Consider the following 288358-nt stretch of genomic DNA (forward strand, 5'->3'; position numbering starts at 1 on the left):
TCATTTGGTTGAACCACCGTTTGTCCAAACCTTTTTCAGGGGATGATTCGTGCTTTGATTCGCCAGGGCAACACATAACAATTGGGTACTGTCAATGGTTTGGCATTTGGAACAGGCACCAGTGCTCCTTTACAGGTGGACTCCCCTCTTCGATCTAGAATAGGAACAACTTAGAGCAAGCCCACTTTGGTTCTGGCTACCTAGCCTGCCTTTACAGTTTTTGTGAGAAGACATCTTCAAGTGCAAAGGAAACTCCTTGGGTACTTACCTGGAGCATGACAAATCCTATCTCACGACAAGCAGGATGGCATATGCAAGAATACTGGTACACCTAGATACCAGCGATGGACTACAGGAGTACATCACAATTCAATGGTGAAATTTCTCTCGGAGACAGAATTTGGACTATGAAGGGGTTCCCTTTAGATGCAGAAGATGTCACAAGGTGGGGCATCTCTATCGGGACTACCCTCTTAACAACAAGAAATCAAATGGGGATGCAGGACGGACAATACCTTCAAGGACTATACAAGATCAGGGGGAGCAGCCCCCCAGCGGAGAAGTAGGGACTCAAGCCGAACCGACACCCTCAGACAAGGCCCTCTCTCAGGAGACCCTGAAGAAATGTAGTAGGCCTCCTCTTCGACCTCCCTCTCCTCCTCTCACGAGGGCAAGGGCGGCTACCAAGGCGATGGTTTCTTCAGGTATGATTTCCTCTTCTCCTAACCCTTCTCATTTGTTTACTTGTGATAGTTTTCATGCACTTTCTTCTGCTGATAAGGATTATGGAATTAGAGATACACTTCCCCCCTCCTCCCTGGCCTGTCCCTTTCGCCCGCCCGCTTCCACTTTCTCAGTCACTCCCCCATCTCTCTCGAATCTCCCCCCCTTCATTTCCCCCATTCCTGAAGCAGGGCCTCCCTCCCTGATCCAAATTGGATCCATAAAGAATGATTAACAGAGCCATGGTTGTACCAGGTCGGGACAGACTTCAAAGAATTTACAACAGCGATAAAAAACACCTCTAAACTAGTGGCAATGGTAGCCAGCGTGGAACGACGAGGACCTCGGTCAAAGTGCGCTGACCGAGGCCCATGGAGACTGCACGAGAGGCGAAATTAGCCCCTGGGAGGCCCGGATCAAGAAACAGAGGGATTTTTTGATGCACAATTAGCGCTTAGCGCTATTCGCGCATCGCTAGGTGAAAAACCTCAAAATGGGGAAGCCCCGAGCACTCGGTCACGTGGGAGCCGGGAAAACCATGGGACAAAAAGCTAAGCGCTAAAGGCGGGACCCACTCCAAAACCGATGGTATTGATCAGGGCATCCATGGGCGGTAAGCAATTTTGATGGAAAAGGAGTGATTCCACTCAGCGCTCGACGGGTGGCAAGTGGAGGAGAGAGAAAATTGCTACTCATCGCGCACTAACGGTCGAGATAGTCAACCGCGCAAGATGAGTGAATGGCGTCGAATTTGGGGGCTCGAGATCTAACGACTGAGATCGCCCCTGATGGAGAATCCAGATTTAACGAGGGAATAAGCCGTGATTTAGAGGAATCTGAGGTCCTCTTTGACCGCCAAGGTGGCGGAAGACTCATTCCACGACGTAACTGAAGAAACGAATTGACGAAGCAGGCTAGCGCAGTTCGCAAGAGGACAAGTGGCCATCCTTGTGAGCCTGATGATGACACTGAAAACAGGGAAATCCAAGCGCAGCTGCAAGCAGGCGATCTGGCGAAGGTGGAAGAGGAACCAAATTGCCATGAGCCCAAATGGCTTTAAAGCCATGTACAGACCAGACAGAGGGCAGGGAGTCGTGACCCGAAGAGGAACATCGAAGACAGATGACAGAGAAAAGAAGAATGAGTGAAGCAAAAAAGTAGAAAGAGGACAGAGGGTCAAGCTGACCAAAGGTAGCGCCGAGCACCAGAAAGCTTGAGAGATTCGAGCCATCCCTGAGAGGATCTGTCAGACTAGAGAGGTCAAAGAGCTGGCAAAAAAAAGAGTATGTGTACTCTAGAGGTTTGGGGAATCCAAGAACCACCCAATCCAATCTGTTTTAGGAGACTCATATTGAGCTCCTTAATTGTAATTCTCTGCTTCAAGACACAATAAAATAAGGCCACCATTGAGAGCTGGACCGAAGATGTAGCCCTAGAGGATAGGGTGAGCTCCTTATTAATTTATTGTGTTCTTGTATTTGCTTACTGTATTTCTCTGTTGTTTTCCATTTTTGAGTGTCTATGTATTGGAAATCTGATCGGTTCGTTTCTTAAATAACTTAGACACACCAGCACATGAGTCTGCAATACCTTCATTTAATAAATCTTTAATTGAGGTCACTCATAGGGTGATTATCAGATCAAGTGGTATCAGAGCTTTAGGCTATAAGGTTAGACAAGCTTGTGTTGGTTTAGCTGTTGAATGCTCACTAGATCAAAGCTCAAATTAGGAGAAGGAGAGTTGGTTGAAACTAATCCTGAAATTGGGAGAGTCTATTCTTGGAAGACAATGTCAGAGGAAGGTTCTGTGGGGCTAGACCCTCAATTCATAGAAAGTTTCCTAGCTATAAAGTCTATGGTAGAAGAAATGTATAGGGACTTTAGAAAGCATAAGGATGAAGATTCATCAGGTTCTAAACAAGATAAAGAAGAAGAAGAATCTCATAATCATGACCACTCAAAAGGAAAAGGGAAAGAGGAAAACTTTCTCACACCTCCTAATAGCCCTGTCCATAATAAGAAAGCATCTTTGATCAAGCTAGATGTTAAATTTGACTTGCCTATATATGATGGAGAGTTAAATGCTGAAAAATTGGACAATTGGATTATACAAATTGATGTGTATTGCAGAGTACAAAACATTGATTCGGACAAGAGCAATTTTCAGCTGGCAAGCCTACACCTAGGAGGCACTTCCTTGGTTTGGTGGGAAGGAAGAACCCAAGATGACATGAAAAGACATGGTAAGACTATCTCTGTTTGGAGTGAATTTGTTTCTGCCATCAAGAAGCAGTTCTATCCATTGGCCTACATCCAACAAGCCATGATGGGTTGGCAAACTCTTCGGCAGTTGAAAGGGAAAAGTGTGCAAGGGTACACTCAAGAATTTAGAAAGAGAGCATTGATTCTAGGGATCTCATTAGACTCACCAGAGACTCTTTTGAACTACATTGGTGGTCTACACAGCTAAATGAGGCATACCATCCTCATGTTTAATCCCACTAGTATAGATGAGGTATCTGTACAAGCTCCTCATCTAGAAGCTAGAGGAAAGAATGGAAATCTAGAAGTTGGGGGACCATCCCAACCCATTGCAAGCAAGAGCAAGGAGAAAAGAAAGTAGAAGTGGAAAGCAAGGAAGGCTAACACTGTACAGAAAGGAAAAGCTTCATGTACTCACTGTAAAAAGGATGGGCATGATGATGAGCACTGTTGGAATTTACATCCAGAGCTAAGACCTAAGAAGCCCGAGGGCAAGAAGAAGAAGGCTACTGCAGCTATTCAGAAAGATTTTGGGTCAGACTCGGGAGATGAAACAATCATTGCAGCCACAGGTATAAAAGGTAAGAATTCTGAAGCATCTACTAGTAATTCTGCTCAATCTATTATTGATGAAGAACGTGAGAGAAAAAGACATGAGATTTTCCATATTCGAGTTATTTCCAAACATCAAAAGAGTGATACTTTGTTTGATAGTGGCTCACAAGCAAATTTGATTTCTGAAGCAATTGTAAAGAAATTGGGATTAGCAACTACACCTCACAAGAAACCATACCCATTAGGATGGTTGAATGATAAAGCACAACTACAAGTGACTAGACAGTGAAAACTCAAGGTTTCTTTTGGGTCAGCATTTGTAGATGAGGTTGAGTTAGACATAATTCCTTTAGATATATGTGGAATTGTTTTAGGAAGTCCTTACTTGTATGATAGAAAAGTTATTTTCTATAGAGCCGAGAACAAGTATCTACTTGTTAAAGATGGAATCGAATACTTTGTAAGAGCTCATAAGCTCAAGAATAATTATACTCTCATAAATTTAGGGCAGATGAAAAGAATGATAAATTCATGCAAACAATTCTTACTAATGGCTGTAAAAGAAAACAAACATGATCAAACCAATGTATTTGAGGGCTGTAATGCTAGGCAGCAAGCTGATATAAAAAAGATTGTTTTAGAGTATGATGTTCTGTTTCAAGAACCTAAAGGTTTTCCACCCAAAAAAGAAATAGTATATGATATTATTTTGCAGCAAGATGTTCCATTGCCTAACATTGGAATGTACAGGTTGTCTGCTTTAGAGAATGCTGAAATCAAGAAGCAGGTGCAAGAGTTGCTCAAGAAGGGGTTCATTAGTCCTAGCACATCACCATGTGGGTCACCAATCATTTTGGTGAGGAAGAAATATGGCTAGTGGAGAATGTGCATTGACTACCGAGCACTGAATAAGATAACAATCAAAAATCGTTATCCCCTTCCTCGCATAGATGATCTTTTAGATCAATTGAAGGAAGTTGTTTATTTCACCAAGCTGGATTTGCACAATGGATACCATCAGGTCAGAGTTGCAGAGCAAGATGCATGGAAGACTTCTTTCAAAACAAAGCATGGATTGTATGAGTGGCTGGTTATGCCTTTTGGCTTGACCAATTCCCCTGCTACTTTCATGAGATTAATGAATGATGTACTCAGGTCTTTTCTTTATGATTTTGTTATTGTGTATCTGGATGCCATTCTAATTTTTAGTAGAACATGGGAAGAACACTTAAAGCATGTTAAGCATACATTAGATGTTTTGAAAAGAGAAAAAATCTATGTTAAACTCTCAAAATGTGAATTTGGCAAAACATCTCTAAATTATTTGGGTCATATAGTAGGGGGTGGTGAATTGAAAATAGATCCCTCTAAAGTGGCAGTCATTGTAAACTGGCCTAAACCCAAGTTTGCTACATAAGTGAGAAGCTTCTTAGGAGCAGCACAATATTGGAGGAAGTTTATCTCTAACTTTTCCTCAATTGCAACTCCCTTACATGCTTTGACAGAATTGAACAAGGTGTTTTAGTGGGGAGGCAAACATCAGAAAGCCTTTGACACCTTGAACGAAAAGATTAGTACATCACCTGTACTAGCACTGCCTGATCTACAAAGACCATTTGAGATCCAAACATATGCTAGTGACTATGCCATGGGAGTAGTGTTGACACAACACGGTAAACCCATATGTTATCATTCTGAGACTTTTAATTCTGCAGTAGTTAACTATCCTACATATGATAAAGAATTGTATGCATTAGTTCAGAGTGTGAAAAAGTGGAAACACTACTTAATAGGCAAAGAGACAATAATACATACTGATCATTAACCACTTCAATATCTACACTCCCAAACTAAGTTGCAGCAATCAAGACATTACAGGTGGATGGGTTTTCTACAATAGTTTCATTTAGTCATCAGATATAAAAAGGGCATACATAACAAAGTTGTAGACATGTTATCTAGACCCATTATAAATGCATCTACTATACTTAAGCATAATTCTGTACTACATGAAAGCTACATTGAACAATATGCTCAAGATATAGACTTTAAAGATGTATATGCAACTTTGAGTTGAGGCAAAAGGGTAGAAGAATTGGATTATCATGTAAAGGACCGACTCTTATATCATTGTGGGAAACTTTGCATTCCACAAACAGAAAGAGTAAAGATAATTAGAGAGGCACACACTTCTCTGATATTCGGTCACTTTGGGGTAAGTAAAACAGCTGCACAGCTGCAAAGATTTTGTTATTGGCCGAAAATGAATGGGATAGTTTCTAGATATGTAAGAGGGTGTACTATGCGTTCTAAAAGCAAGCCCAGCAATAGAAAACTAGGCTTGTACACTCCATTACTAGTTCCTTCTCACCCTTGGGAAAGTGTTTCCATGGATTTTGTTGGAGGATTGCCTAAGTCTAGAAAAGGTCATGATCATCTATATGTGGTTGTGGATAGGTTTAGCAAAATGTGTATTTTGATACCTTGTAATAAACAGATTATAGCTGAACAAACTCCAAAACTATTCTTTGAACATGTATGGGTTCATTTTGGATTACCCACTTCTATTGTATCTGATCGAGACACCCGATTTGTGGGGAAGTTCTGGTCAAGTATGTGGGAGCTGATAGACACCCAACTGAAGAAAAGCACAACTTTTCATCCACAAACCAATGGCAGACAGAAGTAGTTAACAGGATAGTGATCTAGTTACTCAGAGGATATTGCAACATGCTTACAACAAAGCAAAACACTCTTCTACACAGAGATCTCCTTTTGAGACCTGTTTTGGTTTCATCCCAAGGTCTCCTTTGGATTTTGTCTTTGGTAAAGATACCATAGTTGATGGACATAGTGATGTGGACAAGGCAACTAGGTTCATTAAACAGATCCAAGAGATCCACCAGGCAATACAGGAATAGTTGGAAAAGAGCCAAGCCAGATATAAGGCTAGGCATGACAAGCATCGGATGGAGCATAGTTTTCAAGTTGGAGACCAGGTCTAGTTGTATATCAGCAAGAACAGGATGCAAGGTGAAGGTAAAAAGCTAAAGCCTATCAGGTATGGACCTTTTAGGATACTTGAGAAGATTAGTGAAAATTTTCGCCTTGATCTACCAGTTTACATGCACATCTACTTAGTCATAAATGTAGATTGCTTGAGATTGTTTGAACCTTCTCTAATTGAGGATCCTGAAGAGTAGATTCAATTGCCTTCTATTGATGACCTACTACCTAAATATCTTAATGAATTGCAGGAGGACACAGTCTTGGACAAGAAGGTGAGGACAACACACAGAGGAGATGTTGAGTATCTCAGAATTAGACTCGAAGGTTTGAAGCTGAGCAGTGCAAAGTGGATCGAGATTAGGCAAGTGAGACAGCAGTACCCTCACTTAGTCGATATTTTAAAGAAAACCAACTTTCGGTGGTCCAAAATCTTTTTAGTGGGAAGGTCGTGATCTGAATTGGATCCATTAAGAATGATTAACAGAGCCATGGTTGTACTAGGTCGAGACAGACTTCAAAGAATTTACAACGACAATCAAAAACACCTCTAAACCAGTGGCAATGGCAGCCAGCGTGGAACGATGAGGACCTCGGTCAAAGCGCGCTGACCGAGGCCATGGAGACTACGCGGGAAGTGAAATTAGCCCATGGGAGGCTCGGATTGAGAAACTGAGGGAGTTTTTTATGTGCGATCACATCACTAGGCAAAAAAACTCAAAATGGGGAAGCCTGAGCACTCAGTCACGTGGGAGCCAGGAAAACCATGGGACAGAAAGCTAAGGGCTAAAGGCAGGACCCGCTCCAAAACCGGTGGTACTGATTGGGGCATCCATGGGTGGTAAGAAGTTTTGATGGAAAAGGAGCAATTCCACTCAACTCCCGACGCGTGGCAAGTAGAGGAGACAGAAAACCGCTGCTCATCGCGCGCTAACGGTCGAGCTAGTCAACCACGTGGGATGAGAGAATGGCGTCGGATCTGGGCCCTCCAGATCTAACGGTTGAGATCACGCCCGATGGAGAGGCCAGATTTAACGAGGGAATAAGCCGTGATTTAGAGGAATCTAAGGTCCGCTTTGATCGCGGAGGTGGAAGAAGACTCATTCCATGACATAACCGAAGAAACGAACTGACGAAGCAGGTTGGCGCAGTTCGCAGGAGGACAAGTGGCCATCCCTGTGAGCTTGATGATGACGTCGAAGACAGGGAACTCCAAGCACAGCTGCAAGCAGGCGATCTGACAAAGGTGGAAGAGGAACCGAACCGCCATGAGCCCGAATGGCTTTAATGCCATGTATAGACCAGATAGAGGGCAGGGAGTTGGGACCCGAAGAGGAACACCGAAGACAGAAGATAGAGAAGAGAAGAACCAATGAAGCAAAAGAGTAGAAAGAGGATAGAGGGTTGAGCTGACCAAAGGTAGCGTTGAGCACTAGAGAGCTTGAGAGATTCGAGCCATCCTTGAGAGGATCTGTCAGACTAGAGAGGTCAAAGAGCTGGCAAAAAAAGGAGTCTGTGTACTCTAGTGGTTTGGGGAATCCAAGAACCACCCTGCCAAGCCAATCTGTTTTAGGAGACTCATATTGAGCTCCCTCATTGTAATTCTTTGCTTCAAGACACAATAAAAGAAGGCCACCACTGAGAGCTGGACCAAAGATGTAGCCCTGGAGGATAGGGTAAAATCCTTATTAATTTCTTGTGTTCTTATATTTTCTTACTGTATTTCTCTGCTGTTTTCCATTTTTGAGTGTCTATGTATTGGAAATCTGATCGATCCATTGCTTAAATAACTTAGACACACCAACACAAGTCTGCAATACCTTCATTTAATAAATCTTTAATTGAGGTCACTCATAGGGTGATTATCAGATCACTCCTCGCGCTATCAGACTCGATCTAAGGCAAAGAAAAAATTAAAGGTCTCTGATCATTTCAGACTAGACCTTATTCTGACCCCCTTTCCTCCTAAGCTACCAAGGGGTTGACCCACCTCCCTCTCAAAGGCACAAATCCAGGCTAGAGACGAGATCACCTCGGGCAAGAAATCAACCATTCACAGGGCACTTAGAGCATCGAACCCCTCATCTGACCCCCCCCATGAAGATTGTCTCATTCAATTGCAGAGGGTTAGCTAGGCCCGATAAAAAACTAGCCCTTCGAAGATTGATCTATGCTACTCCTGTCGATGTCATCTTCCTTCAAGAAACCTTAGGATCAGTTGATTCCATTACACATCTCCTTGATTCAATGTTCCCTGGATGGACCTTTATAGGCCTCGATGCTAATGGATGATCTGAGGGACTTGCCCTGGGATACAACAAGCGTTCCATCAATCTCTGTAACTGTTGGGGAGGCCCAGGGTACATTGGGGCAGACCTGTTCTCAGTTGATCTGGGTATAGAGGTGCGAACCATCAATGTATATGGGTCGTGCCAACATAGGCCTGCCTTTTGGGACCATCTCCTTAGCTCAGAGGTATTGCAGAAGGATTTCCTAATCATGGGAGGGGATTTAAATTTTTCCATTGGTCACTCTGAATCCTGGGGACACCATGCACAACTGGACCCCTTATCTACCTACTTTGAGAATTTATTGGATTCCCATAACCTATTGGACATCCCCTCTGCCAAATTGCTGCCTACCTAGAGGAACAATAGAGTTGGGGAGGACTGTCTTGCCCGAAGACTTGGTCGTTTCCTTATCAAGGAAGGACTTATAACCCTAGGTCTACTCCATAAACAGTGGGTGGGATCAGGAGGAATCTCAGATCATCTGCCTATTTACATGGAGATCTGTGGGGGGCCTCAGAAACCCAAGGGTCCTTTCAAGTTCAGCTCCACTTGGTTAAAGGATCCCACCTATGTGCGTATGATCATGGACTTCTGGAAGTCGCATCCCCCAGCTACCGGTGGGAACATAGCTGAGGGTTTTTCTCACAACCTTATTGAGATGAAGAGGCTCTCCAAAATATGGGCTCATAACAAGAGAATAAAGGATGATCAATCCCTAATGAATGCAAAAAAGGAAATTTTTGAGTTTGAAAATAGCTCGGGCGGGGTCTACAGATCGACTGAACACAAGGACAAACTCATTGATCTATATGCCATCAGAGGAAAAATTCTTAAGCATCGCGAAGAATCTTGGAGGTTGAGAAGTAGGGTGATTTGGCTACATGAGGGAGACAACAATACAAAATTCTATCACAAGTATGCAAACGACCGGAAAACTATTAACACCATCTAGTAGCTCTCGAATGAGCAAGGCCTCCCTGTAAACACCTTCCACCATTTGGCATCTTTAGCATCCTCACATTTCAAACAGATCTATAGGGCCCCCCCAAATGTAAATCTTGCCAAAATCATACAAGTAGCCCAATTATTCCCTCGATTTGTGGAGCAGGAGGAAGGCAGGGAACTGACTAAGGAAGTCACTATAGGCGAATTGGAAGCCACTCTCAAATGGTTTAAAAAGGACAAGAGTCCAGGGCTAGATGGATGGTCGATCGAGTTCTACCTAGCCTTCTTTGAGACCCTAGGGGCAGACCTCCTCAAGGTAATTGAAGACTCCAGAATAAATGGTAAGATGCATGAATCCTTCACCTCTACCTTCATCGCCCTCATTCCAAAGTCTGACAATCCATCCACCTTTGACGATTATAGACCTATATCCTTATGCAATTACATCTATAAGATCATGGCTAAGATCATAACCAATTGAATGCGGCCCACTCTATCCACGCATATATCACAGGAGCAATTCGTTTTTGTACAAGATCGATAGATTCACGAGGCAGTGGGAACTACCCAGGAGGTCTTGCACTCACTGCACTCCATGAAAATCAAAGGTATGATACTAAAGGTCGACCTCTGTAAAGCTTTTGACAAAGAAAACTCGTTGTATATTAAAATTCTTCTAACCCACCTAGGGTTTCCTTTTGATTTCATTAAATGGATTATGAGCTGCATCACTAATGTACCATGTAGTGTTCTAACCAATGGAGCACCTTCACCATTCTTTCATTCTGAAAGAGGTCTCCGACAGGGCTACCCCCTATCTCCACTACTTTTTCTCCTGATCATGGAAGGGCTCAAAAGGCTTGTCAAAGAAGAGTTCAGAAAGGTCAGATTGCAGGGTGCAAAGATCATAGAAGGGTGCATATTGACTCATCTACCTTTTGTGGATGATGTCTTGTTATTTATTAATGGAAGCATAGGGGATTTGAAAAACATGAAGAACACATTCACACTATTCCAATCAGCCACTGGTATGACTGTTAACAGCAACAAGTCGACCCTCACAGAGGCTAGATGTTCCCCATATGAAATTCATTATGTGTTGCAAAGATTTCAGTTCACTCTACTTAGATTGGAGGAAGGGCTTAGATACTTGGGCTACAAGTTGAAGCCTCTGGGGTATAAAATAGTAGATTGGACATGGCTTATTTCCAAGATGGAGAAAAGACTATACTCTCCAGGATCTAGGCCTTATGCTGCAGATTCCTTTGGAAGGGACAACAGACAGGTAGAATATTTGCATGGGTCAAGTGGGAGGCACTCAATTTTCCCAAGAAATGGGGAGGATGGGGCATCAAGAAATTAGATGATTTCTCCTCTACTCTGGCAGCGAAACTTGGATGGTAACTTGTTACATCAAATAGCCTATGGAAAAGGGTGGTTGTATCAAAACACATCGCCCCTCTAAACTTGATGGACTGGCTAAGCCAACCTCAAAGACTCCGCTCAGGGGTATCAATTATATGGAAGGCTGTAATAAAATCTTTGGACATCATCATAGCTGGCATCACATGGAAAATACAGTCTGGAATGGTTGTGAGGATAGGAATGGATCAATGGATTGGTTGCGGGAATTTCCACAGGTTGCCAGAAGAACTCAAAACTTTTCTCATAGATATCAATATTATCCATATCGGCCACATAGTGGACCTCGAACGCACCACTCTATTTCAGAAAGTGTGGAAATCGTCCCAGAGTATAAACATTCCATAAAAATGGACACTGCAGTGGAATGCATACATCGGATCTCTCACTGAGGCTCACATCCAGATTGGTGAAGGGGAAGATGAGGTTATATGGGTGCTCTCGAAAGCTAGTAAATATACCCCAAAGGATGGATACCTTGTGTTGGCCAAAGAACACCATCCACAAGCCATAGAGTCATGGTGGAAGCTTAAGCGCACCCCCCCCCAAGGAGCAGACTTCTCATGTGGACCATACTGAAAAATAGAATCCCCATAGAGGATAACCTTCTCAAGCGAGCCCAGTATGGCCCTTTTTGGTGTCACCTCTACAAATGCAACAATGAATCTGCCTCACACCAATTTATTGAATGCCAGGCCACTCAAGACCTTTGGCAATCAACCTTAGTTATGGTTCCATCCTCGACCAGGTGGCATGGTATTACTGTAAAGGAGGCCTGGACATCTTGGTGGTCAAGCATTGTCCCAAAAAAGCTCTGAAACCTCCCATTACTCATCTGCTGAGGATTATGGATCACCCGCAACAAACTCATTTTCCAAAATACCTCTCCACATTGGCCTTCCATTGCCTCCCGTATCCTATCTGATTACTCTCTCATCCCTGATGACGAGGAGATGGCACAACCCCGAACCATTGTTCCTGAAACCATAAATCATTTGAAGCCTTGGGCTTTCTTTGACGGTTCTGCATAGGAGGAAGGGTGCGGTGGAGGGGCCATTCTATACCTCATTGCTTCCCATTACTACCATATACAAATGGGATTAGGTTGGGGTACGAATAATTTCACAGAACTATCCTCTGCAAAATTCCTTATACAATTTGCCTTGGAAAACCATTGTAGAGATCTCCAACTCATTGGGGACTGAAAAACTGTCTGTGACTGGTTAATCAAAAGAAATAGATGTTCTACATATACTTTGAGACATATTCTGGATGAGGCTCATCGACTTATTACATCTTTTGACACATTCACATGCCATCACATTTTCAGGGAATGAAATGCAGATGTTGACAGATTATCCAAAGAAGTTGCGGACAAGCATTTCGGCACTTGGATGATCTAGGAACAGGGAGGGGGCCTATTATCAATATTACCATTGGTCTTTTATGGACATAGATGTTTAGCAAGCTCACAGAGAGCATGGCTACATGATTATATATTTTTCTTTTAAATTTCCATCTGTAAATATTCATAGTTTTTGTTTATAGCAAGAACAGTGCGGACACTTTACATGACTACAATTATTTTTTGATAAAACATTATGCTGAATACATCAGAAAACGATGCCTCCCTACGTGGACATAGGGCATCAATATTAGATCTATATTGGAAATCTTATTTATATGTCATCCATTTCCCTTCTTACAACATATGCATTTTGCATATACAATATGTAATTTTCTCACTTAATGAAAATTACGTTTTTTCCAAAGGGAAAAAAAAATCAATATAAAAAGTATTTAATTTAAAAATAAAATACAATACCATTCCTTAATTCATGTTAGGGCACAGTGGAATCAAACCACCAACCTCCTTATAAGGCATGTGCTCTCCCATTAAGCTAACACCCTTTAAAGAATTATGTGAGGAGTTATGGAAATCCTTGAAATTGCATATATGGGCATTGATTTAAAAAAAAATGATCTACACAAAATGGCATATTTTTTAATAAAATCTATAATCATGCATTCCCTTATTTTTAACTTAATAAAAAATAATTCAATAGAGTTAGCTTAATGTCACACCTCTATAGAATGACCCAAACAACAAGCTAATAATACACAATAATCTACAAACAATTTAATCTAGCCCTACAAAGAAAATAACTAGAATTAGCACAAGTTGTTAATATTTAGTCACAACTGTTAACTTTCACATTGATTTTTACATAAAAAATTATCAATAAATAAAATATAGAAAAAGGCCCCAAAAAGGCTTCACATGTCATCATTGACGCCATTACCACTTGGTTTGATTGATTGCAGCAAAATGAATAACTCATTTAACCCATTTGAATTGACCCATGTTTGTATGAAAACCTTATTTAGCAAGTTGAATACCTCCTTTAGACCGACCTACGCTCCTCCTTGCCTTGTCTATATGAAAACCTTGATTATGGGTATCTATCAACCAATTTTTAATATAAAAATGAAAATAGTGAAAAGTAACGTACATGATCTCAAATCCAAATTAATTTAATTAAATGCTTAAGAAGAAATGTTAATTTCTTCTTAATTAATTTTCTTAGACAACCCACTATGTAGTAATGTATAAATCTTGCGTATTTGTGTCTCCTGTTGCCACTACTGCTACTATTGGAATTACTGAGAAGTATGTGGTGAGGATGATCATGTGCCTGAATATTTTTTTTGTCTTGGGCTTGACGTTTACCGGAAGTCCTTGTTTGGGAATAGGGAAGGGGTCATATTGAATTATTCTCTTAGTGCGCACAACATCCCACTTGCATGATGTCCAAAAACAAAAATAGAAGTCTTGAAAAATCACCATTAATGATAAACAAACAAGAAATACACCACCATGCTCCTCCTTACAATTAAGTATTTTCATGTGAGTATTAATTCTATATTTTCATAAGTATATTATTCATCTATTGAAAACTTGTATTTCTAGGAAATATTCTATTATATTTGTGAAAGGCCTGTGAAATCTAGCCAAACAATTACAAAATCTAATGCCTAAAATATTGTCAATGTATTCCTTGCTACTTTAGCCACCTTTATATCCATGATGTAGTGAGGTATGTGTGCAATGAATTGATGGCATGGGTGCAGCAAAAAGTTGGAAGTTTTTTGTATGCCTATTAGTTGAAGCTCAAACATAGTACACATCTTGAAAACTTCGAGATTGAAATGATCTAGAAATCTAATTTCACTACTTTAAAGTTTTTAAATAGATTGAGGGAATCAAATATTGGTAGAAATGGTACTTGTATTTGGTTGTGAGATTGTGGATCAGGATACACATGTACAAATTTTCCAGTTCATTCCCGAGGCATGAATGGTCTCCACTACTAAGGGGCTGAAACATGTTCTATTTTGGAGGTCTCTACAAGAACAAAGACATAATATTAATCCACTTTAAGTAAATAATATATCTATAGATCTTAGATCTATTGAAGACATTGAAAATCACAAATTTTCATCGATGTCCATTGCAAACTCATGACAATGAAAATAAAATAATTTCATTAACATCTACTCTAAACCCTAGAATATATGTAACCATTGATCCCCCTTAAAATCCAAACATTTGGCGAACATCACATTCACTAAACTCAAAAGTGGAAGGATCAAATGTACGAGGATCTTGAAAGAATTCTAGATTATGATGAATGTTTTTGAAAAGTAGTGTGACCTTCCGACCCATGGAAATGAGGTAGCTTGCATGTATAAAGGCATTTTAAAATTACAAGTGCGGTGTTTTTTTGGGAAAGGGCAACTTTTATCTTGATTGTAGATTTTAAAATATTTTGGAAATTTCATAGACATGAGTGAAGTCAAACTATTGACTTCAGTCATGTCCATAGAATTTCCTATATATTCCAAAATATGCAATCCAATTACAGTAAGGTTTTAGGGACCAAAATTATTTTAAGAAGTTCAACTACTAATGTGCCATTTTTGTTTCTGGAAAAGGGCATCCTTATCTCAATTCTAGATCTCAAAATATTTTGGAAATTCTACAAACATGAGTAGAGACAAACCATTGACTTCGCTAATTCTATAAATTTTCCTATATTTTTCAAAATCCACAATCTAATTACACTCAAGTTTCAAGTAACAAAACCAACTCTAAGAAGCTCAACAACTTTCCTCACATACAAGTCTATACTTAACAAAAATTTAAACCTATGTACAATATCTCTATACTAGGTCAAACAACACAGCATGAGCATAGACAGGTCATTATTTCTCCTAGATAAAGGAATACGTAAAAGAAATATAGACCCTTATGCATACAATTAAAATTTTTATGGAAATGCCAAGTAACCATATTAAACATTCAAACTCAACTATATGACATGGTATGCCATTCACACAATTAGAGGTTAATATAAAAATTATAAGAAAAATTTATGCAATTTTGGAATACCAGGCCAAAATCATAACAATTAGAATGTTGGTATCAGATATATAACAAAATATAAGGCTTTATAACTAGCTTAGTTTGCAATATAAGATTTCATGGTAAAGGATAAACTAGATGGTAATGTGCTTTATGCATTTTGCATGTTTTATACAACACATTTAATTCAACATGGATTGCTGCATAACAAAACATACGTGTGGAGTTTCAAATCCCATATAAGAGCACGAAATTATGTTCTCATATGGGAACAACACCAGGTGGTCTCAGGTATAATGGATTCTTCCAGTATATTCTACTTTGTATGATAGTTTCTAACACCCAACAACTTATTACCTTCACATACAGAACTATATGCATGCCACAACCGAGATTGTTTAGATTGTAAATGGTCTTTGTCAACAAGGCCAGACTGTAATGGGCCCTCATTTCACTAGTGGGGTCGAAATCCTCCATAGGTAAGGCACGAATTGGTAGGCATAAAGGTGCATCAACATCAAGAATATCTAAGATTTAAACTATATATGGGGACTTTACAACCAAAATTATTTTCTTAGAATGGTCCACAAATTGGAGCACTTGATGTCCTGCTTCATCTCTACATTATACATGGAGTACTTGTTTTATGTTGGGCACATTCAAAGGATGATAGATGATAAGAGATTTATAAGATCATGTTTAATGAAATTCTTGGTAAATTATATTCAAACAGAACTACTTGAGATTATTGATTAATGACCTTAAAGGTGGATTATGAATGTAAAATATGCTACAACACAAAATTCTTGGTAAATTATGTGCATATAGTTGTCATGCTTTGTTTTGGCCTAATAAATATCTTTAAGTTCCCTATCCATTACATAGACAAATCCTATAAATAGTTCTTAATAACACACGAACACAACAAAGGATTTGACAATACATATTGGGAGAAATATATCCATATGATCCAACCACATTTGTTGAATATTTGGTGTAATTGTTAAAGGAATCAACGAGATTGGAAAGGATGAAATATGCAAGGTAAGGATTGAAATGACAACCCAGCAATATATCGTTAGTTTTGAAACCACAATGAATGATCACTGGGTCACAATGGTGATGTAGATACTCGATCCCTTGTTCTTCTCCAAAAATGATATTATATCTGTGTTCCTAGTCCAATGATCCTCTCAATGCGTGCAGTGAATCACCAAAGCTTCCGTTGGGCATGTAATTATACATGAGAAGCCTTGTTGTGTTGTTGGAACAAAAAACAAGAAGTCTCACAATGTTTTTATGCTTGATAGAGCCCAATTTCTTCACTTCTGTACCAAATTATTCTTTGATCAGTTGTCCTTCCTCCTTAGAATCCTATCGCTTCTACACTGCAGTGACATCTCTATTATGAATTTCAACCCTATAAACTACACCTAAACACTGAAAAACCTTTTCATATGATATTTTTGTCAACCAGACAATCAACAACATCTTCTACAAAAAATTGAGTTTCTAGAACAATGTCATCTTGTAGGGCCACCTAATTTCTTAATCTTTAAACTCCTGCTGAGGTATTATCTTTGATTTTATCAAAACATGTATCCCCAGAAACAACAATATTCCTATAGCACTGAAAAAAAGGCCTATAATTATCTAAACATTAAAATCTCTAGAATCCATTTTAGGAGACTCATCCCCTAATTCTTTAAAATAATTATCAGTCCACAAAATACAAAGACCTACATTTCCATATAAACTACTTGCGGGAAATTCTTTGAAGGAATCGTGTTTGGCAGATAGCCAGAGAAATTATTGTATGAAATGTCCAGGGACACTTGATTTTGGTAGCTGGCCAAGAATAATCAAATTCCTAACTAACATATTGTGACATAATATGCCAATGAAAATATCATCCGAGCACATTGACAATGTGGAATTCAATTGGATCATTGATCTTGATCTGCTTGAGGGCAATGTGCAATCTGCCCTTTCCCAATTTATGGCACATGTCAAATTAAAATAACATCCACACATGTTTTCAATGTGAGATTATCCTACATTGTTGATCATCTCCTTCACCATCTGATCTTGTCACTCATTACCTGCGAGCCTGATCTCCTGGTAATGTGCACCTGACACAATCTTATGCAACCATCTAAACATTCAAGCACCTAATATAACCTTCCTTCCTTTAGTATGAACACTCGTGCTAACACTCCCTATCGTACTTCATGCTTTGGACCTCTCATGTGTGGGTGATTCCTAATTTTAATTATATGTGACCCTCTAACTTTTCCATAAATCATGTTTTGTACCCCTAATATAGTAGGGCATTCATGTTCTAGGGATTCCTTTATGAATTGTGCCAAGTGTGCTTGAATGGATTTCCCTTGTGCAATGTGCTTTCGAAAATTCTCCATTAACCTGTAACTGATATTGAACTCCAAGGGTCTTCTTCTGTTCTTAGTGAGAGAGGAAATCCAATGAAAATACAAAAGAGAGCATGCATTTTGAAGGTTAAAATAGTGCTCAAAGTAATTTTTCCTACCTACCCTATACACTTGCATTAAATAGAAGAATTGATTCCAAACTCAATTGAAGAAAACAAAAAAAGCACTAGAGTAATGATACTTTTTCATCAAAGTCTACTTGGCCATTGTGAGGTCGATGTGCTCATACAATGAAGAATTGCATGATTTTAGCTTAAGAAGGCCTAAGCTGAAATAACTAGTAAGAGTAGCTAAGTGAGCTATGTGAGGTTGTCCAAGAAAAAATGTACAACACAGTACAAGTATTTATACATAGCAATATAGTGACAAGAAATTACAAATTACTACTATCATATGTCACTTAGAGGTCAAATGGTAGTAATTTTTGCTTCTCCTTCTCAATCAATTGTCTAAATCTCAATTTGGTTGGTTTTCTAATGTCACAGAGTCATTGTTGAAGCCTATCATTGTATGTTTGATGTCAATTCTCACCCTGTAGATTGTCTGGTATCAACATTGGTCAGGTCAAATCTAACATAAAATAGTTCTAACATGTAGCTTTAATTATTTTCTTCTCATCACCCACCTTGGTGAGCAATGGAAACCATTTTTCATCATCGTACAATAGCGTTAAATATGTATTCATACACTTCCTTGTGTATGACTTATCATGATAAGGATGTTTCTCATTCTTTACTATCTAGAACATTTCACTATCATTCATTAGTGGATGATGGAAGTGACCAACACTATACCAATGACCAATATTATAGCAAGGTATTGTGAATAAATATCTATCAACTGTGACATAGCTGGGGGTTATACCAAAGGATGTATAAGGCTAAATAAAGTGAAAATTGAATACTAGATGTATGTGTAAGTATGATGCAAAGTCAAGTACAAAGGAATTTTCTCATGCCACTCAAATTATTGAACTGGGTCCATATAAAAGTGGGCTTGATCTTCTAATATGATCCTTTAACACTATCTTTTGGAAAATGCAATTAGACCCTATCGTTGACTTTAAATTGATGTGATTTGAAAAGTATGTTGTGTGGCCCCTTGTACTCATTGTTGAATTGATATGTCGTGGACCTACTAATATATATACTGAATTTTATAAATAAATTTATCTACTATGTCTTGTTCTTTGGTCTATTTTGGGGCACTAATGTCAATGGTGCTTGAAAAACATTGTCAAGTGGTGCCAAAGGTTGAAAACCCAGATAATTCTAAGACATAGTATGACCTATAGAGTTCCGAGGAGACATATTATAGACATGCTAAATGAAAGGTATATTTTCATCCTAAGCACAACGATGCACGTAGTCATACATGCAAAGTACCTAAACACATGCTCAGTTGACAAATTTGATTTAATAATATCTTTGTGGGTGTCACATTGTGGATATATTGAGACAATTATAAAGTATGGTCCACAAATAATTCCAAAAAATGGTTTCTAAATTGAAGGTATCAATTATAAATATGGATGTTAGCATCTAAACTATGGCCAAACATGTAGGAAGAACAATTTAGTAGTGTTTGATGTGGTAATAGAATTATTACATGGGACCATGATTGTCATCTTTGAAAAGTGATAAAAAATCACATAGACATAGACATGTATTTATTTAAAGGTAGACCAAATAGGAAATTCATAATTGTCGACCTCCATGGTTGTGAAAGGATAAGAAGAGGTGTAGATATACCCAATTTCTTTCTCAATGGCTTGGAAATGTTGCCAGGAATATAGGAGCAAGTGTGAGCTTCAACATCATGTCACATAGACCACCAATAGAAATGTGTCTGAAGTGTTGCAAGTGCCTTGTTAATGTGAAAAAATCCTATAACTATGAAGTATTTTACCTTCCAAATCAGACATTATCATGGTGCTTCCTAGGAAACATGGACGTTGTTATCACAAATTTTGACCTTGATAGGCTATTGATCAAGTAGACTCTGAGTAACTCTTTCAAACCAATATTTTGGTTGAGGCTTAGCCTACTCAACCTGATAGGGCTCTCTCACTAGGTTTAGGGCTTTTGATTAATTACTAGATGGCTAACTCTAGGAACAAAATGAACAAAAGTCTAACCGGTTGACTGGTTGAAACTATGATTAGAAAATATCTATTGGGCTATGGAGTCAAAATAGTCCTCAATGAAACAACATGATCAAAAAAACATGGAAGTCAAGGCACCTGGAGTTTAGGTTTACAAGTAAAATAGTAACACAGTGAAACAACACAGTTTATAAGCATGTGAAGGAAGTTAGAGCATTTTACAATGAATTCTAAGTATCACAAGCTCATACCATTGCAAATAAGTAATTGAAAAGGCCATAAGAACATCAAACACATAAACGCCTTGTGAATCTTGAGTAGTAAAACTAATATCTGTATTAAGTTTGTGATATTTTAAAGGGGGTAGTCTAACTTATAGATGAAATGTCATTTCCTAGGGCATTTTTCCTAGATAATTTTAACCAAAATCTAGTAGAGATTTTTAAAAAATTTAGTTTAAGTTGTTTAATCTATAGAATCTTCCTACCTTAAGGGTTTTTCATAGTGATGAATCCATTTAAGCATTCAAAAATATATTTTAAAGAATAAAAAATCATAATCTTTCCTGAAATTGTATTGTCAAATTCAGGTGAAAGAGGTTATTTTGTCTGTAAGTTAGACTATGCATTTTAAAAGTCCCATATAACACCTTTTACATATAAGTGATGATTAATTTTTATTTAAAATTTTGATTTTGATGTAAATAGTTTTATATATTTTTATTTTAATATTTATGTAAACATAATTACTAAGCCGAAGGATTTTTTATGGTGAGGCTTTGCCTCATGACACTCTTCATAGATTCGTCAGCATCCATGTCATATTCCCAGATTCGCTTTCATGACACTATTAGTGCAACCAAAATTCAACCCTTTCTCTGTAAATTATGTGGTTTTACTCACTGCGATTTTTGTCATTCTTGCCTTCCATGCGAACTACAACAGGCCTGAAGGAGTAATGAATAAGAAATACATGTTTCTATGTTGCCTCTAGCAGCTCGTATTTGTACCGATGTTGCAGCCCCTAGAACTACTCAGATGAATGATGACAAAAAAACCCTGAATGCAGAAACTGAACCGAAGCATGATAATGCCATGATGTTAGAGACTACCTCTCCTGCAAAATCAGATGTTGCGGCTGTGGTAGAAAACCTTGAATATGGATCGCGATCTCCACCATCAAGCAATTTTTCAAAGAATAGATCCACGGAGAGAACAAAACACGAGATTGGATTGCAATCTCCCCCTCACAAAAGTTTATCGAAAAATAGAACTGCAGAGAGCATTACATTATCGCATGAAAAACTCAGAAATGGATCGCAATATTCTCCCCACAGTAGTTTTTCAAAGAAAAAAAATGTCAGGATTATTAAATTTTCGCCGAATGTGGCAGAGTCTGAATCTCCCGTAGAATGCATGGTAAATGGGTCTCCCTCTGGATCTGAGTCTCTTTCACGAAAAAAGTTTTCAAAGAATAAAGAAGAGTCGAGCTTTAGATTGTCAACAGATGCTACCAAGTCCAAATTTTAAGTAGAACACATTGTTGATGAGTTGTCATATGGGTTATAGTCTCCTCCAAGAAGCAGTCTTTCTAAACACAAAGGAGGGGACAGTGATACATTGCCAACAAATGTAGGAGACTTTGAATCTTTGGCGGAACATCATGGAAATGAGCCATTATCCCCATCTTCTGCACGAAGTAGTGTTTCAAAGAATAAATATGAGGGCTTTGTCAAATCAGCAAAGTCAGTTAAATTTGATTTTGCAATACAACAAATCGACAATGAATTGTTGTCATCCTCCAAGAGATTTTTTTTTTCAGATAATAAAGATGACAATGAAAAGGACAATCTTAACTTAATAATGATAGCAGGTGACAATGATTCCCATACCAATATAGAACTCAATAAAGCTAGAAACACCTCAAATTATTTGTCTCTTCAATCTATTGTTTCAATCTATTTGTCGCTTCGAGAAGTTCATTTGTTGTTTCCATTTCTCGCAATCACAATTGTTCATCGGCCTCACCTTTGGCATCATTGCGCAGTTCTCCACACAAATCAGTCAAGTCAGTTTCTAAAGCAAAGAAATATGCTTCAATGGCTTTCCATATTGTAGAAGAAATGTAATCTGATTATATGTATTCATCTGAATTCAACTCTGTAGAGCTCTGCAAAGAGTGACGACGGTCACTGCTACCGATGGTCCTTCAATAAGTATGATGTTGCTTCTTTTGGATTTAATTTCCTGTGCCCATTATTTTTCTTTCCACATTGAAGTGAATCTCTTTATATGTCCATTTATATTATCAGTGGAGGGATCTATATCTTTCTTTTGAAAAATGGTTCTGCTTTGAAATCACCCCAAGAAAATCGATCACAGTAATTGTTTGTAATAGAGTCCCTTGTCTTGTATTTCATCTTGGCTCACATGTTTTCTGCCAATTGATATGTATGATAATATTCTTAGACATTTCGTTACAAGGTGGACTAATTGTCATATTCATGGATTGATTAGTTTTTATTTGCTTGTAATATGTCTCATTTAAGTGGTGGAATTGGTTTTTCTTGATGTTCTATGCATGCTTTCTGGTTTATGTCAATGCAAGAGATCGAATCCTTGAGTTTCTATATTGATGATATAAAAGGTCAAGAGGAAAAATGGCCCTTTCTCTATCTGAGAAAATATGGAGGAGTCCTCGGTTAGGCATTGGTAGTTTTAGAAAGACTAGATCATCAAACTCTGTCGGTGAAGCAAGCCGCAAACAACTTCACGAGCATCTTTGACAATGCACACTTACATCAAATGTTTTTTTTGTTTCCCAAAACAACTTTGGAATCAAAAAACTTGTCAACTGTGCTTGTTTCCATCGTCAAGATCCATGGTGCACTATTGACTACTGTGTGGGAATAAGGCCCATCATTACCAGTAGAGAAAACAACCACAATATTATTTTTCACCGCATGAAATGCGCCTATGTCTATAACATTTTTCAATAGATTTGGTGTATCGGACTCTGATGACTATAACATCCTTAATGGCATCATCAAAGGTTGCAAGTATATCAGCATATGAGCATCCATCCTTAGAGCAGACCTTATAGGATGCAATCCTCGAAAGAAGAGCTCCTCCCTTGCCTACTCCCTTTTCCAACCCATAATAACTTTCATTATCTACTAATCTTCCTCCCGTTGTTGTAGAGGTGTGACTTCCAAGCCCCAGGGAGTCCCTTGCAGACCCATAAGTCCTAATTGGCCTTAGAAGATTGTTTAGGTCATTAGTAGTTGGGCCATCATAGTTGGGGAAATTTGTTTCAGGATCCATAGACATAGAGAATACATCACCATAGTAATGAGCACCAATACACTTTATGAGAATTTTTAAATGCAATCGTTCAAGAATCAGTGCTTCATCTACAGAGAATTTCTTGCTATGTGCATCAAGGAAAATAGAATATTGAGGAATTTCTTAACGTACATGTTACAGTTAGATGAATTGAAATTATCTCCCTCCATGCATTTCCATTTCCATATAGAAGGAATAGGTCACATTCCCTCATCATTGAAGCTTTCTAATTCTGTCCAAACACCTATAGAAATCAAACCTTAAAACATTAGCCTATAAGTATAATAATATATCAAATGAATCATGATGCCATGATACTCTTTCCATTTCTACCTGTGTCAAGAAGTTCAATAATCACATCACTTATAACTAGAGCATGCAATGTAGACTCATGACTGCCTTCTGCATAATCTTCTTCCAGTTTTAGCAAATCACATGATCTCGTTGTATGTAGTTTATGAATCCTACCGGGGAACACTGAAACAACCCCTGGCATTGTTGTCCAATACCAAAAATCACTGATTTCTTTAGTCCCGTAATAGTTATTTCTTTCTAGGAGAGAATGTAAAAATATAAATTGCTTTGACTAAATATAGTTTTATCTTATGAGCTACATATTTATCATAAACCACCCTATTTTTTGGTGAAGACAGATCGAAAGTTCAGAGACATGGCGATTGGGGAATTCTTGGTAAAGTCGAAATAAGAATGGATTGAGAGTAAAATGTGTGATAATTTTATTCAATTATTTATGCTAATTATGGAAAAGCTTCACCTGATTACTATTGTTTTCTTAATGGGTCCTGACCCAGGTTTAGCATTAAGCAGCCAAGCAAATCCCTACTCTACTGGCCCTTTTGGCATCAACCCACGAAGCGCGGGCTAAAGTCTCACCTGGAGCAATATGGGGGGATGCAGGAACCAAGTTTCCGCACCTTGAGATGGTTGTGATGTCGGTTATTTTCCCTAACCCTCCTTTGCACAGATTGATAAGCCCTTTAGGGCTTATCAAAGTACTTCTCTTATTCGTCCTCGATGCCTCTGTGAAGGTCTCCAGTCGTCCTTTGCAGGCCCTAAATAGATATATTAGGCACTTACGCGCCCTTGTAACTACTCTTACTTCTGTATATACCTAGATTCGCTTAAGTATTGGCTACTTTAACATGCACTTATGGTTATCTTCACGTAAACATATATCTCTACTTGTGGTCATATAAAACAAAGAAACATATAGATTCGCGCATCAGAGTAGAATTAAAACATAAACCCAGTATTTAATATAACATAATCACATGAAATGAACAAAAGTAAAATACACAGGTAATTTTAGAATACTCCTCTTTCTTATTGATTCAAATATCTAGTACAAACTCTGACTACTCTGTGCACACAACTACAGGGGTCTGCGCACTCAGCTTCGAACTTCTACCTTAGGCCTCTGCACACTCAGTTGCAGAGCCTCTTCCTATGCTAAGACTCTTCGCTCTTAGCTCTCATAGACCCATGAATAAAACATAACAAGACTCAACTATGAAATGAACTATCTTAGACTCCTCTAAGACCTCCCTTTTATACAATCCCATGGTCTGTGAACCATGGGTAGATCTCTAAAGCTAACATGCTTTTACACAAAAGAAGGGAGAAAACCCTTTATTGACTCTTGACATCTTCGCACTCCACAACCACAAAATGCGGAGACATTACATTCCTTTATAAAAAACTTGGGAATTTAGCCCCAAAACTTGGGCTTTTAACCCCAAAATTGACCCTAGGGGACCTGTTCCCAACAGGCCCCCAAAAAAAATCTGATGACTCGCCCTCGAGTCACTCTAGTGCCATGGAGATCTTATCATGAATACCTCTTAGATCCACCTGTATGACTGCAACTTTGACAGCGCACTGTCTGGCTACCTGCTTCATCTATTCGACCAAGTGCTCCATCCCTAGCCACGTGCCATCTGCCTGTACCTTTTGCTACATTCCATACAGACTAGCCAGTTTGCCTTCAATGGTGGTTGTGACTGCATAGGATTCATCAAGTCAAGGCCCTATTTTGGCCTTGAGGACGCTCTCCTTGCGTTGTGCTGCATCCACCTAGTCCTTTATCACATTTTCCTCCTGCAGTTTTTATAGCCTCTGCATAAGGGCAAAGGTGCACACCGTCACTTTGACTTCATCATATCTTTGCTATAGCTCTTGGGCCTCTATTTCCAAACTTTGTAAGGTGGGATCCTCCTATAAATTGGTAACCACTTCGAGCGCCTACTTGAAGAGAGCTATGCACTCCTTCACTGCTATCTGCAGTGGCTACTACATCTCTGACAGTGGCCTCACACTACTCCTTTACCTTTGGAAGAGTCGAGGGTTGGTCCCTCAATGCAAGTTTTGTGATCTTAAGGTTCAGTTACAACTGAACCTTGGCCATCTTTGATCTCGCTTCACGCACTCTAGCAATGAGCTTCTGAATTCATTTTTCCACTGGCACATCTTCAGGAATATCCAACTCAAGAATAGACCTGCATGCCTCCGCCACTAACTTGGTAGTGTGCTCATTCTTCATAGTGATAGCCTTAAAGATCTCAATGACAAAAGTTTTCTTAGCAAACATTTGGGCGTTGTTCACCTTCTGCTCACTGATGACGTTCAATGCTCACTGTTCCCAAGCCTGAAGTTCTGCAATGACACCATCATGCAGGGTGTGAAGGGCTTCTCTTGGAAGTGCGGCCAAGTCTAGCCTGACCTTCTAGAGGGCACCGATAGTGGCTAGATCATCTTCTGCTTCTACGGTCAACGCTCCATCTGGCAATGCGATAAACTAGGGGTCCAAGGAGCGAACCATTTTTGCTACTTCAAATGTCCCAGGCGCCAAGCTAGTTGATGCCATGCTACTTTGATCCACACTGGTCTACACTTTTGATGCCTGGATCTGTAGCTCATGCAAACCCATCTGAATGGCACCCAAGGCCTGCTTCTATTGCTCTTTGACGTATTGTATCAGTTCCACTGTGGTATCCTTCACCATATCACCAATGTCATATAGATCACCTTCTATCAAGGTGATCAGGTCGAGGGAAGTCTAAGTGTTGGCCTTGGACTTCTTCGGCAACCCTCCTTTCTCTGATTCCCTATTGCACCTAACCTGGAACAGAGTAGCCTTTGGGTCCGCTCCTCCTTGACCTGTCTATTGTTCCTCATCCACTTCTGTTTCTGGGGAAGGCAACTTCTAACTCCTATCAAAGTCGTGCTCCTCTTCTTCCTCTGCCTATTTTTCATTGACGCGCTCTACCCTAGCTTTGTCCTTAGCCTCCTTCTTCCTTATTTCTGCTAGTTGTTCCATCTTCTGCTTGGCCTCTTCTTTCTTTCGCTATGTTGTAGACTTGCTAGACCCAGTTGTCAAATATGAAGCGGTGCACCAATCTGCTGGCCAGCAGTCAAGGAACACTATGATCGCGTCATTTGTGGCCAAGTATGGAAGGTCATACCACTTTTGTTCAAGATCCTTCCACATGCACATGGAGACCCGGTGGAAGTCTGCCTTGAACTCCACATACTCTGTCAACTCATCATAAACAGTCGATGACAACCACGGCTTGTAGTTTCTGGCCATGTGAATATTGATATCCATCAAGATCCAAAAGACCTTGATGTCCTTGACCCTTTGGGGGTCCTTTGTAGCCCAAAGCGAAGCGAACTTCCCTACTTTCGGTAGGTCCTATGCGACCGAAGGAAACTAACTATCCTCTAGTAACTCCCACGCGACCAACACTATGGGTAGCAGTAACCATGCATAGTAAAACATATTGCTTTGATCTTACACCTCTCTATAGTTAACAAGAAACTCGTTGCAGAGGTAGCGCATAGTTGAATTATACACCCTCCGCGCACTAGGCCACTAAAGACACTACTGGTGCGGCACTTCATCTGCACGACACTTCTGCATAATCTTGCCTACTAGGATCTAGGCAGCTACCTTGACCAAGGGGTTGGTTATGCTAGTGATGGAGTAGCCATGTGACTTCTTAGCAAGCTTAAATTTATCCTTCATTCCTTCAGCGAGGTCGTGCTCACCTGCCTTTCCTCCAAATTCCATGGCTGTATTTTCTCCTGCATGCAGTAGCTGAGTGATCCTATGGATCAACATGTTAGTGATCGGTATTGGATCCTCTAGCCATAGGCACCCATCATGCACCAAGCACATTAGCTGCTTGATCACTATCATGGTTATGGGCGTGCAGTTGTAATACAGTACCCACAACATGTTTAACAGAACAGCCTTATCCACCCCTTTTACTCACTTTCTTGGCTCCAACATGGTCACACCAGAGTCTTTGTAGAAGATGTGATGCATGAATTGATCTATGCCTAAGTGGGGAAAGTGATCCATATTTGCCAAATACAAATCCTTCAAAGGCGATTTTTTCCAGCAGCAAAGGCGTATGTAGCACGACCTTGTTTTCATCAATGTCCTTTGGAACCTTTGTCTTGCCTCTGCGCGGAGGAATGTACTTGGGTAGCTTAGAGATAGGATCAAACCCCTCAACGTCAACATCCTCCACCCCCATGTCAATGTCTTCCTCATCCATAGGGATCTCTTCAACATCCTCTTCAGGTTCAAGGTCAATTAGCTTTCCCTTCTATTATATGGTGGCCTTTTCCTTCTGTAGGTGCCTTCTAGGTGATGCGCGCACCGGCTGTGGCGCTTTCTTCTTGTCTTTGTTTGATTTTGGACCCTCTTGGGTCATCATAGGCCTCAACCTAGGTTTCCTCGGTGATTTAGGCACTTTAGTCGGTACTTCGACACTCTCAACCTACAAGGTAGTTCCCTCAGCTTCCATTGCTACTTCTGGGGCAGTTCACTTAACTGCCATTGCTTCTCCTGCACTCACGGTTTCTACGGGTGCCAACATAATATTGGACAACATCTCCTACGTCTCTTTTGGCAACCTCTCAAACAATGAAATTGCTATCAAAGATTCAATTTTCTCACCATTCATGCGCACCTGAGAGCTCAACACCTGAATTCTCAAAATGCCAAGTGTTTTTTGTTTGGCAACCACCTGTAATTTATAGGCATTTTTGAATTCAAATCCAACCATTCCCCCCATAATCCATTCATAAATGCTAGATTGGCTTCAAATTTTCATAGATGTTGTCGTTACATTCTGACTTAAATGCCGCTCCCCGCTCCATTTGGGCATTTTCCCACTGTCAAGTCATGAATAGTGACCATAATGGTCAATTTTTGGCTGCCCTGCTTGGAACGTTCTTGGGTAGCGTAGATCCCTGCGCGTTTATGCTGACACTATGACATTCCTTCATTCCACACAGTTCCCCAATCACGCAACTCCCCAACCTGGGCAGTGTAGTTTATAGTCTCGCACCTCCTTTCAGCTGCCTGGAGTGCTAAGACTGTGCTTCCACCATTTAGTCATCAAGCCGAATCGCCGGTGTATGGCTTCAATTGGCTGCCATTCACCTGCCCTGGGAATGTTTCTCCATTCAAATTTTCGAACTGAATTGCTCCACCATTAGTAATCTCCTTGATGACATAGGGCCCCAGCCAATGCATCCGAAATTTTCTTGGAAATTTATCAAACTTGCTGTCATATAATAGAACTAAATCATTTACCTTGAAGGTGCGCAGTTTCATGTGCCGATCATGCCATGCCTTTTCACGCTCCTTTTGAACTTGTTGATGGAATCGAGCTAGGAATCTATCTTCTTCAAACTCTGTTAACTGCGTGAGCCTCTCCTCCAAGGCTCTGCAATTCACCATTCTCGTGAACACCACTATGCATAGACTAGGTACAATGTACTCAATTGGCATCATAGCTTCCATGCCATAAACCAGTCGGAACGACATTTGTCCATTCAGCTTCTTGCAAGTCGTCCCGTAATCCCATAGCATCGCGGGCACGTGAACATCCCAGTCATTTCTTTGAGCATTGTAAACCTTTGTGAGCATGCTCTCCAGTGTTTTATTAAATGCTTCTACCATTCCATTAGCCTACGAGTGATAGGGTGTGCTCTTCTGATGGTAAACCTGAAACTCTTCCATCATCGCGTTGATCATCTCATTGAGAAAGTGTGTACCACGATCACTCATTTGAATTTTTGGAAAACCAAATTGTGTCAGTACATACTCAAAGATAAATTTGGTTGTTGTTGCACTTGTACAGTCCTTTACAGGCTGCACCTCCGCCCATCTAATTAAATACTCAGTCACGGTGATGATGTACCGTTCACCCGTCTTCTTCCCTAGAGGCTGAAATGGTCCTACAAATTCAATCACCCACTTCTCGAAGGGTTGTTGTGATATCTGCAGATTTAGTGGTAGCTCGTCCCTGCGCGAGGATCTTCCCATCCTTTGGCATGCATTGCATGCCCTATAATACACTTTTGAATCCTTGTGCAAGGTCGGCCACCATAACCCAAAGCGTAGAATCTTATATGTTGTTGCTTTTCCTGTGTAATGACCTCCCGCGGCTCTGCCATGAGCCCTAGTGAGGATGTTGTTTTGTTCAAACTTTGATACATAACGTCGCAATATTTCATCTAATTCCATTTTGTACAAGTTCCCTAGAATGATAGAAAAGTTTGTCGCACGCACTACTAGTTCCTTATTTTGTTGGCTTGTATACCCTTCCAAAGTTGTACCTATGAAGTGTATAATATATTCAAAGTGGTTTTTTGCTATGCATACTACAAAGAGCTTCACGTCAAGTACTCCTTCCTCCATATTCCTAGGTTCCTCTCATATTTCAATGCGCGACAGATGATCTGATCCAACATTCAAGCTCCCTAGTTTCATAATAACTTCAAAATCATACTCCTAGAAAAACAACAGCCACCTGCATATCTTGCCCCCCAACACAGGCTTGTCGACCAAGTATTTTAATGTTGAATGGTCTGTATACATCTTTAAATGTCCACCCAACAAATAATGCTTGAACTTCTAGAGCGCGTACACCATAGCTAGTCCTTCGCGCTCTGTCATGGAATGAATTTTATCAGCGTTGGACAACTTCCTACTTGTGAACGCTATAGGGTGATCCAAGTCCCCTTCACCAGACTATACCAGCACTGCTCCTAGCACAATACATGACATGTCCACATGCACATGAAATTCCTTCTTCCAACCCAGGAATACTAGGATAGACGTGATGACCATTTTCTCCTTTAGCACATCCAAGCTCTTCTGGAATTCTTCATTTCAACAGAATGTAACATCTTTTTTTAATAGTTTTTCCATCGGCGCGGTGATCTGGGCATAGCTCTTGATGACTTTCCAATAGTATCCCATATGCCCCAACATTGCGTGCAATTGTTTCACACTCCTTGGCACCTCCAAATTGATTATGATCGCGAGCTTCGTAGAGTCTATCGACAAGCCTTGTCTGCATACCACATGGCCTAGCAAGATCCCAAAAGGGACAAAAAATAGACATTTCTTTATATTGAGTGCGATTTGGTACCTCCGGCATGTATCTAGCATCAGGCGCAGACTTTCCACATGGCGCTTCACTAGTCTGAACACTGTCCAATCGTCAAAAAGTATACTTCTAGAAATTTATGAATGAAATTCTTGAACGCCGCGATGACTACGCGCAAAAAGATTGTCGACGCATTCTTCAGCTCAAAAGGCATCACCGTATACTTGTAGCATGCCCATTCAATTGTGAAGGTCATATTACTTCTATCCTCTGGTGCGATTTTGATCTGATGGTACCAAAGAACCCATCAATGAAAAAATATGCTTCATGGCTGCTGAAATTATCCAGGACCTCATCGGTGAATAGAGTTGGTAAGCGATCATGCACGTAGGCATGATTGAACTTCCTGAGATCCACGCATATCCTTATTTCTTCCTTCTGATTCTTTTCCTGAACCACTATTGGGCTTACCCAATTAGATTCTTCCACTGGTTCAATAATACTTGCCGCGAGCATCTTGTCCAACTCCAAGAAAACCCTTTCTTTATACTTCGGATTGAGACGATAAGGTCTTTGCTTCACAGGTTTCACGTCTGGTTTTAGGGTGATCTTCATGACACCCAGTTCCCCTATTATCCCTTTCAGATCTAAAAACTTTTTGTGAAATAGATCCTGATATTTGTAGAGTAGTTCAACGACCTTATCTACTGTTGCGTCATCCCAGTAGTCCCCAATCTTTGCAAAATTCAGCTCTGCCTCTGTGCCAATGTTCACCTGCCTGGTTTTGAGTGACTCAGTTATGTCTGGGTTCTATAGTTGTGGTCCTTCAACTTCATGGTGTCCTTTAGTCTCTGGAATATTAATCTTCCTCGAGTCTTTGTCTTCTTCTTCCACTGTGACATTGTAGCACTTCAACATGTGGCTTAGCTGGGTGGTCCAATCAGGTTGAATCAAATCTAGAGAATCTTGCAGTATCCTAAAAATTGTCGTCTTAACCTCCTGCAATGCTTCATCGATAGATTCAAATCCATCCTCAAAATAGAACGTCATCAAAAAACCCTGGCGCAAAATATCCCATTCTTTGGTGCCATGGTGGTATTTTGTCTCCAAGTACCAATTCATTGGTATAACATCCAAGGTATCACAAAATAGATGGACCCATTCTGGTTGAGGCTTTGCTCCATACACTTCAGTCCATTTGGCCAAATGATCGCACAGATCATTTCTCCCATCATATTTTTCTTGTAGTCGCACATTCGGATGACCAAATCATACCCTCATCATCCTCCTATATTTGTGCCAATCATCAAAACTATCTTGTGCACACTACACCATCTTGCAGGCATAGTGCACAGTGCTCAATATAATGCCTAGAAGCAATTCTTCTCTGGTACTTCCCTTTCAAATGCATCCAAAAAGTGATCAACATCAGTTAACCCATAATAGTAAGGCAAATTTCTTACTTATGATGATACATAGCGCAACGACTTGGTCATCATATTATGGCATAGCGTAGATACATCATGCAGATGATTCTGCCAGTGCTCTAGTTCTCCATCTAAATCTGATGCGAAGGAGCTCTCGCGGTCCCATGCAATACATCTGTTTCCTGTTGGATTCACCCAATCCTGATCTTGCGTTGTTATCTTGTAAATATGGTCTAAACCATCATCACTTTCATAATCTCAGACCGGTTCAGTATAGCATGGTCCTTTTGCAGGGTCTAGTGGCACTACTACGCAGAGCGATTTCTTCTCAAATATCATCTTTCGCTTCTTTAGGTTAATTACCCCATTCATGTCAGTGGCCCAATCGATCCCAAGGAGTGCGAGGTAGGGATTGCTCTCATCCACAATTTCTATCACTTCAAAATCTGCTAGTGTGCTCATGCCTTCGATATCAACTATTACCCCTTGCAACCTCCCCATTGGGATGATTTTCTGTTGATTCACCATCCTTAACTAAATCGGAGACCACTGTAGTGAAGGTCTCCCCATTATTTCCCATGTATGTTTCGGCAAAAAATTTGCGTCAAACCCTAGGTCCAAAATAACTTGGTCCATTTCCTATTCTCCTATCTGCGTGGTGAGTCTCATCTCACATCTAGTTCATGCCTTATGCTTACCAAGCTTCCTAACTACACGCGGTCCATCAGTATCGGTCTCCTTGCCAGCGCACCTATTGATTAGCTCCTACAGTCCCTTCACAACCTTACTATCGCGGAGCAGTTTCATGCAGGTCTCCAAGAACGTGGTAATCATGGATGGGTCTCTCAACCAGTTTCCCCTGACTCCCTGAGGTAGAGGTTTGAGCAAAACTTTTCTTTGCTTCCATAAATGTTTCTTTTGCATGTTATACATCAAACTTGGTCTCCCTTTTTGGTGCTTTGCAGACCCACTCGCCTTCTTTGAGTTGCTTCCCCTTATCCTCATGAATCTTCACTCCACTCCATAGCACAATATTTACTTTTGGGACTTCCTCGCAAGGCTCAGCCCCCATCATCTATAGGTTCTGAGTTGGTTTTTGAGGTTGTGCCCCCTTCTCATGTATATTGGATAACAATATAGGGCAATCCTCCGTCGCATGGTCAAACTGAGTACAATAGCAGCATGATAGTCACGTCAGACTCGAGTAGTCTCATGCGTAGTGTCTTAGTCCTCCACAATTGTAATAAATAATCTACCCTCGACCTCTACCAGGTCCTCCTCTACCTCGGCCTTGGTCGCGCCCCTAATACGTGCCTCGCAATCCTCCAGCACCATGGTCTGGGGGCCGCGTTTCTACCTGCACCCTGTATGTAGGTGTTTTATCCTTCATTAGTTCGTAACTTCGGCAATTGCACTCATCGTGACCCATAGATTGACAAAAGTTGCAAAAGAGTTGTTGTGGTGTCTATAAGAATTTTTGCAGTAAATGGAAATTGTCTATCACATGTTTCCCAACTACCTGACAAATAGCACACCATAGTACGGGCCCTCTACTTAGCCCTGCTGCAGCTTCTAGCATCAGAGGCACTAGTCCCCCTGATGCAACACAATTTGTGAAAACAGATCAATGATCTTTGTCATGTCGTTGGATTTTGCACTTTAGGCACCACACTTCTTCGCGCGCCTCTAGCCGAGCTGTTTTATCTTTGTTTAGACTTTGTATTTTGAGGCAAAGGTTCTGCAACTATGCATGAATATGATGAATCCCCAGATTAGCATCCAACATTATTATCTTATGCAATATCATCATGATTTCTAGAGCTTGCGCCTGGGTCCCAATCTTCTGTTGTGATAGCGCAACCCTTAGGTGAGGTAGGAGTGAGGCCAAAAACCATTTGTGGTGTTGCCCATCAGTCAAATTCATGTTGGCTTCTCAGATCGTACACTTCAATATTTGATCCAAATCTCAGGGTGTCTCTCCAAGCTTCATCATGATCTGCTTGAATCCCACAATTGATTGCACCTTAGACTTAGGTCTACTAAATTCCTTATTCAGCACAGTATGGATATCGGCTAATGTGAATGTCAGATTATCAGTGCAGTACTTAATGTACCAAGTTAGTGCGCAGTCCTAGAAATAACTAACCAATGTTGCTTTCTTCATTTGATCATCCGTGATACCCTGAGCTTCCCATACAACCTTTGCGATGAACCAAAACTGGTCCAGATCTTCATTTCCTACACCCTTGAACATAGGTAGCTTCACAGATTTCGCCATGTTGAATGGTGGTGGAGGTGGCGGTGGTGTGGGTGAGGGGGTAAGCGGTGGAGGTGAGGATGGAGGTGGTGTGGATGGATGAGGTGAGGATGGAGGTGGTGTAGGTATTCATGGGAAGCCCTGTCTTATCAACTGAATAGCGCTCAGCGAGAATCCTATGCTGCTCCTTTGTCGTCACTCAGAGGAGGCTCAATTAGCGGGCTATATTCATGGCCTTTTCTTCCTCTGTCCCTGAAAGTCCTTCCACTTCGCGTAGCCCCAAACATCGAGGTAACTGCATAACTCGCTTTTCACACAAGAGCATCTTAATCCAAGTATTTAATAATTTCAAATACTTACCTTGTGGCCCTGTGAAGAAGTGGCGCTCTCCTTCGCTGTAACTGACCGAAGTATCGACCGCGAATTTTGTCCCAAACACTCCTATAATATGGTCGAGCCAATGATTGATAGCGCGCACGATCTTATCTTTAGAGGCTACTAATTTCCACACTAACTCCAGGGCCCAAACAATAAGACCGTCAAGCCTCCACCTCCCTTGGTCGTCTACCAACTTCACGATCCAATCATATAGTTCAACTGGGAAGGAACAAAAGAATAATTTGTGTATCTATATGTATAGATATCTGTCCAACCCCTGTTATTTCGCATCGTGGATTCATGTTTTCTTGCACCGCGAATTTGTGGATCTTTCTATCTAACCAGTCTTCAATCTCCTTCTTATTTGGATTCCAATGATGCGACATCACACATCTCATTATGTAGATCCCGGTCCCAGCAACGAAACCATTTGTTGGTTTGATGGGCCCTGATCTAGGTTTAGCATTAAGCAGCCAAGCAAATCCCTACACTATTGGCCCTTTCGGCATCAACCTACGGAGCGCAGACTGAAGTCTCACCTAAAGCAGTATGGGGGATGCAGGAACAAATTTTCTGCACCCTAAGATGGTTGTGATGTCGGTTATTTTCCCTAACCATCCTTTGCATAGATCGATAAGCCCATTAGGTCTTATCAAAGTACTTCTCTTATTCGTCCTCAACGCCTCCATGAAGGTCTCCAGTCGTCCTTTGTGGGCCCTAAATAGATAGATTAGGCACTTACGCGGCCTTGTAACTACTCTTACTTTTGTATCTACCCAGATTCGCTTAAGTATTGGTTACTTTAACATGCACTTATGGTTATCTTCGCGTAAACATATATCTCTACTTGTGGTCATATAAAATAGAGAAACATATAGATTTGTGCATTAGAGTAGCATTAAAACATAAACCCAGTATTCAATATAACATAATCACATGCAATGAACAGAAGTAAAATACACAGGTAATTTAAGAATACTCCTCTTTCTTATTGATTCAAATATCTAGTACATATGCTGACTACCCTGTGCACACAATTGTAGGGGTCCACGCACTCAGCTGCGGACTTCTACCCTAGGCCTTTGCGTACTCAGATGTAGAGCCTCTTCCTACACTAAGACACTTTTCTCTTAGCTCTCACAGACCCATGCATAAAAAATAAAAAGACTCAACTACGAACTAAACTATCTTAGACTCCTCTAAGACCTCCTTTTTATACAATCCCATGGTCCGGTAGATCTCTAAATCCAACATGCTTTTACACAAAAGAAAAGTGAAAACCCTTTATTGACTCTTGACATCTTCACGCTATGTTCCCACAAAATGCAAAGAATTTACATTCCTTTACACAAAACTTGGGCCTTTAGCCCCAAAAATTGGGCTTTTAACCCCAAAATTGACCCTAGGGGACCCGTTCCCAACAACTACTAGACCACAACCTAATAAGCCATCCTTGATAGGGTCATTATTAACTTGGATTCATCAGGTTAAGAGGAGCCAACCCTGGTAGGGTTATTATTGCCATTGATTCATTAGGTTTATAGGTATCAAATTCAGGAGGTTTTAATCTCCATGTTTTGGCACCGTGAGAATTTAATATATCACATATTTGATTTTTTGCATCTGGACAATCAATGTGAAATATAGAACCTTGTGAGAATGGGGTGATCCATCAACCTTTTGTGTTTTCTAATTGAATGTTGGCAGAATTAGACACATTGTTTATGGCCATCAACACAAACATAGCTAAGACCCAGCTCTAAAATTCCATCTGAGATGCTCATAAAGGTGCCTGAGGTTCTTGTGAGACTAGATTTTACATGGTTCTGTACTGTTTTAGCTTTTACACATATACAATTGGATGGAAACCCATGCACAAATGTGCTTGAATTCCTATTCCATAAAATTTGTTTGCTGTAATTATTTATGTAAGAGAGATGTAATTTCGAGGCATTGCACAGATGAATTGATATGAGTTGATTTTGAAACAATGTCATCACATAAAAGGCTTTTTTCTATACTTCTTCTGATGCACCATTTAAAAAAAATAGAAATTAGAAAAATGTTTCTGTTATGAAACCAACTCACAAAAAGATAGAAAAGAAAGATAAATGCATTAGAATTCATCCTCTATGAGGGGGCAACCTCCTTTACATTACACAAATGAACAATTATTGGATGATACAAATGACAAGACCTCCTTTCTATATATAGGAGTCTAAGGGGTCATAATATAATCAAAGTTGGCATAACAATAATAATGTAAGGGCACAATAATAAAAGTAGTGGGATTCTATGGGGCACAATAATAACAATATGGGGACTACATGGGAACAACAATATAATAAGGGGGTTATACTAATAACAATAAGGGGTTACAGTAGTAGTATAGGGACCTAACATGCCCATCTCCTTCAAAAAGTGTTGACCTCAACACTTGAGTAGTTCTTGATGCTTCTGTATAAAGTTCGTGTCCTCCCATGTGGAATCTTCAGTGGCTAATTTCTTCCACTTGATGAGATACTTTGAAATTGATCGATTTCATAGCTATCGAGTTCTGGCAATATTTTTTGAACTGGGATTTTCTGCAGCTTTTGAGTGAGTAGCCACACTTCTTCGTCCTTCTTTCATTCATCCCTTGCTTCATTTATCCAATCTGGTTGGATAATAGAAATATCACAAAACAATGCTTCCACATCCTCATCCTTTCTTGAGAGTGCATTTGCAATAACATTTTGCTTCCCTTTTTTGTAGATGATTTCAAAGTCATAACCCAACATATTTGTGACCCATTTTTTATGTTCTTCTGAAGATAATCCTTTTTCTAAAAAGTATTTAAGACTATAAGGATCAGATTTTACCTTGAAGTGTCATCTCATGAGGCAAGGTCACCATTTCTTAAGTGCGTGTAGTATTGTCAACATTTCCTTATCATAAATAACTTTATTGAGGGACATTCGTTTGTATGGATGTAGTCGTTAAAATACCCAATCACCTACATCAAAACATCTTTCACTGTGATGTTGATCTACATGTTGTTTCATTCAATTTTGCACCAAAGTGTCGTTATCCTTTAAAAGTTGGAGAACTTGTTGTTGATACTCGATGTGATCTTTCATTGCTTGAACATTTTTCTTCTTGATAAATCCTTCTATCTTGAGAGTTTGAGGAGTGGTAATTTCTACCAATGAGTTACAAGATATGGTCAGATTCATTTCTTGATGCTCGATGTGATCTTTCACTTCTTCAACATTTTTCTTCTTGATATGTCCTTCTATCTTGAGAGTTTGAGGAGTGGTAATTGTTACCAATGGTTTACAAGATATGGTAGGATTCATTTCTTCTTTCTCTGGGGTTGGTTCCTGGTGTATATCCTCTTCTTTTGACATTTCTTGATCATTTTCTTCCTCCTCTTCACAATCAACGTAAAATAATTTCTTCTCAGCACACTTATGACCTTTAATGTATTTGTTATCACAATTGTAAGAAATTCCTTCAACTCTTTTTTCTTCCGATTGTTGTGGTGTCAACCTTGTAGGTTGTGGAAGGCTAGGAGACACAACACTTCCATCTTTATATTTGTGAGGGGTAGACTTCCTTGTTGCCATAATTTTTCTTTCCAATTTTCTTGCCAAACTGAATGCCTTCTCCAATGAATCAGGTTCCCAAAGACAAACCTCATGTTGAATGTTATCCTTTAAACTCCCTATGGAGACATCAATCCTCTACCTTTCTGGAATATCATTTTCTCTTATATTCAATATTTGAAAGTCCTCAATGTGCTCTGTCATTGAACACTTTTGTTTGAGATTTATCAATTGGCTAAAGAAGGTGTTTCTCTTTGCATCCTCCATCTGTAGTATCCAATGTATCCTCATATCGCCTTTTCTTTATTTTAGGAGCTCAATATTGAAACGACTGTAACTCTGTAATTTCAGATCTTCTAGTTCTAAAATCATGACCTACAGTAGCCCTCTATGTCCTCTTTCCAATGCCACTAGTCTGATCGAAATTGGATTCTCCAAGAAAGAGTTATACACAATATCCCAAGATGACTTGATTATATACCTTTTCGGAAGAGTGAACTTGTATGAAGTGCCACGTGTCACCGTTTTGACCTTTGGATCTTAACAATATACACAGAAAACTACAGTTCGTCCTCTTTCTGTAACGTCTTACGAAATTTCAATATGATGCTCAGAGGAATAGTTATGATGATTTTCCCCAGGTCACCTGCTTGGGATGTAATCTGGGAGCCTTCAGGAACTCTAAATGTCTTGGACTGTATCTTTGAAAATATAGTGAAACAAGATATGGAATTCGGACCCGAGGTTCAAACTGATTTATTCTCAAATGGGTTTTTGTTTTAGCTTCTAAACTTTGTAGCGAAAAGTTGATAGCGCAAATTCCACGATGACCTATTTGGAGCAGTGAAACTCTAGAATCCAAAGCTCTGATACCAAATGTTATGAAACCATCTCACAAAATGATAGAAAAGAAAGATAAATGCCTTAGAATTTAGCCTCTTCGAGGGGTTAACCTCCTTTACATTACACAAATGAAAAATTCTTAGAGGATACAAATGACAAGGCCTCCTTTCTATATATAGGAGTCTAAGGGGTCATAATATAATCAAAGCCGACATAACAATAATAATGTATAGGCATAATAATAACAATATGGGGACTATGTTATGAAACCAGCTCAAGAAAAGATAGAAAAGATAGATCAACGCCTTAGAATTCAGCCTCTTCGAGGGGGCAACCTCCTTTACATTACATAAATGAACAATTCTTGGATGATACAAATGAAAATACCTCCTTTCTATATATAGGAGTCTAAGGGGTTATAACATAATCAGAGCCGACATAACTATAATAATGTAAGGGCACAATAATAACAATAGTGGGCTTCTATGGGGCACAATAGTAACAATATGGACACTACATGGGTACATCAATATAATAAGTGGGTTATACTAATAACAATAAGGGGTTACACTAGTAGTATAGGGGCCTAACATGCCCCTCTCCTTCAAAAAGCGTTGTCCTCAATGCTTGAGTAGTTCTTGATGCTTCTATATAAAATTCTTGTCCTCGCATGTGGAATATTTAGCGGGTAAGTTCTTCCACTTGATGAGATACTCTGAAATTGATCGATTTCGTAGCTATCGGGTTCTTGTTTCTGTGAATGCTCCAGGTTCCAATATGATTTTTCCTTCCTCTTCAATTTCTGGCAATATTGCTTGAATTTGGATCTTTTGCTACTTTTGAATAAGTGTCCATACTTCATCCCTTGCTTCGTTTATCCAATGTGGTTGGATAATATAAATAGCACAAAACAATTCTTCCACATCCTCATCCTTGAAGAGTCTTCCCATTCGGTAAGGTCACCATTTTTTAAGTGCATGTAGTATTGCCAACATTTCCTTCTCATAAATAGCTTGCTTGAGATGTAGTAGTAAAAATACCCAATCACCTACATCAAAACATTTTTCACTACGATGTTGATCTACCTGTTGTTTCATTTGATTTTGCACTGAAGTGGCGTTATCCTTTAAAAGTTGGGGCTCGATGTGATCTTTCTCTGCTTGAACCTTTTTCTTCTTGATATGTCCTTCTATCTTTTGAGGAGTGGTAATTTCTTCCAGTCCTTTACAAGATATGGTCGGATTCATTTCTTGATGCTCGATGTGATCTTTCACTTCTTGAACATTTTTCTTCTTGATGTGTCCTTCTATCTTGATAGTTTCAGGAGTGGTAATTCTTGCCAATGCTTTACAAGATATAGTCTGATTCATTTCTTCTTTCTCTGGGGTGGTGTCCTGGCGTATATCCTCTTCTTTTGATGTTTCTTGATCCTTTTTTTCCTCCTCTTCATATTCTATGTAAAATAATTTCTTCTCAGCACACCTATGACCTTTAGTGCTTTTGCTATCACAATTGTAACAAAGCCCTTTTTCTCTTTTTTCTTCCAATTGTTGTGGTGTAACTCTTGTAGGTTGTGGAAGGCTGGGAGAAACAACACTTCCATCTTTATAGTTGTGAGAAACAACACTTCCATAATTTTTATTTCCATTATGTCACAAAGCCCTTTTACTCTTTCCAATTGTTGTGGTGTTGCTCTAAAGAAGATGTTGCTCTTTGTATCCTCATAATGTGCTATCATTTCCTCCATGAAAATTGACCACGTAACAAGTTTTTTACGAGAACAAAGCCCTTCATACCATAAAAATTGATCTGGTTCTAAATATGAAGATGCAATACCTACCTTTTGTAACAGTTGTACACCATGTAGATCAAAATATTGCTCCATCTGAAGTATCCAATTTACCGGATCCTTGCCATCAAACTTCCTCATCTTGCTTTTTCTTGATTTTAGGAGCTCGACCTTGAAATGACTGTAACTCTGTACTTTTCGATCTTTAAGTTCTGAAATTGCAACCTGTAGTAGCCTTCTGTGTCCTCTTTCCAATGCCACTAGTCTTATCCAAATTGGATTCTCCAAGAAAGAGTTATGCACAATCTCCCGCAGTGACCTGATTGTAGGCTAGTTCAGTAGAGCGAACTTGTATGAAGTTCCACGTGTCACTGTTTCAAGATTTGACTCTAAAAAATATATAAAAGAAAACTACAGCCCGTCCTCTTTCTGTACCTTCTTGCGAAATTTCAATCCGATACCCAGAAAGAAAGTTATGACGATTTTCCCCAGGTCACCTGTTTGTAATGCAATTCAGGAGTTTGCAAAAAGACCAACTTCCTCAGATCATATCTCCGCAAATATCGCTCAAAAAGATCTGAAATTTGGACCCAAGGTTCAGCGTGATTTCTTCTCAAATGGGGTTTTTTTGCGACTTCTGAAATGTCACAGAAAAAATGTTATAGTGAAAATGCCATGATGACCTGTTTGGAGCAGCGAAACCCTAGAATCCAAAGCTCTGATACCAAATGTTATGAAACCAGCTCAAGAAAAGATAGAAAAGATAGATCAACGCCTTAGAATTCAGCCTCTTCGAGGGGGCAACCTCCTTTACATTACATAAATGAACAATTCTTGGATGATACAAATGAAAATACCTCCTTTCTATATATAGGAGTCTAAGGGGTTATAACATAGTCAGAGCCGACATAACTATAATAATGTAAGGGCACAATAATAACAATAGTGGGCTTCTTTGGGGCACAATAGTAACAATATGGACACTACATGGGTACATCAATATAATAAGTGGGTTATACTAATAACAATAAGGGGTTACACTAGTAGTATAGGGGCCTAACAGACTACATGGGCACAACAATATAATAAGTGGGTTGTACTAATAACAATAAGGGGTTACACTAGTAGTATAGGGAGCTAACAATTTCCAAATCTTTTTAAATGACACTTTACTGAACATAAAGAAAAATCTTTGAATGATATTGAGAATACAGAAGTGAGAAAGTAATGCAGAGAGCAGTGAAATGTGAAAGTGAAGTGATCCAATAATATAAAGAACAATCAAGTGTGTAAATCATAGTGAGCGAATAATGTAAAGAACATTTCATTAAAATGGGAAAGTGAAGTGAGCCAAAAATATAGAGAATAGTGAAGTGTGAAATTAAATTTTTCTCATCTCTTCACTGTCTCTTCCGATGATGGGTAAATTTTTTTCCAAAAAAATGAGAATAAAAGTAGAATACAAAGTTTAATCATAAGTAAAAATTGACATAAAAATACAATACACAGTTTAACCATACTCCCAATATGGTAATATGAGAAAATTTAAATATGAAATTCTCCATGTGAAAAAAATATTTGAAATTAGCTCAAAGAGAAAACATCATCATTCCAAATGAGAAATCGATCAGTTATGAGAAGGGGAAGTCCCATGTTGAACAATCATGCGAAGACCTTTCTATCGACAAAACAAGCATTACTTCAGAATAGCTTGGAATCCCTTCCTATGATTGAGGTTTGCATAGTGCACTAGGGTGAATATGGTTGTCAAGATATTCCTGTAATTCCAACCCTCATAGAGATCCAAACAAAAAGGAGGGACAAATTTGAGAACTTACAAGCTATTACTTGGGCTTGTTGCTCAGAGAGAACTGCTAAGAATCCATTGGAGGAGAGAGTGTATGAATAGATTAGAGCTTTTCTTACCACCTTTCTACTACATTAAGCTCACCAACAACATAAAATTAGTCCCAATTCCACAATTAGATGCAATCTGTCAATTACACTTAATTTCATCAATAGCAGTAGGGTACTCCATTACCTTCCAATAGCAGAAACCAACATCTGCAGATGGGAATATTTGAGATAGTTTTTTTCCATACCACTAGAAAATCCCATGTAAACTACATAGGCCTATAGGATTACAAACAAAATATCATACACATCCAAGATTACAGAACTTAAATTATTAAAATATACATGGTGAGATATGAGACCTGTCTCTAAGCCTCTTCCCAACATATGAAAGAACATATTATAATGAGAATTATCAAGGTGGATGATGTGGTGGAAGCTCCTGCCATTTTTGTGCAGCAGGGGAGGAGGAAAACCTATTGCATATTACAAAGAAGCAGCAGATGAAGGTATGGAAAGCCACTAGTATCTATTCCCTACTTGCTGGCTTCATTTATAGGTTGTCGTAGTTATATTTTTTGAGGAGGCATGAGTGTTTTGATCCATAGACATAGGAAAGAATCAACTGTAATGCAAGAAATGAGGAAGAGTGAGTTAGTGTGCATTAGATCTGATACTGTTGTTTTCTTCAAGGATAATCCATTATTGTACAACATTGTGCTCTTGGTCTACATTAGGAGAGTTTTGAGGTCTAAAATGGGCCTCCTAAGGAAATTATAAAATAATAGTGGAAATAACAAAATAAGATTAGATTACATCATCAAATTTGAGAGGGAAAAATGAAAATATTATTTTTTCAACTCGTATTTTCAACTTATCTCCCTATGGGTTAACTCAAATTTCGAGTGGAAACACTTGTTGGATGCAGAATTTGATTCCTCATTCAAGGAGTACCCATATTGCATACTTTTGATGGACCCTTCTACATGAAAAATGTGAAATACATGAAAAACGTGATTGCAATAACGTTTTTTCATGTATTTCTCATTTTTCTTGTAGCATGGTCCATCAAAAGTATGCAACATGGGTACTCCTTGGTTGAAGAATTAGATTTTGCATCCAACAAGTACTCCCACTTGAAATTTAAGTAAAACCTTAGGGAGATAAGTTGAAAATACAAGTTGAAAAAGTAGTTTTATTATTTTATTATTTTTTAATCTTTTTACTTTTTTACTCCAAAAATGGTGAATCGTCTCCTGGGGTTGACATCATCATCTTGAATCCTATTGGTTCTTATAAATTTTATTTTGGTTTTACATTTTTCTTGGGGGGCCATTTTAGACCTCAAAATTCCCATAATGAGTTTCTCAACACAAGATGTTAAATTTTAAGTAAACTATGTCTTTAAGTGAGTTATTGTATTTATTTTAGGGGATTCAAACCGAGTACTTGCCGATAAAACCCAAATATGAAAACATAGTTAATTCCCTCGGTTTACATAAAATTAACTATATTCCCAACAAACAAACAGGAAAAACAGCATGAGATCACCCCGTAAGTCATTTCTTTTTGGTATTTTTAAAACATGTACCAAATAAATTACAAAAAAACTTCTTTGTCATATAGTCATGCAATCATCATGGTTTCCACCAAAGGAAAAACCATACGTTTGGTTTAAAGAATTTAAGTCATGAAACCTTGATGAGTCCAAAGCAACACCTTAAAAAGGAAGTTGTATCTCATCTCAACAGTGACAAAGATCATGACTTAGGAAAACATATGTCAACAACAACAAAATTGTCCTCCCCAAGGGGCTCTTCCAAAACAAAGAATTACCAAAAAACAGATGAAAATGCCATCTCAAAGGGTTTGGGGTTTGATCCCAATAAGGACTCACATGCAAACAACAAAGAGAACATGTCCGCTCCTTGAACAGGCGCTTCCAAAATGAAAGTTTCAGCTTCGAATGGGGTGCATAAGTAAACAAAGTCTCCAGGAGTGCGTGTTATTGGAGGGAGAATTTATGATTCTGAAAATGGCAAGACTTGCCACCAGGTGTGTGGGGATCTCTCTCCCTCACTCTTGATATGCATTCCTCATTTTATGCTTTCACAAGGGTTTTTAATTCTGATCACGTCACTTGAGATTGTTGCAGTGCCGACAAAAGACTCTGGAATTCATGGCGTCTTACAAGAATGTAAGCAGAGAGAAGATATAAGAAGGTGGAAGGCGGAGTAGTATATCGGAGAATCGGAAGCATCAGAGGTTTATACATGTAATCCTTTAAAAGTTCTGATATTATGCTACAGACTCGTTATCATTTATAAACCATAATTAAGTTTCATATCGGATCCGAGCTATCGAGGATTTATAAACAAGAACCATTACAAAAGTCTCGAGGTCACGTGCATACCCGATGTCTTAATACATGGTAGTTACATGGTGCATTTCTCTTCGGCTTTTATTTTCACGAATATGAGAAAATGCTAGTATAGTGATGAAAGATAATTTAAACATATTAAGATTTAAGTTTTTTTTAATTAACTTAAAAATAATGTGACAATTCTTTTTGTTAATCTCGTTTGTAAACATGGCTATGAATTGTAATTCATGTAAATAATGTGAAAAGCTATCACATTGATTGGATGAGGGAAGTGGACAAATATTCAAATGCCTGAGGAGGAGGAGGAGTTACTTGTAAACCAAGCCTCTGTAATTATTTCACCACCTATATCCCTAATGGATTTATAGCATTTTTGCTGCAACATTGAATTGAAGTAATGGGCTCCTTGATTGAAGGACAAGCATGCAATCTTGGTTCTCATGGAAGCATGGGTGTGACCTACATACATGGAAAAGTACAAGAAGGAGAAGCCCGGTAGGGGAAATTGGGTGTGTCGGGATAGTCAAGTAGGGATTTAGGTAGGAATGAGAGAGACTGTGGAAGGGAATCGAGCAAGAGAGAGAGCTCACTAAGGAAAAGAAGAGAACAAAGTGTGTGAAAGGGAAGTGAACATGAACATTTCAGGAGAGATAAAGTTTCTCTAGCCTATGTTTTGTGTTGGGTTTGTATTCCCTATATTTTTTTAGGCTTGTGTGTGTCATTATGAATCAGTGGCCTGAGAGAGTTCAATGGAGTTAAGATACTCAAGTGCTAGTCAGGGTTGATAAACCATTTAATTACTTACTTAGAGAGATGATAAATAACCTGAATAGTGGTTAGCCTTAGGGCTACTAAACCAATAGGATACTAAATAGGGTTGATAAAATACTTGATATATTAGGGCACCCAGGAAGTAGGTGAAAGGTTTGATAAACCACTAAGTGGCTAGCCTTTGGGTTGATAAACCACTTAGGTACTTTCTCAATAAACTGATAAATCTCCTAGTAGTGGACTCTTTACTCCTGTGATACTAAGCCACCTAATAAACCTCCCTCGTAGTATATTCCTTCCATTAGAACTGATTTGTAACTCATTGAGCCTTGGACGAACCCTTGTGGTTGTTGTTATAATGAATAGAGAGTCATTGTGGTGTTACTAGAGGGGATTTCAAAAAACCACATGATAAATGGACAATGTTTCTTACCATTTGTTGATTGATTATTGGTGAGAATACCCCTGAGCAATCACCTCCTCAAACTTGAATCTACCTCAAGGGTGGTTAGCTGCAAGAAATATTGTAGTTGAGTAGATAGTTGAAGTCCCTCCCTCATTTTTCAATCATTAAGTTATACAAATAAGTGTATCTAGTTGTATTTTTTTCGCATTACAAATGTTGAATATCTCAAATGTCTCCATGTTGCTTAGGGAGGAATGGTGTTATTCCTAGTTTCTTTTAATGATATGCATGTGTGATTGTTCTCAGTGTTTGATTTTTTTTTGCAGATCCATGTCATTGTTGATTATCTCCAAAATGCACGGCTACTTACTTAGTATGCATGGTTTTTTGTTGAGGTTATCGAACTGTCATTGTGTGTAATTTCTATTATTCATTATACCATGCATGAATATTATGGATATCTATTGTACCTATATATGTAGCCTGGTGTAGTTTATTTTTAGGCATGCTAATAAATTTATTTCCTTGCTCTATCTATACGCATAGAGTGTTGGCATGAGAATGAGGGATTTATCCTTGTCATGTTGATAGTGAAGAGCATTATTTGACACCTAAGATGGCTTCATAAGCCATTAGAGTCACTTAAGACTCTAAGCCTGGTTATCGATGAAAGACAAGCTTCTGCTTAGGATGGATGTACTTTGTTGAAACTTGTAATAGAATCAAAGCCATGGAGGATAGCAAATGTCCATATGTTGCTAGATATATTCATGTCCCAGGGAACGAAGATGTTTGCCTGTGGGACTGCAAAATTGGTGTCGCTATTAAAGGCTGTGAATTAACGGGAGTGTAGAATGGAAAAGGTTCTCATCACCTTTTCTAGAAATTCACATTACATTGCGCCAAGGACGCTAAGATACTTCAGGAAGAAGTGGGCACGATTGATAGAGGTACGGCACGAGAAAATGCCCATCACTTCCCACCAAAATGTTCATTGCACCATGGAGGAAAAGTCAAAGGTGTCACCGTCTCATGAGCATATTGGAATTTTTTATGGAGGTAGGGACATAATTTCCTTTCGTCGAATAATGGGAAAGTGTTGTTTTTCATGGAGGTCAAGGACTTGGTGGGACCCATGACTTATGCTAAGGTGGGAAATGCTGCATAGGAAATGAATGATGTGCACCTATGATGTGATGAGGATGCCGACATGACACATTGTCACCATGATGTGTGGCAGGAAGATATGGTCCTTTTGGATGACCAAGCAATAATTTTTAGATGAAACATGGCATCACTAGAGGATACCACATGACAAGATTTCATCACGCTAAAGTCAGTAGGACACTGGAAAATTGTGTGATGTGACGGTTAAGCCAATGTGACATTAGATGATATGTGGTGCCACCTGGAATAGAGTGTTGTGTGGTGTTGACGAAGTAGCACACGTGGATTGAAGGCACGTCACTGTGGAGCTCAAGGTTGTGGAGGTATTTGATATCAAATCTTATCACAGGGCATGGAGGATACAAAAGTCGCGTGACGACATTTGTCTTTGTTAATTAATGCCAAAATGTATGGCATGCTAGAGAGGATTGAATACAGTACCATTCAGAAGAAATGGCATGAGCATGATGGCACTATGATGTGGTGGGTTGCATGGTGAACTTCACATCAAGAGTCAACACCACCTGGTGAATCCTTATTGATATGACAATGGTTATGGTACCTAACTTCAAATGGACATAACTTTCAATCCAAAATTTGGATTGAGATAAATTTTGTATTGTCCAAAAGCTCATGATGAGATGAATGTGATGGTGTTATCCAAATTGAGTTATGCACAGTTTGGGTGAGAAGGAATTTCACTACCCCATCTTTATAATAAGATGATAAAGGTCAGATTAATTGAAGGTAACACCTCCCACTAGAATTGGGAAGTCCAATGAGATAAGAAGAGCTTTACAAATAAGTAATAAAAAATTAATAATATGGAATTAAACATGTGAATTAGTCCTATTTCTTTATTCATTTTGTTTTTTCTTAATATATCGATTTGTTTTCATAAAATAATATAGATGCATTGGTGCCTAGTTTATAAATCATTTGTGTTAGTTTTAATTTTAATAGATACAAATAGACTTAATTGATCAAAAAAAATTATTGTTAAAATAAAAATAAATGTTTAATTATTATTTTTTTAATTTATAAAATAAATTTAAATTTAAATTTAAAATTATTTGTAAAATTGTATATTTATTATACTTTTATTAATATGAATTTTATTTATATTTATTTAAATTAGTATAATTTTTTTTGTTTTTTCTTAAAAATTTTCAAATAAGATTATCATTTTCTTTTAAATTTTAAATAATTCAAACTTCTAACCTAAATGAGATAACTCAAAGTTAAAGAAATTTCTGACAAAATTTACTGATTAAAAGAAAAAGGAAAAAACATTGTACCCATTACCTCAATTGTAGTTAGGAGTAGTCTATATTGTGACTTTTCAGAGATGATGTGACATCGATATGTATGTCATACATGCCCATTAACATCGCAATGCAATCAGATTTTTCTAATTTCCGTTAAGCTAATATTCCTCGACGACTGTAGCATCTCTATTTCTTGCGTAGCGCTCCGACTTACCATTCCCGTCCATCCAGTTGCACTTCATGCCTCGTAATAAAGGCATTGAAAAGAAATGGTACATCCACACTTCAATGATACAACTACTACATTCCTCCCGTGTGTAACTTTATGAATATTTTAAAATTTCATAAACTTGCTCTATGACATTCCTCCTCCTGCGTGTAATTTTTTCAACTTTTAAAAATTTCATAAATATTTCATAAATTTCATAAACTTTTAAGACATTTTAAATTCAAATTATTTTAAAAGAAAAATAATGTGATTTTAACATATTTTCAATATATTATTTATTTATTGGGTAATACTTGTTCATTAAAATATAATGATTATTTTTCCCCTTAAATTGAGGAGGATTTTCAATCTTTATGCATATTTAAGAATTTTCTAAAATTTGAGTATGATTGCTAATATTCACAAACATCTTATTCTACTCTTTTTAGGGAAGCAAATCATTTCCTTATTTATAGAGCATGGCTATGACTATGTATCTAATGTATAATAAAATATTAAATCACATGGACAACATTGAACTTTCTAAAATAGTTTCAAAGTCTAGCCACAACCACCTTTGAATCAAGTGGGATGGTATAAGGAGGCATTATCTTGGTTAGACCATAGAGAGATAATGGAAGAGATCATTTTGCACACTAAAATATAATATTAGAAATTATGGTGCCATTTTGGCATTTCGCGACAGCAGTTTAAAAATGAATAAAAATGAGTCAATGAGCGGGTATCATTGATTTGTTAGTGATATGGATATGTACTATAGTGAAGATTGGTAGAAAATTATCAAAGAGGGGACATGTTTGGACTTTGTTGCCAAGGCTAGTATTTAATTCCCTACTATGGTCTCTGAATCAACAACTATGTTTTCTAGACATAGTGATTTCATTGTTGATATTCAAGGATTCAACTTTTGGGTTCATAGAAGCTTTGGTATCTTCCCCTATGTTTTTTTGAACAAAACTTCTAGTGTTAGTTTAGCCTTTCTATGAAAGATTCACCATGCAGATTTGTCAACATGAAAAATAAGGATGTGCATGAGTTTCAAAGAGTTTTGAGAAGACATGAGGAATTCATTCAATCCATTAGAAAAACACTTCTTTTAGTATCCTATAAATTTATTGAGAATAAGAATATATGCATCAATTAACAAGTAAACATGATGAATCTATTTGTACAATAGAGAGAAAATATTGACATCTTTGTTGTAGAGTACAACATGCTTCATAATCTAGCAGTTAATCTTCACAATGAAACATTATCAATGGTATCAAATAATAGGATTTTAGAGAATTTAGCCCAAATTGAGCTCAAATAGAAAGAGGTAGTCCACCAACTTAGAGAGATGATTTCGACCTTAGTTCCAAGGCTAGTATTTACTTACCTTCTATGGTCATCTATTTCAATGCTTTCAGAGAAATTGTAAGGTTATTTTAGCAGTAGGTCCTAGTTTGAAAAATTGGGGCTTGAAACCTTCCAAAGTCATATTGAGGAATCAAGTGGCATATTTTGGGGTCAAAAGTTACTCATTTTTTTCAATACCCTTTGATATTGATCTAGAATTAGAGATCTTTGTAACAACACAAGTATTGCATCACATAAAGCCTGTGTATAAAAGTTATTCCTCCCATAAGTTGACCTATTATATTGAGTAACATGGTATGAGAGGATGTCATGTTTGTTGGGTATGTGTTGTATTCGTTGCATGTCTACATCCATGAATTGTACATTGCATCAGGCATAGTGGGGGGGTCATAGGTAGTGTAGCAATGACCTTGAAAAGAAATTTGGGTGGTTTTTTTGCATCATTTTTTGGCTATTTTTTGCATATGATTTTTTCTTTTAGTGGTTTTCTAGCACATGGTGTTTTTCCAATGGTTTTATAATTTCAATTAAGGAACTACAATTGTATTCTCATTTAGGGTAAATGGGTTGATGATTTATGGATGTTGTGGGATATACATATTGTTGTAACACTGTAAAGAAGAAATATACTAAAAAATATTTATATTTTTCCCAGTTTAGATTTCCAAGGTAAAATATGTGTTAATGTGTGTGTTCCATTGCATCACCCCCTACGCCCATGTGGCTAGCTTGCATCTGCCACATAGTTTAAGAGATGTTTAACATTGCCCTATGCATTTTTTTTTTTTTTATACTTTTTATAATTTAAAATTTTCTTTAATTTTTTAATATTTTTATTTACAAGTGTTAGAAAATTATATATTACAGAGCAGTGGAACACATAATATATTGCAGAAATATAAACACAGAAAACTCATGAAACAAGAGAGACATAAATATATGTGGTTCACCCAGTTTGGGCTACGTCCACGAAGAAGTAGTCAGTCCTTCATTTTATATTATCCAGCAAACTGAAGAGATAATGTAACTTACAATAGATCCACTGTAATTCCCTCTTCACTCTCAATCTCCTCTCTCTTCCTCACTCAGAATACAGATCTACGTAGACACAATAAAAGTCCCTCATATATAGTGAGGGGTTGCCTTCTAGGGAAAAAAACCCTAAAATAAACATAACTTCTACCATTAGATATCCACCTAATGAATGACCCAGATTGACTATGAAATTACAAAATTTTACAAGGAAATTTTACATCTATTTTTAGCTTTAGGGGCGCTGCCCCTGATCCCCCTACTAGGGGGGGGCTCCCAAAGGTTGCAACCGCCCCCCTGCAATGAATAATTTATAGGCGACGTTGTCACCCCATTATGAACTGGGGTCCAATGCGTCGATACCTTTGAATACAGAAGATAAATAGGCTCCACACCCAACAACAAGGAGGTTGCTCAATTGACGATGGTCATGATGTGAAGTATTTTCCTAGTTTGGAAAATTGGGGTTTGAAACCTTCCAAAGCCATTTTGAGGAATCAAATGACACTTTTTGGGGTCAAAAGTTTCTCATTTTTGTCAATACCCTTTGATATTGATAGAGACTTAGAGATATTTGTAACAACACAAGAATTGCATCACTTAGAACCTGTGTACAAAAGTTATTCCTCCCACAAGTTGACATATTATATTGAGCAACATGGTATGAGAGGATGCCATGTTTGTTGGGTATGTGTTGTATTATGTGCATGTCTACCTCCATGAATTGTACATTGCATCATGTGTAGTGGGGGGGTCATATGTGGTGTAGCAATGCCCCAAAAAGAAATTTGGGTGGCTTTTTTTCATAAATTTTTGGATATTTTTTGCACATGATTTTTCTTTTAGTGGTTTTTTAGCACATGTTGTTTCTTCCTTTAGTGGCTTTTTAGCACATTTTGTTTCTTCCCATAGTTTTGTAATTTTGATTAACGAACTATGGTTATATTCTCATCTAGGGTAAATGGATTGACGATTTACAGATGTTGTGGGATATACATATTGTTATAACACAGCAAGAAGAAATATACAAAAAAATCTTTTTATTTTTCCTAGTTTAGGTTTCCAAGATAAAATATGTGCTAATGTGTGTATTCCATTGCATATTTTCTATTTTTATTAAAATTTCTTTTGCAACATTTACTTTTACATGATTAAAACCTAAAATGTCATCCCCCATTACTTATGCATATGGGAAAAAAATGTGGATTCTCGAGAGTATTCTAGAAGATCCAAAAATTGTAACTCTAATTGAGGGTTGACAAAATCAGAAACCTACCCTAGATAGCTATAGAGAAATGATAAATACCATGCCACTAGGAGGAGAAGAGATTCCATTCTATTTCAGTGTATTTATTCCATAATTGAGTAGAGCATCTTGGAGTGAGAATTTATAGAGTAGAGTAGAGGGGGATACGATTTTATAGTAGCCATATAGGCCATAGGTTTCAAGTAACTCCAAAGAGAGTACTTATTTATTTGTATTTGCATAATTTCTATACTAAATAAATTTACCAACTTAATAAGAAATATAGCTCAAAAACCCCCTATTTTTGTGCAAAAAACACGAAAAAACTCAAAATAAAAAAAAATTAATAATAATAATAATAATAATAAATTAAAAAAAATTAAAAATAGTGATGCTCACATAGATTTGAGGGTGAAAATTCCAATTTTTCATTCATGTAATTAAAAATAAAAATCATGATTATGGAAAACCTTAAAATTCCAATAATTTTCAAACATAACATTAAAAGAGAATATGATGAGTAGATAAAACCTAAAAATGCCGACAATTTTCATCTATAGAAATAAAACTAAATATTACGATTATGAAAAAGCTTAAAATTTCAACATTCAATTTTATTATAATTTTGGGATATTTTTTGCACACAATTTTTTTTGTGTGGTTTTCTAAAACATGGTGATTTTTCCCATGGTTTTGTACAATACTTTTATTATTGGGCAAATATGAGATTTTTATTACTGTTTTATTTTTTTATTTTTCTTCAATATTATATGTAAATCTTTATAGAAGAGAGATGACCATCAAGTAGTCATTGTCTTGTTGTATAAGTAAATATATCATGATTGGTATATCATGATTATCCAGTCGTTCAATTATAAAGACTATTCTTGCTTATAGAAGTCATGGAGCATCATTAACTAGCAATTGCACCAAATGTTACAAAGGAAACGTCTTAAATAATAAATTGGAGAAGAATCGTGGCATATAAAAATCCATTATGCAGGTGCATAATTTGTCATTAATCTATCCTTGTGGATCCGATGACCCAGATCACTGCATATTTTGGGAGCTCTGGAGGTGATATCAACCTCTTTCCCATTTGCAAACTACTAGACCACTGGATCTACCTCCCTTCATCAGATGGTTGGATGATTGATAAGACATAACACTCAAATGCTTAAGACAGAAACTTGCAAACCTAAAATGCACAAGAATATTGATTCCCAAAACATTTGTATCTTATGCTTCTGAGCAAATGCCTTTTATAAGATTTTACTTAAGATGAGATCTCATTAGTTTTGACAAAGTCAGCTTTAACTAAGAAACAATATAAACTAAAAATGCATAGTGCTCAAGATTAACCATGCCTTTATTATCCTACAACTAACTATTAAGACTAGCTATAAATGATTGTCAGATGTGGCACATCATTTCTTCACTGTTTTAGCAAAAATGACCCCACCTTCTCAACAAGGGGCGGGAAGCTATGATCAAAAGAAACCTGAGATGACCATTTTTCCTAAGATGGAAGGTGGCTCTAGTTCCCAACAAGATGTGTGTTGGCTTATTGGGACCTGACCCATGTTCGAAGTTAATTAGCCAAACAAATCCCTATACTATTGGCCCTTTCAGCAACAGTCCGTGAAGCGCGGACTGAGGTCTCACCCGGAGTAGTATGGGGGGGTGATGGAACTAGGTTTCCGCACCCTTGAGATGTCTGAGGGGTTGATTTGGTCCAGCTATGAATACCTACGCACAGGTCACTTTGCGCAATTTCCTGACCTACGAGGCCTTTGCAGCCTTGTTATACTTGACTTTGCACAACCCTAACCAGGGGCTGTGGGGCTTTCACGTTGGTGGAGCATCAATCTGCACGGTTTCCCCAAGTCACACCATGGTTCTTACTTATCTTCTTATGGTAGTTAGTTATCTTTGCGTAAAAAATTACCTTTTATTATATTTACTTACTCAACACATTTATATAAGTTTGCACAACAACATAATAATAAACTTGCAATTCATACCCAATATGCTTCAATGCATAAACAGGAAAAGATACACAGAAATATTGTAAAACTTCTCTCTATTAATGCTTCCAACCGGTTATAGACTCAACCTGCCCTGCGCACTCAGCTGCAAATCCTTCTCCTACTCTATGACCCAAAGACGCGACTTACACTTCGACTCAACACTTCATCAATTCCTTATGTTCATTGATCCATCATTCAATGATCTCCCTTTACACCTAGAGCCTCGCTCTATTTATAAAATCCCATGGTCTGCAGACCATGGGTAGATCTTTCAAACCGACATTACTTTACAAAAACAAGGGTGGACAACCCTATGAATCTATTATGACTTCGCGCTTCACACCCACAAATCGTAGAGTCTTTACAATGGACTTAGTCAAAACTTGGGCTTTAAGCCCCAAAACATGCCTCAGGGGGATCCCATGTCCAACAGGCCCCCAACAAAAACATTGTGACTCACCCTTGAGTCACTCTGTCGGTGCAGAGATCTTCGCGTGAAGACCCTCCAACTCTATTCAGACAGTTGCAAGGTCGACAGTGCACTGAGCGGCAACCTGTTGAATCTCTTGTACTCATTGTCCTGAGACCGTAGTGTCAGAACTGCTTCCCTGGACCTGGTCCTGCATACCCTGCATCTGTGTAAGCTTGCCTTGAATTGTTGATGTGATGACGAAGGCCTCGTTGATCCAAGGTTGAACGCGCGCCTTCAAAATTGCTTCTCTGTGTTGTGCTGCGTCTACTTGCTCTTTAAGCACTTTTGCCTATTGCATTCACGCGAGCCTCTGAGTGAGGGACACCATCTGTGTGGTCCCTTTGACACTCTCATATTGCTATTGGAGGTCACGCACCTCTATCTCTAAGTATTGGATGTTCAGGTCCTCTTGCAGATTGGTGAGGATCTTGAATGATTCTTCCAACATTCTGGTGCAGTCCCTTACTTCACTGCTGATCTCCTCCATCCCCGATGTAATAGCGTTGGCACGTTGTTCCCTTACTTCTAGATGAGTGTACAATTGTGCCTTCAACCTCATCTCTACTATCTGAAGGTTCAACTCTAGCTGAACCTTGGCCATTTCTTCTTGCACCTTGCGCACCCCTACTACTAATCTTTGGATGCACGCCTCTGTTGGTGCTTTTTCTGGGATGGACATCTCAGGGACCATCTAGTAGGTTTCTTCGAGTACCTGCACCATTTTTCGATTCTAAGACATGACCTCGTTGTGCTGCAAGATCAATTTTTCCATGTTGATATTTTGCTCACTCAGCACCTACAACACACGGCTCTCCCTAGCTCGCAGTTCTGCAGTAATACCATCTTGCAGAACATAGAGCATCTCCCATGGGAGCGTAGCCATGTTGATCCTATTAGCACTCTAGGAAACTCTACCAGGTTGTAGCTCGGAGATGCCTGGTAACATACAAATCTTCAATATCGTTCTCGGAACTATTGGAATGGATGATGGTTTGGATTAAGCCAGATGACTATTTTAACTCTGTTTTCACTCAAGACATGCATGAACACCCTCAACTTGACAAGGCTTTAGATCACTAATGCTCAATAGTTTATAGATTCAATGAATAGATGGAGAATATTGACTGCACCAGTAGATACATACATAAAAAAATATGAATGGCTAGCTACAGAAAGTAAATGAAGCTTGAAAACCTAATTTATCAACGTAAAGATAAGATGACAGTTATCTGGCATTAGATGCAGAAGAAAACGTGAATAACATATTCAAGTGCAAGATTAGAACAGAGGAGAAAATGGAAATTGAACATGTAATAGCAAAAGAATCTTGTATTACTGGAATAAAGATGAGACGCTGAAGGAACAGAGTATCCATAGTCTCCAAAATTTAAATCTCTGTTTCTTCTAACTTTCAGCCATTTATAGGCTTTTTACAATGCTCTCAGGCTCTCTGAGGCTCGGGATGTCTTAATCTATCCCCTATGGCTTCTAACTGCTTGATGCCATAATTAGACAAACATGAGCCAGAGGTCTCTTTTTCTAACAACCCAGTAACCAAATTCTGGTAATTTTGCCTCGCTTTCAGGTGGGTCACTCGTGCCATCGATGTTCCATGACCATTCCTGTTGATTCGGTTGCACCACACTATTGTTTTTTCCCCTTTTTGGCCTTCTATCTCTCAGCCTCTGTCCACTTGAATCCCTCTTCTAGCGTTAAATAATCATTACATAATGCCTTAAGGGGAGGTGGCCCCCTACTCTGCCACGGATGAGTGCATTGGGCCTTTGAAATCCCTGAAACAGCCGCTTTCTGTTAACACAAAGAAATGCATTCAAACTGTGAAAATCCGCCAAAAAACACTATTCATATGGACTTCAAAAGTCCTTAAATCTGGTCTATTCTCCTATCGGGTCCATCCTCAATCGCTGTTGCAAGTCACTTCGGCCTTGTTCCAAGGCTTCCCTTTGTATTTTGGAAATACGTTTAAAACATTGAAAATAACGTAAAAAATGGCTTCCTCTGGACTTGAAACAATATACATTTTCATTCCCAAACCTCTTCGGGTCTGGGTTTTATCACATCAACGTTTTCCCTTTGTATTTCGTTAAATAACGAAATATGTTAAAATATATAAAAAATGCTATTTGGCGGATCTCAAATCCTTTACAATAGTGTTTATATTCCCATCGGGTCCGGTTAATCACACACACACAGATATATATATATATATATATATATATATATACATATATATATATATATATATATATGTATGTATATATATACATACATATATATACATATACATATACATATACATATATACATATATCCCGCTCCGATGTGATATCACGATGCGATTGATCGCAATCGCATATCGCGATAACCCCAGGCTGTTTGATAAACGCTCTGTTGTGTTGGCCGATTTCGATTCTGTGATGCAACGTGGGTCGTCGATCTGTGCACTTGATCGACAGTCCTCGTTGACTCCGTCGATCGCCATCACAACTCATATATGATATGCGTCGATATCCTCCGTCTGCCTGTGCCGATTGCGATTTGTCGATCAGATCTGGACCGTTGATCGGCCAGATCTGATGGCTACTGTGCATTCATTGTTCAAGCCTCCACTACCTATTTTTCACTGTTTTCTCTATGTTTTTCGTCTCCCAATGGTGTTTTTCCGCCTGTTTGAAGGTTCCCCTTATGCGACAATTTTGATCTTTTGAATGATTTTAAGAAGATTTCGAAGACTTAGAGAGTGTTTTGGATCTATTTGGATCAGCATCTCAAGGCTAATAGGGCTAACACTGGCTCCTTCTTGGGTTGAAAGCCTCCCTGTGAGATTTCAAGAACTGCAGACTACTGCCTTTCCAGTAACAACCAAAACAAAATTATCTCCTAGTGTTCCATTGGGCATGGAGTTTATTTGCATAGAAAATAGAAACTGAAAAAACTATTACAATATTAAGGCCTTAAAGCCTCATATGAACTAAAAGTTCAAAAACCGCCCATTGACTAGGACATCAAAAATACCGTCCCCCTCCAAATTGTGCAGAATGAAAGTATTGTTCATCTGAACTTGAGCAATGACAAACGGTCCCATCCATAAGGCATCAAATTTACCATGGTTGCCCTTTTTTTCCTTCAATGCATCCCATTTGAGAACCTAGTCACCAACCTGAAAACTGTCCATTTTTTCCTTTCTATCAAAGTTTTCTTTGATCTTCTTCTGATGAATTCTTGACTTCTCAACCAGTTGTTCTCTGATCTACTGTAATTCAACCAAGTTACTTATTCTCCTCGCCATTTTATTTTCTTCATCCTATTCTTCTTGGAATAATTTGGCCACAGGGAGAATCAGCTGGATAGGAAAAGCAGCATCAGCACCATAAACTAGCTTAAATGGAGAATTTCCCATGGACTTCTTGTTGGTAACTTTGTCAGCCCATAGTGCAAACTTCAACTTGGAATCCCAACTCTTTTTGTTGTCTTCCAAAAGTTTTTTGATTAGCCTTACAAGACTCTTGTTATATGATTTTGTTAGGCCATTGCCTTGAGGATAATATGAAGTAGAATGCACTAATTGAATGCCCATGGCTTCACACATGTCCACTAATTCTTCTTCCCTAAAAGTTGCTGCATTATCAGTGACTAGTTTGGTTGGGCAGCCAAATCTAGTGAAAATATTCTCATTCAAGAACTTTATGATAACCTGATGATTAGCATTTCTAGTGGGTATAACCTCAATCCATTTGGTGAAATAATTAGTGGCTACCAAGATCCATTTGTGATGGCCACTGGAATGTGGATTGATCTCACCTATGAAGTCCAAGCCCCACTATTGGAAGGGACCATTGGCATGTACTGGCTTCAAGGGCAGATATTTTAGTTGTTGCCTTCCCACAAACCTCTGACATTTGTCACAAGACTTCAGAAAAGAAAACACATCAGAGAACAAAGTAGGCCAATAATACCCAACTCTTAGGATCTTGTGGGTTGTGGTTTTCTAATAATGATGCCCTCCACAAATGCTAGAATGGAACTGGTGCATGACTTCCACAGATTGTGCTTTGTCTAGACATCTCAAAAGGATCCCTGATGGGTCTTTCCAGTGAAGTAGGTTTTTATTAATGTAGAATTTGGCTGATCTGAGCTTAATGGCCCGGGCTTGACTTGAGCTATGCCCTGGAGGGACTTCTAGCTTCTGCAAAAGATGAACTATACTGGAATACCATTCACAGGTGGCTAGATTTTCAGCCAAATATTGATTCTGCTCTTGCTCTTCTGCTGCTTCCTCTATCCACTCACCACCTGAATTTGAACCCATGCAATTGATGTCTAACAAACTACAATTTTCCTCATCCATAAGCTTAGCCAAGCCCTGGCCTTTGACAAGCTTGGTGGGCTTCACCTCTATGTTGAACTCTATGAATTTTGCAATCCATTTAGCTCTCTTTCCATCAATATTTGGCTGAGTTAAAACATCTTTTACTGAGGCTAAAGGTACATATGCAATCATTTTGGAATGCGGAATATAAATTATGAATTGCCTTTAAATATTTTATGAGAACATAAGCTTGTTTTTCAATAAGGTCATACCTTAGTTCAGCATCCCTCAGATTTTTGCTGAAAAAGGCCACAAGGTGCTCTACACCTTCATCATTTTTCTGCAATAGAACTGCTGCAAGTGTATCATAAGAGGCAAAAGAGAAGATATAAAACTCCCTGGTATAATCTGGATTGATTAGAGTGGGAGCTTCCATGATAGCTTGTTTGATGGCTTCAAAAGAGCTTCTTGAACCATTTTTCCATTTCATTTATGATCCTTTCTTCAGCATGGAAGTGATGTGCTTCACTAGCTCTGCAAAGTTTGGAATAAACCTCCTGACAAATTTAATCTTACCCAGGAAAGATTGAATGTCCCTTTTTGACCTTGGGATGGACAATGTCTGAATTGCTTGAAATCTTGATGGATCGATCTTCACACCTTCAGCAGAAAACAATATGTCCCAAAAGTTTTCCTTCTTCTAGAGAAAATTGTGACTTCTTTGGGTTTATAGAAATTCCAAACCCTTTGCACTTTAGAAACACCTTCTTTAAATGCTGCAAAATCCTTGTGATTGTTGGAAAAGATTGTTATGTCATCAAGGTAAATAAGGAAAAACTTGTCCTTCTCTCCCGCAAAGGCTATGTCCATGGCCCTTTGACAAGTAGCCCCAACATTCATCAGTCCAAAAGGCATCTTGGAGTACATGAAAGTTCTCCAAGCAGTAGTGAAGACGGTATTTTCCTGATCTTTTGGATGTACACCAATCTGATTGTAACCTGAAAATCCATCTAAGGAAGACATGACTCCAGCCCCAGAAACTTTTTGCAACAAGCGTTCCATCTTAGGCAGGGGGTAGTTATCTTTTTTAGAGCATCTGTTCAGATTCCTAAAGTCAACACAAAGCCTGATTTCTCCATTCTTCTTTCTTACTACCACAAGGTTAGCTATCCACTTTGAATACCTTAGGGGAACTATGATCTTGGCATCCAACGGCTTCTTGATTTCCTTTTCAATTAAAGGCAATAAGAGAGGGCTGATAGGTCTTAATTTTTGCTTAAAAGGGATGGTGTTCTTCTCCAGTGGAATCTTATGTTGAATGATGTTGGTGTCATAGGTCTTAAGATCATTGTACTCCCAAGCAAAAATATCAACAAATTGTTTCATCGGGGTGCAATACTCGGAACTTTGGTAGAAGACAAGTGAGTGGATAGATTTATGTACTTCGGATGGGCTAGACTCCCTACATTATGTCTATGAACAAGAGACTGATTTTCTTTTTTGGCAGGCTTATAAGGTACATCATTAGATCAAACAGCTTCTCTAGGGGCACCAATAATTTGGGTATATGGTTACTAGACAGATGAACAATTCTATCCTGAACAATCTCATTCTTTAGCTTGGACTGGTTGCATTCTTCAATGGTTTCATTTTCTTGGTCAATGTGCATTTCAGAAAATTCATAAATGACTTGTAAAAACCTATTGATTTCATCATCATCTTCAAAAACTTTCCAGTATTTGACATTGTCAGGCAAAGATGGTCTATATTTCACCTGAACTTCATAAGTCAATTTAGGAGGCAAAGGAGGAATAAACATGCTAGCAGACACAACAAGGGAATCAGCAAGCTGGTTCTTCATTCTAGGGATGTAAGAAATGCTGAAACTATTAAAAGAACCCTTGAGCTTCCATACCTCATCTCTATATGCTTTTAGCCTTGGATGCTTTTCTTGGAAAGTTTTGTTGACCTTCTGAATGATAAGGTCTGCATCTCCAAACACCTTCATACCTTTGATGCCCATCTCTTTAACAGCGTTTAAGCCCAATATCAAGGCTTCGTACTCTGCTATGTTATTTGTGACCTGAAAAGTTAACTTGAAAGATAAATGAATGAATTCTTGTGTGGGGGATACAAGGACTACACTTGCCCCTACAGCTTCCTTATAGCAAGTTCCATCAAAGAACATGTCCCAAATTTGTGGGCCTTCTTCCTTTGTGATCTGGCAAACCGGTTTCCTAAGCTGCGTGGAGGCCAACTAGGATTCTTCAATCTGAAGAATCCAGGCTCCAAAAATCAGTGTCGGTAGCATATATGGGATGGTTGGTGGGATTTCTTTCATCATTGATGATATAAGCCAACTGAGCTTCTTTGTATAATCTCCTACTCTCACCTCCAAAAACTGGGATAGTAGCATAGGACAGATCATTTTGCAATGTTCCACCTAATATCTTGATCCAACCTCTGGAAAGCAACATGCCAAACGTGGGGGGTACATCTACTACCACAATATCCATCATCATGCTCTTCATGGGCAGCTGAGACAAGGTGATGGCTAAGTCTTTGATTAATCCCAAACATTTCACTTTTCTAGAGTCAAAAAAAAATAGGTCATGATAAGACTTGGTATTGTCAAGACCCAACTCATTCATGATAGCCTTGGGCATTAAATTATGGCTGGCTCCTGTGTCCAGAAGGAAGTTGTGAAGGATTGTGTCATGAATAGTCAAAGATACCTAGAATGGTGGGGAGCTGTCATCATAATTTTCAATCATTGGGCTAAGAACAATGGCTAGTTTGTCGTCTTGCAGGTTTACATAGTCGGTGGAGGCTTGGATGGCTTTAAGCTCAAGGGCCTCGAGGATAGATCTCTTGAAGGACTCATTCTTCACTAGCTCAATTAGAGGTATAGGTATGCTTAGCATCTGAATTTCTGATTTAAAATTGAAAGGAGAAGGAGACTTGTTAAGGCCTCTTACCTTGTGAGATGGAGCTTTGAGGATGATGGGATCAACTACTGGTCGTTTATGCTTTTTAGCTTGTTGTATTGCAAGGACAACAATTCTCTGAATAGGAGTTTCCTTGGCATTATTCATCTTTGACCTTAGATCATATCTGTGTCGATCATTAGTTTGTAGAACAGCTTCACCATCCCACTCTTTGTTGATCTGGTCATTGAATAATGACTTTTCATAGGCATCTGAGGTAAAAAAGGAGGCACTGCCTTTGTCTTCTAGAAAATGGATCTCATCATCTTCTTCAAATTACTCTTCTTCCATGACTACGTTTTGGAAAGAGGTCTTCACCCTTTGGTCTTCATTAGCATCTTTGCTTCTTTGTAGAATCTGCAACTGCTCATTAGCCATTCTATATGGATTTGGATTTCTAGGGGAAAAGGTGTTAGGAACTCTTCCTTTCCTGGGGTGCTACTCAACCTTTAATTTGGAGATTTCAAAGGTTAATGACTCTATCATCTTGGTCATTTTATCTATCTTGGGATTTGAATATGATGAAGATTCGTCCCTCTATCTCCTTCTATCAACATTCCCCTTGAGCTTCTCTGCAGCCATGATGTTTGATTCTACTTCCAAGGATGCATCCTACATATCAGCCAAGGTAGCACATCATCTCTCCCTCGATAGTAGACAGAAGTCAGAATCAAAGGCACTGGCATAGGTGATTTTAGCAGAGGTAGTGGTGGGTTTTACTTCAACTGATATCTTGTTGTACATGCGGTTAAACCTCTTATTAAAATCAGACAACAACTCACCATTTTCCCTCTTTAAGTTTCCAAACTCGGTGTGGTAGTAGAGTAGATCCTTCTTATCCCCCCAATGCTTTAGGAATGCATCATATAAAGCCTCAATATCTGCTATAGACCTTGGGGTCAGTTCTCTGAACCATTTTCTAGCCTCTCCATCTAGACTTTGGACAAAGACTCTCATCCATACATCATCTTCACTAATGTCTAGGTTATCAGCATAGTTATAGAATGATTCAAGATGTTCCTCAGCTGTAACACCTTCAGTCCCAGTGAACTTAGGCCTATACTTCTGATATTCTATAGTAGGCATGGCATTCAAAGGAGTGGGCAGTACCAGAGGTCCATACCTAGCAGCTATGATTCTTTCCATTTTGGTAGGTGCTGCCATAGCTGTGGTGGCTATAAGGGTACTGGAAATCTGAATGGCAGAGGGTTGAGGAGTGACTGATAGGACTAAAGGAGTACGATGGATAGGATGAGAGGTTTCCTTTAGGCTTGCAACAAAAAGAGAACCTAAAGAATAAGGAGCTCTATGAGTCTCTGAGATTTTGACTTCACTACTAGTATTAGATGCTATACTCTCAACATGTATTTGTTCTATTATAGGATTTTCTTGAAGAGAGATAGAATATTGTTTAGAGCTACTTGAACTTGATGCTCCTTTCTGCAACACCTTTCTTTCTTTGATGATTTTTTCAGGGTTAGGTACTGGGTTAGCTAGTGGCTTCTGAGGATTTCTCCTAGTATGCCTCACAAACTGAGTCAGAACTATGGAGTGGAGTCGCCAAGAGGTTCGTCTTCTAGTAGAGTCTCCAGATAGATGATTACAACCGAAAAAGTGTCTAGACTTTGTCTATCATCAAATTTGGATCTGTGTCATCCCCCAGGGAAGCTGAGCTTCAGTCTCCTCTCCCCGGCAACACGCCAATTATGTTAGCACTCTAGGAAACTCTCCTAGGTTGTAGCTTAGAGATGCCTAGTAACATATAAATCTTCAATATCATTCTCAAAACTATTGGAATGGATGATGGTTTGGATCAAGTCAGATGACTGTTTCAACTCTGTTTTCACTCAAGACATGCATGAACACCCTCAGCTTGACAAGGCTTTAGACCACTAATTCTCAATAGTTTATAGATTCAATGAATAGATGGAGAATCCTGACTATACCAGCAGATACATACATAAACACATATGAATGGCTAGCTACAGAAAGTAAATGAAGCTTGCAAATCTAATTTATCAACGCAGAGATAAGATGACAGTTATCTGGCATTAGATACAGAAGAAAACGTGAATAACCTATTCAAGTGCAAGCTTAGAACAGAGGAGAAAATGGGAATTGAACATGTAACAACAAAAGAAGCTTGTATTACTGGAATGAAGATGAGACGTTGAAGGAACAGAGTATCCACAGTCTCCAAAAGTTGAACCTCTGCTTCTTCTAACTTTCAGCCATTTATAGGCTTTTTACAATGCTCTTGGGCTCTCTGAGGCTCGGGATGTCTTAATCTATCCCTTCTGGCTTCTAACTGCTTGATGCCATAATTAGACAGATGTGAGCCAGAGGTCTCTTTTTCTAACAAAGTAACCAAATTCTGGTAATTTTGCCTCGCTGTCAGGTGGCATGCTCGTGCCAACGATGTTCCATGACCATTCCTGTTGGTTCAGTTGCACCATGCTGTTGTTTTTCCCCTTTTCGGCCTTCTGTCTCCCGGCCTCTGTCCACTCGAATCCCACTTCTAGCATTAAATAATCATTTCATAATGCCTTAAGGGGAGGTGACCCCCTATTCTGCCACGGATGAGTGCATTGGGCCTTTGAAATCCCTGAAATGGCTGCTTTCTGTTAACACAGAGAAATGCATACCAACTATGAAAATCTACCAAAAAACATTGTTCATCCGGACTTCAAAAGTCCTTAAATCTAGTCTATTCTCCTATCGGGTCCGTCCTCAATCGTTGTCGCAAGTCTCTTTGGCCTTGTTCCAGGGCTTCCCTTTGTGTTTTGGAAATACGTTTAAAACATTGAAAATAACGTAAAAAATGGCTTCCTCCGTACTTGAAACAATATACATTTTCATTCCCAAACCTCTTCGAGTCCCGGTTTTATTGCATCGGTGTTTTCCCTTTGTATTTCATTAAATAACAAAATTTATGAAAATATATAAAAAATGCTATTTGGCAGATCTCAAATCCTTTATAATAGTGTTTATATTCCCATCGGGTCTGGTTAATCACATCACACACACAGATCTATATATATATATATATATATATATATATATATAGATATATATATATATATATATCTATATGTATATGTATATGTATATGTATATGTATATGTATATGTATATGTATATGTATATGTATATATCGCGCTCCTTTGTGAAGCTCCAATGCGATTGATCACAATCAAATATCGCAATAACCCCGGGCCATTTGGTGAGCACTCTGTTGTGTTGGCCAATTGCGATTCTGTGATGCAACATGGGTCGTCGATCTGCGCGCTTGATCGACAGTCCTCGTTGACTTCGCTGATTGCCATTGCAACTCATATATGATATGCGTCGATATCCTCCGTCTACCTGTGCTGATTGCGATTTGTGGATCAGATCTGGACCGTTGATCGGGTAGATCTGATGGCTACTATGCATTCATTGTTCAAGCCTCTGCTGCTCTATTTTTCACTGTTTTCTCTATGTTTTTCGTCTCCCGATAGTGTTTTTTCGCCTATTTGAAGGTTCCCCTTATGCGACAGTTTTGATCTTTTGAATGATTTTAAGAAGATTTCGAAGACTTAGAGAGTGTTTTGGATCAGTTTGGATCAGCACCTCAAGGCTAACAGGGCTAACAGATCCCTATCCCTTTCAGTGTACTAACCGTAGGCCGGTCGGCCTCATTTGTTGTAACTAGTGCCCCTTCTGGCAGCACTATCGTGTTGGTTGTACGAGTGTGCAGCATTTCTTTAGCTGCAACTGTCCTGATTGCTAGGCTGGTCGAGAGAGTACCAACCTAAGGAGCACACACCTGCAACTCCTGAATCTATGCTTGGAGGGCCCCCAACACAATCTGATTCTCCGCCACAAAGTTTTGGATGGCCTCTGTGGTGACGTTGTGCACCGTCTCTCCTATATCATGCAGATCACCCTCAGTAAGGGTGATCAGGTCGATCAACAGCTTGGATGCTTTCACCTTCTTGTGCGGCCCCGTCCGCTCGCTCGGGTGTTGGCGCTTCAATTGTGTTGACGTTGTTTGTGGGTCCGTGCTACCCTCCTCTTCCTTTGTTTCCATCTCTTTCTCCTGCTCAAGCGAAGGCGACTTCTGGCCCTCACACGCCTTCTCTGCTACCTCCTGTGCTACTGTTGTTGCGGCCTTTTTCTGTTTTGTTGATGTCTGCATAGCATCCTGTGCCTCCTGCACTTTTTCTACTGCTGCTTCTTGCCTTCTCTTTTCTGCCAACTGTGCCATGCACAGTTTGGCCTCCTCCTTCTTCTTCTACGCAACAGACTTTTCTAACATGGGGTGCGCCATTCCGGTGGCCATGTCTCCAGTACATCGAAAATCACATCATCGGTGGCTATGAAGGGTAGCTCGCTCCACTTCTTGGTAGGGTCCTTGCGCGCCCTAAGATAGATGTGATGAAAGTCCACTTTAAAATCTGTGAAACTTTGCAAGCTATTGTAGACCATGGGTGATAACCGCAGCTTGCAGTTAATCCCCATTCTAATGTTCATCTCCATGAACATCCAAAATATCTTGCTTTCGCGGATCCGGTTCACGTCCTTAGTGTCCCACAGCGAAGCATACTTCACGGCCTCTGGGAGATCCCTGGCAATCGTGGGGAACTGGCTGTCCTTCAGTAATTCCCCTGCCACCAGCACTATGGACAACAGAAACCATGCATAGTGGAACGTTTTTCCTTATTCTTGTGCCTCGCGGAAATTCTCCAGGAACTCTTTGCAAAAGAATTTGGACCAGTTAAACTGGACCCCTTCTGCACACTGTTCAGCAAGTGCCACCACTGGCACGGGTACCTTGTCCACGTGGCACTTCTGCATGAGCTTACATGCTAGTATCTGGGTCGCAACTTTGACAGCTCTGTTATTGATGTTGGATATTCGGTAGCCCTTTTTCTTCTTCTCCGGGTTGTATTTCTTCGTCATGGCCTCCGAGATGTCTAGGTCACTTCTCTTCCCCTCCAAAATGTTTTCGGGGTCCTCTCCTTTACACGAGAACCAGGTAATGCGATGGATTAAGTGGTCTGTGATGGGGATGGGCTCCTCCAGCCACAAACACCCACCATGCACCAAGCAGAGTAGCTGCCTGATGATGAAGATCATCACTGGGGTGCGGTGGTAATGCAACACCTAGAGCAGGTTTAATAACCCTACCTTTTCAACTTCGCGTAACCACTTGCACGGCTCCAATTCTATAACTCCCGCTATGGTGTTCTGCTTGGGCTTCATGAGCTGCGCAGTCTCTAGGTGAGGGAATTTCTCATGGTCAACGAGATCCCAATATTCAAACTTAAAGTTTGGCACCTGTCCCAGGTGTGTGCCCTCAAAAATGATATCGTCCAGGAGGAGCGGAGTTTGCAGAGAGTTCTTGCTCTCGTCGAGGTCCTTGGGCACTTTTGCCTTCCCCTTCTATGGAGGGACATATGTGCGTAGCTTTGTTGGAGGGTGCACAGTCTCAGTTTCTTCCTCCATGCCCTCATCCTCGTCTTCTTCAATTATGAGATCCTCAAGGTCTTCTTCCTCCTCGTCGATTTCTAGGTTAACTGCTTTCCCTTTTCCTCCATCGTTAATCTGGTGCGCAGCGGGTTTTGTGGGGACACACGTACCAGAACCATTGGTTGTTTATCTTTCTTCGGTCTCGGCATGCATGGCAATTTAGGGAATTCTGCAACAATCCCGGCACCTTCAGGGGCATCTTCTATGGTGAGGGTCTACGCGGCTTCTTCGGCGGTCATCTCTGCGATTTCCCTAGCTTCTTCAGATGCTGCCATCTCGCTTGCTTAGAAATTTCTCAACCATTCACTTAGGTGCTCAACCAATGCTCTCCACAGGGCAAACAAGTCTAGGCTTAGAATACATGGGGCATATGACAACTCAATTTGCAAATGACCAAGTGTTGTTTACGGTGCATCCATTTGTAATTTATAATTTGTAGTGCCTTTTGGATTTGAATTCGACTGTTCCCCCCAAATCTGGTTCATTAATGTTCCCTTGGCAACAGGTTTTCCCAAATCTTGCCCATAAAGCGCATCTTAAATTCCTATCACCCACTCCATTTGGTCTTAAGTCAAGCATCACATCGTGAATAGTGACTACAACGGTCAGTTTCTAGCCAACCCGTGTGGCAGCATAGCCCCTCTTGCGCGGTCGCGGACCTTGTGACACTTTGCTCCTATGCGCAGCCTCAACATCATGCAGCTCCTCGAAAAAGTAGTTTATAGTCCCACACCTCCTTTCAACTGCCTAGAGCGCTAAGACTGTACTTCCCACAGCTAGTCAGGTGGTCGCGCCACTTGTATAGGGTTCCAACTGGTCATCCATCACCTTTCCTGGAACAAATCCACCTTTTGGTTTTATTGTCTACGTTGAGCACTTCACCATCTGCATCACACCACCATGGGTAATCCCTTTAGTAATATACGGTCCAAGCCAAGGCATCAAGCTAATCAACTCTTGACAGTAGTCCCCAAATTTGTCACCTTATTTGTGCGCACCCTGTTTTACCTCCCTGGTTTTATCGAGAAAATCCTTCTTTATTTCTTCCTCGAGCTTCTTGACTTCCACTTCTATCAGAGAACTTTCCTCCCTTAAATGATCTCTTTATTTCGTGAGTTCTTGGAGCTGAAGATCACCCTGTCAGATTTCTTCTTCAAGTCCTAAGCGGTCTTCTTCGTTCAACTTTGCTATCCCTTCTTCCAAAACTCCGTGAGTTGTCCTATCTACTGGCACTACCATGTGTGGACTAGGAATTTTATACTCTATTGGGACTACAACATTCGCTCCATACTCCAGCCTTGGAGGCGTCTACCCCATCAGTTTTTTGCATGTGGTCCTATAAGCCCATAGAACTCTTGGTACGTGTAGGTCCCAATCAGTTTGTTGTGCATCATATACCTTGTTCAGTGCTTCGCATACTTCGTTAAAGGCTTCTGCGTGAATAACCTTTTGCATACTCATTCTTTCCATACTCCATTGTTACAACCAAAGGGGTCGTTCGCGCAATTGCCTCGCCCGCACATGCTTTTTGACCGTGTTTGTGTGCATTCGCGCAGGTTTTTTTACATACGCCTGTACCCATCTGAATAGGTGCATGCGTAGATCGTTTTGTCTGACAATCTTGTCTGTTAATCACATCTGAGGCTTCCTAAAACACATGAACATCATTCTCCTACATTCACGTTAGTCCTCAGAGCTTCCTTGGTACGTACCCCACCACTTCGTGGGCGTAGCACACAGTACCCATTTCAAAGCCTCGAAACGTTGTTGTTCCGACACCTCCCTTTCAAATTTGTTTAAGAAAGAATCTACCTCACTTAACTTATCATAAGTAGGCAGATCCATTACCTCTGTCGATATGCAGCGCAACGATCTCGTCATCATGTTACAGTTCAGCGTGGTTACTTCATGTAATTGGTTCTGCCATCGCTCTATCTCTTCATCAGAATCCTATGTACAGGAGCTTTCACGCTCCCATGAGCTCCGTCCATCCGCGGTGGGATTTACCCAGTCTTGCTCTCGCACAATTATTTTGTAGATGCAGTCTAAGTCATCATCGCTTTCATAGTCGTGTACTGGCTCCATGTAATGCAATCCTTCTATAGGGTCCAAAGGTACTACTACACGCATGGATTTTTTCTCAAAAATCATCTTGCACTTCTTTAGGTTTATCACCGCATTCATGTTAGTGGCCTAATCGATTCCTAATAGCGCGAGGTAGGGATTGTTGTCATCAACAATCTCTATCACTTCAAAGTCTGCTAGCGCGCTTGCTCCTTCAATATCCACTGTGATTCCCTCCAATCTCCCCACAGGTATTATCTTTTGTTGGTTTGACATTCGTAGCTGGATAGGAGACCATTGCAGCGTAGGCCTCCCCATGTGCTTCCATGTCTACTTCGGTAGAACGTTCACGTCCGACCCTAAATCTAGAATCACTTGGTCCATCCCATATTCTCCAATCTGCATGGTCAACTTCATTTCTTTTCTTATCCTTGTTGCATGCTTTCCAATATTCTAGACTACGCATGGTTCTCCTAGCATAGTCCCAACGCATCTATTAATGAGTTATTGTAATCCTTTTACAGCCTTACTGTCATGCAGTAGCTTCATGCATGTTTCTATGAACATTGTGAGCATCGATGGATCCATTTCTAGCTCCGGTCTGTCTTTGCTTCCTGGAGTGGAGGCATCAACGAAGCTCTTCTTGGCTTCCATGAAGGTTTCCTTAGCGTGCTCCAAATCAAACTCTGGTTCTTTCGTCAGAGCCTTGCGAACCCAAGTACTATCTTCAAGTTGCATGCCTTTATCATCCCTTGTTGTAATTCCACTTCGAAGCACAATATTCACATTAAGTCTTCCTCGCGCGGCTCAGATCTCATCATCTACAGGTTCTGAGTCGGGGGAGGTTGGAGCGCTCCCTCGTCACGCAACCTAGCTATCAGTGTGGGACAATCCTATGTCTCATGGTCAAACAATGTACAATATAAACATGATGATCACATTGGATTCATACAACCACAGGCATAATGTCCTGGCCCTCCGCAATTGTAACATATCATCTGTTTGCGACCTCTTCCAGGCCCTCCTCCACTTCAACCTCATCCGCGCCCCTGAAATCCTGTTCATGTCATCCCTACGTTCTGGTCAAGGGGCCGCATTTCGATCTGAACTTTATAGGTGGGAATCATATCCATCATCAGGTCATAGCTTCTACAGGTGTGCTCATCATGTCCCACTGATCTACGTAAATTACAGAACAACTGTTGCAAATTCTGCGTGTACTTCTGCAATAGATGACAATTGTCTGTAATATGCTTTCCTCCTATTTGACAAATTGCGCACCACAAAGCAGACGCCACGCTAGGTCTTACTTGTGTCTTCGCTCTTAAAATCATTGACCCTCCTCCCGCGAGGTAATTCACGAACACTAGGCAGTGGTCCTTATCATGGCATTGACCCTTACATCTAACACACCATAACTCTTCGTGCATTTCTGGGTGGGCTGTCTTGTCCTGTTTCAGACTCTGCATCTCAAGGCATTGGTTTTTCAACTACGCGTGGATCTGCTAAATTCCCAGGTTAGGATCCTATATCGGGGTCTCATGCAGTCTCATCGCGATCTCCAAGGCCTCTACCTAAGTTTTTAACCTCTGTTGTGACAGCGTGTTTCTCAAATGCGACATTAGCGATGCTATAAACCATTCGCAATGCTGTCCATTCGTCAAAGTCATATTGGCTTCGAAAATTGTGCACTTTAGTCTCTGATCCAACTCCCAAGGAGTCTTGCTTCGTAGCATTGTGACCTCCTTGAACTCGATGATTGATTGCGCCTTTGACTTCGGCCTGCTAAATTATTTGTTTAGCGCAATTTGGATATCCGCCACCCCCGCATTCGGATTGTCATTAGAATACTTAATATACTAGGTCAACACATGATCCTGCAGAGTGTTGACCAGCATCACTTTCTATATATTATCGTTTGTAACTCCCTGTGCTTCCCATATAGCCCTTATCACAAACCAAAACTGGTCTGGATCTTCATTTCCCATTCCCTCGAATACAGGAAACTTTATCACGCTTGCCATATCGACTCACAGTGGTGGCGGAGGTGGTATGGGTGAAGATGGGGGTGAAGGCAGTGACACTAGTGGTGGTGGGGGTGGGGGTGGCATGTACGGAATCCTCTACCTTATCAAATTGATCGAACTTCTTGGTGAGACCTTCACGAGCTCTTCCTCACCCCCTCGCAAAGGTGAAATCAAGGGCCTAGTTTCTAGTTCTATACTTCCTTCGTTTCTGTAAATTCTTCCACTTTGTGTAGCCCCGAACATCAATGTATTCGCATAATCCAATTTTCACACAGTAGCATTTTAATCCAAGTGTTCAAAGACTTAATGTACTTACCTCGCAGTCCTTTGAGAAAGTGTCGTTCTGCCTCGCTATAGCTGACTGAAGTATCTATTGTGAACTCAGTAATGAATCCTCCTATAATCTGATGGAGCCAGTGATCAACACCGCGCACAAGCTTATCCTCTGATGCTTCCAATTTGCACACCAATTTTGGAGTCCACACAATAGGATTATCAAGTCTCCACCTTCCTTGGCTATCTGCTAGCTTCGCGATCCACTCGTACAACTCAGTAGGGAAATATGTGAAGAAAATTTTGTGGATTTCCGTGTACAAGTAGCAGTCTAACCACTTTTTCTTTGATAGTTGCGGATTCCTGTTCTCTTGCACCATGAACTCATGAATCTTCCTATTCAACCAATCTTCAATTTCTTTCTTAGTTGGATTCCAGTGATATGACATTAGACATCTCTATGTAGATTCTGGTCCCAGCAATGAAACCATTTGTTTGCTTATTGGGGCCTGACCCACATTTAGAGTTAATTAGCCAAACAAATCCTTGTACTACTGGCCCTTTCAGCAACAGTCTGCAGAGCGCAGACTGAGGTCTCACTTGAAGTAGTATGGGGGGGTGCTGGAACCAGGTTTCCGCACCCTTGAGATGTCTAAGGGGTTGATTTGGTCCAACTGTGAATACCTGCGCGGAGTTCACTTTGCGCGCTTTACTGACTTGCGACGCCTTCGCAGACTTGTTATACTTGACTTTGTGCAACCCTAACCATGGGTTGTGGGGATTTCACGCTTGGAGCAGTGATCTGCACGGTTTCCCCAAGTCACACCATGGTTCTTACTTATCTTCTTGTGACAGTTAGTTATCTGCACGTGAACAATTACCTTTTATTATATTTACTTACTCAGCACATTTATATAAGTTTGTGCAGCAACATAACAGTAAACTTGCAATTCATACCCAATATACTTCAATGCATAAACATGAAAAGATACACAGAAATATGGTAAAACTTCTCTTTATTAATGCTTCCAACTAGTTACAGACTCGACCTGCCCTGCGCACTCAGCTACAGGGATCCGCACGCTCAGCTGCAGACTACTAGGCCTCTGTGCACTCAGCTGCAGAGCCTTCTCCTACTCTATGACCCAAAGACATGACTTACACTTCAACTCAACACTTCATTAATTCCTTAGATTCATTGATCCATCATTCCATGATCTCCCTTTACACCTAGAGCCTCACTCTATTTATACGATCCCATGGTCCATGGACCATGCTTAGATCTTTCAAACCGACATTACTTTACAAAAACAAGGGCGGACAACCCTATGACTCTATTATGACTTCGCGCTCCACGCCCACAGACCACAAAGTCTTTACAATGGACTTAGTCAAAACTTGGGCTTTAAGCCCCAAAACATGCCTCGGGGGGATCCCACGCCCAACAATGTGGCACATCATTTCTTCATTGATTTAGCAAAAATGACCCCACCTTCTCAACAAGGGTTGGGAATCTATGATCAAAAGAAACCCGAGACGAATGTTTTTCCTAAGAAGGAAGTTGGTTTTGGTGCCCAACAAGATACGTCATAGTATGGTTTTGTAATGATAATGATTTTATTCCATTTGAAATTGACGTCAGTTGTGTATGTTAATTATTATGTGTCTAACAAAGCCACTGCACCCCTCCAATGATATTCACGTCATCATATAGTTAGCTACTTTGAAAGTAACTACTACTTTGAGCATAATATATCTTAGTAATTTTTTGGGATAATAAAAAACCATAGAATATATGAGGTTCTGTATAGTGTGATAATACAGAAAGTTACATGGTAATGGGTTACATCAGATTTGGTACGACCCTTTTTATTATTTATATGTAATGAAACATTAAGCATAGAAGGGCGTTTGCAACCTCTCAATCCATGGAAAACAATGTATTATATCCAAAAAAACAAATTTCAATACAACCTCCATTTAACCAACTCTAATTTTAGCTCGTCCTCCCTAATTATCCATATCCAAACTTTCTACCTAGATTCGAGGAAGAAAGAGTTTACATAGTGGATATTGTTTTGCCTCTAAAAATCCCCTATCCATGATCTCGTGTTTACCTTTGTGGATTCCCTCACCCATATCTAATTTAGCCTGAGTGGAACAAACATATATGGATTTATATATAGATATGAATAGGAGGCCGATTGGTTCTAAATGTTCTCTAGTGATTTCTAGCATACTAAATTTTGCACCATCATGTAGGCTCAATATAGTATAATTCAAGGCCAATATACATGGACCTTAAACAAAAGTAACCACATGTTTCCCATGTAAAGTATTAATGTATTAACATGAGGCTTAAGCATCACTGGTGAAGCTACCAACAACATGGATATGACACCTTAGATGAATAGATGATTAATGAGCTACCTCCTAGCTTTCATGATGAGGATTCATCTATAGTTTTTAGGGATCTTTGCCCTCTATAAAAAAATGGAATGGAGACATGAAATTTGCAATTGAAACTACAAACTTATTTATGCTTAATGTCAAGGAAGCTAACTTAATGGCAATGTCACTGCTAAGACAACAATAGCATAGGTTATTTGAGAAACATTTTTTTCAGATGACACTAATTAAAACAAAAGGAGATGATGCAAAATTTCATGAATCGAGACTCTTAGTATAAAGTTTTCTAACATAATGTGAATGAATTTGTCTTTTACTTTCACAATTGTGAGGAACCAAGTATGCCACTTATCATTGACTTCTTAAATGATATTCTCACGAACAAGGATTATGACGCCAATAGCATCATGGTCTAATCACATTTAGAATGGGGAATTTCACAATTGTGAGGAGCCAATTGTGCCACCTATCATTGACTTCTTAAATGATATTATCATGAACAAGGATTATGATGCCAATATTGCCATGGTCAAACAACAATACAGTTTTACCCTAGCCAATATAAACTCCTTTCTACAAAGTCAAATATATTGATTTTCCACCAACATTTATTCAACCAAATTTAAGAAATGCATTTAAAAACATTGGAGTCAATATGGAAAGAGAATGGTAAGCACCTAGTTGAAACTATGGAAATGATTGAGTTAGATCATCACTTCACTGAAACTTGAACCTACTTTCATTTCATTATTGCTCGCCATTATGTAGGTCTCCCACGGATTCAAATCCAGATTAACACGCAACATAACTTTCTTCTCGTCAATGTGTAAAATAATAACACACAAGGTAACTCTTTTTTGGAAATGGTTTAAAGGTGTCCAATGGTAATAATATAATTTAATTAAATGACATTCTTTTGTCGAAGATTCGGCTAAGGACGCTATAATATAATGTCCCTTAGGTTTTACCAACTTCAAAAAAACAAGAGATGATTATGACGTTCCCGAGAAACGTCATACGAAAGTGCCTAACCAGCCATACATAGAGTATTCAATGCGCCGGGAGATGCACGGGAGATAGCCCGCTAACACGCGAATTCGGAAACTCGCCACTAAATAAGAAAAGGCAATTCACGTGTTAGCGGGCTATGTCCCGTGCATCTCCCGACGCATTGAATACTCTATGTATGGCTGATTAGGCGCTTCCAACGTCATACCGTGGCGACGTCACACCCCACTTGCGTGACGATGTCGAGGCCTCTTACACGCATGTGAAAGAGTGAGAGTTTTTTAAAACCAGTCACGCAAGCGCACACGAAGACTTTCGCTGCAAATTTTGGCGAGCCATATTCCTATAGCTTTACTTTTAATCAGGTCACATCACGCACAGCTAATCATCCACTAACGTCAAGGGCTAACCTGCATCAAGATCCATTCAACTCCTCGCAAGGGCTAACCTGCATCAAGATCCCTTCCACTCAAACCAGCCTGCAAACCAGCCTGTAACAGTACATTAAATGTCCACGTACATGCATGTTTTATAACAATCTAACTAGCCTGACAACCAGCCTGACACAGTGCATTAAATGTCCAGGTACATGCATGTTTTATAACAATCTAACTAGCCTGCCAACTAGCCTGTCACAGTGCATTAGATGTCCAGGTACATGCATGTTCTATAACAATCTGACTAGCCTGCCAACCAGCCTGCCACAGTGTATTAAATGCCCAAATACATGCATACTCTATAACAAAATATAACGCGCAGTGGCTACATAAATTAAAAATACTCCTTAGTGCGCATTCTGAGACTGTAAATGATGCCGAGCAAGTTGAGATTACGGGATCAGTTATGGATCCCTAGCTGAAACAAAGACGGATAAAACTCGCCAGGATAATATTTCCGATACCTTTTCATTGGTTGATTGAGGATCCGCAACCAGCCGTCCCCAATGGCGACACCTACACACGCTGATTTAGAGCGGGGGAATCACGCAGGCGTGAGCAATCACCTGGCACCTTCCGAGGAGATAATGGCGTCACCTACAAACGCTGATGAGCGGGGGAATCACGCAGGCGTGAGCAATCACCTGGCACCTCCCGAGGAGATAATTACTCTGTTCGCCGTCAGGCTGGCCATTCTGGAAAAGACAGCCAGCGGGCTCGCATCCTTGGCGTTCATCTGGGCCACCGTCGTCGTCCTCGGAGGCTTCGCGACATCTATAGAAACGATAGATTTCTGGTTCGTGACCATTATATCGTTGATTGAAGGTACTCGCATCGTCAGACGAAGCCGGGAGCTCGAGTGGCAACATAAGACCGCGTTAAACAAGTCGGAGGTTTCACTGGTTCCTTGTATCTGGGGGCTGTTCAAAGCCAAAAACGTGAGCAGATGGTTTTTATGTGTGCAATGGCTGTCGGGTTTGGTATGCGCCGTGTTGTCTCTGTTTCGTCTTTGCAAGCAAAGCTACGGTGTAGTTTTAGACAGCAGTACCAAGAATAGGAAATCGGCTCTTAATATTTTCTATGGGCTGTCCCTGGCCGACGCATTTCTATATCTGCTTCAGAAAGCCTGCTGGAAATTCCTCAAACTATATTTGTTTCCGAAGGTGAAATCGAAATATCACTTCGTCGATACTAGAGATGGTAGAGAGTCCGACGTCGAGATTTATTCTCTTTTCTCTGAGACATATTCTCGGTGCATCAAAGGAAGCGTTTTGGATGGTTTGGGAATGGAATTTGTGCAATACAGTGCGGATCTGCTGTTATCCAGCGATGATAACGAACAGCTGAGGGGGGCTCAAATCATGTCTACGATTACAACCAAAGTAAAAGATATTAGGGAACAGACGTTAATTGCTATAGGAGCGAAGCAAGAGGTGGTGGAGAGGTTAATCCAGATGCTGAATTGTCGGGACCAGAAAGAAATTCGAAAAACTGCTGCAGGGATTGTGTTAGATATGGTGAAGATAATCCAGAATAACAATCCAGTGACGTCCAACGCAAGCTTTATTGAGTCCGTTGGATCTTTGTTGTACCACAGCGACACTATTAAAAAGGATTCGAGTGGGTACGATGTCACAGACTACGACTATTTCAGTGCGCTGGGGCTGCGGATACTTCTAGCCGTCGAAGACCACCCTATAACCGAAAGCATCATCGAAGACCTACTTCCCAAAATTATAGGAGTCATTAAATTATATCCCAACGCACCCTCAATGCCAACAGAGAGGGTACAGCATGCTCTGGAGCTGCTCACAAAGCTCAGGGAAAAATATGAACCTCAAACAATGAAGGGGATGAAGATAAACTCAGAGTGCATATGCAATTTGTGGGGCATTCTTCAACACAGGGAAATATTCAAGCATGGTCACCTAATTCTGTCCATCGACATGTTAAAGGCTCTTGCTAAAACAGAGGACGGTATAAAGATCCGCGACGATAATAAGGCAGTTTTGGGTAATCTCTTCTCTGTGTTTTTGTTGGCGGAGATTGATAATAACGAAGAAACGGAGAGGCTCGTCACCGGAGCAGGAGAAGCCCTGTATTTGCTTTCATGCGAGAATAGAGACAACTGTCAACTGATGATGAAAACTAAGTTGGGGCACGATCAGCTGACTTTGATGGCGAGACTGAGCTCTATGCTGGACGACCCCTTGCGGGGTATTTCTGTCGCGAGAATTCTTCGTAATCTGTGTGTACACGCAGATGATGCAGAACTGCCTCAATTGAGTGAAATCGAGGCACGCAAGGTAGAAGAATGTATTCAATTCATAATATTTCATTTGAAAATTAAAGTCTTGCACTGAAGTTTGATGGAAAAACATTTTCCTGGTATCCATTAATTTCTTTATTGTAAAACTTTCACAGGTTCTGGTGCTAGTGACAGAGAAACGAGACAAGCATCAGGAAGCAGCCATAGGACTTGCGGCTCAGCTCTTGAGGTTGAAAGAACTGGAATTCCCTAGCGCGCTCGAAGAATTGACTAATGTAACAATCGCATTGTTGATTTCGGAGATCTTAGGTGCTGTCAGAAGGAACCGGTGTCCACCGATCACGAAATTCAGCATCGAATTTCTGATCCAAATTTCAAAGAACGACAAACATGAAATAAAGTCATCTATGAGCGAGGAAGTGAGATACCTATTAAAAAAAGAATTGAAGAAACCGGTCAAAGCACCGGCCACATGAATAAACCGCAACATCAAAATTTCTGTGGTATTTTTCACGAGTTTTGGTTAGTTTTGTGTATGACAATTTTTCTATTCATAGCAGATGGATGGAAAGTGTCCATTCATAGCAGATGGCTGGAAGGATGGATATAATAACTTTATGGATTAATATTATTTTATTATAATTTGATAAAACAAATTTTTAATTAAAATGTAATATTTTTGTTTTTTTAATTTTAATTTTAATTTTTTAATACGTCATATTTAGTCATACCTATTTGTGATTTCAACAAATTTTTGATTTAGAATAGATTTCATTGGAAAAGGGTTTAGAAATGAGACAGAAACATAGAAAAAAAACAGATTACCTTATTCGCTGTTGTTAAAAGCATGAGGTCATCTGCTATCCATTTCGTTTATATAAGTAGAGTTAATATAAATATAAATTTATTAATTTTTTTTTTTTTATAAAATTATTTTTAGTTAAAAGTGAAAAAATAAATTTTATAAATTTTTATATACGAAGCAAGGAAATCTATCAAAATTCAAAACCTTAGTAACCATTTATGTAAACTAACTTATCATTATTATTATTAAAAAAACAAAACTAACAATTCATAAGAAATAAGCTTTCACCCAATACAAATTATTTTTAAAGCATACCCGTGAATATAAATTACCAAAACTACTAACTTGATGAATTTTTTTATTTTCGTTTATGGAAAGTTTAAATGAAAATTATATTTAGTACGTATGCGTTTTCACTGGAAAATGCATGATGTTATTGAACCTGCGGGTTTCAATTGCAAAGTGTCCACGTGGTGATGTCATCCCTATCTGAATGAATTCTAAGGGGTTTTATTGTTATTAGTACATGGATATATAAACATTGAATGGAAACGGTTTTAAACTTTTATGGTTATTCGGACGTTTTCAGTAGGAGGTTCTATTGAAGTTTTATTGCAGTTCGTAAATGAGAGTTTTGTCTGTTTTACTTTGGATGCTATTACGGTTGAAGCATTGTGCACATTTTTATGTTTCAGTTGGGAAGCCATTTTATGTGGTTTCAATAATAATCAAAGGTTTTTAATTCATAGTGTGTTTTAGAAAGGGCTTTTTCTTGGACCATGTGATAAATAAGGTAGATTTTGGAGGTTGGTTGTGTGGAGTGAGTCGGGGAGAAATGTAAACATTATGATATTTGTATGGTAACTTTTTTATTTTATTTTTACATAATGAAAGTGGGTTGTTATAATGTTTGTATATTAATTTTTAATTTATGATGTTTTTATGTTAATTTTTTTATTTTATATTTATTATTATGCAAATATCACTTTTATGATGAAATGGGGTTAGGGGAGTTAATATGAAAACATCATGATGTTTATATATTAACTCTCTTCTATTTATCACTCTCATAATGATGTTTGCATGTTAACTCTCCTCAGCCTTGTCCTCATTATGAGGGTGAGGGTGATGATGTTTGCATATTAACTCTCTCACCTCCACCCTCATAATCATGATGTTTGCATATTAACTGGCAACCACCCCCACTCTCATAATCACCCTCATAATGAAGGTGGGTGTGAGGGGAGTTAATATTCAAACATTACCCTCATAATGAGGGTGGGGGTGAGGGGAGTTAATATGCAAACATCATTATGAGGGTGAGGGTAGGGGGAGTTAATATGCAAACATTATGGCACCCCACATTCATTATGTGAGGGTGGGGGTAGAGGAGTTAATATGAAAACACCATGAGGTTTGCATTTAATTCCCTGACCCCACTCTAGACAACCAAGCTTCAACATCTACCTTCTTTGTCAAATGGTCCAAGAAAAACCTTTCTAAAACACACAATGAATTAACGCCAAGGCATCTAAATTCCCTTGATGCTCATTCTATACCACATAAAATAGTATCCCAACCAAAAACATTAGGAACAAAAATGTCCACACCCTCATTATGAGGGTGATGTTTGCATATTAACTCCCCTCAACCCACCTTCATTATGAGGGTGATTATCAGAGTGGGGTAGAGGGAGTTAATATGCAAACATCATTATGTTTACATATTAACCCCCCACAACCCCACCCCACCCATCATGATGTTTGGGTTTAATATGCAAACATCATGATGTTTATATACTAGTAAAACCACATTAAAAATATTAATGTGGTTGATATATAGCCAAAGGCCTCATAAATATAACGAAAAAAACTAAGAATGTCTTACTAATGCACACATTGACTTGATTAACCATGTATAAAAAGATTATGGGTCAACTTTAACTTAAGGAAAAAAATGAATTATAAATGAATATTATAAATAATAATGAGGAACTTATTAGATTTGAAATAATCTCAAATCCCTAGGAAATTGGTGGGCGACACAAATCTAATTTTTTAAATTTATTAAAAGGCAATGCAACCTAACAAGCTCTTTAATACACTACAACTATTGATAAGCATCTGCTGAGTATATTCCCTTGAGAATCAATATAGGCCCTCTATTAAAAAAAATAAAAAAAATCAATAGATCGTCATCCACCTTAAGTTGAAATAAGAAGCCTTCAGAAATTAACACCCCATAACCCGACCCATCACTACTACACATGAGGGGTGTTTACAACAATTTTTGAGACAATATTTGGGTAAATTGTCTTAACTTGAGACAAAATAAAACTTATGTATTGTCTTCAAGTCGATGTCTCAAATTATTGTCTAAAAAAATTGTCTCTATAAAGAAAATATATAACACCATCATTATTGTCTCTGAGGAGAAAATTTTATTTTTGTCTCTCTAGAGAAAATAGTTGGGATTAAAGACATTTTGTCTTTATAGAGACAATACGTCTCTAATCTTAGTTATTGTCTCCCTAGAGACAATAAAAAAATATATTTAAAAGTAACACAATATGATTTTTGTCTCTTTAGAGACAATATAAAACAATGAATCTAGAAAAATATCTCACCATTGAAATAAATCAATAGGAGATGTAGGATGGTGGAGACGGAATGGAGAACCGAATGGGGTTAGGGTCTCGCTTGGACTTTGAAGACTTCAGCAACACCGGACGCCCGCGCCTGCACCTTCCAGCCCTCTCGTACGACAACCCCGTATCTTACCTCACACTGCCATTGAGTATAATAATTTTATGGATTAATATTATTTTATTATAATTTGGTAAAACAAATTTTAAATTAAAATGTAATTTTTTTTATTGTTTAATTTTTATTTTTATTTTTTTAATACATAATATTTAGTCATATTTATTTGTGATTTCAACAGATTTTTTATTTGGAATAGATTTCATTGGAAAAATATTTGGAAAAAAGCTAAAAACATAGAAAAAAACAAATTACCTTATTTGATGTTGTTAAAGGCATGAGGGCATATGCTATCCATTTCATTATATAGTTAGAGTTAACAAAAATATAAATTGATTTAATTCTTTTTTATAAAATTATTTTTAATTAAAAATAAAAAAATAAAATTTATAATTTTTTATTTACAAAACAAGGAAATCTATCAAAATTCAAAACCTCAAAACCTTAATAGCCATTCTGTTAACTAACTTAGTGTTATTATTATTATTATTATTAAAAAAACAAAACTAACGATTCATAAGAAATAAGCTGTCACCCCCATACAAATTATTTTTAAAGCATACTCGTGAATATAAATTACCAAAACTACTAACTTGATGAATTTTTGAATTTTCATTTATGAAAACTTTAAAGGAAAGTTATATTTAGTAAGTATGCGTTGGTTTTGAACTTTTCGTTAACCCATAAATTGATTAATGGCTTTCACTGGAAAATGCATGATGTTATTGAACATGCGGGTTTCAATTGCAAAGTGTCCATGTGGTGATGTCATCCCACCGCACTGACAAGCTATGCTATAGAAAAGGTTTTATTGTTATTATTACATGGATATATAAACATTGAATGGAAAAGGTTTTATGGTTACTCGTACACTTTCAGGAGGATGTTCTATTGAAGTTTTATTGCAGTTCGTACATGAGAGTTTCGTCTGTTTTACTTTGGATGCTATTAAGGTTGAAGCATTGTGTACATTTTTGTGTTTTTAGTTGGGAAGTGATTTTATGTGGTTTACAATAATAATCAAAAGTTTTTTTTAGATGTCTTGGTTTTAATTCATGGTGTGTTTTAGAAAGGGCTTTTTCTTGGACCATGTGATAAAGAAGTTAGAATTATTTTGGAGGTTGGTTGTGTAGGGTAAGTTGGGAGAAATGTAAATATCATGACATTTATATGGTAATTTTTTTATCTTATTTTCACATAATAAAGGTGGGGTATCATAATGTTTGTATATTAATTCTTAATTTATGATGTTTTTATATTAACTTATTCACCTTATACTCATTATTATGTAAACATCACTCTCATAATGAAGGTGGGGTTGGGGGAGTTAATATGAAAACATTATGATGTTTACATATTAACTCTCCCCTATCTATCACCCTCATAATGACGTTTACATGTTAACTCCCCTCACCCCTGCCCTCATTATGAGGGTTATGATGTTTGCATATTAACTTTCTCACTCCACCTTCATAATCATGATGTTTGCATATTAACTGGCAACCACCCCCACTCTCATAATCACCCTCATAATGAAGGTGGGTGTGAGGGGAGTTAATATTCAAACATCACCCTCATAATGAGGGTGGGGTGAGGGGAGCTAATATGCAAACATCATTATGAGGGTGAGGGTAGGGGGAGTTAATATGCAAACATTATGTCACCCCACATTCATTATGTGAGGGTGGGGGTAGAGGAGTTAACATGCAAACACCATGAGGTTTGCATTTAACTCCCTGACCCCACTTTACACAACCAAGCTCCAACATCTACCTTCTTTGCCAAATGGTCCAAGAAAAACATTTCTAAAACACATTAGAATTAAAGCCAAGGCATCTAAATGCCCTTGATGATCATTCTAGACCACATAAAATAGTATTCCAACAAAAAACCTTAGGAACAAAAATGTCCACACCCTCATTATGAGGGTGATGTTTGCATATTAACTCCCCTCACCCCCACCTTCATTATGAGGGTGATTATCAGTGTGGGGTAGAGGGGGTTAATATGAAAACATCATGATGTTTACATATTAACCCCCCACAACCCCACCCATCATGATGTTTGGGGTTAATATGCAAACATCATGTTATGAAACCAGCTCACAAAAAGATAGAAAAGATAGATCAATGCCTTAGAAATCAGCCTCTTCAAGGGGGCAACCTCCTTTACATTACACAAACGAACAATTCTTGGATGATACAAATGAAAATACCTCCTTTCTATATATAGGAATCTAAGGGGTCATAATGTAATCATAGCCGACATAACAATAATAATTTAGGGGCATAACAATAACAATAGTGGGCTTCTATGGGGCACAATAATAACAATATGGGGACTACATGGGCACAACAATATAATAAGGGGGTTGCACTAATAACAATAAGGGATTACACTAGTAGTATAGGGACCTAACATGCCCCTCTCCTTCAAAAAGTGTTGTCCTCAATGCTTGAGTAGTTCTGGATGCTTCTGTATAAAATTCTCATCCTCCATGTGGAATCTTTAGCGGGTAAGTTCTTCCACTTGATGAGATACTCTGAAATTGATCGATTTCATAGTTGTCGGGTTCTTGTTTCCGTGACTGCTTCAGGTTCCAATATGATTTTTCCTTCCTCGTCAAGTTCCGACAATATTGTTTGAACTGTGAGCTTTTCACTTATAAGCTTCTTTAAGCATGAAACATGGAAAACTGGGGGCACTCGAGAAGATGCAGGAAGCTCCAATTTGTATGCCATAGTACTAATATTTTGCAGCGCCTTGTAAGGACCATAGTACTTTGGTGATAATTTATTATCCTTCTTAGCTTGCTTGAGGGACATTTGTTTGTATGGTTGTATTCGTAAAAATACCCAGTTGCCTATATCAAAACTTCTTTCACTACGATGTTGATATGCTTGTTGTTTCATTCAATTCTATGCCAAAGTGAGGTTATCCTTTAAGAGTTGGAGAACTTGTTGTTGTTGAGGGTCTACCTTAACACCTTCATGAGATACAATATGACCCAAGTATTCCACCTCTTGTACTCCAAATAAACATTTGGATGTTTTTGCATATAATTGTTTCTCGTCCAATACTCTAAGCACTCTATCAACATGTTGAACATGATCCTTCCAAGACTTGTTGTAGATTAGTATATCATCAAAAAATACTAACACCGATTTTCTAAGGAAGGGTTTGAAAATGGAATTCATCAAACCTTGGAATGTAGAAGGTGCATTGGTAAAGCCAAAAGGCATGACCACAAATTCATAATGACCCTCATGAGTTCTAAATGTTGTTTTTAGAATGTCTTCAGTCTTCATTCTGATTTGATGATATCCTGAATGAAGATCCAACTTGGTGAAGTAAATTGATCCATGCAATTCATCCAATAGTTCATCAATGACAGGAATGGGAAATCTATCTTTAATAGTGATCTTGTTGAGCTCCCTATAATCCGGACACATGCACCATGATCCATCTTTCTTGTGCACCAATACTATTGGAGCAGAGAAAGAACTTTGACTAGGTTGAATTATACCAGCCTCTAACATTTCTGCAACCATACATTCAACTTCACTCTTTTGGGCATAAGGATATCTGTAAGGCCTGATGTTTGGAGGAACACTTCCTGGAATCAGATGAATAGCATGATCATGATCATGAATAGGTGGGAGACCTTTGGGAGTCTCAAATACCTTGGAATGATTGTCCAAGACCTTTTGGAGATATGGAGAAATAGATGATTACGATGTGGGAACCTCTAGCGAACATAATTGTACAATTACACCTTGTTGTTCTTTCTTTAGAAGCTTTGTCATTCCATTAGAGATGATTATCTTTCCCAGTTTCCCTGCGATACCTCTTAATTCAACTTCATTTCCTTCCGAAGAAAATTTCATGAAAAGTTCTTGAAAATTAAAAGCTATTGTAGCCATTGGACTCCTAGTACAACATTAGCACCACCCATTAGAATGGAAAGCATTGGGATATTCAATACATATTCTCCCATGGATAGCTTGATATTATGGCACTTTCCAGAGAAATTTATGGTTCCTCCACTTGCAGCCATCACTTGAAACTTTGGTGTTGGATATAGGAAGCAGTTCAATTCCTTGGCTATCTTACAATGAATAAAATTATGGGTACTACCCGAATCAATCAACACTATTCCATTTTTCTTCTTGATATATCCTTCTATCTTGATAGTTTGAGGAGTGGTAATTCCGGCCAATGCATTACAATATATGGTCAAATTCATTTCTTCTTTCTCTAAGGTTTGCTCCTAGTGTATATCCTCTTATTTTAATGTTTCTTGTTCCTTTTCTTCCTCCTCTTCACAATCTATGTAAAATAATTTCTTCTCAGCATAGTTATGACCTTTAGTGTATTTTCTATCACAACTGTAACAAAGCCATTTCACTCTTTTTTCTTCCAATTGTTGGGGTGTCAACCTTGTAGGTTGTGGAAGGCTAGGAGAAACAACACTTCCATCCTTATAGTTGTGAGTGGTAGGCTTCCTTGTTTCCATAATTTTTCTTTCCATTTTTCTTGCCAACCTGAATGCCTTCTCTAATGAGTCAGGTTCCCAAAGGCGAGCCTCATCTTGGATGTTATCTTTTAAATTCCTTATGAACATTTCAATCCTATGCTCCTCTGGAATATCTTTTACCCTTATATTCAATTTTTGGAAGTCCTCATTGTGCTCCATCATTGAATCTTTTTGTTTGAGGTTTATCAATTGGCTAAACAAAGTGTTTCTTTTTGTATCCTCATAATGTGCTACCATTTCTTCCGTCAAAATTTCCCAAGTGACAATTTTTTTTACGAGAACAAAGCCATCAATGCCACAAAAGGATTTGGTTCCAAATATAAAGTTGCAATGTGTACCTTTTGTGTGTTTTGCACATTATGGAGATTGAAATATGACTCCATCAATAGTATCCATGTTGCGGGATCCTGGCCATCAAAGTTCTTCATATCGATCTTTGGAACATGCTGGGTCTTCAATCTAACGTTAGAGTTTATGAAATCATAATTAACATTTATTTTGTTCTCATCATGAGTTTCCTTTACTACCCTTTCACCATTAGTAAGCATTTCTTGTAGCAACTTAGTCAAATCTATCTTCAAATCTTCCATCTTAGCATCCATGCCATTCATCTTAGCTTCCATGCCATCCATCTTAGCTTCCACGCCACCCATCTTTGATTCCACGCCTTTCTTTAAACCATCAATCTTAGCTTCTGTTACCTTTTGTGAGAGTGAAATTTGTTGCACTTGGTCTCGTAATTTTGATATATCATGTTGCATTTCTTCCTCTTCTTCATGAGTCATGCTAGAGATTTCAGGTTGCTTACTAGGTGTTTCCATTTTCTTTCTTTAAGGCATCAATTAATGATAATTATGCTTCACTATGCCCTTTGAACTCCAAACTAATTTTTCAACCCAAACTTATGCAAAATTTTAAAATGACTACACACCTTTTTTCACCTTGTAGAAGCTCGATATTGAATCTGTTGTAACTATGTAATTGTAGATATCCAAGGTCTGAAATTTATTCCTGCGGTAGCCATCTAAGTCCTTTTTCCAATGCCACCAGTCTGATCAAAATTTGATTCTCCAAGAAAAATTATTCCCAATCTCCCAAGATGACCTGATTATATAATATTTCAGTAGAGTGAAGTTGCACGACGTTCCACATGTCACTATTTCGACCTTCGGATCGTAAAACGATACACTAAAAACTAAAGTATGTCCTCTTTTGGTAGCTTCTTACGAAATTTATATCTGATGTCCAGAGAGAAATTTATGACGATTTTCCCAAGATCACCAGTTTGGAATGTAATTCGGGAGTCTGCAAAAACCCTAACTTCCTCATATCATATCTCCGAAAATATAGCGAGAGAAGATCTGAAATTCAATCCCGGGGTTTAGAATGCTTTTGGCTCAAATGGCTGTTTATTTTAGATTCTGAAACATCATAGAGAAAAAGTTATAGCGAAAATGACACGATGAACTATTTGGAGCAGCGAAACCCTAGAATCCAAAGCTCTAATACCAAATGTTAGGAAACCAGCTCACAAAAATATAGAAAAGAGAGATCAATGCCTTCAAAATAAGCCTCTTCGAGGGGAAACCTCCTTTACATTACATAAATGAATAATTCTTGGATGATACAAATGACAAAACCTCCTTTCTATATATAGGAGTCTAAGGGGTCATAATATAATCAAAGCCGACATAACAATAATAATGTAAGGGCACAACAATAACAATAATGGGCTTCTATGGGGCACAATAATAACAATATGGGGATAATAGGGGCACAAAAATAACAATAAGGGATACAATGACAATAATAATGGGGGAATCACTAATATTATAGGGACCTAACAGTAAAGAACACCTTTCAAAGTACACCTCTTAGTTGAGTTTGTAGGACAACTTGTGTTTCCTCTACATGTATTGCTTCTTTTTCCCTTGTTTGACCAACTGTCGTCTTCAACATGTTGATTGTTATGCCATGCTTGCGACCTTATTCTAGTGATGTTAAAGGTTTGTCTTTGTGTGTATGAGTTGTTTTTTCTATGTAAACATCTATCACACTCACACATAAAGTTGTAAACAATGCCGTGCAAGTTTCGTCACGATCATTCAATGATCTATCTCAAGTGTCGCACTTGTCGCTCTTAACCTTTAGACAATCACACTAAGACATGTTGTCTTGTTTGTTTGAGGTGTCTTGTGATTGAGTCATGTTGAGTGTGTGTTCACAAGGTGATGTATACACGAGTTCACTCGCTCACACACTTAGCAATTTTTTCGAAATTTTTCGACCGGACCACCCTCCATTAGCTAGACCTCCGCTGAGCTACACTGCATAGTGTCAACCCTCAGTGACCAAGAATTGTTGCCCAGAATTGCGCAAAGATTGAGGCTTCCCTCCAGGTAGTCTATATTGCACAATTTAGGTTTCAAACCAACTGATTGTTACCGAGAAGAGTGCAAAAGTTTCCCAAGAAGCCATCTCATTTTGCGCTACCCGCAGGCCTATCCATTAAGCCTCTCGTTGGTCAACCCGAGAATTTGACTTGAGCAGTGACCCAAGGATGCACTCATCTCCAAAACTAAGTAGAATCTTCCCAGCGTGCTTTCTTGCACTACTTGAAGAAATTGCGCATACATGAGGGACAAACATTCGTTGCCTATCATTGCAGTGTCTTGAGAAATTGCATAGTTTTTCTAGGTAGTCCCGCTGCTGGCTTGCCCTCCCCTCCTCTTGAAAACTATGCAGTTTTAATTGATAGTCCGCCTATTTTTTGCCACCCCACTAAGCCTAAGAACTGCACAGTCATGTCCTTCTTGACTACCTCCCAGAACTGCGTAGCCCAATCTCATCCTCCTCTGGAAAATTGCGCATTTTTCACTCACAATGCCTCGTGCTGCCCACGCTACCTTCCTTGGAAAAGTTGCGCAATTCTACCTCCCAGCTAACCCATCTCCTGCAAATGTCATTGTTGTCGTAGATTTCTCAACCCAGCCTCCTAGTGACCTCTGCGTATTTTTTCCCAAAAATGTCTCGGAGCCTCGTATCCCGACTTGACATGTACTCTGTGTTATTTCAAAGCCTTGTCCTTTCTCTTGGTCACCTGCACCTAGAAACGAAAGACAATGCATCATGGTAGACTAGGGGATTTCTGGATTTGATGTCGTCTCATCATGAGTGATTACAGAAATAGGTACATGGATGAGACATGGCGCGAAGATGAACATGATGAACAAGGCATGCATGCTAAAGCAGTTACTCGTGGTTGGATGAACACTCGAAGCATACCAAGTACCAAGCAAAGGAGACACATGCACATGCATGAACCATCAAGCGAACACCAATACCATTGAAGACTCTGCACACTTTTTCATGCAGAGGTGAAGCTATGGTATACCACGAGCACACTCATCACTCAACAACACAACAACTCAACACGAACAACACAAAAATCATGTGCATACCAACAGTGTCTTGTCGAGTTGTGTGAGGAGTCACCTTAGCCACATCACTACTTTGGGTCATACTTATGTAATCAATGTAATGTAATGTTGAATTCAAACAGAGCCATGGATGAAGTTAAAGAGTCATGTAAGTCGAACAGTCATGAGGGAAGTCGAAGAGTCACAAGGGCCAGTTTCAACCTTGGTTATATATACCCCCTCATTTGTACATTAAAAGGACTTTTCACCTTGGCTCCTCCCACATAGCCTTGAGAATATGTAATCTTTTCTTTAAGGAGCGAGCAGTGGCTCCAATGCTCCACTACTGGGGCTAGTGATGTATGGTGTATAAATGTGTCTTGGAACTTTTTCTTAATTCAGAAGCCTGTCATAGGCCAGCATGTCTTCACACATGTATTGTATTAGTTTGTAATACTAATCTTTGGACGCCTGTAATGCATGTTGTTTTAACTTGTACTAAGATAGTTGTACTATTTTGGTTGTTTTAGTGCATATGATGTTGGAAATGCGTTTTATTATTTGTTATCATTGTCTCGCCTGTGTGGCCTACTCCACCAAACACTATACACCAAACAAATTCATTCTTGTAAACTTGTTATAATGATTGTTGCACTCGTGTGGACTACTTTGTGGTGTGTTGTATGTACTATCTGTTCACCTTTGTGTATGTGACTGTCGCATCTGTGTGAACTACTCTGCTGGAAGCTGTGTAGATCCTGTTTTGTGGTGTGTCTCTACCTGAGTTGGGATTACTCCGTTCCAACTTGAGACTCACTCTCACCCTCTCACTTCTACATTGAAATAAATTTGACATAAGTGACACTAAGCACTCACTAGGCACATGAACGTCGTTGTTTGAATACTAAGTATATCACTCTCATGTGCTGACAAGAAAGAGCTAAGGCATATCTTTAAGATAATGGCAACCAGGCCATCATACTAGATGGGACTCCTACACCAAATAGTGTGAGGTCTAGTTGGGACTTCATACTGGGGAGATCCCTTGAATGTTGGCGGGTCCAACACCGTCAACATTTCTAGCGCTAGGAGGGATAAATGACAAGCTGAGTCCTCACGATTTGTTTTGAATCTTCACACATTTACCATGACTAAACACATAATTTATTTTCCGAAGTGTATGTATTATGGAAATGAATTTCAAATCTCGGAAGAGCTCTGGAATATCTTATCACGTAAAAAATATGATGGTGAAGGCGGAGCAACCTTTCTTAGACACGCAGTTGGCATCGTAGGCTCATGTGAAAGGCATGAAATCCATGAAGATTACATGACTTGTGCACTATTCGCATTCATGCTTCGAGGGCACCCACTACTATGGTGTGTCACATTGTTCGAAAAATCTATTCACTCTTTCCATCAGTTGATCGTAGAGATAGCCCATACTTTCAATCATTTTGACCGCAAAGCACTCAATAAAGAAATTCTGAAATTATGGAAAGCACCTGATGAATCCGTTGAGAAATTTCACACACACTTTTGTAATCTTGCATACCAATTTCTTGAAGATGAAATTGATTGGGAATTTCTCGATGGAAGATTTAAGTATTTTCTTTACATATCCAAAAATCTATAATTCTTAGAATTATTCAGACTCTCCAAACATACCTCGGTGTTAGATTTGCCAAATCTAAGACGAAAAAGGTCGTTGTCACAAGTGACTATCCATCCTCTTCTCATCAAATAGCTCTAGCTCTGTAGTACAAGTTGGGAGAAGATACATGCACATCCATTGAAATGTCACATCCTTCCACCCCACCTTCTCTCAATGTACGCGTAGATTTGGCTTGCAAGCCTGATGGTTGTCATGTGGACTCGTTCCCTCAACCTTTGTCCCCATGTTCCATTGATCCTCCGGATTGTACTGTGTTGTGTTCTCCCATTCCGGACTCCAGATCTTGTGTTCATGAGGATCAAGTTGTCAACAGAGATGGTGTTGCGCAGCCAACCTGCACTATCATTCGTGATGAGTGTGTGCGGGAACTTGAAGAAGAACCCGCAATGAAGGATGACTCCCTTCCATCCACGACTTATCCGCTCTATATTGACATCTATTGTGATTCTCCCACTTTTGATTTCCCCTATGAAAACTCATCTCTGGATGTTTCTACTTCCGATCATTCACATGACACACCGGATATCAGCCTGTCATTAAATTGCGGGGAGGACACATCTTCCTCTGAATATTTGTCCCATCTTTCATCTGTCATTCCTGAAAACACAGAGGGTGAAAAAACTTGTTTCTCATCAACCCCTCTACATGATTCATCAGGTCATGAGGATGTCGACGAACATCCTAAATTTTCTGATTGTAGTCGTTGTGATCTCTATACTTATTCATTTGATCACGATATTGATTCATTCGCTTTTAATATTTCTAAGCCATTGGTATATGATGATCTATCTATTAATGATCCGAATTGGATCCATGAAGAATAATCAAAGTACCATGACTATAACAAATCAAGACAAACTTCGAATTCAAGAAGCACAGAGCGATCAGAAAAACCTCTGAATAGTGGCAGTTGGCAACCAACATGGAACGATGAGGACCTCGGTCAAAGCGCGTTGACCGAGGCCCATGGAGACTGCGCAGGAGGCAAAACTAGCACCTCGGAAGCCCAGATTGGGAAAAGGAGGTTGTTTCTAATGCGCGCTGATCGAGGCCCATGGAGACTGCACAGGAGGTGAAACTAGCACCTAGGAAGCTCGGATTGGGAAAAGGAGGTTGTTTCTAATCGCGCATCACTGGGAAAAATCCCTTGAGAAGGAGAAGCCTCGAGTGTTCGGTCGCATGAGAGTCAGGAGAACCATAGGGAAAAGCGCTAACGGCCAAAGGCGGGACCCGCGCTCCAAAACCAGTGGTATGTAGCGGGGGCAACCTTGGGCGGTAAGCAAATTTGGCTGAAACCTAGCGATTCCTTTCAGCGCCCAACGCGTGGCAAGCGGAGGAGAAAGAAAAATGTCGCTCATCGCATGCTAACGGTCAAGCAAGTCAACCGCACGAAATTTGCTAATGACGTTGGATATGGGGGCTTCAGATCTAACGGCTAAGAACGCGCCCGATAAAAGAACCAGATTTGACAGGGGATTAAGCCGAGATCTACAAGGATGTGAGGTCCGATTTGACCGATGAAGTGGAAAATGAGTCATTTCCCGATGTAACCGAAGAACTAAACCGACGAGGAAGAGTTGGCATAGTTCGCAAGAGGAAAAATGGCCACTCCATGTGAGCCGTTGATGATGACGCCAAGACAGGGGACTCCAAGCGAGCAGCAGCAGGTGACCCGGCAGAAGGAGAAGGGGAATCGAATAGCCATGAGATCAATTGGCTTTAAAGACATGAACAAAGAACACAAAAAGGAGATAGAGAGAGGATGCCGAGAAGAAGAATCAAAGAAAAGAAGATGAAGACAAAGAAGCAAAGAGATAGTGAAGCAAAAAGCAGAAAGATAGAGGGCCGAGATGACCACAGGCAGTGTTGAACACCAGAGAGCTTGAGAGGTTCAAGCCATCCCTAAGAGGATCTGTCAGGATTGAGCACCACATTGGGCTCCTTCCATTGAAGACCAGAGAAGTCAAGAGTTGGTAAGGAAAAGAGTATGTGCACTCTAGTGGCTTGGGGAATCCAAAGACCACCCTGCCAAGCATTTCTATTTCAGGAGACTCAGATTGAGCTCCTCATTGTAATTCTCTGCTTTAAAGACACAATAAAAGAAGGCCACCACTGAAAGCTGGACCGGAGACGTAGCCCTGGAGGATAGGGTGAACTCCTTATTAATTTGTTGTGTTCTTGTATTTGCTTACTGTGTTTTTCTAGAATCTATTGTTTTCCATATTTCTAACGTCTGTGTATTTTGAAATCTGATTGATCCATTGCCTAAAATAACATAGACACACACCAACAAATGAGTCTGTAATACCTTCATTTAATAATTCTTTAACTGAGATCATTCATAGGGTGCTTTTCAGATCAAGTGGTATCAGAGCTTTAGGCAAGCTTGCGTTGGTTTAGCTGTGAATGCTCACTAGATCAAAGCTCAAATTAGGAGGAGGAGAGTTGGTCAAAACTAATCTTGAAATTGGGAGAGTCTGTCCTCGAAAGACAATGTCAGTGGAAGGTCCTATGGGTCCAGACCCTCAATTCATAGAAAGTTTCCTAGCCATAAAGTCCATGGTAGAAGAAATGTATAGGGACTTTAGAAAACACAAGGATGAAGATTCATCAGGCTCTAAGCAAGACAAAGGAGAAGATGAATCACATTTCCATGACCACTCAAAAGGAAAAGGGAAAGAGGAAAGCTTTCTCACACCTCCTAATAGCCCTGTGCATAACAAGAAAGCATCTTTGATCAAGCTAGATGTTAAATTTGATTTGCCTATGCCTTGGAGGCACTGCCTTGGTTTGGTGGGAAGGCAAAACCCAAGCTGACATGAAAAGACATGGTAAGACTATCTCTGTCTGGAATGAATTTGTGTCTGCAATAAAAAAACAGTTCTATCCATTGGCCTACATGCAACAAGCCATGATGAGTTGGCAAACTCTTTGGCAGTTGAAAGGGGAAAGTGTGCAAGGGTACACTCAAGAATTTAGAAAGAGAGCATTGATTCTAGGAATCTCATTAGACTCACCTGAAACTCTTTTGAAGTACATTGGTGGTCTACACAGCTACATGAGGCACACCATCCTCATGTTCAATCCCACTAGTATAGATGAGGTATCCGTGCAAGCTACTCATCTAGAAGCTAGAGGAAAGAATGGAAATCAAAAAGTTGGGGGACCATCCCAACCCACTGCAAGCAAAAGCACGGAGAAAAGAAAGCAGAAGTGGCAAGAAAGGAAGGCTAACATTGCACAGAAAAGAAAAGCTTCATGCACTCACTGTAAAAAGGATGGGCATAATAATGAGCAATGTTGGATTCTGCATCCAGAGATGAGACCTAAGAAGTTCGAGGGCAAGAAGAAGAAGATTGCTGCATCTATTCAGAAAGATTTGGGGTCAGACTCGGGAGATGAAACAACCATTGCAGCCACAGGTATAAAAGGTAAGAATTCTGAAGCATCTACTAGTAATTTTGCAAAATCTGTTATTGATGAAGAAAATGAGAGAAAAAGACATGAGATTTTCCATATTCGAGTTATTTCCAAACATCAAAGATTGATACTTTGTTCGATAGTGGCTCACAAGTAAATTTAATTTCTAAAGCAATTGTAAAGAAATTGGTATTAGCAACTACACCTCACAAGAAACCATACCCATTAGGATGGTTGAATGATAAAGCACAACTACAAGTGACTAGACAGTGCAAGCTCAAGTTTTCTTTTGGGTCAACATTTGTAGATGAGGTTGAGTTAGACATAATTCCTTTGGATATATGTGGAATTGTTTTAGGAAGTCCTTACTTGTAAGATAGAAAAGCTATTTTCTATAGAGCTGAGAACAAGTATCTACTTGTTAAAGATGGAATCGAATACTTTGTAAGAGCTCATAAGCTCAAGAATAATTATACTCTCATCAACTCAGGGCAGATGAAAAGAATGATAAATTCATGCAAACAATTCTTACTGATGGTTGTAGAGGAAAAGAAACCTGATAAAACCAATGTATTTGAGGGCTGTAATGCTAAACAACAACCTGATTTAGGAAAGGTTGTTTTAGAGTATGATATCTTGTTTCAAGAACCTAAAGGTCTGCCACCCAAAAAGGAAATAGTACATGATATTATTTTGCAGCAAGATGCTCCATTGCCTAACATTGGAATGTACAGGTTGTTTGCTTTAGAGAATGTTGAAATCAAGAAGCAGGTGCAGGAGTTGCTCGAGAAAGGGTTCATCAGGCCTAGCACATCACCATGTGGGTCACCAATTGTTTTGATGAGAAAGAAAGATGGCTCGTGGAGAATGTGCATTGATTACCGAGCACTGAATAAGATAACAATCAAAAATCGATATCCCCTTCCTCGCATAGATGATCTTTTATATCAATTGAAGGAAGCTGTTTATTTCACCAAGCTAGACTTGCACAGTTGATACCATCAGGTTAGAGTTGCAGAACAAGATGCATGGAAGACTGGTTTCAAAACAAAGCAGGGATTGTATGAGTGGTTGGTTATGCCTTTTGGCTTAACTAATGCTCCTGCTACTTTCATGAGATTAATGAATGATGTACTCAGACCTTTTCTTAATGATTTTGTTATTATGTATCTAGATGACATTTTGATTTTTAGTAAAAAGTGGGAAGAACACTTAAAGCATGTTAAGCAGACACTAGATGTTTTGAAAAGAAAAAAACTTCATGTTAAACTCTCAAAATGTGAATTTGGCAAAACATCTCTAAATTATTTCGGTCATATAGTAGGGGGTGGTGAATTGAAGATAGATCCCTCTAAAGTGGTAGTCATTGTAAACTGGCCTAAACCCAAGTCTGCTACAGAAGTGAGAAGCTTCTTAGGAGCAACACAATATTGGAGGAAGTTATTTCTAACTTTTCCTCAATTGTAGCTCCCTTACATGCTTTAACGAGATTGAACAAGGTGTTTCAGTGGGGAGGAAAACATCAGAAAGCCTTCGACACCTTGAAAGAAAAGATTAGTATAGCACCTGTACTAGCACTGCCTGATCTGCAAAGACCATTTGAGATCCAAACGGATGCCAGTGACTATGCCATGGGAGCAGTGTTGACACAACATGGTAAACCCATATGTTATCATTCTGAGGCTTTTAATCCTGCAATAGTTAACTACCCTACATATGATAAAGAATTGTATGAATTAGTTCAGAGTGTGAAAAAGTGGAAACATTACTTAATGGGCAAAGAGACAGTAATACATACTGATCATCAACCACTTCAATATCTACACTCTAAAACTAAATTGCAGCAATCAAGACACTACAGATGGATGAGTTTTCTACAACAGTTTCATTTAGTCATTAGATATAAAAAAGGCATACATAATAAAGTTGTAGACATACTATCCAGGCCTATTATAAATGCATCTACTATACTTAAGCATAATTCTGTGCTACATGAAAGCTACATTGAACAATATGCTCAAGATATAGACTTTAAAGATGTATATGCAACTTTAAGTCAAGGCAAATGAGTAGAAGAATTGGATTATCATGTAAAGGACCGACTCTTATACCATTGTGGAAAGTTATGCATTCCACAAACTAAGAGAGTAAAGATAATTAGAGAAGCACACACTTCTCTAATATCGGGTCACTTTGGGGTAAGTAAAATAGTTGCACAACTGCAAAGATTTTGTTATTGGCCAAAAATGAGCGAGACAGTTTCTAGATATGTAAGAGGGTGTACTATGTGTGCTAAAAGCAAGCCCAACAACAGAAAACTAGGCTTGTACACTCCATTACTAGTACCTTCTCACCCTTGGGAAAGTGTTTCCATGGATTTTGTTGGAGGACTGCCTAAATCTAGGAAAGGTCATGATTATCTATATGTTGTTGTGGATAGGTTCAACAAACTATGTATTTTAATACCTTACAATAAGCAGATTACAGCTGAAAAAACTACAAAACTGTTCTTTGACCATGTATGGGTTCATTTTGGATTACCCACTTCCATAGTATCTGATTGAGACACCCGATTTGTGGGGAAGTTTTGGTCAAGTCTGTGGGAACTGATGGACACCAAACTGAAGAAAAGCATAGCTTTTCATCCACAAACTGATGGCCAGACAGAAGTAGTTAACAGGACAGTGATCCAGTTACTCAGAGGATATTGCAGCAAACATCCTAAGCTTTGGGATGAACATTTGTGTTATGTGCAGCATGCTTACAACAGAGCAAAACATTCTTCTACATAGAGATCTCCTTTTGAGACCTGTTTTGGTTTCACACCAAGGTCTCCTTTGGATTTTGTCTTTGGTAAAGATACCACAGTTGAGGGACACAGTGATGTGGACAGGACAACTAGGTTCATTGAAAAAATCCTGGAGATCTACCAGGCAGTACATGAACCGCTGGAAAAGAGCCAAGCCAAATACAAGGCAAGGCATGACAAGCATCGGATGGAGCATAGTTTTCAAGTTGGTGACCAAGTCTGGCTGTACATCAGCAAGGACAGGATGTAAGGTGAAGGTAAAAAGCTAAAGCCTATCAGGTATGGACCTTTCAAAATACTTGAGAAGATTGGTGAAAATGCTTTTCGCCTTGATCTACCAGCTTACATGCACATCTACTCAGTCGTAAATGCAGATTGCTTGAGATTGTTTGAACCCTCTCTAATTGAGGATCCCGAAGAGTAGAGTCAATTACCTTCTATTGACGACCTGCTACCTGAATATCTTAATGAATTGTAGGAAGAAACAGTTCTGGATAGGAAGGTGAGGACAACGCGCAGAGGAGATGTTGAGTACCTCAGAATAGGACTCAAGGGTTCAAAGTCGAGCAGTGCAAAGTGGATCGAGATTAGACAAGTGAGATAGCAGTACCCTCACTTAGTCGATGCTTGAAACCCAACTTTTGGTGGTCCAAAAGCTTTTTCAGTGGGAAGGTCGTGATCCGAATTAGATCCATGAAGAATAATCAAAGTACCATGGCTGTAACAAATCAGGACAAACTTCGAATTCAAGAAGCACAGAGCGATCAAAAAAACCTCTGAACAGTGGCAGTTAGCAACCAGCGTGGAACGACGAGGACCTTGGTCAAAGTGCATTGACCGAGGCCCATGGAGACTGCACAGGAGGTGAAACTAGCACCTGGGAAGCCTGGATTGGGAAAAGGAGGTTGTTTCTGATGCGTGCTTAGCACTAATCACGCATCGCTGGGCAAAATCCCTTGAGAAGGAGAAGCCCTGATCGCTCGGTCACATGAGAGCTAAGAGAACTGTAGGGAAAAGCACTAGCGGCCAAAGGCGGGACCTATGCTCCAAAACCGACAGTATGTATCGAGGGAACCCTTGGGCGGTAAGCGGATTTGGCTGAAACCTAGCGATTCCATTCAGCGCCTGACGTGTGGCAAGAAGAGGAGAGAGAAAACCACCACTCATCACATGCTAACGGTCGAGCAAGTCAAACGCGCAAAATGTGCAAATGACGTTGGATCTGGGGGCTTCAGATCTAATGGCTAAGAACACGCCCGATAAAAGAACCGGGTTTGACAGGTATTAAGCTGAGATCTAAAAGGATTTGAGGTCTGATTTGACCGATGAGGTGGCAGATGAGTCATTTCCCGACGTAACTGAAGAACCAAACCGACGAGGAAGAGATGGCATAGTTCACAAGAGGACAAGTGGCCACTCCCTGTGAGCCATTGATGATGACGCCAAGATAGGGGACTCCAAGCGAGCAACAGCAGGTGACCCGACAGAGGAAGAAGGGGAATCGAACAGTCATGAGATCAATTGGCTTTAAAGCCATGAACAGAGAACACAAAACGGAGACAGAGAGAGGACGCCGAGAAGAAGAATCAGAGAAAAGAAGATGAAGACAGAGAAGCAAAGAGACAGTGAAACAAAAAGCAGAAAGACAGAGGGCCAAGCTAACCAGAGGTAGCGTCGAGCACCAGAGAGCTTGAGAGGTTCAAGCCATCCCTAAGAGGATTTGTCAGCACTGAGCACCACATTGGGCTCCTTCCATTGAAGACCAGAGAGGTCAAGGGCTGGTAAGGAAAAGAGTGTGCACTCTAGTGGCTTGGGGAATCCAAGGACCACCCTGCCAAGCATTTCTGTTTCAGGAGACTCAGATTGAGCTCCTCATTGTAATTCTCTGATTTAAAGACATAATAAAAGAAGGCCACCACTGAAAGCTGGACCGGAGATGTAGCCCTGGAGGATAGGGTGAAATCCTTATTAATTTGTTGCATTCTTGTATTTTCTTACTGTGTTTCTCTACTATTTTCCATATTTCCAGTGTCTGTGTATTTTGCAATCTGATCGATCTGTTGCCTAAAATAACATAGACACACACCAGCACATGAGTCTATAATACCTTCATTTAATAATTCTTTAACTGAGATCACTCATAGGGTGCTTTTTAGATCAATTGACGAAGTGAAAACCCTGTAGGCTATTGAGGCACTTCAACCTGAGCTAATTGTTATGTCAGCTCGTCGTTGTCCTTAGGTTAGTTCTACTTCTGATCAGAAATTTTTTGAAACACCCAAGGCTCCTCATCACTCTCTACTTCGCATTGAATATCAATCTAATACACATGGTTCACTCCCTCCATCCGAATCACATGATTCCATCGCTTATGCCTTGGAGGAATCTTACACAACGAGCATGCTTGCAAAGCATAAATTGTCTGTCTTTCTCATGTTCACTCATATGTCACAGTACAAAGAGAGTGTATCTTTTTTCATCTGCATGTAGTATGTCACAACATTATGGTACGTCTGCAGAATTTTTGTCTTATGCATTCGCTCTTTTCTTTTATGTGGATGCTTTAGAAATCAGAGCGTGTTGGTCTTCATTGTTCTATATTTCTTGTTCACCAGTTTACATGTATATCTTTTTTGTTTACCACGTATTTTCCAACATGGGCCAGCCAATGCACCGGTGCCTACACTGGAAATATAACTTCATGTAAGTGGGCCCATGCACTATTTAGAATAGGAGTAGGAGTAGTCTTTTCTTTCTTTCTTTGCTTTGCTTTCTGGTTTGCATGTTTTCTTTGCTTTCTTAATTGGTTTGGTTTTCTTTCTTACTTGTTTTTCCTTCACTTTACTTTTTCTTTTTGCTTTTGATTTCTTTGTTTTCTTGTACCCATAGGTTAGCCTTACATGAAACCATGTTTCTCTCTCGATACAAACTGGGAAAATCTAAGAGGACTTATACAACTATCAACACTTGGTTATCTTTTGGTCTCTCTCTTTATGAATAGCTTGCTGTCTTCAGTTGATGATACCCTAATGGAAAATACGTTATGTTCAGAATAAGTCTTGGTGAAAACACAACGCTTGCACTGTTAACTAGTACCACCTACTCTAATCGGTTATTTTGGGTTAACCCTTGTCAGCTCAGTCAAGTAGAGTAAGGTGAGGGGGGAAACCTTAACAAGTATGTCAGAGGTATACATAACATACTTCTCTGAAGGAACAACCTCTTCTACTCTCAATAAGTCAGGATCCCTCTTCCGCCTCTGAAATAAATAAGTGCCTATGCACATTTCTTTGAAAAAAATGAAAAATGAATAAGGTGAAAGAAGAGAAAGGCTTCTTACTCAGAGAGGTGATACAAGTAACTCCGCCGAGGTACTAACCATGTTCACTGGCAGCGGAGCGATGCTTATGTTCCTGCATTACTATGTTGGGGTACTGTCCAGATCTGTTGGCAATAGAGCAACACCAGAGATGAAACTTAAACTCTGGCATTTATATTACTTGTGCATCAATATACCCATCATCTCCAATTGAAAAAATTAAGTTGACTTGGATTGGAATGTGTGCTGATTGATCAAGAGAATGGTAGGAACTACATCTTTCACACAATCTAGTGTGGAAACCATCATGAAAAGAATCGAACAATAAGTCCAGAAAGATTAGACCTGGTTTTCATGAAACAAGGTCCATAGAGAGAGTTGGAGTTCTACCAATGTGTCACCAATGTTGTAGTGCCTACAACCACCCTCCAAAATTTTGGATCACATGAAAATTTTAGAGCCTACCTTGGATCCTTTGATCGATCGTTCCTTGGTCACTTGTTGCTAAGGTGATGATCTCAAGCTTTCCACCATGATCTTAAGAGTTGTTCACACGCTCATCTTTGTATCATGTGTCATCTTTGGGCACAGGGATTGTTGTTTGGCATGCAAATGGAATGTTGTTTTTCTTTAAGGGAAAGCATGTGCACATGAGTTGTTATCATCAAATAGACATTTTTCACACTCACTTCATGCACTCTTGTCACGAAGGTTGTTGCATCAAGCAGAGCGTGTTTAATACATTCTCTATGGTCTAGCTTGTATCACTAAGTCTTCGTGTGTGATTATAGTTGAGTCCTTTCACTGTTTACATATGTTTCACTGATCTCACACTTAGCTCATGTCCTGAGAAACCTAGCCTCATCCAGATTCCCGGAACTGTGCACTTTCTTTTGCAACCCTCAAGATTTCTCCCTTGCCACTTGGAACTCTACAGTGCGTAGAGACCCCAACCTCCCTTGGCTTCCAAAACTGCATAGTGGTTTCCTCGAGTGTCCTTCCCTAGCCAGAATCCACTATCTTCAGAAATTGCGCAATGTTTCCCCTCAGTTTTCCAACCAACATTGCTTTCCAGAAATGCACAGAGCAGTCAGGCAGCCAACACTGCTCTCCAGAAATGTGCAGAGCAGTCTGGCTGCCCTACATTCAAAAAATGCACAGATGGGCCTCCCAGGGCCTCACCCCGGCAGTAGTCACTACCCGTTGAAACTGCGCTGATCTATCTCTCAGTGACTACAGGAAAAGGTAACATGCTAAGATCACTCCCAAGGACTTGAGGATAAGCACCAAGAAGCTAAGTTATGGCAAGAGATTAGGACCACATGCAAACTCCATAAGATGCATGATCATCTTGAGGGTAAGTATGGTAAGTAAAGAACACCTTTCGAAGTACACCTCTTAGTTGAGTTTGCAGGACTTCTTTTCATTGTCATATCATCCTATCTTTAGTAACATGCATGTGTGCAAACACAAAAATCATTTCATGTGTTTCCTCTACATGTCTTGCTTCTTTTTCGCTTGTTTGACCAACTGTTGTCTTTAACATGTTGATTGCTATGTCATGCTTGCAACCTTGTTCTGGTGATGTTGAAGGTTTTTCTTTGTGTGTATGAGTTGTTTTCACTATGTAAACATCTATCACACTCACACATGAAGTTTTAAACAAAGTCCCAACTGTCATCACGGTCGATCGATGATTTATCTCAAGTGTCACACTTGTCACTCTTAACCCTTAGACAGTCACACTAAGACATTTTGTCTTGTTGGTTTGAGGTTCCTTGTCATCGAGTCTTATTGAGTGTGTGTTTGCAAGGTCATGTATACATGATTTCACGCGCTCACAGACTTAGTAATTTTTCCGAAAATCTGTCGACCGGACCAGCCTCCATTAGCTGGTCCTCCACTTAGATGCACTGCGCAATCTCAACCCTCAATGACTAATAACTGTTGACTTGAGAAGTGACCCAGGCCTACACTGACCTCCAAAACTGCATAAAAATTTTCCAGCTTTCCTGCCGGCACTGCCTGAAGAAACTGCGTAGACATGAGGGACAGACACTTGTTTCCTGTCACTGCACTATCCTCGGAAATTGCACAGATTTTCGAGGTAGTCCCTCTGCTGGCCTATTGTCCACTCCTCCTAAAAGCTACACAATTTTTATTGACAGTCCACCTACTTCCCGACACCCCACTCAACTTGGAAACTATGTAGTCATGTCTTGCTTGATTGCCTCCCAGAATTGTGCAGTTCTGACCAGCAGGATCTCGCAGTCCGATCTCGACCTCCTCTAGAAAACTATGAAGTTTTCAGTAACAGTTCCTCCTGCTATGCATGTTGCCTTCCCCAGAAAAGATGTGAAATTCTGCCTCCTAGCTGAGCCATCTCCCACAGATGTCACTTCTATCCTGGACTACTCAACCCAACCTCCCAATGACCTCTGCACAATTTTTCCCGATAGTGTCCTAGAGCCACACATCCCATCCTGACATGTGCTCTGCACTGTTTTAGAGCCTTGCCCTTTCTCCTGGTCACCTACACCCAGAAATGAAAGATAATGCATCATGGTAGACTATGGAATTTCTGGATTTGATTTCGTCTCGTCATGAGTGATTGTGGAAATAGGTACATGGATGAGACATGGCACGATGACGAACAGGATGAAGAGGGAGCGCATGCTAGAAGACTTGCTCATGGTTGGATGAACACACAAATCATACCAAGTAGCAAGCGAAGGAGACACATTCACATACATGAACCATCAATCGAACACCAAGACCATTGAAGACTCCACGCACTTTGCCATGCGGAGGTGAAGCTATGGTACACCATGAACACACTTATCACTCAACAACACAACAAATCGACATGAACATCACAACTACCATGTGCATACCACTAGTGTCATGAGTCGCCTCAGCCATATCACTACTTTGGGTCATACTTGTGTAATCAATGTAATGTAACGTGGAAATCCAAGAGACCCACCGATGAAGTTAAAGAGTCATGTAAGTTGAATAGTCATGAGGGAATTCGAAGAGTCACAAGAGCCAGTTTCACCCTTGGCTATATATGCCCCCTCATTTGTACATGAAAAGGACTTTTCACCTTGGCTCCTTCCACATAGCCTTGAGAGTCAGTAATTTTTTCTTTGAGGAGTGAATAGTGGCTCCAACACTCCACTACTGGGGCTAGTGATGTATGGTTTACGAATGTGTCTTGGAACTTTCGCTTAATTCAGAATCTTGTCACAGGCCAACACATTTTCACACATGTATTGTATTTGTTAGTAAGACTCTTCTTTGGACACTTGTAATGCATGTTGCTTTAACTTGTACTAAGATAGTTGAACTATTTCAGTTGTTTAAGTGCATATGCTATTGGAAATGTGTTGCATCAATTGTTATCATTGTCTCTCTCATGCGGAGTACTCCGCTGGACACCAGACAGACTCAATCTTGTAAACTTGTTATAATGACCATCGCACTCATGTGGACTACTCCGTTGAGTGTTGTACGTGCTATCTGTTCACCTTTGTGTATGTGACTGCCGCATCCATGTGGACTACTCCACCGGAAGCTGCACATATCCTTTTGTGTGGTGTGTCTCTACTTGAGTTGGGACTACTCCCTTTCAACTTGAGACTCAATCTCACCCTCCCCCTTCTGTAGTGAAAGGACTTTGACACAAGTGCCACTAAGCACTCACTAAGCACACAAATCTCACTGTTTGAAGACTAAGTATACCACTCTCATGTCCCGACAAGCAAGAGCTAAGGCATATCTTTAAGATAATGAAAACTGGGACATCATACCGGATGGGACTCCTACACCAAACGATGTGAGGTCTAGTTGGGAATTCATACTGGGGAGATCCCCTGAATGTTGGCAGGTCTGGCACTGTCAATAGGATCTAAAGCTCCTCTTTTGGTGGGATCTAAAGCTCCCTCTTAAAAGAGAACCACCTCACTTTCTCCTCATTAAAATTTACATCCCTTCACACAACTGTCATTCTGAGGGATGGGAAGTACACACGGTAGTTGTGGGGAGTTTTGTGCGACCCACAAATACCCCCAATTCTATGGCTGGCTCAAGATTATTCCTTGATTCTTTAGAGACATGGTAGTAAATAGAGGCTCCAAAAATTCTGAAGTGCAACACATCCAACTTTCTCCCCGAGAAAGCCTCCTCCAGTGTAATCATGCCAAGAATCCGATGAGGACTCTGGTTCTTCAAATAGGTTGTTGTGTTGCATGCCTCAGCCCACAAAATGCAAAGGTGGGCCTTGGTCATGTAATATCACCCTCTCTACTCCGACAATGCTACGATTTTTTCTCTCAGCTACCCCATTACACTGTGGGTTGTGGGGTGTTGTCAACTCTCTTTGAATGCCTTCTTTCATACATAAATTTTTAAATTCATTCAACATGTATTCACCTGCATTATTTCTCCTAAGAGCCTTCACCTTCTTGCTAGTTTATTTCTCAACCAGTGCCTTGAATTCTACTAACTTGTAGAATGTCTTATATTTCTTCCGCATGAAGAAGATCCAACACTTCCATGAGAAGTAATCAATAAAAATGAAAAAATATTTGTGTCTATGAGTGGAGGCTGTTGAGAAAGGTCCACATACATTAGACTGGATCCTTTCTAGGACTGCATGTGCTTTGTTGTCCTTATCATGGAATGTGGATTTTGTGTACTTCTCAAACGTACATCTTTTGCATACATTATGTTGCTCAAGTGCTCCTTTAGGGAGGCCAATGTTTATTTGTTGTATAATCTTCAGGGTTCCATGATGCAAATGGCCAATTACTCTATGCCAAAGCTCACTAACATCGTGGCCCTACATTTTCTATGACTTAGTGCTTAATGCAACACAATCTTCCACATTTATCTTATCAAGTTCTTCACACGAATCCCTATTTCTTTCACCTATACCATGGCTATGTGTCTTAGAAATGCTTTTCCTTTGTTGAATATCACATCATAACCATGATCTTCCAAAACTGCAACAAAGATGAGATTTTTCTTTAGGCCTAGAACAAACATGACATCATTGAGCCTAAGAGGGGAGCCTGATTCACTTTGAAAGGTGACTGTACCAATATCGTTCACAGTGTACCTTCCATCGTCCCTTGGCTTGATGTGCATCTGTAGATCTTTCTCCTCTAGGTCAGTGAAAAATATCTACACCTTGTCATGTGGAACGATGCACCTGAGTCCAAATACCACACGCTCCCCATCACTGTGTTGGACATGCATACGATAATGGTAAGGCCAAGCTCGAACTGTGAAGGCAAGGCTTCACCTGCTGCTCCTCCTAAGGTCTTCTTTCTTGCCTTTTTGTGTGGACACTTCATGGCATAATGCTTATATTCATGACAATGGGAGAATTTATTTTTTGAAAAATATTTATTCTTCCCCCCTTGGCTAGATTCTGGTTTGGTTTGATATTTCTTCCCTTAAACCCTTCTTTCCCTTTCCAACCAATGCAAAGTTTTCTTCATCCTCGCCCTTGGATGAGGTCCCACCTCCAATATTCTGCCCTATTTCCTCTTTTACTGATCTGGATTTAAACAGGAACGTGACAAATTACAGATATAACCATAAATAAAAATATGCAGTAGAAATAACAATTCATTTCATTAATATAAAATAATGAAATATGCTTACAAATAGAATGGAAATAAGACTAGCTCGGGCGATGGTAGCTTATCTCTGATAAGATATGTGGTAGTTGCATGCCTCTGAACTGTGTTACAATGCGGCTCAAAAGCCTATTTGTTATTGAGAAATAATGGAAAACCCTAATCATCCAAAAACCTAACCCTAGGAGATGAAGTGCCAAACTATGGGCCCCGTTTGGGTAAATTGGTACATCAACTTCTTCGGGTCGTAACTTTGACATACAATCTCCATTTGACGCGCACAATACCTTGTTAGAAATATCTTTCCAAGGACTACAAATTTTGAATGACCAACATAGATTTATGACCCATGTTGGTCCTAGTTTTCCCAAAAAACATCGTTTACAACCTCGAAACGACTTTGGAAGTTCAAGACCTGACAAACTGCCAAAAATAATAAATTGTGCTACAAATAAGGAAACTAAAAAACTAAAAGAAATAATGGTGGGGGTCCAAGTGGAATAGGCGGGTGGCCACCAATTTCCACCTAGATCATGTACGAAAGTAGACCATAAGAATTCCAAATTTAGTGGTTTCTCCCTTCCGTTCACTAACGCTTGATAGTTATGCCAACCCTTGGGAAGTCCCAGAAGGGTTAGGCTTACCAATTCATCCTCTGAAACAGTAAAACAAACTCCTACAAGCTTATCACGAACTTGTATGAAACTACTGAGATAACTGTAGGATATTGTCATTCTTCTGCATCTTGATATTTCAAAGTTTATCCTTGAGTGCCACATTCCTGTGGTCTTTACTATTCTGGAACTGATCTGTCAATGACCACCACATTGTATAAGGATTTTTTGTACCATGGATATTTGTGACAATGTGGTCCCATACTCCCTCCAATATTATTCTTCTAACCCTGACTACATCTTTCTTCCATTGAGCAAGGTTTTGGGCATCATATTTTGTTGGTTTTGCAACATCTCTCTTGATGTATTCTAGCAATCCATCGTCATCAAATACCTCCTCCATGTGATTTTCCCATGTGATGAAATTAGAGTTGCCTTGTAAGGAATACTCTAGCCTCATCCTGTTCAAGGTCATCTTCTCAGCTCTAAAGAGATCCTGCTATGCTAAATTGTAAATTCAAACCTCCTGAGAAACAACTTCAAAATTCCTGCTCTTTTTTCAATTCTTCTCTCGTACCATGAAAGTTATGGTGTAGATTTTCAACTTCTCATGAAGCTTTTTCAAAATCACAAGACACAAACATACTCTACTGCTCTGCGGAAGTTAATTCACAATTTAGAACATTTTTTTTAGACATTCAATAAGAAATGACACACATGCGCACAATATTTTTCCCGGGGAAAGATATTTGCTAAAAACCCTAATTCCTGCTTGCATTAATATGACTAATAGAGATGTATTACAATTTCTTTTCTCAACTAAGAATAACCTATATCTTTTCTCAATGAGAAGATATTACCCAAAATTATTCAATTTTTGCCTCTGCTTGAGCCCCTATTTTCTTGCACAATTCCTTGAGAAATTAGACCCCTATTATTTAGGAATTTTTCCAAAATGGATTATGCAATGCCTAAGGTTGATCATCTGACTGCATGCAACACTTGTACACTCAATACTAGTTTACAAATGATGTTACATTGCTTTGAAATCTCCACCACAACTGGGGAACTTGAATTCTTTGCATTCACTAGCTATTTTGGGACGATTGATCAGTTAACTGGATGATCACCGAGTTTGACTGATGTCCCATTGCACAAATGACCTTCCACTAGTTCCTCCAACAACTAGAACTAGTTTAACTGAAAACAACTTGAGATAACTGACTTTGGTTGTTACAAATTAGCAATCACACATGCTTAACATAACTCTAACTCCTCCAACTCAAATTTATTGAGTAAACAGGGTGACACAATCCATGTCATACAATTTAATTGTATCCAAGTTGTCTGCTAATGTGGAAGTTCAAATTTTCTCAATTTAATCAAGGGAAAATCAAATTGAGAATTTCTTGTTGCATTTTTCAACAATCCTTCAGGTGAATTTGATCCATGTTGTTGATGAAATTCAGTAGTTCTAGCACAACAATGTGTTGATAACAACAATGAGTGGATAGAAGTAGCATTCAAAATAAATGAAATAGTCAAAAAACACATATTAAAACACAATCGATGGAGACCCCAAAAAGTACTCCAACTATGTTATTGCCTATCCACGTTTAGCGAAAGTGCCTCCATCGCTCCTCTCATGAAGCACACCTCTATTTTTGGCCTCCATCACCCTAAATCCCATCAGTTGTTGTCGGCCTCGATTGCTCTACTTCCTGAAGAAACCATCAACAACGTAAAGATGGACTCCTAATCCTTTACCTTTATCTTTTTTACTAGCACCTCATATTGAAAATTTTAAGTCAAATTAAATTTTAAGACAAACGATTTCTTTTGTCTTAAAAAATTGTGTTAAAATCCCCATCTGTGTAGTAGTGCTGAATGCAACGATAGACAAGTTATCTCTAATCATATCAACAAATATCAAAGGGACGGAAGAGGAATTGATGTCCGAGAAATCTTGACAAGAAAAGTTGTCACATTTTTCAGAGCCGACTACCCCCACAAAATGAAGAGCCCAACAAATCATTGTTTTTAAATAAGATAATATGAATGGTAAGTCAAATACCAGCCTCAATATAGGCGTGAGACAGTAGAAGCCTGCAAGATGTCCGACTTAGGGTGCACTATCAGAGTCAATTTTTTAGTTAGATAATATTGTCTTAAATTGATATGTTTTTGTCTTAATTGTTAATTGTTTTAAATGGTTTTCATCATAGGTGGCCATTGTCTTAAATATAAAGTTTTGTCTTAAAATATTTTTATCTCAAATTATTTTTGTCTTAAAATAGTTTTGCCTTAAACTGTTTTTGTTCAAATATAAAGTTTTGTCTTAAAATATTTTTTTCTCAATTTTTTTTTGTCTTGAATATAAAAATTTTTCTTAAGATATTTTTGCCTTAAACTGTTTTTGTCTTAAATATAAAGTTTTTCCTTAAAATATTTTTGTCTCAAACTGTTTTTGGCCTTAAATTTTATATTTAAGACAATTCAATTGATATTAAATTTTAATGTAAAATAACTAAAATAAAAAGTTTCTTTTTAGGACAAAAAATTTCTTTTGTTTTAAAAAAATGTCTTAAAAGTGCCCTTGGTGTAGTAGTGCATCATGATTTTTGGGGTTAATATGCAAACATCATGATGCTTTCATATTAATCCAGGTGGCCCCACCCATCATAATATTTCCATATTAACTCCTAAACCCACCCTCATTTTTGTGAAAGTGGGGGTTTTGGGAGTTAATATGCGCAAATGACAAGCGTTGTTTCATGTTAATTTGGTGTGGTTTTAATTTTGGTCTCGACATTGCATTTATATAGAAATTTTGTTACTTCGAGTTGGTTCACTGAATTAACATATACAACTTGTTATTATGTATGATATTATGAATGAACATCCAAATGGGTGAAATGATGGACATAAATTGGTATGTTTATTTTAGTAAATGGGGAGAAATAAGAAAGAGTAGTATCTTCGATGACCCAAGTTTCTGTGAGAAAGAAGAGGAACTCTATCCCTGCTCTCGTTTATATGCTTATGTGCGTGCAAGCAATGCAAAGATGTTGTTTGGATAGAGGTTGCCAACTCAGTTGTTAAAAATGTTAAAACTTAGCAATCCTCCTATGTAATCCTCGCTCTCCTTATGCCTATATGCTTATTTATGTCTACCAAATCTATTATCCTTATTTATGCCTAGGTAACCATATGACATTCAAGGAGGTTTTGGACCACCTGCGGTCTTTACTTCTACACTTTTGCAGTCCCATATTCAATTAATTTAGATCTAGCATTGCAACTGTTTCACTGGTTCTAGCACGAAAACCTTAGACTCTTTGTTTACCTTCACAGTTCGTGGTTATTTTCACATTTCATCGAAAAAACTGGATATAATGGCGAGTAGTGAAGGTAAGATAATAAGCAAGGTTCTTGGAATTAGTAACTAGCATTTGCACCAGATGTTACAAAGAAAACGTCATAAGGCATAAAGTGCGGAAATCCATTATCCATGTAGTGTGTGCATTATTCAACAAGGTGGATCTCTCTAAATTTGTTGCAAACATTTATGTTGTTGCATTGCTAATTTATTTAGAATCTACTACTACCTCCTCTTCTTGGAATATTAAATTTTTTATCACCCCATGATGACAATCCCTCTAATTATTGCCATCACAATTTTTTCCACTTTAGTGGCTTTACCTTCAACCTAAAGAAACATGAATTTGAGTCACTCAGTTAAAAAGAAATTGCTAAATTGCTATTTATCAGGTTTTGAGTAAAAACAATTAATAACTCATATTTACAACACTTTAAATATTTACAACCTTTTAAGTCTTGTATTTATAACTCATATTTATAACCCTTTAAAACGAAACTAACTATCTATATTTTTATTAATAATAAAAAGATCTTCTTTATAAAACTGACACTCACATGCTACTCCTATATATTTATCTTATATATAATATTCAGTGTCCATCAATTGAATGACAAGATGAAAGCTCAACTTAATTGCACATTTCTGAACTCCTTTGTGGGAATTCATGTCCCATTAATTTAATGGCAAATTGAAGTTTCAAATACAGTACACATTTGATATCAAATTCGGAGAGTTCATGAACAAACTTTCAATGTTTTAATGGATCTAGGTCATTTGTATTTTCTCTCATGTTCTGGGTCGTTTGTATTTTCTCTGATGTTGACTATACTAGCAATTGTCCCAAAAGGTACAAACCTTAATGTCCTTTTAATGATCAAGCCTTATGTGAAAACTAGTGTACATTGATTTGTTACATTTGTCTTGGTCTATAATAGAGGTGTAACAAATATGCATTGAAATCCTAGAATTTTAAGCATATAACCCATTAAAACATGACTTAAAAGTTTAATTGGTAATTATTTATTCAGTAATTTGTACATTGTTAATTGCAATTTCTCTTGAAAACCAATGTTTATATCAAAATTTTAAAAATTAACACTCACTTCTCCCGTAGTCTGGTGTTTCTTTATTTGATCGTGGTACTCAAGATTGCCTTTCTCCAAAGTATCAAATGTGAATATGATATCTTATGTGTTTCTGCTTTCTCAGTAGGTTCATGTGATTATTATTATTTTTGGTGTTAATGTTAATGTTTTTTTTATGCCCATCCATTATTTATTATATAACATTGATGTTTGAAAATCCGTAAGTGGCTAGTGTGGAAATTGCAAGGCATGTTGAGAATTTGGTTATCTAGTAAGCTTAGAGTCATTCTTGAGTCATTATCTTTACCATCTCAGGAAGAATAAGAAGAAGAAAAGCCTATTGAATTGAAAAAGAACCCTAAAAAGTATTAGGATCCATGGGTCATTTTTTTGCATCATGTAGCAAGATAACATGGCTAATTGATTATGCCACATGAAGAATTAGCCTTTGCCAATATTTAGGCTTATAACTAGGTGATTTTTTCTACTAATATTCTTATACCAATTTACCATGATAATTCTCTTTTAAATTAAAACATTGTTTGCAGGCTATCGCAGGAGTCGAGCGTTTGCTCCCTGAAAATATACCTTCAAGGTTCCTTCGGTGGATAGCATAGCTACTATACTTGACATTGGCAGTATCCAGTAGTTTTTCTAGCCCAAAATCTGCTATGTATGGCTCCATGTCAAAGCCCAGAAGGATGTTTCTTGGCTTAATATTTGCATGAACAAACTTCCTTTCATGTAAATAAGCCAGGCCTCTGGCTACTCCCTTTGCAATTTTAATCCTGGCCAACCATGGCAAATAAAAGGGAGAGTTTGATGACCATCCTGCAAGATTAGAGAGATATAGTGTTAGTCAAAGGATCTGAAAAGGATAGGCCACTAAGAACCTTAGAAGCTGAACAAGATGATCAAGATTAGCATGCAACAAGAGGAGAATAACAATTCAAACCCTACATGATAATGGACTCCCTTTTGCAATGATTACAGAGAACTGGATTTGGTTATCCAGAATGTTGAAATTGAAAAGGAATCAATACTCTTTGATAAGAAAGGAAAGCATTATACTTGAACTCAGGGAACTCAGTGGGCAAAATTATCAGTTATAACAAAATACAGAGAACCCAGTGAACAAAATGACAAATATCCAATTTAAATGAACCACAGAGAACATGGTGATAAAAAGGATAAATATCCATCTTAAAAATAAAAGAGAAATGAAATAAACTGCAACATATCCTTGAAACAAAACAAAAGGGTTGATATATATTCTAAAGAAGAGAAAACAAGGATAGACTCTGCAGAATCCAGTAATATGGTATAATGGACCTGTTCAATATATAACAGCAAAAACATTCCATAGAAACTGATATAAATGCTGTAGCCAATTGTTCTCCAGCTAAGTAAGAAGATGTTATGTAGAATAAGATACAAATACAAGCACAGGGTCACTTGTCTTATTTCATGGTCTTCCTAAGAAGGCTTATGAAGGAAGTTGTGTAGCATTCTCATGGTTTTGATAAATTATCATTTGTTGCTGAGATGAACATGTATATATAAATATTCTAACCTAAAAAAGGAGCAGTTTCTTCTTTGTATATGCAAACTATAGTTGAACCAATAAATCTAATTTTCAATATTGATTTGCATCAATTTCTTTTGGTCCAACCAACAATTAAAATCCATCCCTTGCCACTGCAACAATAATACACCATATATCACCTTCCCATTAAAACTGAGAATGAGCTGCAAGTAAACTGTGAGAACGCGGATGCCTCATAAGCATGGAGTTAAGTTTGATCCCTGAGTTTTGCTACAATCCTCAATTGTAGAAATATTGAAATTTTTAAGAAGACTCTGGAGATTTCATAAGCAGCTGAGTTGACAGCAGAGTTTGTCTGAGTCCCAATCATAGAGGTGTCTATATCAGCTATGTCAATGTCTAAGTAGAGCTGTTAAATACGGAATGTGGGTGTAAGTCCTCATCTATGTCCAACTTATGTCAAAGCAAGGATGCTACATAGGAAGAAAGAATTAGTTAATCAGTTGTGGATGATGGCATTTTTTCTAGAAAATGCAATACCTCCTTCATTGATGGTCTCTTTTGAGGGGAAGCAGAAGCACAATTCGAGGCAATGCGAATCTACATTTTTGACAAAGAAAAATCAATAGAAGTCAAAAACAATTATGGATCCAGAATTGAATCTCAACATAGAGGTGTGCCTTACTGTCTAGCATGTATGAGTGGATATCACAATGAGACTTTTCAGAACATTAGATACCTCAGTGTCAGACAAGGGATGAACAAAGAGGAATCCCAGATAAAATGGAGACTTACGACTTATTTTAGGTTTGATACATTATAGGTGCTAAATGCTTTTTATAACCCTAGCATCGCTTCTGATCCTAAAAGAATTCCACAATGTTCTGATTTTTATTGAGAGCTGAGAAAGTTTTAAAACATGGGTACAAACTGATAACGTTAAAGAGGAGTATACTCTGAATATAATATTTATCCCATGTGTCTATCTAGTCCTGTCAGCAAATCTAAAATAACTGATCTTACCATTGGTTTAGGAGCCTATAATACAATTGGATGGATATGAACTCAATTACATCTCAGAAAACATGGGAAGACAATCATATGGGTGGAAATGATAAACTTACATAAAGTTGAAAAAAGCGAATGCCTAGTCTAGTTGAAGCAACCTCTTCAACACTTGATGTAGCCCATGAAGAAAGCATCTACAACAAATATGTCCAAGCCTCAATTTTTATCAACACAACAAATTGTTTCAACATCCAAAATCATTATAATTTCTTAAATCCTTAATAGCTAGAAGGAAATTAAAACATTCAGAAGATCGATCCCACAAAGAGAAGACCGATGCCCAAACCATTATAGTTCCAGTAGCTCTTGCAGTAGCATACTCTCCTGTAAAAGATGATGGATTCACTTTCAGAAAATATATGCATCAAAATAGGATGTTAACTGTAATACAATAATCTAATGCATACCTTCGGGATGAGCCATCTTTTGCATGGCAGTTGGAGCAATCATAATAGGCATTGATATCTTGAATCCCAACACAGTGGTACTCAGATCCACCTTTGTTACATCAACCAATATATAGGGACGGAACCTGATACATACAACATCAACCAAAATCTTTGTAATAATGTCAATTCCCCTTATGCTTGTAATGAAAGAGGTGCCATAATGTTCAAAATTTTGGCCCAAGACAGGGTGACTAAAATTGAAAATTATAGCTATTCAATGTTTATCTAATCTGATTGCAGTCATAAAGTTGGTGAAAAAATAGATATGGGAGCTGAAGGTACATCTTTTTCAAATGACTATGTATTAGCTGAAGGTACAGTAGCTAAACAGGGGAGATTGTGGAATCCATAAGAAACTCATAATATGCAAGCAATTGAAGGGCTATCTTTGTAAAAAAAATAAAAAACAACCATGCAGAAACAAATTGAACCATTTCACATCCTGCTCACAAACTCAAACTAAACAATTTTTAGACCCGTGCCTTCTGTTAGTGGATATCACAATGAGACTTTTCAGAACATTAGATACCTCAGTGTCAGACAAGGGATGAACAAAGAGGAATCCCAGATAAAATGGAGACTTCTGACTTATTTTAAGTTTGATACATTATAGGTGCTAAATGCTTTTTCTAACCCTAGCGTCGCTTCTGATCCTAAAAGAATTCCACAATGTTCTGATTTTTATTGAGAGCTGAGAAAGTGTTAAAACATGGGTACAAACTCATAACGTTAAAGAGGAGTATACTCTGAATATAAGATTTATCCCACGTGTCTACCTAGTCCTGTCAGCAAATCTAAAATAGAATGAATTTTCACTACCTATTTCTAATGTCAGACTCCCTCCGCCCAAGTCGAGGTGTGTCCACAGTCAGTGCAATTGCCTTAAAACCAGCCCTCTCCGCTCTTCTAACAAGTTGTGCAACAACATTCCTATTCTTGTAAACCTGCCAGCAATGACATCTAAATTTTAACACCACTCATACATCCACATTTAGTAAACCCAACGCAATATAACTGATCTTACCATTGGTTTAGGAGCCTATAATACAATTGGATGGATATGAACTCAATTACATCTCAGAAAACATGGGAAGACAATCATATGGGTGGAAATGATAAACTTACATAAAGTTGAAAAAAGCAAATGCCTGGTCCAGTTGAAGCAACCTCTTCAACACTTGATGTAGCCCATGAAGAAAGCGTCTACAACAAATATGTCCAAGCCTCAATTTTTATCAACACAACAAACTATTTCAAAATCCAAAATCATTATAATTTCTTAAATCCTTAATAGCTAGAAGGAAATTAAAACATTCAGAAGATCGATCCCACAAAGAGAAGACCGATGCCCAAACATTAAACACTGATGTCAATTTCTTAAACACGAGAGAAGGCATCTTGTAAGCAATTAAATAATATAAGGTGCAATAGAAGTATAGTTTGGACCTTAAAGATACTCACATTTGCAAAAGCCCTGCTCAACTTCTGTAGCAAGTTAACAAGTGCATGACTTTGAACAAGCTGCTTTCCAACACTATAAAAACCTTTGGTGGATGTTGTTACAGTCACCAACTTTCCATTGCAAAGCTTCACCTCAGGGGAAATGGCATGAGAAATATAAGAAATCTACAGAATAAAAAATTTATTTCCTAGCCATTATGGAGGTGAAGCTCAAAATTAGTGCAGGATTGGATAAGAAGTGCTCACGTCTATAGAAATTTTCAAAAGCCCTGCTCAACTGCTGTAGCAAGTTGACAAGTGCATGACTTTGAACAAGCTGCTTTCCAACACTATAAAAACCTTTGGTGGATGCTGTTACAGTCACCAAATTTCCATTGCAAAGCTTCACCTGTATATCAGGGGAAATGGCATGACAAATATAAGAAATCTACAGAAGAAACAATTCAGTTCCTAGCCATTATGGAGGTGAAGCTCAAAATTAGTGCAGGATTGGATAAGAAGCGCTCATGTCTATAGAAAAAAAATCTCCAGGACGTTTGTCTTCAACAGATTGCCTTGTGGACTTCCTTATGACTGTACATCCCAATGTCATTAGTCACTAAAATACTATTCGTAATTCACTTTTTTTTCCCTTCAAAGTTCTAACTCATAAGCTCCAAAGAAAATCAACAAATTAAATTTGGCAATGTGCACATTGTTTTCCATGCTTCACAGTTCAAAATTTTCTGGAATCTTTGCATTACAATCAAATAAAGAACCATAGTTTGATGGCTTGAAGAGTACATGGAAAATCTTTCAACATCATATCCATATTTGTATGGGATATATGCATTCTCGTAATATTTCTATTATACACAAGATTGAAAACTACTACTTTCAAATTATAAAAAATTGCAGGGAACGGTATACTAACATTGGATATGAGGCAAGAGATGTGAGAATGAGAAGAATTCATAGAACTGGCCAAGTTTAGAGGGAGGACACATTCCTGTCATATCCCCTTTATCTGTGGCCTCTTTGGTAGTAGCCATAGTTGCAATGGCCTCAGATTTCCCCTCTTTCAAGGATTTCTTTCTTCCTTCACCCTTAGAAGAATGTTGGTTTGAGTTCTCCTCTCCATCGTTTTCTTTCTCACTAGCCTCAACCTTACCTTCAACTTTTTGAAAGGTCTCTGGTTTATTGTCTTTTCCATCCTTGTTTGCTTCTTTTCTTTCTTTATTGCTAGGTAATATTTCTTTAGAGCAACATCGTTGTTTTATCAGCCACATTCTCTAACATAGAGTGAGCTGATTCTTTTCCACCTCCCTACCCAGACCGAGGTTCCCCTTGCTTTCCTGAAGAACCAAAGCATGTTGTATAGGCAACAATGTCTAGTAATCTTCTAATGTGTGCAACTGCATGCTCTTCAGTGTAGTCCTCTGCAAAGGAAAAATAAATGAAAATCATATATAGAGTATTATGCAAACTTTGAGTATAAACAATGCATATTCTTCTTTGCATATATATTTGAAGCACGTATGCAAGTAGAAATTCAGTTTAGATCACTTCAAGAAACAAGAGAACAATTTTCTAATATTATGATTTAACATTATTTCTGACCCCTTTTCAAGATAAAAACATTTATATTTTAAAGAAAGGAAAGACAAAATTTCTAGCTATCTCCCTTGACTTGTTCAGATGGGGGAGCAAAGTTATTGGTTACCTTCTACAATAGTAAGGGCACAAGGCTTCAAGGTTGCAACATCTAATGAATCCCTCAACCTGTTGCCACGAACCTGGTATAATTCAAGTTTTTACCAAGTCATGGATACTTCAAGAAAACTAAGATGGCCAATGTTGCCATGGTCACACTTAAGCTTTACAAACTAATAATAGAACCAGTTTCACTGTACATGGCTATTTCTATCTTGACACGAACACCTATGTTGTTAATGCAAGTAGGGTCATACCACATGATATCTTGAATAGAACCAGTCAATTGCAATCCACCATCTTGTCAAACAATCCCATTATTTAATGAGCTTCTGAACTACTGATTTTCTTACCTCATGGGATAAAGAATAGTTGGTCAGATGGCATGTCTCCACATTCACAGCTAATAATCGGCATAAATCAAGAATACGGTCTGTGGAAATTCCTTGTTTCCATAAAACAAAGATATATTAAAATCTACCGTCGAACCAAACATAACTATCCATAGGTCTGGATGCTGCAAGATTGGATTATATTCATCATAATTCTTAAAGCTGGATCAAACATCTATGACAAGACTTATGTTACCACCTACCATCATAAGCACTGGATAATATTTTTTATGAGATAGCGTACCTTTAAAATAACTTGAGAATCATCTGGAGTGTTCATTGTGACGTCTAGCACAGTAGGTAGGACTGCAAGCAACAAACGATACCATATAGTCATCGGTTGCCACCATAAAAATTTCTTATTTTTAAAAGCAAACAGAGACCTCATATTTGTATTGATATAAAAGTACTAAGATTAGATGAACTTGTGAATAGACAAGAAGCTTCCCATAGTTGGTCTTTGCCTTTTCAACCAATTAATCACGTCGGGATCAAAGAGAACAACCATCGAAACGCAATGACAGGTCATCGGAGAGTAACCACAACACAGCCCATGCAATGCCACAACCAAAATAATTGGAAAATAGGAAATCAAAGTAGAGATATACTCTGAGACAAACTAAAATGGAAATACATACCCTGATGCCGAGCAACCATTCTGTAACAGATCGCAATTCCTGTAGCCATCCCACGACAAACCGAAGTCCAGAAGTGGACCTGTGATAGTCCAAGGCATCTAGTGGTGATAATCCAAGCCCTTTTAAGGCTGAGCGAGACCTCCTGGAATCATCTCATGGGTCCTATAGCAGACTGGGTATGTTCTGAGGGTTAGAATATCATTTTCTACCTTATGATTGATATGAAGGGTTTCCTGAAGTCGATTTCTACAGATCCAGGGTCCTGGAATATAGTATCGCTGAGTGAGGGCAAGTGCAAGGTCTCCACATGGAGAAGCACCTGGAAGTAGCGTAGCATCGAGTGAGGGCAAGCGTCGATCCGCTGGGTCGCATCGTATACCGGTCTAATCAATTGGATAGGTAAGATGATTTTCATCATCTAACACTTAAATCAAAGGCTCAGAAATGTACACGTAACCCAAGAGGAAAGTTGATTTCAAAGGGAAACGCCTTACGGTGTAACTAGCAATTTCTCTTTGCGATTGGACTCTGGCTCAGTGTCATAAACTTCTGTACTCCAGCGTATTGCACTTGCAATCTTTGCAACCCTATCAATGACCTTAGGAGTATCCCGGACAACAATAGTTCCTTTAGGCCGGAGAATTCTATCCATTTGAATCATCAAATCAACAAGACTACATCTGTAAGCATAAAATAAAATACCAATGAGTAAGTAACACATGAACTTTAACATGGAACTAAAAATGATGATTGAAGAATGCCTATCACAGACGAGGAGAGATATCATTCTTTAGACCAAGGTTCATGAATATAAACAATATAAAGTGATAGGTTCAGGAATCTGAAGAAAACCCAAAAGACAAATGGAGGATCAGAAAGGCACCTATTTCCACCTCTACTCAGATCTCTTATTAGAGATTCAATGCCAATTGCATGAATAAAATCATATGTTCGAGGGTAAGAAGAGAAGGCCTCACACCTGCCAAATCACATTTCTAGTCATAGAATATTCAATGATATTGCCATAATCACCATCCTATTAAACTTGTGCCCAGAGTCCCTTGATCTCTCTAGAAAATAGTTAAATATCATGTAAATCTGAAGACGCCCTAGTTCCCGGAGCACCTTGATAATCAGAGAGAATTCACCATAATGCAAGTACATATTATTCAAATTGTATAGACATGTTCTTGCTTGCGCTCTCCTATCAAAAGATGAAATAAACCAAGGAAATCCATGGGCAGCAAATATTCCCATCTTATGGTACTTGAGATGTTGTTCCAAGAGCCAACCAAACTTAACTAGAACCTTGATTTGAAATTGAACTCATGTCCAAGGAAGGCAACTGAAAATCAGAAATCAAAGATGCAGTGTTGTAGGAATTTTAAGTACGTGAATTCTGCAGATCATAGCAATATAGTTCAAACACTTAACAAAACTCTCAAGGAATATAAACTTACCAGTCATGATAAACTCCAATAAGGCCTCTGTCATAAATCACAGCAAGAGTATTTGTTGTATAAGTAGGAACAACGTTCATGATCCAGACAGGATCTGCAATAAGTGCTGCTGCAAAGCCACCAAAACCTGCATTCATATCCATAACATTGCGTACACTTGAAGATCCTAACTTCAGATTCAGCACATTCTTATAGTATGTCACTCTCCTTTGCCATCTCCGTGTATCAGCTTTAAATATATCCAGAAAATTCTTTATGTCTACAGCATGCTGAGGAGGTTCGTTCAACTGGCTTGCCCACTTTGGAAGCTCGATTAAACTATTCTCTTTCTATTTCAGTGGAAACTGGCTAATACACTCTTTCAATGGTACATACCTGTAAGCGGATTGAAAGAGAATGTTAGCCAGGAGATCAAAGCTCCAAGTTGGTGATATACATTTTTACATCAAAAAACACAATTTCAACCGCTAGATGGAATAAATTACCATGCCAAGTTGGGATCATCATGTTCATCACATAAATTAGGTCCAGTTACACTCTTCAACGCAAAGCACGAGTTGTTGGAAGGTTTCTTCCAAATTGCAGTGTTGCCATCAATAATAACCGACTAGTAACATAATGTGTGCACTAAATTCTGCAGGTCAGCCCATTCTTTCTCTTGTTTAGGCCACTGCATAGGAGGTCCAGAGATGACAAAGTAGCCTCCTGATCGCAACAAACGGTCCATCTCAATCATGTAAGATCCATCTGTTTGACAGAGTATTCCTTCAGTAAATACGCCTTTTGTAATTTTTGCACCATACTGTGCAAGTACAGTGCTTTTAACTTTCTGTTTTCTTTGAGGTGAAAAATTAGATATCATCAATCGTGTAAATGCAAAACGAAATATCACTCAACAACAATATCTTCTCACTAGGTTAGAGATGGAGAAAGATTACTGTAAGCAGTGAAGGGTACCAAACATCGGGAACAATGAATCAGGTCAAATACATGAGCAAGGAAGGGCAGTCTGTGGGTTCCAAGCATTGCTAGAAACACAGGTATGCCCCTTTCCAATGAAAACTATATCTGTGACTTGTGTGAATCCCGGGGAGAAAAAGACATGGTTAATATATCTTCCTTAAGCAGGTATCCTCCAAAGCTGGCAACCTGCATTTAGGGAGTCAAGATTCAATATTAATCAATCAATCAATCAATTGTGATATTCCCTTTGGTAATGGGTCGTGGCTCTACTAGTACATTTACAAATTAGATTGCAAAGGTGCTTCAAAAACAATACATTAAGGAGAAGAGAAAGGGAGAAAGTTCAAACCCCACAGCCAACATCCAAAGCTGTCCTGATGGTTCCACCACTTATAGGTAAATATTGTTTCAGCTTCTGAATGTATTGTATTGCTCCATCGGGAAACATGGTGCCACCACCTGGAAATATGAAGTAAGGTCCTTCTGCCTTCATCCAGCCCTGATGCCCTTTCCGATCTGCAATCTTGTTATGGGGCATATTTCTATGCCATATCTACCATGCAGGTTTAATCAAACAACAAGATTTAATAACAGATTTTAAATTAAGCTATTTTGCAGTACCCAAGATTGAGTCAAGTCTTTGATGCATGATTTTTGGCAGACAGCAAAATGACATCGGGAGATTCCTCAAGCCAATTTGAAACTAATAGTAATATTACATAAAGAAAATTGGTTGTCTTTCGTTCAATAAGCACATAGAGATTTATCAATAGATTAACAGTCTTTCCCCTGCCTACCCAAGAAAGTAGTTATATCTAATTATGGAACCCAAATGCCACTGAATGTCTATAGAATCTAGAACCAAGAACAAGTTATTTCAAATTACCAATCTGGCATCCAACATTTTGCAATTTCTAAAATGTAATTCCTAAAATCATAATGCTCTTTCTCACAACTTTAAAATTCAACTAGAAACCAACATTACCATAATGCAAGTACATACTATTCAAATTGTATAGACGTGTTCTTGCTTGCACTCTCCCATCAAAAGATGAAACAAACCAAGGAAATCCATGGGCAGCAAATATTCCCATCTTATGGTACTTGAGATGTTGTTCCAAGAGCCAACCAAACTTAACTAGAACCTTGATTTGAAATTGAACTCAACGTCCAAGGAAGGCAATTGGAAAATCAGAAATCAAAGATGCAGTGTTGTAGGAATTTTAAGTACGTGAATTCTGCAAATCATAGCAATATAGTTCAAACACTTAACAAAACTCTCAAGGAATATAAACTTACCATTCATGATAAACTCCAATAAGGCCTCTGTCATAAATCACAACAAGAGTATTTGTTGTATAAGTAGGAACAACGTTCATGATCCAGACAATATCTGCAATAAGTGTTGTTGTAAAGCCACCAAAACCTGCATTCATATCCATAACATTGTGTACACTTGAAGATCCTAACTTCAGATCAGCACATTCTTATAGTATGTCACTCTCCTTTGCCATCTCCGTGTATCAACTTTAAAAATATCCAGAAAATTCTTTATGTCTACAGCGTGCTGAGGAGGTTCGTTCAACTGGATTGGCCACTTTGGAAGCTCGATTAAACTGTTCTCTTTATCTTTCAATGGTGGAAATTGGCTAATACACTCTTTTAATGGTACATACCTGTAAGCGGATTGAAAGAGAATGTTATCCAGGAGATCAAAGCTCCAAGTTGGTGATCTACATTTTTACATCAAAAAACAAAATTTCAACCGCTAGATGGAATAAATTACCATGCCAAGTTGGGATCATCATGTTTGTCACATAAATTAGGCCCAGTTACACTCTTCAACGCGAAGCATGAGTTGCTGGAAGGTTTCTTCTAAATTGCAGTGTTTCCATCAATAATAACCAACTCGTAACATAATGTGTGCGCTAAATTCTGCAGGTCAGCCCATTCTTTCTCTTCTTTAGGCCATTGCACGAGAGGTCCAGAGATGACAAAATAGCCTCCCGATCACAACAAACGATCCATCTCAATCATGTAAGAACCATCTGTTTGACAGAGTATTCCTTCAGTAAATACGCCTTTTGTAATTTTTGCACCATAGTGTGCAAGTACAGTGCTTTTAACTTTTTGTTTTCTTTGAGGTGAAAAATTAGATATCATCAATGGTGTAAATTCAAAACGAAATATCACTCAACAACAATATCTTCTCACTAGGTTAGAGATGGAGAAAGATTACAGTAAGTAGTGAAGGGTACCAAACATCGGGATAAATGAATCAGGTCAAATACATGAGCAGGGAAGGGCAGTCTATGGGTTCCAAGCATTGTTAGAAACGTAGATATGCCCCTTTCCAATGCAAACTGTATCTGTGACTTGTGTGAATCCCGGGGAGCAAAAGACATGGTTAATATATCTTCCTTAAGCAGGTATCCTCCAAAGCTAGCAACCTGCATTTAGGGAGTCAAGATTCAATATTAATCAATCAATCAATCAATTGTGATATTCCCTTTGGTAATGGGTCGTAGCTCTACTAGTACATTTAAAAATTAGATTGCAAAGGTGCTTAAAAAACAATACATTAAGGAGAAGAGAAAGGGAGAAATTTCAAACCCCGCAGCCAACATCCAAAGCTGTCCTGATGGTTACACCACTTACAGGTAAATATTGTTTCAGCTTTTGAATGTATTGTATTGCTCCATCGGGAAACATGGTGCCACCACTTGGAAATATGAAGTAAGGTCCTTCTGCCTTCATCCAGCCCTGATGCCCTTTCCGATCTGCAATCTTGTTATGGGGCATATTGCTATGCCATATCTACCATGCAGGTTTAATCAAACAACAAGATTTAATAACAGATTTTAAATTAAGCTATTCTGCAGTACCCAAGATTGAGTCAAGTCTTTGATGCATGATTTTTGGCAGATAGCAAAATGACAACGAGAGATTCCTCAAGCCAATTCGAAACTAATAGTAATATTACAGAAAGAAAATTGGTTGTCTTCCGTTCAATAAGCACATAGAGATTTATCAATAGATTAACAGTCTTTCCCCTGCCTACCCAAGAAAGTAGTTATATCTAATTATGGAACCCAAATGCCACTGAATGTCTATAGAATCTAGAACCAAGAACAAGCTATTTCAAATTACCAATCTGGCATCCAGCATTTTGAAATTTCTAAAATGTAATTCCTAAAATCATAATGCTCTTTCTCACAACTTTAAAATTCAACTAGAAACCAACATTACCATAATGCAAGTACATACTATTCAAATTGTATAGATGTGTTCTTGCTTGCACTCTCCCATCAAAAGATGAAACAAACCAAGGAAATCCATGGGCAACAAATATTCCCATCTTATGGTACTTGAGATGTTGTTCCAAGAGCCAACCAAACTTAACTAGAACCTTGATTTGAAATTGAACTCAACGTCCAAGGAAGGCAATTGGAAAATCAGAAATCAAAGATGCAGTGTTGTAGGAATTTTAAGTACGTGAATTCTGCAGATCATAGCAGTATAGTTCAAACACTTAACAAAACTCTCAAGGAATATAAACTTACCATTCATGATAAACTCCAATAAGGCCTCTGTCATAAATCACAACAAGAGTATTTTTTGTATAAGTAGGAACAATGTTCATGATCCAAACAGGATCTGTAATAAGTGCTGCTGCAAAGCCACCAAAACCTGCATTCATATCCATAACATTGTGTACACTTGAAGATCCTAATTTCAGATTCAGCACATTCTTATAGTATGTCACTCTCCTTTGCCATCTCCGTGTATCAGCTTTAAATATATCCAGAAAATTCTTTATGTCTACAACATGCTGAGGAGGTTCGTTCAACTGGCTTGGCCACTTTGGAAGCTCAATTAAACTATTCTCTTTCTCTTTCAATGGTGGAAATTGGCTAATACACTCTTTCAATGGTACATACTTGTAAGCAGATTGAAAGAGAATGTTAGCCAGGAGATCAAAGCTCCAAGTTGGTGATATACATTTTTACATCAAAAAACAAAATTTCAACCGCTAGATGAAATAAATTACCATGCCAAGTTGGGATCATCATGTTTGTCACATAAATTAGGTCCAGTTACACTCTTCAATGCGAAGCATGAGTTGTTGGAAGGTTTCTTCTAAATTGCAGTGTTTCCATCAATAATAACCAACTCGTAACATAATGTGTTCGTTAAATTCTGCAGGTCAGCCCATTCTTTCTCTTGTTTAGGCCACTGCACGGGAGGTCCAGAGATGACAAAGTAGCCTCCTGATCACAACAAACGGTCCATCTCAGTCATGTAAGATCCTTCTGTTTGACAGAGTATTCCTTCAGTAAATACGCCTTTTGTAATTTTTGCACCATAGTGTGCAAGTACAGTGCTTTTAACTTTTTGTTTTCTTTGAGGTGAAAAAATAGATATCATCAATGGTGTAAATTCAAAATGAAATATCACTCAACAACAATATCTTCTCACTAGGTTAGAGATGGAGAAAGATTACTGTGAGCAGTGAAGGGTACCAAACATCGGGAAAAATGAATCAGGTCAAATACATGAGCAGGGAAGGGCAGTCTGTGGGTTCCAAGCATTGCTAGACACGTAGGTATGCCCCTTTCCAATGCAAACTGTATCTGTGACTTGTGTGAATCTCGGGGAGCAAAATACATGGTTAATATATCTTCCTTAAGCAGGTATCCTCCAAAGCTAGCAACCTGCATTTAGGGAGTCAAGATTCAATATTAATCAATCAATCAATCAATTGTGATATTCCCTTTGGTAATGGGTCGTAGCTCTACTAGTACATTTACAAATTAGACTGCAAAGGTGCTTCAAAAACAGTACATTAAGGAGAAGAGAAAGGGAGAAATTTCAAATCCCACAGCCAACATCCAAAGCTATCCTGATGGTTACACCACTTATAGGTAAATTTTGTTTCAGCTTCTGAATGTATTGTATTGCTCCATCGGGAAACATGGTGCCACCACCTGGAAATATGAAGTAAGGTCCTTCTGCCTTCATCCAGCCCTGAAGCCCTTTCCGATCTGCAATCTCGTTACGGGGCATATTGCTATGCCATATCTACCATGCAGGTTTAATCAAACAGCAAGATTTAATAACAGATTTTAAATTAAGCTATTCTGCAGTACCCAAGATTGAGTCAAGTCTTTGATGCATGATTTTTGGCAGACAACAAAATGACATCGGGAGATTCCTCGAGCCAATTCGAAACTAATAGTAATATTACAGAAAGAAAATTGGTTGTCTTCCGTTCAATAAGCACATAGAGATTTATCAATAGATTAACAGTCTTTCCCCTACCTACCCAAGAAAGTAGTTATATCTAATTATGGAACCCAAATGCCACTAAATTTCTATAGAATCTATAACCAAGAACAAGCTATTTCAAATTACCAATCTGGCATCCAGCATTTTGCAATTTCTAAAATGTAATTCCTAAAATCATAATGCTCTTTCTCACAACTTTAAAATTCAACTGGAAACCAACATTAAAGAAAACAGATGTTTTCCATTAGAAAAGTGAGAAAGACCTTGTGGAGACTTTCAGGCCATGGCAAAGGAATTTTGTAGTCAAGAGGTGGTGGAATGAGGCAGAGGAGATTTTGATCTTGAGGAGGGCAGTGCCTCTCTCTGTAAACATTTCTTTCTCTAGTGAAATGGCTACTCCGTCGTGGATCTTCGCAAGGATAGTAATCGACGGATTCCAAGGGGTAGCCCTCCACTACTGCCTCCCCTGATTCAACCACTCTGAGAAAGCGTTCTCTGTGTTGGGATCTCCATCTCTGTCCCTTCCCCCGCTCAGCACCAATGCTTGTCTCCCCGATGCAGCTAACAAATCTACCAGTGGAGTAAATACGCAAAGGAAAAATACGAAGACCGCCAAGAACAGCAAGCCTGAAACTAAATGCAGATTGAGGGCAAGTGCAAGGTCTCCACACGGAGAAGCACCTGGAAGTAGCGTAGCGTCGAGCGAGGGCAAGCGTCGATCCGCTGGGTCGCATCGTATACCGGTCTAATCAATTGGATGGGTAAGATTATTTTCATCGTCTAACACTTAAATCAAAGGATCAAAAATGTACACATAACCCAAGAGGAAAGTTGATTTCAAAGGGAAACACCTTATGGCGTAACAATGGGGTGGAAATTTGGGACATAGTATAAATAAATAGCTCCCGGCGTGTGAATTTGGGACATAAATAAATAAATAAGTCTGGATTATCTTTGCAATAATTGATTGCGCAATGTAGAACCTTGACAAAGGCGCCTCCGTCTTTGGGCCATGCAATGGCTTTGTGTTCAAAAAAATACTCTCTTGCTTCAAGCTTTGTGTTCAGAAAAATAATATATAAATTTTTATTGGTGTGGATTGTGGAGGAAGAATGCTTCTTCTTCCTTGGCACCTACACCAGTTACATAACTCAAAATTACGGAATTTCTAATAAAATTCACTGATAAAGAAAAAAATAAGGAAAAGACATTGTTCCCATTACTTAATATGCTCACATTAATCATCCAAAAACGTCAAACACAATTTATATTTATGGGACACACCAAGATCCCTCCCACTCCTGAATGAGCATTCTGAGAGTCTAAATGATGCGTTGCAAATTTAAGAGATTATTAGATTTATTATGGATAGGAAGAATATACTATATATCCATCCCTAGGTGAAACCAATCGTCTAGAGCATACGGATAAAACTCACCAGGATAGTTACAATTTTCCCCTAATAAGATTTGAACACCTTTTCAATGCTTGATTAAGGGTATGCAACCAGCCGTTCCTAATGGTGCCACCTATGAACGTTGATTTAGATTCGAGGAATCCAAAAAATGAGCAAGCACCCAACGATCACCGGGAAACTCCCAAGGAGAGAATTATTCTATTCTCCGTTAGGTTGACCATTCTAGAAAAGGTCGCTAACGGGCTTGCATCATCTGGGCCATCGTTGTCATCCTCAGAGGCCTCACAACATCTATAAAGACGACAAATTTTTGGTTCATGACCATTATATCGTTGATTGAAGGCACTCACATTGTCTGACGAAGCTACAAGATGGATTGGAAACATCACGCCAAACAAGTCAGATGTTCCATTGGTTCCTTGTGTCTATTGTTGCTCAAAACCAAAAACGTGAGCAAGTGGATTTTATATCTGTAATTCCTCTAGGGCTCAACATGTGACCTTTTGTCACTGTGGCATCTTTGGAAGCAAAATTATGGGATAATTTCAGACACTAGTACCAAGAGTACGAAATCAACTCTTAATATTTTATACGGGTTATGCCTGGCAGACGAATTTCTATATCTATTGGAGAAAGCCGGTTGGAAATTCCTCGAAAAACGTTTGTTTCCGAAGGTGAAATTTTCATACAACATCATCGATAGTGAATAACCCGACGAGATTTATTATATTTTCTTTGATGCATATTCATGGTGCATCAAAGGAAGCATTTTAGATGGCCTGGGAATGGTGTGTCAAAGGAAGTGGATCTGTTGCCATCCAGTGATGATAAAAAACAACTGAGGGGTCCTCAAATTTTGTCCACAATAACAAGAAAATTAGAATTTAAGGACTAGACGTTAAGGGCCATCAGAGCCAAGAAAGAGGTGGTGGAGAGGTTAATCTAGATGTTAAATTGACAAGCTCAGAAATAAATTCGAATAAGGGCTGTAGGGATTGTCTTAGTAGGGTGGGGATAACCTGGAATAACAATATGGTGACGTCCATCACCGACTTCATTGACTCCATTGGATCTTTTTTGTACGACATTGAAACTATTTAAAAGGATTCAAGTGGATACGAGTGCACAAACTTCCCCAATTTAAGTGTGTTCATATTGCGGATACTTCAAGTGGTAGAATGCCCATCTATAATAGATCACATCATCATAGACCAGTGAGCTTAAGTTGATTGCAAATTCCCGGAATATTCCGGGATCCGACAGACATGGGCACGGTCAAAAAATTGACCGCACCCATGTCTGTCGAATCCCAAAGTATTCTAGGAATCTGCAATCGTACTTCCCAAAATTATACTGTTAACTAAGTTAAATCTCAAAGCGCCCTCAATGCAAATCAACTCAATCGAAACGGTTACGCATGCTCTGGAGCTGGTAAAAAAGCTCATGCAAACAAGTCCATATCTAACATTCAAGGAGATGATGAAGACATTCTTCAACACAAAGAAATATCCATGCATGGTCTGCAAATTCTGGCCATCGACAAATTAAAGACTAACAAATCAGGACAATATAGCAATCTTCGACGCTAATAAGGAAGCTATGGGTAATCTCTTGATAGTGGTTTTAATGGTGGAAACAAAAAATAAAAATAGCGAGTTAGATCAATCTCTAAGCATGATAACCACTTTTGTTACCATGTATTACATGTGATCAAAAAGTCAAAATCAATGAGTCAAATCAAACCTATGTCCCCACCCCTCATTTCAAACTTTAAAACACGATTATCCAACCTTTAACTTACCCCCCTCCACAAACTTGTTTCAATTTTATCGATTTTTACAACTGTCTCCATCTCATGCAATGAGGGATCGCCTAACTAAACCATTTACCATCTACTACCCATGTAAGGCCGTTGTAAAACCATTTCTTTACATTGATTTGAATTTATATATATTAGGCGGGAATGTATTGAGGGCAATAATGGAGGGATCATTTTTATAGTTATTTTTACTGGAATGAGATAATGGGCGAAATCTTAAGATAAGAGGAGGCTAAGTAAAATGAGGTTAAATGAAAATACATGTTCCATAAATACACTTCAATACAAAACATGGGGTTTCCAATGCTAGAAAGAGATGTTTCCTCCTTGTGCAATAATTTTACAGAGGTAAAAATGAAATTTTACAAAGCAGATAAATAATGTTTTATGCTATGGATATAAGGAGAAGAATTATAAAGAGGAAAATGCTCATGAAGACAAAATTTGGATAATTTCTTATCCAAAGTTTTCACAAAAGTAAAAAAAGGAGTTGAAATGGGAGATATGATTTTCAAAACCATGGGAAAACAAAATAGTAAATGGTTTTCACAAAAAAGGGAGAATTATTTATGAAGTGTCATTTATTCACAAGTATACTAGAAGTGGGAAAACCTAAATATGAAAGCAGTGAATGGTTTGAGTAAATTGTTTTTAATTTCATTTATGAAATTCATAAACAAATAAATGTTGCAACGGAGAAGTATTACAAAACATGGTTTTCAAAACCATGGATGGTTTTACAAGAGAAAAAAAATTATTTAAGGAAATATTTCAGGATTTGATTTATGAAATTCATGAAGACAAAAACAATTTTACTGGTCAAAGCAAGATATGGTTTTCTATTGAAGACATGGTTTTGAAAACCACAGGTAGGAATTATTTTCTTTTATGGAAATATGATTTTATAGATTTTGGGAAATATTTTTATTAAAATATCTTATTCCCAAAAACTTAAAATTAATATTTTTAAAACTAAAGAGTGACAAAAAATCAATGATTTCCAAATCATCTTCAAATTTCTCGACAACGGTTAAGCACTTGAAGTATAATTAAGATAAATTAAATCATCAAATGATTTTACCAAAAAGTAGAGGATTAATTAATTCTATAAAAAGGATTAGTCAAACACATTATTGCAGATTACAGCCAAATATATAGACAACTAGCAAATTCTTAAGCAACAACTTCAGTAGCTCCAGATTTGAGGGAACAAAATCAGTAGTCAAGCAATCGTTTCCAAATTTATAGGGAAAAATCTTAAACAACTTCAAATTTCTTAGGGGAAGAATCAGAAACTAAAGGATCACTCTCATATTTAAAGGCAAAAGGCTTTCTTCCATTTCCAGATTTTCTATAGCATATTGTCATTTTATTTTATTTGATACGATTTGTTTCCTATAGACTAGTGATAGTTTGAGGAAGATGTTTTTCTATATATTGTTTCATTTTCATTTTAAAAGGGTTGGATTTTGATGCCAAAACACTACCATTTTTGTAAAGACTTCTATTGCAGAACTTTAATTGAAGTATTCTGGCTTTAGTTTTATGATAGAATTTGTTTCTCATGTATGTCTTTCCCTATTATTTCATAATATGTTTCTGCATATGTTCAAGGTAACATAGGATTTAGGGCAATGCTAGGTTTGAGTATCAACCTCCCTGACAACCCGCTGCAAAGTTATCATCTACACTAAGATTAGCTAATTGAATAGTCTATTTAAATCAACTCCTGTGCATCATTTAATTGTTGCCTTCTATCATCTATTGACTGTATATTTGTTTGGCTGTAGAATTCTTCTACACACATATACTATATCTTATTAATTAAGTATTAATACTTAATTATCTGATTTTTGTTCTATTTATCTACCAAACTCTTCTAAGTTATGGCATTATGTTGGAACTAGACGTTGGCACTTTGATTAAGTTTCAACAAGAGAGGGCTTTATTTTTTAGCAGAGATTGGATACTCATCAGCAACCACCTACAACAAATAATAGATCTGGCCATTGTGCTTCAAAGGTTGTTGTCCAATGATAGTGAATAGCTTAAGAAAAGCCTCGTAACACTTGAGGGAGCCCCCTTTGGTTCAAGGACCAACTTGAACCTAAAGTTTGGTCGAGTTGGTTTCTTGGTGAAGTTTCACATCCAAGAACTACCTTCGAGAAACATATACAATATGCATGATCACCTAAATTTGATGGTGAGACTGATCTCTATGCTGGATGACCCCTTTGCGGAGTTTTATTGTCACGATAATTCTTCTTAATCTGTGTGTATACGCAGAAGAAGGTTGCCCACAATTCAGGGAAATTTTGCAGCGGCACCGAAGGTAGAAGTATGTATTCAATTCATAATATTTCATTTGAAATTGAAGTCTTGAACTAAATTTTCTTTGGAAAATGTTTTCGTGGTATCGAATAATTTATTTCTTGTAAATTTTTTGTAGTTTCTAGTGGAGTTAGGGATGAATATAGGATGCAAGCATCAGGAAGCAACCATGGCACTTTTTAATCAGATCATGAGGCATCAGATTCCGTTCAAACACTTCAAGAAACGAGGAGTGTAATAACAACCACATTGTTAATTTTAGAGATTTTACATGCATGTTAGTATGTTTTGCCAGTTTTGGTTAGTTTTGGAATAGTGTGTATGGAAATTTTTTCCTTCACATCACAATTCACAGCAGATGGATAGAAAGTGTCGTTTAATAACATTTTGATAGATAAAAAGTGTGATTTTTCTTTTTTTTGGGAAGGTGTTGTATAATTATTCTATGTTTTAATATTTTTTGAGAGAAGTTTTGGTTTGATTGTGTTTTTTTTTAATATATAGTATTTGGATTGTGTTGACTTTACAACTCAAATATGTAATTCCAACAAATTCCTAATTTGGAGTCTTTTTTTTACTAGAAAACAATATTTGGAAAATAATTAAAACATAGAAGAGTTAGACTACTATATTTTAACCTTGATTGTTTTTAGAGCATAAAGGCATTTTCTGTTTCTCTTGCATGACACCATTGTTATTGCCAACGACTTAATTTATATGGATAAGATATAAATAACAATTTGTTGTTTAAAACTAAAAAGATATTTATCTACAAATATTTTTTTTGTTAAAAATAAAAAAATAATAATATTTATTTGTTTTAATTTACAAATATCTTTTTTTATAATAATTCATTCTTTCAATAACCAACCCTGGACTGCTCACTTATTCATCACTGTTACTTAAAAAAAACACCAACTGAAATATTGAGCTAATAATTTCACACATATTGAATCTAAAATTATCGTCACCCCATTTCTTTAAATCCAAAATGACAAACTCTTTCCCCAAATAAAAAATATTCTCAAAACATATCCTTAACTATAAATTACCAAAACTACTAACTTCATGATTTTTTGAATTTTCATTTATGGAAAGTTTAAAGAAGAATTATTTGTAGTATGTATACGTTGGATATAAATTTTTCGTTAACCTACAATTGTGTATGGCTTTCACTAGAAAAAACATGATTTGATTAAACCTGCGGGTTTCAATTGCAAAGTGTCCACAGTAACTAGCCATGCTATCCGAATGAATGTAAAGGGCTTACATTGTTATCAGTACATGGTATATAAATGAACGGTAGGGATTTTATAGTTATTTAGTACATGTTGGGTAGGAGGTTCTATCAAGATATTAAGATTTTATTGCAGTTCGTACGTGAGAGTTTTGTGTCTTTTACTTTGGATGCTATAGGGTTGAGGTATTGTGGTCCGTGGACATTTTTGTTTATTTATTTTTGGTTGGAATATGATTTTATGTGGTTCGTAGTGATAATCAAGGACATTTAAATGGTTTGGAACATAGGTTGGAATTTGGTTAAGGGTGCTTTTTGTGAAATGTTCTGTTTTTTTTGTTTTTTTTTTTCCGGACAATTTGTATTTTGGTTTTTAATTATTTAGATGTGTTATATTTAGGTGCGTGGGTTTCCATTCTTTTGTTTGATTGGGAGAATGGTACGATAATTAATTAATGCAACTTTTTCATTATTTAGTTATTTATACATCGTTATAGAGTTATTGTAATTTTTTGTTCTTTCTGTATTATGAGGTTGGTAATTTTTTTTAGTTTTTTTTTCCAATTTTTTTAGTTGATGTTTTTGTATCTTGATGCTTTATAAAGTGGCAGATAGTAATTTTATTTCATGGTTAAGGTGGAATAATGGGTTTTAAAAACAAAAGTTTTATTGGGGGAGAAATATCATACTATGTGTATTCATATTGGGGGATATATATTGAGGAAAAAATGACATGATATATTAGGCATATATTAGGGGGTAAAGGGTTTTTATATTGGAAAGTATAAAAAGTAGAACTCAAAGTTAATGAAAAATATAAAAGGGTATAAAATATGTTAATGAAAAAATGGATACCTACAATATCTAGTGAAAGTAGTGTTTTTTTTTTAATTGGGAAAGTGTATTGGGTTCCTATTGATAGGGGGTTAAATAATGTGACTTTTAGAGGATTTTTTCAATATGTAGTCAAATGAGGGGTAGTTTTTAGTATGTCATGAATAGACGTGATATGTCATAGGTTCTTTGAGTGAAGCCTCGTGGTCTGAAGTGACTCTTAAGTCTTTATGGTTTTCTTCCCATTGTAAATAATCATCTCTGATGAAAATATCTTTATGCCGAAATATCCTATGTTCCTTCACATGTTTCTATAGAAATAAACCCATGCACTTGGATTCCTCCTCTTCAAATTTTGTTTACAGTTAATTTGTGTTGGAAAATTTTCAACATAATCCCTTTGCCAATTTATTTGTACTTCACTTTCTATTTATAAACCCATAATTCTTTATTAAGTAGTAATTGCACAAAACTAAAATATTCTCTTTTTGTTGAGATCTTAATTTATTATTATTTGGTAGGTGGATGGGGTTGAAACTATGTCTCATGCTTTAAATCCTTTATTATAAGTACTTGGCCTCTTAATTTGATTGTATTCTTTGGATGATCTCACTATTACTTTTATATATTCATTATTATGTCAAACATGGTTATTAGTGGGTTGTGGGTTAATTCGAGTTCCATAGACATTTCCTTTTCAATGCATTCATAACAAGGGCAACTGCATAGCAGTAGTCCCTATCGATATGCCACGGGGGTTTCACTGAGGGAGCAATACCATATCGCGTGCATTCATATTGGGAGATATTTATTGAGGAAAAAATGACATAATATATTGGGGGTTATATACGGGGTAAAGGGTTTTTATATTGGTAGGTATAAAAAATGGAGCTCAAAGTTAATGAAAAATTATAAAGGGGTATAAAAAATGTTAATGAAAAAATCGATACCTACAATATCTCGTGAAAGTAGGGGTCTTTTAAATTCGGGAGGTGTATTGGATTCATATTGGTAGGGGGTTAAATAATGTGATTTTTAGAGGTATTTTCCAATATTCAGTCAAATTAAGCGTATTGTTTAATATGCCACGAACGCATGTGATATGTCAAAGGTTCATTGAGTAAATACCCTATGCAATATGCCTAGGTTATAATTTAGTTTAACCAAGTTATTTGTTGGTTTTGACAATATGTTATCAGAATAAGATTAATTGTTTAATATTAATATGGAAATGTGATTTATATTTTGCTAACAGGGATAAAAGGCATTTTTGCTTCACAAAAAAACCTTGCAGCCAGAAATGCTATACAGTCTAAATTAAACCATTCAATCATTCAACAAAGTAATATTTGACGATCAATAGGTTTCCTTGCCTCATGGAAACATTAAGAAGATTCTTAAATTAAAAAGGTTTTTCTGCTCTAGAGAAATGATAAATTGCACACAAATTTTTGGCAATTAAAACAAGAGTCATCAATTTAAACCATTCAATCATTCAACAAAGTAATATTTGACTATCAATAGGTTTCCTTGCCTCATGGAAACAATAAGAAGATTCTTCAATTGAAAAGGTGTTTCTGCTTTAGAGAAATGATAAATTACACACAAATTTTTGGCAATTAAAACAAGAGTCATCAATTTCAACAATTACAGTGGTTTCATTTAGATTCTTGTCACAAACTCAGGTGGGTTCTCTGAAATTTCTCATTACAAAGATTGGTGATATTGAGAAACAAGTTAAGGAGCAAGCTGAAGGCCTAAAGAAAATTCTAAACAAGGGATTCAAAGTGGTTAAGCATGCATGCGATGACATTGATTTCTTTGTTTGCCTAATGTTCAATACTTTAAAACGAACAACGCGCTAGTAGATTAGTGAAAATTTTCCACTTATCAGATGAGTGAAAATTTTATACTTATCCGAGATGAGAGAAATCCAGTATCTTGTGTTTATGGTTAACTAATATATAATAAGTTTTCTTTATTTTCTTTTTAGACACACGTAAAAAATTTAAACTGCTTTATTTTCTTTTAGATACAATTAAAAAATTTAAACTGCTTTAATTTCTTTTAGATACAATTACAAAATTGAAACCTAGATGACGTGGATCAAGTTCCTCGAGGGTAAGAAAAATTGAATTTGCCTCAAGCTTGATGCCTCCTTCACACCTACAAAGGATATGTATAGTTGGAAAATAAAGATAATATTCATAAAAAAAAACTACTTCGCAAAACCTTCATTGCAAGATTCATCGATCGATAGCATGAAGTGGTAGTTGTTAAAATTAGGTGAACAACATGGAATAGTCAGGATTGGCACTTGTTAAAATTTAACGATGGTTATGGCAATGTGAGCACGGTTCCATTGTTTATGGTTTTAAGTAAGGATCACAACTATGTGTGTTTAAAGTTGGATGAGGATGTGCGTAATGGGTTTTATCATTCACCTTCTACATTCACTTGTAAATATTGTGAGAAGTGTCCAAAAGAAAATCATGAAAATTCAAATATTAAAAAAAAAAGAGAACACTAGAATTCAAATTTAAAGCGACTTCAATGGAGACTTGAGATACCTAATAAGATGGATCAGCAGAATAACAGACCCTGAGATCTTTCTCACGAGTCTATGTTTCTCCCCTCCACTGAACAAACACTGAGGAGATTCTGGTTGGGCAATACATTGTTGTGTATATTTTGATTTGGCCCTCATATTTCTGTTAGTGGCATTGTCACCTTTCTCTATTAGGTGGATCATCCCACTCCATCACCTTAAGCTCAACACCTCACAATGGAAAATGAAGTACTAATTTTAGGTGTCCTGCTCAGCCTTCAAATTAGTTGGGTTGGTTGTCCTCTTATAAGGATCCACCTAATTAAACTACTATAACAAAACTTCCTCTAGAGTGTGGAATGCACATTCCTCTGCACCTCAATGATTTTTTGGTTGCGTTGCACATAACCTTCATGATCCCACGAAGTAGGAAGTTGTTTTGTATTCGTTAGTAGGTCCGACAATCTCTAGTTCTTCCATGAAATTGATGTCAAAGAAGAAACGATCGTTTCTAAATTTTGTGCCCTTAATAACCACATCAATGAACTCATAATCTCTTCTACAACCAAAAGAGATGTCAGGTGTATTTAGATAAAACATAAGATTAGTAGTAAATAAATCTATACACTGCATTTATTCCTATGATATGTTTCTAACTCTATTTCAAGAAGACTGGCTGACCTGCATATATCATGTCATTTACTGATACAATGCAGGTGAAGGAAGGTAGAAGACAATTCATGATAATATTGAAATATTTGTGTGAGAGAGGCAGGACGGTCTAGTAAAGAACTAACAATGAGGCAGAGGCAGAGGCGAGTTTTATTTTCTTGAAAAAATTGTGTACCTTCTGTATGAAATCGTCCTCCTTATCTCATTAACGATGCATGCAATTGTTCCCCTCTTGTTGGGTATCTATTCTTCTTGTTGGGTATTTATTATTCCTGTTGTTATTGGGTATTTATGATCTTGTGATTTTTTACTTTTTCATAGGATGGGTGCATGCACTTGAGAATTTCATAATCAATAAAGGCTCTACCCACTAACTCGAAATGGTAAGCGCTTCTCACGCAAATTATCCTGGAGGAACGGCTTCATCAGCGTCTTACGGCTGATAAAGTCAAGCTGCAGGGAATATGCTCTTCTTAACACTTTAAAAAGTTATCAACCACTTAAAATAGATACATTCTAGGATTTCCTTTTGTATTTAGATCTTAGATAATTCCAATCAAATTTACAGTAATCATGGCTATATATTTATGTCCTATTCTTCTTGCTCGACCTTTCCCATAATGGCTTCCCATCCAAAATTCCTCTCTAAATATGGATCTTAACTTTTTTTATGCCCCCTATTGCAACCTATGATTGAATCTTATTCACCAGAGCTTCTTACCCTACTATCTTCCTGCATTTCCTGGGAGGTCCCTTTGGATGAATCCATCTCGTGGATTCTACCTTTTTCTGTGCTTATGAGATCTAGTAACTAGACTTATTTCCAGAATTACTAAATTTTTGTTTAAATAAATTTCAAAATTCTACCTTCAGGTAGATATTAACCAGAGAAATTCACAGTGCATTAGAAGTTGGCCAGGCTTGCATAAACTTCTGCGGGAAGCTATGCAACTGTAGAGATTGACTAGAGAAATTGGCAGTGCATTAGAAGCTGCCCCAACCCGCATAAACTGCTGCGAGAATCTATGAAGCTATGCAACTCGTTGGGCCTATCTCTTGCCTTTCTTGGCTTTGAAACGAATAGAACCCACCACAACTTACCGATTTAGATATTTTGTGAGTTATATGTCTATAACTGATAGACGACAAAGAGAACAAGTGGCATCAAAGAGTTGTGACAGAACGCAGGGAAATAAGAACAAGTGGCATCAGGGGTTAAATTTGACGGGTGACTCTACCCGTCAAGGAATTTTTTTATGATGTTTTTATTTTTAAACTGCCCATCATATGAATTTTAATATTTATTTGTACAAGTTTCATCTAATTTCAAATTGTACTCATAATTGTTGTAAATTTTCCATTCTCTGTTGTACCATTCAGCGCAAGTCTCATTGCTACACTTTATTTTTGAGACCTGAAAATGGGAAGAAATTAGAAATATCAGGAAAATCAAAGATATCTCCAGCACTTATAACTTATTAGACTATTAGTATATTTCGATTCTCAACCATACTCATCGCTGCAAAATTCTACCATTATTACTTATTTTACATTACATGAGCAAACATATGAGAGCGAAGCCTATCTATCCGAGACCCGTGGAAAATGTCATGCATGATGCACCTGTCACGAGGTGAATGCCTTTCGTACATGTCATCACTAACTGTACCATCTGCCAACATAAAGTCTCATATGTTGATTTGTCACTGTCAGACATAAACACTCCATATGGCTATGTGTCCCCGCCACGTGGAAAATTCCATGAACTATAAGGTTTTACACAAGACAATTGATTTTCGGATATGTGTCATTGATTATAATAGCTGCTCAAATAAAGACTCCAGCTGGCTATATATCAAAGCCATGTGTGTAATGTATTGGGCTAGCAATTTTATGTATATGAATGAAACTAAAAGCAATTTCTCTTTTTCGTGTTGTGTAAAACTCCATGTCGAATCTGTGAAGCGCTATTGAACAGAGATTTCTTCTTGTTGTAACAATTCGCCTCTGTATTTTATTTCCTGTGTCTGCACTACACTAGATTCTTTGCCTGTGTTTGGAACTTTCATGGAAGGCACAGTGCACAAACTGTTTAGGGAATGATCTCCTCAGTCCTCAGTTACGGAAAGTTGTCATAAACGTAGTTTCAGGTATATTTCCAGGGCTTTACGTGTTTTTTTAAATTTTATAAAAGGGATGAGACACCTCACCCTTTCCAAGGTTTTTCATGGGAAGATCGTCGAGATGCGCAGTGACAGGGCGCCTATTTCTTTTCCTCTTTTGAAGACCAAACCCCAGGACGCATCATTTCCCGAGGTAGGTAAAAGGGCTATTAACAAAATTCATAAAGCTAGTGACAGAGAATTCGGCCCTGTTGATGCCCAAACTTTGAAGAAAGAGCCGGTTAAAAATACTCTATTAATGGGGCAAGTTACAATTCTTAAGCGAGAACATCATATAATTCTTAGGGCTGGATAATGTTAATATTAACCATGTATTTTTATGTTTGACCAATTATTGATTGTTTGGTTATAGCGAGGACATCAAAACTGTCGGGAGAATATGCCTGTATTCTTTGTGGTCCTCATTTTGGGTGGCTTACAGGTACTGTATTAATGTGTGTTTTTATTTCAGTTGGATTAAGAGCCATCCCTAAAAATGTTGGTAACAATTATTTAGATTCTCCTTCATGTTGTTGCCTCTCTGTCTATTTGCTTTAGCCAATGTATTATACTTGTGCAATCTGAAAGCTGAAATTTGGTGGAACCATTTTTTGCTACTTATTAAACTAGATGTTATCGGAGTAACTATCCATTTCACACAGGCTCCTATCGAAATTTTTTCTCAAGATATGTAACACTTTCAATTTCACTAATGTCTATGCGCTCCTATTTTCTGAAGTATCTGGCAATCTACTTTCAAGTTTCAAGCTTTGGCATGTAACTATAATTTAATCTATTTCAAAGTCCTAAGGTTGTTTATAACAAGATATAGGGTCTCTGCCAAGCAGCCCTTGATATGTAAGCTACATTAAACGCTGTAAGAGTTGCAAACAATTCTTGGTAAAGTATATTAAAATAGGATTCTAAAGGTCCATATTAAGCTTTTAGTTTTTTAATCAATAAGCTTTTAATTGATCTCTGCAGAGCTGTAAACCCTAACTTCACACGAGATTTTGAAGCTTGCACCTCTTCCAAAGAAGAACGATGCATTTACCAATTCAACATAGGGTAATAGTTTCCAGGCATGGACTTTACAACCCAACCAATTTATTTATAGTAGTCATTGGCGTGTGACTCACCAACTCTTTTGGTAACACCACAATACTATGACTTTTATGAATTTTATAGCAGAGGGCTTGTTCCCCAACACCATTACTGGCCTATAAGAGTCGATAAAAAATGTGACTCTATACAGTTTGCTGTGGACTGGGGAAACAAGCACCCAAACGAGGTAAGTTTTTCATAACAGTCTTGCCAAACTGTGGACTGGGGAAACAAGCACTCAAACGAGGTAAGTTTTTCATAACAGTCTTGCCAAACTGTTTACTTTCTATAAATAAAACAACAAATTCAGCTTGGCGGTTTTTCTGTAGATAAAACAACAAACTGAACTTGGTTTTTCTGCAGGTAATGGAGATTCCAAAGGCATCGAAAAAATTTAACGAGTTGAATGTGTTGAATATATACATATAAAAACGAATACAAATATCCAACAAGCATGCATAGAAAAACGAATAGAGTAGAGCATCTCTCACTATGTATGCCTAATGGGCTATCACTTACTCGTTACTTGGTCGGCTGAGTTCTGGTTTTGTAGCATTCTGGTTACTTGGTCGATTGAGTTCTGGCTTTGTAGCATTCGAAGTTCCAGAGTTTGCCCTGCTCTTCACCAAAGTCACCACATTCAACAATGAATAAATTACAGATTCCTGTTCATTGGACTTTGACACAACTCGGTAGTGGGTAGCTAGGACGTAAGAACACTCGACAGTGGGTAACTGGGAATTAATTACCAATAATACCATACCATTTACCTGTTGAAAATTAGAAATTGATATTTATGACTTAGTACGAATCACCATAAATTAGTAACATAACTCAGCAGTGGGTAACTGGCAATTAATTACTAATAATAGCATACCTGATACCATTTATCTGTTGAAAATTAGAAATTGATATTCCGGACTTAGTCCGGAATCCGGATAGCAATCACTTGGCAAATTGCGATACGGTTCACGGATTATTAAATTAGATATTAAAAATGTTAATGAATCACTATTCACAATGATTCAGCGCAAAGTTATATATATATATATATATATATATATAGATATATAGATATATAGATATATATATATATATATATATATAGATATAGATATAGATATATATATATATATATATTAAAACTTTTCATTTTTAAATATGCCCGTCATATTGACATTCTTAAAAATTATTGGCAAGTTACACATGACGTGGAGATTTGAAACTAGAAAGTATTTTACGTGTAAAAAAGCTAAATACGGGTATACGGGCGTCAAATTTAACCCCTGAGTGGCATCCAAGAAAATGGTAGTGGATGGTAGTGGCAGCATGTGGGAAGCGAAAATATAAATCAAATTTACTTTGGATTAAAAAAAAAATAGGCAAAGAAGAAATACCCTACATTTAGGGACTTTCGATATGTTAAAAGACCTAGTGGAAACATAATCCTAGGCTTTGTATAAATTATAAATTGTCATAACATTCCTACACTGGGATATGCTAAGCTTACAATAATAGGTCCATCCGAAAACTTTAGTTAAAAATTTAATGAATGCAAATTGTTATTGTAAAACTTTGATTACACTCTGATAAAACTTAAAATTTTAATGAATGAAACTTGTTATTGTAAAAATTTAATTAAACTGTGATAAAACGAAAAAAAAATGGTCAACGAATCAATTAATGGAATGTCAATGATCTACCGATTGCTATAATCTTGATAAAGGCAAGGACTAATAAGTAATGTTTTCTCAAGATTCAATTTATATGAGCTCCCCAACTCTTTTATTTTTAAAAACTTAGGCAGGTTTGTTGAATTTTCTTTTTTCATTATCTTCATATCTCATACATTATGAGCCTTTCTATTATAATCAAAGCTTCTTCTAATTACTTTTACTATTTTTGTATATAAGAATATTATCATGATTTTTCATTATCTTCCTATCTCATAAGCCCTTCTACTATAATCAAAGCTTTTTTTAATTACTTATACTATTTTTGTATACAAGAATATTATCATTATGTTTAGGTTTTTTTGACCTCATGAAAAGTATAATATAGTAATTATCTTATATTCCTAAAGGTTTAATATTTTTCATATATTAATTATCTTATATTCTTAAAGGTTTAATTTTTATTTTTAGTGTGTGGCTTGCCCCATATCCACTATTTTTATTTTCCCCGATCTCATCTCAATCAATATTTTGTATACCATGAATTCTAAATTATTGGATACTAATTTTTATTTCTTCTTTCCCATTTTATTTTTCATATTTTTTATAAATTTATATTTTTTCCAAAAAGTTTAATAAAAATATTAAATTTCTTTTTACCTTTTAGTTGAAGTTCTGTTTTATAAAATTTAAAAATTTTCGAGAAATAAAATTTCAAATATAACATTTTCAATTTTATCAATGGTAAAATTTCACTTTCATAGAAGAAGCTTTACTTTCAACTCCAACTAAAATTAAAATCCTACTTTTATGGTTTCAATGAATCGGAAAATGGTTTGCAGCTTCATTTTTTGTTAAAGTGAAATATATCTCTTATAACATCACTAAAGCAAGTGTAATATGCAGTGTTACTACATAGTACAGCTTCTTGCAAAATATAATTAACAACATAAGTTATTGTAACTAGGATAAAAGAATATTATTACTATGCAAAACAAATCACTAAAAAAAACCCAAAAAATAGAAGAATTAGACTAAATATATGCTATATATATCTTATTAACATTAATATTACTATTTTGAAAATAATATCAATAAAATTATTTAAATATTAATTTTAAATAAATATTATATATATATATATATATATATATATATATATATATATATAAAACAAATATGTTATTTATATATTAAATATAAAAATGTTAATAAAATTACTACCATAATATCATTACTCATTCATTTGATGTTAAATTTAAACTATATATATTCAACAACAATTTGAGCAATTTTTTGAGGGCCTATAGAGAATTGGTGTTTTAGGAATGGTGGAGACAAACTACATCGGTCTCACTCTCTTGTAATTGGCCACCCGCGTCACCAAAATGTTGGAAAGTTGTGGAGGTGTCGTTCCTGCAGGTAGTTGGATACATAAAGATATTACATAGGTTGCTAGTTAAGGGAAGCAGTGGTCCGGGGAAGATAATAGAGAGGTCTCTAACATTGGGAAGGATTACTACAAATATAGTAAGCTATCTTTTCAATTATCTCTAGTATTTACTAAGGTAGGAATCCTCTTTTAATTTGGTCCTAGAGGTCTATCTAAGAGAGATATGGTTTCACTTTGAGTTTTCATTGGATCATTGTTTCTATCTTTTCACATAACTTTCTTTCATTGGAGCACACAATAGGTTTTGATATATACCTCTCTGTTTTTCATTTACATATTTGGAAGATAAGGTGTTAGCCTAGGGGTTTAAATTTTTCCAATCCAAAGGCTTTTATGTTTTTGGGGTCTTTGAACTCTACCCTCTAGGTGATAGATCTTATTTTACAGTCTACTCTAAGTTTTTTTTTCAAATGTCTAAACAGATGGGGTGAAACATGTTCTAAATTTTTCATCACATTTTTTGTTATCTCTGGATCTTTGTTGTATATACCACATTCAATTGACATTCTTTATGGTGTGATTTTGGTCCAATCAAAGTTTCAAATTTCATACTAGGCGATCGTTGATATTTTGAAATTAGAGGAGTGGTCTGGACCACATCGTCGATTAGACCATTTAAATTTGAGTGAGACTCATTTATTAGAGAATAGGTGGCAGTAGATGGATTAATGGGGGAGACGATTGATTTGAGGCATCGGGGTGATGGGCTTCATATCATGGTGATAAGACAATTCAATGGGTACATGTGAGTTGAGTCAGAAAACGAGCTAAGGAGATAATGTTGGTAGACAAAAGTAATACTGAGAGGGGCAGTGAATCAGTATTAGTGAAATATAAAAATTATTTATGCAATTATAACTTATTTAAAAATTAACTTCAAAAAGATATAACAAGATCATGCACATGAAAAACCCAAATAATCATCACATGAAGACACTTAGATTTCAAGTGGAAAAATCCCCCTCTAGGGACAAAAACCATCGAATTGTTTGATGTTTCTTCTTATTTTCTATTGCTTCAAAATATTCTCATTTACATACATCAACTAGCACCCACTAGCAATGGAGAACCCGTCCCTTGACTGAAATGAGAAATGTTGGTTGCAACCAACTTGGAGCACCCACTCCTATAATAGACAATCAATATGCACTTAGCTTGAAGCCCCCTTTCTAAATACAAACAATTATGAAATATGATAATGAACTTATGAACTGAAAATACTACTGCATAGATAAGACATGCAACAAATAAACACACTCATGGAGCCTCAAATCCACACTCCAAATGAGAGAATAATTCTCTCAACACACACTCTCCAATCTGATCTTCAATCTCTGCAAACAAATCTGAACACAGCTGAAAGATAATTCTGAGGCATACACTGCAATTATGAAACTCTGAACTCACTGCTACAATCACTAGTTTCTGCACTTTATCTAAATGCACACTCACTCACTCACACAGCTAGAGAACCAACCAAATGAGAAACTTTCCTTCTCATATTTGTAGAATCTTGAGATGGTTAAGTCAATTAATTTTTCAAAAGATGGAGCTCACAGAGAAAATTTTCACACTCTTCAGAAATGATTGAGATTGGAATCTTTACCATATCAAACCACTTCTTCCACTGTCCCTTTGATTATTTCAACTTTAACCACCTTCTAGAGGTCGCATGACTTATTTCTACCTTTTTCTGGAAAAATCCCATAATAGACTTCGCCAAAAGTAAATTAAATCCATAGGAGCGCGAGAAATTTGGAGAAAATATTGTAAAACCTCCTACTCACATACACAAGCTTGGACAAATTCTACTGGAAAGTTGGTCACTTACATGGGCATGTCCTATAGGCGACTAGATTGTTCTAGTTACTCTAATGAGCCTCCTTACATGCGATTGACAAAAAACATAACTTAAAACAAGGAGCCAACCCTCAAACTTGCAACAGATCTTTAGTGGAGTAAAATTACCTGTAGACTATCCTTCCAAACTCATCTTGACATCACGAACCGAACTACATAACTCCAACAAGACTTCACACTCAACATCAATTAGACTTCTAGAACAAGTGTAGCTCAGCTTCAGATGAGGCCTTAATACCTCATGAAACCTCTCTTACAGACCTTGACAATAATTTACATCAACATGACATCCTTCAACAAGTATACAACAAACTCAAGTCTTGACATATATACTCATGAGTACATGACTTCAACACGTGACATCAATGGATACACAAACATGCCAAAAAGCTCCCCATTTTCCAATGATGTCAAGTTGTAGTTTCTGAAAAGAAATGTTACATTTACATACAGTAATATGAAGGTGAGTACATACACAAATCACTCTCTCTCCCCCATTGACATCAGTGGCAAAGGGTTTTACATGGCAAGAAAAATTACATAGCAACAATGTGATATAAGGTAAAAAATGACGTACTCCCCCTAAAGAGGTGCAACAAATACTCCCCTTCAGTTGCTAAACATTCTCCCCATGAATATATATGAGACCACACCATCTTGAAGAACCAATATACATGAATAAGAAACCCATCTTGAAATCAAGCAAGAAGAAGCAAGAAAATTGTTCATAATGCCTTGAAAATCACGCAAACAACCAATCACAACCCATCCTCAAAATTTTGCAGCTGAAAGTTCTCTTGGTTGCAGCCATGTGACAGATATTAACTCTACGAAAAAATCCTCAATGCCTTCAAAAAGGCACAACACCAATCTGCTCTCTAAGATATTCAAATTGTTCTCTTGGAAGTGGCTTGGTGAAGATATCTACAATTTGTTCATTTGAACAATATATTCCAACTTCACAACTTTGTTTACCACTTGTTCTCTTAGAAAATTATATTTGACTAGTATGTGCTTAGTCTTGGAATGAAGAACTAGATCCTTGGAGATGCTTATTGCACTTTTGTTGTCTACCATGATAGGAAGAGGCTCTTTGTACTCAACATGCATGTCTTGAAGAGTTTGTTTCATCCATAATATATGTGTACAACAATTGGCTGCTTCTATGTAATATTCTTCAGCTGTAGACAAAGATATAGAGCTTTGTTTCTTTCTTGCCCAAGAAACCAAACAATCACCCAAAAAATGAGTTGCTCCTGAAGTATTTTTCTTGTCATCAATACTACCAGCCCAATCAACATCAGTAAAAGTAATCAAATTGAAATGTTTACCTTTTGCAATACCATAGTCCATAGTCAAGAGTGCCTTGAAGGTACTTGAATATCCTCTTTACAACATTAAGATGAGTCTCCTTGGGATTAGCTTGAAATCTATAGACCAATCCTACAACTTGCATGATAGTAGGCCTAGAAGCAGTTAGACACAATAAGCTTCCAATCATGGAATGAGACTGATTTATCTTTGGTGATTCATCCTCTTTACTCAATTTTCAGCTGGTCACCATAAGAGTGCACATTGGTTCGCAATCTTCCATGCCAAATTGTTTTAGTTTCTCTTTAAGATACTTTGATTAAGAAATAAAAATGCCTTTTCATCTTGAATAACTTTCAAACCAAGGAATAAAGTAAGCTCACCCAACATTGACATCTCAAATTGTTTTTGCATTTCCTGTGCAAAATTTTGGCACATCATCTACAAATCGCTCCTAAAGATAATATAATATACTACACAATAATTATTAGAAAATGATCATCCTCAAATTTGATATATAAATTGATGTCTGTATATCCCTTTTTGCAGCCTTGTTGTTTTATATGCTTGTCTAGCTTTGCATACCATGCTCTTGGAGCTTGTTTCAAGCCATAAAGATCCTTTTTCAACTTACATACTATATTCTCATCATCACCAAACAAAAAACCTTTAGGCTTCTCTATATACACATCCTCTTCTTAATCACTATTTAGGAAAGTTGATATTACATCCATTTGATAAAATTTAATTTTCTTGTAACATGCAAAGGCCAAAAACATTCTTATAGCATGTAATCTAGATACATGTGTAAATGTTTCATCAAAATCAATACCTTCTACCTGAGTATACCCTTTACAAAAATCCTTGCTTTATTCCTTACCACTTTTCCTTCTTCATCTAGCTTGTTCTTGAACACCCACTTGGTTCCATTGATGTTTTTATCTTTTGGCCTTGACACAAGCTCCCATGTGTTGTTTTTCTTAATCATATCTAGTTCTTCATTCATTTCTTTGACCCAAAATTGATCTTCTTTAGCCTCACTGAAGATTTTGGGCTCTACATGATACAAAAATGCAAAATGTGCTTGATTGAAGTTATCCAACAACTTTCTCCTTGTTTTCACTCCAAGACCTTTGCTTTGAAGAATTTACTTTCTGGGTGCTTCTTTTGAATGTGATTTGGTGGAGCTTTCTTCATAGTGGAGGTATTTCTCTCTTCTTCCTCTTCTTTAAAAAGTTCTTGGACGTCATATTCCATGAAATCATGATCAACTGCAACATCTTGGGAATCATTAGATTTAGGAAAATTTTCATCAACAACAATATCAATACCTTCAATTACCTTTTTGGTTCTCTTGTTGTAGCATTTGTATCCCTTGCTCTTGAAAGAATATCCAAGGAATATGCCGTCATCAACCCTTGGTTTGAACTTCCCAAGCTTGTCCTCAGTCTTCTTGATGTAGCAATTTCTCCTAAATATGTTGAAGTGGTCAACTTTTGTTGGTCTTCCTTTCCACAACTCATATGGAGTTTTTTCACTATTTGGACTAAGAAGAGTTATTGGCCAAATATACTATCGTTTGGGGAATCTAACATTTCTCGTGCCATGTTTTGGACCAACCCGTTTTTCCTCTCCACTACACTTTTTGTGGAGTTTTAGCTATGGAGTATTTCCTATTGATCTCATGCTCTTCACAAAAGTAATGAAATTCTTTGGACATGAACTCACCTCCTATATAAGATCTAAGAAACTCTATCTTCAAATCAACTTCATTTTCAACAAGTGCCTTAAAATATTTAAATTTGTTGAAAGCTTCAAATTTTTCTTTCATAAGCATAATCTAGATGGCTCTAGTGAAATCATCAACAAATAATATAAAACACTTCTCACCACTTGAACTTTTATTCCTTTTAGAACCACATACATCTATGTGCACTAGCTCCAATGGTTTTCTTGTAGTGAACTCCTTGGATTTGATATGCACTCTTGTTTGTTTCCCAAGTTGGCATGACTTCCATATTGTGCTTTATCGTTTGGCGACTTGGTAAACATCTAACTACTCCACAATTTCTAATTTTGATTAGATTATCAAAATTAACATGTCCCAATATTTTATGCCATAGCCAAGATTCTTCTTGTAACATCCTTGGTAAAAATATAATGTAATAAAAATTAAAAACAATAACCACGGATGAATGGGACATTTATTCCAAGCTGAATGTTGGGAAAGACATCCTAGGGGGTGTTCATTTGGTTGTTTATGGTTAAGGAAATTGGAAAAGGCAATGGCTAAGACTTTGGAAAGGAAAAATGGCATTTTTGGCACAATTATTTATTAAAATAATGGAAATTAGGAGAAAAAGGAGGGGAAAGGTCACAAGTTGCATGTGAGGAGGAGAATGAATGAAAATAATGGAAAATGAAGAAAATAGAGGCCTCATTCATAAAAATCCTTCTGAGGATAAATTGGTAACCTTTTTCCAGTTTAGCTTTGGATCTCTTTCATTATTCTGTCTCTCTCTCATACTCTTGGACACTTCGAGTTTTCTTGGAGCACTTTTGCATTGGAGCAAGAAAGGTAAAGAAGGCAAGAGGAAGTAAAGATCAAGCAGGGAAAGGCCGGATCAAGCAGCTACAACAGGCTTCATTACAGGTATCGACTTGCATGTGTATTTTCCTTGCTATATTTGGCATGCATGGGATTGCATGTTTCTTTTCTACCATGGCATGGGTTTTTCCAAGTGTGACAGTGTTTTCAGCCTAGCCTTGCCATTTCTTGATAGCTTTGATGAGATGGGTTCTCTCATTCAGTTTATGTGGGATGGCCTTATTGGATTTGAAGCTAAGTGGGGTGAATCTCCGAATTGATAAACACATGGCATAGTGGCCACTTAATCAAATTGAGGATGCACAAATCCACTGGCCTAGTAACCCCTGAACCAGAATGTGGGTTGCGGTAAATCCAGATTGTGTGCATCGGTGGGCCTAGAAATCCTTGTAGGTGAATGGAGAGATATATGATAAAGCCAAGCGATGTATTTTCTCTCCGTTGAGCCTAGTTATTATGGGATGGAATTCATGGTAAATCCTAGAGAGTATGTCTCGATGTAGAACCTAGTGATCCCTGGATCAGATTGTGGATGCACAATAAAGCTTGAAAGACTAGGAGGCACTCAAATTCGTCATGGTGTAGGTGAAGAACTCTGGTGGCATCCACATTTATTAGTGTTTTTCATGTGTTCTATGAGTCCCACATTCATGCTTGGAATACGGCACGTGGGTGATTAGATGAAGAGAGACTTGGCTCAACCAATCTATGGTTTGGTGGAATGTGGTAGTCTCATATCTAGTTGGTTCATTGTATTCATTAATGAGAAATTCATTTCCTTGATTTTCATGTGTAAATGCACTCATGTATATATGGATTTTGATGGCTGATATGTTTATTGTATTTCTGTTCCTATTATGCTGGTTATATGCACATTTTATGGCAGCATCTATGTATGGATCTTAGCATTTTTTTAATTGTATATGAATGCATAATTTATCTATGACCTAATAGATCATATGCAGAAAATGACATGAGGGAAAAATGGTTCATGGCGATTTTGAGATAAGCATGAGATCCCTGCACTTAATTCTGTTTTTTACACCTGTAGGTTACATGTTAACAATCAGTTTGATGAAATACCTTTCATGGCTATGAGGGGTCTGGTTTAGGTATTGATCAACTATTTACCTTTGCAGCATTGTTTCCATGTATTTTACTTGATTCTGAGCTTTCATTCCATTTTGTGAAGTGGCCTGGGATTTGGGCCTAAAAGTGGCTTAATTCTCGGTGTCGCTGGCACAGAAATGGCATGTTTGGCCCACGTTGCTAGCAGACAGGCCTATGAGAGCGACTTTAGGTCTCTAGTCGCCCTCTTGCCCATAGCATGAGAGCGACTATGGCCTAAGAGGTCCAAAATAACAGTGGGACCCAGGGACATGTTGTCTGAGTGGCTAACTTGTCTCATGAGGGTTCTATTGATGATGTTGGATGATTGTGTGTGATGTTTCGTGGATTCCACTTCCTTAAGGTTGTAGAAAATCCTGTAGATTCACAAGCTAATGCAAGTTGCTAAAGAAAGAGACAAGAATCTACTTCTACTATTTACAGTAGAAGCCCATAAACATCAAGAAAAAAATAATCAATAGAGGAAGAGAATGAAAGGCACATAACACAATAAATATCGAGGGAAAGCCACAACTCAAAACCCCACTATCTATTTTTTATTAATCCGGAAAATCAAGACTTCCAACTCGAATTTCCTAAGTTAAGTAAGTTTAATAAACTTAATTTAAATATTTTAAGTTTCTATGAGAATAGAATTTGAATTTAATTCTTAGTTTAGTTGAAGGACAAATAAAAGGGGAATTTCTTGTTTCCATTTCTCAACACTCCCTCTCAACAAAAAAGGGATTATCAACTACCCTGATCCTATCTCTATGAAACTCAAATTTACATCTCAACAATTCCTTTGTTAAGATGTCGTCATCTTGCTCCTCTGTGGGAATGTAATCTAACAACATGATCTGCCTCAATACACAATCTCTAAGATGATGATAGCATATATCAATATGCTTGGACCAATCATGAAAGACTAGATTTTCAGAGAGTTTGATACATCTATGATTATCACAATAAATCACTGTCGAATCCATCTGCTGACCAAACAAACCAACTAGGATCTTCCTCATCCAGATAGCCTCACATGCTGCTTGACTTGCAGCCATGTAATTTTCCTCTGCCAAGTGAAGTGCAACCGATCTCTATTTCTTGCTATACCACGAAACTATTGCTCACCCAATACTAAAGATCCCTCTTGATGTGCTCTTCCTGTTGGATGGACTCCCTGCCCAATCTGCATCGGTGAAGGCTTGAAGCTTCACTCCCTCTGTTCGTCTATACCATAACCCAAAATGAGTAGTGCCTCTGAGGTATCTCACTACATGCTTTTCCTCCTTTCAATACATCTTGGTCGGCCTAACCATCACTTGAATAAGTTGGTTAACTTCATAGCACATATCCGGTCATGTGTTTACCAAGTGCATGAGTGAACCCACAAGGTGCCTGTAAATAGTGGGTTCTACTACTTCCCCTAAAGTAGCATCCTCCTTACTCCAGTTACCAGTTAGAGGAGTCTCCATGGGTTTACTTCTCTCCATGAGGAATCTCCTGAGTATCTCACTGGAATACTTTCCCTGAGATACAAACAACTCCCCATCTCTCTGCCATACCTCCAAGCAAAGAAAGTAATGCATGAGCTACGTGTCCTTCATCTCAAACTCTCTTGCAAGTTCCTCCTTACAAGATTTGATGAGATTCTTATCACCTACCAGTATGTGATTATCTACATAAAGTACAATGATCGACATCTTACCTTCCACCACTATGTGATACAGGTTCGCATCTGCTTCACTCTTCGTGAATCCCAACCTAGTGAAGTAGCTATCTATCCTGGTGTACCAAGCACAGGGTGCTTGCTTCAGCCCATACAATGCTCTCTTGAGTCGGCACACATGTGACTCATGGTCCATGTTTTCAAAACCCTTGGGCTGCTCTATGTACACCTCTTCCTCAATCATGCCATTAAGGAATGGAGTCTTCACATCCATCTGATGGATCTTCCAACCCATCTTTGCTAATAGTGCCAAAATAGATCTAATTGACGAGTACCTTGCAACAATAGAATAGGTCTCATCATAGTCAATCCCCTCTACCTGTGAAAATCCATGGGCCACAAATATGGCATTATGCTTCTCCACACTACCATCTCTAGCTTTCTTTACCTTGTAAAGCCAACAGGAGCTCACAAGTGACTTGTCCTCCAGTCTCAGGACCACATTCCAAACATTGTTTCGAACTATGGAGTCATACTCCTCTACCATCACATCAACCCAAACTGGCTGTTGCACTGCTTCCTGAAAGGAAGATGGCTCTGTCACAATAGATGCACCCATAATTTCCATGTATCCAGTGTACCTCTCTGGTGACCTCCTCTATTTGTGCTGAGAAGAGGGTGCTCCCACATTCTCCCATGGATCATCCAACTATCTATTAGCCTCTCTAGTGCGCTTTCTTCCCTCTCTTGAAGACTCTGCCTAAGTGTATGTATCCACTCTCTGAACCTCTGCATGTGGTTGCTCCACATCAATCTGAGGTCCCTCAACCTTTGGAGCTAAAATATCCTCATTCGCATGTAATTCAAGCTCCCTCTCAAGGGATAATTGTATGGCCTTCTCCTCATTGAACCTGATATCCCTGCGAACCACTGTCATCCATTTGGTTGGCATGTAAAATCAATAGTTGTGGGGTGTATCAGTGTACCCCACAAATATTCCCAAATATGTTCTTGGCTCAAGCTTCTTTTGTGCATCTTTGGTCACATGGTAATAAACCAATGACCCAAAAAATCTTGAAGTGAACAACATCTGGCCTCTTATCGAAATAAGGCTTCTCAAGTGTCTTCATCTCAAGTATCTGATGTGGGATATGGTTCTGAACATAAACCATTGTGTTACATGGATCAACCCACAAGTGTAGTGGTAGGCCATGATCATGAAACATCGCCCTTGTTGCCCCTACTATGATCATGTTCTTCCTCTTGGCAACCCAATTTTGTTGAGAATTATGGGGTGTCATCAAATCTCGTTTAATCCCTTCTGCTGCACAGAAGTTCTTAAACTCATTGGAGACATACTCACCATCATTATCACTCTAGATAGATTTAACCTTCTTTCCAGACTCTTTTTCTACCAATTCTTTGAACTCACAAAACTTTGTGAAAGTTTGATCCTTTTTCTGCATAAAAAATACCTATCATTTATGAGAATAGTCATCAACAAATATAACATAATACCTGTGTTTGGTTGTGGATGTTGTCAAGAATGGTCCACACACATCTAAATGGAATCTCTCCAGAATAGACTCTGCTTGACTGTCTCTATCTCCAAAGGAAGACTTGGTGTATTTTCCCAAAGTGCAACCCTTGCATGTATCAACTTGTTCAAGTGTACCTTTGGGAAGGCTAATAGAGATTTGCTGCAATATCTTCAAATCCCCATGATGCAAGTGGCCCAATCGCCTCTGCCATAACTTGCCGATGTCTCGACTCAACACCTTTTCCACTTTTGAACTCAAAGCAACACAATCCTCTACCTCTATCTTATGGAGATTCTGAACTCGAATCCCTATCTTCTTTACTTTACCCATGGCTATGAGTCGAAGGAATCCCTTTCCTTTTGAAAAGGTCACATCATATCCCCTATCCTCAAGGATGGCAACGGATACCAAGTTCTTCGTCAGTCCGGGTACATGCATAGTATTATTCAAGGTGAGTGGAGCTGCATGATCCCTCTAAAAAGTAATAGTGCCCACATTAGTGACACTATACTTACCATCATCACCCATCTTGATATGCATCTTGAGATCTTTCTCCTCTAGTTCATAGAATAACTCTTTGTCACCAGTCATGTGGAAAGAAGCTCCACTGTCTAAGTACCAGACACTTCCCATCATTGAAGACACCATGCATGTAATGAGGGAAAGTCCAATTTGAATTGGAAGGCCAAAGCCTCACCTGTAGCTCCTCTTGAGGACTTCTTCAATAGAAAATTTGTAGCAAAGTGACCCATCTTATGACAATGAAAGTATTTAACTTTCGTCGTGTCCTTCTTCTTACCTCAATGATAAGAATTTTATTTGGAATGAGAAATTTTACCCTTCCCCTTTCTCACCTTAATCGCTAAGGCATAGTTCTCTTCATCAGTATTTGATGAAGAACCATCCCTGGTGTTCCTCCTGATCTCACCTGCATCAAATCCAGCCATAGTTGTTCCCAATTTGGTAGCTTTTCCTGACTAATGATAGAGTCATGATAACTATGCCAACTCTTTGGGAGTCCAAGAAGAGAAAATCTCACCATATCATCCTCAGAAACTGTGATTCCAACACTTCCAAGTTCATCCCGACATTGAGTGAACTTGGTAAAGTACTTTGGAATCGTCTCACCTTTCTCCATCCCGATTACAAAGTTTATCCTTTAGTGCCAACCTCCTTTGATCGCTTCTATTATGATACAAGTTCGTCAATGTTTTCCACATAGCATGCGGGTTTTCCTTTCCATGGAGACTCGTGACAATATGATCTCAAACTCCCTCAAGGATTATCCACCTTGCCTTCGCAAACATTTCTACCACTCGGCCAAGTTTTGTGCATCAGTAGCAGCTAGCTTAGGAATTGCTTGTTCAACAAATTCCTTCAAGCCATTGTCCTCCAGCATAGCCTTCATATTGTCCGTCCAGGATATGAAATTCAAGCTACGTTCCAAGGCATACTCAAGACTCAACCCATGGAATGCCATCTACCGATCCTAAAGTATGTATTGCACATTCGACTTTCACCTGTAACCTAGAAACTCAAAACTTTGAAATATCCTCTAGAGAGCTGATTTTAAATTAGCAAAATCTCCCTCATCCGAAGTCCAATTCTGCTGATTTTCTTTTTGAATTTGGGTATTTGTTCCTAAGGAATCCAGATCTGCAATTTGTTTCTAAACATTTTGCATATAAATTCTCAAATATACTATGTAAACTCTTGGCCCAAAAAATAATCTTGCTTCGATACCATGTACAAAATCCTATAGATTCATAAGCTAATGCAGTTTTCTAAAGAAAGAGACAAGAATCTACTTCTACTATTTACAGTAGAAGCCCATAAACATCAAGCAAACAATAATCAATAGAGAAATAGAATCAAAGGCAATAACACAATAAATATCTGGGGAAATCCACAATTCAAAACCCCACTATCTGTTTTGTATTAATCTTGAAAATCAAGATGAAATTACAATGCTTGTTCTCTCTAGAACTATCCCAACACCCAACAAATTCAATCTCCAACTCATAAGCAAGCTCAAGGCCAAATATTAGCCTCTTCACAATCTCTCCAAGTCCCTATTCCAATGTGTAATTCTTATGGAGAATAGCTTGTATTTAAAGGGAAATAAAGCCTCTAAAAATAGTGCAATCCCTCAAGGATTAGTTCCTGATTACATGCACTTATCAGTGCTGTTACTCAGAAAAATCTAAAACAAATAGCACACTCTCCCTGCACTCTAGTCTCAACTGGGTCTTTCTCAGAATCAACATGCATGACTTTCTGATGAGTAAATATTCAATTAACTAGAGTAGCACTGGTGGAGTTCATTAGTGTCACCATAGACTGTTAACTCACTATTAGTTCTCTCAATCAGTTTGAGAACTAATTTAACTAAACTAACTCATGAAACTGAGTCTTCTATTTAACAACTCACAATTAACTTATACTGACTCCCTATATTGAGTCTTCTATTTAACAACTCACAATTAACTTATACTGGACTCCTACAAAGTAGGGAGAACATACACATGACTTCCAAAAGACTTCTAACTCGAATTTCCTAAGTTAAGTAAGTTTAATAAACTTAATTTAACTATTTTAAGTTGCTATGAGAATAGAATTCTAATTTAATTCACATTTTAATTCAAGGACAAATTAAACTGGAATTTCTTGTTGCCATTTCTCAACAAAGGTTACCTAGGTGGTCGAATCTGATCATAGTAGCCTCTCGTCTCATGTTTACCCCGGTTGGAATATTTACTTGGGTGGATGTGAGAGGAGGGTGTTACAGAGTGGTATCAGGGCATGGTTCAACTCTCAGACTGGATGGGTTCAATGTGTTAGTCATGCATGCATGTCAGTTGCATGTGTGTCTCTTACACTTATAGACTTCTTGCAATTGCTTGATGTATGATTAGGGTTGTTGTATGGTTATCATGGAGAATTTGATGTTGATTTCATAAAGAGTATTTGACATGAGCATGTGAATGATTGTGTATGATTATTTGTCTCTACATGTTGATTTTATGTCACCTACTTACATCCTTGTATGTTGGGTTACATTTTGAAAATTTTGATTACATGCATCAGTCTTGTAGGTTGATTGCAAGAACTGATCGATTATGTTTGACTACATGCATTTACACGTATTTGTAGTAGGTTAGGCATTTCTTATGCATATTGTCGGTTGCATGTAGCAATGTGTATAATGGGTAATGGTTGTTGTCATGCATGAGGTCAGATCTTGCATTGTTGATATGGACTTGCATTGATGATGGGATCCTAGTTAGAGTGAGGATTACGTGTTGATATAGTTTTTTGCGAATGTATATATGCTATTATGTCTATGTTGTACATGTATCATGTTGATTTGGTGATCTTACAGAGAAGGTATCCTCCCCAAGCTATAATAAAGTATGTTGGTTTATTATGATTTGGTTTATCTGACATATTATGCATTGCAGGAAAAGAAAGATCAAATGGCTAGCAAGGTGGTAGAGTACATAGAATCTCCCTATGCATCAGATGAGCAACATGGTGTGGGGCATACTTTTGATTTGGTTGATACATTGAGAAGCTTGAATGAAGAGAGAAGGAGTTGTAAGGAAAATAATGATCAGATAATACAGGCACAAGAGAATCAAGTAGAGGTCAATGCTATACTTCTTCATATTTTTCCGGAACTGCAGTGACAAGGGCAACTTCGGATTAGTCATGCATGTGAGGATGGAACTAATGGAGCATATGGCAGTAGATCTGCTGGTAGACATAGGTTGAATAGATCTGATATAGTGAGAGATGGAAGGTTATTGGACACTCTGGAAAGGAGGGGCGATGAGTATAGGTATTATTCTAGTTCCGGTTCTGATAGACATCATGATCATCATTGTTATCATCCTTATAGGAGGAATGATAGTAGATACTTTCTGAATGAGTTCAAGAAAGAAAAACCACCTACTTTTGATGGAGATGTGAAGAATCCGTAAGATGTAGAGGCTTGGATACTTTGTATGAACAAATTCTTTGAGTTGAATGAGTAATCAGATAACATGAAAGCTATAATAGTTATCTTCAGCTTAAAAGGTAAACCAGACAACTAGTGGGAAGATGTTAAGTGAGTTAGAGACACCAGGACAGATCACTTGAGTTGGCGGGAATTCAAGAGGCTTTTAAGGAATAATTACTTGTCAGAAAGGTATTATGATAGTAAGGAAAAATAATTCTATGAGTTAAAGATGGGATCAATGACAAACGAAGAGTACACGACCAAGTTTCTGGAACTATTGAGGTATTTACCATATCTTATTGATGAGAAGGCTAAAGTTCAATGGTTTGTTAGTGGTTTGCCATTAGTATTTAGAGACTGGATTGAGTATGATGAGCCTTGGTCACTTGAGGAAGTTATTGGGAAACTGAAGCATTTCTATTAGCAATCAAAGCATGAGAATGAATCTCAGCATGGATGGAAATGAAAAGACAAAGGTAGAGGTAAATGGTAGATGAAGAGGACAAGGCCTCAACATGTAGATGGGAAAGAGAATGTGGCACCACAAAAGAGATATAATGCAGGTAGATAGAGACATGGGCCACAACAACAACAACAACATAGATGTGAGGGCACTGGTAGGTTGGAGTGTTGGACATGTGGTGAGGAACAGATCAAGAGAGATTGTCTGCAACCTCAGGGTGGAAGGCCTAAGATATACAGTGCACAGGAGGCACAAACTGTTGGGGATGTTGGTCAGAGTATTCCACTTATCTATGTAGTAGAGGGAAATGGGTAAGCATAACACCGGGCATCTGTCATTGAGATGGATGGTAAGCTTTGTGATCAAGTTATTTCTATTTTGATTGAACCTGGATATAATTATAGCTATGTTAGTCCTGACTTGGTGGATAAGTGTGGTTTGAATAAGGAATTGCAAGCAAAGTCTTGGTTAGTGCAGTTGGCTACATGTACAAAGAAGAGAGTTCATCATTGGGTAAGAGCTTTCACATTTGATTTAAATGGTATACATACAACAACAAATTTGTATGTATTACCATTGGGATCATACAATATGTTGTTGGTAATGGATTGGTTGTATCTACATAGAACCAAGCTTGGCTGCTATGAGAAATCTATTGAGTGTGTTGATGACAATGGAGAACTAAGATTCTTGCAAGGTAAGAAGAAAGCCACATCAGTTAGGATGGTGATAGCTATGTAAGAAAAGTTTAGTTGCAGGAAAGGTTGCAATTTATTCGCAGTATACATTTCTAGTAACAAGGGTAGGGAGGTTGAAGATGCTGATGTGTTGAAAATATACCCAGTTTTGCAGCAGTTCAAAGATGTATTCCTTGAGGACATTACAGAGTTCTCACCTCACAGGGAGGTAGAATTTTCTAATGAGTTAGTGCTAGGGGTAGCTCCAACATCTAAAGCACCTTACAGGATGAGCACACTTGAGTTGGTTGATTTAAAGTTGTAGTTGAAGGAATTGTTGGACAGGGGGTACATTATGCCAAGTGTATCACCTTGGGGCACACTGGTCTTGTTCGTGAGGAAGAAAGATGGTACCCTCAGATTATCCATTGATTATAGGAAGTTGAAAAAAGTGACTATCAAGAATAGGAATCCCTTGCCAAGGATTGCTGACTTGTTCGATCAACTGAAGGGAGCAGTAGCGTTCTCAAATATTGACTTGAGATCTGGATACCATAAGATATGCATCAAAGAGGAGGACATTTACAAGACTACGTTCAGGACCAGGTATGGACATTATGAGTTTGTTGTTGTTCCATTTGGCTTAACTAATGCTTTAGCTACATTCATGTGTTTGATGAATAGTGTGTTGTGTCCATATTTGGATAATTTTGTTGTTGTATTGATTGATGATATACTGGTATATTCTAAAAATGAGGAAGAGCATGCCGAGAATTTCGCAGTAGTATTGAGATTGTTGAGGGATCATTAGTTGTATGATAAGCTTAGAAAGTGTAGATTCTTTCAGATTGAGGTGCACCACTTGCGACATGTTGTCTCCAAGGAAGGAATTGTAGTAGATCCAGAGAATATAAGGGCCATCATGGAGTGGGTAGCTCTTAAGAATGTGGATGAGGTAAGATCTTTCTGTTGAAATATGGCAACAAGAATATTCCAATTTAATTTTTCCTTGAATTAAATTGTGAATAAAAATCGAATTTAGTCTTAACAGCTACTTGGAAATAATTAATTAATTTATTTTAAATTAATTAGGTTGAGAAATTCAAGTTAGAATTCTTTCTGAAGTAATGCAAGAGTTATACCTTAAATTAAGGAGATAAGATTGAGTTATATTTGAGTTGTAATTAGTTAACTCAGTTTACTAAGTTAGGTCCAGTTAAATTAGTTCCAAACTGTTTGAGGAACTAATAGTGAGTTAACAGTTAGTTGATGCATTAATGCACTTAACTAGTGATACTCCAGTTAACTGAAGATTCCCTCATCAGAAACTCATGCATGTCTATTCTGAGAAAGACCCAGTTGAGATTAATGTTCAAGGATAGTGTAATATCAGTTGCATGTGTTTTCTCATGGATAAAACTCATGCATGCAGTCAAGGATTTATCCTTGAGTTTTGTGCACTTTTGAAGGATTGTTTTCCACTTGGTAATAGGAGAATCATCCACAAGGAACTACGCAAGGAAATAGGAGCTTGGAGGGCATAAAGGAAGGTTGGAGAGAAGCCAAGATTTCCTATGGGCATCTGTGAGGATTGTACTGAGAGCTAGCTAGCTGTGAGAGCTAAGGCTTTGTATAATTCCTATGTATTTCCACCATGTATGATAATACAATAGTGTGGGGTTTTTAGCCGAGGCTTTCCCCAAAGTACTTTCATGTGTATTATGCCATTGATTCTTCTTCTTCTGGTTATATTGTTCAGCTCAATCTTTAAGCTTTCGTAAATTGCTAGTAGAAGTAGGTTATAGTATTCTGCTTTGATTTATATTGCATTATCGGGTTAACCTATCACAGATTTTCTACATGATATCAGAGGTGGATTTGTAGAAATTTTCTACATGGTATTTGAGCTGTGAACAATATATTGTGAAGAGAATTAGAAGTTTGAAGTTCGGGGTTGCAAGTGCAAATCGAATTCATATCATACTTCAAGGTTGGCCAATGGCATTCTATGGCTTGAGACTCGAGTATTCCTTGGAAGGTAGCTCGAATTACATAGAATGGAAAGATAGAATGGAGGCTATATTAGAAGACAATGGCTTGAAGGAATTCATTGATCAAGAAATCCTAAAGCCAGATTCAAGTAATGCACAAGATTTGGTTGAGTGGAAGAAGTGTGTGGTGAAGGCGAGACGGATCGTCCTTGAGGGATTTCGAAACCATATTTTCTTGAGTCTCCATGGGAAGGATACTCCATTTTCAATGTGGAAGACAATGAAGAACCTCTACCAGAACAATAGCGACCAAAGAAAATTGGTGTTCAAGGATAAGCTTCGAAGAATCAAGATGGAGAAGGGCGATACTATTTCCACATATCTGAACAAGCTCACTACCTGCAAAGATGAGCTTGGCAGTGTGGGAATAACTACTGTTGATGATGATATGGTGAGCCTCGCTTTCCTTAGCATTCCAAAGAGTTAGAATAGCTACCAGGACTCTGTGAATGGAAGGGAGAAACTGTTCGCTTGGGAACGACTGTGGTCGGATCTTGTGCAGGAGGATATCAGGGGGAGAACACGAGATGGTTCTTCATCCAAGAATGATGATGAAAAAAATATAGCCTTAGCAAGTAAAGAAAGGAAAGGAAAAGGGAAGGCTTCCCATTTCAAATCGAATTCTTCTCATGGAGGGAAGAAGGGTGACATGTATAAAGTAAGATGCCTTAATTGTCCCAAGATGGGACATTATGTGACTAATTTCCCATCGAAGAAGTCCAAGAAGGGATCCTCGGAAGGATTGGAAGGTGAGGCATTAGACTTTCAATTCAAAATGGACTTTACCCTCATCGCATGCATGGTGTCATCGATGATGGTTGTGTCTGGTATCTTGACAGTGGAGCCTCATTCCACATGATGGGTGATAAAAATTTATTCAGTGCCTTGGAGGAAGAAGACCTCAAGATGCACATAGAGATGGGTGACAATGGAAGGTATAGTGTTTCAGGATTGGGCATGGTTTCTTTTTAGAGGGAGCATGGAGCTCCTCTCACCTTGAAAAATGTGATGTATGTTCCTGGAGTAAAGAATAATTTGGTATCAGTTGTGATGTTGGAGGGCAAAGGCTACGATGTTTTCTTCAGTTAAGGAAAGGTGTTCCTAGGACACATAGCCATGGGTCAGACCAAGAGGATAGGGATTCGGGTGAAGAATCTCTATAAACTAGAGGTAGATGATTGTGCAGCATTGAGTACAAAAGCAGAATTGGTGTAAAGCCAAGACATTGGCAAGTTGTGGCACAAGCGGTTGGGCCATTTGCATCATGGGGCTTTGAAGATAATGCAGCAGATATCTACAGGACTTCCCAAAGGTAAACTTGAGAAAGTTGACACATGCAAAGGTTGAACCTTGGGAAAGTACACCAAGTCTTACTTTCATGATCGAGGCAGTTGAGCAGAGGCTATCTTAGAGTGAGTTCATACTAATTTGTGTGGACCATTCTCGATGGCATCCACAGTGAAGCAAAGGTATTATGTGATTTTCATTGACGACTATTCTCGTAAATGTTGGATTTATTTCATGTAGAAGAAGGACCAAACTTTCACAAAGTTTTGTGAGTTCAAAGCTTTGGTTGAGAAAGAGTCAAGGAAGAAGATCAAGGCCTTGAGAAGCGACAATGGTGGTGAATATGTCTATTAAGAATTTAAGGACTTCTGTGCAGCAGAAGGAATTAAACGACAGTTGACGGCACCTCATAACCCACAGTAGAATGGGGTGGCTGAGAGGAAGAAAAGAACTATTGTAGGGGCAGCACCGACAATGTTGCATGACCAAGGCCTACCACTTCACTTGTGGGCCAAGGCATGCAACACAACGGTCTATTTTCAGAATAGAAGCCTCATCGCATACTTGGGATGAAGACACTAGAGGAAGCTTTCTCTGGTAAGAGACCAGATGTGGGCCACTTCAGGGTCTTTGGCTCATCGGTATATTTCCATGTGATAAAGGATGCACAAAAGAAGCTTGAGCCGACAATAGAGTTGGGGATATTTATGGGGTACACTGATACACCTCACAACTATTGGGTGTACTTTCCTACCAGTCAAAGGATATTGGTTCGCAGAGATCTCAAGTTTGATGAGCAAAAGGTCATGTGAGTTTCCCTTGAGAGGGAGCTCCAACTGTAGGCTATGGAGGAACTGTTGGTTCCTAAGGAGGAGGAGCCTCAGACTGATGTGAAGTAGCCGCATGCAGAGGTTCCAGGAGTGGAGACATCCACTCAAGCAGAGTCTTCTAGAGATGGACGAAAGCACACAGGAGAAGCTGACAGATTGTTGGAGGATGTGAGAGAGAATGTGGGAGTGCCATCTTCTTAGCGCAGACAGAGGAGGTCAACTGAGACGTACACTGGATACATGGCCCTTGCTGGGGAATGTGTTGAGACTGAGCCATCTGCCTTTGAGGAAGCAGTCCAGCAGCCGATTTGGGCTGATGCTATGGTGGAGGAGTATGACTCCATAGTTCGTAATGGTGTTTGGGACATGGTTCCAAGACCGGAGAACAAGTCAGTTGTGAGCTCCCATTGGCGCAACAAGGTAGAGAAAGTTGCTGATGGTAGTGTGGAGAAGCATAAGGCAAGATTTGCTGCCCATGGCTTTTCACAGGTCGAGGCGATTGACTATGATGAGACTTTTGCTCCTGTCGCAAGGTACTCATTTATCAGATCTATGTTGGCACTATCAGCACAGATGGATTGGAAGATCCATCAGATGGATGTGAAGACTGCATTCCTTAATGGCCAGATTGAGGAAGAGGTGTACATAGAGTAGTTGGAAGGTTTTGAGACCTTCGATCATGAGTCGTATGTGTGTCGACTCAAGAGAGAATTTTACGAGATGAAGTAAGCACCTCATGATTGGTACACCAAGATAGACAACTACTTCACTAAGTTGGGCTTCACAAAGAGTGAAGCGGATGCGAGCCTATACCACATCGTGGTGAAAGGTAAGTTGTTGATAATCATACTTTATGTTTATGATATCATATTGACTGGTGATGATCAGTTGATCGTGTCTTGCAAGGAGGACCTTGAAAGATAATTCGAGATGAAAGACATGGGTCTCATGCATTAATTCCTTGGCATGGAAGTGTGGCAGAAGGATGGGGAGTTGTTTGTGTTTGAGGGCATGTATGCCAACGAGATACTCAGGAGATTCCACATGGAGAATTGCAAGCCCATGTAGACTCCTCTAGTAGGTAACTGGAGGAAGGAGGTTGCTACTTCAAGAGAAGTGGTAGAGGCTACTGTGTATAGGTAGCTTGTGGGTTCATTGATGTACTTAGTGAACACACGACTAGATTTGTGCTATGCGGTGAACCATCTGAGTCAAGCGATGGTTTAGTCTACCAAGATGTTTTGGAAGGTGACAAAGCATGTATTGAGATAACTCAAAGGCACATCTTAGTATGGATTATGGTACAGATGGATAGAGGGAGTGAAGATACAGGGCTTCATTGATGCAGATTGGGCAGGGAGTCAATCAGATTAGAAGAGCACATCAAGAGGGATTTTCAACCTTGGGTTGGCTACAATTTCTTGGTACAGCAGGAAACAGAGGTTGGTTGCACTCAGCTCGACAGAGGCAGAATACATGGCTGCAAGTCAAGCACCATGTGAGGCCACCTGGATACGAAAAATCCTAGTTGGTTTATTTGATCAGAGGATGGATCCAACTGTAAGCTATTGTGATAATTAGAGTTGTATCAAAATATCTGAGAATCCAGTATTTCATGATAGGTCCAAGCACATCAACATCTGGTATCATCATCTCAGAGAGTGTGTAGCGAGGAGTATCATGTTGCTGCAGTATATTTCGACAGAGGAGCAAGATGCTAACATTTTGAAAAAGGCATTGTCAAAGTGTAAATTTGAGTTCCATAGAGATAGGATCGGGGTGGCAGATAATCCCTTTCTTGTTGAGAGGAAGTGTTGAAATATGGCAACAAGAATATTCCAATTTAATTTGTCCTTGAATTAAATTGTGAATTAAAATTGAATTTAGTCTTAACAGCTACTTTGAAATAATTAATTAGTTTATTTTAAATTATATAGTTGGAGAAATTCAAGTTAGAAGTCTTTCTGAAGTCATGCAAGAGTTATCCCTTAAATTAAGGAGATAAGATTGAGTTATATTTGAGTTGTAACTAGACTTAACTCAGTTTACTGAGTTAAGTCTAGTTAAATTAGTCCCAAACTATTTGAGGAACTAATAGTGAGTTAATAGTCAGTTGATGCATTAATGCACTCAACTAGTGCTACTCTAGTTAATTGAAGATTCCCTCATCAGAAAGTCATGCATGTCTATTCTGAGAAAGACCTAGTTGAGATTAATGTTCAAGGACAGTGTACTATCAATTGCATGTGTTTTCTCATGGAGAAAACACATGCATGCAGTTAAGGATTTATCCCTAAGGATTGCACAGTTTTGAAGGATTTGTTTTCCACTTGGTAATAGGAGAATCATCCACAAGGAACAACACAAGGAAATAGGAGCTTGGAGGGCAGAGAGGAAGGCTGGAGAGAAGCCAAGATTTCTTGTGATCATCTGTGAGGATTGTACTGAGAGTTGGCTAGATGTTAGAGTTAAGGCTTTGTATAATTCCTATGTATTTCCACCATGTATGATAATACAATCGTGTGGGGTTTTTAGCTGAGGCTTTCCCCAAAGTATTTTCATGCGTATTGTGCCATTGATTCTTCTTCTTCTGGTTACATTGTTTAGCTCAATCTTTAAGATTCCACAAATTGATTGTAGAAGTAGGTTATAGTATTGTGCTTTGATTTATATTGCATTATCGGGTTAACCTATCATAGATTTTCTACACTTTCATGGGTCTGGTAGGCTATTATAGGAGGTTCATCAAGAACTTCTTGCAGATTGATTATCCTATTACATCATTGCAAAGGAAAGGTAAGAAGTTTGAATGGACAGAGAAGTGCGAGCTAACTTTGAGTAGCTTAAGTAATTGTTGACATTTGCACTAGTACTACAGATTGTAGATCCGGACAGAGAGTTTGTGGTATGCACATATGCTTGCAAGAGAGGGCTTGGTGGAGTCCTTATGCAAGATGGATAGGTGGTATGTTATGAGTCCTATAAACTAAACGAGTGCGAGAAGAACTACCCAACACATGATCTTGAGTTAGATACCATTATACATGCACTGAAGATGTGGAGGCACTATCTTCTTGGTAGGATGTTTGTGCTTATGAGTGATCACATTCAGTTGAGGTATTTGTTTGACCAGAAAAATCTAAACACCAGGTAGGCTAGATGGTTGGATAGGATCAACGAGTTTGATTTCGAGATCAAGTACATCAAAGGTAAAGAGAATAGGGTGGCAGATGATCTTAGTAGACGGATCCAGGTACATCACTTGGTAGCTATGAGTTACTATGGGACAAAATTACTAGATAGGATCTTGCAGGTAGGACAACAAGATATCAGGTATATGGAGATTGCTATCACCAAAAATTGATCATCTAGCCATAATTTACTTAAATAAATAATTATTTGTTTATTATTCCTTAACCATATTTCTTGAGATGATAAATAAATCATTTATTTATATATTATTTCTAAATAAAAGTTTAAATACTTTTTCCCTCTAACCAAATATAATAAAATATTCCAAATGGTTAATTCTAGAATGGGGTTAATGATATTTTATTATTGATCATTATTGGAGGATAACCTAATATTTTATTAAAAATAGAAGGGTTTTACATCCATTCTTCACTTTCGATTATTTTCATTGTTGCACTCACTATTGTAGCTCTCATTATTATCACTATTGCACACCATCTTCTTTTTCATTTGATTTCTCATTGAGCTCAAACATTTTGTTTGTTGGGTTTTACACATTACATAGGACAGAGACTCTACAAAATTTGAAGACATTTGAGGATGGCCAAGAACCCATCCCATAAAGGGGTCTAGTAACATTATTTCTTCCCTTCATAGGTTTTTTTTAATAAAATATATTTTTTATATATCTGGTTTCCATTGGATTATTGGAGTTATTTGCACTTATTTTACTATTCCATTTTGTTGTTTAACTATGTCTGTTGCATAGATCAGGGCTTTGACAGGTTTTGTTTCTATCATTTGCTGTAGATCTACACTGTTTAACAACCATTTTTATTGTTAGGGTTGTTTGTCATCCACAACCTAAAGTAGTTTCTTTTCGTACACATTCAAGAAGAATTCTACATAACAAATTGGCGACTCCACTGGGGATTGAAACCAAAATATTTGGTTTCGACTCCACTGCATTTTTTATTTTGATTCAGAAACCTGGGTGACCTTCAGTTTTTCAGCTTAGGGTTTTTCTTTTTCAGTCTGTTAATGTTTTTTACTAGCATTCTAACCCTAGATTAGTTAAATTTCTAACTTCCATACGTTTTCTGGTCATTTTCACATGTCATAGGAACGAGCTGCGACAAAGACAACAAATTTTTTTGAGACTTGTTGCTCGAGAATGGAGGAGTAGAAATCACAATTTTCTACTCCAAAAGTATGATATGGAGGTCCAGGGCGCATGTTTTGGCCCAAAAAGTGTGATATCCCCGTAAACAGGTCAGTACATGCGATTTTAGGTTTTCTAAGATTTTTTATTCTCTGTTTCTGGCTTTTTCGAGAGCCATCTACTGGGTTGGTTGACGACTATCTTAGCCTGCTTAGGCCTTGATCTACTATGTTTCGCTCGTCGAAGTAGAATTTAGCCCCTTAAGGCCTCTAGTATGCTTCCACCATTATAGGAGGATTTTAGCTGAGTAAGAAGTCTGAGTTTTTGGAAGAGTTTTCAACCATATTTTCCAGATCTGTACCTTCTTGTTTCAGATATTCATAGATAGTTTATTTCCATCCAAAGTTCCATATTGAACCTTTTTCAGTCATTTTCCTTAGGGTGCCACTGTTTTCCCTAGGTTTGACACCCATCTCCCTATCTTTTTGGAGTGATTTCCCTCCCTGGTTTTTTACTATTGTTGCACCACTTTCAAGCAACATGGTGTCATTTGATCCTATTCACATCGATGCTTAGATATCTTAGCCTTTTTTGTGTGTTTTTAGTTGATTTCGCCACCAACCAACACAATGTTTGCAAACCCATTTTGGGTGGGGTTTACAGAGTTGATTTGCTATTCATTTTCTATTTTTAATTTCAGTTTATTTCAACAATCTTTTTATTTTTTCAAACATGATTTGGACTTAAGTAATAAGCACACTTACACACACATGCAGACCTTAAGCAAAGGGCTCTTGGTTTACACCACTAAGCCAAGAGTTAATTAATTTATCTCCCCACCAAGAGACAAACACATCTTATTTATCTCCCTTTACCATTTCCGTATCACTTATGTCTTACAACCATTTCGCCACTAAGGCGTTTATCATGAAGACCCTTAGGCCTTCATCCCCAATTTCCGCTTGGGCACATTACTCCTCCACGCAACATTCGAGTTCATAGTCCTCTGGGTCCCCATATCAACTCCTCTTGTGGTTCATCTGATTCCGAGCCTCCTTCACTGCATACCGTCATCATGTCAGGACCCATTACAGGTGTAGGAAACCAACGTAGTGTTGGCTCTCATTCTACCCCAATAGTCACATATAGCAGAACTGTCTCAGGAACCATTTCGGAAGCTCCCATGCTACATTGCGTGGTTGCATTAAGCCTCCTAGATTTTAGCCAGTTGATTAATGACCCTATACACAACGATGTTGGTTGGCCAGCTATACTGACTAAGCTCCCCTTTGACATTCCCAAGTTTGAGGGTAATTCTGGAGAGGACCCCACCAATCACATCTGCTCCTTCCATATGTGGTTTTAATCTAACTCCATCAATGATGATTCCATTCATCTTCAGTTTTTCCAATGCATGCTCATTAGAGATATTGCGAAGTGATATGTGGAGCAAACTGCCACCTCTCATTCAACTTTCACGACACTTTCTTAAGCGTTACTTTCATATTTTTAGTTACCTCTCTGATATGAGACTGGTATGGAGCTCTTGATCATATTCCATTAGTCCTCTGCCACCTGCCTTTTCGATCATGTCCAGGAATGGCATAGAAGGAGGAGAATGTGTCATGCTTTTCCCTTCAAAGACCTTGTCTACCTTTATTGGTTTCTTAGGACTCTTTTAGTGCCTATTGCCAAAGATGTCACATCTCACTTTCCTCAGACAGAGGAAGAGGCTCTCCAGAATGCTCTGATATATGAATTGATTTATGCTCAATCTGGTTATGTCAATACCATGATACCAGACCTCCCTCATCCTAGTGGTGCCAATGCACCGGGGACATCTCACATTGTTGACGGTATCGTTGGAGCTATTTCACATCCTTCGCCATATACTGATCAGAGTTATTCCTATCTGTAGGGGGCACGAGTTCCTCCAACACTTATGCCCCTCCTGCCAGCAACACATATTCATGACAAAGCACCTCTTATGCATTTAACCAACCACATTAGTAGATTTTAGGGCCAGCTAGTGCTCAACCTATCTACCAGAGCATTTCCCCTTCACCATATTATACCTATGCACCATCGAGTGCTCCAAACCTCAAGCATTAGCGCCGCAACCTCCCATGCATCGTCAACCCCAACAACCACCTCCCCCTCAAGGTCAAGTGTTTGCACAACAGAGTGCGACCAATCCCCAAAATTTGAAGAAAAAGAATAAGGGGAAATGTAAAAAGGGTAACCAGGGTAGCCAAGGTAATCAACCTAATGAACCCCAAGGGAACCAACCTAACACCACCAACCGACAACAGGACGACCAACCTAAGAAAAAAAAAGGCTATTCGTATGAACAAGCCTTGTGCATGTTGTGGTATACATGGCCATTATACTCATGAGTGTCCCATCTTACCCAGATGCACCAAATGTGGGACCCCCAAAAACTTCTAGAGGTAAATTGCCCATGCAGCAAACACCTCAGAATCCTACACCATCTCAATCGGATGTGGTCACAAATCCTTTCCCTCAACAAGGATTTGTTGTTGCTCAACCTCATTAAGGTCAAGTAGCCTACCCTCGCCAACCTTCTGGTCCTGGTGACTACCAGATCCTCATGATGAATTCTGACGAGGTCAATACCTCTGATATCAACTTGAAAACTCGGTCGTGTCAATATGACAAGCCATATACTTCGTCCACCATTGAAACCAAAACCAAAGCATCTAATGAGCCTCTTACGACACCAAATTTTCCTCTATAGATCCTTAAACCTAAAGTTGTGTAATTCCTAAGATCCCCAAGGGACCATTACATTGTAACGTGACTTCTAGCTGAGTTGCATATACATACAATATAGTAGATGACTTGGCACAATCCCCTACTACCATGTCAACACTAGAAGTCCTCCAATCATGCCCGTCACAAAAGAAACATCTACTAAATTATTTGGGTGCAATAGATCCTTCAGACGATCCTTTGATTGCCTTTCCTGTTGATACGTTAAAGCATCCTCCATTACCTCCATCCATTGCTTTTCAGATATGAGTAAGAGTCTATAATGTCATCATCTCCCCATGCATTATTGATGAAGATGCATGAACCTGCATGAGGTCCACTATGATTTGGACACAACTCAAGTCACCTAAACTATCCCCATCCACCATCACTTTTCTTGCTCGGGATGGTCACTCCTCCTAGCCTCTCAGCATGTATCGCAATTGTCGAGTGACTCTTGCGGGAAAGACTGTTCATGTTGAAATAGACGTTATTGATGCCCTTCTATATTACAACATTATCTTGGGTCGTAGTTACACTTATGAGATGTCAGTCGTTGCATCTGTGGTTTTCCGCAAGATGTGTTCCCCCCATGAACGGAATATCGACACTATAGATCAGTTGACGTACTACGAGCCGTCATCCTTGACCTCCCCTGAGTCCATTATCTTGTTGATGTCAGACAAGTAGTATTCTACCGCTCTCATTGGTGTTTCACCGAGAGTTTACAAATATTCCTCATTATTAGGTGCTTTCCTTGGTCCTCCCCCTCCTATCTCTGAGCCTAGCTCTTGGAGTGTTTCCATGTTACAAGTGTCATAGGTTGCTCAAAAGTAGTCTGGTAAATCTGATCAATAGCCAGTGCCTTAGCACCCTGTTGTTACCATCTCATTTGAGCCATCTAGATGCAGCCCCCCCCACCAGGACCTCCTCCTCTTGTGGGTGCATCTCTTTTGTCCCCACCAAGAACTATTCCTCCAGGTCTCAACCATCAAGGAGTTGTTCTGCCGGGACATTTCCCTACAGGATAGATACCTTTCTTGTTTCCTCCCCCTGGAATCTTTTTTGTCCCTTTCATGGCTTCATTGATTCTCCCTAATATGACTTTGGGGATCCCAGTGTGGTAGATTTATCCCCCAGTGAACACTCCACCTAGTCAGCTCAGACCATATCACGCTTTGACCCCGGTTCAACAGGTCCCTACGACCCATGTCACTACTCCAGTTCGACGCGACCTCAGCAGTAACCCACCTCTGTTGTGAAAACATCTAAATAAGGGGGCAAAGCCGAGAAAAAGGAACTTAAGGATAAGGCTCCCCAAGCACCTTATGCTCCAAAAGCTCCAAAGTCAACACCTCCATGCGTTTTATGTGAGGTTGTTGGGCATGCCACCAATAATTGTCCTGAGCTTCCTTGTCTCAAACCTTTGGTTCATGAAACATTCCCTGAGTCAAATATCCCTGAGGTCTAAATTACCTTACTGGGACCAGACAAGAAACTCAAAAAGTTGCACACAAATCACCCTTGTGCCTTGTGCGATCATTATGGTCACTATTCCCATTGTTTCCCTTGTCTCGATGAATTTCGTGATTGCCTTCAAGCACTTTGCGAGTATGAGGCCACTCGTAGTGGATCACCTACTCCTCTACTTGTGGATTCTGATACCACTAGTACACTAGAACAAGGGGACTTTGGCCCCACTATCATGATCCCTTATGTTGAGATGAGGGACTCCACGGTCGATAGCCTTTACATGTCGTCATCCTTGAGTTCTTCGCAGGAAAACCTTTTTGAGGTTTCTGTGCATGCCTCTATCGAAGCTCCTTCATCAGAAACCAAGGTCTCAACATTGGTAGATTCTCCATCTACTAGCTCGTTGTCTACCATTTTAGATGATGTGTATGTGAAACTTCTTTCTCATGATGATGCATCAGGTACCATCGCTGCATCATGTAGTCAGTCTTCCCCCCCGCTAACCTTACATTATTATGAGGACACCATGGAAGCTAAGTCTACCCATGATTACCCTTGCACTTAGGCAAGCGGGCATATCTTTTGGAGGATTTTGAAGGTCACCTCCTTCCTAATCCTCCCAATGCATGCTACCTTATGAAATTTCACTCATAACATATGCCATTTATTTTTGTCATGCATTTAGGTAGGTTGCATCATCTTATCTATTGTCTTTTGCACCTTTCAGATGGATTCATCATCCACATCATATATCGGTTACGCCAACAGTGTGAGACGCTTGTCCAGGAATCTAGCCTTAGTAGCCTAGGCCATTTTCACCCCCTTTCATACGTTAGTCCATTCGAACAATGTGTGCACTAGATCTACCACCAATAACTGGGCTGAATATGATGTAGTGATAGGTTTATTAGTCGATTCCCTTGATCATCGCATCCTCCATCTTCATGTTCGTTTAGATTCCTCATTGTTTGTCATGCAATTGAATGGTGTGTATCATGTGCATAACCAAGTCCTATTTAGAAAATATCTATGAGTTAAGTTTTTGGTATGTGAATTTGAAACCATCACTTTCAGTAATGTTCCTAAGGCCCAAAATAATTATGCAAATACCATTGCAAATAACATTCTAGATTGGCACTTATCACATGTATACCACAGAAGACAACCATAAAAAAAACACATGGTGAACTATCATCATCATATAAAAGATGCATAATCATATTTTGTATCACATAAAACATATAAGTGTTTGGAGCCCATAGCTAAATACATCCTACATGCCCATAACATGTTACAAAAATCAAAACAAAGGGGACCCACATGTCCCCATCCCTAGCCACCGTCTGGCAAATCCCATGCCAAAGGCTCTGCTCCACCTTCCCGTAGATCACGTACTGCCTGACCGGCCATCGCCATGCGCCGCATGATCCCTTGCCACTCTGAGGGAAGGCATGTACACTCATTTGTGTACTGATCGTCTAACTCATGCCACCCGTGCTCAGAAACTTCGGTCAGGAGCACATCACACCTATGATGTAGGTCAGTGAGTAGAACACTATCATCTGGACACTGGCGTGATGATGATGTTCATTGATCTACAACCCCTGGTGCTATGGCTCGGCTTGCATATCCTATCAGTTTTACTAGTCCTATGTCTGCATATGACATATTTTACACTCAGTACCATATACACATGTTAAAAATATGAAATACACCATAAAAATAGCAAATTAAGACTTACTGTCTGGTCCCCATGCTTGTCCGAGTGGAAGTGGTAGGTCAGGATCACGATGATAATTCATCCCGCTATAAGGATAATTGTCTATGTAAAGGAGCATCTGATCCCAGTGTGCGAAAAACTTGGGTCAGAACACACGCCCGATCCCCCCCCCCCCCTCTCCATAGTAAGTGCCCCCAGTGGCGTAGCCTAGGCTTATGTGGGCCCCCATCCCAAATTTGTACATGAGGGCGGATGGTGGGTATCTTCTCAAAGAAGAAAACACATAGCACTATACCAAGTTCACAGTCGTTGTTCACCTATCTCTTACATGGACTCATTTGTCGTTTCATCGATGACAACATAATTTAGGCCCACCCATAGTAGGTCCCTACAAATACACTCTCGACAAGCATCATTTGCCCACCAGTGATGTGGTGGAATGCCTGGCTGATCTAGGTCCAGGTGTGAAGAAGGACCCTTCCAAGACTTTTTACTTTCGTGATGTGTTAAAATTGCAATTTCAAAAGAACATTAATGAATACATCTACATGTTGTAAAGAAGAGGAACATATCAATCATCTACACATGAAAACATATGCCGTTGATAACGTAGTTCGTCCAGGGGGGACTACATCTTCGGGCCCTGGTGTCAAGATGGTGTAGGTCGCTACATTAAGTGTTGTCGATAACGATGATGTACACAAGAGATGATGTCACGATCATACAAGAAAAAATTCCCTCATGTAGGAGTGGCTCTAAGAGATGTTCCACAACAGGAATTCTCAATCAAAATACTCCTATCAGTATGACACAAAAGATGCATAGTGAGCATCCCGCCTGTTAGAAAATTATATATTACGGAGCAATGGAACACATAAAATATTGCAGAAATATAAACACAGAAAACGCACAAAACAAGAGAGACACAGATATACGTGGTTCACCCACTTTGGGCTACGTCCACCCCGAACAGCCAGTCCTTCCTTTCTATTATCCAGCAAAATGAAGAGACACAACCTACAGCAAATCCGCTGTAATATCCTCTGTTTTCTCTCACAGTCTCACCTCTATGTTTCTCGCTCACAGAATACACATCTATTTCACAGCCTCAAATACAATACCCTCATACAAAGAGAGGGGTTGCCTTCTAGGGCAAAAAACCCTAAACTAAACATAAGTTCTACCATCAGATCATCTGCCTAATGAACGACCCAGATTGACTAGAAATTACTATACTTTTACAAGGCAATTTTACATTTGTTTTTAGCTTCGGGGGCGCTGCCCCCGAGCCCCCGCTGGACCCCTGCGGGGGGGACAAGTCCCCCTTGCGTGGAGGGGTGTACAAACTTCCTGGGGTATACATTCGACTGAAACAAAGACCTCTGAACAATCATGCTCCTCACACAACAATCTCCCACTTGGAGAATGATTGTTGAAACTCCACCGCTGCTTCATTTGCTGGAAAATGACTCCTCTTTAGACCTCGCTATTTCTCATCTCCATCGTCATCCTTGAAGACCAATTGAAACTGAGCATATTCTCAGTTTGTCCCTGGTTACAACTTTTGTTAGCATATCTACAGGATTCTGGCTAGTGTGTATCTTTTCCAGCTTCAACTCTCCATCTTCCAACACTGATCGTATGAAATGGTACTTGAGCTGTATGTGTTTAGTCCTGGAATGAAATGCTGAGTTTGCAAGATGAATGGCACTTTGACTATCACTGTATAACATGCCCATATCATGCTCCTTACCCAATTCACCCATAAACCTTTGTAACCAAATCATTTCTTTACTAGCCTCTGTAGCAGCAACATACTCTGCTTCTGTTGTTGAAAGTGCAACAACACTTTGGATTTTTGAAACCCAACTAACAGCTGTTCCTCCAACAGTAAATACATATCCTGTAGTGCTCCTCCTGTTATCTCTGTCACCTGCCATATCTGCATCAACATATCCTTGTAGGGAGATGTTTGAACCACCAAAGCATAATGCTTGATTTGTGGTACCTTTCAAATATCTGAGAATCCATTTCACTGCCATCCAATGTTCCTTTCCTGGATTGTTCATGTACCTGCTTACAACTCCCACTGCATGTGCAATATCAGGCCTTGTGCAGACCATTGCATACATTAAGCTTCCAACTGCTGATGCATATGGAACTTTAGACATATAATCCATGTCTTCTTGGGTCTTTGGGCACATTTCCTTGCTAAGTTTGAAATGGCTAGCAAAAGGTGTACTAACTGGTTTTTCATTGTGCATGTTAAATCTTTTCAACACCTTTTGTATGTACTCATTCTGAGACAATGTTAATTTACGATTTTTCCTGTCTCTAGTTATTCTCATACCAAGGATTTGTTTTGCAGATCCCAAATCCTTCATTGCAAATGAATTTGCCAATTTTCTTTTGAGCACATTTATTTCCTGCATGTTAGATCCTGCAACAAGCATGTCATCTACATACAATTAACAATATAATATAGCTGCCATCATTTTGCTTTTTCAAATAAACACAATGATCAGAGTGACATCTAGTATAACCTTGTTCAGACATAAACTTGTCAAATTTTAGATACCACTGCCTTGGAGCCTGTTTTAAGCCATACAAGCTCTTCTTCAACCTGCACACTAGTTTCTCCTTCCCTTTCACCTCATATCCTTGTGGCTGCTGCATATATATCTCTTCCTCCAAATCCCCATGGAGAAAGGTTGTCTTTACATCTAACTGCTCAAGATGCAAATCTTCAGCTGCTACAAGACTTAAAATAGTTCTGATTGAAGTCATTTTAACAACAGGAGAAAATATTTCATCAAAATCAATACCTTTCTTCTGTGCAAACCCCTTCACCACAAGTCTAGCTTTGTACCTCTATTTTCCTCCATCTTCTTCCTTCATCCTGTAAACCCATTTATTCTTCAATGTAGTTTTTCCTGCAGGCAACCTGACTAAATCCCAAGTCTGGTTATGCATTAAGGAGTCCATCTCTTCTTCCATGGCTACCTCCCACTTCTTCCTGCTTTCAACCTGCATTGCTTCTTCATAACGTTCGGGTTCACCAGAACCAGTCAACAATAAATAATATAATGAAGGAGAGTATCGTTCAGGGGGTCTACTTATCCTAGTAGATCTTCTAACACCACTTTCAGGTGTTTGGGGTGCTTGTTGCTGTTGTGGTGGTTGTTGTTGTTGTGGTTGTTGATTATTATTATTTTCAGGCACCTTTCCTTTTTCAGTGATTTCATCAAGAACTGCGTATTCCTTGTTTTCTTTTTCCTGTTTCTTTTCCTGCAGCTGATTCTTATACAAGACCTTTTCATTGAATATTACATCTCTGCTCCTAATGATTTTGTGATTTTCGTAATCATATAAGCGATAACCAAAATCATTAACACCATATCCAATAAAGGTACATTTCTTTGACTTTGCCTCAAGCTTTGTTCTATTTTCTTTATCAATATGGACAAAGGCCTCACAACCAAAAGGCTTTAAAAAGGAGTAGTTTACCTTTTTACCTGTCCATGCTTCCTCTGGAACACCACCATCCAAGGAACTTGAAGGCCCTTTTTTTATTAGATAAATAGCAGTATCTACAACATTTGCCCAAAACTGTAAAGGCAATCCTGTATGCAATCTCATGCACCTTGCACGCTCCATGATTGTTCTGTTCATCCTTTCTGACACACCATTTTCTTGTGGTGTTCTTGGAACTGTCTTCTCTCTGCGAATTCCATGCTCTGAACAGTACCTATCAAACTCTTTGCTGCAATATTCACCTCCATTGTCTGATCTAATACACTTCAATTTCTTTCTTGTCTCAATCTCAACCAAAGCTTTCCATTTCTTGAAAGTATCAAATACATCAGATTTATTCTTAATACAATAAATCCAAGTTTTTCTAGTTGCATCATCAATAAAAGTAACATAATAACGAGAGCCACCGAGAGATGATACCTGAGCAGGTCCCCATACATCTGTATGCACAAGCTCTAATTTTTCATTCTTCTTTTCTTTCCCAACTCTGAGAAATCTGACTCTCTTCTGTTTTCCATAAATGCAATTCTCACAGAAGTCCAAATCAACATTCTTCAAACCCGGCAACAAATTCCTTGAGTGAAGAATCTTCATCCCCTTTTCACTCATGTGTCCGAGCCTATGATGCCATAATGCTGCATCTACTCCTTTGGAAGTTAAAGCATTAACAAAGTTAGAAATACCATTGCATAAATACAATGTACCAACCTTTTCGCCTTTTGCTATTACCAGGGCTCCTTTAGTGACCTTCCAAGCTTTATCTGTGAAAGTTGTGACACAACCTTCACCGCCTAACTGCCCTGTTGAAATCATATTTTTCTTTAGATCTGGAACATGCCTTACCTCCTTTAATAGCCATTGGTTTCCATTCTGCTGTTTTACAAGAACCTTACCCATTCCAACGATTTTACAGGGTTTATCATCACCCAGACGAACTTGTCCAAAATCTCCTTGAACATAGTCATGAAAGTATTTCTTATTAGGTGTGGCATGGAATGAAGCCCCTGAATCTACCACCCAGGAATCAGTAATATTTTCGAAAGAAAGAATCAAAGCATCTTGTAACACCTCACCTATCACATTTGCTTCATGATCGTTTTCTTGCTGTGCATCTCCTTCTTTTCCCTTCTGAGATCTACAGTCTTTCTTTAGGTGTCTTTTCTTTCCACATTTCCAGCACACTATCCCCGATCTGGACTTGGATCTGCCTTTCCTTGATTTACTGTGATATCCTGAGCTCTTTCCTCTTTCCATTTTTCTTCCTCTAGACTCTGCACTCAAAGCATTTCCCGATGTCTCACCGGAGCTTTTCTGTCGCATTTCCTCACTAAGGATAGCACCGACAACATCATCAAACTTTAAAGTACTAGATCCAGAAACGGAGTTACTAATGGCCATTACCAAACCATTCCAACTTTCTGGTATTGAGCACAAGAATAACAGAGCTCTAACTTCATCATCAAAGTTTACCCCTGCAGAACTTAACTGACTTGTAACTGTATTAAAATCATTTAAATGGTTTGCAACAGATCCACCTTCCGACATATTCATATTAAATAACTGTTTCATAAGAAATACCTTGTTTGAGGCCAAGGGTTTTTCATATAGTTTCGACAACGTCTGCAGCAAACCCTCTGTCGTGGTTTCCTTCGAAATGTTGAAGGAGACTGACACAGCAAGGCACAACCGTATTGTTCCGAGTGCCTTTCTATCGAGAAGGTTCCATTCTTCGTCTTTCATACCCGTCGGCATCTTTGTTTTTCTGCCCAATGGTAGGTATAGATCTTTTTGATACAGATAATCTTCCATCTACATCTTCCACAGCGAGAAGTTTTGGCCGTTGAATTTCTCGACCCTAAACTTACCATCTTCCACCATTGCTCCCACTCGAACCAGGAACCCTTCTTTCATGCGAGTTTATCAGCCAAATAGACCTTCGGCTCTGATACAAGTTGTTAGAAAATTATATATTACGGAGCAATGGAACACATAAAATATTGCAGAAATATAAACACAGAAAACGCACAAAACAAGAGAGACACAGATATACGTGGTTCACCCAGTTTGGGCTACGTCCACCCCGAACAGCCAGTCCTTCCTTTCTATTATCCAGCAAAATGAAGAGACACAACCTACAACAAATCCGCTGTAATATCCTCTGTTTTCTCTCACAGTCTCACCTCTCTGTTTCTCGCTCACAGAATACACATCTATTTCACAGCCTCAAATACAATACCCTCATACAAAGAGAGGGGTTGCCTTCTAGGGCAAAAAACCCTAAACTAAACATAAGTTCTACCGTCAGATCATCCGCCTAATGAACGGCCTAGATTGACTAGAAATTACTATACTTTTACAAGGCAATTTTACATTTGTTTTTAACTTCGGGGGCGTTGCCCTCGAGCCCCTGCTGGGGGACCGCTAGCCCTCGGACCCCCGTGGGGGGGACAAGGGTTTGAGGCCAAGGGTTTTTCATATAGTTTTGACAACGTCTGCAGCAAACCCTCTGTCGTGGTTTCCTTCGAAATGTTGAAGGAGACTGACACAACAAGGCACAACCGTATTGTTCCGAGTGCCTTTCTATCGAGAAGGTTCCATTCTTCGTCTTTCATACCCGTCGGCATCTTTGTTTTTCCGCCCAATGGTAGGTATAGATCTTTTTGATACAGATAATCTTCCATCTACATCTTCCACAGCGAGAAGTTTTGGCCGTTGAATTTCTCGACCCTAAACTTACCATCTTCCGCCATTGCTCCCACTCGAACCAGGAACCCTTCTTTCATGCGAGTTTATCAGCCAAATAGACCTTCGGCTCTGATACAAGTTGTTAGAAAATTATATATTACGGAGCAATGGAACACATAAAATATTGCAGAAATATAAACACAGAAAATGCACAAAACAAGAGAGACACAGATATACGTGGTTCACCCAGTTTGGGCTACGTCCACCCTGAACAGCCAGTCCTTCCTTTCTATTATCCAGCAAAATGAAGAGACACAACCTACAACAAATCCGCTGTAATATCCTCTGTTTTCTCTCACAGTCTCACCTCTCTGTTTCTCGCTCACAGAATACACATCTATTTCACAGCCTCAAATACAATACCCTCATACAAATAGAGGGGTTGCCTTCTAGGGCAAAAAACTCTAAACTAAACATAAGTTCTACCGTCAGATCATCCGCGTAATGAACGGCCTAGATTGACTAGAAATTACTATACTTTTACAAGGCAATTTTACATTTGTTTTTAACTTCGGGGGCGTTGCCCTCGAGCCCCTGCTGGGGGACCGCTAGCCCCCGGACCCCCGCGGGGGGGACAAGTCCCCCCCCCGCGTGGAGGGGTGTACAAACTTCCTGGGGTATACATTCGGCTGAAACAAAGACCTCTGAACAATCATGCTCCACACACAACACCACCAACAAAAGGGATCTCAATGCAAAACACATGCATGACGACAACAAGAGTATCCCAGCAACATACAACAAGGGATCTCAAAACATAACATGATGAGTTATGACAATAAGTACATCACATAAAAGATTCCGCATCAAATCAAGCAAGGAATCAGGACAACATGTAATAAACAAGATCTTGCTTCAACATCAATCAAGGATTTGTGCAACATAATGTAGAAAGAAGAAGTTCATGAACACATCATATACCTCACAACCAAGGGCCATCTGAAGAAGTGGATGTCACACTGCTAAAGCTGCTCGGACCATAGACCTCACAGCATCGATCATATGAAAATGGCTGCTTGCACATGAATGTGGACATTTGCACCAACACTTAGAAAAGTGACTAGAAGAAGAAATGAGAGAATAACAAATCTGATGACACAATCAGATTTGTGGCATCGAGTAGTGCTGAATCGACTGTCCAAAATCCAAATTCTGAGAAGTTGAGAATTATGGGCTCAAGGAATCTTCTAGATTCCCCTGGGATTCGTCAAAGATTCTATTCCATGGATGGACTGGAAATTTGCAACTCAGATGGAGAATCTGATCACTCCATTGCGATCCCTGCAGAAAACCATGAAAAACAAGTATAAACTTGACTATAATCTGAAATGTCAAAATTTTACCTCGAGAAAATTTCATGGCTCATGGTTTCGCTCCCTATTTCTGCTGAAATCATGGTTCCACGTGCATTTTGAAAATGAACAAAAAATGTAGAACTTTCATGATGAAATAGATAGAACTGTTGCGGTCATGGCGACGAGAGGTGTAGGATCCATATAAAATTTATCAAATTCTAACGAAGTGAAAATTTTGCCCTCCTGCAAAATTCATGGTTCCTGCATTAAAATATTAATTAACTACCTTCTTCCTCAAAATCCGTGCCTACAATCTCTCTCTTCCTCAAACTCTATGCAGAGGTAAAAATACTGAGTTTAAATAAAAACTTATCGGCAGATTAACCAATGTGAGTAGTTAGCGCATTGGTAAAAGAGGCATATGGTTGAGGAGAGGTTGGGGGATCAAATCCCGCCCCTCCTATTCTTTTACATGATAACCGTAAATGTATTTGAAATAGGGGGTCGGGTCCAAATTTGGCAGCCCACCCCCGAAAAACCCGTGCTATTGTACTAATATCAACAATTGGCCTTTGCAATCAGTAATTAACATGGGATCGACGCTATTAAATCAACGTGATATTAGGGGTTCCACCGAGATATATATTAGCTAATTATAATCGACGATCGGCGTGGTGTCGGCACATTTCAATAATCACAATCGGTGGCATATATATCAGGTCGGGGCGATAGGGTGTGGGTCGGGTCCACCGCAGATGGCCTGCCCACCCCATAATAATATATGGTTTTGTTATATATATATATATATATATATATATATATATATATATATATATATATATATATATATATATATATATATATATATATATATATATATATATATGCGGAGGGTTCGGCTAGGGTTATTGCCGCCGATCTTGAAACCATATTATTGTTTCCATTTGCGATAAGCCCGACGGGGGTTATGGCCATCGATCTTAACATATATATGTTTTAATATGAGATGGAGGAGAATTCGACAGGGGTTATGGCTGCTAACCCAAAAATACATATATGTGGATTTTCTTTGGTTAAACGGGTGATTACGATTTGTTTAAAGGGTTCAGCGGGGGTTATGGCCGCTGATCCCTAACATATATGCAATTTGTTTTCATATAGTTATTAATAACTATATATTAAAACAAATTTTGTTATATGGTTATTTAGTAACCATCAAAAATGATTTTTGTCTCTTATGCAAGTTTAGGAGACCAATGAAAGAATGCCAAGTGTTAATGCCTGATGGCTACCATGTGGGTCCCACCTGCTTACTGGGATGCCATGTGGTACACTGTGGGCCCCACTTTTCCCCTGTCATGTCAAACTTTGAAGAGCTCTATCTTTTGCATACGAGGTCGGTTTGATGAACTGTTCGCGCCTCCATGGTCAGGATGACAAGATCTACGCTCTGGTCCTAGTTTGATCATAATCCAAACACTTTGATTTTTGAGCATTCATAACCCCTCTTTGTCCTGTGTGTCTCTCTGGAGCCTCCTGCATCAATCCTCCCCACTGAGGAGATTTTCGTCCTCCAAAAGCATGAAAAATAATCTGCATATCTCTCTGTACCCTGTTTGCATCACAAGCATCCTGAAAAGGTCTCGCTTCCATCTCCTTCACTTTTGTTCTTTGGAGCCTTAAGCGATGAGCCAACACCTGCTACTTCTGCAACCAGTAGTACATTGTTTTGCAAATTACATGTTGGAATGACATGACCAACTAAAGACCCAAACGTTCCACACTTGCCATGAGTCTATAACACATACTCGGTGGTCAAGTTTACAACAAGATGGATGAAATACCCCAGCTATGACAACAAGGCCAACATATCATTGTTGCTTCAAAAAGTGATGGAAAACACATCATCACTGCAACACATTCATAAGGACAGACACTATTGTGTTGACAAGTGATGGTAACATAACATCACTTTCAGAGTGTAAAATACGACTCAAAACATGACCAGACATCATTGTTGTTGACAAAGTGATGGAAACACATCATCACATTTACACTTTAAAATGCAACAAAGGATTTACAAAAGAATGACCATGAAATGACAACATGTCTAGAAACCATTTTTCACTGATCAATATGAATAGGTCACCTCTTTGAGGTGGTTTTTCTTGTCGAACAATAGCTCTTCCTGGTTCATGCACCGATGCTTTGTCTTTAAGGCGCTACTCTAGATGGAGCCTCCAACAAGTGGCTCTTTGATGGCCATTTCTATCAAAATGATAGCAGTAGGCTTTCTTCCTCCATATCTGATTAACCAGTTTCTTTTCATGCTGTTGAGAGGGTCTTTCAGACCTCATGAGTGCTACCATTCTTTTCCAACACTTAGAAAAGGTATGGTTAGGTAAACCACAAAAGGTACATATTTTACGATGCCTTGATATTCATGCATTATTAACAACATAACCATAATCAAAATGAACATTCGAAGATCGAAAGTGATTATACCTTCCTTTGCTGTCTTTGATGTTAGCATGGCGATGAGAGCTTGCCTCAAATCTCTCCCTGCAATGGGCACTGCTATGGGATGATGGGGATGTGTTCCCATCATTCTCTTTCCTCGATGATGTCTCGAACGAATCTGACACCTTTGAGCACTCTCCTTTGGTGTATCTCGAGCCTGCAAATCGATGTTCATGCACAACCTCCAAAGGTTGAGTTATGCCCTGGTTATTAATACCAAGTTCTTCTTTCTCCTCATGCCTCATCTTTGTAAGGAGCCTCATGTTTGTCCTTGTAATCAGGATCTCCAAATCTCCAACAGGCATCATACTATGAGAAGATGAAACCAAAAGGAAATAAACATCTTTTACCTTCTCTTTCGCTTTGGAAAGAACTGATGAGGGCTGCTCATCATCCGTTGTTGGTAGTTCGCTAACTATCTCAGCGCCTTCCCCAACTTCTTTCCTGACATACCCAAGTCCTGCCTGATGGGGTAATTCCTCCACTTTGATTGGATTGACAATGCCTTGGCCATTAACGCCCAAGCCTTTTCCTTCATACCCCATTTTCTTAAACAGTTTGGAGCCAATTCCTATGGTGTGATTTTCAAAGAGAAATCATCATCAGGAAACATACATGAAGATGGAGAACTACATTTTACCTCACATGGGTCTCATTGCAGCTTTTCCAAGGCCTCATCCTTTGCTTGCAGCTGTAGTAGCAAACTTTGTTTTTCCTCTTTCTCTTCATGTAGGCGCATCTTCAATTCAACATTCTCTGTTTGAAGATTATGTTTGTTTTGCTTCAATTCTTCCATGGCCTCTTCTATGGCTTACAACTGAAGTTGTAATCACTCCTTTTCCTCTGTTTATTTCTGTAGAGTTTCATACATGATTTCCACCTTTTTGGAGATGTTGACCATGTTCTTGTACATCTCTCTTTCATTCTTTGTTGCTGCACGTTCCATTGTTCACACTACAATTCACATCAACACAAAGACCTCTTTGATACCACTTGATCCAGGTCTGGGTGTGAAGAAGGATCCTTCCAAGACCTTTTACTTTCCTGATGTGTTAAAATTGCAATTTCAAAAGAACATTAATGAATACATCTGCATGTTGTAAAGAAGCGGAACATATCAATCATCTACACATGAAAACATAAGCCAGTGATAACAGAGTTCATCTAGGAGGGACTACATTTCCGAGCCCCGGTGTCGAGATGGTGTAGGCTGCTGCATTAAGTGCTATCGATAATGATGATGTACACAAGAGATGATGTCGCATTCATACAAGGAAAAATGCCCTCACGCAGGAGTGGCTCTAAGAGATGTTCCACAACAGGAATTCTCAATCAAAAGACTCCTATCAGTATGACACAAAACATGCATGGTGAGCATCCCGCCAACATGGCACAAAAGGGATCTCAATGCAAAACACATGCATGACGACAACACAAATATCCCAGCAACATACAACAAGGGATGTCAAAACATAACATGATGAGTTATGACAACAAGTACATCACATAAAAGATTCCGCATCAAATCAAGTAAGGAATCATGACAACATGTAATAAACAAGATCCTGCTTCAACATCAATCAAGGATTTGTGCAACATAATGTAGAAAGAAGAAGTTCATGAACACATCATATACCTCACAACCAAGGGCCATCTGAAGAAGTGGATGTTACATTGTTGAAGCTGCTCGAACCATTGATCTCACGGCATCGATCATATGAAAATGGCTACTCGCACATGAATGTGGACATTTGCACCAGCACTTAGAAAAGTGACTAGAAGAAGAAATGAGAGAATAACAAATCTGATGACACAATTAGATTTGTGGCATCGAGTAGTGCTGAATCGACTGTCCAAAATCCGAATTCTAAGAAGTTGAGAATTCTGGGCTCAAGGAATCTTCTAGATTCCCCTGGGATTCCTCAAAGATTCTATTCCATGGATGGATTGGAAATCTGCAACTCAGATGGAGAATCTGATCGCTCCATTGTGATCCCTGCGGAAAACCATGAAAAACAAGTATAAACTTGACTATAATCTGAAATGTCAAAATTTTACCTCCTTGGGAAAATTTCATGGCTCATGGTTCCACTCCCTGTTTTCACTGAAATCATGGTTCCACGTGCATTCTGAAAATGACTGAAAATGCAGAACTCTGATGAAGAAATAGACAACACCGTTTTGCTCGTGGTGACGATAGGTGTAGGATCCATATAAAATTTGTCAAATTCTGACAAAGTGAAAATTTTGCCCTCCTGCAAAATTCATGGTCCCTGCATTAAAATATTAATTAAATTTCTTCTACCTCGAAATCAATGCCTGCAGTTTCTCTCTTCCTCAAACTCTGTGCAGAGGTAAAAATACTGAGTTTAAATAAAAACTTATCAGTGGATTAACCAATGTGAGCAGTTAGCGCATTGGTAAAAGAGGCATATAGTTGAGGAGAGGTCGGGCAATCAAATCCCGCCCCTCCTATTCTTTTACGTGATAACCACAAAAGTATTTGAAATAGGGGGTCAGGTCCGCATTGGGCGGACCGCCCCTGAAAACCCCATGTTGTTGTACTAATATCGGCGATCGGCCTTTGCAATCGGCGATTAACATGGGATCGACACTATTAAATCGTTGTGATATCAAGGGTTCCGCCAATCTATATATCGACGATATTATAATCGGCAATCGGCGCGGTGTCGACACATTTCAATAATCGCAATCGGCGGCATATATATATCGGGTTGAGGTGATAGGGTGTGGGCCGGGTCCACTGCCGGTGGCCTGCCCACCCCATAATAATATATGGTTATGTATGTATATATGTATGTATGTATGATATATATATATATATATATATATATATATATATATATATATATATATATATATATATATATATATATATATATATATATATATGCGGAGGGTTTGGCGGGGGTTATTACCACCGATCCCAAAACCATATTATTGTTGCCATTTGCGATAAGGCCAGCGGGGGTTATGGCCATCGGCCTTAACATATATATGTTTTAACATGTGATGGAGGAGGGTACGGCGGGGGTTATGGCCGCCAACCCAAAAATACATATATATGGATTTTCTTTGGTTAAAGGGGTGATTGCGATTTGTTCAAAGGGTTCAGCGGGGGTTATGGCCACCGATCCCTAACATATATGCGATTTTTTTTTATATAGTTATTAATAACTATATATTAAAACAAATTTTGTTATATGGTTATTTAATAACCATTAAAAAATGATTTTTGTCTCTTATGCAGGTTTAGGAGACCAATGAAAGAATGCCAAGTGTTAATGGCTAATGGGCTGCCATGTGGGTCCCACCTACTTACTGGGATGCCATGTGGCACACTGTGGGCCCCACTTTTCCCCTGTCATGTCAAACTTTGAAGAGCTCTATCTTTCGCATACGAGCTCGGTTTAACGAACCGTTCACACCTCCATGATCAGGACGACGAGATCTACACTCTGGTCCTAGTTCGATCATAATCCAAACACTTTGATTTTCGAGCGTTCATAACCCCTCTTTGTCTTATGTGTCTTTCTAGAGCCTCCTAGATCACTGGGTTCCCAGGATCCATAACGCTACTACGGTGACAACCCATGTCTCTAGCCTATCTAGATCACTGATCGGGATGGTCGTGCACTTCACACAAACACCCCGTGGACAATGGCGGTCCACAAACTCTGTAATGTTCCTCCCATGAGGCAACACCGAATGTATATCCCCCACCACCACTAGGGGAGGGAGTCCTGTCAAAAAGTAAGTATCCTGTAACATGAACTCGATCCTATGCCCCTGCACCATAAAATCCCCCTAGTCGGGATCCCAATAGCTGATGATCCTCGATAATGAGGGCTCACCTTCCCTCATCAATGGGTTCTCTACCAACTTGAGAACCCCATAGTGAGTTAACGCCCCTTGAACCCCATGATCCCTTTGAATCTTGGATCGAAGGGTACCCAAATCTCACTCACTCTAGTTTATTTTCAACTTTGCCATACCTGTAAAACACCACATGTCTTGTCAAATCAAAGAAGAAAACACTAGCCTTGACTGATCAACCTACAACCCCCACTAGGCCAACATACCACTCTCCCTCTCAGCTCCAAATTGCAATTTTCTGCCCAGAAAGTGTGAGCTCGCAGGTTTTCCCCTCTTTCCTGCAAGTCAGAATGGAGTTCTGGGCCCAAAAAGTGGGATCTGGCCAAGACCAATAGCAGGGGTCTCCTAGGGAGCTGCAAGGTACAAAAATCAAGAAATAAACCATTGAAACTATAGAGATGAGTAAGGCCACCTACTTGAAAGTCTCTGGTCCTAATTTCAACGGTTAGTTTTTCTGCTATGATCTCCACAAGATTTAGGGCATTTTCCTCCTCTCCAAATTTGCCACAACTCACTTAGCAAATGAATTCAAATTTGAGGGAAAACATCCTTTTAGAGAAAAACCCACAGTTTTTTTCTGTCACCCATTGCAACCAAACCGTAACTCATTTTGATGAACCATCAACACCATTGGAAAGCTCTCATCAATTACTATAATGGGTCTTTCTTAGTTTTTGATGATTTGACACTTGACCAGGAGGCTATTTTTCCAAGAAGGGTCACTTCGTCACCTCTCAAAATCGAATTTCTTCATAAGTGACACTTGTCGTCTCACATGTCCATTTTCACCATGAGAAACCATCATTTTCTCATGTTTTCATGGTCCTAAGAGGGCATTTTCTATGCAATAGCGTCATCAAGTCACCCTTGTTCAGAGCATCCACGATGAGTCACCTTTACATCCATGGAGTTTGTTTCGTTTCCCATTATATCATGTCACAGTATTCCATCCATCTTTGCATACCATTCATCCCATGTTTCCCATTTTGGCTTTCATTCATACTGTCCACCATCCCCTCTAAAGTCGAGTTAGTCACTGCCAGGTCAACCATGTACTTTATGCTCTGAGAAGGGAAGTTGTCTGTTTGTCCTTGTGGTGAAGTAAAATTATGAGTGCGAACACAAACAATTCCTCTAGCCCAATAATGGGTCTAGCCACAACTGATACATTCTATGGAACATTTCCTTAGGTTAAAATCAATTAAGAGGGCCTACCTCTTAGTACACTTATCCCGTTTGATGATGTCCTTGCTTGCTTGCTCCATCTATCTCTCGTTTCCTTCTTCAAACACATGAAACAAGTAAACAACAACAAACAACAACCATGATAATAGACAAATTGTAATTCAACCTACTTAATAAGTCAAGAAACATTAAGCCATGAACATGTAAGATGACACATCATGTACGAAATCAATCGATAGTTGCATGTATATTGAATCAAGAAAAGATTACAACCATTGCCTTGACTTTGTTGTTCTCCTCCGACAAAACCAGGTTCCCACACACTTCTGCTGGCATTTCATGATGGCCTAAACAATAATAGTTTTAAGGATCTTCCCTTCAGGCTTCACACTAAACCAAATTCACACTTTTCCCTCACACAACTAGAGAGCCAAAACTATAAATAGCTTTATATTTACTCCAAACTTAATTAGCACTAGCACACCCACATTAACACTTCAACCCTTGCTTGTGCTTGTGAAAAATGGAGGTTTATATAGCATGAATTGATGGGAGATGGATCCTCTTCTCATGGGAGAAGGTCTTATCTCTTGAGTTAGTTCCATCCTTATAGGGGAAAGGATCCCAAACTGACATCCTCAACCCCATCCGGCCAAACCATTTACTAGATTTCCATTACGAAGCTTTTAGAGCTGGAAGCTTCGAATCTTTATTTAAAAAAATTTCCATAAGAGGACCGACGTGACTAGAAAAAAGGTCAGTCACTCTGGTCAGCTTTAGGGACAATGTTCATTCCTGCACATCGGTGCAAGGAGGACAAGGGTCATTAGCGTTAGTCTTGTAAACTGGGAAAGACATAAGATTTTGGGGAATTGGTGCAAGAGGGAATTGTTCTACTGATGATGAGGGACACAATAGGGGTTTCTTCATGAAGGGAAAGCATGTAGGGTTCATTGTAGTGGTCCTCCGAGATCAAGGAATGGGGAGTATAGGGACAGTGACAAAATTGTGTGTAACAGATACCCCCTAAAGCGTGAAGGTTGAACTAAAGTGAGGGGTGAAATGCTTTATGAATAAGTGCAGGGAACTGGAGTCTGTCATCAAAAAACCCACAAGCAAGTACAAATACATATACATAACTGAAAAATCTATCAAATGATACATGAATTGTGGTATGGACGCAAGCATCCAAAGAATGATCATGTGAATGGAGGCAGGCATGGGTGCAACCATCCATTAAAGAGGATCATAATGAAACCAAGGTATGGTCGCATCCACCCCATAATGAGAAGGATCACATATGATAACTCATGGTATGGTCACAACCATCCACTAAAGGGGACATGTATATCAACATAACCATGTCACATCACTTCATATCCTGGATTTTTGTGATCTGAGCCCAGGTTCTTGCGCTCCAACACGACCTGACCAAAGTACAAATTCTAACATGTGAATAGATGTGTTGACGTCGAACAAGCTAAAAAGTCGCTTGATTACCAGTCAATGATGTAAACTGTTAACAAGCATGAGAGAAACCACCAATAATGAAAATGGTCCTCAAGGTACTATCAACACAATCCACAGAATGTGAATAGAGGAACTAAAGTCGAACACCCGTGAAATCACTTGATCGAAAGCCAATGATGTGAACTTGTCATCGAGTACGAAGAAATTGCCATTAGGGCATGCAAGCTCTAAGGTACTAGAAGGGAGTCTCTACATCAACTTCTCGGATAATGAGTTGAAGTCGACGGGAAGTGACCATGTCGAAGGAGGGCCATAATGTATCCCACATCATCGACGTGAGACAAAAGGATGCAAAATGATTTTGGATGATACAGAGAATCAGGGGTAGGTGTAACTACAGAAGGAAAACTCTTGAACATATCAGCGACCCAGCTGGAAGTTTGGTAGCTTTTGGATCCATAGGATCGCTGATCATGATGACATGGCAAAGATCAAATTGAAGGAAAAAATGAATGGCCCAACCCAGGAAGGTCAATGATACAAAGGAGGATATCCCAACCTAAGACAAAGTAGAAAGTGTCATGTTCAAGAGTGAGTTGCCAACACAACTAATTAGATTTCCAAATTTTGCCCCCACCATTTCTGGCAGGTACCGCAATTATTTTTTAATCGCAAGCTTGAAGTGGATAGCATATGCTCTCACTATAAGTTCATCCTTCAGACGAATCCGACTTAGTAAGTTTAACAAGCCCTAGGAAGGATAAGATCATGTTCATCATGGTGATGAATCTGATGTCGTTTAGTATTTTAATGAGTCCGACAAAGGTGTAACTCGGTATCTTTTTCATGTTTAGAGAGTTTGAAAAAGACATGGAAAAGAAAACTCCAAAGGTCCCTTTCATATGTTTGTGCCTCTCGAGCCTGAAAAGGTAGAAAATGATACTTGAGAGAACCACTTGACCATTTTAGTCAAGGAGTACCTTTTTTGTAAATGGTTTATCCCAAACCGAAAAAGGGGTAAACATATACTAGGTAAACAACAACTCACATCCTTTAACGAGCTCAAAATGACAAGATCTCGACAACCTTTTCATGTTTATAGGGTCAGAAAAGAGCCAGAAAAAGCGGACCCCCCATTTTGTTCTCTTTTATGAGTCAAAATGAAAAAATACTCAATAATCTTTTTGTTTGAGTTTTACGAGTCGAGAAAAGAGCTTAAAGGTGACTCGTCCTGGAGGAACGAGTCGTATAAAAGGTAGCAACTGGTTCCAACAATGGTGGAACTACTCAAAACTTGTAATGGTTAAGGGGCTGGCTAATAAAACCACTCATCATTGTGGTTCCTCAGGAAAGGAAAAACAACCAAGTGAAAGCATATGATCAGCAAAAGAGATGGTAACAATGGAATGAAACAACCAAGGCTCATCTAGCAAAAATTAGCTGATAAAAATGACAATCACGAGATGTAAATTGGGCATGGGTTCATTTTCACACAAGCTTGAACCATGGAGAACACTGCTTGGATTCGGTTTCATGTTTACACAAGCTTGAAACGAAAAAAATATGCTTGCTATAAGTTTGCATGCCTCCAAAATAATGACTCAATCGAGGTAAATGCCCCCCAAGCTTCATTTCAGTCAACTAGATGGATAGAATGAAGGTTCACTTTCAAGATCCAGGAAAGACTCGATTGGGATTTTACGAGATCTTAATCAAAGAATCAATTTGGAAAAGGGAAGTGCTTCATTTTTTAATGAGGTTGACACAGTAAAAGAACTATCCTCGAGACCCTTGTTTCATTTTTTAACGAGCTTGACACAAGACAAAAATTATGCTCACGACTCCTTGTTTCATTTTTTTTAACGAGGTTGACATAAGACAAGGAGCTATTCTCACAATTTGTTTCATTTTGTAAGGAGGTTGATACAGGAAAAAACTATCATCGCAATCTGATCATGGACCATACGAGAACATGGCTCCCAAGAAGTCTTCACTAGACGGAAGAACCATGCTCTGGGGGGAATACATTTCAATTGGTACCAAAGACAGATAGGGTTCCAATGCCCCCAGTACATAATGTACTATACCATTTGTGTGATCATCAACAGATGTGGAGACAGAGCAGGTAGCCACATAATTGACTTGTGGTGGGGAAGGTACTACTTGCAAACAAGAGCCAAAAGGGGACGATGGTTGCAAAGGAGGTGCCTGATGACCAATGAATGACAATTGATTAATAGTCACAATTCTCCCTTCATGCGGAAAACAAACTAGACAGAAAACTGAAGAAACAAGAGCTCCCATGACATAAACATTGTCACATCCACGAAGAAGATTGAAATCTAATGGACTTTGGAATACCATCACGTCTATATAGATGGTCTTTCCTCCCAAAGTAATAGGGAACTTCGGAAGGATCCCTAAGGGTTGACTCGTTCCTCCGTTGAAAGCCAAAAGATTTTGAGTGACAGGCACAAGCTGTGGGGAGCCCAAAGCTTGCCAAGTAGTAGAAGACATGATACTCATAGATGCGCCTTCATCTAATATAGTGTTGTGGAGCTATAAAAAGGGTCTCTTTCACCTCTAATTATCTCACATTAATATATCAATCCGGGAGCGTTTGGTTATTACAAAGAGTGACTCAATCCGAGGCTATTTGTCAGAGTAATGCTAGTAGTACAGCGTTCTACGAAAATACAAGAGTAAACGGATGCTTCCTATAACTAAGTTACTTCAAATGTCTAAAGCACACACTCTTAAAGCTAGGCAACTGATCAGTCAAGGGTTCGGTGACGATAACCCATCCCTTTGGAAACTGACAGAAAGGAAATAAAAGCAGGGAAAATCACACATTCAGAAAACCAAGTAACTTACCAGTCAAGGGTTCGGCAGCAATAGCCCATCCCTTTGGAAACTGATGAAAGGGAAATTAGAGCATGGATCACGGGTCTGGGAGCGAGGCAGTGAATGCCGAGGCTCACTACAGCCTTGGATCGTCTCTCACACCAAAATAACAAATGCAAGTAAATGGAACGAAAAATAGCAAAATGGAACAGCAAATGAAGAATTGAACGGCAAATCTGAAATGGAACAGCAATAATAAAATGGAACAGCAATTGAACAACTAAGTCTCGCGAGTCATAACCAAACTTAATCTATTAACCCAAATGCACTCTTCACAACCAAATATCAATCTCTCACTCTTAAAACAAATCAAGCAGAATTCACTAATGGAACAACACTAATGGATCACACGTAACACACTGGAATAGTAATATGATCAATCTTAATTTAACGGCTTTATTTCTAAATACAACTTCGAATGAATCTATGACGTAAATGTTCAGTACAAAAGCTCTGTAACGAGACAGTAATAATATTCGGCCAAGACTGATAATCATTCAATCAACTCTGAAAGGATTAGGAATGTAAGGCAGAGTCAATACACAATTCTATCTGTAAAAACCTTAATGAATTAATCTTAACAGAGCATGTAATGGCGATTCATAAAGCATATCAGATTACCAGATAATAACAATAAGCAAACCACGCAATAATCAAATTGTAGTGGTACAGAAGCAAGTGTCCTCCGGGGCCGGGCCCTTAGCCTCAAGGGTACACCGCTTTGAGTTAATCCAGATGCAGAGATACGGTAATCACCAAGTTTATATTAATGCATAAGACAAAAGTACAATGAACCAGTTCTCAACGAGACTCGATGATCAAAGTTGATCTCTTACAGAAAATTACATAAAATTATATATATGGTTAACAGTGTTGTCCCCTTATATAAAGGTGACTGCGGAGATGTCTAAGTAACAAAATAAATAAAGCAGCGATCCCTCAGGATCAAAGATCCTGAGGGATTCGGCAAACTATCAATCCTTAATCTTTTCTTTTCTTTTCCCGTCGAGCTGGTGTCTTCTCCTCCTTTTCCGGGCCGGTTTGCACTGATCTGCTTAGCCTTGTTTGCATTCGGTTTCCCTTCAAAGGGACAACAGTTATCTTGTCTTTATCTTTTCTTTCGGAACGGCTACTCTTCGTTTTTACCTCTTCCTGCATAGAAGAATAAGAATTATCAGTGATTAAATCTTGCATATAATTCACATGTTTTATTATAATTCTTTATTGTTTTCCGGATTCATGATGCAAAAAGGTTTACAAATCTTACTGAAAGGCTATTGAAATGATCATCAAAAGCATACCTTTTTGGTACTCCACACACCCCCTTGCTTACCCTGTTTCATGCCCTCATGAAAACATTGTAGTTGACATGCAAGGCAGTGAGAGAATAGGCTGGAGAAGGAATCTCATGCGGAGGCCTATAGCCATGATGCATGACTAGATAGTCAAAGAACTGACCTGTTTGATCCTCAGGCATCTCATACAGGGCTTGATATCCGGGTGCAGGATGCCAAATAATGGGACTGCGAAATCTATATCCTAACCAGGATGGCCCTGCTTTCAAAATGTTCTCGCCATAGAGGTTCAAACGGTTGGCAGCTAATTCAAAATTCTCATACTTAAACGGTTCCCTGAGCTGGATGTTTGGATTAGAGATTCGGTACCGAAATTTGGCTGCATCAATGGCGAGGTCTTTGATGGAAAGAAAATACTCTAAACTCTGTCGAATGAGTGCCTCATGCATAGGTCCTAACGTTTCAATGACACCCGGAGTTCTCATAAGGTTTCTATGTGCTTTCCATAACCGCACTGGGTCCCTAGGTTCAGCCCTTACCCATAAGTGTAGGCCGTTTTCCTGCCTCTGGAAAGTGTTATAGGCTTTGAGCCATTTAATCTGATTAACCCTGAATGAGATGAATGCTTGCAACTGAATGTCCCCAACAAAAGGACCAGGGTTCAATTCAGTCTCCTGATCTAGCACGAGGTTATGCAAATAAAATTCACACAGCAATCTCTGGACCTTCACCCCATAATGTTTACAACAGTCTATAAAGTCATTGACAGTGTTGATTTGTATAGGGGCGCCTGCTTTAACAGCTTTTATTTTTAATTGTAAATATCGTTCTATTAAAAACAAAGCATAGTTTTTGGCAGGGGCCCTACATGCTAAAACGTCATTGTATAAAGAACACAAGGTATCCATCTGCTTGATAACAGTATTGACCGGGAGTTTTACCTGAACTTTCTTATTACGCTGTTTGGAGTTCAGAATCCTTATTACCCCTGAGGGTGGTGCCTCTGTCTGGATTTCCTTGTTCTCCTTTTCTTTTTTAACACGAATATCAGCTTGCTGCTGTTCCTTTTCAAATGGAACAACAGTCTGTTCCTCAACATCATTTGGAACAGCAGTCTGTTCTTCGGCAGGGTTTGGAACAGCAGGGTGATCGTTGGTCCTTCGCCTTTTTGCCTTGCGGGATTTTATTGTAACGGCCCTCTTTTTCTTCCCTGTGGTCTTTCTTACCTTCTGGTTTGCTTTCAAAATTCTAATTTGCTGTCGGAGCTGGACTATTGTATTCAATAATTTATGCCGTTCCTTTCGCAATTTCTTAATTTCCAGCGTTTCATTAGAAGGGACAGCAGGCTGTCTACTGCGGTCTAGACTCGTCTCTGAATCTTTCTCCTGGGGTGCTTCCTCACTGTTCTGCTCTGGCTGTTCTGGGGTAGGAACCTTAGCTGGTCCCGTCTCTTCCTGGACAACTGCTTGTTCTGCTCCTACTCCCTCCGGAATTTCTTCTGGTGACTTGGGAACAGATTGTTCCCGTTCAGCATCTCTTATCTCTGCTTCATCAGGCAGCTTTCCTCCTTCTGCCTCTACTGCCTGTGATTTTTCAGATGCATTTTCTTCTTGGGGTTTGTCGTGGAGGTCTGCTGGACTAGAAGGTTGGCCATACTCACCCATATTGGCCAAAACTGCGGCCAATTCGTCTTCTCCCACTGGGTCTTGTGGTGGGCTACCTTCCTGTTGTCCCATTTCCTCCTCCTGCTTGGATTGCTCATTTTCCTCCTCGGAATGTTCAGCTTCTATTTCTGTCTCCGAATGCCCAGCTGCTTCCTCATTTTCTTCTTCGGAATGTTCAGCTTCTTCCTCATTTTCTTCTTCGGAGTGCTCGGCTCTCTCTTCAGATTGCTCAGCCTCCTTTTCAGACTGTTCTATCTCTACTTCTTGTTGTGAGGGTTGCTCGTCCTCAATTACCACTGGCTGGCTGGTGCTTTCCTGAAGCTTTTCTAGCCTTCCTCTTATTCGAGCTAACCGGATTGATTTTCTGGACCTTTCTGGCTGCTCAGGTGTATCGGTGGCATGCTTACGCTTTGCCGATTTCTGATGTATTTCTGGTGGTTTAGATGCACTAGCAACATGTTTTTGTTTCACCAATTCTCTGCGTTTTTCCGGACGCTCTGGTGTGCTTGTAGAATGTTTACATTTTGGGGATGGTGCTGTCACTCCCTCCTCAATCATTGCAATCAGTTCATCCCAGCTGCTCTACTGCTAGGTAAGACTATGACTAACTACTAATCGAATTAGTCCATGGTGACTGAGGACTGACTCTACATGCTGTGCCTTTTTTAGGCTTCGTGCAGCATCATGCAGTAATGAATTCAGAAGTGCAGGTAGATTTACAGAGCATTTTTGTTTTAAAACAGCTAAGAGTTTAAGATGTCGTGGCCTTACCACGTCTTTCCTCCCCTCGCAGGTAATATAACTCTTAATTGTCTTTGCTAATTCGATCCAGGGTTCTCCAAGGGTTGCTGGCAGAACTCCCTTCCCCTTGATCGTCAAGCTCTGGCCTTCGTCCTGGAAAATTTCGATGATCTTCTGTAATCTTTCCTTCTTTAGTGTCCATACTGGTCCGGTGGCTGGTAGTCCCGAGACTTCTGCAATTATATCGTCGGTGACCGCTATCCGCTTCCCCCTTACTGTGGAGTGGTTCTCCTGCAGGTTCTGCAAAAATTCCATCGCTACTGTTTCATTAGACTCCTGCAGGCGACTAAGATAATTCAGCCACCCTGCTTTTTCCAGGATCTCCCGGGCAGCAGCGGAGACTGTCAACTTCTGAGGTTCGCTTCTAATTGCCCTTCCTCCCATGGTTTCACTGTAGATCCTCAATGGAACAACAACTGCTTGTGCTGTTTGAAACACAGAGAGGGTGCTAATCGCAAGCTTCGGAAAAAAACACAGAGTATGCAACAGAAATGGATTGCGTAAAAATAGAAATGCATGCCGTTAAGCCATGCCATACCGTCGTACGCTATCTTTCCCGAATAGTGAGCCGACACGTAGTTCAGGGAATAATGAGGTTAACCTCCCCCCCGCAATGTGATAGGCTGTCCCAGCCGTCAAATAAAGGAGCAGCACCCGATCTGCAACCAAGTCATAAAGGAACAGCGTATGAAATTATGCCATGTTTAGAAAGACAATGAATTACCGAAATCGAGGTGGAGAGTTGATCGCATATTACGTAAGAGGTTGTTGTGATATGATATGAAGCTGGGGGATAGGACGTCTGTCGTACTTGCCAAATCTCAAGTGGTCATTGTCACTTCCTTTGCCATGATTGGTGGTAGTAAATGTTCATGCGATGTATAAATCGGGAAATAATATATGATTAGTTCCTTAGGATATAAGAAACAAAAGAGTATTAGTACCTTACCCATTGGAATAACTAATGTGACTTCAATACCATTAACAGTGCTCTGCTGCCGATAGGTGTCCATAACCTTGGCAGAGTTGTTTTTTCACCCCTGGAACCATGATCCTTTGTGTATACTTAGGAATGTTGTTATGTCAAAGTGTAGGCCATTATGCTGGCTTGATGACCAGTTAACCATAATGCCATTCACGAGGAAGGAGTGAAACGTGGGCAGGCCGGCTCGTGATGAGACCTCCTGTTCCAAGGTTCGATTATTTGATATACCTTTTGGACCATATCCCTGGTGTGGTGGCCATAGTGGGAATGCCACTTCACTTCCATTTTCATGATCATGGTAGGTTGGCTCTTGATGAGACCCCCTATCCTGCATTTGACATTTCATAAATCATGTTCACACATTTTTTCTTTTTCATAGAGTACTTTTCCTTATTAAACACAAAGGGTGGTTCAACACTCCTTAAGAGTAGGAATGGTGGAAGAAGTCTTATCATCTCAATAGGAAGATATAAGCCCTTTGCTCTTATTCCTAAATAATAATCAAAGAGGGTTAAAGGGATCAGCATGATAAAGATAACCAATCAGAGCAAAATTAGTAAAACCATGACAACAAAAGATAAGAAATAAGTATATCCTTCCTTTTGTCCTCTTACTAATGCAGAGCCTTATAAATATAGCGATTTATGATTTGCAGATTTCGGTATGTTTGTGATTTTATATTCATTGCATAAGTGCATAGCTGTATTTTAAAGACTTGAAAGAATATGGGCAAGAAGCATCCTCTTATTGAGATCAGCAAAAGGAGCAAGCTGTTTCACAAGGAGAGAAAAAGTATGCTAGTGATGTTCCTCTTGGAAAAAGACGAAGAATGCGAATGCAAATGCCGTTCCTTTTTAAAAAAAGGAACAACAAAAAATAAAAATGCTATGAAAAACACTCAAAATGGTGTTCCTTTGAAAAAGGAACAGCAACGACCAAAAGTGTTGTTCCTTCGGAAAAGGAACAACAAAAGAGGCAAAAAAATGCCGTTCCTTTGGAAAAGGAACAGCAGAAATCAAAATATGCTGTGCCTTTATAAAAGGGACAGCAAGCACACCGCAGCACTGTTCCTTTTGAAAAAGGAACAACGAAAATCCAAAATGCTGTTCCTTTTCAAAAGGAACAGCAGAACAAGCAAAGCCGTTCCTTTTAGAAAAGGAACAACAGAAATCAAAGATGTTGTTCCTTTAGAAAAGGAACAAAAGAAAATCAAAAATGTTGTTCCTTTGGAAAAGGAACAGCAGAAAATAAAAAATGTTGTTCCTTTGGAAAAGGAACAGCAGAAAATCAAAAATGTTGTTCCTTTGGAAAAGGAACAGCAGAAAATCAAAAATGTTGTTCCTTTGGAAAAGGAACAACAGAAAATCAAAGATGTTGTTCCTTTGGAAAAGGAACAGCAGAAAATCAAAGATGCTGTTCCTTTGGAAAAGGAACAACAGAAATCAGAAAGTGCTGTTCCTTTTGAAAAGGAACAACAGAAAATCCAGAATGTTGTTCCTTTTGAAAAGGAATAGCAAAACACGAAAACGTCGTCCGAAAATCAAAATTTTGAGAAGGCAAAAATCATTGAGTTCAAACATATATACAAGAACGTCTTGAAAAAAAACTTATGTACAAACTGTAAAGAAAAGAATGAATTCCTTAATGAATTATAGGTGAGGAAGATTTCTCTTCCTTTCCTAAAATCTCCATATTAGTGTCTCGACGTAGTTGCTGGCAGAAGGACTCTCGAGTAAGTGGTTTGCGATAGAGACGAACTCGGTGGCCGTTCACTTTGAAGGTGTATCCAGAACCGTCAATGGTGATTAATGTGATGGTCCCATTGTCATGCACCTTCTGGATTTCATATGGTCCCAACCAACGAGTCTGGAGTTTCCCAGGGAAGTCCTGAAATCGAGAGTCGTATAACAGAGCCCAGTCTCCCTCGTGAAAGACTTTGTTTTTGATGAGCGCATCATGCCATTTAGCCCGCTGCTGTTGAATTAGTGTTGTATTTTGTAGTGCAGAGAGTCTAATTTCATCCAGTTCGTTGATCTGTTGTAGTCGATTAATTTGTGCCTCGCTTAGATCTAGGCCAACTTCCTGTGCGGTTCGTAAGGTCTGGATTTCAAATTCTATGGGAAAAATAAGCTGTTTTCCAAACACTAATTGATAAGGTGAGTAACCAATGGTGCTTCTCCATGTTCTTCTGTACGCCCACAGTGCTTCGGGTAGTCTAGCAGCCCAATCACGCCTATGTGACGCAATAGTTTTCGTTAGGATTGATTCTATTATCTTATTGCTGCTTTCCACCTGCCCATTCGCCTGTGGGTGATATGGAGTAGTAATTTTATGCTGGACGTGATAATTATTGAGTGTTGCAGCTAATTTATTTCCAACAAATTGTGGTCCTCCATCTGTAATTATTTCCCTTGGAAGGCCATAATGTACAAATAGATGGAACAAGAACTGTATTACAGAATCCTCTGTGGCTCTTGGTAGTGCTTCTGCCTCAACCCATTTGGTGACATATTCTGTTGCCACCAAGATATACGTTTTCTGATTTGATGATGGGTTGATGGGGCCAACAAAATCAAGAGCCCATCGCTCGAATGGTTCAATGACTAATTGTGGCTTCAGAGGCATCTCGTCAGCTTGACCAGGTCGTCCTGCTCGCTGGCAACTGTCACAGGCTTGGACAAATTTCTTTGCATCTTTGAAAATCGTGGGCCAGTAGTATCCTGTCTGCAATACTTTATGTCCAGTTCTACGCTCAGCAAAATGTCCACCACACGGTCCATCATGACAGGCTTTTAAGATGTCGAAGATTTCATCTTCTCGAACACATCTCCTGATATGCATGTCTGCCCCTATGTGAAACAAATAGCCCCCAATCCACGAAAATCGAGTACTCTTCTGAACAATCTGCTTGCGCTCATTAGGGGTTAAATGTTTTGGTAGCTTACCTACTGCAAGGTAATTGGCAACATCAGCGTACCAGGGTGTTTGAACAGCAACAGCAAATAGGTGTTCATCTGGAAATTGATCTTCAACTGCTGCTGCATCAATTGGCTATGGTATTCTTGAGAGAAAATCAACTACAAGGTTTTATTTGCCAGGCCGGTCCTTGATTGTGATGTCGAATTCCTGCAATAAGATCAACCATATAGTTACTCTAGCATTTGTGACAGGCTTATTTGCTAAATATTTGATGGCAGAATGATCTGTATATAAAATAACATGATAGCCTATAATATAATGTCTAAACTTATTGACAGCATGTATCACAGCTAGGAATTCTTTTTCAGTAACAGTATAATTTAATTCAGCAGGGGATAAATTTTTGCTGATGTAATAGATGGCATATGGTTTTTTATCCTCTTCCTGCCCAAGGACTGCGCCAATGGCTGTATCTGAAGCATCAGATGATATCTGGAATGGTAAATCCCAGTTTGGTCCTTGAAGGACTGGAGCTGTGGATACGAGCTTCTTTAGATCCTCAAAAGCACGGTCACATTTTTCTGTCCAAATAAAATCAACGTTACCAGTTAGTGCATATAAAGGTGCAGCAATGTGCGAATAATGTTCTATAAATCGCCTATAATAACCAGAAAATCCAAGAAAGCTGCGTACCTCTGTTTGAGTAGTAGGAGTGGGAATAAGCAAAAGTATTTGAATTTTAGCCGGGTCTATCTGAATGCCATCTACTGAAACATAGTGTCCTAGGATAAGTCCTTCGGTCATCATCATGTAGCATTTTTCGTGGCTTAAACAAAGCTTGGTAGCAATGCAGCGCTGTAGGACTTTTTCTAGGGTGTCTAGTGCTGGGTCAAAATCATCTCCATATGGTGTAAAATCATCCATATATACTTCAAGTCCATCATTTATTAAATCTGCAAAAATGCTAAGGATAGCCCTTTGGAATGTGGTAGGAGCATTACATAGGCCAAAGGGTAGAACTCGATAGGCAAATGTTCCCCAAGGACAAGTAAAAGTAGTTTTGTCCTGGTCTTCAGGGGCAATCTGAATCTGATTGTATCCACTGAAGCCATCCAGGAAAGAAAAGAATTTCTTTCCTGCTAAAGTATCTAATACTTGGTCTATGAATGGGAGAGGAAAATGATCTTTTTGTGTTGCTTTATTTAATTCCCTGTAATCCACACAAATTCTCCATTTTCCATTCTTTTTTGGTACCACCACAAGAGGAGAGACCCATTTACTATCAGAAATATGATAAATAAAATTGACATCTAAAAGTTTCTGAAGTTCAGCTTTTACCACATCCTTTAGATGAGGATTAAGTCTTCTTTGCGGCTAACGGACAGGTCTGGCATCTTTTTCTATATAATTGTGGTGTGTACATAATTGGGGATCAATTCCTTTCATATCAAGGTAATCCCATGCAAATGCTTCTTGATATTTTGTTAGTAGATGGATGAGCTTCGTTTCTTGTTCAGGTGTGAGGTTGGCATTAATGTTTAAAGTTTTTCCCGGTTCAATTTCCACAATTTTACTATTTGTAACAGAAGTAACGGGTATCGTTTGGTCATGTGTATCTTTCAGAGGATCTTCTTCTAATTCATTATCAAATGCTGCTTCTATCATGTGACACTGTGCGCGGGATCTAGATTCAGTTTGACTGATAAAATTATTAATGGCATCATCTTCTGTTTGATCTTTAAAATCAAGTGCCTCTTGTATAGTCAATGGAGATCTAATGTTATCAGTAAGGTATGATACAGGGTGTTTATTAGTTTTGATTACTGTGACACTTGGCTGCGCTGGAGGATATAAAACTAAATTTTTGATATTTGGTCCTCTGGTTATAATCATATTTCCCTGCCAGCAGCCAATGTAAGCATCGACAGTGGCGAGCCAAGGTCTACCTAGAATTAGCGGGTGTCCATCAAGTCAGGTTTTTGGATTGATTATCAGGAAATCAGTTGGATATTCCCAGGAGTCTATAGAGACCATGACATCATGTAGAGTTCCCTCTGGTCTCACCACAGATCGGTCAGCCAATTCTAACAGAGTAGAAGTGGGTTCTACAGATGTAATGCCAAGCTTTTGGCAAGTAGCAGTTGTTAAAATATTAATTGCAGCTCCTAGATCAACTAAGGCATTAGACAGAGTCTGACCATAAATTTGAACAGTTACAATTGGATTTCCTGGGTCTTCATATTTAATAGGTGTTTCTTTCCCGGACAGTAAATCAGATAAAGTACCGACTACTTGGACCCTTGGATTAGGTTATATTCCTCATCGGTTTCTTGATGCACAATTCTTTGATAGTTTTTGCATATATAGGAATGTCTTGAATGGCTTGGAGGAATGGGATTTTTATGTACAGATTTTGTAATTCTCCCAGAATGTCAAAGTCGGGATATTGTATGGGTCGAGGTATGACTAATCGTTCTGGGAATGGAGGAGAGGATGTGGTTACCTGATTATAAGATTGTTGCTTGTTTACATCCTCTTGTTGTGACTGTTGTTCTCTAGGTAACTGATCTTCAATATGAACTGTTTTATCTCCCTCAGTTCCAATTATATGTCCAGATCTTAACTGAAGATCATTGCACTCCCTTGGGTCGGGTCCTATTTTTAGTGATTCGATGATTTCGAGAAATTGGACCGATCGGTTATTTGGATTGGGATTGGGTTGAGCTGGGAGTTGCAGTCTTAAATTAGACTGGGGATTTTGTTGTAAGGATGGCAGAGTAGGTTGAGGGAGCGGAGTATTTTCTGCTGGCTGGTGCATCGGTCTTTGCCAGTTTGTCTGCCAGGGTGAACTTTTTGAAGTAGGGGGAGTCCATTGTGGAGGATATGGGCCATTTTGCCAGTATGGTGGAGTGTAAGGAAAATTCGGCCAACCAGATTGGCTTGTCTGATTCAGCCATGGGTTTGAAGAAGGAAACGGTTGTGGTGACCAGTTTGAAAATGGGGGTTGAGATTGGTTTTGCCACACACCATATTGTTGAACATTATACTGTGGAGGCGGAAAAGAAGAGGTTGGGTCTGGAAACATACCAGATTGTCTCGGCTACCACTGGCGACGCTAGTTGATCAAGTACACCGATTTTGGTTCTTCTTCTGCTTCCTTATATACCGCTTTCAATCCAGGAAGTGAGGGGCAGCTCTCTGTAAGGTGATCTTTTGTACAGATGGCGCATGTTTGAACTGTATCCAATGGACATTCTTTGTGGCTATGTTTTTTTCTGCATCGGGGACAGAAGATTGCTAAATTCTGTTCTGCCTCCATCTGCTTCTGTTTAGCCTGCACAATATCAAGTTGTGTAGTTAGTGTCCCCAGAATATTAGTTTTAAAATTTTCTAATAAATTTCCAATTTCTACACGTGTTAATCCTTCTGTTGATACTTTGTTATCTCTTGCAAACCGATCATATTCTGTCGTTTTTATTCTTGTGCTGCCTCTCGAACTCCTGATGCATAAGTCAATGATGTCAGCAAAATTCTCTTGATAAATATCCCCTTTTCCCATGATGTTTAATGTTTCTATCCATTGTTCCTTCATACCCCTTATCAATGCAGTTTTTAATACATTATCAGGTAAAGGTAATGATGCATAAGGAGATCTTTGTAGATTGTAATGAAAGCGTTCCACATATTCCTCTAATGTCTCATTCGGTTTGGCTGTCATTTGAAATATTTCGTCTTTTAATTCTCTGGACCTACAATAATCCTGATATTTCCTTAGGAAGGATTCTTTCATTTGATCCCAATTGTTGATAACCCCACCACCTAGTCCCATGAACCATCTTAAAGCAACCCCTTTTAATGTAGAGGGAAATAGTTTCAATTTCTGGGGATCGGTGGTGTAATCATATCCCCTGCATAACACATCGAATTCGAATAGAAATGCATCTGGATCTTCTGATGTGAGACCATGAAAGGTAGGGATATGCTGAAGAGGAATAGCTTTCATGGGCGCATTTGCTGTGGAATCCACTATAGGATATTGTAATGTAGAGGTTTGAGCATTTGGCTAATTCTGAGCCATAGGATAGAATATATGCCAATAACTTTCTGGGATATCTAGGAGGGTGTTCTTAGGTTGAGAGGGAATGGTTTTGACAGGGGTAGTTTTAATAGCACTTCCTTTATCTAGGATAATGAGAATACCTGATGTCTGAGGAGATTTGATTGCTTCAACAATGATTTTTGCAGCACTCCCCTTATCTGGGCTATTTAATGGCTGATTTGTTTCAATAGGAGATTTTGGTTCCTCAGTTTCCCTTGTTTCTCCTTCTCCTTCACAAAAGTTGTTGGAATTCCCTTCCTGCAATAGTTCTGGAGTAGAATTTTCAATTTCTTGAAAGTCCTGCTCTTCAGTTTGACTATGCACCTCAGCAAAGGCTACAGATGGTGATCCTGTGGCCTGAAGGGAACTAGTAGGCTGTTTAGAAATGATTTTCCTAGGGCCTACTGATAGCTGAGATTCTGTTTTCCTATAGATTTCGTCTATGAAGGTCGTCCGGCCAAGGGTCACTGGCTCCTTAGCTTTTTCAGGTTTGGATGGAGGTTTGATATTCTTTTCTATTTTTTCTGCTTAGTCATGCACTCAAATAAACTACCAGATTCTATTCAAACAAAGCAAAAAAAACAAATCTGTTAGGAAAGCGGAAAGTGGAGCAGGGCTTTTACATGCTCCGCACGCAGGTTCTTACCTTCCGTTTTTAAAATCCAACTCTTCCCTAATAGGTTCGTACACTACTCTGGAAAAAAACAAATGGCTACACTCTTTCCCTGGCAACAGCGCCAAAATGTGGAGCTATAAAAAGTGTCTCTTTCACCTCTAATTATCTCACATTAATATATCAATCCGGGAGCGTTTGGTTATTACAAAGAGTGACTCAATCCGAGGCTATTTGTCAGAGTAATGCTAGTAGTACAGCGTTCTACGAAAATACAAGAGTAAACGGATGCTTCCTATAACTAAGTTACTTCAAATGTCTAAAGCACACACTCTTAAAGCTAGGCAACTGATCAGTCAAGGGTTCGGTGACGATAACCCATCCCTTTGGAAACAGACAGAAAGGAAATAAAAGCAGGGAAAATGACACATTCAGAAAACCAAGTAACTTACCAGTCAAGGGCTCGGCAGCAATAACCCATCCCTTTGGAAACTGATGAAAGGGAAATTAGAGCATGGATCATGGGTTTGGGAGCGAGGCAGTGAATGCCGAGGCTCACTACAGCCTTGGATTGTCTCTCACACCAAAATAACAAATGCAAGTAAATGGAACGGAAAATAGCAAAATGGAACAGCAAATGAAGAATTGAACGGCAAATCTGAAATGGAACAACAATAATAAAATGGAACAGCAATTGAACAACTAAGTCTCGTGAGTCATAACCAAAATTAATCTATTAACCCAAGTGCACTCTTCACAACCAAATATCAATCTCTCACTCTTAAAACAAATCAAGCAGAATTCACTAATGGAACAACACTAATGGATCACACGTAACACACTGGAATAGTAATCTGATCAATCTTAATTTAACGGCTTTATTTCTAAATACAACTTCGAATGAATCTATGACGTAAATGTTCAGTACAAAAGCTCTGTAACGAGACAGTAATAATATTCGGCCAAGACTGATAATCATTCAATCAACTCTAAAAGGATTAGGAATGTAAGGCAGAGTCAATACACAATTCTATCTGTAAAAACCTTAATGAATTAATCTTAACAGAGCATGTAATGGCGATTCATAAAGCATATCAGATTACCAGATAACAACAATAAGCAAACCACGCAGTAATCAAATTGTAGTGGTACAGAAGCAAGTGTCCTCCGGGGCCGGGCCCTTAGCCTCAAGGGTACACCGCTTTGAGTTAATCCAGATGCAGAGATACGGTAATCACCAAGTTTATATTAATGCATAAGACAAAAGTACAATGAACCAGTTCTCAACGAGACTCGATGATCAAAGTTGATCTCTTACAGAAAATTACATAAAAGTATATATATTGTTAACAATGTTGTCCCCTTATATAAAGGTGACGACTGAGATTTCTAAGTAACAAAATAAATAAAGCAGCGATCCCTCAGGATCAAAGATCCTGAGGGATTTGCCAAACTATCAATCCTTAATCTTTTCTTTTCTTTTTCCACCGAGCTGGTGTCTTCTCCTCCTTTTCCGGGCCGATTTGCTCTGATCTGCTTAGCCTTGTTTGCATTCGGTTTCCCTTCAAAGGGACAACAGTTATCTTGTCTTTATCTTTTCCTTCGGAATGGCTACTCTTCGTTTTTACCTCTTCCTGCACAGAAGAATAACAATTATCAGTGATTAAATCTTGCATATAATTCACATGTTTTATTATAATTCTTTATTGTTTTCCGGATTCATGATGCAAAAAGGTTTACAAATCTTACTGAAAGGCTATTGAAATGATCATCAAAAGCATACCTTTTTGGTACTCCACAAGTGCCATGTAATACAATATTGTAGGCTTGTACTGTGATCTGGAAAGGCACATAAGATGGGAGATGGAAAGCATTCAATGGACTCCAATCGAAAGAGACGACATAATTACTTGGTGGGGGTATCATATGATTACCCCCATGCTGTAAAGAAATAGGAGAAGGACTCTCATGAACAACCGAGACAGGAGGGTCACTCTTCGATTCATGAGAATCTGAGGAGAAGAGAAAAACATGGGCAGTATGATCACCACTCTCTTTCGAAACAGAGTGAGAAATTGGTGGCAGAACCGAGTCGACACTCTTTTCGACCAATGGTTGGTCAGGAATAGACGCAAGAGAGTCTGACTCAGGAAGAGCAGGATAGGAAAGAGATGAACCTAAGTCAATCTCTTGACCAACTAGGAGAGGGTCAGAAGAAAGCCTCCGATAACCAATAGGAAGTTGGGGTTGAGGAGCTGCAAGGTTTTCCAAAACTTTGGAAGTTATATCCATAAGAGGACAAAGGTGAAGAAGATGCTCTCCTTCACATAACCTACTAGGGAATCTAATATTTCCCTTCTTCTTACTAGAGGTCAACGGGGATGGTTGGTTCAGGTTTTGAGACCATACCTCTAAGACTCTAGGAATGCCAGGACAGTCTCGAAGGAGATGGTTACCCTTACATAGCCTGCAAGGGAATTTTACCTTCTGTGAAGGATCAGAAGGTTTCTTGACGGGGGGTGCATTTGGAGTAATAGCTGCATGGTTGGCCTCTCGCTTATCTGACTTCTTCTTCTTCTTAGCCTCCTGTTTACTGGATTTCAAACTTTCACCAAGCAAAGTAGAAGAGGAGGGTGAAGAAATGGGGGAAGAAGGTGAGGGGTCAACCTTAGAATCATTGTGATGTGATTCAAATGAAGGAGATGGTAGGGAAGAATTTGGGACACTCGGGACCACCGAGGTAAAAAATAACCAGACAGGTAAACCAATGGTTAACCCAGGAAGGGACAATGTCACCATATAAGGGGCACCAACGTTTCCAAAAGAAATAAAAGGACCAGGATTCCCATCTGAGGGGAATCCTTGACTAGTAGAATCTGGAAATGTTTCCATCTGGAGTGACCCTAAAGAATTACTAAGGAAGATAGCTTTTACCAGGAATATTTCGTGGGAAGTTAATTTTAGAACACTAAAACAAAACTTTCCCTTTTCATGTTTTAAGAGTCGAGAAATGGGAAGACTCTAGTCCCTTTCGAAGTGAACGAGCTCAAAAGGATAAGTTCTCGATGATGTTTTAAATTTAACAAGTCAAACAGACCAAAATGACTGCTTAGGATAATCAAAGCAAAAAGGATTACCAAGCAACCATGAACTGCAGTATACCTCCCAGTGAACCGAGAAGTACGGGCAGGCAATATAGTCGAATGTTGTGTATGGTGTATCACGTTTGCAAGGCAGCTGACTCAGTTTCCTATGGATAAAGGATTGCAGCCTAGAGGAGTCTCCCGTTATATACTTGATGGTACGGGGAGCACAAATCCATACTTGCATTGTCTAATGTTGAAGCTAATGATAGCTGCTAGGTTTAAAGACGTCGGAACATGTCTCTAGCCTACACCACTAAATGTGAGTGTTAAGTTTCAATGCTTCCTTAGGCTAATTCAATAAATTTTAATGGTTGATCTTGAATTAGGTTTCAATTACAATCGAAGAATGAAATCTTTCACTAATAAATCTCCTAAATGCACTTAATCTTCCTATAACAATATAAGAAGTTTCATTTCATTTCCAGTGCTTATGATGATGCAATTCTAGCTTCTCAATAATGTTACCAATGCAATATTTTCGCTTAAGTAAACTAGAATGGTGTTCTCCTTGTTGAAAAGTGTGCAACAAGAAATGCTTGTTGAGAATGCAACAAGATGATGGAGCTTAGTGAAGAGAGTCGCCTTCACTAAGTGGGCCCGCAGGCAAATTATGGTGCAAGTTCTATTTTTGGATCCCAGCAGGGATGATCACAGTAGGAGTGGCCACAGCAGGGATGATCACAGCAGGAGTGACCACAGCAGGGATGATCACAGCAGGAGTGACCACAGCAGGAGTGATCACAGCAGGAGTGATCACAACAGGAGTGATCAAAGTCTATTTTTAGACTGGCTGTCAAAAATAGAAAAGTCAAATATTATTGTCTCATAATAATATTTGGACTATAAACTTGATCTTATTCTCCTGGAGCACTTCAGTTTGAGCTAAAAATGTGGCAGATGCAGCTATCAGAAGGAAGTACGCTTTCTTTGTGGGTCAGTTGATTTGTTGTATGCATGACTTCAATTAGAACTCAATCAATTGAGTTTGGTGGAGTTGATTGTAGAGTTGATGGAGTTGTGTTCAGTTTGACTTGGTTAAACTAGTTGTAATTAGTATAACTGAAAATAGACTAATGATGAGTTGTTAAACTAATTATTAACTCATAATGCAACTATAGAATACATCAGTTAACTCAGTTGCATGTCAGTGCATGTTCAGTTCAACATGGACAAGTGTTAGAGGATCAGATTGCTATCAATTGTGACTATAGTTGTGCATGATGATTTGCACAATCAAAGGGATTGAGTATGCCAATGAAGTGGCCAATACCAAGTATTATAGCCTCTTCTCACGTCTTTCCCAGTGTGAGTGATTCTTTGGAGGTTAAATACGAGTTTGGTAAACCATTCTCATTCATTCTTGAGCAGGTATTGAGCTGTGGAGGTAGGAAAGCAGTGGAATAGATTTGGAGATTAGATCTTAGCTGTATTGTGTGTAACAGGTGGAGTTGGTACTGGATTGCTTGTGATAAGCATTGTACTTTGTAATGTTACATGATTCAATCAATATAATATACAGATAGTTGGGGTTTTTAGCGAGATGCTTTCCCCGGGATACATACTGTGTTAATGAGTTTGATTGATGCTTCTATGTGTGCCTGTGAATGTTTCTGCTTCTGTAAATTGATGATCAACGTAGAGGAGGTTATGTATTATGCATGTTCCACTTATAAGTGTATAATCAGGATAATCTCTGTGAATATGTGTCATATTATTCAAAATTTCTACACTCCTTTTCATAAAATGCAAAATGAATCTTTCACAAAAAGCACTTTAAATGAAAATTTTCACAATTCCGAAGAAACAAGCATCAATAAAATCCAAAGCATTATAAATGAAAGCAAAAAACAAGACAATTTCACTCATTCAATTAAAAAAAAAGCATCCTAGTCACTTCTGGGTGGAAGAAGAGAGTCTGAGGGTCAAGACACACTGGCTCTGGAATGGGAGAAATTATGATTTTTAAGGAATTTAGACTTCTGTGATCCATAACTTGTTTAGATACTCTTCGGCAAAATCACATAATCAATCGTTTGTCGACGCGTTTCTTAACTCAGAAACCGGAGCGACTTTTGGGCCAAAAGTAGCACTGATCGAGACAACCGGCATGACTTTTTGGCTAAAACTAGCGTTGATAGGCCTGATCGGTGTGACTGTTTGGCCAAAAATAACATTGATTGAGGGATTCAAAGAAAAAATAAAAAATAACTTCACGGAGGGCCAAAATTAACACATGAGAGGGTGAGCTAAACTAAGCAAGCACACAAACCAAGCTAAATAAAGCTCTCTAGTCAGGGAGAATATGGTCTAAAAGGCGTACAGGGTCGAAACAATGAGAGAAAAACACATTGGCCAAGATATTCGGGGTAAACCCTTATCTTCATGTACAGGCATTGGCATGGCTGCCTAACTGACAAAAAGCACCAGAGGTAGGTCAACGTGACTATTTCTCAGCATATCGCGCTAATTGGCATGACTGTCAGCGAATTAAATGCACTAAGCATGTCATCCAAGGAAAAAAAATAAAATAAAATAGGGATCAGATCTGCTACTATGAATTGAAAACTCATACTAGTAAGCATAAGAAAAGAAATAGAACCAAAGGGAAATGAAGAAACTAGAAAAGTTCACACAAAACCATGAAATTCCAAGCAAACAAATAGAAGGACAGATCCCCAGTATGGTCGCCAATTTGTAGTGAAGTAAAATTATGAGTGCCAACACAAACAATTCCTCTAGCTTGATAATGGGTCTAGCCACAACTGATACATTCTATAGAATATTTCGTTAGGTTAGAACCAATTAAGAGGGCCTATAGTACACTTATCCCATTTGATGATGTCCTTGCTTGCTTGCTCCAACTATCTCTTGTTTCCTTCTTCAAACACCTAAAACAAGTAGACAACAACAAACAACAACCGTGATAATAGACAAATTGCAATTCAACCTACTTAATAAGTCAAGAAACATTAAGCCATGAACATGTAAGATGACACATCATGATGATGCATCAGGTACCAATGATGTATCATGTATTCAGTCTTCCTCCCACCCGCCCATCTTACATTATTATGAGGACACCATGGAATCTAAGTCTACCCATGATTACCCTTGCACTTAGGCAAAGGGGCATATATTTTGGAGGATTTTGAAGGCCACCTCCTTCCTAATCCTCCCAATGCACTCTACCTTAAGAAATTTCACTCATAGCATATCCCATTTATTTTTGTATCTTATTTTTGTCATATAGTTAGTTAGGTTGCAATATCTTATTTGTTGTCTTTTGCACCTTTCAGATGGATTCATCATCCATATCGTATATCGGTTACGCCAACAGTGCGAGTCACTTATCCAGGAATCTAGTCTCAGCAGCTTGGGCCAATTTCACCCCTTTTCATACGTTAGTCCATTCGAACAACGTGTGCATTGGATCTGCCACCAATAACCAGGCTGAATATGATGCAGTGATAGGTTTTTTAGTCGATTCCCTTGATCATCGCATCCTCCATCGTCATGTTCGTTTAGATTCCTCGTTGCTTGTCATGCAATTGAATAGTGTGTATCATGTGCATAACGAAGTCCTATTTAGAAAATATCTATGAGTTAAGTTTTTGGTACATGAATATGAAACCATCACTTTTAATAATGTTCCTAAGTCCCAAAATAACTATGCAAATACCATTGCAAATAACATTCTAGATTGGCATTTATCACATGTATACAACAGAAGATAACCATATACACAACACATGTTGAACCATCATCGTCATATAAAAGATGCATAATAATATTATGTATCACATAAAACATATAAGTGTTTGGAGCCCATAGCTATAAATACATCCTACATGCCCATAGCATGTTACAAAAATCAAAACAAAGGGGACTCACATGTCCCCGTCCCTAGGCACTGTCTGGCAGATCCCGTGCCAAAGGCTCTGCTCCACCTACCTGTAGATCACGTACTGCCTGACCATCCATCGCCATGTTCCGTATGATCCCTCGCCACTCTAAGGGAAGGCCTGTACACTCATGCCACCCATGCTCAAAAACTCCAGTTAGGATCACATCACACCTACGACATAGGTCAGTGAGTAGAGAACTATCATTTGGACACTGGCATGATGATGATGTTCCTTGATATATAGCCCCTGGTGCTATGGCTCGACCTGCATATCCTATTAGTTTACTAGTGCTATGTCTGCATATGACATATTTTACACTTAGTACCATATACACATGTTAAAAATATGAAATACACCATAAAAATATCAACTTAAGACTTACTGTCTAGTCCCCATGCTCGTCCGAGTGGAAGTGGTAGGTCAGGATCACCATGATAATTCATCCCGCTGTAAGGAAAATCGTCTATGTAGAGGAGAATCTTATCCCAATGTGCGAAAAGATTGGGTCAGAACAAACGCCCGACACCCCCTCCTCCCCCTCTCCATAGTAGTTGCCCCCAATGGTGCAGCCTAGGCTCATGTGGGCCCCCATCCCAGATTTGTACATGAGGGTAGATGGTGGGTATCTTCTCAAAGAAGAAAGAACATATCACTATACCAAATTCACAATCGTTGTTCACCTATCTCTTACATAGACTCATCTGTCGTTTCACTGATGACAACATCATTTGGGCCCACCCATAATAGTTCCCTACAAATACACTCTCGACAAGCATCATCTTCCCACTAGTGATGTGGTGGAATGCCTAGCTTCCTGGGACCCAAAGTACTGCTCTGACAACAACTCGTATCTCTAGCCTATTTATATCACTGATTGGGATGGTCGTGCGCTTCACACGAACACCTCGTTGACAATGGAATTCCACGAAATATATAATGTTCCTCCCACGAGGCAACACCGAATGTATACCCCCCACCACCTCTAGGGGAGGGAGTCCTGTCAAAAAGAAAATATCCTGTAACATGAACTCAATATTGTGCCCCTGCACCACAAAGACCCCCTGGTCAGGATCCCAATAGCTCATGAGCCTTGATAACAAGGGCTAACCTACCCTCATCAATGGGTTCTCTACCAACATGAGAACCCCATAGTGAGCTAACGCCCCTTAAACCCCATGATCCCTTTGAATCTTGGATCAAAGGGTGTCCAAATCTCACGCACTCTAGTTGATTTTAAACTCTGCCATACTTGTAAAACACCACATGTCTTGTCAATTCAGAGAAGAAAACACTAACCTTGATTGATCAACCTACAACCCCCACCAGGCCAACATACCACTCTCCCTCTTAGCTCCAAATCACAATTTTCTACCTAGAAAGTGTGAGCTCATAGGTTTTCCCCTCTTTCCTGCAAGCTAGAATGGAGTTTTGGTCCTAAAAAGTGTGATCCGACGAGAACAATAGTAGGGGTTTCCTAGGGAGCTGTAGGGTACAAAAATCAGGAAATAAACCATTGAAACTAAAGAGATGAGTAAGGCCACCTACCTAAAAGTCTCTGGTTCTAGTTTAGATGTTTAGTTTTTCTGCTACAATCTCCACAAGATTTAGGGCATTTTCCTCCTCTCCAAATTCACCATAGTTCACTTAGAAAATGAATTCAAATTCGAGGGAAAACGTCCTTTTAGAGAAACACCCACAGTTTTTTTCTTTCGCCCATTGCAACCAAACCTTAACTCATTTTGATGAACCATCAGCACCATTGAAAAGCTCTCATTGATGACTATAATGGGTATTTCTTAGTTTTTGATGATTTGACCCTTGACTAGGAGGTCATTTTTCCAAGAAGGGTCACTTCGTCGCCTCTCAAAATCAAATTTCTTCATAAGCAACACTTGTCATTTTGGGTCCACCTTCCCTTGCCACTTGTCATCTCACGTGTCAATTTTCGTCATGAGAAACCATCATTTTCTAATGTTTTCATGGTCCCCATAGGGCCTCTTCTGTGCAGCAACGTCATCGAGTCACCCTTGTTCAGAGCATCCGCGATGAGTCACTTTTACATCCATGGAGTCTGTTTCATTTCCCATTATATTGTGTCATAATATTCCATCCATCTTTTCATACCATTCATCCCATGTTTCTCATTTTGGCCTTCATTCATGCTGTCCACCATCCCCTTCGGTGTTGAGTTAGTCGTTGCCAGGTCAACCTTGCACTTTATGCCCTAAGAAGGGAAGTCATCTGTTTGTCCCTATGGTGAAGCAAAATTATGAGTGTAGACACAAAAAATTCCTCTAGCCTGACAATGGGTCTAGCCACAACTGATACATTCTACGAAATATTTCCTTAGGTTAGAACCAATTAAGAGGGCCTACCTCTTACTGCACTTATCCCATTTGATGATGTCCTTGCTTGCTTGCTCTAGCTATCTCTCGTTTCCTTCTTCAAACACCTAAAACAAGTAAACAATAGCAAACAACAACCGTGATAATAGACAAATTGTAATTCAACCTACTTAATAAGTCAAGAAACATTAAACCATGAATACGTAAGATGACACATCATCTAGGAAATCAATAGATAATTGCATATATATTGAATCAAGAAGAGATTACAACCATTGTCTTGACGTTGTTGTTCTCCTTTGACAAAACTAGGTTGCCACACACTTCTGCTAGCATTCCATGATGGAATCAACAATAATATTTTTAAGGCTCTTCCCTTTAGGCTTCACACTAAACCAAATTCACACTTCTCCCTCACACAACTAGAGAGCTACAACTATGAATAGCTTGCTATTTACTCCAAACATAATTAGCACTAGCACACCCACATTAGCACTTCAACCCTTGCTTGTGCTTGGAATAAATGGAGGTTTATATAGCATGAATGGATGGGAGATGGATCCTCTTCTCATGGGAGAAGGTCTTATCTCTTGAGTTAGTTCCATCCTTATAGGGGAGAGGAGCCCAAACTGACTTCCTCGACTCCATCCGGCCAAACAATTTACCAAAGTTTCGTTACGAAGCTTCTAGAGCAGGAAGCTTAGGATATTTATTTAAAAAACTTTCCATAAGAGGATCGGTGTGATTGGAACAAAGCTCAGTCTCTCCGGTCGGTGCTAGGGACAATGTTAATTCTTACACATCGGCGCGAGGAGGAGAAGGGTCATTAGCATTGGTCTTGTAAACTGGGAAAAACAGAGGATTTTGGGGAAATGGTGCAAGAGGGAATTGTTTTTCTCATGAAGAGGTACACAATGGGGGTTTCTTCATGAAGGGAAAGCATGTGGGGTTCACTGGAGCAGTCCTCCAAGATCAAGGAATGGGGAGTACAAGGACAGTGACAAAATGTTGTGCAACAGATGCCCCCTAAAGCGTGAAGGCCGAACTAGAGTGAGGGGTGAAATGCTTTATGAATCAGTGCGGGGAACTAGAGTCTGTCGTCAGAAAACCTATAAGCAAGTATAGATACATGTACATAACTAAAAACTCTGTCAAATGATACATGAATCGTGGTATGGATGCAGCCATCCAGAGAATGATCATGTAAATGGATCTAGGCATGGGCGCAACCATTCATTAAAGAGGAACATAATCAAACCAAGGTATGGTCGCAGCCATCCCATAATGAGAAGGATCACATATGATAACTCATGGTATGGTCTCAGCCATCAACCTAAAAGAGACATGTATATCAACATAACAATTTCACATCACTTCGCAACCTAGACTTTTGTGATCTGAGCCCATGGTCTTGCACTCCAACACAACCCAATCAAAGTACAGATTCTAACACTGGAATAGATGTGTGACGTCGAACATGCTAAAAAGTCGCTTGATTACCAGTCAATGACGTAAATTGTTAACAAGCATGAGAGAAACCACCAATAATGACAATGGTCTGCAAGGTACTATCAGCACAATCCACAGAATTTGAACAGAGGAACTAAAGTCGAAAACCCATGAAATCACCTGATCGAAAGCCAATGATGTGAACTTGCCATCGAGTGCGAAGAAATTTCCATTAGGGCATGCAAGCTCTAAGGTATTGGAAGGGAGTCTCTCGGTCAACTTCCTCGATAATGAGTTGAAGTCTATGGGAAGCGACCATGTCGAAGGAGGGCCATAAGGTATCCCACATCATCGACGTGAGACAAAATGATGGAAAATGATTTTAGATGATACAGAGAATCAAGGGTAAGTGTAACTATAGAAGGACAACTCTTGAACATATCAGTGACACAACTGGAAGTTTGAAATATTTTGGATCCATAGGATCAGTGATCATGATGACGTTGCAGAGATCAAATGGAAGGCAAAAATGAACAGCCCAACCCAGGAAGGTCAACAATACAAAGGAGGATATCCCAACCCGAGATGAAGTAGAAAGTGTCATGTTCAAGAGTGAGTTGCCAACACAACTGATTAGATTTCCAAATTTCCCCCCACCATTTATGGTAGGTACCCCAATTATTTTTTAATCACAAGCTTGAAGGGGATAGCATATGCTTTCACTGTAAGTTCATCCTTTGGACGAATCCGACCTAGTAAGTTTAACGAGCCCTAGGAAGGAGAAGCTCATGTTCATCATGGTGTCAAATCCGATGTCATTTAGTATTTTAATGAGTCCAACAAGTGTTTAAATCGGTATCTTTTTCATGTTTAAAGAGTTTGAAAAAGATACAGAAAAGAAAAATCCACATGGTCCCTTTTCGTATGTTTGTGTCTCTCGAGCCCAAAAAGGTATAAAACGATACTTGAGAGAACCGCTTGACCATTTCGGTCAAGGAGTACCTTTTTCGTAAATAATTTATCCCAACCCGAAAAAGGGGTAAATTTATACTGGGTAAATGACATTTCACATCCTTTAATGAGCTCGAAATGAGAAGATCTCGACAATCTTTTCGTGTTTAAAGGGTCGGAAAAGAGCTAGAAAGCAGACCCCCCATTTTATTCTCTTTTATGAGTCAAAAGGGAAAAATACTCGGCAATCTTTTCATTTGAGTTTTACGAGTAGAGAAAAGAGCTTAAAGGTGACTTGTCCCGGAGGAACGAGTGGTATAAAAGGTAGCAAATGGTTCTGGCAATGGTGGAACTACTCAAAACAAGTAATGGTCAAGAGGTTGGCTAATAAAACCACTCATTGCTGTGGTTCCTCAGGAAAGGAAAAACAACCAAGTGAAAGCATATGCTTGGCTAAATAGATGGTTGTGATGGAATGAAACAACCAAGGCTCATCTAGCAGAAATTAGCTGATAAAAATGAAAATGACGAGATGTAAATTGGGCACGGGTTCATTTTCACACAAGCTTGAACCATGGAGAACTCTGCTTGGATTTAGTTTCATGTTTACACAAGCTTGAAATGAAAAACTTTGCTTGCTATAAGTTTGCATGCCCCCAACATAATGACTCAATTGAGGTAAATTCCCTCCAAGCTTCATTTCATTCAACTAGATGGATGGAATGGAGGTTCACTTTCGAGATCGAGGAAAGACTCAACTAAGATTTTACGAGATCTTAATCAAAGATTCAATTTGGAAAAGGGAAGTGCTTCATTTTTTAATGAGGTTGACACAGTAAAAGAATTATCCTCGAGACCCTTGTTTCATTTTTTAATGAGCTTGACACAAGATAAAGAACTATGCTCACGACTCCTTATTTCACTTTTTTTAATGAGGTTGACACAAGACCAGGAACTATCCTCACAATTTGTTTCATTTTGTAACGAGGTTGATACAGGAAAAAACTATCCTCGCAATTTGATCATGGACCATATGAGAACATGTCTCCCAAGAGGTCTTCACTAGATGGAAGAACCACACTCTAGAGGAATACATGTCAATTGGTACCAAAGGCAGATCGGGTTCCAATGCCCCTAGTACATAATGTACTATACCATCTGTGTGATCATCAATAGTTGTGGAGACAGAACAGGTAGCCACATAATTGACCTATGGCAGGGAAGGTATCGCTTGAAAACAAGAGCTGATAGGGGATGATGGTTGCAAAGGAGGCACCTAGTGACCAATGAATGACAGTTGCTCAATAGTCACAATTCTCCCTTTGTGTGGAAAACAAACCACACGGAGAAGTGAAGAAATGAGAGCTCCCATGACATAAACATTGTCGCATCCAAGGAGAAGATTGAAATCTAATGGACCTTAGACTACCATCACGTGTATATAGATGGTATTTCCTCCCAAAGTAATAGGGAAATTCGGAAGGATCCCTAAGGGTTGACTTGTTCCTCCATTGAAATCCAACAGATTATGAGTGACAAGCACAAGTTGTGGGGAGCCCAAATCTTGCCAAGTAGTAGAAGACATGATGGTGACAGATGCACCTTAATCTAATATAGTGCCATGTACTACCATATTGTAGGCTTGTACTATGATTTGGAAAGGTAAAGAAGATGGGAGGTGGAAAGAAGTCAATGGACCCCAATCAAAAGAGATGACAGAAATACTTGGTGGGGGTATCATATGATGACCCCCATGTTGTACAGGAATAGGAGAAGGACTCTCCTGAACAACCAAGATAGGATGGTCACTCTTCGATTCATGAGAATCTGAGGAGATGAGAAGAACATGGGCAGTATGATCACCACTCTCTTCCAGAACAGAGTGAGCAACTAGTGGCAGAACCAAGTCAACGCTCTTTTCGACCAATGGTTGGTCGGGAATAGACACAAGAGAGTCTCACTCGGGAAGAGTAGTATAGGCAAGAGATGAACCTAATTCAATCTCTTGACCAACAGGGAGAGGCTCAGAAGAAAGCCTCCGATAACTAATAGGAAGTTGGGGTTGAGGAGCTGCAAGGTTTTCCAAAACTTTGGAAGCTATATCCATAAGAGGAAAAAGGTGAAGAAGATGCTCTCCTTCACATAACCTATAGGGGAATCTAACATTTCCCTTCTTCTTACCATCATTAGATGAAGGTGTAGCATCGGCATGATCTCCAGAGGTCGACAGGGATGGTCGGTTCTGTTTTTGAGACCATACCTATAAGACTCTGGGAATGCTAGGAGAGTCTCAAAGGAGATGGTCACCCTTACATATCCTGCAAGGGAATTTTACCTTCTGAAAAGGATCAGAAGGTTTGTCCACAACATGTGCATTTGGAGTAATAGCTGCACGGTTGGCCTCTCACTTATTTTACTTCTTCTTCTTCTTAGCCTCCTGGTTACTGGATTTCAAACTTTCACCAAGAGAAGTAGAAGAGGAGGGTGAAAAAATTGGGGAATAAGGTGAGGGGTCAACCTTAGAATCATCGTGATGTGATTCAAATGAAGTAGATGGTGAGGTAGGAGCTGGGACACTACGGACCACCGAGGTCGAAAATAACCAAACAGGTAAACCAATGGTTAACCCAAGAAGGGACAACGTTGCCATATAAGGGGCACCAACGTTTCCAAAATAAGGAAAAGGACCAGGATTCCCATCCGAGGGGAATCCTTGACTGGTAGACTCTGGAAATGTTGCCATTGGAATTGAACCTAAAGAATTACTGAGGAAGATAGCTTTTACCAGGAAAATTTCATGGGAAGTTAATTTTAAAACACTGGAACAAAACTTTGCCTTTTCATGTTTTAAGAGTCCAGAAAAGGGAAAATCGTGACTCTAGTCACTTTCGAAGTTAATGAGCTCAAAAGGACAAGCGCTCAATGATATTTTAAATTTAACAGGTCAAACAGACCAAAATAAATGATTAGGATAATATAGGTAAAAATGATTACCAGGCAACCATGAAATGCAGAATACCTCTCAGCGAACTAAGAAGTACGAGCAGGTAGTCTAGCCAAATGTTGTGTATGGTGTATCACGTTTGCAAGGTGACCGACTCGACTTCCTATGGATAAAGGATTGCAACCTAGAGGGGTCTCTCATTATATACTTGATAGTACGGGGAGCACAGATCAGTACCAGCATTATCTAATGTTGAAGCTAACGACAACTACTAGGTTTAAAAACGTCAGAACACGTCTCTAGCCTAGACCACTAAATGTGAGTGTTAAGTTTAAATGCTTCCTTAGGTTTATTCAACAAATTTTAACGGTTGATCTTGAATTAAGTTTCAATTACAAGGCCTTACTGCTGTCATCTAAAAACTCCTATATGCAGCTATATGAGAAAAGAGATCTTTGTCTACGATGAAAGTTATCACTAATTGAGAGATAGAGAACACAAAATTAATGCAACAATTGAAGAATGAAATCTTTCACTAATAAATCTCCTAAATTCACTTAATCTTCCTATAACAACATAATACGTTTCATTTCATTTCCAATGCTTATGATGATGCAGTTCTAGCTTCTCACTAATGCTACTAATGCAATATTTTCACTTTAGTAAACTAGAATGATGTTCTTCTTTTCATAAACTTCAAAATGAATCTTTCACATAAAGCACTTTAAATGAAAATTTTCACAATTCCGAACAAACAAGCGTGAATCAAATCCAAAGCATTATAGATGAAACTAAAAGCAACTTCGTCCCTGAATTGAACAAACCAAACACATAAATTTTTCAATCGACAAACCAAGCAATGAAATCTATGCTTGGAAAGAGAAAAGAGACACTCAAAATAAGAGAACAAACAAGACTCTTTCACTCATTCAATTAAAAACAAAGCATCCTAGTCACTTCTAGGTAGAAGAAGAGAGTCCAAGGGTCAAGACACACTGGCTCTGGAATGGGAGAAATTATTTTTTTTCTTAACTCATAGATCAGAGTGACTTTTCAGCCAAAAGTAGCATTGATCGACACAATCGTCACGACTTTTCGGCTAAAACTAGCACTGATAGGCCTAATCAGCTCAATTGTTTGGCCAAAAATAACGCTGATTGAGGGATTCAAGGAAGAAACAAAAAATAACTTTACACATGGCCAGACTTAACACATGAGAGGGTGGGCTAAACCAAGCAAACACACAAACCTAGCTAAATGAAGCTCTCTAGTCAGGGAGAAGACAGTCTAAAAGGGTTACATGGTCAAAATCATGAGAGAAAAACACACTAGCCAAGATCGGGGGTAAACCCTTATCTTCACTTACAGGCATTGACGTGACTGCCTAACTGAAAAAAAGCGCCAGAGGTAGCTCGGCACGACTGTTTCTTAGCATATCGTGTTGATCGGCGTGATTGTCAGCGGATTAAACATGCTGAGCGAGGGAGCCAAGGAAAATAAAAATAAAAATTTAAAATAGGGACTAGATTTGCTACTATGAATTTCAAACTCAGACCAGTAAGTAGAAGAAAAGAAACAGAACCAAAGGGAAATGGTGAAACTAGAAAAGTTCACACAAAACCATGAAATTCCAAGCAAACAAACAAAAGGAAATATCCCCAGTGTGGTCGCCAATTTGTGGTGAAGTAAAATTATGAGTGCGAACACAAACAATTCCTCTAGCCTGATAATGGGTCTAGCCACAAATCATACATTCTATGCAATATTTCATTAGGTTAGAACCAATGAAGAGGACCTACCTCTTAGTGCACTTATCCTGTTTGATGATGTCCTTGCTTTCTCACTCCAGCTATCTCTCGTTTCCTTCTTCAAACACTTGAAACAAGTAAACAACAACAAACAACAACCGTGATAATAGACAAATTGTAATTCAGCCTACTTAATAAGTCAAGAAACATTAAGCCAGGAACCTGTAAGATGACACATCATGTAGGAAATCAATTGATAGTTGCATATATATTGAATCAAGAAGAGATTACAACCATTGTCTTGATGTTGCTATTCTCCTTCGACAAAACTAGGTTCCCACACACTTCTTCTAGCATTCCATGACGGCCTCAACAATAATAGTTTTAAGGCTATTCCCTTTAGGCTTCACACTAAACCAAATTCACACTTATCCCTCACACAACTAGAGAGCTACAACTATGAATAGCTTGCTATTTACTCCAAAATTAATTAGCACTAGCACACCCACATTAACACTTCAACCCTAGCTTGTGCTTGGGAAAAATGGAGGTTTATATAGCATGAATGGATGGGAGATAGATCCTCTTCTCATGGGAGAAGATCTTATCTCTTGAGTTAGTTCCATCCTTATATGGGAAAGGAGCCCAAACTGACATCCTGGACTCCATCTAGCCAAACCATTTACCAGACTTCTGTTACGAAGCTTCTAGAGTTGGAAGCTTCGGCTCTTTATTTAAAGAACTTTCCATAAGAGGACTACCTGGACTGGAACAAAGCTCAATTTCTCCAGTCAATTCTAGGGATAGTGTTAATTCTTGCACATTGGCGCGAGGAGGACGAGGGTCATTAGCATCGGTCTTATAAATGAGGAAAAACAAAATATTTTTGGGAAATGGTGCAAGGGTGAATTGTTCTGCTCATGAAGAGGGACAGAATGGGGGTTTCTTCATGAAGGGAAAGCATGTAGGGTTCACTGTAGGGGTCCTCTAGGATCAAGGAATGGGGAGTATAGGGACAGTGACAAAATGTTGTGTAACAATCCCTCAGTCCCATTTTTTCCATTTTCCTTGGTGTCATTCCATTAGTCAGATTACTACTTTTCCTTGTGCCTTAGTTGAGGATCCTCATTGATTCACCTATGGCAGGCACTATTCTGTCGACATCCACACATCTATTCCAGAAGAACGGCCTAGAGGGTGGTGTATCTTGGTTCTAGCTTCCAATCTTGTTTTGTGTCGTAGATCAAGCAAAGTGAATCATTATTTCCCTTTGACTTGGTTGTTTCATGCTCCTAATTCATACACATGATGGTCTAGTGATGTAGCAGATTGTACCAATGATTCCCGGGTGTGTGTGAGATGTTTAAGACCTCATGAGGGGGTGGCCCTTTAGGTAGTCCCACACATGCCAGATGCCTTCATATTATGCTGCAGCCTAAGATACAATTCTGAATATTTGATGGGTTTGGTTCCTTCCACTGGTTGTGCTCATGACACACATGTCTCCTTCAGATGATCCATTAAGTTTAGCAGAGCCCTTTCCTATTCCGCATGGCTTCTTTGGTTGTTATACCCTCCCTCCCTCCCATTTTTTGAGGGAAGAGCCATGGCTTATGTCTTTCCAAGTGCATTATGTATATGGGACACATTGTATTATTTCACTGAGATCCGGTACCACAACATAAAAGGAGATTTACATTGGTCTCACCCCCTCTGTCACTATACTCTGTCGCATCATCTCCATTGGTCTCTCTCTCTTTCTCTCTCTCTATCTCTCTCTAACTCCACTTCGTTGTCTAGCGATTGTGTTCTTACAACATACTTTGATCATATGTTTTTCTCCTAACACTCGTATGTTGGGGGAAATCTGTTATCACCAAAAATTGATCATCTAGCCATAATTTACTAGAAGGATTGAGGTACACCATGTAGGGCCAATTTTACCATAGTAAAATTGCTTTCATAGTGATAAATTACTTAATAAACCACATTTGTTAAGTCATTTATAATTAAACCCATGAAAAATAATTAAATAAATCACTATTTATTTAATTATATTCTAGGAATAATTAATTAAACCAATGTTTAACAAATATTCCTTGTCATATTTAACCCAATTATGAGAAATAAATAGATAAATAATTAATTATCTTATTTTTCTTTAGAACAATTAATTAATCACTAATTAGTTATTATTCATTGTCAAGTTTGACTAAATCCCCTATGAATACTTAAATAAATCATTATTTATTTAGTATTCCTTAACCATATTTATTGAGATGATCAATAAATCATTTATTAATTTATTATTTCTAAATAAAAGTTTCAATAATTTTTCCCTCTAACCAAATATAATAAAATATTCCAAATTGTTAATTCTAGAATGGGGTTAATAATATTTTATTATTGCTCATTATTGGAGGATAATCTAATATTTTGTTATAAATAAAAGGGGTTTACATTCATTCTTCACTTTCGATTATTTTCGTTGTTGCACTCATTATTGCAGCTCTCATTATTATCACTGTCGCACAACATCTTATTTTTCATTTCAGTTCTCATTGAGCTCAAACATTTTGTTTGTTGGGTTTTACACATTATAGAGGAAAGAGACTCTACAAAATTTGAATATATTAAGGATAGCCAAGAACCCATCCAATAGAGGGGGACTGGTAACATTATTTGTTCCCTTCAGAGGTGCTTTTTAATAAATTATATTGTTTATATATTTGATTTCCATTGGATTATTGGAGTTATTTATGCTTCTGTTACTATTCCATTTTGTTGTTTAACTATGTTTGTTGTATAGATCCGGGATTTGGTAGGTCTTGTTTCTATCATTTTTTACAGATCTACACTTTTTAAGAACCATTTTTATTGTTAGGGATGTTTTTAATCCATATCCTAAGGTAGTTTCTTTTCGTAAACACTCAAGAAGAATTCTACATAACAGAGATTGTGCACATGCTGCAGCAGGGTGATAGTACAAGTGCACGTACAGGTACATGTAGTGGTATAGGTGGAAGTACAAGTATAGGTGCAAGTACAAGCACATGTAGTGGTACAAGTGACAGTACAAGTACAGGTACAGGTGCAGGTGCACAGGACATGGACTATCATCTTACCACAGATGGATTAGTCAAGTTCCAAGACAAGATATATGTACCATATAGTAGTGAGGTCAAGAAGGTGATCTTGAGGGAGTTTCATGTGAAACCATATTTAGGTCACCCAGGTTATCATTAGACATTGACTCCAGTGAAGAGATATTACTATTGGCTGAATTTGAAGAGGGATGTAGCAGAGTTTTTGGCTAGATGCTTTGATTGTCAGTGAGTGAAGGCAGAGTGTAAACATCTAGGTTGACTTCTATAGCTGATTGCAATTCTAGAATGGAAATTGGAGGTCATTTCCATGGACTTCATCACAGGGTTGCGGAAGACAGTAAAGCAGCATGATTCCATCATGGTAATTGTGGACAAGTTAACAAAGGTTGCACACTTCATTTCGATGAAGTGTACGTTCTTAGCTAGTGATGTGGAGCAGGTGTTCATAAGAGATGTAGTTAAAATACATGGTGTTCTGAAGAAGATTGTGTTAGATAGGGATGCGAAGTTCACTTCCAAGTTTTGGAAGGAGTTATTTGCAGGTTTGGGCACATATTTGGCCTTCAGCATAACTTATCATCTGCAGACAGATGGACAGACAGAGGGTTAACAAGATATTGGAGGACATGTTCAGGATGTATGTGATGCATAAGTAGATGAAGTGGGGAGACTATCTTCCATTGGTAGAGTTCACATACAACAATGGTTATCAAGAGTCACTGAGGATGAGTCCTTTTGAGGCACTGTATGGGCAGAGTTGTAGCAGTCCTATTAGTTAGAGTGATCCGGTTATGAGAGTATTGATTGGACTAGATATTTTGGCAGACATGGAATAGGAGATGCAAGTAATCAAGAAGAATCTAAAGGCAGCACAGGATAGGAGGAAGAGTTATGTAGATAGGAACAGGTTGTTCAAGGAGTTTCAGGTTGGCAAACAGGTGTACTTACACATCAAATCGAAGAAGAGATCCTTGTGGATTGGCTCATGTGCCAAGATGACACCATGGTTTTGTGGACCCTTCAGTATCATTGAGAGGATTGGGACAATAGCTTATCGAATTGTACTGCCTCTAACAATTAAAGTACACAACATTTTCCATGTATCTTCGCTTAAGAAGTATGTAAAGGATGTTGATTATGTAATTGACTAGTCTGTATTGTAGGTGGAACTAGAGGGAGAATTCCTATTGAAGCCTTAGTGTATATTGCAAAAAAAGGTGCTCATGGTCTAGAACTGAGAAATTGAGCAAGCTAAAGTGCAATGGAAGCACTGGGCCTGATGAAGCTACATGGGAGATGGCAGATCAGATGCGTGCCATGTATCTTCCCTTGTTTTTTGGTTGAGACAAAGAAGCTTGAGATAGTGGTTTGGTGATTTCTTATGGTGGTTTGGTGATTGCTTATGGTTGTTGGTAGTTGCTTATGGTGGTTTGGTAGTTTCTTTATGGAGGTTTAGTATTTGTTTATGATGGCTTTGTATATGCTTCATGGTGGTTTAGTATTTGCTTTATGTTGGTTTAGTATATGCTTTTTGGTGATCGATATATGCTTTATGATGGTTTGATATATGCTATATGATGTTTTGATATGTGCTTAGATATGATGTTAGTATATGTTTTGATATATTTTTTAGTATATGATTTGGCAGATGTTTTGGTATATATATTTTTGATGATGTTGCTATATGTACACTCGTGTATAGATGTAAATACCGTAACGAGCTATGTTATAAAGCTCCACTATGTGGTATGAGTGTCATGTCATTATGGTTATGTTATCATTTTATTATGATATCATGATGTTACGATGTTATATGAGTTGGCACTGAGCAGGATGATCATGGTAAATACCGCAATGAGTTGCATTATAAAGCTCCACTATGCAGTATGTTGTCATGTGTTTTTCTATTGAGAAGATATTTTATTGTAGATACTACATCGAGCTGTGTTATAAAGCTCCAAGAGAAATATGTCTTCTTTTAGTAGGTTGTTGAGGTATATGTGTGATTGAACACCGAGGATAGTGTCCCCCAAGGGGGAGGGTTCTGTAACAACCCTGGCGAAAATTTCATGTAATAAAAGTTAAAAACAGTAACCATAGATGAATGGGACACTTATTCCAAGCTAAATGTTAGCCTGCAAGACATCCTAGGGGGTGTTCATTTGGTTGTTTATGGCTAAGGAAATTGGGAAAGGAAATGGTTAAGTCTTTGGGGAGGAAAAATGGCATTTTTGGCACAATTATTTATTAAAATAATGGAAATTAGGAGAAAAAAGAGGTGAAAGGTCACAGGTTGCATGTGAGGAGGAAAATAAAGGAAAATAATGGAAAATGAAGAAATTAGAGGCCTCATTCATAAAAAGGCTTCTGAGGATCAATTGGTAACCTTTTGTTAGTTTAGCTTTGGAACTCTTTCATTATTCTCTCTCTCTCTCTCTCTCATACACTTGGCCACTTAGAGTTTTCTTGGCACTTTGGCATTGAAGCAAGAAAGGAAAAGAATACAAGAGGAAGCAAAGATAAAGTAGGGAAAGGCAAGATCAAGTAGATACAACATGCTTCATTGCAGGTATCGACTTGAATGTGTATTTTCCTTGCTAGATTTGGAATGCTCGGGATTGCATGTGTTTCTTTTCTACCATGGCATGGTTTTGCCAGGTGTGACAGTATTTTCATCCTAGCCTTTCCATTTCCTAATAGCTTCGATGAGATGGTTTCTCTCATTCAGTTTATGTGGGATGATCGAATTGGATTTTAAGCTGAGTGGGGTGGATCTCCGAATTGAAAAACACATGGTGTAGTGGTCCCTGAACCGGACTGAGGATGAATGAAGCCACTAGCCTAGTAACCCTTGAACCAGACTGTAGGTTGCAGTAAAGCCAGATTGTGTGCCTCGGTGGGTCTAGAAATCCTTGTCAGGGAATGACAAGATATATGTTAAAGCCAGGAGGTGGATTTTCTCTCCGTTGGGCCTAGTGATTTTGAGACAGAATGCACAGTGAAGCCTGAGAGACTAGGAGGCCCTCAAATTCCTCACAATGTAGGAAAGTAACTCGGTGGCATCCATATTGATTGGTGTTTTTATGTGTTCTATGAGTCCCACATTCATGCTTAGAATATGGCACGGGGGTGATCGGTTGAAGAGAGACTTGGTTCAGATAATCTATGGTCGGGTGGGACGTGGTAGTCCCAACTCCGGTTGGTTCATTGTATTCATTAATGAGAAGTTAACTTCCTTGATTTTCATGTGTAAATGCAATGATGTATATATGGGTTTTGATGGTTGATATGTTTATTATATTTCTGTTCCTATTACGCTAGTTATATGCACATTTTATGACAACAACTATGTATGGATCTTAGCATGTTTTTACTTGTATATGAATGGATATTGTGTCTATGACCTAAGAGATGAATATGCAGCAAATGACATGAGGGAAAAATGGTTCATGGTGATTCTCAGTTAAGTATGAGATCCATGCACTTAATTCTGTTGTTTACACCTGTAGGTTACATGTTGACAATATGTTTGATGAAATGCCTTTCATGGCTATTAGGGGTTTGGTTAAGGTATTTATCAACTATTTAACTTTGCAACATTGTTTCCTGGTACTTTACTTGGTTCTAAGCTTTCATTCCATTGTGGGCAATGGCCTGGGCTATGGGCCTGAAAAAGTGCCTTAATTCCCAGGGTTGCTGGCACAAAACTGGAAAGTTTGGTCCACAATGGCTAGCAGGCAGGCCTATGAGAGAAAATTTAGGCCTCTTTTTGCCCTCTTTCCCATAGCATGAGAGAGACTATGGCCTAAGATGTCTAGAACAACAGTAGGACCCAGGGACAGTCTATATGAGTTGCTATCTTATCTCCTGAGGGTTCTGTTGATGATGTCGGATGACCATGTGTTATTTTCCATCGATTCCACTTCCTTAAGGTTACCCAGGATGTCGTATTTGATCATAGTATCCTCTTGTCTCATGTTTACCCCATTTGGCATAGTTACTTGGGTGGATGTGGGAGGAGGGTGTTACACTTCTATTTTTCCCATGCAACAACGATTTCTAGTGCCATGAAAAACATACATGTCGTTGTCACTTCTAATAGTCATTTCCACCAACTTTCTTAAATTTTCATTTCTAACATCACATTCTTTAGATATGAAAGTCACCTCAAGCCCATTATCACACACGTGACTCACTCTAAGGAGATTTTGCTTCAATCCATTAACATAAAGCACATTTTGAGCTTTGGTCTTCTTATCCAATCTAACTGTTCCTTTGGCTTTGATGGGAACTGCTGCACCATTTCCAAAAATTACGTTGCCTTTTTCATACTCTTTTAGCTGCAAGAATTTTCTCTTATCACCAGTCATGTGCTTGTAACAACCTCTATCAATCATCCATTACTCATGTTGATCATTAGTTATCAAAGCAAGCTCATAATTTTCATCCTTTTTCTTCCATATTTTCTCAGCTTTCTATTGTTTAGATTCCTCTTGAGTATGCTTCATGAAGGAATTTAGAAGGATAGATCTACACTCACTAGCTTTGTGACCAAATTTATTGCATCAGAAACACTCGATCTCATTCATTAGTGGAGAAAAATAATTATTTCCATTAACATCCAAAATATTTGGTCCTTGAGAAATTCTTGATCTATCAACATTTCTTCTAGGAAACATCTTCAACCTACAATTTATGGATTTATGTCCAAAATTATTACATGCAAAGAAATAACCATAAAACAATGTAGAATACCTGAATTTTTTTTGCCATGATGGGGAGTGAAATTTGAGGACATTTCTTGCTTGACTTCGTAATTTTCTGTTGATTTGATTCCAACTTCATTCTTGCTAGTTACAATAATATTTGATTGATTTGTTTTCCTTTCAGAGCATTTGCATAACTGGTACTTGGTTGATCTTTGAATTTTGTAGAGGAGGCTTGCATTCTAAACTAGTTTTGTCCTCCAATGACCTTTGCATGTTGATGATATTTTTAAAGGTTTCATATCCCTTGAGAAATTTTTGATTTAAACATGGTTTAACTTCTTCTTTTGAAATATTTTTTCTTAAAGAATTTTTTTTTGCTTCAAGCTTGTGACAATTTCCTTTCCGTTCTTCCACCTAATTGGTGAGCATATTTTCTCTCATTTTTTCTTCTTCCAATTTTTTCTTTAAGCAGATGATATCTTCTTCATGAGTGCATGCACTAGGAGCTCCTCCAATATTATGCTTCAAAGCTTCATTTTAGAGTTAATTTTCTCCTGAGCATGGAGTGATTCCTTAGTGGGACCTATTAGTGGTACATCAGAAGTGTCAGATTGATTTATATTCCTACTATTTCCTTCCCTTTATGGGTTGTTGACATGGATCAATTTACACTTTATTCTCTGAACATGAAAGCCCTGATACAGACTACGATTGAGGCTAAGAAAGCATACAATTGTATTCTAATAGTGATAGGGACTCCACACCTAACATGTCATTATTCTCGAGATTTTCCCACACGTTCATAGTGTAACCCTGATGGGGCTGGGGTTGATGATACCACTCATAGGAATTTTTACCCTCCTCATAGCCACAAGAACCCTAAAATTGTAAAAGTCTCACTGGAGCTGAGGAGACTGGTTTTTGGTGAAGAGATATATTAGGATCAAGTAGTCGAGTTGCATATACAAACTTTAATCAGTGGGTGGGAGTTAAATAAAGTGGAGGGTCCACATATGATTGAAAGGGTAAACGAGACTTGGAAGCCTTTTCTCTCTTACAGGACAAAGCTTAGCATCCTTCTTGATGGGTGGTTCGACATTCATTTCTTGTACAATGAGGATGCACACCGAATTCTATAGACTCCTTGGTTCGAAGGAAATTTTTTCCTAAGTTTGAGCCGTTGGTTTGTGGATTTCAACCCTCTCATGACTATCCCACGAAGGTGTCTTGTGTAGGTCAAAATGCATGGGTTTCCTTCAGAGTTTTGGACCTGTAGGGAGATGGAGGCCATTGGTAATATAATTGGCTCTTTTGTCTTACTTGTCAAGGTTAGGATGGTAGCTAACGACAAGAAAGTAACGTGGATTTTGGTTGAGCTCAAATTTTCGGGAGGATTTCTGGGAGAATTAGAGCTCATTTGGGGCAACATCTCTTTTCGTCAGTGATAAGATTACTGAGGCATACCTTTCCAATGTTTTTCTTGTTGTAATAGTGGAAAAATTCTTACAAACTAGCCATTCTGCCTCTAGGGCAACCACTACCGCATGAAGGGGGGAAACATCTTGAGACCAAAGGATAACCAAAGTACCATCCCTATATTTTCTGCTCAACAACAAGACTCAACAATCCTCATCTCAGACAACTCAAGTGCCAAGGAATGCTCACTTTGATTTCCCCCTGTAATTGGTTTTTCTATGGGTAAAACCGTTGTTAATATCACTAGTCCGATTAATCCTAACTGTGAGCCTCTTAGTACTGAACCCCCATATTGCCTTAATCCTTGAATTAGAGAGGGGGGGATTTCCTGTTTCCACTATATTTCATGCCCCTACTCACTTGGGTGATGTAACACTCTCCTCCCACATCTAGCCAAGCAACTAGCCAAGTGGGGTAAACATGCGGCGAGAGGTCACTATGATATTATTCAACCTCCTAAGTCATGTTAAGGGAGTGTAACCAAAGGAAACATGCCATACATACATTTAATATTAGCATTAGAACCCTTAGGACCAACCTTTCTGCCAACCAATCCCTCGGCCGCAATGAGCTTTTGGACCACTTGACCTCTAGACGCTCTTATGCTATGGGCATGCCAATGTCTAGGGACCTCTGGATGCTCTCACAAGCTTGCATGCATGCATCCAGGGACTACTTCCAGCAGACTTGTGCCAAAGTTCAAGGAATTTAATGCACTTTTCAACCCTAGAATTCCGATCATTGCCCAAAACTTGATGTAACTTCTGGAATCCATTAAACACATGATGAGAAGACTGTTAAACCAAAAACTAACTTTAGGACTAGGCATAACCATCCCTAACCAGGAATAACATTCTGTGAAACACTTAGCATCAATGCAATCTATAGGTGTAAATGGCAGACTTAAGCATAGGGGTCTCATAGTTATTTGAGATTCAATATGTTGCATTGTTTCCTTTTCACTTTAGTTGTAGTTTCATCCACTAAGCCATAGATACATTGTTCATTCATGTACAAGTAACAACACGATGGGATCCATACATACCCACTGTCATAATACATATTCATAACCAACATAATAACAACAAAAATATCAAGGATACAATAGCCATAAAATCCACATATAAACCGGTATAATACTCATGAGATAACAAGGAAAAATAAACTCATATTAATGATGAAAAAGCGAACCGGGTATGGGACTACCACGTTCCACCCAACCGTAAAATGATTGAGCCAAATCTCTCTTCATGCATTCACCCCCGTGCCATATTCCAAGCATGAATATGGGATCTCATAGAACACATCAATCCAAAACCATACAGGGCTTCTAGAGGCTATCCACCAGAACCCATCAACAGTGATTCCACTTCATGGTTGGACATGAAAAAACCGTCATCAGACTGGTCTCTATCCAAGCCTTCCAAGGCTTCCAGAGCATTTCTGCCAATCAAGGCTTCCAGGAATAGTACCTCAACCTAGAGCCATCGTCATGCTTCTAGAGCATGTGTTCAACCAGGGCTTCCAAGACTAGTAACTCAACCTACCAAGGGCTTCCAGAGTGTTTTTCCAACCAAGGCTTCTAGGATTAGTAAATCAACCCAAGTTGTTATAGGGCTTCCAGAACATTTTTCCAACCAAGGCTTCCAGGAACTAATAACTCAACCCAAGCTAAGGAAACATGAGAACCAACCAAAACAAAACAAGGAAATAAACCCACAATATCCATGGCTATCTAGGAAATGGAAAGGCTAGGAAAATCCACTCTCAATCTAGGAAATCTTCCATTCCAGTGACAGATCATTACCAATAATCTAAATTCATATGCCATGCATGCCAAAAATAGTGAGGAAAACATACATGCAACTCGGTACCTACAAGAAAAATCCATTGTAGTTGTTGATCCCAATGTCCTCTTGCACTTTCCTACTCTTCCTTTGCCTTCTTGCTCTAAGAATCCAAGTATGCCACACCCTCCAAGAGTGCTCCAAGAAAACTATAATTATCCAAGAGTATGAGAGAGAGAGAGAATAATGAGAGAGCTCCAAAACTGGACTAAGAAAAGTCTATGTACTGATCCTCAGATGCCTTTTTATGAATGAGGGCTCCATTTTCTTCATTTTCCATTATTTTCCTTCCATTTCCTCCTCACATGGAACCTGTGTCCTTTCATCTCCCTTTTCTCCTAATTCCAATTATTTTCGTAAATAAATGTGCCAAAAATGCCATTTTTCCTTTCCAAATCCTTAGCCATTTCCCTTTCCAATTTCTTTACCCACTAATAACTGAATGAACACCCACACTAGGATGTCTTGCCCAACAATCAGATTGGAATAAGTGTCCCATCAATAGTGGTTATTATTTTTCCTTTATTAACTTTTATTACATGGAATTTTCACTAGGGGAATTACAGAACCCTCCCCCTTGGGGGGACACTGTCCTCGGTATTCAATAACACATATAACCACAAGATTGTTGTAAGGAAAGCATACTGCCAATGGAGCTTTATAACTTAGCTCATTGTAGTATTTACAATGATCAACTGTTAGGCCCCTATACTACTAGTGTAACCCCTTATTGTTATTAGTATAACCCACTTATTATATTGATGTGCCCATGTAGTGCCCATATTGTTACTATTGTGCCCCATAGAAACCCACTATTGTTATTATTGTGCCCTTACATTATTATTGTTATGTCGGCTCTGATTATGTTATAGCCCCTTAGACTCCTATATATAGAAAGGAGGTCTTTTCATTTGAATCATCCAAGAATTGTTCATTTATGTAATGTAAAGGAGGTTTCCCCTCGAAGAGGCTGAATTCTAAGGCGTTGATCTATCTTTTCTATCTTTTTGTGAGCTGGTTTCATAACATTTGGTATCAGAGCTTTGGATTCTAGGGTTTCGCTGCTCTAAACAGGTCATCGTGGCATTTTCGCTATAAATTTTTTTCTGTGACGTTTCAGAAGTCGCAAAAAAAAACCCATTTGAGAAGAAATCGCGCTGAACCTTGGGTCCGAATTTCAGAGCTTTTCGCGCGATATTTGTGGAGATATGATCTGAGGAAGTTGGTCTTTTTGCAGACTCCTGAATTACATTCAAAACAGGTGACCTGGGGAAAATCGTCCTAACTTTCTCTTTGTGGATCGGATTGAAATTTTGTAAGAAGGTACAGAAAGAGGACGGACTTTAGTTTCTTGTATGCGAGTTTCAGATGCAAAGGTTGAAACAATGACTCGTGGCACGTCGTACAAGTTCGCTCTACTGAACTAGTCTAAAAGCAAGTCACTGTGGGAGATTTCACATAACTCTTCCTTGGAGAATCCAATTTGGATCAGACTGGTGGCATTGGAAAGAGGAAATAGAGGGCTACTATAGTTCACAATTTCAGAACTTAAAGATCTGAAAGTACAGAGTTACAGTCGTTTCAAGGTCGAGCTCCTAAAATCAAGAAAAAGCAAGATGAGGAAGTTTGATGGCAAGGATCCAGTAAATTGGATACTTCAAATGGAGCAATATTTTGATCTACATGGTGTACAACTATTACAAAAGGTATGTATTGCATCTTCATATTTAGAACCAGATCAATTTTTATGGTATGAAGGGCTTTGTTCTCGTAAAAAACTTGTTACGTGGTCAATTTTTACGAAGGAAATGATAGCACATTATGAGGATACAACGAGCAACACCTTCTTTAGAGCAACACCACAACAATTGGAAAGAGTAAAAGGGCTTTGTGACATAATGGAAAGCAAAATTATGGAAACTAGGAAGCATATGCCTCACAACTATAAAGATGGAAGTGTTGTTTCTCCCAGCCTTCCACAACCTACAAGGGTTACACCACAACAATTGGAAGAAAAAAGAGAAAAGGGGCTTTGTTACAATTGTGATAGCAAATGCACTAAAGGTCATAGGTGTGCTGAGAAGAAATTATTTTACATAGAATATGAAGAGGAGGAAGAAAAGGATCAAGAAACATCAAAAGAAGAGGATATACGCCAGGACACCACCGCAGAGAAAGAAGAATTGAATCAGACCATATCTTGTAAAGCATTGGCAAGAATTACCACTCCTCAAACTCTCAAGATAAAAGTACATATCAAGAAGAAAAAGGTGCAAGAAGTGAAAGATCACATCGAGAAAGAAGAAATGAATCCAATCATATCTTGTAATTCAATGGATGAAATTACCACTCCTCAAACTATCAAGATAGAAGGACACATCAAGAAGAAAAATGTTCAAGAAGTGAAAGATCACATCGAGCATCAAGAAATGAATCCGACCATATCTTGTAAAGGGCTAGAAGAAATTACCACTCCTCAAAAGATAGAAAGACATATCAAGAAGAAAAAGGTTCAAGCAGAGAAAGATCACATCGAGCATCAACAACAAGTTCTCCAAATTTTAAAGGATAACGCCACTTCGGTGAAAAATCAAACGAAACAACAGGTATATCAACATCGTAGTGAAAAATGTTTTGATGTAGGTGATTGGGTATTTTTACTGCTACATCCCAAGCAAGCTATTTATGAGAAGGAAATGTTGGCAATACTACATGCACTTAAAAAATGGCGACCTTACCGAATGGGAAGACTCTTCAAGGATGAGGATGTGGAAGCATTATTTTGTGCTATTTATATTATCCAACCATATTGGATAAACGAAGCAAGGGATGAATGGAAGAAGGATGAAGAAGTATGGCCACTTATTCAAAAGTTGCAAAAGATCCCAATTCAAGCAATATTGCCAGAAATTGAAGAGGAAGGAAAAATCATATTGGAACCTGGAGCAGTCACAGAAACAAGAACCTGACAGCTACAAAATTGATCAATTTCAGAGTATCTCATCAAGTGGAAGAACTTACCCGCTGAATATTCCACATGGGAGGACAAGAATTTTATATAGAAGCATCAAGAACTACTCAAGCATTGAGGACAACACTTTTTGAAGGAGAGGGGCATGTTAGGCCCCTATACTACTAGTGTAACCCCTTATTTTTATTAGTATAACCCACTTATTATATTGATGTGCCCATGTAGTGCCCATATTGTTACTATTGTGCCCCATAGAAGCCCACTATTGTTATTATTGTGCCCTTACATTATTATTGTTATGTCGGCTCTGATTATGTTATAACCCCTTAGACTCCTATATATAGAAAGGAGGTCTTTTCATTTGAATCATCCAAGAATTGTTCATTTATGTAATGTAAAGGAGGTTGCCCCCTCGAAGAGGCTGAATTCTAAGGCGTGGATCTCTCTTTTCTATCTTTTTGTGAGCTGGTTTCATAACATCAACTTGTTGAGAAGCAAACAAAAATAAAAGCATAAAAACATAACATCATATTGACATGGCACCCATACTGCTTATTGGAGATTTATAACATATATCATGGAATTATTTACATCCATATACATATGTACATATACCAAACATCACCAAAACATGTACCAAAACTTATACCAAGATATATACCGACATACCATACCAAAACTGCTTTTCCTCAACTGGAAAACAAGGAAGGACACATAGCTCGCATATGATCTTCCATCTCCCATGTAGATTCATTAGACCCAAAGTGGTTCCATTGCACCCTAACCTTCTCGATTTCTCGATTCCAGAGCATGAGCACCTTTTTCTACAATATACATTGAGGCTCCAGCTGGAATTCTCGATTTGGTTCCACCTACAATATAGAAGAGTCAATCACATGATCAACATATCTAACATACTTCTTAAGCAATGACACATGAAAAACATCATGGATTTTTACCGTCAGAGGCAATGCAAGTTGATATGCTACTAGCCCAATGCTTTTGAAAATACTAAAGGGTCCACAAAACCATGGTGCCAGCATGGCACATGATCCAATCTGTAAGGATATCTTCTTTGTTTTGATGCGCAAGTACACATGTTCCCCAACCTAGACCTCCTTGAACAACCTATTCTGATATGCATAGCTCTTTTTCCTATCCTGTGTTACCTTTAGGTTTTTCTTCATCACCTGCATTTCTTGTTCAGTTTCTGCCAACATGTATGGTCCAATCAACACCCTATTAACTAGATCACTCCAACTAACAAGAGTATTGAAACTCTGCCGATACAATGCTTCAAACGGAGTAATCCTCAAATATTCCTGATACCCATTGTTGTAAGTGAACTCTACTAGTGGAAGATAGTCTTTCCACTTTTGTTGTTGATGCATCACATACATCCTCAACATGTCCTCCAATATCTTGCTAACCCTATTTGTCTATCCATCTATCTATGGATGATAAGTTATACTAAGGGCCAACTCTGTGCCCAAACCCGCAAACAACTCCTTCCAAAACTTGGATGTGAACTTCGCATCCTTGTGTGACACAATGTTCTTTAGAACACCATGCAATCTTACCACATCTCTGATGAATACCTGTGCTACATCACTAACTGAGAATGTAGACTTCACTGGAATGAAATGTGCAACCTTTGTCAACCTGTCCACAATAACCATGATGGAATTATGATGTCTTACTTTCCTTGGAAAACCTATGATGAAGTCCATGGAAATGACTTCCCATTTCCACTTTTGAATCACAATCAGTTGTAGCAATCCTCCTGAATGTTTACACTCTGCCTTCACATGCTCACAATCAAAACACCTAGCCACAAACTCTGCTACATCCCACTTCAGGTTCGACCAATAATAAATTATCTTCGTTGTTGTCAGTGTCTTATGATAACCTGGATGACCCGAATATAGTTTCGCATGAAACTCCCTAAAGATCACCTTCTTGAGTTTAGTATTGCCTAGTACATATATCCTATATTTGAATCAAACCAATCCATCTATTGTAAGGAAATAGTCCACATCTTGTACACCTGCACCTATACATGTGCCTGTACCACTACCTGTGCTTATACTTATACCTTCACCTGTACCTATAATACCACATGTACATGCACCTATATTATCACCTGTTCCTATACCTGTACTCTACTGAAACTTATGCATAATCTCCATATATCTGACATCCTGCTGACTTGCTTGCCAGATCCTATCCTATAAGTTTGTCCCATAGGAGCTCATAGTTGCTAAGTGATTTATCTGTATCTGCCTTCTAAGAGCCTTTTCCACTCTATTCTCTTTTCCTTTCATGTACCTGATCTCAAAATCAAACTCACTGATCGTAACCAACCACCGAGTCTACCTACCATTCAAATTTGGTTGGTGAAATAGACACTGAAAACCACTTTGATCACTCATCAATGCAAACCTCATGCTCAGAAGATAGTGTCTCCACATCTTCAATGCATCTATAATCGCTGCCAACTCAAGATCATGTGTGGGGTAGTTCTGCTCCTTCTCATTCAATTTTCATGACTCAGAGCATACCACTTGTCCATCGTGCATAAGGAATCCACCAAGCCCTTTCTTGCAAGCACCTGTGCATACTACAAAATCTTTATCTGGATCTGCAATCTTTAACACCAGTGCATGTGTCAATCACTACTTAAGCTACTAAAAACTAACCTAACACTACTCTGTCCATTCGAACTTCTTACCTTTCCTCTGCAGTGATGTGATAGGATAAGAAATCTATGGGAAGTTCTTGATGAACCTCCTATAATAACATGCCAACCCATAAAATATCTCACCTCATCCACATTCTTAGGAGCTACCCACTGCATGATGGCCCTTATCTTTTCCAGATCTACTGCAATGCCCTCCTTGGAGACAACATGTCCCAAGTAATGTACCTCAATCTGAAAGAAACTACAGTTGTTGAGCTTAGCATACAACTGATGCTCTCTCAACCGCCTCAACACTACTGCTAAATGCTTGACATGCTCTTCCTCATTTTTAGAATATGTCAATATGTCATCAATGAACACAATAACAAACTTATCCAAATACTAACACAACACACTAGTCATAAAGAAAATTAATATAGGTAGAGCATTAGTCAAACCAAATGGAACTACTACAAACTCATAATGCCCATGCCTAGTCCAGAAAGTTGTCTTGCAAATGTCTTCCTCTTTGATGCATGCCTGATGCTATTCGGATCTCATATCAATCTTCGAGAACATTGATACTCCCTTCAAATAATCGAACAAGTCATCAGTCCTCAACAATGGATACCTGTTATTGATGGTCACTTTATTCAACTACCTATAGTCAATGCATAATTTAAAAGTGCCATATTTCTTCTTCACAAATAATATTGGTGGGCCCCAAGGTGATACACTTGGCCTAATGTATCCCTTGTCCAACATTTCCTTCAATTGTAGCTTCAACTCTACCAACTTGGGTGTGCTCATTTTGTAAGGTGCTTTTGATGCCAGAGATACCCTTGACACCAAATCAATGGAAAGGTCTACCTCCCTGTGAGGTGGAAACTTTGAAATATCCTCAAGAAATACATCCTTGAACTGCAGTAGAACTTGGTACCTGCTCAAAATATCTGCATCTTCAACTTCCTTAACCTTGTCACTAGAAATGTGCACTACGAATAACGCACACCCTTTCTCGTGACTATGTTTTTCTTAAATAGTTGTTACCATCCTAAATGATGTGGCTTTATTCTTAACCGTTAAGACTCTTGGTTCCCCATTGTCATCCACACACTCAATTTCTTTTTCCTAACAATCTACCTTGGTTCTATGAAGATACAACCAATCCATGCCCAAAAACATACTGTATGATCCCAATGGTAATACATTCAAATGTGTTGCAGTAGGCATACCATTCAAATCAAATGCACAAGCTCTTACCCAATCGTGAACACACTTCTTTGTACCTATAGCCAACTACACTAACCAAGATTCTGCATGTAGTTCCTTACTCAAACCACACTTATCCACCAAGTCAGGACTAGTATATTTATAATTAGATCCATGGTCAATCAAAATAAAAATAACTTGATCATAAATCTTATCGTCCATCTCAATGATAGATGCATGATGATCTGCCGATCTGTTATCCAATGCTGCATAAATATGAGGAATGATCTGACCAACATCCCCAACAGTCCATGCATCTTGTGCACTATATATCTGAGGCTTACCACCCTGATTCTACAGACAATCTCTCCTACGATGATCTTTTCCATAATTCCAACACTCTATAGGCTTCCAACTTGCGTCGTTGCTCTTCTCCTCAGATCAATGTCCTTGTCCTCTATCTGATGCATTGAACTTCTTAGATGGCACTACATTCTCTTTTTTACCTGTACCCTGAGGTATTTCTTGCTTTTTGTCCCATTTTCCTATTTTATTTGAATTACCTTTCCAGTTTAGCTTAGTCCCAGACCTGCGCATCGATTGTTCATTGCAATGCCTTAACTTTCTAATGGCCTCCTCCAATGATCTAGGCTCATGGAACTCGATTATGTCCTTGAGTGCAACCTATAATCCACTAATGAACCTATGAATATTGGCCTTTTCCTCTATGAGATAAGGCACATACCTCAATAGCTCCAAGAACCTTCTAGTGTACTCCTCATCTCTCATCGATCCCATCTTTATCTCATAAAATTATTTTTCCCTGTCATCAAAGTATCTCTCTAATAGGTACTTCTTCTTGAATAGCTGCTCAAACTCACTCCAAGTCAAGTCTTCCTCCTGAATAGATCTGGAATTCTTCACATCTTCCCACAAAATGTATGCTTTACCTTTGAGACTAAATGTAGCTACTCTGGCTTTCATGTTCTTTGAATAGTAATGCAACCTGAAGAACTTTTTCATGCCAAGCAACCATGCCCATGCATCCTATGGTTTCTTCATCTCTCCATCAAAAGTAGTTGCCTTTTCTTTCTTAAACTCATCTGGAAGGCATCCCCTATCACTCCTCTTGTAAGGATGATAACGATGATGATCATAGTGCCTATCTGAATTAGAACTACAATAGTACCTATGTCTGTCCCTCCTCCTATCCGGAGTTTCCAACAGTCTGCCATCTACGACCATGTCATATCTATTTGACCTATGACCACCATCCGACCTACTACCATATGACCCACTGGTTTAGTCCTCCTACTCTTAGTCGATCTAACATCATCCCTGACGCTGAAAATTAGACAAATTTTGAAGTATCACTGCATTTACCTATGCTTGTTTCTCTTGTGCTTGCATGATTTTGTCATTATCTCCCTTACAACTTCTTATTTCTTCCTTTAATCTTCTTAGTGCATCTACCAATTTGGAAGAGTTTCCAATACCATATTGATCTTTTAATTCATAGCGAGAGTCTTTGCAGTCTACCATCTTTCTATCCATTTGATATTTCTTCCTACAAGGTATATCATGTTAGCTAAACCAAATCACAATAAACCAATGTACCTTAGTATAGCTCGGGAATGATACCTTGTTTGCAAGCTCAACAAATCAGTGGGATACATGTATAACATAATCATGACAACATATAGAAACATAACACTTAAGTATATAACCATGCAACAATCATTCTAGCTAGGGTCCACTCATCAATGCATGACCTTATCAACAACTCATACCACGACCTCATGCATGACAACAACCACTACATCACTATGCACTTGACCATATGCAAACATTAACATGCATAAGAAATGCGTAACAAACCACACATATGCATAAACACATGTAATCTAGCATAAACAAACAATACTTGTAGCCAGCCTACAAGAATGATACATGTAACCAAGCATACAAGAATGTAACCAAACATACGAGAATGTATCCAAGCATACAAAATGATACATTTAAGCGTCATATAAAAACATGTAACCAGTAATACACTCATGATGATGCATCCTACAATAACAAGACCAACTTCCACATGGCAAAATCACTATGACCATAATCAACATTATGCAAATACAACAAGCACATGGAATGTAAGCGTAAGAGACACACATGCAACCTACATGCATGCATGACCAACACATAGCCCATCCAGTTCAAGGGGTGAACCATGCTCTAATACCACTCTGTGACACTCTCCTCCCACATCTACCCAAGAAACTAGCTAGCCAGGGTAAACATGTGATGAGGGGCACTATGATATGATATGACCTCCTAAGTCACATTAAGGAAGTGGAACCGATGGAAACACACCATACAAACATTCAATATCAGCATTAGGACCCTCAGAACCCAATCCAACCTTCCCAACCAGACCTTGGGTTCCATTGATATTTTGGACCACTTGACCTCCAATAACTCTCATGTTATGGGCATGCCAGCATCCAGGGACCTCTGGATGCTCTCACAAGCCTGCATGCCTGTGTCTAGGGACTATTTCCAAGAGACTTGTACCAGAGGCCGGGGAATTTAAGGCACTTTTTAAGCCTATAATTCTAGCCACTTCCTAGAAATTGTTGTAGCATCTAGAATCCATTAAACACATAATGAAAAGACTAATAAATCAAAAGCTAACTCCAGGACTAGGCCTGACCATCCCCAACTGAGACTGGCATTTTGTCAAATACTTGGCATCAATGTAATCTACAGGTGTAAATGACATATCTAAGCATAGGGTTCTCATACTTATCTAAGATTTGATATGAGGTAGTGTTTCCTTATCACTTTAGCTGCAGTTTCATCCATTAAGCCATAGACACATTATTCATCCATATACAACTAAAAACATGATGAGAGCCATACATAGCCACTGTCATAATACATATTGATAACTCGCACAATAACAACAGAAATACAAAAGATACAATAGCCATCGAATCCACATATAAACTTGTATAATACTCATGAGATAACAAGGAGAAATAACCTCATATTAATGATGCAAAATCCAACCCGATATGGGAGTACCATGTTCCACCCGACCGTAGAATGGATGAGCCAAATCTCTCTTCAGCCATTCACCCCCGTGCCATATTCCAAGCATGAATGTGGGAACTCATAGAACACATCAATACAAAACCATCCAAGGATTATAGATGCCATCCACCTCAACCCATCAACAGTGATTCCACCTCATAGTGGGACATCACAAAACCATCATTAGATTTGTTTCTATCCAAGCCTTCCAGGTCTTCTAGAGCATTTGTTCCAACCAAGGCTTTAAGGACTAGTAACTCAAACCACAAGTACTACTGGGCTTCTATATATTTTTTCCAACTCGGGCTTCCAGGACTAGTAATGAAACCCACCAAGGGCATTCGAACTAGTAACTCAACCCAAGATGTTACAGGGCTTCCAGAGCATTTGTCCAATCAGGTATTCCAAGAACTAATAACTCAAACCAAGATAAGGAAACATGAGAACCAATGAAAACAAAACAAGGAAATAAACCCACAATATCCGTGGCTATCCAGGAAATGGAAAGGCTGGAAAAATCCACTGTCAATCCAGGCAATCCTCCATGCCAGTGACAGATCATGACCAATAATCCACATGTATATGCCATGTATGCCAAAAATAGTGAGAAAACATACATGCAACTCGGTACCTTCAAGAAAAATCCATTGTAGCTACTGATCTTGATGTCCTCTTATGATTTCCTACTCTTCCTTTTCCTTCTTGCTAAAAAAATACAAGTATGCCACACCCTCGAAGAGTGCTCCAAGAAAACTCTATCCAAGAGTATGAGAGAGAGAGAGAGGATAATGAGAGAGCTTCAAACCTAAACTAAAGAAAGTTTGTTTTCTGATCCTTAGAAGCCTTTTTATGAATGAGGCCTCTATTTTCTCCATTTTCCATTATTTTCCTTCAATTTCCTCCTCACATGAAGCTTATGACCTTTCACTTCCCTTTTCTCCTAATTTCCATTATTTTCATAAATAAATGTGCCAAAAAGGACATTTTTCCTTTCCAAAGCCTTAGCCATTTCCTTTTCCAATTTACTTAGCCATTAATAACCATATGAATACCCACAATAGGATTCCTTGCCTAATATTCAGCTTGGAATAAGTGTCCCATCAACCTTGGTTATTATTTTTCCTTCATTAACTTTTATTACATGGAATTTTCACCAGGGGTGTTACAGAACCCTCCCCCTTGGGGGAACACCATTCTCGGTGTTCAACAAAACCTATAACCACAAGACTGTTATAAGAAAAACATACTACCGATGGAGCTTTATAACTTAGATCATTGCAGTATTTACAATGATCAACCAGCTGAGAAGAAAACCAACATGAAAACATAAAAAACATAACATCATAATGACATGACACCCATACCTCTTATTGGAGCTTTATAATATAGCTCTTGGCAATATTTACATCCATATGTTGGAATATTAATTCCTACTTGTCTCAGTTGTGATTGTCTATGTAAAGAGTTTGTTCCTATTCTATAGGAGTGGTTCCCCTAGTTTGGTGTGTGGTTGAGATATTCTCTCAACCAACAGATTGTATGTCCAAGATAGTTTTCTTATCTTGATACAATACTCCTATATATATGTAATTGCATATCTGATTAATGGGTGATAGAGATTCCTTTATGGAATTTTAACATGGTATCTTACATGGAATTTTAACATGGTACAGTTCATGGTAATCTAAAAACCACTTTGTATTTGCAGTGTCGGTTTGTGGTAAGCCAGAAACCACATGTAAGAGTGAAGTGGGATAGAGATTCCTCTTGGCATGGTTTACGGTTATCCGAGAAAACCCTTGGCATGGTTGAGTCAGGTCTTTGGTGAACCTTAGTGGCTACAGTGCCCTAGTGGCAAGTTTGTAGCCCAGAGTGGCTGGAGTGCCCTAGTGGCAGATTTCTGGACCAGAGCGGTTGTAGTGAGCCTTTGTGGATGTGTTGAGTCTTCATGGCCGAGTTGAGCCTTGGTGGTTGTGTTTTGCCTTGGTGGCTGAGAGACCTTGGTGGCATGGTTGAGGGTGATCTGATAAAACCCAGAGCATGGTTACGAGTAATCCAATAAAACCCATGATGATATTGGAGGGGGATTTACAGGTACAGGTACATGTGTGCAGTTATAATGGTTGAAAGAACCATGTATGTGAAGGACATCCTACAAGACTGGCGGTTGTAGCGGTTAGTACCCATGCATTCCGGTGGATGGTTGCTCCTTTATATGGACATCAACATATTATTTTATGTTTGACCACAACTAGACTTTGCAGATTGATATCGAGACAAGTACTCATTAAGGGGGTGTGTTGGAATATTAATTCCTACTTGTCTCAGTTGTGACTATCTATGTAAAGAGTTTGTTCCTATTCTATAGGAGTGGTTTCCCTATTTTTGTGTGTGGTTGAGATATTCTCTCAACCAACAGATTGTATGTCCAAGATAGTTTTCCTATATTGAGACAATACTCTTGTATATATGTAATTTCATATCCGATTTATGGGAGATAGAGATTCCTTTATGGAATTTTAACACCATATACATATGTACAATACCAAACATCACCAAAATATTTACCAAAACACCATACGAAAACCGATTTTCCTCAACCGACAAACAAGGAAGGATACATAACCTGCAGCTAATTTGTCATCTCCCATGTAGCTTCATCGGGTCCAGAGTGCTTCCATTTCCCCTTAACCTTCTCAATTGCTCAGTTTCAGAGAATGAGCACCTTTTTCCAGCAATATAGACCGAGGCTTCGGCTGGAATTATCCATTTGTTTCCACCTACAATAAAAGTGAGTCAATCACATGATCAACATCTCTAACATACTTCTTAAGCAATGAAACATGGAAAACATCATGGACTTTCACTATCGAAGGGAGTGTAAGTTGATAGTCTATTGACTAAATCATCTTGAAAATACTAAAGGGCCCACAAAGCCGTGGTGCTAACTTGGCACATGATCAAATTAGTAAGGCGCTCTTCTTTAGCTTGATGCGCAAGTACACGTGTTCCCTGACCTGGAATTTCTTGAAAAACCTATCCAAATCTGCATAACTCTTTTGCCTATCCTATGTTGCCTTTAGATTTTTCTTGATCACTGCATTTTCTATTCCATGTCTTCATACATTTATGTTCCAATCAACACCCTATTAACTGGATTAGTTCAACTGAAAAGAGTATCACAATTGTGCCCACACAATGTCTCAAACAGACTCATCCTCAAATATTCTTGATCATAAGTTGTATTGAAGGCCAACTCTATGCCCAAACCTACTAACAACTCCTTCCAAAACTTGAAAGTGAACCTCGCATCCCTCTCTGACACAAGCTTCTTTGGAACCCATGCAATCTGACCACATCTCTGACGAATACCTGTGCTACATCGTTAGTTGAGAATGTAGACTTCACTGGAATGAAATGTGCAACCTTTGTCAACCTGTCCACAATAACCATGATGGAATCATGTTGCCTTATTATCCTTGACAAACTTGTGATGATTTCCATGGAAATGACTTCCCATTTCCACTCTGGAATCACAATCGGCTATAGCAGTCCACCTATATGTTTAATCTCTGCCTTCAAACGCTGGAAATAAATACACCTAGCTACAAACTCCACTACATCCCTATTCAAGTTCGAACCAATAAAAAAAATTGTTCACTACTGTCAATGTCTTCCGATAAGCTGGGTGACCCAAATATGGTTTTGTGTGAGACTCCCTCAAGATCACCTTCTTCACTACTGCCAATGTCTTCCGATAAGCTAGGTGACCCAAATATGGTTTTGTGTGAGACTCCCTCAAGATCACCTTCTTGAGTTCACTATTGTCTTACACATATATCATATCTCTAAATCAGGGCAATCCATCTACTGTAAGGCAATAGTCCACATCCTATGCACCTGCACCTGTACTTGTACCTACACCTGTACCTATACTACCACATGTATCTGTACCTGTACAATCACTTGTATATGTACCTGTACTCTGCTACAGCTTGTGCATAATCTCCATATATCTAACATCCTGCTGAATTTCCTGCAAGATCCTATCCTGTAAGTCTATCCCATAGGACCTCATATTTCTTGAGTGATTTACTTGTATCTCACTACTAAGAGCATCTGCCACTCTGTTCTCTTTTCCTTTTATGTACCTGATTTGAAAATCGAACTCATTGATCGCAGCCAACCACCGAGCCTACCTAGAATTCAGATTCGGTTGGTCAAATAGATAACAAAAACCACTTTGATCAATCATCACTGTAAAACTCTTGCCCAAAAGATAGTGTCTGCACATATTCAATGCATGTATAATCATTGCCAACTCAAGATCATGTGTGGGGCAGTTTTGCTCTTGCTCATTCAATTTTCGCGACTCATAGCATACCACCTATACATCCTACATATGGAATCCAACAAGACCTTTCCTGCAAACATATGTGCATACTACAAAATCTTTGTCCATATATGCAATCTTTAACACTGGTGCATGTGTCAACAACTACTTAAGTTGATAAAAACTAGCCTCATACTACTCTATCCATTCAAAATTCTTACATTTCCTCTGTAGTGATGTGATAGGATACGAAATATCTAAGAAGTTATTGATGATATTCCTATAATATCCTACCAGCACCATAAAATATCTCATCTCATCCACATTCTTAAGATCTACATACTCCATGATGTAGAAAATTTGTGATAGGTTAACCCGATAATGCAATATAAATCAAAGCAGAATACTATAACCTACTTCTACTATCAATTTGTGGAAGATTAATCATCGAGTTGAAAAATATAACCAGAAGAAGAAGAATCAATGGCACAATACACATGAAAATACTTTGGGGAAAGTCTCAGATAAAAACCCCACACTATTGTATTATCATACATGGTGGAAATACATAGGAATTATACAAAGCCTTAGTTCTCACAGCTAGCCAACTCTCAGTACAATCCTCACAGATGCTCACAAGCAATATTGGCTTATCTCTAGCCTTCCTCTCTGCCCTCCAAGCTCATATTTCCTTGCACTGTTCCTTGTGGATGATTAGCCTATTACCAGGTGGAAAAACAAGCCTTCAAAACTGCGCAATCCTCAAGGATCAATCCTTGACTGCATGCATGAGTTTTCTCCATGAGAAAACACATGCAATTGATAGTACAATGTCCTTGAACATTAATCTCAACTGGTTCTTTCTCATAATAGACATGCATGATTTTCTGATGAGGGAATCTTCAGTTAACTAGAGTAGCACTAATTGAGTGCATTAATGCATCAACTAACTGTTAACTCACTATTAGTTCCTCAAACAGTTTGGAACTAATTTAACTGGACTTAACTCAATAAACTGAGTTAACTAATTACAACTCAAATATAAATCAATCTTATCTCCTTAATTTAAGGGATAACTCTTGCATGACTTCATAAAGACTTCTAACTTGAATTTTTCCAACTAATTAATTTAAAATAAATTAATTAATTATTTCCAAGTAGCTGTTAAGACTAAATTCGATTTTAATTCAAAATTTAATTCAAGGACAAATTAAATTGGCATATTCTTGTTGCCATCTTTCAAAACTTTCTCTCAACAAGAAAGGGATTATCTGCCACCTCGATCCTGTCTCTATGCAACTCGAATTTACACTTTGACAATGCCTTTGTCAAAATGTCAACATCTTGCTCCTCTGTTGAATTATACTGCAACAACATGATCTTCCTTGCTATATAGTCTCTGAGATGATGATACCAGATGTCGATGTTCTTAGACCTATCATGAAATACTGGATTCTCAGAGAGTTTGATACAACTCTGATTATCACAATAGATCACAGTTAGATCCATCTTCTGATCAAACAAGCCAACTAGGATTTTCTGCATCTAGATGGCCTCACATGTTACCTGACTTGCAGCCATGTATTATGCCTTTGCCGAGCTGAGTGTAACCGACCTCTGTTTCCTGTTGTACCAAGAAACTATCATTGACTCAAGGTTGAAAATCCCTCCTGATGTGCTCTTCTGATATGATGGACTCCCTGCCCAATATGCATCAGTGAAGCCCTATAGCTTCACTCCCTATGTCCGTCTATACCATAATCCATACTAAGATGTGCCTTTGAGGTATCTCAATACATGCTTTGTCGCCTTCCAAAAAATCTTGGTAGGCTGAACCATCGCTTGATTCAGCTGGTTCACCACATAGCACAAATCTGGTTGTTTGTTCATTAAGTACATTAGTGAACCCACAAGCTACCTATACACAGTAGCCTCTACCACTTATCTTGAAGTAGCAACCTCCTTCCTCTAGTTACCTACTAGAGGAGTCTGCATATGCTTGCACTTCTCCATGTGGAATCTCCAGAGTATCTCGTTGGCATACTTGCCCTGAGACACAAACAGCTCCCCATCCTTCTACCACACTTCCATGGCAAGGAAGTAATGCATGAGACCCATGTCTTTCATCTCGAATTCTCTTGCAAGGTCCTCCTTGAAAGACACGATCAACTGACCATCACTAGTCAATATGAGATCATCAACATAAAGTACGATGATCAACAACTTACCTTTCACCATGATGTGGTACTAGTTTGCATCCGCTTCACTCTTTGTGAAGCCCAACCTGGTGAAGTAGTTGTCTATCATGGTGTACCAAGCACAAGGTGATTGCTTCATCCCATACAATGCCCTCTTGAGTTGGCCCACATGAAACTCACGATTGAAGGTCTCAAAACCTTCTAGCTGCTCTATGTACACCTCTTCCTCAATTTGGCCATTGAGGAGTGCAGTCTTCACATCCATCTGATGGATCTTCCAACCCATCTGTGCTGATAGTGCCAACATAGATCTGATAGATGAGTACCTTGCGACAGGAGAAAAAATCTCATCATAGTCAATCCCCTTGACCTGTGAAAAGCCACGGGCAACAAATCTTGCCTTATGCTTCTCCACACTACCATCAACAACTTGCTTTACCTTGTAAAGCCAATGGGAACTCACAACGGACTTGTTCTCTGGTCTCAGAACCATGTCCCAAACATTGTCACGAACTATGGAGTCATACTCCTCTACCATAGCATGTTATATACCTAGGGGGGATAATATGGGATACCAAGGGAGGTACCCAAGGTAATAATGTAGTAATGGGATGGGCCATAGTAATAAATAAGGTGGTTAACCCATATCATGTAAGGGACCACAAGTAGTTAATAACAATGTAATGGGCCCATGGTATTAGTTTGATGGTATGAGGGAACCATGGTAATGATTCATGGTATTGTATGTATGAGGCCTATATAGAGGCTAGAGACTTCACATGGAGAAAGAGTGAAGGATTATTGTATGAACAGGCATATGGCTTGTGGAGTGCTCTCCTTCATTAAGGAGTGAATGTATGGTGTTGCCCTACCTTAAGGGTTTGATCAATAAAGAAGCATTTCTATCTATTTCTATCTTATTGTTTTTGGGTTTATTTCCATTATCATATATTTCTGGGTTAGATATATAACAAGTGGTATCAGAGCACTTTCTTGGGCAAACAATGGAGAATTTTTTTTTATTTTTTGCAGGATTTCGGGGGCAGCGAGTTTGTAGATCAGATCTGTATGTTTTGGTGCAAGATCTACAAAATCTAATTGCAGATTTGGATTCTTTGTGAAAAAATAGCTGATTTCAAAAAAAAATCAGTTCAATCGGAGTCCGGATGAAGGAGATATCACTGATCTAAATATCAGTGGGGTTGTAGACAATTTTTGAGGGCAGCGAGTTTGCGGCGCCGATCTGGATGTCTTGGTGAAAGATCTGCAAAATATAATTGTAGATCTGGATTCTATGTGAAAAAATAGCCGATTTCAAAAAACAAATCGGTCAAATCGGAGTCCGGATGAGGGAGATATAGCTAATTTAAAATCAGCTTTTTTTTGCAGAAATATTGGTGACGGCGGGAGAGTTGCAGTGCAGATTTGAAATTTCATTGCCTGGATCAAAATTTCTATCACATGGGCAGATGCAGAATGGTTGTTCCATTTCCAAAAATAGGTTATAATAGGGATTCTGAGCAATATTGACTAAATTGTGACAATTTCCAATTTTCGCCAAGTAAGTGAATTTTTTTCAAAACTCTCTTCATGGCTTCTAGCAAGGTTCTATATTTTACAGGAAAATATGATGGTCCTACTATTGAAGAATTCATACAAAGATACAAGTCCACACATGGGACATATTGAAAGCTTCCAATGGTGCTTAATATGAGAGATGAGGCTCAAAAGTGGAATTTATCACTTGACTTAAAGCAGTTGACGAAACTTTCAGATGCAAAATTTGAAAAAATCTTTTTGGACAAATGGTCTTGGGCTAGAAAAAAGAAGAATGAGACACATAAGGGGTTAATTGCTACGGGTGTCTCCTTACTGCAGGTTCATGGATTGATTCAGAAAGAGAAGATCATTGTTTCTATAAATCTTAGTTGCAAGCATAATTTCATCCATGTTAATTTGGCAAAAAAATTGCAAGTACCTGCAAAAAACATTAAAAACACACAGGTGGAGGATGAGGATGTTCAAGTGTATAAGGATTTGAAGGTTTCTATGGATAAGTATGTGTTGCATGGTGATTTTTATACTTCAGATGGATAATATGGATATTGTTTTGGGATATCCTTGGATGGAATCTGTGGGTACTATCCATATTAATGTGCAGAAAAAATTCCTGAAGCTCTAGTATAAAAAGAAGAAAATTACATTACAGGATATTTCCATCAATAAACAGGTAGAGTCCACGGAGGTTGACGCAGAAGATGTTCTAGGGACTGACATATCAGATGATGAGCAATTGATGGTCGACAATCAAACACAAACAGAGGCTGAAGCCGAAAAGGTAACAGGTGTTGACACCTATGATGAGGGTTCAGTGGTTGAAGTCATATTGGAAAAGAAAACACCACAACAGGCACCACAGCAAGGTGAATTAAAGAAAAAGACATCGTGGGTTAAAACTTCAACATATCATCACCCACATCACCCCACAAGACAACCATCAAGATGGAAACCAAGTAGTCACAAGGACAACAACCCCCGTATGACGGATAGTGAGGAGAGAAGATCCACCTACTACACATCAACACAGAAGAGCTGCCACGGTCAACTTCCATATCAAGCGAGCGAGGCATCAGCAAGATCGAGGGTTCACCTTTCTCTTGGATGGCTAGATGCACGTGCATGGTATCAGTGGACTACTCTTTTGAGTAGATCTTATTATTTGTGTTCTTCCCATGTTTCGGGGACGAAACATGCTTAGTGTTGGCATTATGTTTCTGGTATGGCTATATGTTACAGATGTTGTACTTGATGGCAACTCCCGTGGCAAGGCTCTCAATATGTTGAAAAATTAAGAAGTACGCAGGAGATCAGTTCAGAAGGTGCGTACCCGCAGGTACACTGTGAAGGGACTGTGGCCAGACACGCAGGACCGCCGTTCAGGAGGTGCGTACCCCCAGTGCACTCATTTCAAGGCAGAGAAAAGCACACGTGGGGTTTCTTATGTTTAACCCTTGGTATTTAGCCGACGGTATTTGTGTTATTATGGTTTTGGCTCGTGGTATTGATCCATGATTTTAGGAGGAGCTTGCCTATATAAAGCAAAGGAGATCTCTTGGCTAAGTATCTTTTGCAATTGAATATCTTAAGATCTGAAATATTGGGTTATGGTCTTAAAAGCTTGATCTATATGAAGTTGAAAGTGAATCTGTGAAGGGTGATCTCTCGAGCGCATGATCAGATCTGGGCACCTGAGCATCTGTGCCACTCTAGTGGACTACCTATTCGGCCCTAATCAGAAGTACGCAGGTGTTTTTCAGGAGAGCAGCGTGGGTACGCAGAGCAGAAACAGAAGATCAGCGTGGGTACGCAGAGCAGAAACAGAAGATCTGCGTGGGTACGCAGAGCAGAAACAGAAGATCTGCGTGGGTACACAGAGCAGAAACAGGATAACTGCGTGGGTATGCAGAACGACTAAGGTTCAGGTGCGTACGCACAGTAACTGTACGCGGTGCGATAGTATCTCTGGGTGCGTACTTGCAGCAATAGTACGCGGCGCAATAGTGTCTCTGGGTGTGTACCTGCAGTAACAGTAAGCAGCGCGGTTGAAGAAACAGTGCGTGGACACGCAGTGCGGCAGAAGGGTCTCTGCGGGTATACGCAGGGGAGCAGAAGGTGAAGTGCATACGCACGCAGACCAGAGAAAGAGGAACTGCGTATCTATCTTAAGACATTTTGTTTGGCTGTATTTTTCTGTTGATAAGGTGTTCTGGGTTTGGTTCTATTATTGTTGATCTGGTTACTACAGTTGACTGGGTGATTTTCTTATACTTGATGATCATTTGATGCTTATGGATCCAGTTTGAAAATTTATGAAAAGTGGTCCTTGTAAGAAAAGAAGTAGGGGGTTGTAGCTCCCTTCCAGGAGAGACTGGAAAACGAGAGAGAGAGTTGTAGCTCTCTGCAGGTTGCAGCTTGCGTATTGGTAAAGGACTGCACCAGTACAAAACCATTGTAAAAGGAGTTTCTAATTTGAAAGAAGATAGAGACATATTGCAGCAGGTGGTTTTCACCCACATTGGGTTTCCACCTTACATCTTGTGTTCTTTGGTGTGACTATCTGTTTTCTTTGTTCATGCTCATTATTTTATGGTACTAACATGCAAAAATAATTCAAAGAACAAATAAGGAAGATTTATTAAAATTATTAGATAATACTGATTCACCCCCCCTCTTAGTTTTATTTCCAACACTTAGGGGGGTGGAATGTTATATACCTAGGGGGGATAATATGGGGTACCAAGGGAGGTACCCAAGGTAATAATGTAATAATGGGATGGGCCATAGTAATAAATAAGGTGGTTAACCCATATCATGTAAGGGACCACAAGTAGTTAATAACAATGTAATGGGCCCATGGTATTAGTTTGATGGTATGAGGGAACCATGGTAATGATTCATGGTATTGTATGTATGAGGCCTATATAGAGGCTAGAGACTTCACATGGAGAAAGAGTGAAGAATTATTGTATGAACAGGCGTATGGCTTGTGGAGTGCTCTCCTTCCTTAAGGAGTGAATGTATGGTGTTGCCCTACCTTAAGGGTTTGATCAATAAAGAAGCATTTCTATATATTTCTATCTTATTGTTTCTGGGTTTATTTCCATTATCATATATTTTTGGGTTAGATCTATAACATAACATCAACCCAAATCGGCTGCTGCATTGCTTCCTCAAAGGAAGATGGCTCGGTCTCAACACATTCCCCAGCAAGGGCCATGTATCCAGTGTACGTCTCAGGTGACCTCCTTTGTCTGCACTGAGAAGATGGTGCTCCCACATTCTCCCTCGCATCCTCCAACAATCTATCAGCTTCTCTTGTGCACTTCCATCCATCTCTAGATGACTCTTCTTTAGTGGATGTTTCCAATCCTGGAACCTCTGCATGTGGATGCTCCACATCAGTTTGAGGCTCCTCCTCCTTAGAAACCAACAGCTCCTCCACAGCCTATAGTTGGAGCTCCCTCTCAAGGGAAACTCACATGGCCTTCTGCTCATGAAACTTGAGATCTTTGTGAACCATTGTCCTTTGACTAGTAGGCAAGTACACCCGATAGTTGTGAGGTGTATCAGTGTACCCCATAAATATCCCCAACTTTGCTATCGACACAAACTTCTTCCGTGCATCCTTTGTCACATGGAAATATACCGATGAGCCAAAGAACCTAAAGTGATCCACATCTGGTCTCTTACCAGAGAAAGCTTCCTTTGGTGTCTTCATCCCAAGTATGCGATGCAGGCTTCTATTCTGCATATAGACCATTATGTTGCATGCCTTAGCCCACAAGTGAAGTGGTATGCCTTGGTCATGCAGCATTGCCCGTGCTACACCCACAATAGTTCCGTTCTTCCTTCGGCCACCCCATTCTGCTGTGGGTTATGAGGTGTTGTCAACTCTCATTTAATTCCTTTTGCTGCAAAAAATTCCTTAAACTATTGAGATACATATTCTCCACCGTTGGCTCTTCTAAAGGCATTGATCTTATTCCTTGACTCTTTCTCGACCAAAGCTTTGAACTCAAAAAACTTTGTGAAAGTTTGGTCCTTCTTTTGCATGAAATAAATCCAGCATTTACGAGAATATTCATTAATGAAAATCACATAACACCTTTACTTCCCTGTGGCTGCTGTCGAGAATGGTCCACACAAATCAGTATGAACTTGCTATAAGATAGCCTCTGCTCGACTGTCTCGATCATGAAAGGCAGACTTGGTGTAATTTCCTAAGGTACAACATTTACATGTGTCAACTTGCTCAAGTTTACCTTTGGTAATTCCTATAGATATCTGTTGCATTATCTTCAAATGCCCATGATGCAAATGGCCCAACCACCTATGCCACAACTCGCCAATGTCTTGGCTTTGTACCAATTCTGCTTTCATACTCAATACCACATAATCATGTACCTCTAGTTTATAGAGATTCTTCACTCGAATCCCTATCCTCTTGTTTTGACCCATGGCTATGTGTCTTAGGAATGCCTTTCCTTTACTAAAGACATCATCATAGCCTTTGTCCTCCAACATCGCGACTGATACCAAGTTCTTTTTTAGTCCAAGAACCTACATCACATCTGTTAAGGTGAGAGGAGCTCCATGCTCCCTCTGAAAAGCAATCGTGCCCACTCCTGAAACACTATACCTTCCATCGTCGCCCATCTCTATGCGCATATTGAGGTCTTTCTCCTCCAAGGGATTGAATATATTTTTATCACTGGTCATGTGGAATGAGGTTCCACTGTCAAGATACCAGACACAACCCATCATCGATGACACCATGCATGCGATGAGGGTAAATTTCATTTCGAACTGAGGGACTAATGCCTCACCTTCCAATCCTTCTGAGGATCCCTTCTTGGACTTCTTCAATGGAGAATTAGTCACATAATGTCCCATCTTGTGACAATTAAAGCATCTTACTTTAGACATGTCACCCTTCTTCCCTCCATTAGAAGAAATCGATTTGAAATGGGAAGCCTCCCCCTTCCCTTTCGTTGCCTTATTGCTAAGGCTAGATTTTCTTCATCATCATTCTTGGATGAAGAACCATCTCGTGTGCTCCTCCTAATCTCCTCCTACATAAGATCTGACCATAGTCGTTCCCAATCCGACAGTTTCTCCCTTCCATTCACAGAGTCCTAGTAGCTATTCCAACTCTTTGGAAGGCCAAGGAGAGTGAGGCTCACCATATCATCATTGGCAGTAGTTATTCCCACACTGCCAAGCTCATCTCTACAGGTGGTGAGCTTGTTCAGATATGTGGAAATAGTATCACCCTTCTCCATCTTGATTCTTCGAAGCTTATCCTTGAGCACCAATTTCCTCTGGTCTCTACAGTTCTGGTAGAGGTCCTTCAATTTCTTCCACATTGAAAATGGAGTATCCTTCCCATGGAGACTCGAAACGATATGGTCTCGAACTCCCTCAAGGATGATCCGTCTCACCTTCACCACATAGTTATTCCACTCAGCCAACTCTTGTGCATTAGTTGAAGCTGGCTTTTGGATTTCTTGATCAATGAATTCCTTCAAGCCATTGTCTTCTAATACAACCTCCATTCGATCTTTCGATGCTATGTAATTCTAGCTACCTTCCAAGGCATACTCGAGTCTCAAGCCATAAAATGTCTTTGGCCAACCTTGAAGCATGATATGAATTTGATTTTCACCTACAACCCCGAACTTCAAACTTCGAATTCTCTTCTCAGTATACTGTTCACAGCTCTGATACCATGTAGAAAATTTGTGATAGGTTAACCCGATAATGCAATATAAATCAAAGCAGAATACTATAACCTACTTCTACTATCAATTTGTGGAAGCTTAAATATCAAGTTGAACAATATAACCAGAAGAAGAAGAATCAATGGCACAATACACATGAAAATACTTTGGGGAAAGTCTCAGATAAAAACCCCACACTATTGTATTATCATACATGGTGGAAATACATAGGAATTATACAAAGCCTTAGCTCTCACAGCTAGCCAGCTCTCAGTACAATCCTCACAGATGCTCACAGGAAATCTTGGCTTCTCTCTAGCCTTCCTCTTTGCCCTCCAAGCTCCTATTTTCTTTCACTGTTCCTTGTGGATGATTAGCCTATTACCAAGTGGAAAAACAAGCCTTCAAAACTGCGCAATCCTCAAGGATCAATCATTGACTGCATGCATGAGTTTTCTCCATGAGAAAACACATGCAATTGATAGTACAATGTCCTTGAACATTAATCTCAACTGGTTCTTTCTCAGAATAGACATGCATGAGTTTATGATGCGGGAATCTTCAGTTAACTAGATTAGCACTAATTGAGTGCATTAATGCATCAACTAACTGTTAACTCACTATTAGTTCCTCAAACAGTTTGGAACTAATTTAATTGGACTTAACTCAATAAACTGAGTTAACTAATTACAACTCAAATATAAATCAATCTTATCTCCTTAATTTAAGGGATAACTCTTGCATGACTTCAGAAAGACTTCTAACTTGAATTTTTCCAACTAATTAATTTAAAATAAATTAATTAATTATTTCCAAGTAGCTGTTAAGACTAAATTCGATTTTAATTCAAAATTTAATTCAAGGACAAATTAAATTGGAATATTCTTGTTGCCATCTTTCAACACATGATGGCTCTTATCGTTTCTGGATCTAGTGCAATGTCCTCCTTGGAGACAACATGTCCCAAATAATTTACCTCAATATGAAAGAAACTACACTTGCTGAGCTTAGCATACAACTGATGCTCTATCAACAAACTCAACATTACTGCTAAATGCTCATCATGCTCTTCCTCATTTTTAGAATATAAAAATATGTCATCAATGAGCATAATAACAAACTTATCCAAATACGGATGCAACACATTATTCATCAAGCACTTAAATGTAGCTGGAGCATTAGTCAAACCCAATGGAACTAGAACAAACTCATGATACCCATACCTGATCTGGAAAGTTGTCTTGTAAATGTTTCCTCTTTGATGCATACTTGATGATATCCAGATCTCAGATCAATCTTCGAGAACACTTCTTCTCCCTCGAACTAATAGAATAAGTCATCAATCCTCGGCAACAGATACTTGTTCTTGATGGTCACTTTGTTTAACTGCCTGTAGTCAATGAATAATATGATAGTACCATCTTTCTTCTTCACAAATAATACTGGTGCATCCCAAGGTGATACACTTGGCCATCCCTTCTCCAACATTTCCTTCAACTATAGCTTCAATTCTACCAACTCAGGTGTGCTCATCTTGTAAGGTGCTTTTGATGTCGGAGTTGGCCCATCACAAAATCAATGGAAAACTATACCTCCCTATTAGGTGGTAACTCTAAAATATACTCAAGAAATACATCCTTGAACTGTTGTAGAACTGGGTACCTCCACAAAACATCTTCATTCTCAACTTCCTTACCCTTGTCACTAGAAATGTGCACTACAATTAACACACACCCTTTTCTAAAACTACGTTTTTCTTGCATAGTCGTTACCATCCTAACTGATTTGGCTTTCTTGTTACCCTGGAAGACTCTCGGTTCCCCATTGTCATCCACAAACTCAATTTATTTGTCATAAAAATCTACCTTAGTTCTATCAAGATACAACCAATTCATTCCCAACAACATATTGTATGATCCCGACAGGAATATATTCAAATGTGCAGCAGTAGGTATACCATTCAAATCAAATCGCAATCTCTTACCTAATCGTGAACTCACTTATTTGTACCTGTAGCTAGTTTCATTAACCAAGCTTCTGCATGCAATTCCTTACTCAAACCAAACTTATCCACCAAGTCAGGACTAACATAGCTATAATTAGATCCAGGCTCAATCAAAATAGAAATAACTTCATCACAAAGCTTACCATCCATCTCAAATATATATGCGTGATGATCTTCCTGTTTCTTATCCAACATAGCATAAATACAAGGAACGCTCTGACCAACATCCCCAATAGTCTATGCATTCTATGCACTATATATCTGAGGCCTACCACCCTGATTTTGCAGACAATCTCCCTTGTGGTGATCTTTGTCACAAGTCCAATACTCTATAGGCTTCCAACCTGCTTCCTTGTACTTCTCCTTAGATCAATGTCCCTGTCCTCTATCTAATGCATTGAACTTATTAGATGGAACTGCATTCTCTTTATTACTTGTACCCTAAGGTATTGCTTACTTTCTGTCCCATTTTCCTTCCTTCTTTGCATTACCTTTCAAGTATGGCTTAGTCTCAAAATTGTGCTTTGATTTTTCATAGTAATGCCTTAACTTTCGAACGACCTACTCCAATTATCTATTCTCATTGAACTCAATCTTGTGTTTGAATGCAACCAGTAATCCAATAATGAACCTTATAATCTTGGCCTTTTCCTCTCTGAGATAAGGCACATACCACATTAGCTCCAAGAGCCTGCTAGTGTACTCCTCATCTCTAATCAATCCCATGTTTAGCTCATAAAATTATTTTTCCCTGTCATCAAAGTATCTCTCTAATAGGTACTTCTTCTTGAATAACTACTCAAACTAACTCCAAATCAAGTCTTCCCAATGAATACATCTGAAATTCTTTACATATTTCCACCAAATGTATGGTTTACATTTGAGACCGAATGTAGCTACTCTTGATTTCATGTTCTTTGAATAGTCATTCAACCAGAAGAACTTCCTCATGCCAAGAAACCATGCCTCTACATCTTATGGTTTCTTCATCTCTCCATAAAAATTAGGTGTCTTTGCTTTCTTAAACTCATCTCACAAGTATCCTCTATCACTCCTCCTATAAGGATGATAACGACGACAATCATAGTGCCTATCTGAATTAGAACTAGAATAGTACCTATGTCTATCCCTCCTCATATTTGGAGTGTCCAACAATCTGCCATATTTGACCATGTCATCTCTATCTGACCTATCACCAACATGCAACCTACTACAATATGCCCCATTAGTTCAGTCCTCTTGCTCATAGTTGATTTAACATGGTCCCTGTCACTGCAAATTTGACAAACTTTGAAGTATCACTACGTTTACCTCTGCTTGTTTTCCTGTGCCTACATGATTATGTCATTATCTACCTTACAAATTCTAATTTCTTCCTTTAATCTTCTAAGCATATCTACCAAATCGAAAGAGTTCCCAACACCATACTACTCTTTTGATTCATAGGGAGATTCTTTGTAATCTACCATCTTTCTAGCCATTTAATATTTCTTCTTGCAAGGTATATCATGTTAGCTAAACCAAATCAAAATAAGCTAACATACCTTAGTATAGCTCGAGGAGGATACCTTGTCTGCAACATCAACAAATCAACATGATACATGTATAACATAATCACTACAACATATAGAAACATAACACGTAAGCATATAACCATGCAACCATCATTCTACCTAGGGTTCAATCATCAAGGCATGACCTTATCAAAAACTCATACCATGACCTCATGCATGACAACAACCACTACAGCAATGTGCACTTGACTATATCCAAACATTAACATGCATAAGAAATGTGTAACCAACTGCACACATGCATACACACATGTAATCAAGCATAAACAAACAATACTTGTAACCAACCTACAATAATAATACATGTAACCAAGCATACAAAAATGTAAACAAACACATGAGAATCTAACCAAGCATACAAAATGATACATGTAAGTGACATATAACAACATGTAACCAGTCATACACTCATGATGATGCATCCCACAATAACAACATCAAATTCCACATGGCTACATCACTACAGCCATGATTGACCTTATGAAAATGCAACATGCACATGGAATGCAAGCATAAGAGACACACATGCAACTGACATGCATGCATGACCAACAGATAGCCCATCTAGTCTCTGTGGTTAAATATGCTCTGATACAACTTTCTAACACCCTCCTCCCACATCTAGCCAAGCAACTCACCAATTGGGTTAAACATGTGACCAAATTCCACTATGATATGACTCGACCTCCTAAGTGACACTAAGGAAGTGGAACCGACGGAAACACACCATACAAACATTCAATATTAGCATTAGGACCCTGAGGAACCAAGCCCATGGGTCCCACTGAGCTTTTGGACCACTTGACCTCTGGACTCTCTCATGCTATGCGCATGCTAGCATCCAGGGACCTCTGGACGCTCTCACAGGCCTGCAAGTCTGCATCTAGGGACTATTTCCAGCAGGCCTATGCCAGAGTCCGGGGAATTTAAGGTACTTTTCAAGCTTGGAATTTCGGCCACTACCCAGAACTTGTTGTAACTTCCTGAATCCATTAAACACATGATGAAAATAATAATAAACAAAAAACTAAGAAATTCTAACTCTAGGACTAGGCCTGACCATCCCCGACTGGTACTGACACTCTGTCAAACACTTGGCATCAATGCAATCTATAGGTGTAAATGATAGATCTAAGCATAGGGGTCTCATACTTATATGAGATTTGATGTGAGGAATTATTTCCTTATCACTTTAGTTGCATTTTCATCCATTAAGCCATTGATACATTTTTCATTCATATACAAGTAAAAACATGATGGGATCCATGCATAGACATTGTCATAATACATATTTATAACCAGCATAATAAAATAAGAAATACCAAGGATACAATAGCCATAGAATCCACATATAAACCAATATAATACTCATGAGATAACAAGGAGAAATAACCTCATATTAATTATGCAAAAGCCAACCCAGTATTTGACTACCATGTTCCACCTGAACGTAGAATGACTAAGCTAAATCTCTCTTCAGTCATTCAACCCTGTGCCATATTCCAAGCATGAATGTGGGATCTCATAGAGCACATCAATCCAAAACCATGCAGGTCTTCTAGAGTTGATCCACCTCAACTCATCAACAATGATTCCACCTCTTTGTCACACATCACTAAACCATCATCAGATTGGTCTCTATCCAAGCCTTCCAGGGCTTCTGGGACTAGTAACTCAACCCATAGTTGTTGCCAGGCTTCCAGAGCATTTTTCCAACCTTGGAATCGAGGACTACTAACTCCACCCACCTAGGGCTTCCAAATCATTTGTCCAACCAAGGCTTCCAGGACTAGTAACTCAACCCAAGCTGTTACAGGGTTTCCAAAGCGTTTGTCCAACCAGGGCTTCCAGGAACTAATAAATCAACCCAAGCTAAGGAAACATGAACCAACAAAAAAAAATAAGGAAATAAACCCACAATCTCCATGGATATCTAGGAAATGGAAAGCCTACGAAAATCCATTGTCAATCTAGGAAATCCTCCATGCGAGTGACAGATCATGACCAATAATTCACATGAATATGTCATGCATGCAAAAACTAGTGAGGAAAAGATACATGAAACTCAGTACTTGCAAGAAAAATATGTTGTAGTTGTTGATCCCGATGTCCTCTTCTTTCTTGCTCTTCCTTTTCCTTATTTCTCCAAAAATCCAAGTATGCCACACCCTCCAAGAGTGCTCTAATAAAAATCTAAGTATCCAAGAGTATGAGAGAGAGAAAGAATAATGAGAGAGCTCCAAAGATGAATGGACAAAGGTTTGTGTACTGATGCTCATAAGCCGTTTTATGAATGAGACCTCTATTTTCTTCATTTTTCATTATTTTCCTTCCACTTCCTCCTCACATGCAACCTGTGACCTTTCACCTCCCTTTTCTCCTAATTTCCATTATTTTCATAAGTAAATGAGCCAAAAATGTCATTTTTCCTTTCCAACACCTTAGCCATTTCCTTTGCCAATTTACTTAGCCATTAATAACCAAATTAATACCCACAATAGGATGCCTTGCCCAACATTCAACTTGGAATAATTTTCCCATCAACCGTGGTTATTATTTTTCCTTTACTAACCTTTATTAAATAGAATTTTCACCAGGGTTGTTACAGGTGAAGGGTATTGACATTCCTCAGGTGGCCAACATTTTCTGTACTCTGGCTCGTGCTCGAACCTACCTCCTCCTATTCTATCTAACTCTCTGGATGCCCCTTGCCATAGACATCCCTCTCCATAGGACGCCACTTCAGCCACCAACTCGGTAGATAATGACCTTTCCTTTATGATTCACAACTCCAACATTGACTTGACTCCTCTCTCCATTCAAAAGGACCCCACTCCCCAAAAATGGATGCCCATTAGCTTATCCTTGACCAAGAATGTTGCTAGTCATAGGAAGGGGAATTTTTGGGCAAGATCTAGGAAAGGACCCTATCCTAAATCATCCAAAGCTTTGGATTTCCTGGGAAGCATGGATCTACAAGATGTTTCTCTGATGGACATGAGCAAATATTGGGATTTTAGAGGAGAAATGGATGTACTTTTTGAAAGATGATAAAATTCATGTCTATTAAAATTCAAGGGCCGGGGAGCCACTCTAAAAGAGCTTCCCTCAGTCACCTTATCAAAATGTCTAGAGTTGTTATTGTCTTTATTCAAGAAACTATGGGTAAGGTAGACAAGGCTCGATATTACCATTCTTTGATTTTCCTGGGGTGGGAAATGGTTTCTACTGATTTGGAGGGCATTTCAGGTGGAATTATTTCTATTTTGGATCCTTCCATTATTAAATTAGTTTCATTCAAATGGTTTGTAGGTGTCTTCATGACAAGATTTTTTAGAGGCATTCCCCATAGAGGCCACATGCTAAATACTTACGCACCATACACTAATAAGAAGTAATTATAGGATAGATTGGATGCATGTGGTATTATGAAAATTTGATCCCTAATCCTGATTGGAAATCTAAACTTGATAGTTTCAAGGGAGGAGATCTCAGGACCCAAGTGTAGAATGGATCCATTGGCGGACTATTTTTGTGAACTCTTCTCTGGAAACCATTTGGTTGAAAATTTCCAAAACCCTATTATGCTGACTTAGAGGAATGATAGGGAACATCCCCATAATATTGAGAAGTGCCTAGATCATTTTATAATGTATGAAAATATGCTTGAAATGGTGGGGGATGTTGGATCAGATATTTCTCTTGCTATTATTTTGGACCATGCTCTGATTATTATGCAATGGTAGTGAGAGAAAATATGGTCAAGTATTCCCTTCAAATTTAACCATTCACAGTTAGAATATCAAAGTTTTTGTGATACAATGTCTCAAACATCGACTTCCAATACACAATCTGTGGGATGTTCGAGTATGTGTAATGTGGTGAAAGTAAAATTCTAAGTGCGGACACAAACAATTCCTTTAGCCAGAGAGAGGGTCTAGCCACAAACAAGACATTCTATGGAATATTTCCTAAGGTTAGAACCAATTAAGAGCATCTACCTCTTAGTACACTATCCATTTGATGATGACCTTTCTTCCTTGCTCTAGCTATCTTCAGTTCCTTCTTGCGAACACTTGAAACAAGTAGACAACAACAAACAACAATCGTGATAGTATACAAATTGTATTAAACCTAATAAAAAATTCAAGAAACATTAACCCATAATCATGTAAAATGACATCTTATGTAGGAAATCAATCAATATTTGCATCTTTAATAAATCAAGAAGAGATTACAACCGACATCTTGACGTTGTTGTTATCCTCTAACAAACCTGGGTTCCCACACACTTCTGCTAGCATTCTATAGATGGCCCCAATAATAATAGTCTCAAGGATCTTCCCTTTAGGCTTCACAACAAACCAACTCACAATTATCCCTTAAACACAAATTAGAGAGCTACAAAGTATGGATAACTTACTGATTACTCCAAACAAAACTTAATTAGCACTAGCACACATACACTAGCTTGTGCTTGGGAAAAGTGGAGGTTTATATAGCTTGAATCGATGGGAGATGGTTCCGCTTCTCATGGGAGAAGGTCTTATCTCTTGAGGTAGTTCCATCCTAATAGGGGAAAGGAGCCCAATCTAACCTCCTCAGCTCCATCTAGCCTAACCATTTACCAGACTTCCGTTACGAAACTTCTAGAGTTGGAAACTTTGGTTCCAAATTTAAAAAACTTTCCAAAAGAGGATTAGCACGACTAGGAAAAGGCTTAGTCGCTCCGGTCAGCACGAGGGACAATTGTAATCCCTACATATTGGCATGGGGAGGACACGAGTCATTAGTGCCAGTCTTGTAAAATGGGAAAAACAAAAGAGTTTGGGAAAATGATGTAAAGGGGAATTTTTCTGCTCATAAATAGGGACACAATGGGAGGTTCTCCATGATGGGAAAGCATGAAGGTTTCATTATAGAGGTCCTCCAGGATCAAGGAACAGGAAGTACAGGGACAATGACAAAATGGTGTGTAACAGATGCCCCCTAAAGCGTGAAGGTTGAACTAGAGTGAGGGGTGAAATGCTTTACAAGTGGAAGTGGAGAAACAAAGTCTGTAATCGAAAAACCTACAAGCAAGAATATATACATATACATCAGTTAAAACTCTTAATAATAATACATGAATCATTGCATGGACGCATCCATCCAAAGAATGACCATGTAAATGGATCCAAGACATGGGCGAAACCATCCAGCAGAAAGGATCATAATGAAACCAAGGTATGGTCGTATCCATCAAATAATGAGAACGATCACATATAACAACTCATGGTATGGTCACAACCATCCATCTAAAAGATACATGTATATCAGCACAACCATGTCACATCGCCTTGCAACCTGGACTTTTGTAATCTGAGCCCAGGGTTTTGTGCTCCAACATGATCCGATCAAAGTATAGATTCTAAGATGTGAATAGATGTGTTGATGTTGAACATGCTAGAAAATTGTTTGATTACCATTCAATGATGTAAACTGTTAACAAGCGTGAGAGAAACCATCAATAATGACAATGGTTCTCAAGGTACTAGAAACACAATTCACAAAATGTGAATGGAGGAACTGAAGTCGAACACCTGTGAAATCACCCGATCGAAAGCCAATGATGTGAACTTATCATCGAGTGTGAAGAACTTGTCGTTAGGGCATGCGAGCTCAAAGGTACGGGAAGGGAGTCTCTCAGCCAACTTCCTAGATAATGAGATGAAGTTAACAGGAAGTGACCATGTCAAAGGAGGGCCATGATGTATCCCACATCATCAACATGAGACAAAGGGATGCAAATGATTTGATACAAAGAATCAAGAGTAAGTGTAACTGCAGAGGAAATAACTCTTGAACATATCACCGACACAATTCTGGATCTTGGCATCTTTTGGATCCTTGGGATCAGTGGTCAAGATGATGTGGTAGAGATCAAAGGGAAGGAAAAAATGAACAACCCAACCTAGTAAGGTCAATGATGAAAGGAGGATATCCCAACCTGACACGAAGCCAAAAGCGTCATGTTCAAGAGTGAGCTGCTGACACGACTGATTGAATTTCCAAATTTTCCCCCACCATTTCGGGCAGGTACCCCAATTATTTTTTATCGTAATCTTGAAGGGGATAGCATATTCTTGCACTGTAAGCTCATCCTTCAGACAAATCTAACCTAGTAAGTTTAATGAGCCCTAGGAAGGAGAAGCTCATGTTCGTCATGGTGACGAATCCAATGTCATTTAATGTTTTAGTGAGTGCAACAAAGGGAAAACTCGGTATCTTTTTCATGTTTAGAGAGTTTGAAAAAGAGTCGGAAAAGAAAACTCCACATGGTTCCTTTTCGTACATTTGTGTCTCTCGAGCCCAAAAAGGTAGAAAATGATACTTGAGAGAACTGCTTGACCATTACAATCAAGGAGTACCTTTTTCGTAGATAGTTTATCCCAGCTTGAAAAAGGGGTAAACATATACTGGGTAAATGATGTTTCACATCCTTTAATGAGTTAAAAACGACAATAGCTCGACAATATTTTCATGTTTAAAGGGTTGGAAAAGAGCTTGAAAGCAGACCCCCCATTTTATTCTCTTTTACGAGTCAAAAGGGAAAAATACTCGGTAATATTTTCATCTTTTATGAGTCAAAAAAGAGCTTTAAGGTGACTCGTCCTAGAGGAACGTGTGGTATAAAGGGTAGCAATTGGTTATAGCAATGGAGGAACTGCTCAAAACATGTAATGGTCAAGAGGTTGGCTAATAAAACGACTCATCGCCACGGTTCCTCGGGAAAGGAAAAATAACTAATTGAAAGCATATGATCGGCCAAAGAGATGGTGGCGATGGAATGAAACAACCAAGGCTTATCTAGCAGAAATTAGCTGATAAAAACGACAATCACAAGGTGTAAAATGGGTTCATTTTTACACAAGCTTGAACCATGGAGAACTCTGCTTGGATTCAGTTTCCTGTTTACACAAGATTGAAAAGAAAAATTATGCTTGCTATAATTTTGCATGCCTCCAACATAATGACTCAATTTGAGGTACATGCTCCCCAAGCTTCATTTCATTCAGGTAGGTGGATGGAATGAAGGTTCACTTTCGAGATCAAGGAAAGACTCAATTAGGAGTTTATGAGATCTTAATGAAAAACTCAATTTGGAACAGGGAAGTGCTTCATTTTTTAATGAGGTTGGCACAGTAAAAGAAGTATCCTCATGACTCCTTGTTTCATTTTTTAACAAGGTAGATACAGGAAGAAACTATCCTCGGACTCTATTCATTTTTTAATGAGGTTGACACAAGACCAGGAATTATCCTCACACATCTATTCATGAGCCATATGAGAACATGTCTCCCAAGAGGTCTTCACTAGATGGAAGAACCACGCTCCGAGAGGAATACATGTCATTTGGTACCAAAGATAGATCAGGTTCCAATGCCCCCAGTACATAATGTACAATACTATATGTGTGATCATTTGTAGATGCAGAGATGGAATCAGTAGCCACATAATTAACTTGTCGCGGGGAAGGTACTGCTTGCAAACAAGAGTCGATAGCGGATGATGGTTGTAAAGGAGGCGCTTGGTGACCAATGAACGACAGTTAATCAATAGTCACAATTCTCCCTTCGTGCGGAAAACAAACCACACGAAAAAGTGAAGAAACAAGAGCTCCCATGACATAAACATAGTCGTGTCTAAGGAGAAGATTGAAATATAATGGACCTTGGAATACCATCACGTCTATATAGACGGTCTTTCCTCCCAAAGTAATAGGGAACTTTGGAAGGATCCCTAAAGGCTGACTGGTTCCTCCGTTGAAAGCCAACAGATTCTAGGTGACAGGCACAAGCTATGGGGAACCCAATATTTCCATGTAGTAGAAGACATAATGCTAACAAACATGCCTTCATCTAATATAGTGCCATGTACTACCATATTATAGGCTTGTAATTGTATAAATTTTGAATAATAAGCACATATTCAACAGAGATTATCCTGATTATACACTATTGCGGAATACATGCATAATACATAACCTCCTCTACGTTGATCATCAATTTAGTAGCATCAAAACAATGAAACATCAATAGCATGCACACATTAACACAGTATGTAACCTGGGGAAAGCTTACAGCTGAAAACCCCACACTATCTGTATATTAATGATTGAGAACATGTAACATTACATAGTACAATACTCCTCACAAGTATCCAGCACTATCTCCACCTGTTACACACAAACTAGCTCAGATCTGATGCCTCAAATCTCCTCCACTGTTTGCCTGCCTCCACTGCACAACCCTGCAAGAGAATGAATGATGAATGGCTGATCCAAACTCCTATTTACCTTGTGAAAATCACTCACACTGGAAATCACGTGAGCACAGGCTATTCTACTGGGCATATGTTGTGCAATTATCATGGGCATACTCAATACATTGCTTGTGCAAGATCTCATGCACAACTATAGTCACAACTGATAGCAATCTCAACCTCTAACACCTGTCTCCACTGAACTGTACATGCACTGACATGCAACTGAGTTAACTGATGTATTCTTTAGTTGTTTTATGAGTTAATAATTAATTCACACAACTCATCACTAGTCTATTTGCAGTTAGACTAAGTACAACTAGTTTAACAAAGTCAAACTGAACACAACTCCATCAACTCCACATCCAACTCCACAGAACTCACATGCATGAGTTCTAACTGATGTCCTGCATGCAATAGCTTAACTAAATCATAAGAAAAGTGTATTTCCTTCTGACAGCTGCATGTGCCACATTTATAGCTCAAACTGAAGTGCTCCAAGAGAATAAGATAAAGTTTAGAGTCCAAATATTACTAAGGGCTAATAATATTTGACTGTTTCTATTTTTTAGCCTGGCAGTCCAAAAATAGACTCTGATCACTCCACTGTGAACCAAAAATAGAAGTCCATCTATTTTTCCCAACATGACCAATCATCCATAAACACCATCCTGCAACTCATAGACCATGATCCATATGTCTAAAAATAGACATAATCTAAAATAGACTTTGCGCCAAAAATAGCCTACGGGCCCACTTAGTGAAGGCGACTCCTTTCCACTAAGCTGCATCATTTTGTTTCATTTTCAACACTCCCTCTCAACAAGATATGGATTATCAGCCAACCTTTTCCTGCAACTCTAGAATGTTCTGCATGCAACACATTTTCCTGGTCCACTTGTTGCAACAACACTTGGAACAAAAACACTCCCAACTGACCACTCTGTTGGGCTAGGAACATACTCTGATGCTGAAGCTCTACCTGCTGCTGACAAGTGCTCCCTCTCTGACATCTGCACTACTGCAACATCTCCATGCATCTCTCACCATTGCACACTTCTTTGTGCCACCTAGCACTATGCAAAACACTTGTGCCTCTCGCATTGCTGCAATTTGCTAGCTATGCATTGTCTTGGGATTCCCTACACTGTCGCTCTCTCTGCCACTCCATCCGCAATTGTCTCTACCCAATCAGCTAGTTCTTGCTACTCCACATCGGGGCTCCCGTAGCAAGGTCTCATCCAAGAGGTTGGGTACCTCAAGGATCCTGCCCCTCCTCCTTGGGACGATCAATCCACATCACCCCACCTCCTACCTGGAGGTATGGCTGCATGCAATCCCTCAACCCACCTGGCTCGAAGTTTCCCCCTACTGGAGGTCTCTGCATGAGTAGATGTTTCTACTTGATCTCCTCTCAGTTTCCCTTGTTGTGGCTGTGTTGTGGTCACCAACAACCCCCCTCTTTGATTGGTATTAGCAATAACACCAAGCAAATGGGGACCCTTAACAAAAAATCCAAAAATCAATTTATCAAAATTTTTGTATTTTAAACTCCCTAGAAGCTATATCGCAGCGCGAGAAGAGAGTGAGACGTTTTCCTATGCGCGTAAAAGCTGCGAAGAAGCGACGCGAAATTCATCACATCGCTTATATTGTGAAGCACTCTCAAATGAAAAACTTAAGGAATCGCCGACGGCCGATATGCGACGTCGCGTATCGCAACATCGCATAAACAACACACGATGATTATGATTAACTGCGATCTACGATACTGCGATACTGCGATCTGCGATTTGCGATCTGCGATGAATGCGATCACCAATTCCTGTGATGATACATCTTAAACGACGCAACCCTCAACACTGCGATGCGAGTCGCAGAAATCACTCATCGCAAAGGTTCCTAGGCACAGCATTCAAGGAAAGCTGTCTGCAGACCAAATTGAGCGCACACCTAAGAAGAATTTAATGATTGTACGCCAAAGTATCCGAGAAGGATTGTGTTGTGTTTTTTGAAGAGTCGGTTCATTATGAGTGTCATGATTATGCATTCATTAGAGCTTAAAGCTTTCATGTCAATCTTTTCGTCGTTACTCTTTTTCTTTGCGTAAACTGCAAGACAGTAACTAATATAAATCAATGTGTAGGAAACATCTAAGGAGAACAGAGAAGAAATGCCTTCGCAAACGGATGTCGCATGTAGCAGGACCACGGATTCTAGAGTATCACTCAACGAGACTGATGGAAATAGACTATCCAAGACTCAGAGTCAAAAGTGCACAAAGGCAGCATGTTAACAAAAGATCCTGAAGCTTAGACTGGGTAAAGCAAAAAGAAAAACGCTAAAGAGGGAAAACGCACCAGAAAAGCCTGGAACAAAGAACGGAAGCAGTTTTCAATTCAGAAAATTGTCCAGAGAGCAAAGTCCCTGACTTATTCAGTCATTCGCAAGGCCGGAAAGCGAAATAGCAACAGCACAATCAGTTTGAGAGAAATTTGGGTTATTTCCAAGAATACACACAGCGAATACACCGAGTCAGAGGAAAATATCTTCTAGTTTGTCAGAAAAGCGGTGCCAGCTCTTGTTGTTTCTATTTTCGTAACTCAAACGAAAGAAGAAGACAACCAGCCGACTCTTCCCAGGCGAATGTTGCATTGCTTACAACACTAAGGAGCAAATATAGAAACGGTTAGAAATTAGATTTAATTTTAGAAATAAATTTGCTTTAGTAGAGGGGCGGTCATTTGAAACCGTGTCCTAAATTTATGTAATTAAGATTAATTAGTTAGCAGTATTTAAACCCTTCTCAGGCATTTAGAGAAGGGTCCGGAAATTTGTCAAAAAACTTGTCCTCAGAACATGCACTTTTGCACCCTCGGAGGGGGTTTTTGGTGAATGGACGGATCGAGATTTATCAATGTTTGAATTTAATGTCTGCTACTGATGTTGCACTTTTGTACTCTTGGTAGATGTTAGAACAAGTAGAGATAAATCGTTATTTCTTGAAGCTTATGAGTGGAACCAGTCATAAATGGTACTTTTATCTCTTGACCTGTTTCTGTTCATATTCTTAAAGTGATATGCAGTTTCAGTTGTTTATACATTAATGCATGAATGTGTGGGTTACCATTTGGCACTTCTGTACGGTGGAGTCATTTATTTGTGCTTGATATATGAATAACTTATTATGTGATATGTTGTTCACAACTGTTTTGCCTAACTTTTTATGCAGAATGGTTTATCTTAATTGATTTCTATTCTTATGATAGCTGAATGATCCTTATTACCAATTATTGTTTGAAATCTTTTTAGATCGCATAATAGAAGAAATACACCCCGGGTTAGTGTAGATTAGATGTGTTGTTTTTCCTTTATTAAGATTACAATAGCATAGAGTTAGCTTAGAAGTTTGAATTAAATTAGCTTAGAACACTCCTAGATCAACATCATTCAACTCTACACACACACACACCCCTTAGATTGGGAAACTGGTCCCATTATCCCCAGTCGGACCCGCTATACCAAACGGATAAGAAGCTGCCAACCAAGGTCCGACCGGGTGGGTATCCCCCTTGTTGTCGACCCGATTTTCGGGCCTTCAACATATTTGGCGCTAGAAGGAGGGCCCGAACTATGAATGGCATCTAAATCAAAATCTAAATACCATTCTGAGAGTAAATCGCCCTCACCAACTCCCCTGACTTCTCCAGTACGATTAAATCCAGAGTCAGAAGTCGCTCAGGTACCAACCGCTGCTACATACCCTAATATTTTAGACCAACCTATCATTGAACCCCTTGAAGTTCAAACTTTGATTCGCAAACTCCAGGGATTTTCTATTTTTAATCAAAAGTCTGAAAAATCTCAAAGCAGCGTGACTTCGCAGTACAATCCTGCTCATCCTCTGACCAGATTAAAGAGTGAAAAATTTGGCATCCAGCCAACTGAGTTCCCTCTTCCCACCAGGAAAAGAGGAAGGAAAACACCACCAGAGTCTAACAGTGAGACTCTTTCATCTACGTCGTCCATCTCAACTCCCTCACCGCTAAGTCAGCCACCCACGTCTTCATTTCAAACCATTCATCCATCTTCCACAACCCCTCCTCTTCAAGCATCAAAGATCATAATACCTTCATCTTCCCAGCATCAGGGATCATCCTCTGCACTTGCATTCACTAGCAGCTCAACGATGGCCCAGTCTCCATGGAACAATCCTGGGGCAGTTTTAATGCCTCCACCTCTGAGCCCAATACCGGCCCATCCTGAGAAATGGCTACCCAAATTCAATCTAGAAGCAGGCATGCTAGCTGAAGAACATATCAATAATTTCATGCTTTCTGTTAATCTCAATGGAGTTACCAACGAGGATGCTGTCGTCCAGCTTTTTCCCTACACCATGCAAGGAACAGCCGGGTCATGGTACTTTTCATTACCTTCCGGGTCTATCACAAGTTGGGACATTTTTCAAAGTCAATTCCTTACCAAATTTGGCGATGATAGATCAACGGCGACGTTAATAAATGACCTATCCAATCTTAAATCCGAGGCTAGAGAACCCATCAAAGACTTTAACTTACGGTTCAATAAAATCCCCAACAAAATTCCTGCTGATTCCCAGCCCAACGAAGAAGTGAGATGTGAATGGTATATTACTGCCTTACCATCGAACTTGGCAATCTTCGTGGATAGGGAAAATAAGACAACCTTAGTTGAAAATTTGACAGAGGCGATAGTAGTAGAGAAACGCGTAGTAGCCCTGGAAAAAAGATCTGTGATAGAGGAACGCAAATCTAAGAAAGTCTCCTACAAGGAAGACCCCAAGAAGAAACAATCGAAAGATCCTTTCGATTTGGAGGGATTACAAAAAGTGTTAAAAACCATGTCCAATGAGATGATTGACATAAAAAAACAAGTAGCAGAAACTTCTTCGAGAAAGACCTATAGAGCTTTTAAAAGAACTCCTTCAATAGAGGTGAAACCGCCCAATGCTATCTCAAACGTCGAATCTGAAGAAGAAGGAGAAGAAGAGAATACCACTGAAGGGTAGACCGATGACGAAGAAGTTGTGGAACTACAAGGAATGTGGGATTTCATCCTCCCACAAGAAGAAGATCAAGAAGCATTTCCAGTTAGTACATGAAGCAAAAATCAACTTGATCCTCCCCAAACTACCCCCAAGCAGAAGGGCGCAAGCCCTGCAGCAAAAGATAAAGTCACAACAAAGAAAACAACCACAAAGGCGACTCAATCTAGCCCAGTCCGATCAGATCAAACACCTCCATCAACGACACTCATTGTGTCGGATGAAATGGAGTATAACATTATTGATGACATGAAAAACACTAGGGCTAATATCACTCTTTATGAGTTGAGCAAATTGAAACATCAACAGAAGATAATGATGAAAGAATTACATGCCGTGCCTACTACATCTTTGCCTACAGCTGTAGCTTCCCACAACATGGGAAGACCTCCAACCAACACGATCAATAAGATTGACCCAAATGACATCGCCTTGATTGGAGGGAGATCAAGGTCTCACACTCCCCCTTTTCTTCTCACTTACGAAATTTTCAACAAAAACGTGCACAATTGTTTGATAGATTCTGGTGCTTCAACGAATATTTTACCCAGATCAATATGTGCCAAGTTGAATGTTCAACTGCAAAAATCCGCAGTGCGCATAGTTCAGCTTGATTGATCCCAAGTTGAAGTGATTGGTGAACTTAATCAAGTGACCATAAGATTGTCATCTAACCCGAAGGTGTGTCAGGTTATTGACATTCTAGTAGCTGATATCCTTGAATTCTATGGCTTAATTCTTAGCAGGGATTGGTCCGAAAAACTCCATGGATACTTCTCAACCGACTGGTCACACATGTGGTTACCCTACAATGGTAAACCGAATCAAATAAAGGTTGAACGAGAGTTACACCAGAAGTACATAGTGACAGAATTGGAGGGAGAAAATGAAGCAATAGCATACAATAGCAGCATCATAGGAAACTACTCGGTAGATTCTTTCCTCGGCAATTTTAATGCTCATACCTCACCTTACTTAGAAAATTCAGTTTTGTCCCAAGTCAAAATTTTTTCCCAAACTGATGATTCGAAGTGTGTTAATTTTTTAGATAATTCTGTAAATACATCTTTGTTTTGGAAATTATATTTTGACGGCTCCAAATCTAACGAGGGAGCAGGAGCAGGATGCGTTTTGATTAGCCCAGACAGAAATAAGACCATGCTTATGTGCAGACTTGAATTCGATTGCAAAAACAATACAGCGGAATACGAGGCCTTGGTGCAAGGCCTATACAAAGCAATCGGGTTGAACGTTAAGTACCTTCAAGTCTTCGGAGACTCTGAAATTGTTGTCAAACAGGTACGTAACACCATACATTGCCTATCAGGTCATTTGAAGCACTATCAATCTTTAGTTCAAGATCTGACTACACATTTCATAGCATTCGATATTTCGTCAATCCCAAGACTCCAAAATGCGAGCGCAGACCTGTTAGCTAACGTAGCCTCTAGACTTATTCCCTCCGAAGATTTTAGTCTAGATAGATTCTCTATACAATTAATTTTTAGATCGTCCATCCCTGACAACATTACAAACTGGAGAGTGTTCAATGACGATCCAGACATTGTAAATTTCCTCACTTCTGAAGGATCCTACTCAAATCAAATAATTGACGAAGACCATCACGATCATCAAATACAACAGCATAGTACTGATAATGCTATACCTAAGTCGGTGGTTAAATTAGAAGACTTATATGATTTGAAAAGTCGGTTTAAAAGGTCTACCAATGCTAAACTTTACAGTTCGACTCTGAACTACGATTTAGTAAACCTAGGAACCGATGAGAAACCGCAAAACGTTAATCTAGGCCACGACCTAGCACCTGAAGAGAAATTAGCATACATCCGTCTTTTGAGACAATACAGACATGTTTTTGCCTGGAACTACGATGAGTTGAAAACGTACGACACTTCTATCATTCAACACACTATCTCGATGATTGACAATGAAAAACCTGTCCAAAAGAAGCTCAGAAAAATCCACCCCAATTTAGAAAATCAGATAAAAACTGAGCTAAATAAGCTGTTGAGAGCCAGAATAATCTTCCCCGTCAGACATTCCAAATGGGTCTCTAATATGGTACCCGTTAGAAAGAAAAACAGAGATATTCGAATTTGTATTGATTTCTGAAACCTCAACAAAGCCTGTCAAAAAGACAATTTTCCCCTCCCACCTATGGAGAAGATATTACAGGCAGTAGCAGGCTCAGAATTAATGTCTTTTTTGGATGGATTTTCAGGATACAACCAGGTACTGGTGCATCCCGATGATCAGTTAAAAACCACATTCCGAACTAAATGGGGCACATACGCATATCAGAAGATGCCATTTGGCTTGATCAATGCCGGCGCTACATTTCAGAGAGCCATGGACATCGCATTCAAAGGCTTAGTCAATAAATCCGTAGTGATTTACTTGGATGATATAACAGTGTACTCCAAGAAGCGAAGCGACCATCTCAAAGACTTGAAACAAATCTTTCAACGATGTTTAAGGTATGGGATTTCACTTAACCCGAAGAAATATTTTTTCGCATTAAGTGAAGGAAAACTTCTAGGATTCATAGTGTCAAAATCTGGCATTCACATTGAACCTGACAGAATCAAAGAAATTTCTGAAATATCCATGCCTCATAACAAAAAAGCCATGCAATCTTTCCTTGGTCAAATTAATTTTCTAAAGAGATTTGTCCCAGATTTCTCACGTATTGTTTCTCCTTTGCAAAATATGATAAAAAAGAATTCAAGTTTTAAATGGAGTCAAGATGAGCATGAAGCATTCAACTTGATAAAACAAGCCATCATTAACGCTCCATCTTTAGCAACCCCGAATTTTTCAGAATCTTTTATCTTATACACATTTGCCTCAGAAAAATCTTATGCCGCGATTCTAACTCAAACAAATCAAGAGAAAGTGGAAGCTCCAATCGCATTTTTTAGCTCGAATTTACAAGGTGTTGAACTTAACTATTCCGACATGGAGAAATAGGCGTACACTGTTTTCAAAGCAATCAAATATTTCAGACCTTTCTTACTCAAAGCCCATACTAAAGTCATAGTACCATTTCCAGCGGTAAGGAACCTTCTGATACAGAAGGATGTGGGTGAAAAAAGAGCAAATTGGATCACCGCTTTACAAGAATACGATCTTGAGATCAAACCAGCAAACATTGTAAGAGGTCAAGGCTTCTGCAAAATGTTGGCTGGAGCATCGCAAATTCCTGAGAATTCATCTGACGAGGTACATACGTATGAGGTAAGCCTAAATGATGCGGAATCATTATATGCTGACACCATTTATTATCTTAAGAACAGGTATGCTCCATCATGCCTGTATCACACCAAGAAAAGAGCTCTACGGTTGAAAGCCAAACAATACCAACTCATAAATGATGTTTTGTTTAAAAGGAATTATGATTCTGTGCTTCTTAGGTGTCTTGAGAAAACTGAAGCCGAAAAGGTTTTGCAGGAACTCCACGATGGACCAGCAGGCGGACACTATGCTGGAGATACTACTGCACATAAAATCTTACGTGCAGGATATTATTGGCCCACACTGTTCAAAGACTCACAAAGTTACGTGAGGAAATGCCAAGTCTGCCAGACTGCTGCAGGGAAACAAAGAAACCGTCCATGCCACTACAGCCGGTAAACATCGAGCAACGATTCAGCCAGTGGGGCTTGGACATAATAGGTGAGATCGTTCCTCACTCTTCTAAGCAGCATAGGTACATCCTCACGGCAACAGATTATTTTACTAAATGGGTAGAAGCAGTTCCTCTCAAGACAGCCAATTCTGAAAATATTATTGAATTCATAGATCAATTTATAATCACTAGGTTTGGATTGCCAACGGCCTTAATATTTAATAATGCTTCATACTTTTCTGGAAATACAATGACTGAGTTCGCACTTAAAAGAGGGTTTAAACTGAAATATTCGGCCAACTACTATCCGCAAGGTAATGGATTGGCTGAATCAACAAACAAAAACTTGATTAGGATTATTAAAAGAACAGTCGACCAAAACCAAAAGAATTGGCAGAAAGCGTTGGTAAATGCTTTATGGGCAAATAGAATAACGAAGAAAGCTTCAATCGGCACTTCTCCCTTTAATTTAGTTTATGGGAAAGAAGTGGTTCTTCCAACTCACTTAGTCATTCCCTCTTTATCTTTAGTACAACACATCGATGAGGTACCTACCTCCTCCATACAACTAAGACAAATGGAAATAATTAAATTAGAAGAACAACGAGAACAAGCTAAGAAAACCCATGCTCATCACCAAGCGCTGATAAAATCCTCTTTTGACTCAAGCATAATGACCAATTTTTTTTTTCAGATGGGAGATTTAGTTTTGAAATGGGATAAGGCTCATGAAGAAAAGGGAAAACATATGAAATTTCAGAAACTGTGGCTTGGTCCTTTTTAGATTGTAGAAGTCATAGGCCCATCGACGTTTGTGTTGCAGGATTTAACAGGTAGAAGAGATTCCTTGCCTGTTAATGGACAGATTCTTAAAAAATATTTTCCATAGAAGATCACTCTTCTATTTTTGTAGAATAGTTTTAGTTTTTATTTGTTTTCTCTTTCTTATGAATAAAACCAGTTGTAGATGGTCACTAAAAAGGTTCATGAAAAGGACACCAATTCTCTATCAGATTTTGAGCTTTTCGCTTGTACAAGTAGCAAATTTTTTTGAAAGATCTGATTTTTATTATTGACAGGTAGAGTTAACTTTAGCCTAAACATTGATGCTAGTTTCAACTTCAAAAATTTGATGAAAGCAACCTTTGGTAAAAAAATTGCTTTATATCAGCACAATGAAAGGTATCAATAATAAAATAAATATTCTCTGTAAAGCTGTTGTTTTCAAACTCTATTATTGTCGTCCAGAGCTTTCTTAAGGAAAGACAATGACTTCCTCCCTGCTAAGGAAATCGCAACGTTCAGAAGAACAATCATGGAAAACACTATATCTCAAAGAATAAGAGGTCTCATCACGAGCCGGCTTATCATGATCATAGATATTATAACTTGCTGACTTTGCCAATACTATCTACCAAAACAGCGCAACGATTCAAGATTGTTGCAATCAAAAAACAAGGGGTCTCATCACGAGCCAGCTTGTTCAGCAAAAGTATAAATCAAGTGAATGACTATGTCATAATTTGGCCACCAAACCAAGACATTGTTCTTTAGAGAATAAAAAAGGAAAAAGTGTCAAAAGGGGTTTTTTCTCTGAAATGTTGTAAATAACCTCAAGTAGGATAAAGGATCATTGCTGGATAAAACAGGTAACCCTGTCGAGGCTATGGACGCTTACAGGCAGCAGAGGCTCTACCTACGACAAATGAGCATATTTTAAAAGGCCAGCGCGCAGAGAAGACCTTATTTTATCTTTAAAAGACCAAGTAGTGTCTGGTGTGAATACAAGAACTAAGCCTGAGGAAACAAACGATTGGAATACGAAAAGGTTGAGACGAAGTATCAATGTTAGGATAAGGCATAATATACTCTATCTGTCCATAACAAAATTTAGATATATGAAAATTTTTCTGCTTCGGAAGCTTAAATTCAATAGAAAAACAGAGATAACTGGTTCTTCACAGTGAATCGCCATTGTTGTGGTCACCAACAACCCCCCTCTTTGATTGGTATTAGAAATAACACCAAGCAAATGGGGACCCTTAACAAAAAATCCAAAAAACATTTTATCAAAATTTTTGTATTTTAAACTCCCTAGAAGCTATATCGCATCGCGAGAAGAGAGTGAGACGTTTTCCTATGCGCGTAAAAGCTGCGAAGAAGCGACGCGAAATTCATCGCATCGCTTATATTGTGAAGCGCTCTCAAATGAAAAACTTAAGGAATCGCCGACGGTCGATATGCGACGTCGCGTATCGTAACATTGCATAAACAACACACGATGATTATGATTAACTGCGATCTGCGATACTGCGATCTGCGATACTGCGATCTGCGATACTACGATCTGCGATTTGCGATTTGCGATGAATGCGATCACCAATTCCTGCAATGATACATCTTAAATGATGCAACCCTCGACACTGCGATGCGAGTCGTAGAAATCACTCATCGCAAAGGGTCCTCGGCACAGCGTTCAAGGAAAGCTGTCTGCTGACCAAATTGAGCGCACACCTAAGAAGAATTTAATGATTGTACGCCAAAGTATCCGAGAAGGATTGTGTTGTGTTTTTCGAAGAGTCAGTTCATTATGAGTGTCATGATTATGCATTCATTAGAGCTTAAAGCTTTCATGTCAATCTTTTCGTCGTTACTCTTTTTCTTTGCGTAAACTGCAAGACAACAACTAATATAAATCAATGTGCAGGAAACATCTAAGGAGAACAGAGAAGAAATGCCTTCGCAAACGGATGCCGCATGCAGCAGGACCGCGGATTCCAGAGTATCACTCAACAGAGACTGATGGAAATAGACTATCCAAGACTCAGAGTCAAAGGCGCACAAAAGCAACATGTTCACAAAAGATCCTGAAGCTTAGACTGGGTAAAGCAAAAAGAAAAACGCTAAAGAGGGAAAACGCACCAGAAAAGCCTGGAACAAAGAACGGAAGCAGTTTTCAATTCAGAAAATTGTCCAGAGAGCAAAGTCCCTGACTTATTCAGTCATTCGCAAGGCTGGAAAGCGAAATAGCAACAACATAATCAGTTTGAGAGAAATTTGGGTTATTTCCAAGAATACACACAACGAATACACCGAGTCAGAGGAAAATATCTTCTAGTTTGTCAGAAAAGCGGTGCCAGCTCTTGTTGTTTCTATTTTCGTAACTCAAACGAAAGAAGAAGACAACCAGCCGACTCTTCCCAGACGAATGTTGCATTGCTTACAACACTAAGGAGCAAATACAGAAATGGTTAGAAATTAGATTTAATTTTAGAAATAAATTTGCTTTAGTAGAGGGGCGGTCATTTGAAACCGTGTCCTAAATTTATGTAATTAAGATTAATTAGTTAGCAGTATTTAAACCCTTCTCAGGCATTTAGAGAAGGGTCAGGAAATTTGTCAAAAAACTTGTCCTCAGAACATGCACTTTTGCACCCTCGGAGGGGGTTTTTGGTGAATGGACGGATCGAGATTTATCAATGTTTGCATTTAATGTCTGCTACTGATGTTGCACTTTTTTACTCTTAGTAGATGTTAGAACAAGTAGAGATAAATCGTTATTGCTTGAAGCTTATGAGTGGAACCAGTCATAAATGGTACTTTTATCTCTTGACCTGTTTCTGTTCATATTCTTAAAGTGATATGCAGTTTCAGTTGTTTATACGTTAATGCATGAATGTGTGGGTTACCATTTGGCACTTCTGTACGGTGGAGTCATTTATTTGTGCTTGATATATGAATAACTTATTATGTGATATGTTGTTCACAATTGTTTTGCCTAACTTTTTATGCAGAATGGTTTATCTTAATTGATTTCTATTCTTATGATAGCTGAATGATCTTTATTACCAGTTATTGTTTGAAATCTTTTTAGATCGCATAATAGAAGAAATACACCCCGGGTTAGTGTAGATTAGATGTGTTGTTTTTCCTTTATTAAGATTACAATAGCATAGAGTTAGCTTAGAAGTTTGAATTAAATTAGCTTAGAACACTCCTAGATCAGCATCATTCAACTCTACACACACACACACCCCTTAGATTGGGAAACTGGTCCCATTATCCCTAGTCGGACCCGCTATACCAAACGGATAAGGAGCTGCCAACCAAGGTCCGGACCGGGTGGGTATCCCCCTTGTTGTCGACCCGATTTTCGGGCCTTCAACAGGCTGCTCCACAACCTCCTGAAGATGCTGCACCAATCGTGGCTCCTCCACAATTGTCTGAGACTTCTTCTGGCTCTACATGTTGAGTGGTAATATACGCTCCCTCTCAACCACCAAGTCTCCATCAGTTGCCTCGATGCTCAAGGCTTTGCATGCATCTTGAACCTCAAGAGCATACAGGTTCTTGACCTGTGAGCCAATCTGCTTCACCTATCTAGTGATGATGTGTCTATGTTATGAAACCAGCTCAAGAAAAGATAGAAAAGATAGATCAATGCCTTAGAATTCAGCCTCTTCGAGTGGGCAACCTCCTTTACATTACTTAAATGAACAATTCTTGGATGATTCAAATGAAAAGACCTCCTCTTTATATATAGGAGTCTAAGGAGTCATAACATAATCAGAGCCTACATAACAATAATAATGTAAGGGCACAATAATAACTATAGTGGGCTTCTATGGGGTACAATAGTAACAATATGGGCACTACATGGGTACATCAATATAATAAGTGGGTTGTACTAATAACAATAAGGGGTTACACTAGTAGTATAGGGGCCTAACATGCCCTTCTCCTTCAAAAAGCGTTGTCCTCAACGCTTGAGTAGTTCTTGATGATTCTATGTAAAATTCTTGTCCTCCCATGTGGAATCTTCAGTGGGTAAATTCTTCCACTTGATGAGATACTATGAAATTGATTGATTTCGTAGCTGTCGAGTTCTTGTTTATGTGGCTGCTCCAGGTTCCAATATGATTTTTCCTTCCTCTTCAATTTCTGGCAATATTGTTTGAATTGGGATCTTTTGCAACTTTTGAATAAGTGGCCATACTTCTTCGTCCTTCTTCCATTCATCCCTTGCTTCATTTATCCAATCTGGTTAGATAATAGAAATAGCACAAAACAATGCTTCCACATCCTCATCCTTGAAGAGTCTTCCCATTCGGTAAGGTCGCCATTTTTTAGTGCATGTAGTATTGCCAACATTTCCTTCTCATAAATAGCTTGCTTGAGATGTAGCAGTAAAAATACCCAATCATCTACATCAAAACATTTTTCACTATGATGTTGATCTACCTGTTGTTTCGTTTGAATTTGCACCAAAGTGGCGTTATCCTTTAAAAGTTGGAGAACTTGTTGTTGATGCTCGGTGTGATATTTGACTGCTTGAACCTTTTTCTTCTTGATATGTCCTTCTATCTCTAGAGTTTGGGGAGTGGTAATTTCTTCCAATCCTTTACAAGATATGGTCAGATTCATTTCTTGATGCTCAATGTGATCTTTCACTTCTTGAACATTTTTCTTCTTGATATGTCCTTCTATCTTGATAGTTTGAGGAGTGGTAATTTCGACCAATGAATTACAGGATATTGTTGGATTCATTTCTTCTTTCTCTGGGGTGGGGTCCTGGCGTATATCCTCTTCTTTTGATGTTTCTTGATCCTTTTCTTCCTCGTCTTCATAATCTATGTAAAATAATTTCTTCTCAGCACACTTATGACCTTTAGTACATTTTCTATCACAATTGTAACAAAGCCCTTTTTCTCTTTTTTCTTCCAATTGTTGTGGTGTAACCCTTGTAGGTTGTGGAAGGCTTGGAGAAACGACACTTCCATCTTTATAGTTGTGAGGGGTAGACTTCCTTGTTGCCATAATTTTACTTTCCAATATGTAACAAAGCCCTTTTACTATTTCCAATCGTTGTGGTGTTGCTCTAAAGAAGGAGTTGCTCTTTGTATCCTCATAATGTGCTATCATTTCCTCCGTGAAAATTGACCACGTAAAAAGTTTTTTACGAGAACAAAGCCCTTTATACCATAAAAATTGATCTGGTTCTAAATATGAAGATGCAATACATACCTTTTGTAACAGTGGTACACCATGTAGATCAAAATATTGCTCCATCTGAAGTATCCAATTTACCGGATCCTTGCCATCAAACTTCCTCATCTTGCTTTTGCTTGATTTTAGGAGCTCGATCTTGAAACGACTGTAAATCTGTACTTTTGGATCTTTAAGTTCTGAAATTGCGACCTGTAGTAGCCCTCTGTGTCCTCTTTCCAATGCCACCAGTCTGATCCAAATTTGATTCTCCAAGAAAGAGTTATGTGAAATATCCCACAGTGACTTGATTATAGACTAGTTTAGTAGAGCGAACTTGTACGACGTGCCACGAGTTACTGTTTCGACCTTTGGATCTAAAAAATGTATACAAGAAACTACAGTCCGTCCTCTTTCTATACCTTCTTACAAAATTTCAATCCGATGCTCAGAGAGAAAGTTATGACGATTTTTCCTAGGTCACCTGTTTGGAATGTAATTCAGGAGTCTGCAAAAAGACCAACTTCCTCAGATCATATCTCCGCAAATATATCGCAAAAAGCTCTGAAATTTGGACCTGAGGTTCAGTGCGATTTCTTCTCAAATGGGTTTTTTTTTTTTAGCTTCTGAAACGTCACAGAAAAAAGTTATAGCAAAAATGCCACGATGACTTATTTGGAGCAACGAAACCCTAGAATCCAAAGCTCTGATACCAAATGTTATGAAACCAACTCAAGAAAAGATAGAAAAGAGAGATCCACGCCTTATAATTCAGCCTCTTCGAGGGGGCAACCTCTTTTACATTACATAAATGAGAAATTATTCGATGATACAAATGAAAAGACCTCCTTTCTATATATAGGAGTCTAAGGGGTCATAACATAATCAGAGCCGACATAACAATAATAATGTAAGGGCACAATAATAACAATAGTGGGCTTCTATGGGGCACAATAGTAACAATATAGGCACTACATGGGTACATCAATATAATAAGTGGGTTGTACAAATAACAATAAGGGGTTACACTAGTAGTATAGGGGCCTAATAGTCTAAGGAAAACCTTTCCCTTACTGAAGACTACATCACAACCTCTGTCTTCCAGCATCACGATCGACACCAAGTTTCTCTTCAGTCCTAGTACATACTTGACATCGGTCAAGGTAAGGCGAGCTCCATGCTCCCTCTAAAAAATAACCGTGCCTACACCTGCGACACTATACTTCTCATCATTACCCATCACTATGAGTATCTGGAGATCTTTCTCCTCCAAAGTACTGAACAAACTTTTGTCACCGGTCATGTGGAAAGAAGCTCCACTGTCAAGAAACCAACAACTTCCCACCATGGATGAAACCATGAATGCGAAGAGTGTGAAATCCAACTCAAACTATGAAGCAAGTGCCTCACCTTCAGATCCTTCCCGAGATCCCTTCTTGGACTTCTTCTTTGGGGAATTAGTAGCATAATGGCCCAACTCATAACAACAAAAGCATCTCACCTTCGATTTGTCAACCTTCTTCCCATCAGTGGAAGAATTGGATTCGGAAAGAGAACCCTTCTCCTTCCCCTTCTTTGCTTTGGCAGCCAAAGTGCAATTTTCTTCATCAGAAGCCTTTGATGAAGACCCATCCCTGGTATTCCGCGTGATCTCCTCTTGCACAAGATTTGACCAGAGTCTCTCCCATCCTGGCAATTTTTCCTGACCATTGACAGAGTCCTGATAGGAATGCCAACTCTCCAGAAGACCAAGGAGAGCTAAGCTCACCAAGTCCTCATCATCGACAGTCACCCCCACACTTCCTAGCTCATCTCGGCACTGGGTGAACTTCGTGAGATACCTGGGCATACTGTCTCCATTCTCACACTTAATGTTTCTAAGTTTATCCTTGAACGCCATTCCACCAGCTCAAAACTCAACCGCTTCTGATCTAAAATTCGTGAGAACAAAGTATTTCTTGTACAGAGATCGACTGTATGGGCATTCACCAGATATCTCACCTTCCAAAAGAAGGATGAATCCAAAGGCTACCTGGCCTGATTATAGACTCTGCCTGAAGAAATAAAATGTAAACACTTTCTGAATAATAGATCTGATGATCAATCCCGCTTTGATATCCTGTAGAACTTTTTCTACAAATAAACCAGCTCCGACACCATGTAGAAATTTTGAATAATAAACACATATTCAACAGAGATTATCCCGATTATACACTATTGCGGAATATATGCATAATACATAACCTCCTCTACGTTGATCATCAATTTTGCAGTATTAAAAACAATGAAACATCAATAGCATGCACACATTAACACAGTATGTAACCCGGGGAAAGCTTACAGCTGAAAACCCCACAATATCTGTATATTAATGATTGAGAACATGTAACATTACATAGTACAATACTCCTCACAAGTATCCAACTCTATCTCCACCTGTTACACACAAACTAGCTTAGATCTGATGCCTCAAATCTCCTCCACTGTTTGCCTGCCTCCACTGCACAAACCTACAAGAGAATGAATGATGAATGGCTGATCCAAACTCCTATTTACCTTGTGAAAATCACTCACACTGGAAATCACGTGAGCACAGGCTATTCTACTGGGCATATGTTGTGCAATTATCATGGGCATACTCAATACATTGCTTGTGCAAGATCTCATGCACAACTATAGTCACAACTGATAGTAATCTCAACCTCTAACACCAGTCTCCACTAAACTGTACATGCAATGACATGCAACTGAGTTAACTGATGTATTATTTAGTTGTTTTATGAGTTAATAATTAATTCACACAACTCATCACTGTTTATTTGCAGTTAGACTAAGTACAACTAGTTTAACAAAGTCAAACTGAACACAATTCCATCAACTCCACATCCAACTCCACAGAGCTCACTTGCATGAGTTCTAACTGATGTCTTGCATGCAATAGCTCAATTGACTCATAAGAAAAGTGTATTTCCTTCTGACAGCTGCATGTGCCACATCTGTAGCTGAAACTGAAGTGCTCCAAGAGAATAAGATAAAGTTTAGAGTCCAAATATTACTAAGGGCTAATAATATTTGACTGTTTCTATATATTTTTCCCAACGTGACCAATCATCCATAAATAGCATCTTGCAACTCATAAACCATGATCCATATGTCTAAAAATAGACTTTGCGCCAAAAATAGCCTATGGGCCCACTTAGTGAAGGCGACTCCTTTCCACTAAGCTCCATCATCTTGTTGCATTTTCAATAGTACTGTAATCTGGAAAGGCACATAAGATGGGAGGTGGAAAGCAGTCAAGTGACTCCAATCAAAAGAAATGACAAAACTATTTGGTGGGGGTATCATGTGATTGCCCCCATGCCCTGCAGGAATAGGAGAAGGACTCTCCTGAACAATTGGGATGGGAGGGCCACTCTTCGATTCATGAGAATATGAGGAGACGAGAAGAACATGAGTAGTATGATCACTACTCTCTTTGGGAATAGAGTGAACAACTGAAGGCGGAGCCGAGTCGACACTCTTTTCGACCAAAGGTTGGTTAGGAGCAGACACAAGAGAGTCATGTTCAGGAAGAGCAGGACGGGAAAGAGATGAATCCAAGTCAATCTCTTTACTAACTGGGAGAGGGTTAGAAGAAAGCCTCTGATAACCAATAGGAAGTTGGGGTTGAGGAGCTGTAAGGTTTTCCACAACTTTGGAAGATTTATCCATAAGAGGACAAAGGTGAAGAAGATGATTCCCTTCACATAACCTATAGGGGAATCTAATCTTTCCCTTCTTCTTACCATCGTTAGCTGAAGGTGTAGCATCGACATGATCTCCAGAGGTCGACGGGGATGGTTGATTCAGGTATTGAGACCTTGCCTCTAAGACTCTGTGGATGCTAGGATAGTATCGAAGGAGATGGTCACCCTTACATAGCTTGCAAGGGAATCTAACCTTTCATAGAGGATCAGAAGGTTTGTCTACAGGAGGGGCATTTGGAGTAACAACCGCTCGTTTGGCCTCTCACTTATCAAACTTCTTCTTCTTCATCTTCTTCTTCTTCTTCTTAGCCTCCTAGTTACTGGATTTCAAACTTTCACTAGGCGAAGTAGAAGAGGAAGAGGAAGAAATAGGGTAAGAAGGGGAGAGGTCAAGCATAGAATCAACATGATGTGATTCAAATGAAGGAGATGGCGGGGAAGGAGTTGGGACACTCAAGATCACTGAGGTTGAAAACAACGAAACAGGTATACTAATGGTT

General features: G+C 38.9%; 1 protein-coding gene and 2 pseudogenes across 1 annotated transcript; 1 reads left to right on the top strand and 2 right to left on the bottom strand.

Annotated features, from left to right (window-relative positions):
• The first annotated feature begins 76867 nt into the window (after positions 1–76867).
• On the top strand, positions 76868–79309 carry LOC149201983 (uncharacterized). The gene is made up of 2 exons (XM_089399873.1): positions 76868–78814; positions 78933–79309. Exons 1-2 carry the CDS (start codon positions 77015–77017, stop codon positions 79251–79253), a joined length of 2121 nt encoding a protein of 706 aa, XP_089255999.1. The 5' UTR covers positions 76868–77014; the 3' UTR covers positions 79254–79309.
• A 34984-nt stretch (positions 79310–114293) lies between these two features.
• Positions 114294–125089, bottom strand: LOC149201984 (uncharacterized; annotated as a pseudogene).
• Positions 125090–125480: 391 nt separating this feature from the next.
• On the bottom strand, positions 125481–196695 carry LOC149201985 (putative pectin methyltransferase QUA3; annotated as a pseudogene).
• Between the last annotated feature and the right edge of the window lie 91663 nt (positions 196696–288358).

Source organism: Pinus tabuliformis, chromosome 2_1, assembly GCF_031772625.1.
Source record: "Pinus tabuliformis cultivar Carrire ecotype Pingquan chromosome 2_1, CPIR1, whole genome shotgun sequence".
Taxonomy (NCBI): domain Eukaryota; kingdom Viridiplantae; phylum Streptophyta; class Pinopsida; order Pinales; family Pinaceae; genus Pinus; species Pinus tabuliformis.

Coding starts and splice junctions, on each gene's coding strand:
- LOC149201983 (XM_089399873.1), top strand. CDS start 77,015: ATGGCGACACCTACACACGCTGATTTAGAGCGGGGGAATCACGCAGGC. Junction 78,815..78,932: donor GTGAAATCGAGGCACGCAAG/GTAGAAGAATGT, acceptor AAACTTTCACAG/GTTCTGGTGCTAGTGACAGA.